The following is a 288,358-nucleotide window of genomic DNA, read 5'->3' as shown; positions in this document are numbered from 1 at the left end:
GTCCCCACATAAAACACTGTGGCAGGGAATTACTCTCTCATACTTTACTCCATTTAATTGGCCTAATTATTCACAGAGCTTAATCAGGGAATGACCAAATCCAGGAGTTTAATTATTAGAAAACATGACTTATATTTACATAAACTTTCTTCCCCAGTATTCAAGGTGTCTGAATTCCTGCTGATTTTATGCCTTTTCTCAGAATAGTTTTCCTTCTTTTTTTGTGCTTCCTAGTTCCTAATCTCAGGAACCAGAGTCTGACCTGCACAATCACACAGCTGAACTGAAGTTTGTATAGCTAAATGCCTTCCCAGTACAGGTCTGTCTGATCCTTTCCAGGATAAAGACTATCTTACAGATAACACTAGGGAAGAAGCCTACTTCTTCCATCTCTTCTAGATCCTCATTAACCTGAACATTAATGTCTTGTTTGTATGTTTACTATGAAAAATGCATGAAAGTTGAACTACTAAAAACTCAGCTGAACAGAACGTTCCTTACATTGAAGCTACTGTTTGCAACATTTTAATGACTAAAAGATCAATTGCTTGCTTTAGCAACAGTAATTAATACCACTGCTGTCCATGGAAATGGTGCAGACGTTCTGATTGTCAAACTTGGAAGTCTTCCTTTTATCCTTTCTCGTTCCCTTTTCTTTTCCCTTTCCCTTCTCTATTCTCTCTTTCTTTAATTAGAGTAATTTCACATCTGGACTCTGAAATTGCCTCAGGCTGAACCCTGCAATATAAGTTGGTCAGTCTCATGAACAGAAAGTTGTTTCTTTGGGAAAATGTGGACAGCTGTGGCTCAGTGTCTTTACGGAAAGAAAGGCAGACAGCAAGAATCTAGTTCATACTAAGCCATAGACCAAAGTCTGGTCTGAGATTTATCTTTGTGGATCCAGAGGACATGAATGTCGTTAGAACAATTCAGCAATCTTGATTCTTACTGTCTTCAGTCTCTGTATGATTCCTTTGGTAGAGCCGATGTACTGTGTGAATGATTTTCTCATATACTAAGTCTAAATTTGAGCTTCTTAAACCCTATCATTTAAACTGTCATCTGAAGGGAAGACAGTGTTTGTGTGACTTCTGTTCTCTGCCAGAAATTAAAACAAGACAAAGCTCAGATTCCCATGGCCAAAATGACCAGCGGTATTTGCAATACTCATCAGTAAAGAAAACTTTATTTCCTCATTTTCTCTAGTCTTCTCTGGTTCAGTAAATTCCATTTGAGAAGCTAATCATATTAAGTAGCTTAACTTATAGGCATGGTGGCAGGGAAGCACACATATGTCTAATATCTAAATTATTCTCAGGGAGACAATCTATTGTGTCAGTTAGTGATCAAAGTGTCCATATATATTCACAATGCTATATACAAAACAATTTAATTTCAACATCTAATTTTTTTAACCATAAATGATTATGTGATAAACAAATCATTTGGAAACTAAAAGAGTAATATCACTGTAAATCTCTCTCCATGTCTCAACTTGCTTAATATGAGTTGTCAAAAATCTGAGAAACTATGACCCACAGGGGGTTCTCTCAGCTGCCTGATAGGGAGAAGATACAGTATGTCTTTACTACATTTTCAAAGGCAAAAGAGGGAACACTATTAGAAATAAGCCTGCTGTTCTCTGTCCTCCCTGAAACTGTACTCCAAACGTAGGTACTTCTATATTTTGGCTTTATACTATAAGCCTTATTCTAAATAAGCAGCACAAGGAACCAAAAGCTCTTATGGTGAGCCTTTGCTTTGTATTGTCTCTAAAATAAATAATTGGCCTTCTTTTCTGAATGAGATTCACATTTATTTCAGAAAGGGCACCCTCTTTGTGGGACACAGTGGAATTTATTCGTGTTTTGGCGATAAAGAAGACAAAGTTTCTGTGAATTCTGGAATAAATGGTCATAAAAGAATATTGACTCTTTCTCAGTAGTTTCTTAGTTAAATAAAGCATCATCTGTGCTAAACAGTTGTGGCATTTCCTTAGCTTAAGTCAGCATTTGCCCCAGAATCCCAGTCTCAATGAGAAAAAGATCAGTCAGTATACATACAAAAATCTTTGGTAGGTTTTGATTGATATCCTCATGCTCCCATATAGCAAGAGTTAAGAACCCCAGGAATTAGTAGTGTTAAACGGATGAAACAGCTACAGAAAGACTCACGTAAAAGGCTTAAAACAACCAAAGGTGTTCCTGAGGTACTAGCACAGACGATATTGAAGAGAAACATGCGGTTCTTTCTTCTACCCAGCCACAAATTTCATTCAAAACTTCATTTGCCTTATCTCATTTGTCATCTCTACCACAGGTAGTATCTGTGATCTTCTTTGCTGGCTTCCCTCCAGCTGGAGCCAATGCTGAATGCCTGAATACTCGTATAGATTTTGGGTAGTACCCCGCTGACTCTCAGGGTGTGAAGAACCTCCCATTTGCCCAGCATACAGCTCTGTACCATTTGCACAACTGGATCCACATCTTCACCAAGAAAATCTCACCACTCTCTCTATTTCCAGATACTCCTGCAGTGGATCAACTGAGGTGCTCCCACTGCAGGTACCTGGCTCTCCTGGCACCAGGGTTCATACAGTCTGGTTCCTCTTCACCTTTGCAGTCTTCCCTTCATTGTGGTGGTCAGAGGAGCACCAAGCTTCATGCTAGCCCTCAGTGAGTAGTGTCAGATCAGAAGTTTTGTCCCTGAGGCTGCTATTAAGCCACTCTTAAAAGAGATGTCTGGAACAGTGCTGCAATCAGGAAGGACGTGTCTACACAACTGGTGTAAAGGTCTCTGGGCACTGGGACACAGTTCCATACTGAATTTTTGAACAGTTTCAGCCCAGGTGAACCAGCACATTGCCAAACAGCTCCTGGGAATGACTGTGAGAGTCAGCATGGCCCAAGGAGCCCGTTGACACCCTGCTCACAGCTAGGCCAGCTGGGGGTCAGGGTGCTCTGTGGGCTCAGGGTGCTCGGTGGCCCTTGGCCCCAGAGCCAAGAGCAGTCACAGATATCTTTAATTTACTGTTACGCCTTGTTGTGGTTTAGCCCGGCTGGCAGCCAAACACCACACAGCCGTTCGCTCACCCTCCCCCCTCCCTCTCCGGGATGGGGGAGAGAAACGGGAAAGTTTGATTTGTTTGATTTCAGCAGGGTCAGAATTGCCATAGACTTGGGGCTTGTGACAGATCTTTTCTCATATATGTATGTGTATATATGCACTGGAGTGAACAGGTATCTTTTTTCTTCTCTTTATTTGAAAATCTCTACAAAATTGAAGGTTTATGTACCCAGGGATGCATAATAACAAAAATATGATTTGACACTTGGTAGCAGAATAATTGGTTCCTGCAATTTCTTCAGACTACTACCAATTTCCCACCTTTTTTCTTTTAAAGGCCAATGGATTGGCCTTCACGCAGACAGCAAGTCATGCTCATGCCATTAAAGTAAACAAGAAAACAAATAAAAGCTATACCTGTCACGTTGCTTAAACTATATTGATGAGAAGGGAAAACAGACCATAGAACTGATTATATTTATTAGATAACAGGCAGCCTATGCTGTCATTGAGCTCTGACTTAAGCACTTGTCTAGAAAGAGAACAATATTGCCTGTTAAAAAGAGGATTATCTGAAAAGGAAGGATGCACTGCTTTTTGAGGGCCTGGATTTATTTTTTTTTTTCTTAGACCTTTTTTTTTTTCCTAATTACTATCTTTAAGGTAGATAAATGTGAAATTCACTGCCCTTATAAAAATAGCAAGTATTGGCACATCTCCTTTTAAATATACCTTGTTTAGGCTAGCTAAGACTTTGAGCTGCTGAAGAAAGAGCTACCCATCATGTGATAGCTATTAGATGTTAGATAGCTGTTAAGTTAGATGAATCACCTGCTGAAAACACCTTGTTTTCTTCATTGCCTACAGATGGATCCCAGATGAAATGTGTAGTCTAAACACCTGGGGTGGGAATTCAATTGCTTAAATATAAGGCTTCAAAGGAGTTTAGTTTCTTTGGGTTACCTGGAAGGGGTAGTGTGGGGTTGATAAAGGTGACCTAGGACCTGTGGCTTCCTTTGACTTCTGAAGTTGACTGACAAAGAAGATCAGGTGAATTAGACTGGTAGTACCTAAATGATACTGGACATCTGTGGTTTTGTTTTTGAATTACATCTGGAATGCTGCAGTTAGCAGAGGTGAGTATTCCCCTGGCTTCTCCCTGTATACTATTGGGAAAAATCTTCTTGATAAGAGACCTGCAGCTCTTGAATTTTTGAGTATTGGTCAAGAAAAGCAATTTAGATCTCTTTTGGCTGTGTCAATACACAGAAAAGGCCTTTACTGAGTACATGATTGAAAAAAAAAAAAAGGCTTTAAGCCACAAGGAGTTATAGCTACTTCAAGAACTGTTCATAGTGTGCTGCATGGCTGTGGTGGTACCCATTGAGTCCTACTGTCGTGATAGTGATGAAATAAGCTGAAAGGAGGCTGGGGAGAGGCGTCTATAAATTACAGATATTCTCAGGCACTATTGTAGCTACAGGAGCTCCAGACTGAAGAGGTTCTCGAGATCACAGTTTCTATTTCAAGAAAGGAAGAAAACTCTTTCAAATCTGACCTTTTGCTGGAACAGTAATGGTAGTAGCATCCTGCTGACCATCACTTTTATTTCTGAAATTCCTCAGCTATATGTACTCTTTGGCTGTGGTACACACTAATGTTTCTTAGACAATAGTATGGCAAGTCATTCATTTAGCTTTAAACCTGTAATTGTCTAAAGTCGGTTGACAATTTTCTAATTGTCAGTTTTTATTGTCTGATATATAACTGCATCTTCTTGCTTTAGTGCCACAGAAACAAGACTTGCTTTGTCTGTGAGCATGTATTTATTTACACATATGTACCTTCGTGTATTAGTATGTATAAAAAAAACCAAACTTGTAGGGAGAATGGATGGGGGATACAGGAGGGGAGGCACAGAAAAAAATGATTCCCCATCACAGCAGTACAGTAATTCAAATGAACAGGACTATGCCTGGGATGTGAATCAATTGCCAGCACACTCTTCAGCCTGTAAGACCCAGAAGGTTGTATGAAGTGTCCCCAGCATGCAAGGAGGAGAAAAAGTTCAGAAAACAGGGAAGTTCAAGGGTTTTTTTGCTGTCAATGTCATCCTCTATAACACCTTTTTCATGCTTCTGCATTTCTAATGTAAACAATGTGAGTGATTAAAAATGAGAACAAACAAAATCAGAGGGGGAGAAAACTGTGGAACAAATCCAGCTGTATCTCACAAAACGGGGAAGGAAGATGCATGCTGTGAAAAGTTTTCCTCCCTCTCCTTTTTAACTATTCAGCTGCCTGGTATTGCCCCTAAATATCCTTAATACTCCCACAGACATCTCTTTAAGGGAATATCTACTGTGTGGTGCAACTCTGACAACCTTCCAAATGTTTCTGTGACGTGTCCCTGTTTCAGACAGCTTTGTGGGCTGCAGCAAGGAACTGTACACAGAAAGAGGGATGAGTCGTTAGCCCTAAAGCAGCTTCTGCCTTAAGGATATCTGAAATGCTGGGTAATTCAGATCCATGTCTCATAATCACATTTGGTTGGATATCATCTCTTAATTCTACCATAAATGTGTGAGGAATCTACTTGTGTTTAGAGTATGGAGATTAAAACTGTTTTCTCTGTTGTGTGGATGTCAGTTTAACAAACTAACATGGCACAGACAACTATCAACTGAGATGTCGAATAAGGCGGTCATTACAGCAGCTGGAAAGGCTGCTATTCACTTCACTGCTGAAGGAAATCCTTGCTTAGTCTGTGTCTGCAGGTAACAATGAATCTATTAAAATAAACTTTGGATTCATTTCCTGGCACTCCACATTGCTTGAATGCCTAATCTTTCAGTAGTAAATAGAAAATATATTCATGTTTCAGGGGTGAATAGGTCTCCAAAGATGTATTTTGTAAATATTATGTATATTAACACTAGCAATGAGGGTACCCTTACATCTTCCATTTGCTTTTCTTTGGGTCAGCCAGGAAATGGTGTAAAGAAATTAGATCTAAATTGTTTCTGGAAGCCAGTTACTGCATGATGACTGCAGTTTTGATTCTTCTGAGATTTTATGAATTAAGAGGAAAACTTCTTCAGTTTAATCCTTCAACCTTATTCCGGAGGCAATAGTATGTTAATTCATGTACAAAAAGTGTGGATGGTAACTTCATTCACCAGTTCAGTGGGGGGGGAAAACAATGTTTACCCATGAAAACCAAAGAAAAGAGCAATACAGTAACTCTTGGTGTATTTTGGAGGCATTACCTAGAAGGCAAATAAAGACATAGACTTGTGTCAGCTGGCATTAAGCAGCACCAGTTTCACTTATACTCTACTGGTTAGTACTTTGTATTTTTTTTCATATAAGAATGAGATGTAATTACAAGATTAATTAGGGCAAATACAAAGCATTTCATTAGAAATGCTACATGTTCTTAATATAATTTGTCTTAAAACTAGCCAAACCTTATTTCTGAAACACCTCCAAAGCGCCAGACTGTGTTTGTTATGGGGAACAGGTCTGTCTTCTCATTCTTGACACCCAACTGTTTGTCTGAAGAGTTCCTCTAAATGACTACTGGAATACATGAGTTTGGGATATAGTTTGCATTAGTGGAAGGTAAATCTTCCGAAGGCCTGAAGTTCATACTAATTGGGGTTTCTGTACTAGGTGTGAATGAACAGCTATTGTGGAAAATGTACAAGCAGCCAAGAATACCTATCTACTCTAGTCAGTGTGTTGCATATGCCCTGAAGTACAAAGGTAAGGGCCATGGTCCTGCAGATCACAGAGGAGGAGGCACCCTGATCTGCTGAAGCCCTCTCACCAGTCATCCCTACTGCTTGCTGGTGAAATAGCAAGGAGCGTGACCCAGGTCCTGCAGGGTTTTTCCTTCAGCTGCCTCTTTTGCCCTTGTGCAGCAGGGCTACTAAGCCCTGAGTGCTCACTGCTGCCCAGCAGCTGGAGGTTGCACATGATTAAGTGGATGATGACTTACCTGGCTGTCTTCAACTGCTGTGGGCTTCCTGGTGCTAATGGATGCACTGGTTTCTGGTCATCATTCATCATCTTGGGATGCTTTCTTCTGGTTAAAGGTGGCTTTTTACTTCAATCCCTCTATACTTAGCATTTCACTGTTTCAGACCTTGATAATGACTTATCCAGTTTTAGCCAATTTAGTACCAAGATTAGTACAAATGCATTTGTTTTTAAACCAGAAATTGTGGAAGTGGGATCTGGTGTGCAAGGCATTAACCATCTTTAATCAGATATGCAGCTAGGTCTGGAATCTATTATCTGCTGGAGAATGTATCTTTTTGTCATGTAATTGTTTGTGATGCTTTCTTATAACAGTATCTCACCATGCACAGGGTTTCTTCCAACATGAGACCCAGTGCTGTCCTCTGCTTGCAGGGGAATATCTCTTGTAGATAAGAGATTAGTACAGAGACTTCACTTATATTGTTCACTTCAACAATTATAACTACATTTATAGATTACATGGCTTGCTGGAAGAGACAGAAACAAGTGCAATGAAACTAACTATCGGAGTACTTCAGTAAAGTAAACTCTTTAAATACTACCTATATACAATGCTGATAATTATGGTTATGTTTAAATGAGATGCATATTGTGAGTCTCAGTTCTATCTGAGAATAAAAACTAAGGATTTTTTTGCTGGAGGAGAAATCTATTTTTCCAAAAACACATTTCCAACTTTACATATTCCTTGTGTTGAATAGATATATAGCATTGTAAGTTTGGGGTTTTTTTAAGTGTGTGGGTGACTCTTTTCCCAGACACTGGTTAAAGAAGTCTTGTCATGTGGCTTTAGTGTTCACCATACATGCGAAGTATGGCTTCAGGAAGACTTTCTAAACATAATGCTGGTAGGATGTATTGATCAAGTGTACTTGATATTACATTGTCTCAGAAGTGAAAGACAAACAACCAGTATGCTGATTTGAGTGACTTTACCAGGAAATATTCTGAGCCATAATTTCCATTCAGAGAAATAGAAGAGTTCATGATACTTAAGCATCTACACAAACTGAATGCACAGATGTTATAGTAGGTTTCCATAATTTTTTGCTCTGTTTGTGAAGACTTTGAGTCCGAACTTGAAGTTTACCAGCCAGGAGCAAATGAGGAAAAAGTAAATACTGACTTAATCTGAAAGCACCATGAAATATTAAGGAAAACTTGGAATTGCAATTTCCTGGGGGAAACACCAACTCTTTAGTAGGACAGTCAAAGAAAATGACATGTTATCTCAAATATGAGAAAATACCTAAAATAATTTTAAAAGCTCAGCTTATATAAAAGGGGATACAGAGATGACCTTTGTATTGAATTGATTCTGCCATTGGAAACTTTCTGTGAGAACTTAATCTAGTTTTGAAAGTACCTGGAGCCATCATAATGCTGCTTATGCCTTCTCTAGAGCAGTCTCTGATCTGTAAACTTACAGTGGTTTATCAGACACCAGAGTGAAGACCATGTCTTTAAGACCTTAACACAGTGTTCTCATATACAAATTTGATATTGGGAGATCAAATTAAGAGTTCAACAGACTTTTGTACAGATTAAAACCATGATACCAGCATGACTTGTTTCTTTCCAGGTGAGATGAAGAGGTATTTCAATTAATAAAGTTCAAGAAACAGTTTTCTGAAATACCTTATTGTCTAACCATTGCAAGCTCTCACTACAACTTTCATTTTATTAAGAGATTAAAAGCAAAAGAGGGAAGTAGCTAAAGGCTAATATTGTCCTCATATGTCTTATCTTTTGTCTTCTCTCTTTCTGGTGTGCATGAGAAGTATAGAGGCTGGAACTTCTAGAGGCAGATTAAAAGCAGGAGTTTGATTTAGAAAATCTGAGTCCTTGAAGGACAACTGTATTTCTAGAGGCAGAAGTTTGCTTCCAAATACTCCCAAGGTTAAGCTTTAGCAACATTCTGCTCGTAGCCCTTAACATTGGTATAACTATTCATTCAGGAATGAATACCACTGTTTTATTTGCTGTCAAACTTCCAGATGCTGAAAAGGAGGTGGTGAGGTTTGCTATTGTTACATCTGGATTCTGAGTTAACATATTCAGCAAATGGGGGAGAAATTGAGCGCAGCATGTGTGATGGTTATTTTGGTGTACTGTTGAGATGTTATCCCAGACTTTGATTGTTAGATGCCGTCTTCAAGAATGATAAAAGATGGCTGACTAATGGCTGATATGCATCCTCTTCCACTCTGCGTATCAAAGTATTACATTTAAATGTTCTTCGTATTAATCTACTTGAGGTAGAAGCAAAAACAACAAAAAAAAATTGCTTCTATCTCTCCACCGCTATGACCTTTACTTATTTTATTCTGATAACTCGTTTGTGGGAGTTGATAGTGGTAGGAGATACTGTGACTTTTATGTGTCAATGCATTTTTAACTAGAGGCAGATTTAACACTTTAATAATCTGGTTGTACAGCTGTGCACTGCAACTTGGCCTCAAGCCCTGTTCCCCAAGTAAAATGTGGGGGGGGGAAGGTAAGGGAAGGGACCACCATGTGGTTTTTCTTCCTGTGCCCACCACAAACACACCAAATAATTATCGATGAACTACATTGAACCCCAGTACTCCTTGTGAACATGGGATGCAGATGGGGTATGGCCTGGAAAGAGCTTGGATGATAATTTCAAGCTAGAATAGCTTGTTCATAATTGTCTGTTTATTTAAAAAAAAAAAGTGAATAGGTTAATGCTTGCTTAGCTTAGATTTTTTTTTTTTGGGGGGGAGCTCTGAGGAAACTCAGAGGAGTCATATCTATTTAAACTATTCTAAGTTTACTTTACATTTATTGCCTATATAATTGTGATAAACTCTAATGCACAGGCTGGTTTAAACTTTATTCCTTTGGCAAGAAACAAAATGGATTTTGTGGTAAACTTTACATGCCTGAAGTCACAAGATAACAGGAATTGAATGTAGTGTCACCCCAGACTTGGCAACAGCAGTGTCTTGTTGGAGAATGAAAAGGATATGATGTGTAAAACTCAGAAGAGGAAAATGGTTACAACAGTCTGGGGCCTTGTTTTAGACGCTGGGGAAGAAGAGGCAGAGTTTCTGGTTTTAATTTATCCTTAAAAGATAAAATGAGGGTAGTTAAGCAAGGATAAGTATTAAAATACCATAAGTACTGGGAGAAGACAGAATTTTAGGAATAAATCCAGGACACCAATTTATTTTTAGGATCTTCCAGGGAATCTTTAGCATGTCCAGCTCTTAGTGATTTTTGCCCCACTTCCAAGTGAATTCCTCTGAGTCTGAGCCCTGCCAAGTGCAAAATGCAGAATTGTTAGTAGCAGGCTATAAAGCTCCCCATTGCCTCCTTTTCATCGGCCACTTGCGATGTTGTGCTACATCTTTGCTGCTGTCCCTTTGGCTGATGCCATGAGGAGCAGCTCTAGTGAGATGGGCATAAACAACTACAGATTGACTTCCAAGTGATTGTCAGACACCTGGAGACCCACAGCTTCTGTTTAATGGAAGCACAAAGCCAACTTTGCCAAACCCTCAAGGCAGCTGTAATTACAAATGTGACTGATGTAGCTACTCCATGGAGACACAAAACCACCACATTCGCAGTCAGACCTGCTATCAAACTCACAGCAGAGCTCAGCGTTTGAGTTATAGTTCAGAGGATTTGGTCCTTCCAAAGGAGTATTTGTAGGGTTGCAGAACAGAGAACTTCCTATGTTCATTATATGATGTTATAAATAGCTCCCCAGGAAACAGAGCTGCTGTTACATCCAGGAAATATAACAAATGCAGTATTTTAGTCTTTTTGACACAGTGTGACTTGAGCCACTGATCAGGCCTGTATCCTGCATATGTATGCACAGAACACAGTAGCAGAGAGAGATGTGTTTTCTCAGTTGAAATAATATTAAGTTTAACATTAAATTCTTTATTTTAAGCATATGGTACAATGTTATTTGGTTAATCTTAATTGTAAAATAAACAGATGTGAAATGTGTGCTGACCTCTTCCCCTATTTGTTTATAGAAAAGTCCCTTGGAACATTAATCTTCCCACTGATCATGTCTGCAGCTTTTCTCTTGAGCTCAGCATGAAAGTCAGATGCCTGCTGAAGGCCTTGTAGGATCCAAATCTGCATGTTTTGAAGATGTCAGTTTTACTGAAGACTTTCTCTCATGAATTCTCATTTCCAATAAAATGATCCTGGGAGAAAGGAGGGAGCACTGAGGGGCTGTGAAACAACCAAGTCACACTCCAGTTTTTTCAGTAGTATTCATAAAAATAACACCTTAAAGGAGTATATGACTATTATTGTGTTAATCACTTTTACATGTTCTTTAATTTAATCTATTTGGATTTTTTTCCCAAATCTGATAATCTAATTTAAAAATAAAAGACTCAAAGTACGCAAACAGTCTTACACAAGCAGATGTGATTTTATCTACCACTTGATAACCTAATGTGTCATGTAGAAGACCTATTTATAAATTCATAGAAATGTTTTGCATTTAGTGTTTCTGATTTGTTGATGCCTTCTTGCTAAGAAGCAAAAGCTCATGTTAAAAACATTGATACGCTTTAATTCAGCATGAGGGTAAACATATAGCCTTTTGCACTAGTGTACCTGGATTGGTTTCAAATCTGTGCAAATTTGCTGTCACAGCCTCATATCAGCTATTTCTAGAAGTGATCAGGAGAGAATATTTTCTTCAGGAAGGCATTGCATTTAATGGTCTGAAAATTCTTCATTCAAATATGTATAGGCCTACTAAAAGTGTATTTTCCGGTATAGTGCTATTAGTTTTTGGTTTTCTTTAAGTATAAACTCTTTACAAGCTGCTACAAAGACAAATCTGATCTGTGTGGAAGTGTTTGACACAAGCTGAGTACAGTTGCTGGGTACTTTTGAGGGAGAGAGTCATGCTACCCACTTTCAACATGCATGAACTTAATCTATTCCATGTTTAGTGCATGCCTGAAAAGCATGGGTTTAGTTTCTCAGTGCACTTATGACGTGGGAATTTCTGACAGTTTATGTTAAGGAAAGCTGAAGAACCAAGAGGATGTGACTTAATGTTCCTGGAAATCTCTCTTGGTCAGCCATAAAAAGCAGGATGTCCAGATTTGTAATCCTGTACCTTAAGAGAAAGCTGACTGAACTTCTGCAAGTCTTACTTAAGGGACTTTGCAGAACTTCAGTAAAATATTTTTTGCTTTCTGGTCCATTCTGCAGGATGTTCCTATTTGTGTTAGGAGACTTACATAGGACCATCCTATATTAATATTGCTTAGAGGGAATATGCAAGAGTGAGCTTTTTGGAGCAGTTGGAAGATACACCTAAAGGAAATCCAAGGTAAAATGGATTATTGAGGAACACTGCTGCTGACAAAGCTGCTTCACCATGCGATCCTACAGAAGAAAAAACAACTGAAGATTTTAAACTTGAAAGAAGGAATCTCGATTTGGGGCAAGAGCTGGGCAGGAAACTGCAAAGTAAGTTACAGAGCTGACCTAGAAGGGAAGTATATTGTATAAGTTCGTGGTCTCTACTCTGAATGTATACCTTTACTTGTAAGTTATTTCATTAGTCCTGAAATACAAAGATGTGAATGGTGTCCTTGTAGCACAATCACTATCTTATTTTTTCTGCTGCTAGTCATATATGTTCTTATATCTATGCCTGGAAAAGAGGTCCTTGAACTGCTTGTGATCTCCTGGGTCTGAAATCATAGCACTCTTCCTGGAGAAAACCTAGAAGAAGCTCTGGCTTTTCCCTTGTCCATATAGAGCCTCAGCTTCCTCTCAGGCTTTGTCTGCAGCTGAAAGGGAATAACTTTGTCAGTCATTTTCTAGATAAAATCCCAAGACCCTTCACAACTCTCATCTGATGCTCAGGTAGACCTGCTGCCTGGTCTATCAGTGTGTTCACGAGAGAATTTATGGCATTTTATGCACCATTTAGCTCCTGACTAGCTGTGCTCAGAGCTTCACTGTACCTCCCAAAGATGCTGTCAAACACCAGATATAATACAAGGCCAGAAGAATACTGATAGCTTGTCAAAACCCAGGAAAGACAGACTCTGTGAACTGTCAGAGGGAGAGCTCCTGGCAGTTGAGATGTCTTGCTTAGGGGAAGCTTGTCACAAGTTGCTTCTGCTCTTCCTGGAAAATGCTCAGGTTGAACTTGCACTGGGACGTTGCTTTGGGATGTCACTAGCTGTTGATGCCTGCTCTGCCACTGCCCTGCAGTAACCACAATTAATTCATCTATTGAAGATGGGAATAAAAGCCCACTGGAGCCCAGAAACACAGAGGATGTGCATGATCAGCCCCTCTGTTTTGGCTTTGGGAGTCTGTTTTTTGTTTGCTGAGATGGTAGCTGATCTTTGACGGATATCTGAAGGAAATGGAAGTATGATTTAGGAGACAGGATGTAGTTAGCAATGATAAAGGGCTTTTATTTGTCCCAGTGTGTTTTTAAATGATTTTAATCTTCTCTCAAAAATAGGTGTATAAAAATGGAGAAATTGGCCTGCCTACAGCTTTAAAAAGGAATAACGTCCTTTTTACCTGTGCTCTTCCTTACTACTGTTCAGGTACTAGTGCACTGCTTACTTCTGTCAAACTGAAATCTGGAGCAAAAATTCCCAGGCAAAGTTGGTGATCATGTTTCCTTAAGCCCCCTTTGCTAATCAGAATTGCAAAGTTAGAAGGGTTTCACTGATAGCCAGTTAAATGATTCTGCAGTCAGTTGCCATTCTGCAGGATCATTCTCATGAGGATGATGAAAGCTCACTAAAAATGGAAATACCAGACTTCTGCAAAATTTATTTTATTTTTAAAATATCCTAATCCCAGAGCAGAAAACCTCCCTCTTACAGAGAGGGAAGATAATTTATATCGAACCTTTGATGTTCAGTAATCAGATCCTTGATATCTGGTGATGGGGATTATATGCCATGGTATGTCTAAGTTAGAGCACAAAAAAAAAATTCAAGTCATGAATTTCCTTTTCTTCCTACAGCGAACGCTTTTGCCATAGAAATGAATTCCAGTATATCTGACTGCAGAAAGAAAGTAGGACTGTTCCACTAGTTAGCCAATTACATAAAAATGTGTAGGAAGCTTTTGATCAGAGTTTACTGAAAAAATAAACCAAAGAACTACAAGGTTATGATTTTTGTATGTATTCTTGGCTTGAAATCTGTAGCTTTCAGAGATTTGTTTGTAACTTGATGATTTTTTTAATTAAAACCACTTCTCTAGTCAATCAGATTAAAAAATGGTAGCACAAAAAAAAGGGGTATGTTTCTTACTGCATGATAACCTAGCAGATGTTCTTAACTTTTAAAAGACAATTAAGAAAACCAAAAACCTTTGCAACTCTCCTTTAAAACACCAAGCTAATAAGGTTCTCTTTGGGGTGAACGTTTCTGGGACAGCAGAACACTAATACTGGCCTAAGGGAGTACTTAACATCAGAGCCCTCTATGAAGACGCAGTATGCTTGACTTCATTCACAAAGTGAAAATCACACTCACTTTATAAGTGAAGCTCATTAAATTTTTCCTTTTTTCATTAAACATAAGCATTACATGTTTTTATTAAAAGAAACTGCTTGCTTGGATGAAATAAAATGAACTGTTTTTCATTTTTATTAATTCTGTTCAGTGTTTGCAAATCTCAGGCTGCAGGGGATTATCCAGTATTTTAAATGTGAGCTGTGGAAGTCAGCTGTAATTGATCTCAAAACTTCCTCTTGTTTCATGACTGACCAAACAAACACATTTTGTTTCTTTTGCCAGCTGCTAGAGTAGTAATTACTGTAATCAAGATAAGGGTACTGCCACTGTGTTTCTGTTAGGGAGAATATTAGAAGATTAGGAACTTTTTTTAAATTGAAGACCACTTCCTTTGAACTTCCCCAGGTATTGTTCCTGTGCTGGTTAGGCTGCTTTAAGATTTACTGGTTTGGGTATAAGTTTTAAACCGAAGGAGTTTCTTCACATTATGATAAAGATCTTGGTATGTGTGCTTGGGGACCTGGAGACAGCTCTCGTTGAGCTGCCATCCACTTTGTGGGGTTGTGGGAAGGGGCTTGCATGAGCTGCCAGAGAGCAGCCCTGCTGAGAAATTTCTACTGCTGGATTCTGGATTTGAACTCTTTTTTAATTTCCCTCCCCCCTTCCCCCCTTCAAGGGTAATAGGCAGTTTATTCATAGCAAAACCTACCATTTTGTGTTGTCTAAAGGATGTAAGTCAGGAGGAGAGAAACAGCAAAAAAGTGAGCTATAAACAGATTCTCAGATTAATTCTTCAGGAGCTCAAGCCCACCAGGAAGTGGACAAAGTTGGCAAAGGTTTTATAACATGCTTCATCAAGAGTACTCATCAGCAGTGCTTATGCTGAGAAGCACCAGTAAATGTTCCTGATACTGGGGTTACGTTGGCTAGATTAAATGAACCTTCAATCATCTGTTCTTGCATAATGGCATGAGGTGAGCATCAAGCACAGCAGTTTATTCTTACAGCACGGTCACCAGTCTGCAGCTCCAGAAGCTCCCAGAGTTGAATGTGATCCTACATTATTTCAGAAATAAAGGATACCAAGTAATGAAGTTGCAACAGCATAACAAGAACTATGAAAGAGCAACTTTGGTGTCAGTTTTTGACTGTTTAAATCACATTATTCTATCAGGTAAAGCATAAAGCACCAATATATTGCATCTGTCAGCAAGATTTGAATATTTCTGTCTTACCGCAGAAAACAGTTATCTCAGTTTTCACTGATCTTGGTGATCTCTGGTAGTATTTCTGCAAGTTTGTTTGGAAAACTGTTCTGTGAGGCATGATATAGCTTAACATTACCAAGCTTTTCTACAAGTATATTTTGCATTGATGTGATTTTTATGTCTTTATTGTGAAATTGTTACTGTTGGGCCGCTTGATAGCACTGTGTTCTTTTAGAGCTACTGCTCCATGGAATTGAAGAGCAAATAAAGTATTGCAGTTCAGGCATCCTCATAAAACCACCCTGAACTTGTTCAGCCTGCTAACCAAACAAAATAAGGAGTGTCTCAATTACTTCCTCTTAACACAGTAGATTTTCTTGTGGGCTTTGCCTATCTTATTACCCTTACACAGACATAGATTATCTAGATTTATTCCAAGCTGTATTGATTTGCAAAGCAGAGCAGTGGCTCATCCGCATTTGAACTGCTACCCCCTGGAAAAATTGCTGCACTGGGGAGTGCAGTAGTGAGAAATCTAAAGAGGAAGACAAGCATGGCCTTATAAAATTTTTATACGCAACTACAAAGCAGCTTCCAGTTTCGCTAATATTGTTAGATGTTTCTGACCTCCTCTACAGTCACCAGCTATTCAGCTGAGGAAGCTGGGTGTGTACAAAAGCACAGCTGAGGTCAGACAGTAGGCTTATATCGATGTAACCTCACCTACTTAACTGGATATGACTGACAGCAGCATGTGGCCTGCGAGGCACCTCAGATGGCAGGCCTGGCCTATTCTTTTATTCTTTCAATGAATAACTGTAGACCTCTCCCTTCAGAAGCTGGCTGGGGATTATAAACAGATGAGAGGGAGAAACCTCTCTGTAGTCACAATTTAGGGGTGCGAAACCAAGAGGGTGATAGGACTCAGGTACACAAAGTATTTCTGTTCTTTGGATCACATTTGAAGGATCTGAAATGCGAGCAGGGCAACTTATGTTGGGACAGCAAAATGCGTTTGCCCTCGCTGCATGGAAGCTGTGCTGGCCTGAAACAGTTCCCGTGAAGGTTTTGTCTGAACACATCACGTCACAATCTGCAACAGGGAAAGTTCAGATGCTTCATGAGCAACTTGTCTTTCCCTGTAGGAGGAAGAAGTGGGAATTTATAAGAGAAGGGCACTGCGTGCAATGGGAGGCCCTCATCACCCATCATTGCACTGTAAGGTGGGCAGCCCTGCCACCTGAATGGAGACTTCTGCAATTGGTAGATATATGGTGCTTGGCTCTGGAACCTACTCTGGATTATAAATCCCTAAAATCTGTGGGCATGGATGAATAAAAGCTGGGTTTTATCAGCAATACCTGACTAGGGAAGAAAAAAAAAAAACAGCATAGCCCAGCAGCCTGGTAGAGATTTCTGCTCCTGTAGCTGAGATAAATGGAATGGCTTGTCAAATAATTCAGAATTACCACCTGAGTATTACAGTGGGGTGAAACTGATGTTAGATTAACGTAAAAACCCAAGAACGTTGCAAAGCAGATATTTTCATTAAAGTGCTTTACAGCTACAGGATGAAATATACAAAAGCTGTGCATGAAAGTGTTTTTAGCACTCTGCTGTTCATACACCTGCTTGGGTTCTCGGTTTAAGCTTTCCAAGTTAAAGACACCACAGTGATTGTAAAAGACATGCTGTGTTTTGTACCATCATTTATGGTTGTGGATTTCCTTCCATCTCTAAACTGCAATTAAATGTTCCTATCATCCTGTAAATTAGCCTTTCTCTTTTAAACATCACATTTGTAACTCTATGTTCATATAATCCTGTAATTATGTAACTATTTTCATTTCAGCACTGATTCAGCAATGTACTTAAGCATATGAATGATCTCTTTGAACCCAATGGGACTCCTCACATGCTTAAAATTAGACATAGTTTAATTACTTTGCTAAATCATCAGTGATACTGGTACAGAGATGGGGACAAAGGAGGTGGCTTGCATCTTCTTTAAACACCACCATTGAACCGGACACTTCTAAACTCTATTTTAACCTTACTATTTTAAATGTTTTCAGCTGAATCATAGTATTGGAGCCAGGTATTCAGATTGACTCATATATTTTAAAACTGCAGTTTGTCTAGAAGCAAAGCTTCTGAGGCAAAAATTGTGAATTATTTGACAAGCTTCTAAGAGGATCAAGCCCTCTCTTGCCATCTGTGCTCTCCTTATATTGGTTGCCCTTTCAGACATGTCATTGCAACTGGTGGCACACCTGCACCAGGAAGGGCTTTTTGCACAAAAGGGGATCAGTGTGCTCTTCAGGACTGCAGCATGATCTTACATTGCATGGGTACTTCTGAGATGGTGATAAACCATAAATCTGAGGTGGCATAAACCATGAATGAAGAGGAAAAGGTAGGGGAGGTGGGAAGACTGCAGCAGCCTCAGCCTGTTATGCAACTGTTACACTATTGAAGAAAATATGCGTATGTCTGCATCCTGAGAAATTTCTACTGTCATCTTCTATCCTAAAATTGTATATTTGCTAGGACCGATAATGTTAATGGTTTTAACCAAAGCATGTCTGTGAGATCTCTGACTTTTACATCATATTGTATGAAGTAGGAAGCTTGAGGCATGACCACTGTGTTGGAATTACAGCTTTTCTATTTTCAGAAGTAATGGGACAAGAAGTACTCTTGAAGAAATTGTGAACACTGAAGAAAAGAATTAAATGAAACATTGCAAATTGCCTTTTGTAGCAGAATATGAAAGTGTGCACCAAGTATCTCCAATTTTCACATTAGGAAACAGAGGCAGACTAAGTTCTTCAGAGTTAAGTACAAATGAATGATTTCTATGAGGCTTAATGTTCTGATAATTGTAAAAAGCCCTTGCTATCGCAATAACTTGCCCTAGCACAGAAGAGCTTTCAGAAAGCATGTCTTTGGTACTTAGTGCTTATGTTACAAAAATATCAACACACAATCAAAATTCTCTACAACAGAGCAGGTGGGAACAAAAGTCTGCCCCAAAGTTAGGATTTAATCTTAACACACAAAAAGCACCAAAATAAATAAAAGATCCAAAATACACTTAAAGACTCTCTTAGAAGGAGAAAACACACATAAGAGTTATTAAAGTTCTGTTTGTGGCTTAACATCCACTAATGGAGATGGACTTAACCCGGAGCTATGAATAATGCAAGTTCGCCCACACAAAAGTTTATGCAACACGGAGAAAGTCTGCAGGGAACCTGGATCTTAATTAAAAAGTCAGCGCATGGTCCCATAAAATGAAGACAAAAAGAGATCAGAGGAAGGTTATTTGTACTGCTTGGCCAGAAGACCTATTTGGAGATGCCCACAGAGTGAATAGGAAAGGACCCCTTACAAGGAAAAGAGGCTTTAGAAAGAATCAAACATGTAGCAAATTGATCTATTTTTTTCACTGCTTAGGTTTTGAAAAACAGGTCAGTCTGTGAAGAAAAGGACTGATTATTGGTTTCCAGCTGAAGTTCCTTGTCATGCAGGCTTCAGTGGTAGTGGCCCAGAGGTGTTAACACTGCAGCTAGCAAAATGATTAATGCACTGGGAGGCATTACTAGCATAATTTGCCATCTTGCATAGTCCAGTCCACAAGTTTAACCAAAGGGTTTTTGCATCAAACTGTTACCTTCTGTCTAAACATGTCTTCTAAGTTTTAAATGTTGATTTACAGATTTGCTTGGATGGAAAATAAATACCCTTCACTTAGTACTTAGTGAGATTTATTTTTTTTCTGAATTTATCTATCTTCAGCTACCAACCATGATATGAGTCAGTTAAATAGTTTTTTTTAATCTCATTCCACAAGAAAAGATCACCGAGGTGCTATATATTACATAGAAAAGCTGCTTTACCTTTTGATTTTCCAACAGTAGTCAGCTCTAAAGCTAGGCACAGGGAATCCAATTAAACAGCCTTTCTATAAGAAAAGTATAGCAATGTTTAGCACACAGAGCGTATTTCAGCTACCTAAAAGCTATTCGGTGCAACACAAAATTGGGATTATTAAACTCCGGTTCCTAGTTACCTATGCAGACTAGAAGTGAATGCTGTTTTTCATTAAAAACTGAGTTTTGCAGGTGAGAGGATAGAACATAGTTTGGTGGGATTGGTGGTGTTGTTATCATAAAGCACTGAGACTGCAGTGTCCCCACAATCTGGATGCTGCTACAGTGGATTTCTAGGCACTCGGCCTCAGTGGAGTAGGGATACACTTTGGCTTCTCACACACCGCTGTAGGAAGTGCTGGATACCACAGAGGGGATACAAAAACTATACAGCTCCTCAGTCTGTATTCTGTCTAAATGTGACCTTAAATAAAATAGCAAGGACAAGGACGTCTCAGAAATTCTACCTTTCTTTAGGGCTTTGGGGTCTACTTGCAGCTGCATGCCTTCCTCCAGTTAGGATCCCAAATTTAATAGTAGTTCTCTCTGTTTCCTTGCAAGAACAGAACAAAGGATTGTTTTTTTGTTTGTTTGTTTTGTGTTTTTTGTTGTTGTTGTTTTGTTTGTTTGTTTTTGTTTGCTTGTTTTTTAAAAGAACTGCTCAAGAACTGTTTTTGTGTGTTTTGTTGCAAGCTTTAACTGGTGAGTACAGAAAGTTTTTGATAATGTGTGTTGGAATATGTACTCTCCTCTTTTTCGGAGACAACTATTTTGGTTAAACAGTTATCTATATCACTTGCTTTCTCAGATCTTCCACAGTTCCATCAAATGGGATAGGGATTGTGGCTCCTTGCCCCTATGTTTCCTTTTTTTGTGGAATCTCTCAGGTGGGAAAGGCCTCAGGAGTCCTCCAACCCAACCCCTAGCCCAAAGCAGGGCCAGCTCTGGGATCAGACCAAGCTGCTTGGGGCTGTCTTCAGACAGATCCTGATAATCCCCATAGATTCCAGATGGAGCTTTCTTTTCCTTTTTTCTCCCTTGGATAACAGCCATTATCCTGTTGATCAGGCCTTTCTCTTTCTTGTGAAGCAAACAGGCTGAAGAAGCCCTCACAGAACTGGATTTTTGATACTTTATGTATTGATATTTTGTGTGACAAAGGGTGGTAGCAGCATCCCATTTTTTACCAAGCCTGCAGCTGCTACAATCTTAACACATCCAGATCTGCCAGTGGCTGTCAGGTGCCTTCTGAGAGTGTCTACTGGGGTAAGGGTATAAGAAGATGCAAGTAAGGATTGATTTATAGTTGATTTAATGGCAGTACGTAAAATAATATCTATTGATATTTTGCTGGGTGGTTTTCTTTACAAACACGGGTACATGTCTTCTTTGTAACATACTCTTCCTTTCTTTTCAGTGCTCTTCTCCTATTTCAGGTCCTTAATGTTCTCAAAACATCCTTCAAAAATGTACTCAAGTTATATTATGGGCAAACATCTTTATAGAAATTAAAGGACAAAAGTTTCATTAATATTTATGAATAATGAATCACTAGGATGTTGCCCTTTGATAAACCATCTATAAACATTAATACAAGTGACCATTTAATGTAAACACAAGTATGATGTTCTAATTTATTTTCCGTTTCCCTCTGTTTGCTAATTCATTGATTTATTAAACTGCCTAACTAGAAAAAAAAAGTCTCTGCAAATAACAATTTCATTTATAACACACTTATAAATGTTTAATACTAATAGTTTAGGAATTGAAGGATGAAGTTCTGTTGGAAAGATGCTATTACCTGTGTGACATGATTTTCCCAGCTTGCCCTTATCCTCTCATTACTTGAGAGCAATAACTTTAGCATGATAATCTCTGACTTCCATGTGCAGGACAGGGATGAAACAGCTCAGAAGAGCCTCCTACACACCATGTGTGCTACTTTTGAGTAACCAGTATACTCTAGGAAGAAGAAAAATACATCAGGTCCCCAATGTACACTGTTGCCCTGGCAGATGTGGTGAGATGTAATAAATGTAAGTATGGCATACATCAGAATTCATTTGTTCTGCTGAATTGTATACCTTGCAAGGTACAGGAATTTTATGCTCAGTGCAGCTATTAGAATCTTGCTGGCATTGCTCTGATTTCTTACTGCTTATTATGAAATTATTCACACTTTGAAAAACATCATATAATGATGACTCAAAGAATGACTTGTTATGCTAGATCTTCTCAACACTCATGAAACTCTTTGTTTTTGCTTTAAGAAAGGGAAGTGAGTCCAAGTAGTTGTTCAGCTACAGCACTTTACTGTCGCTTAATTTTCTTATAACCTAAGTTTGCTGTTGTTGGTCACAGAATTATGGTGAAATTACAGTAAATATTTTGCTAGCCTTTGACAATAGGAGGGTGGTTTCTATCTGAGTAGCTTCACAGTGTAACAAGACTGCAAGTGACAGCTTCTGGTTTGCTTTGCTTATGGAATATACTGGAGTGGAGAGCTGGGTCCCATGAACGTGGGGTTTATGAAGTGTACACAAGCAGATTCTACCATGATCAGCTCCCAGAATAAATCTGTTTTCCTATGCATACAATTAAAAAGAAGGGATGAGCTTTTCCCACTCTGAACCTCTTCATTCCACTCATTCTCTACTAAGGATAGTCTGCTTTTTCCTTTTATTAAAAATATGAGACCTAATTTTCCTCATCATTTGTGTTCAATGAGCCACTCCATTCCTGATGTGATTGATCTTAACAAAGTTATACCAGTAATATATCTGTTCCAAAGAGTCTTAGTAGACTGTTTTCTCCTTTTTCCTCCATCCACTTTTTTTTTTTCTTGCAGCTATTGAAGTGGTAGCATTCCTATTTTGTATTATAAATACATGGGTATTTTTCTTCATGTGCTTCAGAAGGTTTGTTTACCACACACTGATACACAGCCTGATTACTATGAGGTCTTAATTATAAACCATTAGCAGTATATTATCTGCAATCTTCTGAATGAGAATATTCTTAAGTTTCACAATACTATTAAGAAAAACAGTGTTACTTTCTTTCATGTGTGTGTGAACAAAAGCATTCACTTGTTAGTCAGTTATCCTCCCTGCTCTGTGGTCGGTATAGTTTGTCTCAAGGGATTTATATGACTTGGTTTAATCTTTTAACCATTAGAGCCCCAACTGCCTTAACATTGTTTGTGAAAATACCTTCCACGGGTCCAAATAAGCCCTTGGATTTGATAGTCCCCTTGCTGAGATTCTCAGTGGAAGCTGATGAGGGCTTTCAGCAGGAGCACCTGTGTGCTCAGAGGCACCAAGTATTTGTGTCGTGAATGCTACAAAAACAACACTCATATTTTTCCAGAGGCAGTCTGGTAAAGATTAAGAACTCATTTTTGCCTTTGTAAAACTTATAAATAGAATTTAAAAGGGACAATGGATGATTCTGAAAAAACTTGCAAGAAAAAGAAAAACAAACACCCCTGAAATATTTCTTGTTCATACTTAGCTGCAGCCGTTTGTTCAACACAGTGGAAAGCGATAAAGGGAAAAGTGATGTTCTTAGACTGTGGTCACATAACAGGGAGGAGCCGAAAAGAGTAAATGAGTGAATTTCATACTGCCCACAAAAGAAAGAAATGACTTGGACATTTATATAAATGCACTGGTATATGAAATGAAGAAAAATGTGCCTCTTGACTTTTGTTATGTACTGTGTCCTTCTTAACCCAAGAAAAGTTTTTCGAAAATTGTAAGCCAGCTAGCAGCTGCAAAATTGACTTTTCTACTTATGAAGCTGTTGTAACGAGTCTGAGCTTTTCTTTACGATATTATGGGTACTGCTCAGACATTCTATAGAAGTAACTTTCTATTTACCGTCAGCACTCCAGTGAGATTCAAAACTGCTGCCTTGTAGCATAGCCACAGGGGCTCAGATTTTCAGACTATGTATGCGATGCATTTTCCTTGAAAAATAATGGAATGTTTCTGTCTTTTGTCTAGAGAGCCTCAGCCAGGACACTTGTTTCACAGGCGTACTCAGCAAAGCACTCTAGGCACGTAATCATCCAAGATGTCTTATAGACAAGGGATGATCTAAGTGTTATTACACAGGTGTTTTGCTCACATTGACTGGCAGATACTAATCGCTTTGCAATTAATGGGACAGTGATGTACACTTAAATACACACCTGAAGAGTGGAAAGTGGGGAATGATGAAAGAGGGTTTTTATAACATCTGTGCTGTTTTATTAAATTACTACGGGCTCTCTCAGCTTGAGCGCTCTGTGTGTACAGCACCCAGTGTCCAGAAGGCTCCAGGAACACCCCAGAGGAGCACCCTCAGGCTGACACCCACACCCCAAAGCCCCCATGGTTGTCCCCAGAAAGGCTCCTGGCCTTCTGCTGCTGCTCCTGGGTCCACATTTACTCCCTGACAGTCTTGCAGCCCAACACCAAGGCCCTGACCTGACCATACCCCAGCCCACCACAGGCCTCTTCTACCATCCCTCCTCAGCCCAGGGCCTTGCAGCAGCCTGAGGCTCCACCAGGAGCCTCTGCCATTTGGAGCACACCAGGATAAGGGCATTGGGTCCCATGGTCAGCCCCAAATCGTGCGTGTCCTGTGCTGGTGGTGGCAGCTGGGGTAGGGGAGGACATGGGCTGCCATGGCCGCTGACAGCAAGCTGGTGCTGAGCTCCAGGAGGAAATTCCTGTCTCATTCAGAGTCCCACGGTGAAAACCTCATGAACCTCTGTGAAAGTAGATGGTTTGCATGAGAGAGGCTGTGTTTGGCCATGTGGGCCCTTAGAGCCCCTGACAGGGGATCGTCGCTCCCCACATACACGTGGATTTGCACTGGTGGGAGCCTCAGCCTGTGTAGAGCACCCACAGGCCCTGGCTGGCAGTCTGTCTGTCTGTCGCACAGCTGGCACGCTCTGGTGGTTTGTCAGTATTGGAAACAGACTGAAGCATATGCTGTCTGCTATCTTGGGCTGATCTGTAGACATAAAGGGAGGGGAAGGAGAGGTAGAAATGGAAAACTGAGGAAGTAGATTCTCAGACCCAAGGGCAGTAGTAGTGTTGTTTTTGTACTCCATGGCTCAAATCCCTGTTTGAATGCTCCAGCCCTCAGCTTCTGGGAAGTACGGAGTCAGGGATACCATCCTCAACAGTACGGGGATTCAGACAGTGTCAAATGACATGTTTTAAACAACACTAAGATTTTGGAAGATTTTCCATCCTCTAAGACAAATATCTAAATATCTTAAATTTTATCTGAATTTTATGTGCATATGCAAACTTTTTCTTCTTTCACTACCCAACTGAAAGAAAATAGCTTTTGCACATCTCCATTGTAGACCAAATAAAAGAGAGAGATGTTGCTAGAAAGGCTTTTGATCCTCAGACTTTTTATTACATATAATAAATAATATATAATACTTTACAATATCAGTCATGGTGTGCCTCTTTATGCTAATGTTTATGAAGTGCCTAACGTATATCCAAAAGGGTTAGCACAGAGGGATGCTGTTCATTGAGTATCACTTCATTAAGGCTTCTATAAGCATTACGACTCAGTGGAAAACTTGTTGACAATGGCTGCCTGCAGTAGCATCCTAGTTGCCCTTCTGCCTGTAAGTTGTCCAAAGGGAAAGAGGATATAGTCTGTTTTTTGAAAACTAAACTAAAATTTTGGTCAGGTAAATCAGTAAAAATGGACTCAGATTGTGTGTAGTGGGCATCATGCAAACAGGACCAAATTTGCGCCTATTCTAGAAGCATGAAGATTTGGAGAAGATTTCAGTGGTAGCCTTCCCTGCTCTGATGAAAATAGATGTGAATCTTAAATTATCAAGCTGCTGTTATAAAAACTAAACAATAAAATTATGGTAAAAGTGAATAATTTTATTAGTTGTTTTTGTTTTTTTGTTTTTGTTTTTTTAAAGAGCAAAATTTAGTCGTAAAAATTCTGCCATCCCACTTAAACACAGCATAAAACGTTCATTTTCATTTATTTAATGGTTATGGTGCTTGCAGCTGCTACCTATTCCTAGGTATTGTGCCTTACTCTAAATGCACCTCTCTAACCTGAGTGTGAAGCTCTGGAGAGCAGGCAGCAGCAGAACAAGAGTTCAGTCCATTGCTATATACACAAACACGCTAGGACTGAGCACTCTGAAAATGTTTCTTCGTGTGAAACATCAAGGGAGAAAAGGTTGCTTTTCACATGGATTTCTTTTCTCCTTTGGGATCTTTCTAACAGTTTGTTTTTAATTCAGATGGAAAAATCTATCTGCCCTTCATTCCAGTTGCTTCTAATTCCCCAATCACTTAACTCTAGGAAAGCTGCAGACAGAGGAAGGAAGTAGAGGGCAAGGAAGACACCGAGTTTACCGAATACAACAATTGTTTTTCTAACCCTGTGCATGTGTGTGGATGCTTGGTTTGGAAGGCACACCAGAGGGAAGACAAATCAATAAAAGCTGTTCTCACAGGTTTGAAATTAAACATTTATAAAGCACTGGTATAAAGGAGGTTTTAACTTTATCTCTTTTACATGTTTTCACTCACAAAAATTCAGTTTTGATGAGACTTTTTTCCAGCTTACAACAGAAGTTATTTTTTAGAATTTCTTTGTAGTTTTAGGCATGACTTTCAAAACTGACCAGTGATTTTGGTTGAGGAAAGATTTTGATGTAAATATTTTAAAGAACCAGATTTTTATTGCTATCACAAGGCAGATAATTTGATGATTGGTCTTTCTATGGTTCAGGAAAAATAATGTAGTTGAATAATGTAGTCAATATAGTCTTGGAACGCATTTCTTCTAACATCTGTCAGATGTCAACTAAAATGTTTTAATTAATGCAGTAATGTCTTTTTTATCATGTAAATTGTATTGAGTCTACTTTTGATTAACTTAATTAAATATGTTCATAAACTAGAAATCTGAGGAGCTGCAGATGACAAAATTATTTGATGAGCTGCCCTTTGAGTCAATCAGCATTATTCCATTGGCAAAAAAATGTAAACAAGCAAGGATCAAATTAATGCATAAAGCAAAAGGAAGGGATGTTGCTGTAATTACAGTTAATACATCTGGACAAAAGGTGAGTTCCACATCTGCCTTAGGTCTCTACTATGGCTCAGCTCCACATGACATAAAGGGAGAGGCATAGATTTAGGCAGCTCTGCCACATGTCAAAATAAATTCCCTAAAACAGAGCAAATTAAGAAGGCATGACATTGTAAGGATGACACCAGCTCTCTGGGTGTGAGCTTCAAGCAGTGCAGGAGAGGAATTGTATCACATGCGTATCTGGCCAACAACAGATCCTCTGAAGTGAACATAAAGCTCCAGAGCTGAGCTTTGCTCTGGGCACTAAGGCCCCTGGTGTTACACTGATGTGCAAGGTGGAGATGCCTGACCTGGTCCTGAGCAAGAGAGCTGCAGGAGGGGGATAGGGGAGTATTAGTACCCCAAACCCCAGAGAGGCAGGGCACCATGTTCTCCATCTTGCCCTGGCTGTCATCTTCAGAGAGCAAGCGTGGTCTTTCTGTATTGGGCCACCTGGACTTCATCTCTGTCAGTCATGGCACAGGAGTATGTCAGCTATCTGCATGTTGAAGGTTTCTAAACCAGCCAAACATGAGGGAGAAAACGCTGAAAAGAGAAGCAAAAGTGCCTCAGAGATGCTGCTTACTGAATACACTAAGGAAGCATCCTAAACCAGACAAAAGGATGTAAAGCATACAATGATCTTAACATTGTACTACCTACTGCCTCAAGGAATAGAGGTGCTTTTGTTTTGTTCCTTTTTACAGAAAACTTGGTGTTCAGTATGCCCAATGGAATTTGGGAGAATTTAAGCTAACTGGTGTTTTCCCCTAGAAACAAAAAAAAATGTAGTATTTATTGAAGTTGAAATATCACTTTTGAGGGGAAATCATTAAAGAATGAGCATCTGAAAAGAGGGTATTCTAAGGCTGCCTTGTCAAAGGCAACTTGGTGTTCTTGGAGAAAGGAGGCTGTTTCTTGTTTTCAGCAAAAAGTACTTTAAATGTCTGATAGATTGGTAACAGTACAGGTACTTGGTGTGAGGAGTTCTTGAATGATCCATCTATTGATTCAATTCAAACAGCTGTAGCATTTTCATTTTTTTTCTGCCTATACCCATTGAAGATCATGTCTCTTGACCTTGCTAAGTGGAGATGAATATATGTTTGCACAGCAGCAATGCTTTAGATTTTATTTTGACAACAGAATTTATAAGTCATATCAGCATTAGGATGAAAAGCACCCTGCTCAGTCTTGTTGATCAAAAAAAAAACTTCATTGCATTCCAAAGTAGAAGATGAATCCTTGAAGCGTCTGGTTACACACAAGAAAACATCGTGTGACTCAGTTCCTTTCACTGTCAAATATGCACCCGGGTAAAAGGCATGCCCAAATTTACTTTCATTGGTACTGCTGCTCTTGATGTTCTGACTGCACATACTGCATATGCATTCTTTTAAATGTGTTTAAAATTCAGCCTTAGATTTGGATACATACATGTTGAAATTCACTTATGATACAGAAAATAGTTGTGATAATGAATGTATTATGGTTCCTAAAGATGAACTGAGTAGACAAGTAAGGAAGAACATAGAAGATGAAGGGTTAAGTGATGATGTGAGCAGAAACTGAGCTCTACATTGTAGCTGTTATAAACTGAGAAAACAATATAGCTGCAAAGTGTTTTATGACTTGAAAAGCTATTCATTCTTTACATAGCATTACCATTGGTTACCTATGTAGGTTGTATTAAAATAAAGCCAGGAGTTAACTGAACCTTACATTTTATAGGTGCACGTTTAATTAAATTGTATGTTTTATCTGTAGTAATAAAATACGAAACTCATCTGAGTTAACGCACAGCTTTACACTTTTAAGGTCTGAAACGTCTCCAGCATCTCCATTTCAGGCTGTTTGGTATATGAGCCATAACATCCACCGGGGGAAAGTGCTAATCTCTGAACCTTTTCATTTGCAGCTAGAAAGCTATCCTGCTCATCATGTTGATGCTGTATTAAGCAAGTAAATAAAACTGCTTCCTGTTCTGGAATGAAGTGAACCTACAAACTCAAAAGAAAATTCCCCTGCTAATCATTGTAGAGCACTCAGCTTTGCATATTATTTAAATCTAAAAGCACCAACACAGGATAGTACTGTGAAAATATATTCAAGTGATCCTGAAAGACACACAAATATTTCCTGTTGATGTTGGACACTTTTACAAAGGCAACATTATATGAAAAAATCTTATTTAACCATATGCATGTTTTTTGCAGTGTTTTGTTTCTAGACTTTGTTTTGAGTTAAAAGTCTTTCATATTTCCCCCTATTACAACAGGCTTACAAGCACTTTATTTCAGGTATAACCCCAGAAAAGGCTTGTTCGTACGAATCAGTATGTCCTACTGCCTCCTACCACATTTTTGTTTACAGAAAAACTCAACTTGCTCGATGGGTACTTCTAGAGCATGACTTTGCAAACTGAATTTCCAAAAGTTTAGGAGCTAAACCAATGACCTGATCTGTCATTGCTCTCTTGTCATAGTGCAATCACTTCTCCTTTACTTCTTCTGAGAAATATGAAGTCTAGTTCCTATTTAAATCACTGTAGAGTCCCCCCTTCAGGGGGTTGTCTAATGAGGTTGCCTTGATTTGGAAAAGCTCTGCATTCAGCTCTGGAAGTATTCTGGTGGTATCACAGTGTTTAAAAGGAGCAGGCTGGGAAGCTGTGTGTACTACCATTGCTATGTCTGTCCTGTGTCTTTGAGGAAGCCTGATCTGGACAGGCACCTGCCAGGCCCTGTATGCCATTCCTCTGATCCTGGCTCAGACACAACGCCTGCTCCCATCTCCAAGAAGGATTTAAACCCAGAACGTCCACTGATGGGCATAGTTACATCATGTAGAGGCCACTGCTACACCTCGTCTGTCCAGGCTTCATGACAGAGAGCTGGGTTGCACCCTGAGTACTGAACGCCTCAGTTTTAATAATGCATTGGAGTTTGGCCTGTTTTCGCTTGCACATAGACAAGTCAGGACTTACAAAAGCATTCAGATCACTGTCAGTACGTCCTGGTAGATAACCCTACTTGATGTATCTGTTGAGCTCTGGCAGCAGAAACTGTACAAAACCTTTAAGGTAGAATAGATGTAGTTTAAAGTTATTTATATTTCACTTAGCCAAATGTGTGTGAATAAGGAGTGATCTGGACAAAACAGACCAAGAAATATTTCTGCTGAAATTGGATGTGAAACTTCTTTACAGTACCTTAGTGTCTGTGAGCAGTCAGAAAAATTTTCATGTCTGCTTCCATTGTTGAGGTCCAAGATGATTTATAGGGACAGGTCAGCTGAAACCAAGTTGTCTCATTTTCTCTTCAGGGCCGGCTGTATTTTGTATACTCTCTGACTGAGCTGGGAAAGAAAGGAGAAAATAAGTTTTTTGTTTTTATTGCTACCTTACAATTAATTTTCCAACTATAATGAGTTTGCAGTGGCTTTGCAGCACTCATGTAGCTGCTGAGTTCCCCAGAAGCCAATGGAGCCAACAAAAACCTCTGCTGAAAGAAAGCACTGCATGTACCCTGGAGATCGTCCATGATTAAAACCAGTAATGATTTGTGTTCATCAGAGGGCGGAACACATCTATCACACAGATAAACGTGCTGTTCTTCCTCTCTGGAAGAGTTCTTGTAGGTGTGAAAGAGATTGTTGAGGACTCTTTGTTTTGGAAAGCTTGGGCAAACATCTCTAGCTAAAGCATAAGTCTTAGTCCCTCAAATAGGAATTTCCATTGCCTAAACTTGTTTACTGCATAGATAGGCAAAAATGTGTAATTCCATACCTTCGATTGTAATACACATCAGTGTCACATCATCAGTCTATGGCACTGATGATTATTTCACTTTGGGGATGTGAAAATATAACTTTTGATAATTCTTTCTAAGGTTATTAGCTTTGTGAATCCGTAGATATATAAAACTGTAACCTGACTCTTAAACAAGTAACTTTTGTGAAGCAAACAGTACTTCACACGATCATTCCCAAGATAAATAGCATTACATTGGTAACAGGAAATCACAAGTCATTGATGTTAAGTTTTGGTACTGGACTGTAAATTATCTTTCAGCAAAGATCGTATTCTTTCATCTATCTGTAATTGCATCCTAGGCTTGAACTTGAGACTTTGGGCATCTGTAATAGTAATGTATTCCATACGCTTTTGGTGGGCAAAGTTACATCTGGGATTTGCTTGGCTTTCCTTTTAGATTACACTCAAGAAGAAGAGAGGAAGGAAGGATTATTTCACAGAATCACAGAATTGTAGGGGTTGGAAGGGACCTCGAAAGATCATTGGGTCCAACCCCACTGCCAAAGCAGGTTCCTTAGAGCAGGCTGCCCAGGTAGGCGTCCAGGCAGGCCTTGAATATCTCCAGAGAAGGAGACTCCACAACCTCCCTGGGCAGCCTGTTCCAGTGCTCCATCACCCTCACCGAGAAGAAGTTCTTTCGCATGTTGGTGTAGAACTTTCTGTGCTCAATTTTGTGGCCATTACCACTTGTCCTGTCCCCACAAACCACTGAAAAGAGGTTGGCCAAATCCCTCTGTCTACCACACCTCAGGTATTTATAAACATTGATGAGATCCCCTCTCAGTCTTCTCTTCTCCAGGCTGAACAGACCCAGGTCTCTCAGCCTTTCTTCATAAGGAAGATGCTCCAGGCCCCGTATCATCTTTGTGGCCCTCCGCTGGACTCTTTCCAGGAGATCCCTGTCTTTTTTGTACCGGGGAGCCCAGAACTGGACACAGTACTCCAGGTGAGGCCTGACCAGGGCAGAGTAGAGGTGGAGGATCACCTCCCTTGACCTGCTGGCCACGCTCCTTTTAATGCACGCCAGGATCCCATTGGCCCTCTTGGCCACCAGGGCACACTGCTGGCTCATGGCCAACCTGTCGTCCACCAAGACCCCCAGGTCCTTCTCCACAGAGCTCCTCTCCAGCAGGTCGTCCCCCAGCCTGTACTGATACATGCAGTTATTCCTTCCCAGGTGCAGGACTCTATATTTGCTCTTGTTAAACCTCATTTGGTTTCTTCCTGCCCGTCTCTCCAGCCTGTCCAGGTCTCGCTGAATGGCAGCACAGCCTTCTGGCATGTCAGCCACTCCTCCCAGCTTTGTATCATCAGCATACTTGCTGAGGGTGGGCACTATTCCCTCATCAAGGTCATCAGTGAAGATGTTGAACAAGACCGGACCCAGCACTGACCCCTGGGGAACTCCGCTAGTCACAGGTCTCCAGCCGGACTCTGTGCCACTGATCACCACCCTCTGAGCTCGGCCAGTCAGCCAGTTCTCAACCCACCTTACTGTCCACTCCTCTATCCCACACTTTCTCAGCTTTGCTATCAGGATGTCATGGGAGACAGTATCGAAAGCCTTGCTAAAGTCAAGGTAGATGACATCCACTGCTCTCCCCCAGTCTACCCAGCTGGTGATGCCACCATAGAAGGCAACGAGGTTGGTTGAAGAAGAAATATTTTGTTATCATGCCTGACCAGCCTGTCTGCTCTCCATGATGAGATCATTGGCTCGGTGATGAAAGAGAGAGTAGTAGAAGTTGTATACTTGGACTTCAGCAAAGCCTTTGGCACAGTTTCCTGAAGTGTTCTTGTTACCAAATTGGTGAGATCTGGGTTGGGTAGGTGGACAATAAGTGGCTGGACTGGTGGGCTCAAGGTGTGGTGATCTGGTACAAGGTCCAGCTAGTGGCTGATTACTAGTGGCATGCTCGAGGAGTGAATAGCAGGGCCAAGGCTGTTAATGGCTTTACTTACAACATGGACAATGGGATTGAATGTGCTCAGAGTGTCCCTTCCAGTATAAATTATTCAGTGGTTATTTTCATTTGGGGATTCACAAAATAGGTAGCGGTGAACATTGAATACAAGCAGATGTAAGGCATGGTGAATGTGTAAGGAGCATTGATTTCTGAGCAGTGCTCAGCAGTGTAGATGTGGATTCAATGGCATGCTGGTTTCATGTGTACAGTAAGTACAAAGGAAGTGCTGTAGGACCAGGCTAGAAAATTCCATCCTGAGTTAGCATTAACCCAGTTGGCTGAGTTACTCCAGGGACTGCCTTTTCTGTGTAAAAGGAATCAGTAAATAATGGTATTTTCCCTTGTATCTGAAATAGTAAGAGCAGACAAGGTGGATAGCCTTAGTGTTGCTTCAGGTGCTACCGTTATGTGGTTCAGCATCTCCTCTAGAACTCTGCTTGCTCTTTCACTGGCCAGTGCATGTTTCTCTAGGATCGGCTCCCAAACCTCCATCTGCCATTCTTTCTCAGGACAAAAGTGGTACAGACACCACTGTTGCGGGCATTTGCATGAGGACAAAAATACTGCCCTGTGATAGACCAGCAGTTTAGCATTTGTTCAGAGAAGAAAAACTTTGAATGCCCAGGGGACAGGTGTCAGCTGGTTTGTGTCTTTAACATTCTGAGGTTTGGATTTTCTTACTTTTTTATATGTATATGTTTTGGAGGGGTGTCTTTGGCCCTCTGTACCAAAATAGCTGTGTCTTATCTAGTAAGCAATATACAATTTGCAAACAAACAAACTATAACAAAAAAAAAAAAAACTTGGCTAGGTATTTCTAGACACCAATTCCCACCTGCTGTTTCCTAAACTATAGATTTAAAACACTTCAAATAGACCCCACAACATTCATCTTCCTATTTTTCCATTTGTATCTTCTGTTTTCACTGTGCCTGACGTACATGATATGAGTCATCCCTGTCACTGTTATATTTCCTGACTACCAGCAGTTTGGGATGAGACAATTTTTCCTTTCAGCTGACATTTTCTTTGGGACTAAGGGGCAGGGAAGTATTTAAAAGTAAATTTAGTGTTTAAAAATGTTGACAAGCTAGCATGGGAACTTCTCAATGAAATCCAAAAAGGCACAAGTCTCATCAGTTTCCTGCTGGGATTCTTCTATCCTGACCTTAAAGAAAATCCTCAAGGAGTAAGAGGGCATTTCATTTTCCATACAACCCATGTTTCTCTACCCCACCCTTTTCTTTGTCTTTGCCCTTCCATTTTTTCACTCCTGATGTTTCTACTTCTTTATTTCCTACTCATTTCTTCATTCCACCTACTTGGCCTCCCTCACGTACCTTTCCCACATCTACACTCCATGCTCCATTTTAATTTCTCAGCTTCCTTCTGATTTCACTATTCTACCTGCTCTATTCTATCTTTCTTGGGTAGTAAGGATCCAAATTGTATGCTAAGAAAAAACAAACATCCCATCATATTGTCGAACCATATTGTCCTTGATGCCTATGGGAAAAAAGACAATACTCGCGTTTTCTTTTCATTCACTTGGAGTCTTTTTACCCTATATATCTTCTTCTGTTGTTGTTGTTACTTTTTTAGATGGAAGTGTAAGAATAAACCAATATAACCTACTATAATTATAGTAGATACAGATTCACAGCATCGAATCCTTGCCTTCTTGTCCAGTTTTTTCACTCATTTTCAGCTGCAGTTGCAGCTGAGATGAGATTGGAGCACAAGACCCATGGCAAAGAACAGATGCAATTCATCTTAAAACGATGCAAAGCTAACATATTTGTAAATCCTTATGACGCAGCAAAATATGTTTTATCACTCCATATTTAGTCATTGTGTTACATTTCCAAAGGCACAGTCCACAGCAAAGACAATTATCTCTTTCTGATGTCAAAGGAATGGCTCATTAAACACAGACACTTAGCAGCCACATAAAGAAGATGACATCATAAGAAGCTTTGGTTTGTCACATCTGAAGATGTTCAGGTCTTCTACAAGCTATTTAAGTCTTATAGTCTTATATAAGGCAGTCTTATTTCAGAGCAACACTTCTTCCTGTAAAATAGTACTACCGTTATTATTTCCATACCCATTCCTATTTTTATATATATACATTTTTAAAGAGAGAAAGGTTGGGTTTTCTTCTTTTCCTTAAGCCATGATTAATACTAGGCTTTTTTTTTTTTGAGTCATTTCTTCTTGCGGAGGCAGAAAATCAATAATCACCTTCAAAAAGAATGCATGTCAGAACCTGACACAGTAAAATATATCCCTACCACGTATATGCCTCAGATTGACTCCACAAGTCTACTACCATCCCTTGTAGCTTTGGAGAGAGAGAGAGAGAGAAAGAGAGAAAGAGAGAAAGAGAAAGAAAGATTGAAATCCAGAGATTCTCACTCTGAATATAGGACTTCCAATGTACTTTGGAGTTAGCCATTCATTAAGTGTACCATTCTGGTACTGGAACAACCTATAAAATATTTACATTCTGTAGAAGCATGTATCACGTGATGACAGGAACAATGAAATATGCCCATTTTTAGAATGCCATAAAAGATCAGTCTTCACTTCAACACCCAACCACAGCAAAGTTTTATGGTACAGATAACGCTACTTCAAATAAGGAGTTGCCAAACAGATAAAGATCCAGCTACAGGAGTTTAGGGAGACTTTTACCAAAACAGTTTTACTTTTACAAGCTCAGGGAGGGCAGGGGAAATGATTAAATGCCCTCCCTGAGGGTATTTAACTGCCTCTTCTCCAACATGCAAGCAGCCTTACTGAGCCCAGCAAAGTTCACTGTTCTGTTTTCACAGATAGTTGTAAGCAGATGGATTTACTCAAGTGCTTGGAGTTGTGCACTTCTAAAAGCTTTCCTGAATCAAAACTTTGATATGACATTCTTTTGTTTGACTTGTTCATTTCCTATTTGGCACTCCTCCTCCTCACAAAAATGATGGGGTTTGCTCTCCAGTGTCTTGGCAAGCAGTCAGAAACATCTCCACAAATCTTTGGATTCCAATACAAATGCCAAAAGTGGCAAAGTAAAGGTACTCCATACCACTTTAAATGGCATTTTCACTTTTATTGACAAAACCTTGCTCTTTTCAACAACCACGCTTGTCCATTTTGATTTATTTTTATATACGTAGCTTTTAGAATCACAGCAAAATATGATTTACAGAGTTAGATCCAACTAACTGTAGGTGGAAATAACTAAAAAGCAGGAGCAACATTCAAAGCAATGGTTTTAAAATATTCATTATTTTTGAAAAATATGTATTATTTTGGGCTTGTTTTTGCGTGTGAACAGTGTGAACTGTCTGTCTTAAAGAAAAATCTAAATGGTTTAAAATATAATATCACAGTAGCAGTAGGAGATAATACCTCCAGTTTGTTACGCCTGCAAAAATGTCTGGGCTGACAGCACTGCCAAGACTCATAAAACTCTTGCGTCACCATCAATTTATTGGCATGAATCTATCATATCTTTATATGATGTTTACTGGTTTTGATACTAGCTCATGCCAACGTTAACTTCCTTTAATTTTAACTCTCTCCATGTGGTTGGACATCTTTTCGTATCGGAAATTTTTTGTTTTGGTATGTTGGTATGTTTTTGTCTTGTTTTTTAATGATACTGATGTACAAGATTGTCTTCAAATTTGCTGTTCTGAGAAAGGGAGGGTCTGCTCAGGCTGATAAGCTCTTTTCTTTTTGAATATTAAGATTTATGCAGATTTGAGCCTAAAGAGATATGTTTTCTTACTTGACATTGTCAATACTTCACAGTCTTTTTTTTTTTCTAAAAAAAAAAAAAGGCAGTGAATCTTCTGCTATGATGAGACCAAGCTCTTTATAGTACAAAATGTAATCAGCTGCCTTCCATTACTATATTGTGTGATAGTATGACTTCATTCCTAACACAATTTACTTAAATTGAACATTTTGGCAGATGTGTGCATGAGACTAGAGGAGCAGAACTTCTATTAAATCATATCCCGAAACAATAACAAATTGTGCTGTAGCTCTAGCTATGGAGAAGTTTCCAGCTCTGCTCATAACTTACAGCACATTATAGGAGACATTAGGAAAGTGCACCCAGCAAAAGACTGAAAAACACTCCATGATCTGGCCAGAAATGACATAGATAAACAATTTGATCTGTGATGAAGAGGTTTGCATGACACTGCTACCTAGTCAACAAAGGTCAGTGAACATGTCCACTTGTAGTGATTCCAGTGAGGCAGATGAGAGGAAATTAACATTTTTTTTTTTAGTGAATGATTCCTTTTCTTTTACCTTTTTAGACCCACATATCATCTTCCTCAGGATAAATGACAAACACAAGCCATGATTATTCTCTCTGCAGGTAGTGAACTCTGCAGGCATGGTGGGGTTTTTTGAGTTGTGTGCATGTATGTGTGAATGTGTTACTGTTTGCTATATAGGAATGAAGGCAGGTCAAAGAAGTTCTCCTAGCACTTGGAATAAAGTCCTATGAGTGTCTGAGGAGTCTCCATTAACAAATTCAGAGCAGCCCCCGTCAGCTCTGTCTCCTGCCTAAACACAGGGGTACTCTCACAGCAGAATGCTCCTGAGGATGAAGCAGGGCAGTCAGCTGCAGAATTCAAGTTAAAACCCAAGGAGTGCTGGGGTAACTTTTAAGATATGTTGGTTTGAGGGACAAGTGCTAGAACTTGATAAAATATTCTGAGGAAAGTCGAAGTGACTAAAACCTGCATCAGTTTTCACATTTTGCACTTCTAATTTCTTTTGCATCTTCTCATTAGGTTTGTCTGGTCTAGATCTAACAGCTTCGACTAGAGTAGTTTCAGGTTGAACTGAGTCAACTTTAGACTGATCACAGGGCAAAATTATTCCAAGTGAAACGTTAGACATGAGGCTTTCTGTACTTTGGTCAACTGCTGGCACTAACTTAAAAGCACTACTGGTTCTGTAGCATCTGAAAAAAAGAAAAAGAAAAAGGCAAAATTAATTCCATTCTGTAGACCCTGATTCTGCTGTGAGATTCACTGAATTTTCCAAAAAAAAAAAAAAAGTATGCTCAAAATGTGTGATCATCAAGCTCTGAGCACTGTAAGAAGATAAGCTTATCTCATCTTCAGTACTATTTCCTCTTTTCTTGACTTCCTGATCTCTTTAAAAGACGTATTCAAAAAAAAAAAAAAATTACCATTGGAGGTGCCATCTGAGTCACCAAATCAATAAAGGACATGTTTCAATTCTATTGATGTAAATCTGAATTGTGTGATATAACAAAGTACACCAAAGATTTCAAACCTCTGGCCAGAAAAAAAAAAAAAAAAACTGAAAACATGCTAGACTTCAATGACTATGAATAACATTGTACTTAAATATGTTTGAAAACTTAGGGCAAAAAACAATGCCAAGGAAAATCATAAAATGTCTTATCAAAATTAGAACAGGAATTTGCATTCTAAATACAAACAGAGAACATATGAATTTTCTAAGTAGGTAATTGTTGAGCTGCAACAAGTAACAAAATACCTGCAAAAGTAATTGGCAATAACAATTGCCATCCTAATTAGGACAGAATGGGGACTTAGCTTGACCTCACATGCGTTAAACATTACAGAGTAGCTTTGGCTTCTTTATTCTACCACTGAGATTCAATGAAAACTTAAGAACAGACTCTTTGTCTCTGGGCTTCTGTCTCATTTGTGAAAAATGAACTTCAACTTGCAATTCTCATTAGGAGAAAAAAAAAAGAAAAAAAAACCTCTACTTAAATATTAAGTTGTGACTCTGAAAAAGAGTAAAGGATGAAAAAAATAAATAGAAAAGCTGTTGTTTCCTCTATTGCCTGTTACATTTTAAGCTCACGGATTGCAAATCAGAAGATTGCAACTGTACTTGCCTTTTGATTTTTAGGTGTTACTGAGAAGATTTGCTGGGGCCATCTTTGTGCTGACTTTGGAGTCTTTATTCTACACATAGCTTCGCCTACTCAGAATTTGAGAGCAAATGAATGAAGTGTTGGTTATAGGCCTGCAGCAACCCCTCCTATTCCCTAGTCAAGAGGTAGCTAAAGAATCACCTCCTCTAGACGCAGCTTCTTCCCACTACCTACCAAGAGCATTGCGGAGGATGTAGTCCTTCCCTTCCCACACGACTATTCAGAACCGAGCCTTCAAGGCTGTAAGAGCTAAATTTGCAACTAGCGAGACTCCTGCCCAAATGCCTCTGGCCCACTTGGTCTGTTGTCCACAGTGGCACACAAGGGAGTAAGAACCCCAGACAACCTTGCAATCAGTAAAGCCTGCTCAAAGCACAGCGAGGGTGGAAAGAGCTAGGCCGACCAAATCTCTGAGGACCTAAAACACCAAACGTGGCATTACCACATCCTGCTAGCCCCTTTAATAGTCAGGCCATGAGCCAGCAAAGTGCTTGTATAGCTGTTTAACTTCAGGTACACCAGCAGCCTCACTGAAGTCAGTAGGACTATTCGTACGTTAAATATTGACTACGATAAATGTTCTGCTGGCTCAGAGCCAACAGACATCTGTCATGGCTATTCCTTTAAAGAAAGCTACTGCATCTAGCAGCAAAATAAAAGGGCTGCTTTGGGGAAGGGGGAGGTAGAAATCTACCTGAATGTAGAAAAGGGTGGGTTTGACTACCTTGGCCAATGAAATAATTTTTTTAGGGGGGTTGACTACCCAGGACTAACATATAGGCAGTTCTCTTCGTGTCCTTATCTGCCCACTGAAAGCGTGAAATGCCATTACCAAAGAGTGTCTATGTCAATGGTGTCTAATGACCTCAGAAATTGTGTGGCTGTGTCACCTGGGGCGATGGAGCTGTTCTCCATCTCTTTGTAGCATAAATGAGAGCACAAAGTGTTCAACTTTGTCTAGGTGTTCTTGAGTTTTAGTTTTCTAGTGGAGTAACCTATATTTAACTTTAGGTGTTTTGTTTTTTTTTTTAATTAAAAGCCTGATCTTTTCAGTTCCTATTTCTACTAACAGTCCCTATTCATTTAAATAAATATACAGATGGAAAGCTATTTTCAGAAATGCTCAGCATTGGCTTATATTCTGTGGAAGTCAGCAGTAAAACTCCTACTGATTTATACTTGGGAGTAGAACTATGTCAATACTGAATGGTTTTGAAAAGCACAACTTAAGTATCATTTTGACTAAATGCTGCCCAGGTATTATAATCTGAAGATATTAAGTCAAAACATTTAATTAAATATGTCACAATATTTTCCGTCCATATTTTCTCCTTAACATGGGTGCCTTGTCTGCACAGGCAGAGACATACCACAGAATAAGTCAAATACTTCCTACAGAGACTGCTGCTTAATTCAAGCTGCTGTTACAACATGTTATGTGGCTTACAAAGTTTAGCTGAAACACGTATTTGAAATATGCCAGCTATTTGCATCCTTGCTGCTACACATAACTCCTTTCCTTTTGCCTATTTTCTCCTTTTTTAACACTGACATCTGAAGAAATTTAGGTAATTTGTATTTGAGCTTGAGCACTATACCATTAACACCTAGATAATGACAGTAGTTGATGCAGTTCCACAACAACAGAAAAAAAATCATCCTAATATGGTGATTCCCATTCAATATATATATATATTCACATATATATATATAGAAAATATATATTGTGGTAATTTCAGCACAATGATTTTTAATGCCGCGTTTCAGCCAGATTTAGGATGTTTTCTGAAGAATAAGGCTGTGGTTCCATGCCAATTTAAGGCTACATAGGTTGGGGTGACTGCAAAAACAAATTTTACAAAAAAAAAAAAAGTATTTATCATGGCCAAATCAGCTTCTGAGTGGACTCATTACAGAAGTACTGGTGCTGGAGTAAGACAGAAGATGGAGAAGCCTGGCTGAAAGCAGAGTCATGGGCCTCTCTCACGCAGGTTGGTTTAAGTGACCACGGAATTGCACCAGAATATCTTAAGTATTCCTTGACATGCACTGGAGACTGTAAGACTGTCCCCTGAAAATCCTGTCCAATATCTGGTAGTTCATAGAAATGTTTTTGTTGATCATAATGAGAGAGACTTGGATCAGCCCTTAAGCATGTAATAAGAACAATAAACGTCCTGCTTTCTTAAACGTTTTTCTTAAGATTAAGTGATCAGTGATGGTTCAGTCAGTTTTGAATGTCACCAATGCTGTTACAGCACTAATATGCTGTTTCCACCAGCCTGCGTGATTAACGGGGACCAGGGCTGTTTTCCTCATCTCGATATATAGCTATGCCAATAACTACCTCAACAGATAAACAGCTATAAAGTGCACCATAGAGAGTGTATCGTATTAAATATAAATTTATGTAAGTGTGTGTTACATATTTAATATAATTGTGTATGTAATATAATTGTGTATGTAAAGAATTTCTGGCTCCAGATATAATGTTTAAGTGCAAGGAGGAGGGGGAAGAAATAAATGTCCTCACACTGTGACAGCAAGAGGTGTGCTACATTCAGTATAAAAAGTATAAGAAACCAAATGAAACAACTTAGAAATTGTATCCAGTGATTCTGGATTTATCTGTTTAATTTCCTGCTTTTTTAATTATTTTTATTTATTATTTGAGATTTTGGAAACTGAACATCATTATTTATGCCTGCTTATTATTTTCAATATGTTTAGGTTTATAGCAATGGTATAGCACACCGTATAGTTATTATGATAGAAATATTTGCCCATTATGTTTTGAGATGCTGCTATTTTCTGTATAGCTTTTCATTAATTTTCTCTATGATAAGAATTTCTCCTGTCTCTGAAAACTGAATTTGAGTGAGGTTTTCTGAACGTATTATATGCCAAATTCAGAGCAAATGACAGAGATATTTGCCACTTCAGCTATGCTGTGTAACCACCTGCCACTTTTTAAAAAATGTGGCTAGTGGTTATGTTTACTTAAATTGAAAAATAATTGAGGATCCATTCAGGTCAATGAATGTGCAAGTAAAATAAGCCAGGTGGTATATTCGGAATAACCTCAGTGATTTCAGCAACATTTCTCACATTTTCAAAAGTCACTTTAAATGAAATAAAGTCAACTTCAGACGAATCACTGTTGAAAGCAGGACTAAGCAAGCTTTAACTGGATATTAGCTTTTACGATTTGATCTGATTCACTCTATGATTATATAGTGCAGTGGCTCACAGTCGGCTGAATTGAGAGTCAGTTCCCAGGGCGGTCCTTCTTTTGTGTACAAAGATAAGCTTTCATATGCAAGTGTCAGAGCCTGTTCTCTCTACTGCACTGTGTTGATGTTTTGTAAAAATGGATGGTTCTTCAAATGTCTAACATGACACTGATCCTCTTTAACTCTGCGTATTTCCCTGCTATTATAAAGGCAGCCCTATCGCTTTCAGCGCTTCACTAGTAGCTCATTAAAAAAAAAATATGCAAGGAATAATGTCAGCATCTCTGTTGTGATGAATATTTTGACATTCACACCTCTGCTGACGGGTGCCTGAATAAACAAGCCATGTGAGCCACACAGGTGCAGGGTGCCTGGGACCCAGCCCTAGCCCGAAGGCTCAAGGCTCCTGCTCCACTGAGTGCCGAGGTGGAAGGGAGGGCACGTACAAGCCTCTGCAGTCAGCGTGATTGGGTGGTGATGCTGGACTGGGGTGTTGGCAGCTGGTGAGAGGAGCCTTGCTTTATCCTGCCAGTACACAAAGTCTGGTTTTGTGGCTGTTTTCAGTGGAACCAACATTGTCTGCTCCAGTGGGTGCCATTCAAAAATCCTGCTGTGGGAGAAGGAAATTTCACCTACTCTCCTACTCTCGACATGTTCTATATGTCCTTTTTTTTTTTTTTTTTGGTAAAGAAATAAGGCAGATGTATGTCAAATCAACTCGAACAAATATTTTAAAATCCTTTTGCTGAAAGAAACTGCATGGTGATTACAAAACACAGAGGATCTAAGGATGGCATTGTTCTTGTATACAGAACAGTTTGCAGCTCTTCATTGCAGTTCCACCCCCCCACATCCTTCAACACAAAACCATCCATTACAAAGCTACTGCAGTCATTGATTTATGTGCTTGTGATCAAACTTCCCTGCTTCTGATACTGTGAGCATTTTATAAAAGATGCCTGCAATTCCTAGATGGACTCAACATGTCTGTTCCTGTGCTGTTGTGCAGCTGCTTTATTATGCTCCTGGCTTCTCATCAGTGATTTCAGTCTTAGTACAAGGCTCTACAGAAATGAATCTCTTGGAAGAGCTCATTTATATTTTGATGATCACCTCATCTGCATAGCTGCACTGTGTACTATGCTTTGTGATAACTGTCCATGATACCAAAATCCCGATAGCTATGCTACAGCTAATTTTCAAGGCAACATGAGATGATATTGATCCTTGCCCCAGAGCAATATCAACTGTCTCACCGAGCAGTCTGATTTGTACTGTCCCATGTGTACCTATTAGCCTAGACTTGTGATTTGGGGCACCAGGTAAAACATGAGAAGATGTCTCACATTCTGTAGCTTCATGCACAGTTCTGAAGAGGACACTGAGCATGCTGGTCTGGCAAATGTGAATTATATCTGTGTGGAGGGTTCATAACAGGACCGAGCAAAGGATATAATATTTTAAGGCTTCCTCCTCTTCCACATTCTTATATTTTATTCTATAAAATACATTTATTTCTAGATGATAACTGTAAGAGGCATTAGCAATCTCTGTAACATAGAAATACAAGAAGTCAACAAGAAGCAGTACTTTTAATCTAATGTTTCCTTTATCTTCAGGTCTACTACTTGCCTTGAACTGCAGATCTTGAGGAGAGAGCTACCAAACACTGGTAACAGGAATGAGGGGAGATTTCTCTTTTCTTTCACATTTGTTTCCACTTTAATTACAACCTCCCACATCTAGGCACTGCACAGGCTATTCCATGACGTTCTTTCCCAGGCTCCTAATATGAATTTACAAATGGAGAGCTAGGAGAGTTACAGATCCAGTCTTTACCCCCAGCCTCCCAGTCCTCTGGTTTAGAAGCAGAACCACAAATGCTGCTGCGGTGTGGCACTGGGAATGCAAAGGTACTGGTGGCATTGTGGAGGGCGGCGGCAGTTGTCAGAGTGGAAGCCCCAGCTGCCTACAGAGAGAGCGCCTGGAGCTACAACACAGTCACCATGATTTACAGCTCCCCTTTCTGTCTCTCCAGCTGGGCTCACAGTCTTTCAGGTAATGCTTTCAGTCTTACAAATGGCTATACAGGGAGGGAAGAGACAGAAACCTGTGGCACCTACACATCCAGCTGCTGCTGAAATCCCTACATGTATATCCCTACAATCCCTAGGGACAGTTCAGGAAAGGGTAAATGGTGTGGTGAGGCTTCCTGTAAGCAAGCTGATGGGAACCTGGTCTGTATTAAGGGGGGTCTACTACTGTTCTTAAATGTATTGTTTTTATTTTCACTTTTACAAACTAGCTGGGACTTTCAAAATCAAGTTGAGCATTGTATTTCTGTACACAGGTGGTAGGATGGGGCTTTGAGCATCCCAACCTGTTGTGTTAGCAGTTTGCAGATATTTTAGGATCTAAGACACTATGATAAAAGAATCAGAATAACAATGTATTTCTTCATTCTGTACAAAAGTGTTCAGTTAACTAAACTCAGAACCTAAGATATATTTTGTGTATATATAGCTACATACATACACCATCTGCTAAATTCCCTGTTTCCATTTTTTATTTCAATTCCAAGACAGTTTTGAAAGAAACTTCTTACAAATAGAGCCCTGTGCCCAGCCAGAGACCTCTTTTTTATCTTGAGCTCCATTTCAGATGTACATGGAAAGCTTGTATGGCCAGGAAAAAGCCAATACAAAAACACGAAGATCTTTGTTTAATAATTTCACTACATCCAAGTACAGGTGGTTGATTTATCGGCAGCACCCGTCTCTCGCGTACAAAGTCTGTAAAGGAAATACGGTGTATATCGGTACGTTCAATCACATAATATGGAAGAGGAAATAACAGGAGCCTAAAAGCTGAGGGGAGAGTTTGGGAACTTCGGGTCTTTGGGGAGGGTTGGACAGGTGGCAGACAACTTGACAGCTTTGGGCAAAGCTGCAGAAGAGCTAGGTCCTATGGAGGAGAACCTGACACGGACAAAGCTCTAGAGATCTGTGTCCACAGAGAGAGGAGCAAAGCACGGGAGAGAAACAGGATAGGATAAAAAAAAGAAGTAAATCTTGGAGAGAGAAAATGACTTAACAACTTCTGAATACTGCTAAGAAAGCTTACTAGTGCAATCAGAGATTGAGAGAAATTAAAGACATCCCGTTAGTTGACTATTTTTGTGAAATAATGATTGGGACATTCACACCACAAACTGCAATCTTGTCTTTATCTAGGAAAACAAAACCATGGTAGAACAAGCTGCTGAAAAGAGGCCGAGAGGACAGTATGTCATCTAGCAGACTTCCTAACACGCAAAAAGCACATCATAACAATCAATTGTAGGGGTGCGAATAGCCAAATGTCATTTGCATAGTTGCTCTGGAATTCCTGTGGAGTTAGATGCTCTCAAGGGCTTGCTTTAATCATTCAGAAATGCTTATTGTTCTCATGAACAATGCCAAACATGACTTGCCTGAAAATAAATTTGCCTGTTGTATTGTAGGATGACTTTTTTGTTTATTGTGAGAATCATGTTGGTATTGAGTTGTTTCCATACAGGATGGTGTGGAAAAACAACACAAGAGAGCCAGCACCTGCAATATTTTACTGGTAAATTGACCACACAAGGCATGAGGCCAAAAATATCTGGGAAGATTCAGTGTATACAGTAGGAAAAAAAAAAAGAAAAAAAAAAAAGGAAAAAAAAGTTAAATCCAGATTCTGCTAGAAATATTTGCATTATGCAATAGTTGGGTAAACAAAATCAGGGAAACAGAATCAAATGAAGAAGCAGCCACTCCAAACATCGCTTCTCTACTGACACCATAAGCAAGCAACAACAGCTCCTGTCAACAAAGGGAGAAGCCAAAACAACACCGTATTTGTTTGGTACAGAGTGATGTCCATATATGTTAGCATCCTAACCACTGGAGCAATTACTGTTGTTCACGTCTCCATTTCATTTCCTTGGCTGAGCACTCCTGGGATTTTGGACTGTGATCTCATTATTGGCTTGGCTCTGCCATTTGTATTGTGTACCTGCTCCAGCAGATATCATCAACTCCTAATACTTCTGTGCTATGCAGAACAATCATTTGCATTTGAGTAGGTCGCTATGGCTACTGGCTACCTAACTGTGTACTGCATCTGTACAAGCCAAAAACTGAAGGTGCTTTGCAGAATTCAGACAAGGATCAACTGTTCAGGCTTTGAAACCATATCCGCACCTATTGTTACTGCTAACAGCACGTATTTGTGTAGGCTTGATTAGGTACAATCTCTCTCTTCCTATTTTGGATTAATATTTAGAATCTCTTTTTCTCAGGGCTGCCACCTGACTCCAAAGAGAAGATTGTCTCTAGAGGACACTTGTGTGACAGTGAGCAGATTAATTATACCTGCAGTGGTTCAAGGTGTAGCACAAAACCTAAAGGTTTTCCATTAAAATTAATTCCATGCTGTTAGAAAATACAAACTCCTGCTGGGGTTGTCTGAAATAAATTAGTAATTTGTGCTGTAGTAGTTTCCAGAGTGCAAAAGAGCTCCTTAACTGGGACCAGCACAGGAGGTGCCAGTTCAGTAGGATTCAACTCCTTGACTTCCAAGGTTCGCCAAGAAATACTAACCTTCGTGCTTTGTTCAGTTCCCTAGATGAATCACAAAGGCAGGGAAACAGTGTTATCCACAGTAAAGAAAATGTGGAGACTGAAATGAAGCGACTCCAGAATGAGACAGTGAGTCAGCATCAAAGTCTGGACCAAAACTCAAGTCTGCCAACTTGGAGCCCTCTCCTCAGAGCTGAGAACAAATGAAGAAATCATCTCAGTGAAAGCACTGGCTGCAGTGTTATCCTGAAGGAATCTGACTGAGGAATCATCCCTAATATGAATAAAATACAGCTGAGACTAACGACAATAATTTTGTCCGTGTGCATGAAGTAAGTCTCCATGATGAGAAATTCAGTGAACATTGGCAAATTGCATGTATTCTATAAACCACTTGCACATATTAGGAGACGTCTGGCAGTGTGTCCATGCCACAGACTGGCTGCTCTCTCCTCAGGATTTATGCATGAGTCCTCCCGTCAAAACTCTCTGCTACAAGATCCATGGGAGCATCAAGGGGAAGTTTATTGCTTAAAATTAAGCAAAGAATGTTCTGAGTCTTGCAGTACAATTTTTGCTTCCCCCAGCAAACGTGTTCACTTATCTATTATTTTGGGAGGGGAGCAGGAGGGCTTTGAAATTTCCCTCTTTCCCCCATCCCAAAAGAATGGCCTGGTTTTGGTAACGAAGTGTGTGTCTGACCCAACAATGTGCTGCTTTGGTAAGTGTGGTACCAAAACAAAGGTGGAACAAAATATCCATTTATTTATTTGCCATTGTAATTCATTAAGTTATGAAGCAGACTGGGGTGTTTTATTGTCTATCATGGAACAATATCAGCATTTGTGGATAAGATCCACTTGCTCCATGGGTGTTCAATAAGGAATTGTAGAGATGAACAATGTTTCCATTTACATCATATATTAAAAATAAATGGCTGCAAAATAATATTAGACACCATTTGCACAGAAAGATACAGAGGCAGAGCACGAAAGTGGCCAAAAAATGAAACTTGACATGCATGCTTGGTCATCGCTTTGAGAGTTATCACACTAAGAGTGAATAACTATGCTCAGCAGTTAAAGGGAAATCACATCTGGACGTAGTTTGCAATTATTTGCTCAAAAGTTTTTATAAAATGCCAGTGTAACCCCTGTGATGCAGCCTGTGCTGCTTTCTTCTTCTTTAGGGAAATGATGTTCATTGTTTGTCCTGTTCTGAGGCGGTAGTGGTCTTTGTAGTACTCCACTTAACGATGATTTCTGAGGTCTGGTAAGGCAAAATTTCAATACAAAGAGGACAAGTAGAGAAAGCAAGAGAAAAAGTGTATTGATGTACTGGGTCTGGCTGAGATGGAGTTAACTTTCCCTGCAGCAGCCCATGTAGTGCTGTGCTCTGCCCTTGCAGCTAGAACAGCCCTGGTATCACCCCAGTGTTTTGTCTATCACTGAGCAATGCTGGCACAGCATCCAGACTCTCTCCAAATGCCCCAAACCCAGTAGGCTGAGGGTGGGCAAGAGGCGGGGAGGGGACATCACCAGGGCAGCTGATCTAAACTGACCAAAAGGATATTCCACAGCATGTGGTGTCACACTGCAATAAAAGGTGGGGAAGGGGAACGAGAGGGGGACTCCCATTATGAAGACTCCTGTCCTCCCAAACAACCGCTATGTGTATTCAGGCCCTGCTTCCCAGGACGTGGTCGAACATCACTTGTTGATGGGAAGTAAAGAGTATTTTTTTCTCCCTGTTCTTCCATGCAGCCTTTGCTTGTTTTTTCCTTCTTCATATTCATTTTAATTAAATTATCCTTATCTCAACCAGTGAGCCTTTTTTTTTTTCTTTCTAGCATACTTTCTTCTCCCCCTCTTCTTCTGTGTAGGGGGAGTGAGAAAGCGGTTGTGGTGGAGCTTAGCTGCCTAGCAAGGTAAAACCACCACAACTGGACCTTCTATACAGATCCTGACAGAGGACAGAGAGCAGAAAATAGGACACAATCTCTCTCTTTTCTTTTCTTTTCTTTTCTTTTCTTTTCTTTTCTTTTCTTTTCTTTTCTTTTCTTTTCTTTTCTTTTCTTTTCTTTTCTTTTCTTTTCTTTTCTTTTCTTTTCTTTTCTTTTCTCTCAGCAGGTCATCTCCAGATTTTGTAGACCTTACAAACAATTTTCAAAACAGTCTTTAGTTATGACCTTAGGAAATCTTGTCTTTGGTTTGGATTAGTGGGCTGGCTGTAAATGGAAACACATACCCCATTGGTCTTCCTGTACCTTTGACTTCTCCCCACCTTTTCACTGGAGCCTTTCCTCCGCTCCCCTAAGGTGTGCAACCCCATGGGTCTGCTCCACCCCCAGTGAAGGGCAAAAGGGCCCTCATGCCTGCCTGCCTGCCCACCATGAGGAAGGAAGAGGGCTTGGCTGATCCAGAGAAGCAGCAGTTGAAATACTGTTCAATTTTAGCACTGGGAAGAAGTGTTTGCAAAGAACTACCAAGCCAACTTATAATAAAAGGGTTACATGAATCTATTTTGGTCTTCTATCCATCTGGAAGCTTAATTTTTTTTTTCAGAACTTGCAAAGAGCTTCCTTCTGATTGCCTCCATTGTTTCTGGGAAGAATTGTTTTTGAACGACCTCCATCTGCTTTAGGAGGATGTTGCTTATTTGCTGCCATTGCACTGCCTTTCCAATGGCTGAGTTTAGAAGCCAACTGGTTTGCAACATTTGCATAGCAAATCCTTCCATAACCCCTCAAAGCCATGTGATCGTTATCCTAACAAGCAGATAACAGTATTAAATTATTACAGCTAAGCCAGCCATTGTTGTTGTTTGACAAATTTTAATTTACAAGTTGCGTTGTGTCATGGGTGTATTTCCTAAAAGCACCTACTAATTACACTTTTTGGATATACTTCTCATCTCTATGTTGGGGGAAGGGAGGGGCCTTATCTGTTATCTGCCTGTCAGAGATCTCTCAAATTCACCAAGTGTGACTCAAGCAATTCCCCAAAGCCTTAGTACACTGTCAGTTCATTCATTTGCATGAGAAGATTCATATTTGCATGAGAATGGTCTTCTAAATCAAGAGCCTGACTATGGGGATGAAAGGCTGTGGTGCCAAGGTATCTTCCTGTACATTGCAGCCTGCCTGATCCTGCTGTCCAGTTTTATCTCACCCCATAAACATTCCTCAGCATCTGGATGAAGCCTGGACTGAGTCTCGGTGAATTTAAGTTTTGACTTGAAAGGAACATGGGCATGAGAACAGTGCTGAGGACAACGCAACTCTGACTTCTGCCACCAAACCATATGCTGTGGAGATGCGGTGGGTCTGTTAGTTGTGGTCGTGGGGGCCTTGTTGAGAGCAGAGAGGCTGCCATGGAGTCAGCAGTTCAGATGGGACGTGTCGGGTTGTATCAAACTGAATTTTGATTATGATAGCAGCTGTTTCATGTTTCAACATGAAACTCTACTAACGCCCATTTTTAGCTCTCCTTATGGGTTTACTGTACCAATTATTACAACAGTATTGAGAAAAGACAGTAAGTTCTCTTTGGCCTCTTGATCGCAAGCCATCTGAAAAAGCCCTAAATTTTGTTTCTTCCTCGTTCAGCTGTCTTAGGCCTCAGTTCTGTCTGTGCTCCTGCATGCATTCTTTCTCACTGGCACTTCCACAAATTTTGATCTTGCAAATAGAAGCGAGCAAAACAATGCTGTGGGGGTCACCACTGTCTCCCCAGGTGGATCAGCAGGAGATTTAGGCCTCAAGCATGTGCTCTGGTGTTTTGGGTATGGGCTCTGGTTGTTTTTTATTCACCACCTCTGTGTGGGTAAAGACTGAAGAGCCCAGCTGGTAGACAATCTTGCCAGAAAAGGCAGAATTCACCAGCTGTTATATACCCTTTAAAGTTGTGGGGAGCTGGGGGTCGGCCTCTTCTCACAGGTAACTAGTGATAGTACAAGAGGGAATGGCCTCAAGTTGCACCATGGGAGGTTAAGGTTGGAAATGAGGAGACATTTCTTCTCAGAAAGAGCAGTCAGGCATTGGAACGGGTTGCCCAGGGAGGTGGTGGAGTCACCGTCCCTGGACGGTGGACGTTCAAGGAAAGGTTGGACGTGGTGCTTAGGGACATGGTTTAGTGGGTGACATTGGTGGTAGGGGGATGGTTGGACCAGATGATCTTGGAGGTCTGTTCCAACCGAAATGATTCTGTGATTTTGGCTTTTCTCTACACACGTCTTTAGGTGGGTGACGGCGCCCTGAGGCCTGAGGCCACCCTCCGTGGCGACACCGCGGGGGCCGCGGGATCACCCCCGAGCCACGGACCAACGCCCACGCCCGGTCCCCGAGCTCTGGGGGCCGCGGGGCCGGCCCTGCGCCGCCCGGGTGCTGCCGCTAGGGGTCTCCGCGGTGCGGGGAGGGCCGAGCCGTGCCGAGCCGAGCCGTGCCGCCCGCTCGGGGGCGGTCCGGGCCATCAGCTGACCGGCCCCGCCGCGGCGCTCGGCTGGTGCCGCCGCAGCTCAGTCGCTCTCCCCGGCAGCGGCGCCGCGGATTTACAGCCGGAGTCCAGCGCGCCTCGCCGGCCGGCCGCCCTTCCTCCTTCCTTCCCTTCCTCCTTCCCTTCCTTCCCCCCCTCCCGGCCGCCGCGATGCTGCCCCACGTCGCCCTCCTGCTGCTGGCCTCCGCCGCCGCCGCTCGGGCCGTAGAGGTAAGCGGGGCGGGGGGCGGCCGAGCAGGGGGCTGCCCTCCCCGCCGCCCTCCTGCGCTTCCCCGAGGCTTTGTCTGCCCGGAGCCGCCCCTGCGGCGGAGCGGGAGGGCGGGCGGGGGTCGCCGGCGCTTGCAGGGCGGCGGGGCGGGGGGCGCGGCGCTGGGGGCTCCATCCCCGGCCGCCGTCGCCCTTCCGCCGCCGAACAATGGGGCCGCCGCCGCTAACTTCGGCCGTCCGCCGGGGTCCGCGGGGACGGGCGGCGGAGACGGCGGCGGTGCCGCCCCCGGCGGGCGGGGGAGGGCCGGACGCGCCCCCCCGGGGGCTTCCTAGGAAAACTTTGCGGGGTCGCGCTGCGGGCGGTGCCTCTCCCCCACCCCTGGCCGGGCAGGGGCTGGGGGCTCGGCTGCGGGCGGTGGGCGACGGCTGGGGGTGTGGGGACGGGGAGGAGCGGGGGAGGGCAGGGCAGCGCCCGCCCCACGGCGCACACCCCTGCAGGTGTGTGGGGCGGCGGTGGGGAGCTGCCCGGCGGGCTGGCCGGGGGTGGGGAGGTGTGGGGAGGGGTCGCCGCGCCCCCCATCTTCTCCCTCCGACCCCCGCGGGGCGGGTTTCCCTGCGGCGGGGCGGGCTGGGGCTGCGCGGCGGCGAGAAGATGGCGCCGCTGCAGTGCAGCACAGAGGCGCCGTCATGCGAGCGGCGGCCGGGGTGCGCGGCCGGCCCCCGGCCCTGCCCTGCTCTGCCCTGCCCGACGCCCCCTCGGCTCCCCGAGGGTGGCTTCGCTGCCTTCCCTTCCCCTCCGCCCCCCTCTCCCGGTGTCTCCGCTCAGCCCCCCGGTGCGGCGGGGAGGGCTCCCCCCGCCACCCTTCACCCCCCTGAGGCGAGGGGAGCCCTGAGGGACCTCCTGAGGTGGGGGTGTTGGGGTCCCAGCTTGAGAGGAGGGTGCAAAAAGAGGTCATTTTATCCGAAAACCGGAGTCTGAAGCTGGGCGCTCGCCCCCGGACAGGGAGCCACTGGCCTTGCCCGGGGCTGGTCCCCGGGGGGGACCCCGGGGGGACACGGCTCTGTACCCCAAAAAGCACCTCTGCTGCCTCGAGGTGTCACCCTGCCGGTGCTGGAAGTGAGCGGGTGTGAAGAGGCTTGGGGCTTCACAGCTTCCAGTTATCAAACTCACCTGGGGTTTATCGGCTTGATGTGACTGTGCGTTGCCTACATGTAGTAGAAGGAAATTTCTGGCTTGGGTGCTTAGCTGAAGAGAAAAAAAAAAAAAGGCTTTACGTTTGGAACAGCGCTTCAGATAGAAATGCCTATCCCTCCATGGTCAGTCGGGTCTCTCTAGCCCTGGCCTTACACATACGTAGGTGGATGAAAGTGCACGTACTGTAAAAGTGCTTGCAAGAAAATGGGCATGGATGTTGCATCAAAACCATTCCACGGAGAGCCTGTGTTCAGAGACATGTACAACCCCATTCCTGTGGTGGTGCTTGCTTGAGTGGCATCCAGAGTTTTCAGAGGCGTCCTTTGCCTTGAAACAGTTGTTTAAATGAGCCCTGATGTTTGTGCAGGAGCTTTCGATCTTGTTCTGGCATTTCATATGAACGTTTGAGGCTTTGCGTCTTTCCCTTTTTTTTACATGTGGTAGTGGGGTAGGTTTTAACATCTGGTCTTCTTGTGATTGGGCATTCGTTAGTCTTGATACTCTGAAGACCGACAATTTGAACGAGTGACTGCTTTTATAACACTGAAATATGTCGTAATAGGAATTGCATGCATGCATTTACTGCACTTGAATTGTCTTTGTGCACTAAAGTGTGAAATTTTGATGTTTGGATTAGATTCCCTTGAGATCTCATCTCTGAAATGAAACATTTTCCCTGCCATTTTAACAGAAGCTTTTTAGAAAGCAGCAAAAGATATATATGTGTTTTCAGACAGAGTGGTATAAGGAGGAGGGAAGGCAGGAACAAAATCAAAAACTTTGCTGTATTACACATGAAGAATTCCTTTCTAAAATTATGGGTAGACTTATATTTATGCATCTATAAAGGAAATATTCCTCAGTGACGCCACAGCAGTGTCATAGTTGCTTAGTATGTTGCTTCTTCCACTCAAGTGAATCATACTTACGGGGGTTAGGAGATCCATTGGCCAAGAATTTGTGATATTGTCATTTTCTTGAATAGTTATTTTTCCATTTAATCTCTTCCCCTGGAAACATAACAGACAGCGACTGTCTTTATGAATTTAAGTGAACGACTGTGGTTTATAAATCAACGTTTCTTTTAGTTAGCACACTGAGGCTGCCCAGATTTGTCATGCCTGTTCTACTTGCAGCTGTAGGTCCATGTTCATGAGCAAGACTCTTATACCAGCAGACTGAAATCAAGTTATTAAGACATCGATATCATACAAGGAGGTCCTCAGAAAGTCAGTTGACAAGAAGTATGGTGCCTGGCAGCTTTTTTTAAGACTGAGTAGTTGGTTTTTAAGACTGATGTAGTGGTTTGCAGGCTCTTATTTCTCCTCTCTTTTCAAATGAAGACCCAAAATATTTGTTTCTTCATTATTTTGTTTTTAAGCGGAGCTTCAGAAATTACTTTTGCGACATGGGAAATTACAGGAAGCTTTTCTTTCGCCTCTATGACGGAATTTCAGTTCTTCTTCTTTTTGCTTCTATTCCTGAATTCCTCTGGCAAAGATTTTTTGTTTGTTGAAGGATCCCTTTTGAACTTCCTATTTAAAATTCTGCTATGTTGCAATAGGAGACTGCATGAATGAGAGAGGCAGGGTGAGCATTACGGATTCTGGTGCATTGGCAGTCAAATGGACAAATTAGAGGAGGAAAAAAGGAGATTCTCCCTCACTCCCCCATTTGTCTTTTGTTTATGATTAATGAGCAACAGACAATTGCAAGGCTTGCGTTCTCTTCAGATGTGTTTTCTGGGGAAGGAAGTGATAGCTATGGTACTTTTCATAGAGCACGTATGAAAAATATGAGGGAGGTGACAAGATCTTGATATTTTTTTTTTATCCAGACGCCTTCCAAACAAGCTGTTTGCATGACAGATGCAAGTTATCTTTCTTAATCTGTTTTAATTAAGAGGTATTCTCAGTTATATGACAAATTTATGAGAAGTAGAGGTCAACTTCACAGTGGCTTTTCATGACTTTCTCTTGGTATGTGTTTAAAATGGTAAAGGATAAACAGCTTGTAAGTTGTGTGAAGAAAAGGTATGATGATTTTTTTAATTGGCAGTCTTTTTAATGCACGAAGCTTGGCACAGTAGCTTCAAAGCACAGTTATTTCACCTAACTGCTTGGTGAAATAGCAGCTGTTTGTTGGGACACTGTCATTTTTTGGTGGCTCTGTAAAATAATTAACACAAGCTTGTTGTGTAAGGAGAAAGGAACAAGAAATTAGAGTCACAGAGACCCTCAGGTCAAAGCAGGGCCTGCTATGGAGGTTCAGCCGAGGCTTCCCAGGGCTTTCTCCAGGCTGCTCTTGGAGATGGAGCTCCAAGGACAGAGCCTGGTCCACGGTTTGGTTGGCTCACCAATTCTGGGTGGAGACGCGTCTCCAAGCTGTTGTTTATTTTGAAGGCGGTATCACTAGGCTTAGCGTATGGACTTGATCCTTGAATGGGTGTAATTTTGACATCTGTCACACCTTCCACGTTCCTCCATGTATTTGCGTATCTTGTGTAGGACATTAAAATCATTGTGTGCACAGGTATGTGTGCACACGTCACATGTATTGGCTGTATTGAACCAGTGGTCGCTTACAGATATTGTATATCCAGACAATGAAGAGACTGAGTTCTAGGCTGCTACTGATAAAAGAATATAATAGGGTTTATGTATGGTAATGTGTTCGCTGAAGCTGTTAGGTGATCTATCTAGTGTGGTTTTAATACTTAAGTCTAGAGCTGGGTGTTATTGGATTTAAATTCAGGGGATTTTGAAAAAATCCTGTGGTGTAAGAAGATTAAAAGTAAAGCAAATTGAAAAAAATAACGAACGACTTTCTGTAGGCTTGGTTCACTGTTAGAACATGCTCCTGCGTTGAGAGTTTACAAAAATCGCTGCCAGGCTGAGCATTGCCAAGAGGAATGTTGGTAACAGGCGTGAGCCTGGAATAGTTCTGAGACACAGGGCCCTCAAGAGAAGTCAAAGTTTTGTTCAGATTTTTTTTTATTACTGTTATTTTTTATTTAAACAGAACGTGGTGTCTGTCTGAGGAGCCCTTGTTCTCAAAACTTGGTCTGGAACCTGCCCTTCTTCTCTGACTTTCTCTCAGAAATACCTGCAGCTGAGGTTTTGAAAAGACATTTTCTAATCATTTTGGTGGTACTGGACCACAGGAGAGTATGAACCAGTAACGCCTGGTGCGTAGTTTTGGGTTTTCAGGTCTGAGTAAGTCAGTTGTCTGCCCTCAGCTGTCGTGTGATACTGGTTCTGGAATTTAAGTACGTTTTTGTTTTTATTCGTTTTGAGTAAAAAAGAAAACCTTTAGAAAACTGATTCTTAAACGTTGTGATCTGAAGATGCATCCAGTTTCCAAAAGTACCTATTTTCCCTTCTGAGAATTTAGGCGTATAAAAAAGAGAAACAAGCTAAGTGGGAATAGTGTTCAAGGTGATAAAATCAGACAGCAGCCAGTCAGTATGTGTGCACATAAATCAGTGTTTAGCTCCCGCTGTAACAGCCCTGTGAGCGCTGTGGCTTCTTCAGCTGAGAAGCAGGGCTTCTGGCTCCTGTGTTTTTGTGCTGGTTCTTCCAGCAAGTTCAGGAGAACTTGGTCTGATCTTGAGGACTTCCTATTAACAGGTAAGTATGGGTTGTGCTGATTTAAGAGGCTTTCCAAGTGAAGCCAACATTCTGGTCAACTGCTGGTCTTTTCATCGCATGTGGGACAGCCAAGCAGTGAACAGAGGGGTGCGTGAGCTGGCGTGCTCCGTGGTTTTGTAATCTTTTCAGGCTGTAGCCCAACACCGCCGTCCGGCTGGCAGCAGACCTTGTTCAGGAGCCAGCTGCTTAAAGCCACTCTTTATGCTCCCACCAGTGGTTTCTGCTCGCTGAACTCAGCGGTCGCTGACTGCTCTCTCCGATGGTTTTACGGTGCTGCGCTGCAGCAAACAAGCAGTGCGTTTTTTTTTGGTTTTTGGTAGGTCTCTTCTGGCAGATGCTTCAGACACCTGTGTCAGGAAATGGTCTCAAGCAGTCAAACTGGCCCAGCTCAAAGAGCAGGCAGCTTCTCTGTGGAAGGAGTGCCAACCTCTGAAACCACACTTGCTGAAGTTGGGGGAAAAACTTTTAATTAAGGTGTTGGTCCCTTTGCCTCCCTCCTGTGACCTGTGGCAGGACATGAGCAGTCTTTTCACACCTGACCCCTCTTTGGTTCCTGGTTGTAGTGAAAGACAAAACACTCCAAGGAGCTGCGTTCAGGGATGGGTGACTCCATTCAGCTCCTACTGACCCATTTTACACTAATCTAGATAGGAATTCCCTGTTTGCCCTGCTCTGGTTTGTCCTTCCCTAGAGTAGAGCTTATTTATTCAACCACGGCAGATAGCATGTGACAGGAATGGGGCAAAACTGGTTGTACCTGTTACTGAAAGCATTTTAAAATTGCTGCCTTTCAGAGCAGGCTATCAGTTTGATCCAGTTTGGCAGTGTCTATTTTTTATGTAATTTCTGTTAGGAATTGTAATTTGTAAAACACAGGGCACGTCTACTAGGAGTTTAAGATGAGTGAGCAAAACCCTATATTGTATATTGGAAACTCTATTAACTTCGTATTTTGATTCAATTTTTAAATTATAAAACAAGAGTTTACACATACATGACTCAAATTAAGGTAATACAGTTATTTGGTGCTAACAGATTTGAAATGCACCATTAATATTTTTTTTCTTACAGTGAAGATGAGAACTGTCTCCTCGTCCATCCCCAAAATTTAGAAATAGCATCCTTTTGACGCAGATGAAAAAATGGATATGGAAGGGCAGGATTTTGGAGTTATTTCCAATCTCCTTGTCATGCTATCGCATCATCTTTGTGCCTGCAGCAAACGTTCTCTTACCTCGTCAGCACATCTTGGAGTAGAGATGGCACATTCTGAAGCTTTGACTGTGTAAAATCATTTTTTTTTCCGAATTTTGGGCCCTGCAAAGGACTTTTTTTTTCCACCACCCATTTTCTCAGACACTGTAATATAATTTTGAGACAAACAGCTAACTTGAGTTCCTTTTCTTATGATTAGTTATGTAAATTTATTTGTTACTGGAGCTTGGCACTGGATCTGGAATACGGAATACTGAGCTAATACAACAGGCCTGTTGCACTCTGCTTTGTCATCATCTGCAAGGTAGCTTGAAAAACTTTTCTTCCTATGTCATGTCTTAAAATATGGGGAGAAGGCTTTTTGATGTGCTTTTTGATAAAGCTTTGATTTTGTTTATGTTTTGAGATCCCCATAAACTTGAGTCATGGCTTCTAGTTTTTTCTTTTTCTACATGAAAAAGGCTCGTTTTTATTTAAACTGTGAAGGAAAATACAGTATTACTTAGGGGAACATAAACTGAATAAGAGAAGAAAAATGCTAAAAAAAAAAAAAAAAGGTAGTGGCTTTTAAATGACATTCAGTATTTTAGTTATTTTCCTTTATTTTCCTATAAGCTTTGTGAATTTAATTGTACTAATTGTTGATAGATTATAGTTTGGATGGTGAGTAGTTATGGTATGGGAGTTAATGATTCTTTTTTTTTTTTTCCTTTGCGCACATGCGTAGCATTAGTAAGCATCTAGACTTCCAAATGTGGTAAGCTGTGGGGTTGTTTTGAAGCCTATTTGATATTCTTTGGTATGCTTTGTCTGTCCTCATCCTGGTTATCTTAACTATGAAATGGAATAAAATTGCTTCTAATGAGATGTCTTTCAGCATTGTAATTCTGTCGCTGTTTCCTTTCACTGGTTCTGTCTTCGGTTCCATTAAGTTTTGGAAGAATAATACTGACCTGAAGTTGCTTAACAAAATTATAAGACTGAGGATGTTGGAACTCCCAGTTGTTCTTTCAATGTTTTTAGCTCCTTGAATTTAACTGTGAGCAATTTGCAGATGAGGACTTCGCTAATCTACATGTCTAGAAGAAAGATCACGAGTATGTCAGCTTTACATTATAAAAAAGGAAAAAAAAACACTCAAAATTCACTGTTTGAATTTTATGCAAGAGCTTAAGAACGAAACTTGGAAAAACTGAAATGTCAAAGAGCAAATAATGGATCCAGAATAAATATGCATGTGAGTTTGAGATGGTTTGGAGGCAGCAACCGGAGCTGAAGGGCTGTGTTAAGCCCCTGCGCTAATTTCAGGGGGTTCCTTTTGGGCAGGGGATCTAATGTCTTTCTGAAGGTTTTTTGGAAGAAAAACCTGGGAATGGCTGAGCTTTGAAGAGAAAACGTCATCTCCAGCAAACAGCAGGGTGAAGTTAAGGCATTTTACTTGGAAATCAGTCAAAACTCTTTCTAGAAATGTTTTTAATTTGACTTCGGGTTTGTCAGACAGCCCTAGATCAGAGTTTGAGTTGTGGTTATTCATGAGACTACCAAGCTCCTGTTGGAGTTTAACGCCGCTTCTGTGGGGAAATGCAAAGGTTTGGATTTAACACCGTGGGGGCTCGGCTGCGCGGTGAATTTGTCTGGGTTTAGCATGGATTTGAAGTGGCCTTATGGGAGCATCAGTGTGGTTTTTGGGGCCGCTGAGCCCATCCCAGAAGAGATCCTGTCTTCTCCAAGGGGGAGCATCAGCGAGGAGAGGGCTGGGGCAGGAGCTGGCAGCTCCAAGGGATGGAGGCAACCTCGTTTACTTACTTCGTTAAAGCCCCGCGCTGGAGGTAAAACCCAATGAGAAAGACGATCTGTAATTTATCAGGAGGAAGATTGAACAGGGCCTTAATTGCCTCCGCAAAGAGGAAATACCAGGCAAGGAAAGGCGTAGCGGCTCGTACCGTCTGGAAGGCATTCAAATAGGAAACCACGGACATGTTTTTAACAGTGCAGGCTTGTGGCAAACTGAGAAGGGAAGCGCGTTTTTTTTGCCTCCAGACACGAAGACTGCATGACTGGTTTTCCAAGGGGGTAAATTCAGGGTTTTGGGCTGCACGGTGGCGAGCAGGAGAAGCACGATAGCTGGTAGTGTGCAGGAGATGAGAGGAGATGCTCTTTGCGTGGTGGGGTTTAAATCGCGTACCTTCCTGCAGATCCCCCCGGCTTGAAACGCGCCCCAAGGGACTGTGGTGGTGTCTTGTTGTAGAAGGTTTTTTGGCTTGTGGACACCAGCGTTGACTGCAAACACAGCGTAAGTTATTCGCTTGTTGATTTTCGGATATGAGTTTTGGTGTTATCGAGGTACATGTAAGTGTAAGTAAGCCTTAAACTTGATTGATTTATTTTTTTAAGCCTGTTGAGGCGGCGTTTTCTGAGAGTAACTGGGTTTGGATTTCAGAGACATTTGTGCTAATATTTACAGATCTACTTGAAAAAAGAGTCAGAAGTGTCTGCTCTTAGTGTTAAATTATGATTAAAAAAAAGAGTGATATGTTAAGCTTTCATACTTCTTTGACCAGCTTGGTTTCTGGTTTGTGTCTTTTCTTCCTGTTATCGGTTCTGCTGAAACAAGAGATGCTGGAGGTGGGGCCAGACACCGGGAAGCTGGGTTGCTTTGGCACGTTTGCCACGCTTGTTGATAGTGCAGAACAAGTTTGGAATTAGATCTGCTTGCAGTTGTCTTTGCCCAGTGCATTCAGGACAGCTCCATGGCTCCCCTGAACACAAGTTTTAAAGAAGGAAGGAAACAATTTGTAGGTTATTTGCCATTGTGAATGGCCTGAATGGCTTAAGGAGTACTTGTACAGGGTTCTTGTCTGTTAAATGTCTGAGCCTGCAAAAGAAAAAACCTTGGGAGGATGATCACCAAATAATGTATCTTCTGAGCAATGCGTCCTGAGTGTTTCAGTGAAAGCTGAGGCTGGTCTAAAAGGCCGCATGAGCTTTTAGGGAATGCTGTGTTTAAGCTGGGGTGCGTGCTTTGTGTATGTCCGTCAAATACTGATTTTTAATAATACAGAATAATTTGGCAAAGAAAAATACTTAAAATTTATGGAATGTGGCACATGGGAAATCTCCAAATTAAATTCGAGTATTGTACCCTTGCCCAAAGTCTAAGATTTGCTTTGAATTCTTGCCCTGTACAAAAGGGTAGGTGAGGAGACCTGCCTGGTTTCCCTCCCCGGGCAGAGCTCTGTGGGCTGGTGTTGGCCTCTGGAGCCACCCCTCAGGGCTCTGAGAGGCTTGGGGTGTCTTCCAGACACCTGGAAATCCCTGCTCTTACTCACTGCGCAGGCAGTAAGCTCTTCTAATTCTCGCCGAGATGTCCCCTCTGTCAGGTCCTTTTGGTGTTCAGCTGCTTTTGTCTTGCTCCAACAGTTAGGATTCTTGTTTCAGTAGAAACAGCACAGTATAAGGTTCACCTCAAACAAAACAAAACAAAAAAATCCCTGCTCTGTTCTTGCTCCAGCTATCTTACTTTGTGTCACTGGCGTCCTAATGGAAAGACTGTTTTTAATCGAGCTAGCAGCCAAAAAGCTGCTCTGTCTGAAGGGGATCTGCAAGGGAAGACAAATGGGCAGAGCTGCTTGCTGTTCTGTGCTGCACGTTGGGAAGACCAGACCGAGCCGTTTCCCTGAGCTGATGGGAGGAAGTACTGGTAAACTGGTGAATCTTTAGCAAGAATCAAGAGAACGAGTAGGGAGAAATTTAATCTTGGGGGCATTAGCACTTCCTAATGAAAATGCCTGTAGATTTCTGGTTGACGCGTACCTTGAAGATTCTCAGTCTTCGAGCACTTTGCTTGAATTTGGAGTATACGTGGTAGGATACCAAGTCTTCTTGCTAAACCAGATGGTACAGAAATCCAGAAGTTGTGTTGTTTTTTTTTTTTTTTTTGGAGTCAAAATGAGTAGAAAAGAAAGGGGCGATATTTTTAGCCACCTGTTCCCATGACTTCAGTCACATGTCATTAAAAAAAAGCCCACAAAAATTCCTTGGGGAAGTGTCTTTGCATTTTCAGTCCTGAATAGTCGGATCGCTTGTGGCACCTAAATTGGTATAACAGCAAGAGCATCTGAAGTATCAAGAATAATAAAAAAAAACACAGAAGTGAAGTAGGTGAGTACCTACAGGGTTAACTCGAATATCAGCATATTTTATGTACTGTGCTAGCGGTTTGTTTTATCTGCTTAAAAACTTTCCTCCCTCTGTCTTTCCTCTCAGACCTGAAAAGATACTTTAATTTAGTTTCTTTAAAAAAAAAAAAAAAAAACAAGCAAAAAACCTTCTCTTTTTTAATTTATAAAAAGCTTTTTTTTTTCATATAACCCTCAGTGGCTCCCTGTCTGAAATAATTTTAAAAATGTTCTTGAAACTTTCTAGACTGAGTCTTCCATCTTTGTTGGATCATACTTCACAGTTTTCAGAAGTGTTTCCAGTGCCCAAAATAATAAATGTGGTTTGCCGCCTTGTTTTCAGTCTTATCCAGGTTTACATACAAGTACATGGTGCTAGCTGTGTGCAGTGCTTGGATTTGGTTTAAGCGTGCAAGCCTGATTTCCCTATAAGTAGTATTAGAGGGCAATTGGTGTGTAAAGTGACAGTGAAAAAGTGCATTTTGTGAGTTTCAATATAGCTTAAAAAAATAAATGGCTTTGTTTTCAGAAGTCGCAATCTTATGAATTTCTGTTTGCAGAACAATAAATAATGCAGTCGTACAGCTTGCATTGTTTTGATTAGGCGTTCAAAAATGCTTATAATCCCTGGATCATTGGCACTTGCAACAGGCAGCTGGGATTTTTTGAGGAATTGCTCACCTACAGCATACAGCAGAAGTGTTGGAAAAATTAATATTTTTTAGATGTAACTAAAAATTAAATATTAATGAAGGAGAGTTTGTCATTTGAAACAAGAGTGCTTCATCTCAGCGAGGCTTTACTGTCCCCTCAATCTTCAGTAAATTTTTAATATCGTACTTAGTTTCCATGTGAATGCAAGGAGTGTTACGACTTTCATGAGGAAATAGGCTAGTTTGATTTCTTTTATAAGTGTAGATATAGATATTGTGATCATTATACACACAGATTCTTTTTCTAGATTATAAAATGTGTACCGCCATGGGTTGTTAGGTGTGTGTACATCAGTCCTTAACGCCTTCCCACATTGAGATGTTTAGGAGCTGATGTTATGCGCAGAACGAATTCTGAGTTGGAGCATGGGTTTGGTTGCCTGAAAGCGTTTGAAGTATGTCGCCCGGTTGTACTTGAAGGTACACATTCAAGAAATGCTTGGTTAGCTAACGCACCCATGCCTCAGTGGTTTTCATTCTCTCTCAAGTTCTTAATGATGGGAGGGTAGGGGGAAGATGCCTTAAAAATATAGGCTTTGCTTGCACTAATTATCAGTGGGAAGGGTGATGCTCCTGTGCTGGCTTTGATGCCTTATCAACTTGGGTTTGATCTTCTTGGTGTGCCCTCTGTCCAGGTGCTGCAACATGTGCCCCTCCTGCTTGGCCTCTGCATCCCTTCTTTGACCCTCGTCCCTCAAGGTGCAGGAGGTGACATTTCTGCTGCCTTGGCTTGAAGTGTGGTTTGTGGTGGCATGTGGCTGTTCTTGCCCTGGATTGTTGTTTTCCCTTCTCCATGTGCAGACGTGCACTTCACACAGATCGTTTTCCTGAGGTGTCAGAAGGAAAAAAATTTCTTCTCCCTTTTGAAGTGGCAGTGACCAAGTATCTGCTGGTCGCCTTCCGGCGAAATGATGCCCAGCCAAAGAGTAGGCTCTGACAGAGCATTACCGTTCTCCTGTTAGCCACATCTTTCTGTCAGCTTTGCCTGTATCTTTAGCAGGGAAGGTATTCCTGATAGTTGTGAACAATTATTACGGCTTTGGGGGAGAGTTTTTTTTGACTGGATTCCAGTTATGCTACAGAGCAGTGGTGGTTGATTTGCCATCAGGTCTGATGGCTCTGTGGGCTATTTCTAATAACTTTGCAGAAGTAAACTAGAAAAAAAAAGACTAGCTTCTGTAAGCCAGGCTTTTCTGGACTAGAATATGTATTCCCCTGCATGTATTTTTAGCAGCTCTGAGAGGTGGAAGCCGTTGTGCTGAGCATGACAGATACTACCACTGGTTGGTAAACCCCATCGAAAAGGCGGGTTAAGCCTTGAAGAGGAAAACACGATCACTGTGGACACGGGGGATGGAGTAGGTTCAGATGGTGGTACGGAGCACGTTGGGGTGATGCTTTGGTTTTGGGAGACTCTGGTGGTGCTGGTGTTCCCTTTTGGTTGAAGCTGGTGGTTTTTTGCTGTGTCTGTATTGGCATTTAAGTTTTCCATGAGGAGAAAGTACTGAGTGCTGAAATGTGTCGTCTGCCAGTGGGTGTTCTCACAACGTGGTTGGACTGGACCTGATCTGAAATAAAACCCTCCAAGGGCTGGTGGAAACGTGGGTCCGTGCATCAGCTGGCTTGCTCTCTGGGTTGTCTCCCAGTGCCTTCGTCACTTAAAGGACAAGAAAGCTCTTGCTTCAAGACTTTCTCATGTTCTCTTATTAATAATTATCGTTCTTTAATCCCAGGCAAGTCATCTCCTGCGTTGTATCTATTTGGTGAAGACATTAATAGCTTCACAGATTTAAAAAAAAAAAAAAAAAAAAAAAAAACTTGCTAAAATGGCAGCAGCCATAAGGTGGGAATGCAAAGGCTGCTGTAGGTGAAGTTTGAGCAGTCTGAAATGGTGCTGCAGGCTGCTGTGGCTGTGCCCCTGTCTTAACGTATATGCGCACATACGAGTGCCTCCTGAAGATAAGCAGTTCTGGTTGTGGTGAGCTCCAGTTCTCGTCAGATGAAAGAGTCAGATCGGCAGGGCTTGTTAGGATCTTGCTCAAGTGGAAAATAAGTTTGGGGTTATCTTTAACGCCCCGTCCCGCCACCCCCCAATTAATAAGTCGTGCATTGCCTCTTCACCCGCAAAGTCATTGCATAAATTCATACTGCTAATATGAATGAAGTTTATTTCTAGACTAATAAAATCTGCTCAAAGGTGGAGCGTAGCAGCTCAGTCAATACCAAGACGTGACTTTTTTTGCCCTGACAGTTCACTGTCTGCACAAACAACTTTAATGTCAGCTCCATGGCACTGCGCGAAATCAGAGGAAGAGTGGCTGTGCGTGTGCAGGGTTGAATGCTTCAGTTCCCACCGGGAAACCCAACGAATGAAAACATCTCCAGAAAATGAGAATGTTACACAATTGGAAAATAACTAAAACCCACCCCGACGCTTATTTTTGTGTGGGACTGTAAAGGTTTCCAAGAGTGTATCTGTATTTTCATGCTGTGCACTGGAAGTTGTGATGCTGATAAATTACTTTACTCTCTGTTACTATGCTATTATCTCCTATTCACTGAGCAACTGAATTATTTTTAAGCTTATACCTTTTTCTTCTTCCTAAGGACAACATAGTTAGCTTTAGTAGCACAGCTCAGATGTTATGAGTTGAGGTGGTTCTTGATCATCTTTTATTAAAATCACCTACTTGAAATTAAATTAATTTATGGGCGGATACTCAGGCTGCTTGTAGATGGTAATGCTATATCATAATGTATTTTCTAGAATTTTTAGCAGACTAATTTAAAATTAACGTAAATGCAATTTATCTCTTCTTGTGTTGTTAAGGTAAACCTATCAATCTGTCAGTGGTTTCTGTCGGTCATTTTTTTTACATTGCTTCATTATTAATTAAATTAAGAAGGAATATAGCCATCGTAGTCTAATTTCAAAACCTGTTTTTAATGAGTGGTTTATTTATGTCTCTCCCTATTGAATTTTTTTTGTAGCATTGCATAAAAATTTTACAGTCCAAGGTCTTGAGATGAGATGTGGACAGAACCACAGTGTCCTTCAGCAGCTGCTGTAGGTATTTCCCAAAGTGATGCTTGGAAGTGCAAAAATAATCAAGTTAAATGATGCATAAAAGCAATGGTCAGTTATTGTGTACGTGATGGTCCCAGTTTGATGTTTCAGGGGTAGATACACTTTATTTTTTTAAATTCACCTAGAGAGTTTCACATTTTAGTCTAGGACTGGGCATAAGGGGTAAATGCACACTGTATGAGGTCTGTGCTCTCTGGGTACAGAGGTTATCTGTTAATTATGTATCAGGTGTACCAATGGCAGGTGCTTGAAACGATCAAGTTAAATGTGTACCCATTACAAACCTGGTCTTGCAGATGGAACAAACAACCAAGTACACCTGAAGAATATTCTGCATTGACTACACATCTTGAAGCTGAATCTGCTCACAGACACTGAATGCGAACAGCATGCACACATCCCTAGCTCCTGTACCACCGATTTCCAACGTGTCATTGTTCCCGCTGGAAGCGCTCTGTCCTACCTGCAGCTGCACTTAACTCGGGCTGACAGTGATGCTGTCGTGCAAGGCTCTGCTCCATGTCAAGGCCTTAGGGAGGAGAAAAGGTCGGAGCTGAAGGCATACGGAGAGGAGCATTTGGATGTGGCAGCTCACATCTGAGTGATGTGAGCAGCAGTTGTTTCCTGCAGGAAGACAGTGATGTTTGCAGAAGTATAATACATGTTGATGGGTGCGTTGTTATTCCTGCAGAAGCAGTACTTTTACCTATGGCTTTCAGATGTTTGCTGGAGTTGCAGTTAGTGCCATGTGGTAGGTTGGCAGCAGGGGGGAGATGAGCTGAGGGGACTGACAAGAAGCAAATGTCAAGTTGCTGTTTTTGAACGAGGACCAGATGAGAAGTCAAATCGTCTGCCCATCTTGGAGGGAGACATCTCTCTCAACTCTTTGATGCTGAAAGCTGGGCAGCTTTCAGCTATTTTGGTCAAAACTTGACTCTCTGGAGGATGATTTTCGGTCTCTGGAAATTAACGGGAGCAGAAATTTTGCAGACCAAGTTCACTTAGCTGGTACGGTAAGAATAGCATGAAATGTTAAGGCTCAGTATTGATAGGCACTGATGCATTATTACAGGGATGAAGAAACAGGCAAAAGCTCCATGCAGTAGTCGTGATCAGCTTATATATAACAGCTTGTGCCACTGTCCATCATCCCCATTTCAGTTTGAATACCCTAGTGAAATCTAGACTGAGGCTGTTTGTGATTAAGGCTACAAAAAAAATCGGATTTAAAATTTGATGACATAGAAGAAATGCTTTATTTGATAGCCGGACTTCTAAATATATTGGAATCTCATCACTCTGACATGAAAATACTTCCTATTTATATTGCGTTTTAAGTTTTGATGCATCATCCGAAAATGTTTGTTTGTATTTTTGGCACTTGTGATTTATTGAGGGTTCTGTGGTGAGTTGGAGTGAGGCAGATGGCATTGGTCCTAGCCTCCAGTGCCCACAGGCCTGGTAGCTGAGGTGTTTCCAGCCCATCCAGTGAGCACGTGCTTCTTCCCACTCCACAAGCAGCAGGGAGCTGTGGAGTGTCACCTCCAAGCCAGCCGTGGTAGCATTGATCACAGGCAGCTAGTTCTGGGTATATGAAATTAATAAGCGGGCCAGCTTTGGAAGCGAGGAAGGATCCTGTCAGCTTGGGAGCTGTCCTTCTGAAACAGGAGGAAGCTGCTCTTCATACAAAGTAAAGGAAGCGCTGGTGCTTGTGGGATTTCATGGTGTGCTCGAACTTGAGAGCTCATGGGTCCCGTGGGATGCAGTAATTCGGCAAGAAAAACTCCAGGCAGTGGAAGTCTTGAAAGGCTTTTGCTAGTCAGCATTTGTACTGCAGGCATTACAAGTAGATTTCATTCTTCTGCCACAGCTGAAGTTAAAAGTGAGCATAAACTAGAAATACTACGAGCTGTTTGGGGTTTTCCATCTATTGGGTGTTCAAATTGATTATTTTGAGAGATGGGCGGTATTTTATACAGGTGTCTGGCACTTAAGGATTGTCCTTCTCAGAAGAACATTTGATGTTACTGCCGTGTCCTTATAATGCTTTCTGTAGATTTGGGTGTTGGGATAAAAATAAAGTGTTGGAGTCATGTTTACAGTCAAGATTAATAATAAAAAGAACGGCCAAAATCAGTCTTTTTTTTCAGTCACTGACTTCACTTTCAACCATCTAGCCATAAAAAACAACACAATTGCTCCCGGTTTTCATTTTAGTGTGGTAATTGATGTTATATCTGGACAAGAGCAAGTTTGCACATAATACCAAGCTGGGTGGTTTAGTTGATACAAGAGAACGAAGGGGTGCCATACAGAGGGACCTGGACAAGCTTAGAATCACAGAATCACTAGGGTTGGAAAAGACCTCCAAGATCATCTGGTCCAACCATCACCCTACCGCCTATGTCACCCACTAAACCATGTCCCTAAGCACCACGTCCAACCTTTCCTTGAACACCCCCAGGGACAGTAACGCTCCACTTCCCTGGGCAACCCATTCCAGTGCCTGACTGCTCTTTCTGAGAAGAAATGTCTCCTCGTTTCCAACCTAAACCTCCCATGGTACAACTTGAGGCCATTCTCTCTAGTCCTGTTGATAGTTATCTGTGAGAAGAGGCCGACCCCCAGCTCCCCACACCTTCCCTTCAGGTAGCTGTAGAGAGTGATAAGGTCGCCCCTGAGCCTCCTCTTCTCCAGGCTGAACACCCCCAGCTCCCTCAGCCGCTCCTCACAGGACTTGTTCTCCAGGCCCTTCACCAGCTTCAAAGCCTTTCTCTGGACTCGCTCGAGCACCTCGATGTCCTTCATGTAGTGAGGGGCCCAAAACTGAGCACAGTACTCAAGGTGCGGCCTCACCAGAGCAGAGTACAGGGGGACGATCACCTCCCTGGTCCTGCTGGCTACGGTATTCCTGACACAAGGCAGGATGCTGTTGGCTTTCTTGGCCGCTTGGGCACACTGATGGCTCATGTTCAGGCGAACATCGTTTAACGCCCCCAGATCCTTTTCTTCTGCACAGCTTTTGAGCCACTCTGCCCTAAGCCTGTGCAGTTGCATGGGGTTGTTGTGGCCAAAGCAACAGCTGGGCCTCAGTGTGTAGTGGTGACGGGACGTGGAGGTGTGCCTGCCTCCTTCCCTTGGGTTTGGCTTCAGTTTCCAGGTTCCCAATTATTCCAAAGTTTTGCTAGTCAGGTTTTCATTTTTTTCCATTCCCTTCTTCCTTTCGTGCTCATCCTCACTGCCAGTGGATGTTAATTAGGCCACACTGCATGTGCTGACAGGCTGGCTTCACGCAGTCTCGCGATGTGCCACAGCGCTGCTGCTGCTCCGCTTTGCCCGCAGACAGCGCGGGCGCTCGCGGATGTCTCTCAGTCGATGCAACCTCTGCGTGAGCAGATCAGGTGTTGCTCTGCGCCATCGCTCTGTCTTCACCTCCTGGGGCTTGCTGCAGGAGTGTCTGTGCCTGCTTAATCACGGGCGAGCTTATTGTCTGCTTTTTGCAGTCGGCTGCTGATGAACTGAATGGGAAATGAGAAGATGCAGTAATATTTCTGTTGAAAAACAACAAACAAACAACCCTGTGCGCTGTCAGTGCAGCTTGTGCTCTCCTTAAGGTGCTGGCAGCCTTGGAGACTGGTGGCAATCGTTGTTCTTTAGAACAGGAGCTTGACAGACGAGGCACGTGGATTTGGTCTTAACTTAGGTCAGCTCAGGTGCCCCGTTCTGGTTTGTGAGCAGCTGTTGTTTGTGAGCAAATAATCCACTTTTTACTCTTTGACTTGTGGCTGTGGCAAGGTGGCTGGAGGGCGGAACTTCCCAGCAGAGATAGCTGGTGGGAACAGTGGGACAGTTGGTTAATTGTATTAAGGTCAGATTTGACGGATGAGTTAATAGAGAAAAACGTCAACATTGATGAAAATGTGATGTTTTCCAATCTCTTGATTGTGAAGATTGATTTGAAGGAATGAAAAAAAAACAGCAAATTTCATTTGTTTTCCAATTTCTTATTGGAAAACAAATGAAATTGGATAGTGGAGTCCAATTGTAGTTACTGAAACTGGCTCTTGACAGTCCACTTCATTCTAGTTCTTGCACTTACTTTTGTGTTCCCTAAAGCCTGGTAAACATTTAGTTTGTTGACTTTGTGGTTGCTGTGCCTGGGAAGGCTGGTTCATAACAAGTGGTTTCCAAAACTGAATGCAGGTTTCCAAAACGGAATGCAGACCAAGTAGTAGTGAATGTTTTCGATAAACTTCAGTCTTACCTTTCCATCTTTTAAGAGACATATAACTTTCTGGATAAGGCTTGAAAGTAAAAGGAGAGTGAAAAAAAAAAAGTGGAAATACTTTACAGGAAAGGAGAGTGTGCTGGCTTGTAGTTCACAGTGCTTGCAAACATTCGTTGCTGCGGAAGGAAACGGCAAAGTTGCGAGGTGCTCCAAGACCGGGGGTGCCTGTCATGTGGTTAGCGCTGCGGTGCTGTCTTCAGTTCAGTAATATTACATTACCTAACAGGTTATTCGTGGCTGCTTACGTCCCACTCCTCTGAAGTCCCTTCAGAGCCTTTTTCCCCTCTTCCTTATCATGTTTGCTTTATGAGGAGAGCCTGAATCAATTTCTCCTGAATGGACCTATTGTTGTAGATGGTATTTTGGTTACAGTTGGTTCCTTTTTACTAATGGCAAGAAAAGAAACAGCCTATTATAGTAGAATGGCTCAATTTTTGATCCATTATAAACAATCCTTTGTGAAGAGAGTAGGGACTTCTTATGTTTCCTTTACCTGTGTGCCTTTGTTATATGATACTGTAGTAAATGAACCATATGTACAGGCTCAGAATTACAGTGTCAGCCACGTAACAGTGATCTGATCTAAGAGGAAACACTTGGGTTTTATTTGTACTGTGCTGGAGACTTGGCAGTCCTGAAAGACTGAATGGGAGCTAGGACGATAAATGTTTCACAGTTGTACACTTTTTCAGAAGAATAAAGAACGAGGGAACAAGTCCTCAAGGGGTCTTGAACGGTGGTCTGAAAAAGCCATTTGCTAAACAATTGACTTGGGGTGTTTGCGTTTATGATAGTTTGCTGTTAAATGCACTTCACGTCAAATTTTAGCAGTATCAAATTGTGTCATAACTTCTGTTTTTTCTGACACACCTTAGAAATATTTTAATGTACATTAAAAATAGTTTCATATCCCCAAATTTAGTTTTATGGAAATAGTTGTGTAAAATTTTTAGCTCCTCTGGTTAAGCTTTTTGTCTTCAGTGGTGTGTTTTGAATGAAATGATGCCAACATTGTGCAGGTCATAATAGGTCTAAGGCAGTGATTATTTTTAACAAACGTGTCACATTAACATAGAAAACAGTATGAAAAATTGCTGTCATCCATTGTTTGAAATCTGAGAAGTTTTATCTACTTTTTTTGTGGGTTCTTTTGCCAAGAAAAAGCTTTTCTTTTGACGTTGTGGTTGTCTTCTAGCCTATTATGTAGGGAAAAATGTCCTAGAGTAAGTGCACTATGTGTTTATAGGTATGTATGGAGGCTGCACACCACTTCCTTGCCACAGAGGCAGTGTGTTGAAGTGGAGCCCACAGCTTGTTTGGTCCAAGAAGAATGGCTGTGAGCACAGAGGTTACTTGTCTCATCGGCATTTGCTCTGTGCTTTGAATGTCCAACCAGTGGTGGCCCAGGGAGTGCGACCGTAGGTACTGTACGTGAGGTGCGGCCGACACTCTTGTGCTCAGGAGGAAACAATGAGGAAATTACAGGCATCCCGTAACAGCATCGTGTTAGTAATATGTACTTGGTTTGTACTGAGAAGTCTCCTGTGTGTATCAGAGTACTCCTGGTAATCTTCCGTGAAACCTGATTGCAGGGCAGCTGTCCCGAATCGCTGTTTGTGTGAAAGGTGAAGTGCACAGGGGAACAATCGTAGTGTAAAGTGTTCAGGCAGGACAGTATTTTGGTGAACTCGGTGCTGTTGTTCCGTATTGAAGTTTTGGCTTCAGAACCAGGAACTGGAGCAGTGAATGTCGATGACATTTGACAATTACTTGAAAGCAGGAGCTTGCCATCTCATGGTCTCTGCAGGAGTGTTTCTAGGTCTGTCCACCTTACGGCTCTGACCCACATAGTCAGCGTACTTTGGTAATGCGTGTGTGACCTAAACAGTTGTAGGTCTTTAATTCAGTCTCCTCTTCAATGGCAGTGTTGTCCACACAACCTTCTGAACCACTGAAAAGTCATCTTTTAATGAAGCTTCTTCCATTTCCCTTGATGTGGAGGTACTTTGCCAGTAGCCTGAATGGTCCTGACCCTGGGAAAGAAAATTAGTGTTTGTTTTTTTCCCCCACCTCCTTAGAGCTGCCTCCAAGAGCATTTTCAGGTTGCTGTTGCTTTAGCTTGTTACTTTGTGCAAGCCCTAGTGCAGGAGATGAAACAATTTTTTAGTGTTTCAAATGGCGCCGTGTGTATAATCATATGCATACGTTGTATGATCATTGAAATGGATTTATAGTGTCTGTTTATTCAGACTAATCGCTTCTGACAGACTTTAATAGAAAGATAGTTTTGAATCAAGAGTGGGTAGATGCGTGTTTGGACAGCTTGTATCTTAGCAATAAGAAAGTTGGCTGAGCTAGAGACAGAAATGTAATATATGTGTGAAGAAATGAGGTTTTCAAGTCCTCTAAAAACAGGCTGAAAAGATCTTGTGACGTGGCTACCCCGAAACCTTGCAAACGTCAGTAAAATGGCATAAAATCCCCTTCTTCTTTGAAAAAGCTAAGAACTGATGGCTCAACATTTAAAACAAACATGCATTTAACTTATTCATCTATATAACGTTGGAGGAAATGTATGTTGTAGACTCCAGACTTTTTAGGTGAATATATTCTGAAGATTTGCCAAGATGATTAAAGGCATTAATATGAAATCCAATTCAGTATGAATGTGGAAGGACATACCTGTGAAAACAATAACTCAGACTGTTTTTCTGATTAGAAAGAGAGAAATTGGCTTAGACAAACTTAAATTTTCACAGTAGTTTGCATTTGGAAATCAATAAGGTAAACAGATATTTTGTCAAGGCGAAGCAGGTGATGGTGAGCGGAACAAAAAATCCCCATGTGTTAATTTACCACTATTTAATGCTTTTTGGAGACGGGGATTAGCTCATTGTTGTACTTCTGAATCTCACTAAATGACTTTTTGCTGTGATTTGAGACAGCCAAGTTCACTTCTCAAAAACTTATTACGTTAATGCGAGTTAAAACACTTGAGTGATCTCTTTTATGTGATGAATTACTTTGCTTTCTATGCTTTTCACATTTGAAAATAACAGGATATTTTATGTAGAAGTATGTTATATATGTATACATGTAATTTAAGGGGAGTAAGTAAGGTTTTGTAGGTGCCCCCAACAGGCAGTCAGACTTCCATCAGGAAGTCAGTCTGCTTGGAGGTAAGTACGTGAAACCAAATCACTCTTAAAATCTATCCTAAATGCTATGTGATCTTTAGTTAGCCCATATAGAGCAAAGGAAGAGTATTAAGTGATTGTTCTTAGCACTTTTGTGAACTTTTAGTAGTCCTTGACTGTTAGGATACTGTCTGTTACCCTTACTTTGTTAGTTTGGATTTGATACTTATTTTCTGCCTGAATGTAACAAAAGAAAATAAAAATTGTATTTATTTGTACTGTATTGTAAAATTGTATTTTAATTGCAGCTATGTATGGGCTGCTCTGATAGTAGGCTTGGTTACCTTGAAACAACTTCAGCACTCGGGTTTTAAAAATGCAAGTGAAAAATAATGCTGGTGTGGATAAGAGAATAGATAATATTTGCTGTTATGTTAACAGAGGGAAGAACCACATAATGTACACTGGCTGACCCCATAAGGCAAGGAAGAAAGGTAAAGTGACTTGTATCAGCAGATGGAAGTATGTACTGTTGGTTGGAATGAGCAAGTTGCAGGACTCTTAAAAATATTCACTTTTCCAGATAATGTGGTTGCCAATCTGAAGCTATATCATCAATGAAGGCTCATTAATGTGCTTAGCTTGGTTAAGCCTCACTTGAGCATAGGTAGGAGAGCTGCAGTGTCCTCTTGGGAGTGTTGCCAGGGCTTCTGGAGCCAGACTCTGTGCTGCTGCTGTGCTGTTTGAAGCTGAACCCTCCTGACATCTCTGCAAACTCCATGAAGCCTTGCCTGCTTTCCTGAACTCACGGGAGAGAAGTGGAAGAGCTGTGGGAAAGCTGCTTGTCTTCTGTTGCTGCAAGGAGGTGGTTACCACCTGGAAGCAGAAGGACCTTGAGCTCTAGTGCAAGTCTCTGACATTTTCAGCTGGTTTGGATTGAAAGCATCAAGTAATTCTTGGTGACTTTATTTTAAGAAGGCAGTGCTTGAGATAGTCTGAGGCTGACATTAAATTAGAGACTTGCCTACTTGGACATTTCATCTCTGTGACATACTTTCAGGTTATCTTTTTACTTTTTTCTTGCACTCCCCTTGGCATTTTCAAGGAAATCTGCCTAAAGTATTGCAGCTGGTATTCTATGCTGCTGCTTTCAGCAGCTGAGCAGAGCTGGAAATGGGAAGGAAAACATGAAGGGAGTCTTTGAAGCTGGAAAATAGGAAGACAGCTACAGGCTGCTGTAGAATATCTTACCCTGTACATGGAGTAAGAGCAGGGTTTTAAGGTAATACTTGGTGTCAGCCAGAAAAGACTTCAGTATTGTGATATATTATTAGTGGTACTGTTTCTGTCAACCTCTCAGCATAACCAGTGAAGTGAAACCCCGTTGTATAAGACAACATGTCAGGTTGAAAGGTTTCTCGTCCCCAGTTTGAGCGTGTGAAAACAAACGTGTGCGGCTTTCAGAGAGTCCATTCTTCAGAAGGGGAGAAAAATCCAAAGAAGAGGCTGTGTTGCACATTGGGGCAACTGTTTTGTCAATGTAGGTCGTAAGCAATTTTTAACATCAACAAATAAATCTGTGAGGAGAATTGGAGGAGAATGATCTGTTACATGTTGCTGCTCTGTAGCGTTCAGATGATGGGTAGCTTGTGCTCTACATCTACTGCTCTGGTGAAATCCCTGATGAGAGGTCAGTATCCCTGCTTAGAGTCCTTAGGCATTACATCAAGTGAAATAAAATAAACGTTATTTCTGCTTTCGCTGCACGCTGTGACCTAGCTAGTCTCGAATAAGAGCTGACAGCCATCATGCTTGTTTCTCTATTAGTGAGTAGAAATAAGGTTTCCTGTACTCCCCTTATGAGGCATCATTAGTGCTCAGTTTGTATTACAGAGCTCCAGGCACAGGAACCAAGCACAGATTTTTCTTCCCCTCCATGGCCGCAGAGTGCACGACATCTTTCACAGAATCGCTGCTGGTTCTTAGTGCATCACAACAAGGCGATGGCGAGCGTGAGGTGGGAAGGCATCACGTTGCTTCTTCATTTATGGCAGGTAGTTATTAGGATGCTACAGCTGATGCGTTTCAAAAAGCAAGGCGTTGGATTAATCTTCCAGATTATTCAATTAGAAGATAAATAAAAATACCCACAAATAAGCCACTGTTTGAAGGATTTGTGTCTAAAGTAACAGTAATATAATGGAGGTATCGACAAATGAGATTCATCTTGTAGTATGTGGTTCCAAAATGATTAAGCTGGAGATTTTTTTTCCCTCTTAGGAGAGGACTAATGCTTTGTTTTTTTTCTACTTAATGATCTGTGGTGATTTTAGTCTACTTATTGGTAAAGAAACAGCACTTCATCTTTATTAAGTCTTCCCATTCGGATCAGTTCTTTCATATCTGATAACAGTAGTTAACAATGAATAATCTCATTCATTTATCTGTATCTTTTGAGGATCTGAAAGTGCCTCTGAAAGTTCATCTTAACCTATCTTTCGTAAGTCTTAAATTCAATTATTGTGAATTTGAAACGGTCTTCAAGGAGGCTCCTTTTGAATAGAATACTTTTCATGAGCCTTCAAATCAATTGTAAGTGAGTCTCTCTTCTGTTCTCACATGTCAAGATTGAGCACAGATGCTGTTAGTGATTGGGCCTAGCAGAGCTCCTGGAGTCCTTAGTCTCCTTTTAAAAAACAAACAACAAATCTTGAATTTTGCAATCTAGTTCATCTCTCAGCCAGTTATTTTCTCTGTCCTTGTCTGAATTGGAGATCTTACTGCAAGCTCCTGTTAACTAACTGCATGTTTTCTCATGGAAAACTAAGAGCTGTCTGGCACGATTTTTCTTACATCTCAAAAGTTTTGCATTAACTAACTTTGCAGGAGTTGCCTACTACTCTGTTATATTAGAAAGCAATAAGAATAGCACACTGGAAGAAAGCCCTTAGATTGCAGGATTTAGTTTTGTTTGTCTCCTTCCATCCCCCAAACCTAAGCAACAGTGTCATAGGTCATGGTACTCGGCAGTAGTCAATAAGATCAGAAATCCAGAACCCACAGTGATCATGTGCTATGTGGAAAGAGAAGATTGAAAATCAGCAGTGTTCTGTGCTGTGTTTTTAGTGTTAAGATAACAAGGACCAAAATAAAGAAACCAGTAAGAATTTTTGTAAAGACAAGCTGTGGAAGAATGTAAACGAACCCCATGTCTTTAATACACACATGCTTTTAGTCGCAGAATTGTTTCGGAAGCTCACAGCTAAGGTTTTAGAACATAGATCAGAATTTATTCTTTTGCCCCATGTTGCTTCCTGTGTATTCATTGTTTTTTTTTTTTGTCTTGAATTGCATCACGGATTTTGGAACACCACAGGATTATCATAATCAGCTCTCTCTTTTGTTGTTATTGGAAGTTTATTTGATTCAGGGCTGATAGAATTCCATTTTTGAGTGAGTTTGCTTAGTTTTTCAAGTTGAAGAGTTACGGTCTGTAGATCACATAGCTTGCACAATACCTCCGTCAGTTTATTATTTCCTATAAGATGAAGACTCCTGGTTTATGTGATTTGGCCGTGTAAGTTTGTCATGGTCGTGCAGAGGGTACATATAAACCTGTATAGTAATCTCTGTGCTGAAGGGAGAATTTGTGATGTGACCCGTTCCCTAGCCTACTGAACAAAGCTGTGTTGTTGTTTCTGTGAGGACTTCCCTTATATCTTCATCTGCTTGTTCTTATCCCTTCCTCCTATTTTTGCTCACCGGTCCTTGCAAGGAGGAGATGCTTGGTGTTGAGTATGAGCAAAATATCATGAAATCCATGTCTATGGCACATACAGTATAGTAGCATTTCATGAGTAAAAACATATGAAAAGGAAATTCTAGAAGGACGCCTGAAATGTGCCTTGCTGATAGAGTGATGGATATTTTGATTTTATTGGCCCCTTCCTCCCCAAAACTGTACAATCCTTTGTATGCCTTTCTTAAGCAATTCTGAAGGTCTGTTTCTTTATTACTTAGTTCTTTCATTAATATTTTACGTATGCAATAATGATGGAGTTGTTTTTGTTGTGCTAGATGAAATTAAATAAGCAGTCTGTCTACTAGAGCCAGAAAGCAGAGCACAAGAGAAATGGCTTCATCTCCCGAGACCATGAGAGTTGGCCATAGCCTCAGAGGTTGAAAGCCAGGCTTTTGCTTTGAAGAGCGACATAATTATTATGAAAGATATCATAATAGTTATAATTGCTATTATGAAAACCTGTACTAAACCTGTACTGAACATGCAGTAGCTGCTCACAAAGAGCAGCTGGGTGCAGAATGATGTAGGACAAAAGCTTATGTCTAGTGGGACAGTAGGGTTTGGGATTTTTTGAGTAGCAGGTGACTGTTATGTACCCTTTAATATGGAGCAGGATCTCTTTCAGCACAGGATGCCTAGTAATGCTGTACTAATTCCTTTCTTGTCACGGTATTGATGTTATGTTGAGGTAGAATTTCATTTCACTTTTATGGGGGAAGGCTTGAAGGGCTGGACAGTAAATCAACTCAAAATCAATCAGAATCTCTCTCGACATTTTACTTTGTCACGTGGCAGCTAGCATTAGGCTTCCATACATGCCATGAAAGTAATCCAGGTAGTTCACTATGTTATTGAATCCCAGCGCTGACAGATTAGTTCCTTCTGGCTTGCTGGTATTGCTGTTTTTGTGAGCTAAAACCAGATTTGTCTAATTAGAGACGTGATGGCATCCTGGGTAGTGTAACATCTCAGGAAGTATCTTATGGAAGTGTTCTTCCTTGTAGCAGTCAATGAGTCCCCACCTTGCCAAACACGAGTGGTTAAAGTTGGTGGATGCCAGAAATGTCTGTATTCGTCTTCACATTGTGGAATGAAGTTAGGAAATCAATAATAATTGCAGTTAGCCAACGAGTCGGACAAGTCGCAGAGAAGAATTGGAGTTGCAGGCTGGCTGGCTGGGCAGAGAATAGTGCTGCAGCAGACGAAGATGAGGGGGATGTTTGGCATATGCATGGGGTGCTGTAATGGTGCAAAATAGCTGAAACACTATCTGTTTAAATTAGGAAGTTACATCAGACTTCTCGCATGGCTGCATTCAGATATTTGTGATTCACCCCAAATGGCAGGAGACGAGGGTACTGCTCTGGGTAGTTTGAAGAAGAACATAAGCTATGCGGTCCACGGAGCAGCTACGTTAGCAGTGTAGGCTGTGCCCCTGTGTTGAGGGTAGATGATAAACTGTAATTAATTTTTATTATTATTTTACATGCCAACCTCAGAGCTTCATTTGAAATTTGGTTGATGCAGAGTGTAGGCCCTGTCTCGGAAGCAAAACGCCAATTCTGCTGGCCTCAGGGAGTTTCTGCTCGGGTGTGTGAGGCTTTATTCAGTCAGACTGCGACAGGAGAAAAATCTGCCAAGCAGATGGACTGCTGCTTCTCTTCCTTCCTGGAGGAGCTTGCAAAGTGAACTATATATTTCTTCCACTGTGGTAATCTGTAGGCTTAGAGTGGTAAGTTCATTAGTTTAGTGTTGTCTTCCTACATTAGGGAAACTGTGTAAGCCTAGAGAGTCTCCCAAAACGGTAAAATCTGGTATCTCTTTTTCAAGAAAGTTTGTTTCAAGAAAATTCACATGCTTTGTATACTTAAGCACACTTTAACTAACTAATATACTGCCAAAAATACAGGATCTTAGCTCTGTGTAGTATGTCAGCTGTATGAGAGTCATACTTGGAAGGGCAACGGCTTGAGTATTTGTGTTTCCCTGCCCTTCTTTTCCCTTTTCTTCAGTTCTGAGAGTTGTTGAGTACTGATAAATTTTATGGATTTGAGGTAAGATGTAAACATCCCTCAGACAGATCAGCATCCTCTTACAAACTAAGCCATCCCAGTTTTAGCAGGAAAAGTTGAAAAAATATATTAGAGTTTAAAATAAAAAGGAGTAAAGATGACATACAAAATAATTCTTCTAGCATGAGATGTTTACTCAAAGTACTGGAAATGCGATAAATGAGATGTGAAACTGCTTTTAAGTCAACAGCTACTTCAAGTGAATTCCTGAAAACTGAAGACTGCCATTCTATTAAAAATAAGTCAATAAGTTACAGAGTGCTGACATTTGAGCTACATGGTTCATTTGAGAAACTGACATTGCACAAATGTTAACTTGTTTATCAAATTTGTCAAACTAGAATTGTTCCTCAAACAATTTTTGACCTGACGGATACAATTTAAATTTTTTCATGGCATGGAGTCTGGTTCTGCATATAGTTTTTCTTTTCGCATCCTTCCCATGCACACGTGCATTGAAATAGGCTTAAAATGTAATTTACACCAACTTAGGGTACTCTTTTGCAAGAAGAAGGTACGTTAATATAAATGAAAATTAGATCTTATTTTAAGGCTTTTTAAATGCTTTCTCTCGCCTTGTAATTTATACTTTACAGAAGTCAGTTTTATGGGTATACTAAGAACCCAAAAGCTATCACTGAGCTTGGAATACTTCTGTAGTCAGTTGTGGTACTATGACATACACTCTTCGTCCTTCTGTTATATCATGTGTTTAATTCAGATAAAATAAGCGACGGCTGCTCTGAGCATGGAAATAAAAGATATAATACTGGAAATAGGTGGTTCCCAATAAGTGTATTTTAGCCCAAAACTTTAATTCAGTTCTGTAAAATACAGTCTCCTGTTTGTTTTACAGTAATGACATGCTTTCTGGTGATCAGTTCAAAAGCAATATGTCACAGCATTTCTGCACATTTAGTATACCAAAAGAAATAATAACACTTGTTACATTTATTGGTATCATTAAACACTTCTTTCCTCAAACTTGTGCACCCGCTGGATTGCATCTCTCTTTTTACCAGGAGGTAGAGGATATTTAATTGTTTTCTTTGTTTCTTGTTTACCCTTGTTTCTTGCTTGGGTCACTCAGCTCTTTGGGGAGGAATTGATCTGTGAAAACGCCGTGCAAACTCAACACTTAGCCCTTGCAGGGCTGTGGGTTGGTTGTGATACTTACTTTGGTTTCAGGCTCGGCAAGTGCCTGGACCTGGGTCCAGATGGCATCCTGCTGGTGCTTGGAAAGTGACCTGAGGGAAGTTTTAAACCTCAGACACGTGGAATAAAAACATTGCAAGCCTCGGGAACCTGTGAAGGGTATGAGTGAGGAAAACAGTCAACTTCCAGAAGATTCCTTTGTGGAAATATTCTCTGCAGCCTCGAGAAGGGACTTGCTTCTTACGTGTTTGTGGAGCAGGCACTTCTTGAATGGCTGTGGAGGAAGTGGTCAGGGTGCTGCTGTGACACCTGGTTTAGCTGTTGGAGAAGTGAGACAAGAGAGCAGCATGCAGGTGTTTGCACTCAGCTTAAACAGGGCATGGTTAGGGCAAATACAAATCTCCAATTTGCTGGGAGCTCTTCAGCGAAGTCTGTTTCTCAACCAGATTTCAGGTGTGTTTCAGTTTGACTCCATGCTTGAGTCTCAAAGGCTTTTGGTAAAAGAGCTGTGGGTCTGCGCTGGCTTTCCTGTTGTTGGGAGGTGGCCCTTCTCCTTTCTGGTTACCAAAAACATTTGTCTTGTTCATACAAGCAATTTTACTGAGCAATCAGTAAAATGTTTTTTGACCTATTTCTCTAGGCTGTTGACAACAATAATTGCTGCTACTGTTTCTATATTAACATTATACAATAAAATTGTTTCTAAATTATTCATGCTGATTTTGACAATCTCCTACGCTTGTGACACCGTTCCTCTCTAAGGAGGAGCTGGGAGATGGAAAATTTTCCCTTGCTTTTGGCAAACAGCCATCTTAAGTTGTGGGGAGACAATAGTTTGGTATTTCCTCATTTTCTAATTTGGGTGCTTTATTTTATTTATTTATTTTTTGACCCTGTATCCCTTCCTTTCTTGTAGATGTTATTTACTTATCTAGGTAAGCAGGTTTAAAAATATAAATAGCTTTTCCACATAGATGCATAATAATACTCAGAGGAGAACTACTATCTTTATGGCTTAAATAGTAAGTCTGGCAGTCCATATTCTGTGAACTTGTGAAAATTATATAGTTAACCAGGGGGCAAGAAGCCACAGACTTGTGTCTGGTGACAAGAGCCTGTATTAGCATGGCTGGGGGCTTCTGGGACCCAGCAGTGATCTTCGCTTGTGGGGTGCAGAGCGCTGAATGAGGAAGCAAACTGCTCTGCGTGCAAGTTGGGGTTGCTTTAGTTCATGAGAGACCTCGCATTTCAACCTGAACATCGTGCAGGTGTTTGGAGGAAGTGCAGGCATGGTCTGGAAAGGTGACACGTTACTTGGGTGGCCTTGTTCTTCAGAGTATTTGGGCTGCTCTTTGATTTTCATCTTCAGCAGAAGCTCTTCAACCTCGGAACTACATCGGTTGCCTTCTCGGTTGAAGGTCTGGAACTTGTGTGGAGTGGAAAGCAGGGAGGCATTATTCTAATCACCCCCTAAAATAAGGAGGTTATTTGTCGTTCTTGAATAAGCTCTAGATATGGAGGTTGTTACCGAGTGTCCTCACTGTGAAAATAATTGCGAACAAAAAAACAATTTAGTACAAATTAAGCATGCTTTGAAGGTTTATGATACTGGCTTCAGGTTAGCATTGGCAGAATAAAACTGCCTAAATCAGCGAAGCCCTCTTAGGACATCTGGGGAATGCTTTTTGATGTTTCAGTGTTTAATAAATAGCATGTACAAGGTCTGATGCTTATTCTCATATTCTATTGTAGCCCTTAATTACAAATAAATAGCAGAGCTATCTGGATTGAAGCTGTGTAACTAGTCTATGGATGGAAACCCTCTTAAGACAAAACCTTGCAGCGTGTTTTTTTTTTTTTTTGATTATGGCCTTAGCTGTGAACAAAGCCAATGCTTGTTGTTGTAATAGGGATTTTGAAAAACTGTTAGCAATTAGTTTCTTACTAATTACTTTTGTAGTTGCAGAAAGCGATGACAGTGAATGAATGAGGAGAGGGCTATACTTTCTCTTAAATAATGGTGCCTAATTGAAAAAGGCTTTTTCTCTGAAGTGGTAAGGAACTAAAAAAATGAAATCCTAACACCCCTTCTTCTGTTAAGGTAAAGGTTTTTATTTTTCTTTTTGTTTGTTTGTTTTTGTGTTTCACTTTTCTAACTGGATGAACTTCTTTTGGTCCTTTAATCCGTTACGAAAGCCTTTTTTGAGTATCTTGGGAATCGTGTAAATTGCACCCAGCATGCTCAATACCCTGAAGAATCTGCACCTTTCCTCTGACATAGTTGTCAAATTACCACATCAGGAAGAGGGGAAAGGAAAGGGATACCTATACCACGTCTTCATGGGGGGAGGAAGTAGCTTCCCTATCTCACATCTTAGTCTTTCAATGCTTGCATGATGCCTGTTTTTTGTATTTTATTAAAAGTCAACATTTTTGGTGTCATCTGCGCACTTGGAATGACTCCTTTCCCTCTCAAAACAGCTGAAAAATGCCATGAAGCACCCATTTTTAGAGACAGGCTTTAATAATTAAACCTCTTAACTCAGGCAGCTTTGCCAGAACTCACCTTGTTTTGTCCTAATTTGATTAGGCTTGCAAATATTCATTATTTGACACAAGATAATTGGAAAACAGATGGATTATGTCCCTCTTCTTTCATTATCCAAAGCATCAGACTTAGAATTAGCAGTTATATACTTGATGAGCTTTCTCTTACGGAATCATTTCCTGATCCCAGTCTTTAGCATTTATCGTTTGTGTTGTTTTCTTTTAATGTTCTCACCTGAAGAATGGGTTCATGTTGTGCTTTCTTTTGAGGGCAGGCAGAATACCTTTGAAGTATAAGCTTCCAGTATTTTAAATTTCTTTGCTGTCAAATATTTTAAGCACTTCAGCATTTAGCTGCTCTAAAGGAAACCCTGCAGGGTGGCATGCGGGAAGATGCATGCAATTCTGGAAGAACCCAGTGTTGCAACCGAAGCACAGGCTGCTGAAATGCTGAAACTGTTTAAGGGAGAACATGCTGTCAGCATTGGCCATTACCACTGTGACACACATCATATCTTTGCTTTCAGAACTTCAACTCCTATTACAATTTTGCTATTTATTAATAAATGTGTAACCAAATTTAATAACTTTGTTTTCTATGGCAAAAACACCAGGTTGGTGCTTTCGCAACCTGTGACATTAGACAAATATTTACGTAGAGCGCTTAAGGTACAATCAAGAGAGGTAAATTTTTTCAGAATCATGAAGTTGACATTTTGCAAATTTTGGTAGCTTCCATTTTAGAAATTTGTCTCTGGTGGAGATGTCTTATTGATAAATGTGAGTACTGTTTTATTTGGTCTTTGGAAACTGTGAAAAAATGAGCATGGCCCTTACAGTTAACCGGAGACAGTGTGTTAATTGGTCTAACTTATTTAATGATTTGCTGAGAGGCAGCAAAAAAGCACATGCTACTTCTTCGAGGTCATATGCAAAGTAGACAAAATAATATGTGATTACAGTTTCATAAATATGCTCATAGTTTTCACTTTTGCAGAATACTAATAAAACAAATAGTTGTCGTTAATGTAATTTGTGTTGCATGAATTATTCTTTGGGAGACTAATCTGCCCTTGAGCTTTAGGATTAGTCAAGGAGAGATTTCCACTACAGACGTTATTGTAAACAGCTGGACCATAGCTTTATGTTGTTCAGCATTACTGTATAGAAGCTGCTTATCTGTGTAGATCAATGCTCCAGATTACTTGATTGTATTGTAATGCAGATAATTTTTCTTGGCAGGCAGTGAATGTAAGTGGATTAAGCCATTGGCTATGAAGATAACTTGACTGATGCACAAAATTCTCTGCCAATTTGTGTCTTTTAGCTGGATATACCTTTGACATGACCAGTGATTCATGAATTCCTGTGTTTTAAATGTTGTGACAGCCTGTATGGGACTAATCACTGTCACTACGTCTAGTTTTTTTCTCTCGTTTCAATTTCCTGCCGTTTCTTAAGTTGGTTTTGATTTTTGTGTGTAATAGTTTTAAAAGAAGTGCTACTTTTTTTTTTTTTTCCTCAGGTACGGTTTTTCATTCCTCTTTGTGACAAAACTGGTGCTGGATGTGTCTGTTAACACACAACCCGAGGAACCATTAGTGATTTTATTAGCAACTTGTGTAGACCAGAGACTCTCTTGAAAGTAGTTGTTATCTCATCTTTTATTTTTAGCTTTGCTGTGATAGTGAGGCATTGTCACAATCCAGTTCCTGGGCAGGGGGGAAAGCAGAATTATTTTTTTCCTCAAAGTGCTATATGTCTGAGGTTTTCAGGACAAACTTGATGGGAAGGGAGATGGTGTGAAGAGAGAGAGTTGTTTCTTTCTCCTGGTGTAATATGGAATATATAAGTGACTCAGTCTCTTATCTGGAGGTTTTGAGACAGACCAGCCAGAAGTTTCTAGCACACCTTTCATTCATGGAAAGCTTTTCTAGGACAGTCCTAATGGAAAATATAGTTGGGGTGTTGGATGAGGCTTACTCTTCAAATGTCAACATAGTCTAGATGGTACAGCAAGTTCGTCAGCTGGAAAAGTTAAGCAGTGTTTGGTGTTCAGTGCTGTTAACTTTGGGGGGAGACCAAAATCTGCAGCAGAGCCTGCTGTAAGAACCGAAATTGAAAAACCTGTGCAAACCCCCAAGACATGTAGGTGAACTTATTAGAAGTGAACACTTCTGAATGTTTGCAAGGTATGGAGTAATTTTGTTAGAATACCTCTTACTGTTTTTTGTGCTTTTTCTTATTGATAGATGCCACGCTGAGCATGTCAGCAGAAATGCAGTGCAAGATTGGAAACTGGCGTGTAGGCCTTACCAGCTCAAGGTTACTTTTCATATTGAAGCTTTTAAAACAGAAGTAGCATAAGCTGTGCAGGTGGCAGAGACCCCGCGTGAGAGAGGAGGCTCAGGCAGTGAGCATCAGAGACCCCCACCACTGCCAGTCCAACCCTCAGGCACCTGAGAGGCTTCACGGCTCATTTTCTCACGTCACATCCATCACACTCATAAAATTAAATGGCAATAATGCCTTCTTGAATTCACTGTTTATGTTACTGTTCTTATGTAGGAATGTGCCCTGGATTAAAATAGATCCCATAAATTAAGGCTACAAGGACTGATCCCTTCCAGATGCCTTTTTTAGCAGGTCTCTTGGGAATGCTCCGTGGTGGGCACTAGCGGGAGGGGCAGCCTGATGCATCTTGCTGACAGGTTTTCATTTGCTGTTTCACTCTGGTAAAACAAAAGAAGGCTGCATGTTGTATAGGCTTGCTGTGTAGGACTGCATTGAGAAAAGGGAAGGAACCGGGAAATGTGGCATCAGAAACGTTCTCCTGAAGTATCTGTTATTGAGCATAACTGGTTATTTTGGACCAAGTGCACAATGGATTTTTAGCTTCACGGATTTCAGCTTTTTGCCTGTGGTTTTTATTACAGTCAGAAAGAAGGATTGCAAAGGGAAACAACACATCAAAGAGTGCAATGCAGTATATAGCTTGGTGCAATAGCCACATTTTTTTAATGCTGGGATCACTGTCAGTCACTGTTGATGGCAAGTTAGCTCTTTGGGAAAAAAAGGAGTAACAGTGCTGAAACATGCATGCAAAATGGGGTGAACAGAAATCTTGTATGCGCTTCAGGAGTATCTCGTTCAGGTGTCAGCAAAAGGCCCATCAGAAGCTCTAAATCTAGGTTTCATACGGCCAAGGTCAGATGTGCTAATGCAGTCAGCCTTTGCCTTCTCATAAAGAAATGTTGTTAGGATTGACTACTGTGTTTGGGCCATCACCTCTGCATAAACGCCTCCATCAGCATCAGCCGTTTCTGTGGATTTTACAGTAAGTAATTTCTTGAAAAGCAAGAAGCTGCCAGTTTTCAATCTGAAAAAAGTGCCAGAGCAGATCAACTTATTTTCTTCAGAAATGAAATATCAGATGGCAAAAATCTTGGATGAGCATTATATATTACAGAAAGAAAATGGAGATGGCACAAAAGGCTGTCTCAAGGGCAGTTTTTCTGTTAAAACTTCTGTGGTGGAACTGCGAGTTTCACAGATATGATGCTGAAAATGCAACATATGAAATTGTTGGACATTACTAAAGTGAGAGGCTTTTAGTTTAAACACCAGGGCTGCACTGTGGCAGCAAGCTCTTACCTTCAGATATTAAACAGTTTAATGTCTTTTTTTTCTTTTTTTTTTCCTTCCTGATGTAAAATCGTTAAATAGGTGATGCTTCCACTCTAGCTGTTTGTTTGAAAGCTCCTATCGTCAAGCCGCAGATATGACAGACAATTCATTAACCTACTATCCTTGCTTAAGGGCATTCTAAAGGAGTTCAACTTTGGAAGCAAAGATTTGCATTATTCATGATCATGATCTAAATGCTTTCGTTCTGTTTACAGCGTCTGTTAATTGCTCTTGTATTCCTTTATGATTAGAAACATTTAGCTGTCTTAATCAATAAGATGAAGTGCTATGCTGAGCAGTTAATTAGTATGGCCCTGTCAGCTCAAAATACAGAATGCTAAATGTGCTCATAACTTGCTTTAGTAATTTGATTAAGCTAGAAGTCTTGTCCTTTCCGAAGGGAATGAGGTTTTAAGTAGACAGTCATAGGTTGTCATGTTAGAGTTAAATTGATAGCACTCCAAGTAAACTGCCACCTTTTTTTCCCCAGCTTTAGCTGTCTTCGTAGCTAACGGGAAGGAAAAAAAAATCAAAAACCTCTCAATTTTAAACCCACAGGGCATGTCTCACATGCCACATATGGAACGACTCATGTCTATTTTATTTGAAATTTTGGTAAAGTTATGTTGCATCTAGAAGAGAAGCTGAGATAGTGATGGGAAGTCACTGCCAGTAGATGTGTTCCTGCTTTCCTTAGGCTACATTACAGTATTAAAGAAAACAGGAAAATAAATTTCTTTTCAAACAAACAAAAATCATAGAACCTGAAATACTTGTTTTAATTATGGCATTTTAACTTGCAGTGTTGATCTAATATGTTAGGGTAGTTAGATGTTGACTCCTAATGTTTCTTGGTGCAGTGTTTTATCATTGTAGGCATATAAAATTCATGAAGCTTTTCTGGGGGAAGGGGAATGTTTAAATGAAGAGTGGGGGAATTAAGATACTGGATTTGCATACCTCTTATAAGAAAGTCTTCAGTTTTTCATGAATTTTTCAAATGTTTTTAATTTTTCCCCTGAGAAGCATTCTAGCTAAAAAATTAAAAGTTAAAAATAGATATTTAAACATAATTGCGTACTCTACCATACCTCTAATGTGACAGGCTCACTTTTGAGACACGAGGGACCATGAATCCCTGATGACTTCTCTCATGATGAACGTAACCTCAGGAGGAGATTTATCTTTGCAGATGCTAAAATCGAACTGGATTGTGAGTTGTGCAGTATGACTTGTTCCCATTCTTGGTTGGAGGCAGATTGTTTGACTAGTGTTGGATGTGTGCTTTCCTCCATTGTAGTCTTCTTGACAGACATTTTGCTCCCTTTGCAGTTATGGTAGACCCATTGATCCTTTCATTTCAGCTACTGATTTATCTACTTTTAATTTTTAATCTTTTTTAAATTTTGGTAGGGATTAAAATGACTTACATATAGGTAGGGTGCACCTCAGTGAAAAAGGAATGGTTGATGGCTTCTTGAAAACAGGACATTTGGAATAATTTCTTGTTTTCATAGGCTCCCTACTCTGGATTTTGGTGTGATTTCTGTTACCAGTGAAAGTGCCAATTAAGTAGTGGAACAGAATCTTTAAAATGTTTAATTTCATATGAGTGCTGTTACATGGTTATAAAGTGTTTTGGGAAAGGATTAATGTAAATCTGGCTCCACAGACGTTACTTCTGTTTCTCCCATGCATCGTGCAGGCTCAGTGGTTAAACCAACGTGGAGGTCTGTGGGCGAGGAGGGTTTAGCTAGCTTTTTTCTAAGTGCAGGCAGGAGGCTGACAGACATTACAGAATTGTGTTCAGTTCAGAAATTGTCGAGGGTGGCTTCGGTATGGAGCTCCGTGCTCCGGCAGCAGGTAGACCTTGTAAGCAGGGCGGCTCCTGGTGGCGCTGGGCTGGGCAGGGCACCTGCCGCAGGCAGGGAAGAGCACTTGGCCTAGAGTTTCCTGTCCCATAGCCAGTGTGCCAAGTTAAATTCCTGTAATCAACAATATTTCTTGTTCTGTGTTTAGCCCAAGTCGATGAGATAATTTCAGGAGTTTGTTTACTCCTTTAAACTTTGTGTGACATTATTGCGTGTCTGAATTTCTGTGGAGACCTTATTTCCTCGTTACGTATTTCTCAAACTTGAGCCTTTACAGCCATGGGTGAGTAAGCCTAGAGTTTGATTCAGGCTTGCTATGGCTGTTACTGCTTTGGAAGGACTGAAATGTCAGATACAAGAGTAAAACTTATTTTTTCTTCTCATTCTAGGTGCCTGCTGATGGAAATGCTGGATTGTTGGCAGAGCCTCAAATCGCCATGTTCTGTGGCAAACTCAATATGCACATGAATGTTCAGAATGGAAAATGGGAATCTGACCCCTCCGGGACCAAGACCTGCATCAGCACTAAAGAAGGAATTCTGCAGTATTGCCAGGAAGTAAGTCCCTTGTTCAGGAAATAAATAGTGTTTCTCATTCTGAATTACCTATGTGCAGGTGCTTGCTGGAGGACTGAATCCTTAGGGATCTTAACTTTCTATTTTCTCTTCGGCTCCATTGCCCTTTTACCCTTCTTAAAGAGGCTCTCCCTAGAGGCTATTATTAAAACAGCTTCAAAAATTGTCTGCAGGGGGATCGTTGAGAGTACTGTTGGGCAATTTCATCCCTCTGTCTTATGCCCATGGGGGATAATTTTATATAGTATATGTACGATGAACTTCTGATTTATAAAGTATTTTGAATAAAGCTGAGATGACAAAAAGAACAACAGTGTTTTAAATAAACTGGGCTGATCTTGGAAGTCAGCTGCAACATGTCCATTGTAATTGTACCATGATACTGAAATACCATGGGTCAGTCCAGAGTTATTGGTCACTGCTGCACACTGAACCATTCAGAGTTTCTTAATAGAAAAAGCTTGCCCTACAGATGAAGTCACAATGAACAATTTCATATCTGAGAGCAGAAACTTATTACCCACTCACTCATGTCCTAAGAACAGATTGTGTATCTAATTTTGTTTTGTCTCCATGCTGTGATAGCGTGATAACCTCGTACCAGTGTGTGACAATTTGAAAAGAAAATGTGGATTTCATGCCATGAAACAAAAGGGCATGGCTTGAGTTGCTTTAGCCCTTATGTCTTTTTATACCATCTCTGCCTTTTTTTTTTTTTTTTTTTAAAGCAGGGGCCATTGCTTATTGCCATAGCAGTAGCTGTCTTGCTTCCTAAATGTCAAACCAATTCCTGTGAAAATGCCTCTTTAAAAAGGAAGATAATTCGCACTTCAGATCTTTTCTCTCTTAGCATCTTCATTCCTGCCCTTTCACCCATTGATTGTTCCTTATGTTTCTTACAATGTATTGTTCAGTTGTTGAGTTTGGGCTTTATGGTCATGAATACTAATTTTAAGAAAGAACCTATAAAGGATATTAAAATGGGTACTTCGCCATTAGCTTTGTCTCTTAATAAAAAGTATTGCTTTTTGAAATTCATAGTATTTTTATATAATACTAACAAAAATACCAAACATAACATGCTGGCAGGGTTTAAAAGGTTTCTTCTTGTTTTCCATTATCTGCTTTGAGTTATCTAAATAAAGTTGATTTACATATAATGAAGTTATTGAGGGTGGGGGAAGAAATAAGAAGATGAAAGTAGAAAACTCACAAGGTAGAAAGTCTTTCTAAAGTTAAAGGAAAAAATACATGAATTTATAGGAAGTAAGAATAGAAAGTTTGGTCAGTTTTAAGGCATGAATAATTCAGGAGCTTGGCAATTCAGTTACAGGGGCTGCAGTAAGAAAGGATTCCAAAACAAGGACTGAGAACTGTAAAACTCAGCTGAATGTCAGGTGATTTTGAAATTTTGGGTGGCATAGAAAAATGCTTCCATTCAAAAAAAAAAAACACTAAAAAACTAAAAAAAAAGGAAAAGGAAGGTAGTAGCTGTATACTGACTGATAACGAAGGGAATAGTAAGGACAGCTATGAGTGTACATAAGGAAAAAAATGTTCACAGGGAGAGTTGCCAAGAGCTGGTACAGGTACCCAGGCGGGATGTGGAGTCTCCATCTCTGGAAACTGGGAGAAGTGAACGGGCCAAGGGCCCAAGGAGCTTGGTCTGGTTTTGGTGTTAGCCCTGCTTGAAGCAGGGGAAGGCCTAGGGTGCTTATTATATTAATATTAGGTGCTTATGTATTAATATTGGGTGCTTATATATTAATTATTAGGGTGCTTATATTGGGTGATCTTGTCGCAATTTTAGGGCGTCTTTGTAGCTACAGTTAAAAGCACAGCATAGGGAGTTCAGCGCTGTCACAAGGCAAGCTGTTGGCCAGGCTGCTCCCTAAAAATGGGGCAGGCATCTTACTGTTTTTAGTTAATCTGTGTTATTACTGGGGCATAAGACATCAAAAGGCTAAGGAGGTAGTAGGCACGGTAGAGAGCAGCCAGGGAGATGGGGGTTTTGTCTGCGTGCCCAGGACTGCAGTGGGTCGTCTGGCTCAGGTGCTGGAGCTGGCAGCTGCCTCCTTTGCTTTCGCTCCCAGGTCCTCAGAGATCCGGGAGAAATACATGAGTAAGGGTGGGCAGAAGGTAATTCTCAGTCACCCTCAGCAGTGATTAAGCAGCGCGCTCTCATTAACTTCAAGAGCTAGCAATTCTGCCGTGAAGTTTTGAAACGTGGGGACCTGGCTGGAAACTGTTTCCTTGCTGTGCTTGCCAGTAGGCTTTCTGTTTGTTCGTGGGAAAGTGCTGATGCCCTGGCTGTCCTGCCTGATCCCTTGGCTTTCTTCTCCACCTGAGTCGCCCTGTCCAGCTGGCTGTAGGAAGGGGCAGGCTGCTGTGGGACGTCAGAGCACTTGGCAGCGCCACAGCTCTGTAAGCAGCTGCTTGCGGGTGGGGAGGAATCATGCGAGTCCCTGCTTTTTTAATGCTGGTAACAAATAATAACAAATATTATGAAGGTCAGATCTGCTGATGAGATAAAATTAAAGTCAAATCAAAATTGATCCAGCCCTGCAGAATGGACAGAAGCTCCTGATTTTGTACAGCTTTTTCCCATAGTCTTCCGTGCTTTCCCTCGTCCATTTCTGTAGCATGATGGGCTTTTGGTATGGCCAGGAAAGGACATTACTGTCTTGCTTTGTCTTACTTTCCCATGACTTGACAAGAAGAATGGAAAAATCAGATACAAGCACCTTCTTCTACTAAAGAAAAGAATTTGGAGAGTAGTGCTAGTACACACCAGTCAGGCTGGCTTCTCAGCCGTGGAGAACCCTTTGTTGCTTGATGCTCCAAATATGCTTTGTATCCAGGGGGTGACGAGTGAGGTGGTTTTCCTCTTGCCTTCTGCTGTTTACATTGGCTGTGGAGATAGCACCTGCTACTGGGCCCAGGGAGTGGGGCAAATTTGCATTTTCCTGTTAGCAGGAAGCAATAGACATTGAGATTGAGATGGGGTACCTATTGCATTGGAATAGTACATGGGTAAAATCTTGCTTAGTTTTGCCAGATGCAACCTTATTCTTCCTTCTTTTTTTCTTCTCCATGTTGCCTTTTTCCCCAAAAGGCTGACTGCTGCTTCTTGAGGTGTGTTTTTTCTCAGTACAGGCAGAGGCTGAGTTTATATGTGCTGCTAATGAAGCAGACAGGTAATCTGCCTGAATCTGTTCGTCACGCTGTCTGACACCATGGCAGCTTCCTTCATTCTTCAGTCCCGCTGGAGCGGCAGCTATTGGCACTGCTCTGCTGGGTGCTGTTCCACCTTCCCCCTCCTCCCCCAACTCTGAGCTGAGCATTGAAATGACAGGGAGCTGGGGATGAGATTTTCCCCTGCATCTCCAATGAGCAATCTCTTCTGTCCATCTTGTTGTTCTACCTGTTTTTTTGTTGCAGGTATCCTGTGTAGCTTTGTGCCAGTCATTATTATTGGGGCTATAATGCAAGAGATGATGTTCTCCTGTAGTACATCCTGTAGAGGTAACCTATGCACCCAGTTCCTCCTACACCAGGGAAAGACCAGAAAGGACATACCTAGAGGAAGTAGCTGGGCAAAAACTCAGTGAGCAAGTACAGCAGAGTTCTTGCTGTATGGGCTCCTTGGCTCTAAAATAATACAAAGTTAGTAACTTCAGGAAACTCCTGTTCACTCAGTGTTAATCCAAAATGGTACCCTGGATAGTCTCTGGCTTTGTTTTCTTCCGTGAAAGTATACAGAAATAAATAAACAAACAAATCTCCCCTCTCAGCACAACTTACAAAAGTAGATGCATTCCTCTGTCTCCTTATAAATGATTTTAAAAAGAGCTTTTCTGTACATTGCAACGCTGGAACATGTATGGAGTACGGAAGGACTCAGATTTCTCCTCTAGAGAAGGTATAACAGGTAGCCTTGCATGCTTCCCTTGAGATTGTCATCATTGCCTCTCCTTGTCTGCTGCCAGTGTAGGAGGATTTTTGAAGCCTTGATGCAGGAAGTAACAGCAGAGGAGCATTGCAGGGGCAGAAAGGGAGAAACAAGTAATAGGCAGAACCACCTACGTGTTTTAAAGACGTATGTCACTTGTTGTTGCTTCTCTTCTTCTTTTGAGTGGGAGCTCAGTGCAGTGCAGGAACTGTCTGGATTTGTATTTGGGCAACACATCCCACAGTTTGAATATGACAAAGCTCAAAAACTATAACTTATTTGAAAGGAAATGAAAGATACTTGAATGCAACCATCTAATTTCCTTGACTTCAGTTAAACTCTGCTCCTGAGCTAACAAGAAGTGGTTCTGGAAGCAGGGCACACTGATCTTTTCTGATTTCAGATCTATACAATCTTACATGTTTTTAAGGTAGGGCAAACTAAATAAAATGTACTTGCTTATTAAGGAGTTAGCAACCTAAGCTGGTTGCCTCTCTCTTTTTTTTTAAATACAGCAAAATCAAATGTTTCTGGGTAGAATTAGACACTCTCTAGAGAAGTACAATTTATTCACGGTATTTTTTAATATCAAACTAATGTATACAATCTATTTGTACCCATTATTATTGTAATTTGTACCCATTACTGAAAAGTAAAATAGCATGGGCCTGAATTGCATACAGCTGTCAAATGCAAGTGCTGCAGGCACTAGAACAATGTTTATTCAGGGTGCATTAATGTAAATGGAGTGGTTACACCTGTGTATGTGCCAAAATCATTAACTTGTTGTGAGTATACTAGCTGACATTTCAAATCAAGCCATCGGTCAATCTAGTCCTGTTGCTGACACTGCAGTACCAGCTATTTTAGAGGGATGTTGGAAGAACCCTGCCATCTGCAATTACTGGATAACTAGCCCCCCGGGGAAAGTTTCTTCTCAACAGCCACTGATTGCACGTTAGCTGATGCCCTGAAACGTGGGGACCGCTGCTCCTGGATTTTGCTTTTTGTTTTGTAGAGGAATTTTGGTATCCCTACCCACAGATGTTCAAGTGGAAGGTGGCAGCAGCTCCGATGTGGCACGCTATTGCTGAAGGAAGGTGCATTTTGGAGCAGGTTGTGCTCAACACTGAAGGCCAAGCAGCTGCTTATTTTGCTAAACGGTTTTCACAAAGCCAAGCTGGAACCTGCCTTTTGGCAAAGTACATGTTTTTGTAGTCGCATGAATGTGAGGAGTAGGAAGTTAATTTAGGTGTGTTCGGTTCCCCATTTAAATGGAATGAGTGTTCAGATGGAAAATGTTGGTGTGTGTTGTATTATATTAGCAATTTTAAACAGCTACTATGTGCTGAATTTTAAATCTAGTAATCAGGATACATTATATAAGTTGCTTGAAGGGCTGACATTATTTTGCTTGTCTGTGCTGAACTCAGTGTCCAAAATGAGTTGTAAAATCAACACTCACAGCTGGCAGAAAATTCATGTTGCCTAATATGTGTCTCCCCCACACACACTTAGATTAATTTGGAGGTGCTTATTTCCACTTAAAGCGTGAGTGGAATTGAACAGAACGGAGAGGAACTGTTCTGAAAATTGTACTTTCAAAAGCAAACCAAAAACACAGTAAAAGTCATTTGGCTTTGGATAGTGTTTGCACTGTTGAAGGGATGGAGAATAAACCTGAGAACTTGGAGATCTAGGCGTGCCTCATAGCCAGCTACTGGCTTGCTGCCAAACCCTTGACTAGATGCTTAGAGCAGCTTGCAGTGGCAGAGTGTCAGGGTTGGCTTCAGCCAGCGTTACCCCTGGCCTCTGAGTGCACCTGACTGCTTGGGTTCGTCTGTGAGGTCGTGACATGTACCCGCTTCCATCTTACATATCAGCGAGATCCATCAGTGTCTTCAGTGTCTTGCAATGGATGTGCATTCCTTACAGAAGTCCGTCGCAGAAATTAAAAAAAAAAAAAAAAAAAGAATTACAAGTGCACATTGCTATGCTGTGGTTATTTCTTGGTGCTAGATGGAGCAGCAGAAAAGAGTAGGGTAAATTCAGATAAGTCACTGTAGCTGTTGACAAAACAGTGTTGACATATGTAATCTCTAATTATAATACTTCCAAAAAGGATATTGGTGTCATTTGCTCAAATCTTCTCTGTTTATGCCACGTGCTTAGTTAAGTTGCTGCTGAAACCCAAAGCAACTTCCTAACCAGATCCAGCACAACTTGGGATGTGATGGTAATAAGCCTTTGGCATTGATTCGCCCTACAACCTCCTGCCTCAAGGTAATCCTCAAGTCACTTCATCCATAGGTGGGCCAAAGGGTCCACCATCATATCCGACTTGCTGCTCCATCCTCATTTTATTTGTTTGACTCCACATCACCGGGGTGTCGGAGAATCCTTCTGGTCTTGTTGCCCTGGGCACCATATGTCCCAAAATCAGGCAGGCAGGACTGGTGGCAGCAGCTGCCCCTCTGAGAGCTGCAGGTTTGTTAAAGGGGTTGTTGGGCTGCCAGGAATGCTGATAATTTTTAATAAATAAGTTTAAAATTAGGCTTTTATTCTGGGAAGAGAATTTGAAATGCAATGAAAATGGCCTTGCTCCTTTGATAACAGTTTCTCTCCGTGTTATCTTGTCATTTTCACCCTAATATGAATTGTTGCTTTTATCTAGGCTGCATAATGTGCTCTTTCTAGTTTCTCAAACCAAATAGCCACTGCATTGAAGAAGAAACTGAATTTTAAACCTACACTCCTCTAAATTCGGTTTAAAAAGTCATACATCTCGCTCTGAGGAAAATGATCCATTTAATCATGGGAAATATACAGATTTTTGGCAGGACAGACTGTCCTTAAAACAAATGACATTTTCAAGGCACACGTGTGTTGGTATATTCTAAGATATGCACAGTCATGCTTAAAAGATTGCGTGAGCGGTATCTTAGCACTCCTTGCATTGATTATTGAGGTCTTTTTTTTTTTTTTAACTTAGCTTTTGGTCCACAGGAAAAATTGAATTAATTTACTTTTTCTGCCAGTGCTTACACATCACTTGCTTCAATGAAAATTTAGTATTTTGGAAATGCAGGTTCTACTACAGATGATCTTTACCCTACAGTTAAACCGTAGCATGTTCACGGTGTAACTTTCTTGAGAAAGTAGGAGCTTTTAGCCCAGATGCTGTAGTCTACCATTTAAATATATTTCAAATCAAGTGACTAATGAAACTTAGTGCATATGTGTTGCAAGATGCTGCCTTCTTTTATTTTGTTAATAATGAAGAGCTCCCTGTTCCTTTTTTCCCCATGCAGACTTCTTTGTATGTCCTGAAAATAAATTAGATTAAAAACATCAGAATCTCAATATGTTCTATTTCTTTTATGATAATTTTTTTCAGATCCTTTTGAAGAAACATGTTTTTCTTGGGGAGGGAAAGCTGATTCTGCTTTAAGGCCGAGGGAGGGAAGGGAATGAAAATGGAAGAGGATTGCCTATGTAAATATATATTTATGTAAATCTGTACTGCAGTGTTTAATGAAGCAGCTATGCTGTATTTTCCCCTAGATTAGTTTTGGATTTCACAGATATGACAGATGAGATGAGTGGCACTGCTTAATCGCCGGGGTCCATCAGCATAGTGTTTGTGTCAGGATTGAGCTGAGGTGGTTGTCCTCAAAGCCACACAGGTACGGTGCCTACATGCAGGTAGTCCTGCTGCCTTTTTCAGTTTAGCATTCACCTAGCAGACAGCCATTCAGCATGCGATCAGATGTCAGAAGGCATTTATTAAATTGAAGATGTAAAAGACAAGAAGAAAATGTAAAATACTGTTTTCAGTGTGCTGTGCTTGTGGTTCGCTTCGTAAGCTTACAGAGGGACACACTTAGACAAGGTCTCTTGCCACACCTAGGGAGGGGAACGAAGCTCATTTAGACCAACTCTTGGCCTAAGAACCTCGAGAAACTTCCCAGAGGGTTGCGTGGCATTGGGTGTGATCTGCAGATGATGTCCTTCCTGATGGGAACAACACAGTTGATCTCTACTGCTGCATTTCACCATTTGTTTATTCTTCCTTACATAGAGAGATGTATCTACTCTTTTCTTTAAAGATTCATCTCCCCCTACGTCCTACCCTATGTAACTCTAAGACGGACTTGTAGCAGCTGTTCCTTCAACAGATAACGTTAAAAGTCTGAGAGACAGAGTGGGAAGGTTACCTTAAGTGAAGAAAATACATCACTGTTACATTTCAGCCCTTTTGAGGAAATGTCCATGCTGACATGTTTTCTTTTCCTCCACCTTTTCAGACCATAGTTGTAGGGACACTTCAGCCTCATGTATCCCACTTTCCAAAAGGTTGTCCTGGGTCATCCTTAATTCCTGGCAATTTCCACTGTGATGCAGTTTTTATTCTTGGGGGGATGTTTTCAGAAGTAGCTCAGCTCCTTGATCCAGCTCCTGTGTTACTGCTGGCTCATGGAGAAGTGTTAGCAATAAATGGAGAAGAGATGGGGTGAGGCAGGAGCCATGCCTTGGCAACCTCAGGTCTGTGTCCAATTAAAGGCACTGAAATCAGGGAAATGGCTTCTGCGAGTCTGCCTCGTAGATGGACGGGTGCAAGTGTGAGTCCTTCTTGAGGCTGTTTGTGAGAGCTGTGTCTGGGTATGTTTTTTTTTTTGGCTGTTGTTTTTCTTTTCTTTTTTTTTTTTTGTTTTGGGTGTTGAGGGGCTTCAGTTCTTTCGGGTCTCAGTTATGACTACATGAATGCCTGAAGAGGCAGTGTGCCTTGTGGCAGCCCGTATTTTTGGGGCCATCCTCTTCTCTTGTGGAGGGTCCTGCAGCTTTCCTTTGATGTATCTTAATATCTCATAATAGCTTTGTCCTGCATAATAGCAGTGCTCTCTTTTGGGTGAGCTTCTTCCTTTTCCTTTTTTTTAAACTTTTTTTTTCTTTTTTTTCTGTTTTACCCTTTGTCTATATGTTTTGAAATATTTGGAAATTAGAAATATTAACTAGATATATGTTTACTTCTGTATAGTAGTGCGTATGAAGTTCATGAGTAGCAGGCTGATCTGTTTAGATTGGTAACACAGAGTAGGTTTCTGTTCAGAAGTCTGAATTTGTAAGTAAAAGGGAAGATGCTTTATACACATTTTCAATTGTCAGTTCTGCAGCCAGACATAAAAAAGGGAAAGATGATTTTTGTTGCTGTTTAGCTTTGAACCTGTCAGGAAGGTGGTGCTTGCTTGCATTCATAGGACAATACCCCAAGGTTGGATGGGGAAATATTTTTGATTTCTGGGACACTGCATTTTTTTTTCACTAAGCAGTTTATTACTACCACTTCTAATCCATGCTCTGACATTATCATCCGGTTATTCTCTATCCAATTAAGATATTATGTAGTACAGAATGCCTGCTTTAATCTTCCAAATGCTGTATGCCTCTATTAATCAAAAATCCCACTGATAATCTGTTTTGATAGATGTGTGCTAGTTATAGCAAATAATACTCTCAATTCTAGATGGCTGTGGATTAATTATAAGATACAATCATGGAGAGAGGTTTCTGAATATCTGGCTAATTATTGGCTGCTTCATCCACCTTTTCCTTTTATATGTACATAGTGTGGTTTTAAATAGTTTGAGCAGAATTTCAGCTGTTAATTTTAGCTTTTGACATGAGAAGGGTGAGAATTTCACTCAAGGGATGTTACAGCAAATTAATAATGAAAAAGCTTGAAAGGGGAGGACTTCCTTTTAGATCTTTCAGAGTTCTTCTCACCCCTGGCTTAATGTTGAGACTAAAACAAGAGTATTGGGTTTAAGGTCCGTAAGGCAATTCTAAATTGTTACGAGATCTTAGGATGCAGCCTTGCTAGGGAGGGGGAATCATAGAATCACTGAGGTTGGAAAAGACCTGCAAGATCATCTGGTCCAACCATGGAAGTGTCCTTCTCTTTAGTGTGAGTTTCTATCTTAGCTAGAAGAATGTTGTGTAGTGTTTAAAAGATATGTTACAGCATCTTGTTAAAACATCAGCTTTGTGTTTTGTGGCTGCTGATAGTTGTTACATACAAAAACAAATAAACGAAAAAGTTCCTTGTACAGTAATGACATAGCATGTTTAAATTTTTTCTTCTGTGTATGAATATTAAAATGAATACTGTTAATCTGGATATAAGGAAATACAATGTCATAGAAGCTTTCTCTTGCCAACTTGTTTTTTCTTTCTGTAAATATTATTGTGGGTCAGAAAGTCATTGATCCGATGGCAAATGAATTGTATACAAGATGTCCAGTCGCAACTGCTTGAAGAAACTGTAATGTTTTTCAGAATATAAAACAGTTTTATGATCTAGTGAAATTAAATTTGCTTCTTTTCCTGTTGAATGTTGTCTTGAAGAACAGTAAAAATTAAGCATTTGTAAGACACCTGATTTCCTCCGTTCATAACTTATTCCACTTATTCTGTGAATGCAGCTCTGTCAAAGCTGTGTGATCACAGTTTGGTTGGTCAGTAAGTGGCTTCTTTGCAAGTTAGACTTCTGAGTTGCACATGGAAAGCACCATTTTTTGATGCATTATCAAGACCCTTTAGTACCTTTTGTTTTACCTTGTTTGAGCCAGTTACAGACTTTGTAAATCTGTAAAAACATTGTAAATCTGAGTTTGATTTTGATGAGTATGTCTTTAAACATCTGTGAACTGTTGCAGCTCATGTTGCTTGTCCAAGTTCCCACACAGCTTGGCAAGTTTGTAGACTCCATCTAAGAGGAAAAAAACAAAGAGCCTTGCAAGAAGCAGGAATTAAATTTATGCTTCTATCCGGAGACGTAAGAGAAGATGGTAAGACTGATCTTATAAAAGCTAAACTTTAAATACAGTATGAACTGATATGTGTATGCTTCTTAGTATTTTAGAGGAGTTTCTCTTTGAAACTCTCCCTTGGAGCTGTTGCTGAGAACACATCAGTGGGTGTGCCAATCTGTAATTGCTTGCTGAAAACTGAAAGATGGCTTTTAAGGTTTTAGTGGCAGTACGGATCAGAGCTGCTAAGCTGAGCAGCAGTGTGATGTTTTACTACCACTGTTTCATTCCTCTATCTCAGACGTTTCATGCAAGAGCACCACTCTGGTTTGCAGTTTGGAGCAGAGCAAAGGACCCAAAATTCTCTTGTATGCAGCCAAATTCAAAGTTCCCAAACATCCCCACTTTCACATACTTCCAATTATGGCATCTTCAGCTCTTGTAGCTTAAGATCTGTGGAAAGAACAAACAATCTCTCCCATGAGACAGTCAGATTGCATGAGCTAATTTTAGAGTTTCTTACAAAACTAACAGTTAGGAGTACTGCTGTAGAGCCATTGAGCCTAAGTGGTACGTGCTGCTGCAGAAAGAGTCAGTTTTGTTCCCCTCCTCCTCCTCCTCATGTCTTCTCTGCCAGATTTCAGCATATGTCTCATCTTGTGATGAGGAAGTTGAGGGAACTGAACTCGCATGAAGCTAACCCCCGCAAACAAACAAAATTAAAAAAGGATCCTTCTCCCTCTCTGAACCAGCTCACAGAGGTTCAGGTGAGTTGGAGTGTTGACACGGGGAGAGCATGACTTTTCCTTCATCTAACAGCTGGCCACAGGTCTGGTTTTGCTACAGTCCTTGAACAGCCTTTGAAGAAGAAACTTTTAAGGTATTTCTGAAGGCACTACAGCATGTCCAGTTAATCGCTGACTTTCCCCAGCAAGGTTTCTCTGCAATGGACAACACAATTTAAATGGGGAAAACTTTGATTTTATTAGGTTTTGAAGACAGGTGTTAAATCAAACCTATAATGAAGAGCAGGTCACATTCTAATCAGAGATGTAAAAGTGGCTCCATAATTTAATTTAGGGCAGGAGCAGCAAGATAAGTGGAGAGGAATTAAATTCAAAACACCCAAATCTGTGCAGGAATGGAGAGAAAAGAAAACAGGTGAAGATAAAAAATTGTGAACAAGGGTGACATTTTTAGACGGGATGATGACAGCAGAGGAAGGACAAGGGGGAATTGACAAGTGCATGAAAGACAGATAAATTCAGTGTCATACAGTAACCTCACAGAGGTGATCTGACCTGAAATTTGGTGTTCTTAAGTCATTTACTAAACACTTCTTCCACAGGCCTGCTGGCAGTATTTTTAGAAAAAGGCTGTGGACCTCTACCTCGAAGGCAGAGTCCCTCCTACTTCTGGTTTCCCTGCTACTCTTGCTCAGGCAGGGTTGCAGAGCTGGGGCACAGCCGGCTCCATGTAGCTGCTGCTGCTGCTGCTGCTAGCTGACCCGGAGCTGTGCGCGGGTTCTGGCTGCGCTCCCGAACATCAACCTCACCTGCTGCTCTCCAGGATGAAGGTTCTCTGTTGCTATTGTCTAGCAAACTAAAATCCTATCCTAAGCATAATGCAGCAGTGGATTTGGCATTTCCAAGTTAATATTTATTTATCACACAGTGATAAATAAATTTCCAAGTATTTATTTATCACACAGTGTAGCAGCCATGGTGAAGAATTTCTTGTAGGATAAGCACTGGGCTGTCTTACAAGGTGTTGGAAGGTCAACTTGACTGTTGCAGGGCTGCACTGATAGCTCGATATGAAACTGCTCACACTGCACTAAAAGTTTGATAGAATTATTTGAAGTCTTTGCAAATCCTTGCATTGACTTTGTTGCCTAGACTAGTATTTGGAGCAATGGGTTCACTTCAGTGTAATGTCTCACTTTCATGAGTACTAAACAAATTAAAGCTTATCTCTAAAACAGTTACCCTGCTAAACAACAGAAACTGTTAAGCCACAGCACGTAGTAATAAAGGAGATTGCATGATAACATAATCCTGAAGATAAGAGGAGTTAAAGCTTTGATCTACGTTTTTCACTTGAAAATTTCCAGAACAGCAGGTGTAGCTCTGCAAGGCAGGAAGTAATCTCTCCCAGGATAAGCAAAAGCAATATGAGGTGCAAAGGTTTTTTTTTATTATTATTATTTCTTCTTTCTTTGACAGTTTGAAAAAGCCATTGCATCAAGAAGTACTTGCTTGGCATGGTCAAATGATTCATTTATTTATTTATTAACTTTAGTCCGATTCAGTGAATGTAGCTCCTGTTGGACAAAGAGCTCCAAAGATCCTTTTAAATTTAATGTATTATATGCTGCTCTTACTGCGGAACAAGTAAAAGAAGAAATAGATGGTAAATTATTGTACTTTGTTTTGATATTAATTTCTTTGAGGATTTTGAGGAATTAGTAAATTGGAGGAGATTGCAAGAACAGAAATGATTTGATTGTATTACTGCCACCTGAATGGGGATTACTGGCATCATGACGACTCCAAAAGTACTGGTTTGTGAAGTAATTAATAAAAAAAAAAAATAAGTTTTTCTGCTTGGTTACTATTCAGAGTGCCAATCTGTCAAATACTGTTGTAGTAAACATTTCTGATGATGGTCAAGTGAGTTTGATGCCAAAGGCTGAATTTGATAGTAGTTGTAAAATTATATGTTGTAATATTATATATTATATGTGTTGTAAAATTATATTATATACTTTCTTATTATTCTTTTCTTGAAGCCTTTGCTGGGCTTTCCTACCCAGAATGTCTTATTCTTGAGACACTTTGAACTTGTCTAGTTGGATGCAGCCACAACCATCATGTTAATTAGTTGCCTCAATCAACTAGAAGAAACGAGAGTAGACTCTGATGGTAGACTTTCTCTGGAGATTGTGCCTCAGTGAGAATGGGGTGAAGCTTCAACAGAAATGAAATCCTACTGCAGACTTCGATTTTTTCTTCTTCAAGAGCAAAGTGTGCTAAAAGCTTGAGGTGCTTGGAGTTCAGAAATCTCTGGAGAGGAGTTGGTGCTGATTGTGGTGAAAATGAGAGACATCTTTACAGACATGCACCCTTTCTCTCCCTGACACACGCATGTGATTGGAGGTGGTAGAAGTCAGTTTTGTGTGGTATTTTGAGACTGCCGTACTGAGCTGGCGTAGTTCAGATTTTTGCTAACAGAGTAATTCACCCAAGGTAGTAATCGGAGCTTGTCAAGTAACTGTGTCGGGCTGACAGCAACCTGTTATGCTGTTACTCACTTTAAGTAGACATCTTTTTTGTGTGTGTCTCACATTGAAAGGCTGATTCATACAGTGAGTGGACTGAGAATCTGTGGTGATACTTGCCCTTCAGACCCTGTGACGGTCTCTGGCTGAGGTGGGTCCTGCCTTTGAGAACTTGGAAATCCACATCTGAATTCTGCTTGAGAATAAGGTCTTATGTATATTTTTGTCTAAGTTTTGTCAGATGTGATTTGCCTTCTTGTTATGCCACGGCAGTGTTCTTCTTTAGGGATTAATATTGCTGTGCTCAATTGAATCATTTGGAGCAATGTGAAGTGCTTCTAGTTTCTCCATTTGGCAACCACTCTAATCCTTTTGAGATTCTTTTTTTTTTTTTTTTTGAGGAGGAGGATGGGAGGAAGAGTGTCTTTTTTTTCTTTCTCCTGGATATCTTGGAGTTGATGGACTCAATCCTTCTGTTAGCAAAGTTGGTGTCAGGGTTCCCATTGACTTCAATAGAACATGCGATACAAGGCCTCCAAAAATGTTTTGCCATCTGTGTGGCAACAGACTGCAGGAGGAAGACTGCTGGCAAGAAAATGTTTAGGTGCTTTTTTGGTGGGGGGTGGAGGGCTACGACATTTTGTTCTTTGATTTTACATGCTCCCGAATTGCTTCTGTTAAATGTACAGATGCCTATAGACAGCCCAGTGACTGCGGGGAACTTGATGCACGTCTAGACTCAGTGCTTATGTACTGACCTACAAGCAGCTTCTGTGGGGACTTTTCTCCATGTTGCATCTATGATGTCCATTGCTCTACAGCAATGTACATTGCTACATTTAGCTGTAAGGGAAAAAGTGGCTTGAAAGCTTGAGCCCCAACATCTTCTGTGCTGGATGAATAATGTGGAGCCTGTGAGCAGTGAGACTTGCTCCAGCTGTGCAGCCTGTCCCAAGATTTCCCCAAATGCCTGTAGAATAGCTCATCCGTGCCACCATCCTGGGTGGGTGGTTGATAGTAGACACCCACAACAGAATCTGCTTTGCTATCTGTCCCCTTAATCCTCACCCAGAGGCACATCATCCCTAACGGCAGTGGCCAGAGAGTCTGATCCCTCCCTTACCTACAGCGCAACGCCTGCCCTGCCTGTCCCTACTGAACAGCCAGCAGCACTCCGATGTGTGGGACTTGTCCCACCAAGTCTCACTAACACCAATGATCCTGTAGCTCTGGGAGAGGACCAAAGCTTACAGTTCATCCTGTTTGTTACTCATGCTGTGTGCCAGCGTCGGTGTACAAGCATTTGGGATGTGCTCTTGAATACACAGTGCTCCACAGAGCAGCAGAGATGCTCCCATAGCCTTACCTCACTCAGACAGGGCTGCACCAACCCTTGGCTGAACCTCAGTGTTCATAATCGTGTCCCCCTCCCTGATCAATTATAGTTTAAGGCCCTTTTAGTAAGTCTTGCAGGTTATGAGCCAGGAAATGTCTCTCACATCAAGACAGGTGGGTCCCATCAGGCCCCCAGAGACCTCTGATCTGGAACTCTTCCACAATTATAAAACCTAAAATTCTGGTGGAGGCAGCAGTCTTGGAGCCAGGCACTGATGACTTGGGCTCACCTGTTCTGTTCCCTGTCTCTCCCGATTACTGGGAGGATTGGGGAAAACACTGTGCTCCTGAGTCCTTCCGTTGTCTCCCCCAGGGCCCTGACCCCTTTTTACAGACCTCGGGCTACCTGTAGCCATGTTGCCGGTACCCACTTGAAAGAGAAGGAGTTGGCACTAGTCCGAGGCCTGTATTATGCCCCTGATCCGAGCCCTGGGGAGGCAGCAAACTTCTCTGTGGAGAGGGCCTGGAGTGCAGATGGAGCTCTGTTCCCTGAGGAGGGAGCCACCTCTGACTTCAGCTTGCCGCCATTTCTCCACGGTGCGGGTCCTGGTGCTGCACGTGCTGCGAGGCCTTGGTTGATCGACCTTGGAGGCAGAACTTGCTTCCACTCCATGGTGCCCCTCACGCTGCTGCCTTTATCCTGATGCTGACCAGGCTCCACCTGGCACACGGGGACTGCTGCTGCCACTGCTGCCAGTACAAGTTTTGCTTTAAGTTTTATAATGAAGTGGCTTGTTTTGCAACTGGATGAATGCAGCATTTAAAGGAAAGTAGGGATTGCATTTTTACAGGAGAAGCAATATCTGAGATCACTTTGTATTCGCTGTGTTTTTAACAGTATTTCAGGTATAGTCAAAGGTTGAAGCCCCTTTGAAAAGAGAAGGAAAAAACATATTTTAACAAGTTCACAAATGAAATATGTGCAGTTGAGAGGCAAAATTATTTTTCCATAAAAATTCCATTGTACTTTTATTTTTTCCTCTTAGTTACTACTAACGTTTAATGTAAGGATGCCTTTGTTGAACTGCAGGGGTCCTAATCTTACGATTTTTCATACAAAACAGGTAAAAGCAGAATCTGCACTCTTAATGTCTGAAGAAATAAAAGCTAGCTTGCTGTTTTTATTGTAGTCACAAAGGTGAACCTGGCACCACCATCATTTAAAAAGCAGTTACAGAAACATTTTGTGAATATTCTTTTTCTTTCAAATTTGAGCAGGTATGTGTTGAAGTAGCATAAACAGTGATGAGAGAACTCGTTATTGTCCACTTTTTATATAGAAATTATCTCAATTTTATTAAATATCTTTTAAAATTTGGAAAGAAGCGAGAACCTCCAAATAACTTATTATCTAGTTTTGTATGCCAAGTATCATAACCAAATATTATCAGCATACTGGTAATAAGATTTTTCTGCAACATTCTTGTGAAGTTTCTTGCTATGTCCATGATACATCCTTTCTTGCTGCTTCAGAGACAGGAATACACCAAAGTGTGCCGTTTTGAATTCCAGACTCAGGACTTTTCTTCACTGCCCTATTTCTTGAGCAGATGAATGAATTTGGAGCTTGCTTTCAGAACTGTCTTCTCTCCAGTTTTTTTCTGTGCATAGTCACCTTTTTTTGCAGCAGTGTCAGCATGAGTGGAACAATCTGTTCTGTAGCCTTGATATTACTTAAACGAGTACTTCTTTACTGTTGTGTTTTCATGCTATGCTTTACTTGATGCAGGGGACTGTGTCTTGGAGGTAATGGTATTGCAGCTGAGAATATCAGTTGTTGTGTCAGTTGTCATCTTCCTTCTGGTTTTAATTTCAAATCCATAATTTGTGAGTGAGGGCCGCAGGCTCTGCAAGATTCATTTGGTTATTGGTGGTATCAGAATTTCATTTCTGAGAGGGTGTCTCAAATATGACACAACTTATCTCACTATCTGAGTCTTATCTAGGTTTTGTACAACAAGAACTTTGCTAGGGTGAAGTGTGTTAGGTATACAAACGGTCACCTCCTTGGAAGTCTGTTGTAGAAAAAGAAATGGTGAGGTTTTACGTTATGGTAAAACACAGATGGTGATGACCACTTCATTTCTTGCTTTGCTGTCAAACGTCAGTTGTAAGGTGTAAAGGTGTCAGTCACCTGTGGAGTCCAGGGTGCAGCTTTATGGGGAAAGGCACTGGCTGACAGCCCTTCTTCTCAAAATGAAAGATGGCTCAGAGCTCCTCCTGTTAAATGCCCACAGGATGTCGTTCATGGGTTCAGGATGCTGTTTTATTTCTTTAGTAACTACGGTAATCAGGAGGAAATTAGGATTAGCAGGTTTTCAGTCTGATTCAGCAACTGGAAATAAAGGAACAAAATGGTTTACTCATCAGCCCAAATTTTTACATGTTTCATGGACAAATCTACAAGGTTTGTTGCAAAGACATTTGCAGGTGGCAGCTGTTACATATTTCTACATACCCTTTTTCCCTCACCCTGTTCCCCAGGAGATTTGAAATGTCATGAAGCAGAATGAGAGAAATAGTAAGTGCAATTTGTGAATAAAAGTGAATACTGAATATCTGGGAAGCCATAATACTTCAATAGTTAATGACGATATCATAATATCCCATCAGACATTAGCTTTCAGTAATGCCTTGTGAGCTTTATCAAAGGTATGAGCAGTAGTTGATGTTACACACACATCAGAAATTGCACCACGTTTTATACAAGTTGCTTCCTTAGCAAATTGCCGTCTCCACATACCCTGCTGAGGCCTCCATTGCTTTCCCTCTGGTGCAGAGCTCTTCCCTGTACTACCTTTTTTTTTTCCTTGTGCAACAAAACCACATGAAATGAATTTCTGCTGAAATCTGAGCAATGTTTATAACATTGTTTATAACATCCATTTTATCTTTCTTTAACAAACTTAATCATTGTTTTTTGGAAAAGAATTTTGAAAACATCTATTCAAATTTTTAGTAACTTGTTTTAGAAAGTGAGCATTTCTTGGGATTATTATTATATTTTTTTTTAATGTTTTCCCTAACTCAAAAGAAATTGGTTAGTGGAATTTCACAGAAAATAACAGTAGGTAAAGGGTGGAAAAGGGGGGAAGAAGAAGAAGGGAAAAAAGGGGGAAAATGAGCAAGTGATGTAGAGGTTTTCTGGTCTCCTACAGTGTAATTTCTAAGCTCCTAAAGTGTTTCCAATAGTTTGTAACTCAGTGATTTTTTTTTTTAAATGGGGGATAGGTAGATATTGTAAAGCAAAATCCTAAATAAGTCCATGTGGATCTAATCAAGCTGAATCAGCTTATTCTACTTTGAAACTGTGACAGGGCATACTGTGATACCAGAATTTGTTGTACACATTTTTTGGAGCATTGTCATTTTATGGTGTACCCTATTTGAAACAGACGCATGTGAAATGCAAACAGTAAATGAACTACTGTGTTGGTGGCTGCTCCAGATTGCAGTTCCCTTGAACAGGTAGGGCTTCGGAAACACACAGCAACAGTTTTGATAAGATGAGCATTGATGGTAAACTTCCTTTAATCTGACATACAGTTAGTACTGGTAACAGAGGTAATAAATGCCTAATATATCTTCATTCATATTCTTTTCCATGCTAGTGTTTTAAGAGAGCAGTTTACAAACAAGAAACGTTACTGATCTGGAGTGTTTTCTGATGATGTACTAATGATGTCTTCATTCCTCGTGTTTAACTTCTCAGTTTTTTTACGGTAAAGTGTATTTTAGGTAGCCTGATAGTTTCTAGGTTGCAAATTGCCCAATCTTTTTCTGTATTCCTTTCACTGCAGAATTAAGCCAAGCTGAATGCATGGTTTTCTTGCATTCTGAATGATAGAGTATAACCAGTATTTCAGAATATGCCATTACATTACTACTTCATATTCTTGATAGTAGGCCCTGAAGTTGATTTCATAAAAAGGGAAATCACATCCTTGTTTGCCTCTTGGGGCATGCAAACAACTGAATCTAGGCTCTTAGTTTAATAAATCACCCGTTGGCTAGTTCCTCAGTAAACTCAAGAATGCATAAATTAATTAGATTATTAGAAATGAGTTCCCAGGCCTGTTACTTTGTGACAGTTCTTGCATGGCCCCGAGGACACCGTTGACATAAAGTAGGTCGTTTTGTAAGCAATGGAACTCATTGGAGTTGAATAGAGAACAATTATATTTTTTTCTCAAGTATATTTTCATAGCTACTGCTTGGATTTGTCTTATTCTATAGCATACTCAACACACAGAATTAACAACCCAATCAACTATAGCCATATATGTTCCCATTTGACAAAAAGATATGTGGTTTCTTCAGATGAAGCTTGTGAAACTAGTCCAGGTAGGTAATTTGGTGATATAAAATGTGAGTTGCAGCCTGTTAATATTGAAGATTATTTTTTTAATGCAGGAGAGAAGGAAACTGGCGGTGACTTCCACAGTGCTATTAAGTTGCTTAATTGAGTGCTTTCAGAATACCACCCTGTCTTCGGGCAGAAGGTCTGGCTCCTTCCCTACCGTTCCTTTCTGAAACGTATCATGCTTGAGATGAAATAGTGTTGTTCCATCTTCGTGATGATAATACAACAAAATAGAAAGGTCAGACTGACTTTTTGCCTCTTTTTATTTTTTCTTTTTTGAAAGAATAGTCCTACTAAGGGCTGCTTCTGTCAGAAGAGTACTATGCATTGCCTTCTTCCCACTGACATGTGCTATGGGAGGGACGGCAGCCTGTAGGAGAATCCCAGAAACCAGACCCAGGCTCTAGCTGCTTGTACTGTCCCACCTTGCTTTACATGGTGATGCTGTGCTCCACACAACCCTTAAAGAGGTAATGGGAAGGATGAAAGCTGGTCTTGTGCCTGAAGAAGGAGATTTTTTGGCTTCGGAACTACCGTCTGCCAGGTTTCCCCTCTTGGGGGGACTGCTGTGACCCTTGTGGCAGTCAAAAGCAGTCCTTATCCTTTGTATATGATATGTGACCTGGAGATGAAAATACTCTGATAAGTGAGATATTCTTCTGCCTCACTGTTCTGATACTTAACCTTACTCCTGCAGAGATTTAATTTCAAAAACCAAAAAGGCTGAAAACCCAAACTGTTAATTGCTTCTAGCAATGCTGTGGAGTAACAGGCAGGTGTAGTCACCGTTTCTGTTTGTGGTTGAGCAGAGTAACACCAAACGGGCTTCAGGTAGCCTGGCAAAGTGGACTCTGACACCTCTGTCTGAATAAAGATTTCTACCTGCAGAGACATAGAGGCGTTTGTCACATTTAAAGAGTAAGTGCTGAAGGTGGATGGGCAAGCAGCTTACAAGAGGCCATGAGTCTAACCCTGTTTGCTCTGAGGTTTTGTAGTATGACCAGCTGGACATCCTCCATAATTATACAGGAGAGGCTTTGGAGGCCTGGCGCGGTAAACAGAATTTCTGGCAGGGCTAGGAGTTTTGGTTTGGTTTTCTTATTGCATGCAAACATATTTGTGTTGTAACATCAAGGACTTGAAAGGCAGTGAGGGGTTGACCACGCAGGCTTATTTCTGCTCCCATATGCTTCTGCTTTCTCTGTGCAGAGGAAGCACTCAGAGGAAGCCAGTGTGGGAGCATGCAATTAAGCCTCTGCTAAAGCATGCAGCCCTGTGTGTGAATTAAGGTTGAGCACACTACCTCAAGTCTGGCAGGTTTTTTGAATGCTTTAATTATAAGATGAGTGGCAGTCTTCTGTGAAAATTCAGTTAAAAACACATCAGGGATTTTTAGGAGAAGGGATCATGTACCTATGAAGCCGCTTGCAGGCAAACCAACCCAAGTGGCCAGTGAACTAAAAACAGCTCATGGTTTTTTACCACTCTCAATACTAAAAGAACTTGGGATACTGTACAAGATTTTATATAAACCCTGGGCACATAGAAAAGCAGTGAAGGCATGTTTACATAACCAAGAGTGAATCAGCAGAAACATTGTCCTCTTTCCCCTCTTTGCCCCCATCTTCTCTCCCAACTTGTGGATAATGCCTGAAAGGTTTGTCATCTATCCTCTCCACCCCCAAAACACACCCCTACTTTTTTTTTTCTTTCTTTCTTTTCCTTTTTTCTTCTTCTTTTTCCTCTTTCAGATAGGGTCAGTAATGAAGGTCACTGGATTTGCATACTTGGAGGAAAAAATGAAGAGGTTTAAAAGATGCTTTGGAAACTATACCAGTACAGCTGGTGCTGGGTTTATTTACTTTTCCTTTTCTCATCCTCACCAAGCAAGTGAAGGCTTCCTTGGGCCACAGAATAGCATGAAAAATTGGGATACTCAACAGTCATACAGTTTTGCTTCTGTGAGGAACCACCCGTGTGGCTGAGAAAGCTGAGGCAGAGTGAGTGCGGTCAGGTATGAGGGAGCGGGGCTGAACCGGCAGAGACTTGGCAGAAAATGAAAGGCTTCAGTGTTGACTCGCAGAAGTGTGCTGGGCTGGAGAGGCGAAGGTCCTCAGCCAACTGCTGGGGCCACAGGCCTGTGTTATACAGAGTGTTTGCTGTGCAACCACGCCAGTACCACAGCATGTGCAGTGCTACTGGTAGGGCAACTATTCCTGCTTTTACTCAGCAATCAGAGTTCATATTTCATAACCTTCTAAGAGGATAGGCTAGCTGGGAGGAGAACAGCACTGTTTCTGCATAATACTGCTTTGAGGAAAAGCAAAAAAGACAAGGAGGTGGTGATTGTGAAATGAGCAAGCATGGCAAAATACGGTTCATTTCCCATGAAACACAACAGCTGCTGCCTGCAGATTTTGGCCCTTGGGGGCTGCCCGGAGTAGTCAACTTGACCACACATAGCAGGGCCTTCATGTCAGCCTGTTGAAATCTTTCTAAAGCTTGCTTGGCATCCCCTCTTGTCAGTTTAGGACAGGGATTATGCCTGTGTCTGTGACAATTCGGTGTCCATGTGGGAGGACTGCAGAGCTGATGGATTTACTGTGCTTCGTGGTTACAGTACCATTGCTTCACCTGTCAAGTCTACAGGTCTAATACAGGTAAGGCTATAGCAGATGCACTGAAAGCATGGCTTAAAAATCATAACCTGGGCCACAATTGCTGAAGAAATAGGGAAAAAATAGGATAGCTGGTTGAAATGAGTAGGAGCATAAAGGTAGTAAGTCCTCGTAGTTACATCTGGTACCAACATGTTCAATAAATTAGCTTTTTTTCTTCCTTATTTTTTCAAGGAGTTCAAGAGAAGGTCTTTCCACAGCAGTTTGTGAGGCCCATGTTCTTTTTTTCTTGGAGGTTTTTAGCTTTGACATTTTTTTCAACCTTTACGTTACATAACTATGCAGCAGAAAATATAAAAAGTGAACAACAAAACAGAAAAGCTGAGTCTTTAAAGCCTCTTGCTTCTGAAAGCCTGAGCCTGCGTTTAGATATTAATTGATGAAAATCCAAAATCACCCTATACCAAAACCCTCCATAGTAACGTAGAAAAGTAGTTGTAAAAAAAAACAACACGTTAATAAACTAGAATATTTTGACATGAGATGCATAGTAACTTGAATCTGTGCGCAGCTGCCTGTTGTGCAGATACCATGGTCTCAGTCTTGCAACCTGTATTTCATTCCAGTTTGGCTGTGCTTGTGTAATCGCAGCTCGTGTGATGCCACTACTGTTGCTGTTGGCCTAGGACAGTTGGGAGTCTGCAATGTTGATGCTTCAGAAGCTGTAGACTGGAGAGCTTGCAGAAATACTGGACGCACAGAAATAATTGTCATGCACTTCCTCTCAGCATGCCAAACTCTTGCAAATGAGCATGGCATGTCTGCTCACCGCTGCTGTACAATAATATATTGATGATAAATACTGTGAAGCAGCTGGTGTTCTGTCCCTTCTTGTGGTTTTAAGGTGTAGTTTGCTTTGTGCCCTCTTAACAGGAAAAACCTCAATAGGATTTTTTTAAAGATGCACTCCAAAAAGGAATAGTTTCTGTCCAACTGTAATTTGTTAATCTGAAATGGAAGGCTTTTTTTTCCCATAGTCGAAGAATCTTTTAGTTTTCCTTCAGATATAATAACTGTCAGAACGACATTTTCCACAATTTTAACACCATTGCCTTCCTAAAGACAGCTTGCTAAATGCAGGCATTTTTTGTCCTTGTTTCAACTGTTTGCAAACTGTTTCACTGAAACAATCAAATTTCTTCCTTTATTTAAAGCACAGAGGTAAATAGTTACCTATCACATACACTATTTATTTATTTATTGCAATTTTAAAAAGCTAATTGTCTGACAATTTCAGTAAGTAGTTCTAAATATTAAAGTAACATCAACATTATAAGTATAGAATATTAAAAGTACAAGCTTGCATGGTCTGGTTGGGAGGAAATATGTCCACAAGCCAAGGTGGATTTTTTATTTTGTTTTGATTTTGTTGGTCTGGCTGTAACTCAAACTGAAATACTGTTTGATTATTTTCCACTTTCTTTTAAGTAGATCAAAGCATTTGGGTTATTCAAGTTGTTAAAGATGTAACTACTAAAAACACCCTAATTTTTGTTCTGGCTATTTACAGTAGTAGTTTCTTCTTCATCTCTTAGTTGTATGTGTGTTTCTTTCTAGCTTTTCAGTGGTCATTTATATTTGCTTTTTAATGTAGATACTGCCACTGACTGAGATAGATTTCTAGCAGGTTGCCAATTCATAAGTACTTGTCAGAATTGGGGTAAATTAGCACCATTTCTGAAGTAGCATGCTTTAGAGAGACTGAAACAAAAAAGACTTTTTTTTTCTTGTGACAATAGAGAGTTGAGAATTATGTTTGAATTCAAGTTGACTTCAACGTCCTGCCGTGTCTGATGCTGCCACACAGGGTGCAAGGCGGATCTAGAAAGCAAATGTGTGGTGTAATTTAAGCCAAGGTACCATGTGTAGGTACAGCAAACAACTGAAGGATTTGGGGGGAAAAAAATAAAAGGAAATGATAATAAGAAAATGTATGTACTTCTGACTGGTGATTGGTGGCATGTTGTGGCAGACTAATACACATTTCTGATTTGAAAGAGTCAAAATTCAAATTGATGTGGGATACACTTCAGAGAAAAATACTGAAATGTTTAATTAATAGCAAGTGATTACAGTATGATAGTTTTGCACCTTAAACAATTATTTTTGCCTCTTGCCATGGTTCTCTGCAGTCTTAAACTCTTGGTGAAGATGGACACCAGTTACTAATTAAACTTTACTTTAAATTTGTTAGTCTAAGACACTGTTGTTTTTTTTCTGTTCACGTTAATGTGTAATACCACCTTGTATTTTACAAAGAGTGTGTGTACACGTGTTTATGTGCAAATGTGGGCCTGTATGTTTTCAGTTTAAATGTTTCCATTGATGGAGCATACTCATGATGGAGGATCATGAAGTAACTCAAGTCATTTGAGACTAAAACTGAATTTTGCTCTCTCCCCTGTGATGATTCTGCTTTTGAAATATATAGGAAAAGATCCTTAAGCTCAAGCAGAACTCAGAATAAATCTGTAATGGTAATTCCAACTATACATATTACGATAGTAATTCAAGATTTATATGTAGTGATTTCTATTGTTATTGTTATCTTAGTTGTATAAAAAAAAAAATCAGAAGTAAATTGAAATGGCTCCACTAAAATCCTAATCAGCTAACATTGTAAACCTTTCAAGAATTTAATGGAATAATTTGATAAAAGAAACAATACCCTGAATGGTCAGAATTACTTTAGAGATGAGGGGGGTAATGAATAATACCAAGAAATGAAATCCTCTGCTTTTGAATAGAAATGTCTTTTAGTGTCAGAGATGACTGTCTCATATGATTATGCTCAAGTATTACTTCAAGGCTGCACCAAGCTAAATAGAGGTTGTTCACTTCTACCAAGCAGATATGGCTGAGTGAAACTGCTTCGTTACTGAAATCTTCTTCTCTGCCTCCCAGTTTCTTCACTTTTTTCCTCTTCCCAATTTGTTTTAAGATAATACCGAATTCGTTCAATAACACATATTCACATATTAGATTAAGTTATATTGTTGTAATACTGTCACAACTGTATCATCAATAGCTTTGTGTGATAACAGATCAAAACTCCCTTTATTAAGCACATACACATTTTACTTCTAAATCCAAATGTCATCGGGCTTCAGAGTGGTGAACGTAACCTCTCTGCGTCATGTTAAATTCTGAATAGGCTGAGTGCAGAGGCTTTTTTTTTTTTTTTGCTTCTGAAGTTAATTTAAGGAAATTTGATGTAAGTAATGATCTAACTATAAATTTCCATTGGCAGTTAAAAATTTTTGATTGTTGACCTCCTTCTTCCATCACTTCTTTTAAAATGTATTGAAGGAATGGCTGTGCAACAAGTTGCGATAAAGTTGGAAGTTTTCAATGTCCTGTAATTTTCTAAAGCTACACACTCTGACTATCTAGGGGGAACAATGGCTCATTAGGGACACTATAAATAAATATGAATCCCATTTTTCTATGCCACTAAGTAGGTCCCACTTCAATTCAGAGCAAGTGTCTTACATAAGTCTAGTTAGGGGAACTTTCGTCAGTGCATACCAATTACTGGCGTTAACCTATTGATAATGACACTCAAAGCCTGTTTTCTCATGTGAAGGGTGGACAGAGCTTTGTGTGAACTGTCAAAGGAAATTAGGACTTAGGTAACTGATGTAGGAACAGAAGAGGCTTCTTTGTATTTCTTCTTCCTTGAGTCCTTTGGACAAACTGTTAACTCCTTAGAATTTGGTCTGCTGTACAAACCAATAGTTAAAATGATGGTTTGGGGAGATAGTGAAAATAAAAATAGTGCATTAATTCCTTCCCCAGCCAGTCTTACTATTTAAGATGGTGTAAGACTCTACAGTGATAGTTCAGCCTTACTCATTAGCAATTCACCTCAGGAAAGCAGCTAAATGTGTCTTTGTTCTCACGTGTCAGGATTCTATTTCCAGTCATTTTAAAGCGTTATACACGTTCTGTGGATACACAAACTATTTGGAGTTTTTCCGTAATTTAGTTTCTTTTCACATTTCCAGTCCAACTGTTTTGAAATTTTTTTTGCTTTTTTTTTTTTCTTTCATTTAAGAGATTTACTTCCTGGTACGTGACGAGTGACACTTAACCCTGAGAAATGTTCAAATGGCCCTCGTGAGAATGTGTCAATGACACCGTGTGCTGTATTAAGCGTGTGGTTTGTGCCAGCATCCAATGTTACGTGCCAGTGGGCTGTAATTAGTGCAGCGTCTGGGGATGTACAAACTTGGGAGATTGTAGGGTGATGATGATGATAAAGGCGGTGTCCGAAGAAAAGCAGATCTTTCGATTTTATCTTCCTCATTATCTCTTGAGGTAGCTATGGTGCCTTGCAGTGTGATATTTTCACAGCAGTTGAGGTGTGAAATTTCCCACCGTGGTGAAATCCTAATCTGTTCTTGCAGTGCTGTAACAAGAGCCGAGCACGAGCATGTGCAGACCTGTTTGGTGGAAGTGGGGAGGCGAAGGCAAAAGATAATGAGGTTGAAGATGACAGGGGAGCTTTCATTTAATTTGCAACCTTGCTGTTTCTGTTCAGAATCCAGTATTTGAAGCACAGAGGGAGCAGTAAGTTCTTCTGGAGCTGCTTTCTGCCAGTGTATCGGGAATGTTGTATTTGTAATGCGGGTGGTGACCGTCAGCCCTGGTCACCTGCTGCAGAGCAAACAAAAGAACCATGCAAAGCCACAATCTTCTGAGCTTAGAAAAACTTCTGCTGTAAGTTTTCAGTTCTGCTCTGTGGGCTTCATCTGAAGTCTAGCATGCTGGGTTAGGATAGAAGACTGCACCTGATGCCTTCGCCGTAATGGGCTGGGGGTGCTAAAGTGGAAAAAACATTTCAGATAACTCCTGTGAAGTGCCTACGTCTGATAAGTATCTGATTAAAAAGTGCTGTTTTGTAGTACAGGCAAGGCTGGCATTCAGTCTCCTCAGCATAAAGTACAGTTTTTAGGTAGAGTATTTCTTTCTCTAACTGGTAATTTCTTTAGCATTGCTATTATGCCTGGCCTTGTTTTGTGTGATAATCCCTTTTTCTCAGAGAGGGCTGCAGAGGTTCTTACAGTGATTTTCCAAGCATTGGTTTTAGACTTGAGGAAGTCACCCATCTTCACCTAGCTCTCTTCAGTTGGGATTATATTCTTTTTCTGCAGATGGTCCAAAAAAATCCTCCAGTTAGTTGCTTTTCCTCAGGGTTGTTTGTATTTTCCTTCTCCGTTGGTAGGTATGAGTGGCCTGAGTTTTCAGTCTGCCTAAATCCTCAGATTTGACATACTCGGAAATTGGTCAGGACTGCTTGAGGAAAGGTGAAGGAAAGCTAGTCCCTTCTGAGTCTGATGTTAGTGCTGGCAGACGGCTGATGTGAAAAATCAAAAGTAAGAGCCATAGGCTATGGTAGCAAATAGGGTGGTGTGGGGAGAGTTGGGAGCGTGGAGTGAAGCAGCTGGGGCTGAGCATCACACTGAGCACATTTTGCAGGTTTTGTTTTGGTTGCATGGAGTAACATCCATTAATGGCTGGGGAGGTGTTTGATGTGCTCCTGGAGCACATCTTCTGCTTTGGTTTTTTTCCATTAAGAATCTAGTTTGCCTGCTCTGAAAGCACTCCACAGCGTGAACCTCAGCATTGCTAGAGGTAATGTGCTTCTTATGAACTGAAAAGCTCATATAGATGCTCTCTGTACAAGGTGACTGCGACGTGGGTATGCACAAAAGGTCAGCAGCTAAAACTTGTCCAGAAAATTGGCAAAAGAGACCAGAGGAGCTGTTACTGACAATAAAATAATAATTTAAAAAGGCGTCTATGTTTAAAGGACTGAGGGAGATAAAAAGCCAAGTATGTAGTTTGATCAAAGTTGTGGCTTCCCAATAAATTAGTCATCCTGTTTGCTGGTAGCATGGTTGTGGGTGTTGAAAGAGTATTACATTATAAAGAACAGACTGGATTTTGATCTCAGCCATTTCATAAAGTTGGAAAGGCATTTGTATTGGTTATACAAACCTAAATATGAATAACTGATTGAACAAGATACTATGCAGACTGCAGTGGGACAGAATATGATGTTGGTTAAAATGATTAAGAGAAACATAAAGGCATGCTATTAATTCTAGATGTATGGAGATTAGGACCAATATATGAAGTTTTGCAAGAACAGTGATATCCTGGACATGAAGGAGGGGGTATTTTAGTCAACCATGAAACGCCTGTTCAGGTGATATTCAGCTTAAGCAAGTATAAGCAGCCAAGTTGTATTTTGACAGCCATCTGTTACCACCATTGTATTGTGAGCTAGCAGCTGCATGTTTTTACTGACAAACAAATACACTGGCTTTTTAGGCAAGTGTCCACACTTATACCATGAAGTCAATTGAAATACAAACGTACAGCAGAAGAGGGAGAAGATAGGAAAGGGACTATTGTGTTATGATGTCCATTTTACGTATTGCGTGACCCAGAGTGCATGTTTGTGATAACATTTTTCTTCTTTATATTTTTAATGTTAGGTTTACCCTGAATTGCAAATTACCAATGTTGTCGAAGCCAACCAGCCAGTGACAATCCAAAACTGGTGCAAGAGAGGATGGAAGCAGTGCAATGGTCACCCACATATTGTGGTTCCGTACAGGTGTTTGGGTGAGTAGTTGTCTTTTTCCTGCTCTTTGAAGTTTCTATCTCTTTATGACAAAAAGTACAGAGTCTACATAAGTATCTTTTGTATCTCTATGTTATTGTCTTCTCTGAGGTGGGTTTTGTCCAATTGTCCAGTCCTTTGGAACTACCTTAAATAGAAAATGCTCTTGATCTTCCTGATGCTATTTTCATGAGTGACTGCAAAACAGACTTCTGCTTACTCCCCAGATTTTTGCCACTGTCTGTTACCTACTTTTCTTCCATATAGACATTCATCTGTGCCCAGTTTACAGTTCTTTGCTTATAAGCTATTCACCTTTTCCCTAAATATACACCGTTTTTTCGTTATTATTTACATATTTAGTCTTTGGACTGTTACTGTAAAAACCAAATGGAATCTATTTTTATTGAAAGCAAGCAAAAACTAGACAATAAAATACCATATCTTTCTGCAAATACCTTTTTGTAGCAGTAGCTTGTTATTCTCTGCTGTGTTCTTGGTACTTTGAATCGGTTCACCAATTTAAAAGGGAGATTCATGCCTTTGGATTTTTTTTGTTTGGCTGTGTTTTTGTTAACCTTTACTTCTCTGTTAACTTTCAGTCAGCATTCATAAAATTGAGAATCATATTAATTTGTTGTTTTCATTAATATTCTAATCACATCTTTATCTTGAAATTATTCCATGGTATATTTAAATACATTGCTTTACCAGTGTCATTTTTAAATCATATGAATTGGCAGTCTGGCTTCATGTTTACATGTTGGAGTTCAAGGTTGGAGCTTGCTGTTCTGTTATGCCAGGGCAGATAAAATACTGCGTGGAAAGCATCTGAGGCCAGTTATTTGATTAAACAAACAGTGAAAGAAATTCCAGAAGATACACAATCTTTCTAGAATTTCTGTTCATTTGTTTAGACTGGGTAAAACACGTGGCATGCTGCCTGATACAGAGGCAGTGAGTGGGCTAACTCAACAACAGGACTGCAGAGTAATGAATATATGTGCTACCAGTAAGGTGATAAACCAACAGATGTGAAAAGTCCGTCTAGAAATATGAGGGAAACTTTATTAATAGGTAAAGTTTCTAGATCCTGCATTTGATTGTATGGGTAGGAAATGCATGTTTCTAGAGCTGTGGTATGTAGTTGTGATGCCACTGTAGATAAGAATGATGAGTCTTTTCTGAGCATGAGTGTTCAGGAAGTACCCCAAGTCAAGACTTCTGGGGAGGACCTTTTTCCAAGCCTTTGTGTGCGTTATGTTGATCTCTCTTACACCAAATTTTTTTTAATGTTAAATAAGGTCATCTCTGCATTTGTTGCTGTGCTTTCGTTCGTTGTCCATGATCAAGATAAAAACATCAGCTTGTAGAACAGATAAACTTGTAGAGCAAGGTAAGCAACTTCATGGAAGCGGAGCAGGACTGCACTCTCACACGGCTTCATCATAATATATTTGATCAAATTCCATGTGAGCCCACTTGGCTTAGGTACAGATGTGGTGGAAGAAGAGCATACTAGTAGAGGTGCGAAAACTAATTTTTATTATTTATTGTATTGTGATTGTAATCAAAGCTCTGAGTTACAATCAGGGAAGTATTATGCTCAGGACTCTGCATTCTTATGTGGATTTGGTCAGTGCCTTGGAGAACTTACAACTTAAATTTAAGATAAAAGACAATGTCATCACAAGAGCAAATGAATATAAATTGGCCATGAATAAATTTAATCTGGAAATTACAAGGAAGCTTCTGCAAGAGTAAGGAGCTCCAGCAGCTTCCTGGTAAAAGGGATAGGAGTAAGAAGCCTAGTAATTTAGAAGGAAGTTCGTAAAATTATGAACAGCATTATGAGCAGTTGCCTGCAGGTGTGAGGAACTGGGCTTGGACATTTAAGGTATTTTTCCTGAGCTGCTGTTTTGAATGAAAAATTATCAAGAGTTAAATGTCTGCTATCTTAGGTAGTAAGTTAGACTTTTCTTGCTGAAGGCAAAAATTTTAAAGGCATTTAAGCAGCTCATTCCCATTAATACTTTGCCCTTAACTCCAATTTTATATTAAAAAAAAGTATTTTTTGCCATATTTCCGTGTAACTGAGCTTGCACATTTGTCTGCCTGTGTTTATGGATGTTTGTCATCCTTCTCCTTCATCCTAGCTTTTGACCATGACTAGAATAAAGCTAACAGAAACAAAATCCCGAGGAGATACTAATGTTCCTGAGAGTGTAGTGGGGGGAGAGAGACCATGTAGTACTTCCGTTGGAGGAAGAATTGCCAAATTACCAAACAGCCCTCTAGTTGCTCTCTGGGGTCCTACAGCAGCAGTTAAATGAGGCTGTCTTTCATGCAGTGAAAGTGCATTAGTGTGGGAGTCTGATGGAGTGGGTCATTTTCCCAAGCGTGGTGGTATACCCCTGCCATGGGAAGTCAGGTTTGCTTAGTTCCCAACGTCTTGTTGGCTCATTGCCCTCATGGTGGAAAAGCTGGCCATAAGATAAACAGGTTCCCTGAAAAGAGCAGAAGTCTTGAAAGGAGGGGGGGGAGGGAGTTGTTTTTTTTCTTTTTGTTTTTAACAAAGACTGATTACTTACTCTTCCTGTAAGACAGTTAGTTACTTTATTATTTTACTACTTTGATTTTTCTATAATTTAATAGTTGTGGTCAAGTTACAAATAGTTTAAAGACTTGCTGCCTTGTAAATCAAGGGAGTAAGACTGGAGGAAGCAAGTTGATTGAATTCAGGCTGCTAGTGTCTCATGGCTTTGATGATGGATTGTCTTTTAACTTTATACAATATCGTGTTTTTTGTTTTAATTCCGATAACTAATCTTGCAGCCTGCACAAACAGCTCAGTATTTTTTTCTCTCTCCCCTGCTAATACCATTTCAATACTAGAAAAAAATATATTTTTTTAGTGTTTGATCTTGCTTATCAGCTCTTCATGTGCTTCTTTACTACCCTTGATGTGGTTGGTAGTGGGCAACTTCAGAAGTAAGGCTCTGGTAGTACCCATTCTGCAGTAATCTTAACAGAAGTAGACCCTTGATGTAGACCACCATTAAGTAGTAAGAATTAAGATACCTTAAAAAAGTTTGCTGATTGCAGAGTTGAGTCTGTGTGATGCTTCCCCTTCCCCCCAGTTTAATGTTGACCTTTATTGAAGCCCTGGAGGGTTTTTTAAAGCTCTTCATAGCATTACAAATGTTATCTTGGAGTGAAAATCACTTTCAGAATCTTGAGTGAATTGAACATTTCTTCCATCTTGACATTTGTTTACTGCAGAGGTGAAAAACACTGAGTGACAGAAATATGTCTGCTTTCAGGCTGGAGCGTCTTCATGGTCCATTTGCATTCCAGTCTTCAGCCAAGGCCTTGGGAGACGTGTAGAGAGCATATCGCTTCAGCACTTGACTGCTCCGTTAGCTTTTCTCTTTGAGACTCTTGCATGGTAGTTAGTGCACCAATTTGTAGCAATATACTCTGGTAACATTGATCAGATTTATTGGATTACACGGCTTCATATTTCCTTTTCGTGAGTAGATGCAGCTAAAGTATGTAGATAACTTAAATACGACAAAATGAAAGCCTTGAGTGAGCCATGTGCTTTTGCAATGACTAATCAAAACAAAGAAGAAAAGCACTATCAATTTTATTTGTTTTTAAGATATGATATTCTGCTGGTGTGCAAGGCGTGGAGATATTCTTAAAACTACAGGTTTTGAGAAAATGTTCTTATGCACTAAATCTGTTTCTAAATCAGATAATCAGATAAATCTCTCTTGCATGCTTCCAGGGACACAGGGGCTACTGTACAGTTTGTTTACTGAGGAGAGAAAACTTCTTGTGAAATGGAAATTGTTGAATAAATTCTAGTTACCTCTGTGAACACAGTGAAGGCATTTGCCTTAACAGTATCCTTATTTTTATCTTCATTTTTTCAGAAAATGACATCTTTCAGTGTATGCTTGTTATGGCTTGAAGCTCTGTTACCCACCTCACAACAGAAATAGGAATCTGTTTAGGTCTCTCTCTCCCTCTCTGCCATGAAGACAGCAGTCTGATGTGATGGTTCAAAAGATTGAGTTTTTAAATACAAAGATCAAAGGGTTAAATCTTGCTATTTGAGGGAGAAGTGTGCTGCTTGGCATAATCACAAATGTGTTTTGGTGCTCAGGCGAAGATGGTGAGCAGTGAGACTTGTAAGCCGAGGGGTACAGATCTGCGGTGCTTCTTGACATGGTCTCTGGGTGAGGGAGCATGCTGGCATCCCCACTGCTTCAGCACGCAAAAAACAGGCTCTTGCTGCGGGGTCTGGGCTGCAGGGTTTCAGCAAGCAGTGTCAAGAAGCCCATGATTACTGCTTCTTCACTTTGTAAACTGTTCTAGAATAATATCTTGACTGCAAATCTGGCCTTGTTAAAGGTAGAAGGAGATGTACCACCGGCTGCAGCAGTAAGGCAGGACTTCTTCCTGGGTCTTTTTTGCTCTGGGGTAGCATGGGCAATAAGCAGTTCTGGTTTGCTTTCTCTTCTCTTCCCATCTTCCATGAGGAAAAGCAGCTGGCAAATTTGTGTAACGTGGGCTGTGAAATGAGGTAATCCACTCAATTTTCCAAGATTGCTGCAGGAGCAGGCATCCTTGTCCCAGCAGTGCCATTCCTTTAAAACCTTAGATAAATGTATAGCTACGCTTTCCTGAATAGATGGCATTTCATTAACTGTTGGTGAAATATGCCCTGGCCTAGTTGCTCGTTATACACCATAGCCTCTAAATTACATAGATGTTTGTGGACATCCAGCTGTGAGATGGGGTAAAGGGGAATTATCAGAGCTTTGATTAACTGTGCCGTGTAAAACGCTTGCTTGCATGCTCACGTGCGACTCTGTTTTGTTGCCTCTTTAATGTGTGCTGCTAAGCCCCATATTCAGGCAATGCTTGAAGGATCCAGATGTATTGCAATATCATTATGTATGTAGCCTCTGTCAATCAAACTTTGATTGTTTCCGATCATTTCTCCATAAACAAATGGATTAGGTTATATGACAAGTATATTTTGCTGTTTAGTTATGTGGTGGAAAGCTGACTTCTGGATTGGGTTTTAACAAAAACATCTTTGAAAATACTTATTAACTTGTCATGCTTTATTACTCTAACAGCTTGTAAAGTTAACCCCTTGTTGGTGTCTGACAAAAAGGAGTACTCAAGCTTTGGTACACATGCATAGCCAGTTAAACCAAAGGAAACATGAGGGTTATGCCTGGAATAAATAATTTAAATAAATATATAGTTGACAGCACAACTGTTTCTGGTTCATCTGGTAGTCTACTTGCGATTTTAACTGTGGGATTTGTACACATGAGCATGTGAAATGCCTGTATGCTGCTGCTACCTGGCAGTACTGCCTGTTGTTTTCTCTCAGCCACTACCCCTAGTGGGCCTATTTCCAGCTGCAGTGGCAAAGCTGTTCTTACAGACAGCTTGGAAGAGCTCTCCACTGGCTTTTCCATGCAGCACCTAATCAGCTGAATGACATTAATTGTCACAGAGTTTCTCTGTCACTGTTGGTTTAGCTGCCCGCCTCCAGCTTGCCTCCATCTTTGCTCTGCCACAGGAGTGATGCAGGCAAGCCTCATGCCACACTCTTTTCCTAAAATATAAAACTCGCTTATTTTCAGCCTGCATGACTGCATCACGTCTAGATTTCTGACAGTGCTCGCTGACAAGAGGGCGAGGATCTCGGAGAAGACTGCCAGCTTGAATTGCTTAGCGAGGCGACCGCGGGCAGAGAAACCCAAGGTGCAACGAAAGGCGCAACTCTTCATTGCAGTGCTGCTGAGAGAAATCCTTTCATATCTGCTCTTTTCTCCCTAGTGGACAATATTCCTGCCTGCCAGTGGTATTTCTGGTACGGTGCTGATGGGTGGAGGAGAGCCCAGCCGGCACAGCCTGGGTGCATCTCCTGAGGGACAGTGAGGTGTGGGAGCAAGCTGCCTTCCCCCGCTGCATCACGGCCTGGGCTCGGGCTGCCTCTTCCAGGTGCCGCCTCGCCAGGCCCCTGCACAGACCCAAAACCACCCTTGGCTGGCGGGCCGACAGCTCCTTGGCGCTGTGCCGGCGGTCTCAATCTCCTCCTATTCCCATGTCCTCGCTGCTGAGCTAATTGCAGCAAAATCTGGGCCTCTTCATCAAGTGTGTTCCTGAATGCCCTGCTTTGGAGCGGTGTAATTAAGAGCATGGCCTGACATGCTTTATCAAGTTGAAGTGGTTTTCCTTATATACCTGAACTCAGCCTGAATTTTATGGTCAGCCTCTGTTGTAGGGAAGAAGGTGGCTGCCAAGTATCAGCAGGCTTACTGATGGTTTTCACAAACAATGAGGAGATTATCTTTTCATTGTAGTTCTTAGCAGCTGCATTGACTCTTGGTTTATGGCTGTGCCTTTCCAAGGACTGTATAAATCATTAATGTGGCTTTTGGCATGCTTCAGGGGACAAAATACCGTCTGCTAGAGGAAGAGGTGGGGAGTGGGCAGAGAAATCCTGAATGAAAGCAGCCACCAGGCAAGTGAGAACTTCCTCAGTCAGTCACAGGTCTGCCACCTCCTCGCTTGTGCCAAACATTGATTCAGCTGTTTGTTAGCCAAATTCGAGCTGGAGCCTCAGAAACCTTGAAGTGAAGACGTGAAGCACAATTAGTGTGCTGGTGGTGACCAGAATGCGCCTTCATGTGTAAGAGTAGATATAAAACACCATACTTTTGTACAGTTAGCCCAGAAGGAATGAATCTGAGCTGGTGTATTTCTGACCATTTTTAGGGTGAACACAGGTTTTATTTGTTTGGTGACTGGAGTAAGATTTTAATGAGAAATGGATTTGTGGGATAAGACAAAACACAAAACCTTTTTGAGATCTTGAACAAAACACTTCTGCAAGTCTACTCCTGCAGCAGTAAAATAATGTACTTCGAAGTAAATATTGTAAATAAGTGTTATATTTGCTTCTTTAAAATGCAGAAAAGAAATCAGAGCAAGTGGTGTATACACCTGAAGAACAGCTCACAGGAAGCTGTCAAGGATACGTGGAAGTCTTGTTAATAGCCACCTATTAAAGCATTACAAATTGTAGTAAATATTTAAAAAAAAAAAAAAAGCCCAGGCTGTTTTGAAATGTGTAATAGTTTGGCTGGACTAAGTTTTTTGTCTCTTGTAACTCTATCTGAGTTGTCTGAATGTCAAGCATTCCTACTTTATCTTCAGTGCTTTACATAAGGACAGTTCACCACAAAAGGTAGTGCTGAGGGAGTATTGGTAAGGTTGAGAAGTTAAGGGCTCAAAAATTGGGAAATCAGAAAGCTAAGGTAGCCCCTGTGACCTTATCGTGGCCCTCTCTGTGCCAGCTGTGCTGGAGAGGCTGAGGTTGCACAGGTACCCAGCCAGTGCTGTGCTCCTAATGCTCTTTGTGATATTTTGTTCCTGCCTTTTGGCTCAGCAGGTCCCTCAGCCTTATGCACTGCTTGCCATTCAAACCCTGCCTGGAGACAAAACCAATTTTCCCCTCAGAAATTTCTCTCATCTTGCCTGAGTGCTTTGGAGACAGTTTTAGTTTCATAAAGGTCATGAGGTAAGGACTGTCCATCCCTTTTTATAGTTAGAAGGATGGAGAAGGGCTGGGGGAAACTTCAAAGTTATGTTAGTGGTTGGCTCCATATTAAAAACATTTGAAGCAGCATGCATGTGTACTTACGCATGCACACAAGTCTTCATGAAGTATACACATACACGGTTCTTGATTGACATGTGCGTTCACGTACATGCAACCTGTGAACAATGTATGAAGTCACTGCATAGGTTTCATACCTTGTTCATTGTACACACCCAGCTTTTGGAATAGATGAAATGGGACGTTTTCATCTGAGGATCTTTGTGGTGCCACAGAGCTGATTCATCCTTGTTTGGGTGTTTCCTCCAGCAAGCAGTACTTAATTTTGCCATGGGAGAATTCTGCTAATTGAAGGTTGTTGTTTGCCTAGCCCTTCAGGAAGGCAAGATAGGGAGAGGAGGAGGAAGGAAAGTGTACATCTCATCACGTGTCAATAAATTGATTTACACGTGGAGCGTCTTTCTACAGTTTTCTGCCACCTAACTGAAAGCCGTGATAAAATTTCATCCTAAATACATTCTGGTCTGATTGATCAGATTCATTAACTGCAAAGGAAGAGTCATGGGAATCACTGTATATTTGTAAAGGTTCTAAGGAAGATCCTGGAAATGCATTTCATTAAGTCTGTTTTTTGGGGGAGAAGGTTTGAAGCACTAAGCACTTAGGAATGTTGGGTTTGCCACTGAGTATGGTATTGAGGAAGAGGCACTTTAATTTTTTTTAAAGGAGTAGATAGGCAAATGGATAGTGTGTCTACTTCAATTTTTCAAAAGAAATGTATCAAGGTCCATTACCAGAAGCTATTAAAGAAATTAATCTACCATGGAATAGAAAACTCTTACGTGGCTAAATAAGGAAAAAGAAAAGTAGGAATTAATGGTCCATCCTCAAGGTGGAAAAAGGTCACTAGTCGAAGAATCTCAAAGAGATCAGTTCTTCTGCCTGTGACATACAAAATACTTGTGAATGATTTGGAAAAGAGGGTAAATTGTGTGATGACCCATTTGCTGGAGTCACTAAGTTATTTAGGGTAGAATTAATAAAAGCAAGCTGTGAAGAGTTTCAGGTGGGTCTCTGATATTGATTGACTAGAGATAAAATGGCAAGAGAAAATCAATGCAATAAAAGTAGTGTACATGGGGGAATCACAACATAAGTTTATCTTAGTGGATATGGTGTTACTATGAGTAGCCCCTTACTACTCAGGAATGAGACCTCAGGCATTAGTAGCTCTGTGAAAATATTGGTTCATTACTGCCAAAAACAGCAGCACGAGGAATTGTTAGGAAAGGAGCAGGGAGTAAGTCTTGGAATCACAGAACGGTTTGGGTTGGAAGGGACCTTAAAGATTGTCTAATTCCAACCCCCTGCCATGGGCAGGGATGCCCCCCAATAGACCAGGTTGCTCAAAGCCCCTTCCAACCTGGCCTCGAACACTTCCAGGGATGGGGCATCTACAACTTCCCTGGGCAACCTGTTCCAGTGCCTCACCACCCTCATAGTAAAGAACTTCTTCCTAATGTCTAATCTGAATCTACCCTTTTTAGTTTAGAATCTACCCTGGGCTGCGAGCGCACATTGCCAGCACGTCGACCTTCTCATCAACCAACACCCGCAGGTCTTCAGGTCTTTCTCCTCAGGACTTCTCTCAGTCCATTCTCTGCCCAGCCTGTATTTGTGCTTGGGATTGCCCTGGCCCAGATGCAGAACCTTGCACTTGGCCTTGTTGGACCTCGTGAGGTTTGCACAGGCCCACCTCTCAAGCCTATGAAGGTCCCTCTGGATGGCAACTCAGAATATAACTGTGCCACTGTTTCTACTGTGAATTTTCATGTATTTGTGAACAGTGTGCAGTTCTAGTCTTCCTCTTAAGAAGTATGTGATAGAAATTGAGCAATTTAAAGAGTGTCGATGAGCACTTTGAATAGGTTGCATCTCCTATAGAAGAAATGACACTGTAGATGAGACATTTACAGCATAGAAAAGAGATGCCTGGAGGCTCTGACAGTGCTCTGCTAAGTCACGAGTAGCTTGGAGGGGAGAAGGTGGATGAGGGATGGTCATTCACACCATCTTCCAAGATGAGACCTCAGATTATCAAATGAGACTAGCAGGCCTCAGGCTCCAGGCAAACGGGGGTGTTGTACAATTGTGTGTTTTATTGAACAGTGTGCATGTGAGCTCCTCACCTCTCTGCCACAGAATCTTGCAGGTGCTGAGAGCCTGCAAAGGTTAAAAACAAACAACAGGACAGTTCACCACAGGCTAACCCAACAGGTGTTAGGGACCTCAAGATCTGTGGAACTGGTGGTAAAACATTGTCTTAAGGAAATACCCCTGTATGCTTTTATACACTACAAGTACACCCTTTTTGGATGTTGTTATAGGTACCTGCTGTTGTGCACTTATACTAAAAGTTCTTTTCATCTGCAATAGGCATTCTTGTGCTTTCATGGGTTCCTTTCCATTGTCAGAGTGCATCGTCAGAATTCATAGCTCTGTTGTTCCCTCTAACTTGCTGCTTTTCTACCTCTCTAAGGGTTCATATCCCTGTCTTGCTCTTCTTACTAAGTCTCTCTCTATTTGTTTTTCAGCCTTGCTCACTTCTATGACTCACCAGGCCCTACTGTCTTGTCCATCACCATTCCACTCATGTCTCCTCACCTGAGGCACTGCTGTTTCTTCTCCTCTCCTTTTCTTTCTGAGTAATCCTCTTCCTAGCTTAGCATCAATCTCCTCTAAATGCTTCCTCTTCCTCTCAGCATCCGCTATCCATCCAGTCCTACTTCTGTCCTCTTCCCAGCTTTTCATCAGCTCTGCCACTTGTTCCCTATCATCTTATTTCACATCTCACTTGATGCTACCTGAGCCAGGAAAATAGAGAGATACCCTATGATGCTTCCTGAGAGCTCTGTGATTAGTCTGCTCTAGCACAAAGACAAGGTAGCACTTAAGGAAAAAAAAAAATCTTTTGTCATAGCAAAAGTATGCTTTATGTTCTCAGTGGGAAGGTTTTTTTCCACATCTGTCAGTACTGCATCCAATGTGAAGAAAGGTATAATTGCCTGAACTTAGCTTTTCCTTTATATTTTTGCTTGCAACAAATCGTGATAAAAATGGCTTCATTTAAAGCACTCTTGATTATGACAGTTACAGACAGGGTCTGAGGGGTTGTTTGATATTGCTTCATTTGCACTGAAGTACGATGCTGTTTCTCTGTTTGTCATATAACCAAACAACTGCTGTAAGACCTGATGCTTCACTAAAATAAGATGACTTTATCTTGAATATTGAAAATGGTCATCGGTTTCCCTGATGATGGTATCCAATTAATGTTTTAATATTAGTTGTGATTTTAAATCTGTTGCTTCCCTTTTTCAGTGAAAAATGCAGATCTTCAGTTCCATGCTTCATAGAATCATAGGAATGGTTTGGGTTGGAAGGGACCCCAAAGCTCATCTAGTTCCAACCCCCCTGCCATAGGCAGGGACACTACCCACTGGATCAGGTTGCTCAGGGCCTCATCTAACCTGGTCTTGAGCACCTCCAGGGGTGGGGCATCCACAGCTTCTCTGGGCAACCTGTTCCAGTGCCTCACCACCCTCTGAGTGAAAAATTTCCTCCTAACATCTAATCTAAATCTTCTCTCGTTTAGTTTAAAACTAGTCTTCCTTGTCCTGTCCTTGTCTGCTCAAGCAAAAAGTTATTCTCCATCTTTTTTATAAGCCCCTGTGAAGTACTGAAAGCTGCAATGAGTTATCCCCAGAGCCTTCTCTTCTCCAGGCTGAACAGCCCCATCTCTCTCAGCCTTTCTATGTAGGAGAGGTGCTCCAGCCCTCTGATCATCTTTGTGGCCCTTCTCTGGACCCGTTCTAACAAGTCCACGTCCTTCTTGTGCTGAGGGTCCCAGACATGGACACAGTACTCCAAGTGGGGCCTCACAAGGGCAGAGCAGAGGTGGACAATCACCTCCCTTATCCTGGTGGCCAGTCCTCTGTTGATCCAGCCCAGGACACAGTTGGCCTTCTGAGCTGCAAGTGCGCACTGCTGGCTCATGTCGAGCTTTTCATCCACCAGAACCCCGAAGTCCTGCTCTGCAGGGCTGCTCTTAATGAATTCTTCTCCCAGACTGTGCTCATGTCTGGGATTGCCCCAACCCAGGTGCAGCACCTTGCACTTGGACTTGTTCAACCTCATTCAGTTCACATGGGCCCAATACTCAAGCTTGTCCAGGTCCCTTTGGATGGCATCCCTTCCTTCTTTGGTACCAACTGCACACTCAGCTTGGCGTCATCTGCAAACTTGCTGAGGGTGCACTCGATCCCCTTGTCTATGTTGTTGATAAAGATACTAAACGGTATTGGTCCTAAGACAGACTCCTGAGGGACACCACTCATCACCAGCCTCTACCTGGAAATAGAGCCATTGACCACCGCTCTCTGGGTGCAGTTTCCTTACTGCTGCATTTAATTCTCCTTTAAAAAATCCATGAAACTTAAATCCCTAAGGTCAGAATTCTTTTTCCTCCGCTGTTTCTATTGTGTACATGGCTTATAATGTCGGTTGAGCTGAAAATTTCTTAAGTCTGTATTTGAAGACCATTGTCTTACAGGCAGTATGAAAGAACATTGTCATCTCATTTTTAAGTTCTGGCATTGTTCTTCCTGTGCCTGTAATCCTACCTTGCAACTCAATATAACTGTGAAAAACATAATAATAATGCTTCAGGTTTTGAAATCCGGAGGAGAAAAAGCTGTGGCAGTACGCAGAACTTGGGAAGGAGTCCCTCGGTTAGGAGTGATGCTATTGAAACTGTATTGCCAAAGTCTTGTGGGACAGCTGCTTAGACTTGAGCTGTAGTTTTTAAATACCTGTTTGAATTTAAGTTCTAAAGTGATTTCTAGGTTTGGTATTTCTTGGTCACAGTACTTGCAGCAAGACATCAGAATTACTTTTCACAGAATCACAGAATCATCCAGGTTGGAAGAGACCTCCAAGATCACCAAGTCCAACCTCTGACCTAACACTAACAAGTCCTCCACTAAACCATATCACTAAGGACTACATCTAAACGTCTTTTAAAGACCTCCAGGGATGGTGACTCAACCACTTCCCTGGGCAGCCTATTCCAATGCCTAACAACCCTTTCAGTAAAGAAGTTCTTCCTAATATCCAACCTAAACCTCCCCTGGCGCAACTTTAGCCCATTCCCCCTCGTCCTGTCACCAGGCACGTGGGAGAATAGACCAACCCCTACCTCGCTACAGCCTCCTTTAAGGTCTAGCAAGTTATCAACTCTCTTACTGTGCTAACTGTAGCAAGAACAACGATCTGTGAACTGTAACAAGCAGTTATATGTATTTGGTTTGCGTTGTCAGAAGACTGGTAGGAATTAATCACCATATTTGCCTTTTTAATTGAGACGGGGAAAAAATGGTTTTAGTAACTTAAGTGTTTTTCTGTGAAATATATTTTTGTCCTTTGTTAATAGGCTTTAGGCGTTTGTTGATAAATCTGCCTTTACATTCTCAACTTTAGTGGATAGCCTGACTTTTGGGGGAAAGTTTGTTTCCAGGAGCTCATCTGTAACCTTGGGAAAGAATTTGTAGAATTACTTTAAGTGTAGGAAAGAACTTGGTTAATTTTCAGTGAAGAATTTGTCATTTAGGGCACGTTGCCCTTCAGGCTAAAAGGACTGATAAAGATAGTACTTACGATGTGACAGCGCAGCACCTCGTTACTTACCTGCCCTCAAAGGATAAATTGTCCACAGCTGGCAAAGGGGGAGGCACGGTGGCGTTATGGGGCTGTGCTCAGTGCACTCAGGCCTAGCTCGTGTTCATTTGATAGATCTCGTCCCTTGCAGCCTCAGGACAAAGAGGAGGATCGGCATGCTGGCTGTGCTCGCACCCAGCAGTGTCCCCACGAAATGTGAGGCTGGGACTCAAGGGCTGCAGGGCAGCACCCGCGGAGCGGTGCTGGGATGACACCAGCCTTCCTCCCGCTGGACTGATGGCTGCGCTCGGGGTGGGTCCCTAGGGAAGGAGTTGCAGCGCTTCACGGTTGTGCAAACATCCAAAATGTTTGTAAGATGAACATGCTGACGTTTGAAGGTCAAACATGCCTCAACACTTCTAGTCTCTTAACCACAATTGCAGGCATCTTTGTCATGCAAGCAGGAATTCCCCTGGGGTTCCTTACTCGTTCACACGAAAACTTGTACTTACAGACAGCGATTCAAAGCAAAAAATACTGTGTGACAGGAGACATTTTGTGTTCAACTGCAGCTTTTTATCTTCTAGTGGAAGACCTCTGCAATGGAAAATAGAAAAGTTTGTTTCTCTCGAAACTCCTCAGATTTGAACATAACTTTTATCCACAGCTCTGAAAACCAAGAGCTGAGTAGAGCAAAGCAAACAGCCCTCCATCCTGCCTCTCTTTCAAAAGAAATTGAATGGCAATATCTTTTTTTAAGGACACATTTTGAGTCTGTTTGAGACTTTTCTGCTTACTGGGCCAGTCAGCTAACGCTGGATGTACATGCCTCTTCCTCTCTTACACCGAGTTCGCTACAGCGATGGGTGAACAGGCTCTGGCCGTGCAATTGAAACCCACAGTAGGTCTCTGCTCCCCCTGTAGCAGACCCCAGGATGTTGTGCTGGGTTACAAGGCCCTCCTTTCTCACCCTCCTTCTTGACAGGGAGATTAAAAGGAAGAGGAGGGAAAACATAGGAGTGGTGAGGGCTGGGAAGCTGCAGAGGCCAGGAAGAGAGCAAGAGGCCAGGATGGGGGCGGAGGAGCTGGATGGGGCAGGGAGCCACCGATGGGACGGTTTTATTTATGTATTTATTCGTCATGAGAAGGCTTTAATTGGTTTTATTTGAGAGGGGCTGGACGCTGCTTTTCTATGTTTGTGCCTTCCTTGGTTAATGATGAAGAAGCATGCCAGTGTAGGCAAAGTGGTGGAACTCAAAATCTGTCTCTGCAAAGCAGTTACAAATGGCTGGTGTGGTCCTGAACTTTCTAAACTCCATCTATTTACGCATCGAACATACCAGCATAATACTTAATAGTACCAGTAGCCTGCTTGTTAACAAAATTAAAGCAAATGTCTTTGATACTCCATTAGCTTGAAGAATTGCTGCTGATTTACTGATTACAGTATAGTCTCTCCTCATGAGTGGTTTCATCAGTATTAATGAACACATGAATACCTCTGTATTGTGCTTTCACTGTGGATTTAAACTTTATTTAGAAGTGTTGAACTTTCCTACTGACCTCCAGGTTGATAAATAGTAGCAGGGTTTTTTAATATGGTCAGAATCACGTAAAAATTTTTTGTGATGATCGCTAAGGGAACTTAAAGAGGACTTTGTTCCAGTTAAATATGTGCACCTGAAGCTAATACAAAGTACTTCAGTTTTAGTGGAACATATGAATTAATTTCCAAAACAATGACAGTCATAACTTTTCTTTCTAACCTGCTGATTTTTTTTCCCCACCCAAGATTTTTTTTTGTGTGCACACCTAAAATAAAAATATAAATGCAGAATTGATAGCTAAGAGTTGCAGCTTAGTTCTGTACTCAACCTGTTGTACTTAACATGGCCATTAAAAATGCTTCCTAATTATTCAGTTTGAAATGCTGAAAGACAGTGAAAACCTGTGCTAGGGATAACGAAAGAAGATCATGATTATTAGAAATTATTTACTTTCTACATTAATACCTTTGAAGTTTTACTCCCATTGGCTTTGTCGGTAAGTTCTTGATGTGTAAAATATTTAAATTACCCTATTTTTTTAATTAGATTATCAGAACTAGGTCAACAGAAAATTGAATCATAACAACTTGATATCAGAGTTAATTTTTGGTAACACAAATTAATTTTGGCTCTGTTGTAATACCAGCTTCTAGGTCTTTTTGCAGAAGGTACTCTGGTGAATACATAAGCAGTGTCTGCTTCTTAGGAAGTCTGATCCTGTGTGCTTTGAAGGAGATGGGTTTTGTTTTAGTTTTTCCCATAGCTGTTTTTCATTGAATCGGTCATCTATATGATGTGTTTTTATTATAGCTTAACCTAGGACACATTTTCTGAGTATCTATTCTTTTTTCAATCTATCCTTTTCCCCTGATGAGTGTTCATAATCCGTTAAAAGCTTATTGATTAATTAAGATCAGTGCCCTCTGACTACAGCTATTTGGAACCAGTCCACTGAACAAAGATTCAAACCTACTGGAAAAAGGACTACCTTCTTACAGTTTTTCCTTATGTGTAACACAGTAGTGTCCTGCTCTATGATTGAAAAGCCTGTATGTTTTCATACAGTACAAATGAGAAAAGATAAATTACATGCACATAAGGCTACAGTTGGAGCTGTTCCCTTTTACCTACTTTCTGAGATTTGTTTATTCAGCCTGTACTAAATATGCTTACTAAATATGTTTGTGGTGTGTCCTGGTTCTTTTTTTGTTTGTTTTTGTTTGTTTGTTTGTTTTTCATGTGTAATTTTCTCTTTTGAAGAACAATCTGCAGGAAGATTTTCTTCTTTCAGTAAAATCCTTTGTAAGTTCTGCAGTTGACTTCAAATTCTGCTCCCTGTATGTCAAGCAATTTTGATTACATCTGTTTCATAACATGACCAAGCTTGTTTTTCTTCAGTCAGGGAAGAAATGAAGTCTTTTGGGCAGGGTTTCCATTTTATGATGTCTGCAGTACCACAGGAAGGCCAACAGCCATCCCTGATTGCTTTGCTAGAGCAGAGTTGGAGGAAGCATTCAGGGTTTGATGGATCTGACTTAGTCTTTCTACTGCCTGTCCTTCAGCCTTCCTCTTGAAGCTTGTCTCAGTTCAGCCAAGATCAGCTGTCAAACAGCTTGAAATGTGAGCCAAGCTAATTAAATAAATAATCCCAAAATTGCCTTTCACTGGGGGGGTCTTAAAAAAACAGGACCCTGATCTTGCTGATAACAAGGTCACAGATGTGATAATGCTGACAGGAGAGCAGGCTGGGGGTGCAGCTGCGGAAGGAGAAAGCATGGAGCCACTCTTTTCTGAGAGAAGCATTGACCTGGGTTGTCCTAAGCCAATCTGAAACAACATCTACATTAATCACAATTTTTTGAAGATGCAAGTTCCTGTGCTCATCAGTGGCCCATGAAGCATTTGGCTACCCCAGAGTATTCTTTGCTGGTTATCTTGGGTTTTATATTCTTAAATATTGGGCTGACTTTGAAAATAGAAAATGTAACATGTAAATCACTGTCATATTGTTGTTATAGAGCATCAAAGTGAAGTAATAAACCTTTCATGCTGCTTCTCCTGTTGTATAAATCATAAACACTGATACATTTTTTCTGTGCTGTTAGTTTGGGAAATTAGATACTTAGGTTAAAGTCTGATTGAATCTTAATCTAATGATTTTTCTGTAGCCTACCTTTGCCTTTTTGGTACTTCTTTTGCTCCCATTTATTAGCTAACAATGATCCCCCAAGTTAATTTCGCATATTATCAAGGAGTAATACTGAAGTCTTATCTACCTCTCCTTTTTGTTAAGCTCTGTAAAATGGTAGGCAGCTGTAAAGTTTTATTTCAAATTTCAGTTACGTAACTGCCCTCGTAATTTACAAAATGTCTCCTGTGTCAAGGTGTTTCAAGAGGAACTTTTAAGTTCTAATAAAAATGCAATATGTAATTTTAAGTTAAACTCTAATGCTGCTTTTATTATGTATGAACAGTTGGCTGTGTGCAATTACTGTTATCTGGTCTGTTACAACAGAATCAATTTAGAGCATTTTTTTGCGCATTATCAGAGGTAAAGCTCTTAAGAAAAACGTATTCTAAAATAGTATGCGCTCTGCTGAGGCCAGCTAATTCAGATAAGGGAATTGGAGACAGGGAGAATGCCTTGCTGTGAGCCTCCTCAGTGCTTTGAGGTGCCAACTCTTTCCCATTGTCCCCTTCCCCTCTTTCACAGCTTGCAGGGTGTTACAAGGTTGCTCATTGCCCAAAAATTCTGCTGGTGTCAACAGGAAAGAGTCTGAATGGTGTCTTTGCTGTATTGTCTTGGTCTGTGTGCCTCACTAGGTGATGGGGACTACCTCTCATGCCCAGGCAGTCCTCTTGGAAGTTGGTTGTCAATAGACAATATATTCTTGGGACACTGGTGCTTGTAGCTTCTCTCTCTCTCTTTTTTTTTTTTTTAAAGTAGAATTTCCCATTATTCTCTGAAGACTTGTTTATCACATGATTGGAGTAGCTGGAGATGAAATGGCATAAAATAGCACCTTTGGGGAAAAACCTGCCGAAGAGATCATTGACATTGCCTTAAGCAGTACTTCAAAAAATGAATTCTACCAAATGAGAGGCAAAGTGCTTGTTTTGCTGAATTGGGACTTCAGTTCACCTTACCCTTTCCTCTGACATGACAGGTTCAGGCTTCTGAACAAGAATAGCCATGCTGCAAGAAGTGCTTGAGCAGTCCCTGCTCCAGCACACCTCTCTGAGAGGGAGTTGCCTTGAACATCTTCTACATGTGAGGCAGCCATGGTCTGAAGCCTTGGTCAGACAATGGTGTCCAAGTGATATATTTAAGAGGGGGTTTAAGTGTGGCGGAGTCTGTATAATTCTTATCTGAATAAATTCTATTTATGTGAAATTTTTCTTGTTAACAATTTGGATTCCAAAGCCAGCAAACAAGCACTCACCTGCTGTCCTGTTTTGTCCCTCCTGGTCTGAGTGTACCCTATGGATTTATGAACAAAGTATCTCCTCCTTTGGACTTAAACAGGAGCACTGAGAGGTCAACTTCCTGAACAGCTAGAGCAGAGGCACTTGTGTGGGAAGAAGCAGCACCACCAGCATGTTAGTAGTGAATGTTATGATGGCACCCTCTTCTGTGTATATTCTCCGTTCTTATTTGCCAACACAGCTAGAAAGCTATCTGAATGCTGCCTCACTGCCAACATTGGAAGTACTGTGCAGAGTAATAGATGTTTTCATCTGTGGCTTTTGAAATTTTCATTGCTGATTCTGGTTACTAACGTAGCCTTCTAAGCTGTCTGCCTGGTGTCACATATAATTCCATCCAAATGGAATCTGAGTTCTCCTGAGCATTGCGTAGGAGACAATTTGACCACCTTACCTTTCCCTCTGTGTGGGAACTTGTAAGATGTGTTTCAGCTCATTTTGGTGGGTTTTATTCTGTCAAATATGTATATAAAGATCCATAATGTGTTGATTTTGATTTCCTTAATGTCATTCTTGTGTTGTCTTACATACTTGAGACAGATGCTTTGCCCTTAAATTTTTTTCAATGATGGTTCAGCTAGGCACTTTTGACTAGGAGCAGAAATCTGTGAGGGATTTAATTCTAAACAATAAGCTTTTATTGACCTTTTCAGTTACATTACAAAATGTTCCATCCCAGTGGTTAGTCTTGATTTATTCAATCTAATTTGGCCATCCTTGCTGTAGGTCTACAATATGATATATTTACTGCTCTTGTTCAGTTTACTGTCTTCTTTATGGTTGTTCATCTTACTCTAAAATCCATTTACTCCTTTTTTTTTTTTTATCTATTGATGTAATACAAGGTATTTGAATAAAAAATCCATGTTCTAATACTGTGGATTAGACTTGGACATTCGGCAGTGTTTCTGAACGTAAAGTCTGTGCAAATAGCAAATGTTGTTTTAGCATGTTGCCCTCAGTATTTCCTGTAACCTACTGTTTATATTAGTCCTTGAGGTCAGGATTCAGGTCTCAATAGAACATGATCTCGCGTGTTAATCCTGAGTTGGTTCCTGTCCACAATGACTCATATGTACAAGGAAGAGAAATTAAATAAAACAGGTTGGAACTGACCACTTGGTAAAATACGACCATCTTCTACCAGCTCTTGATTACCAGTGTTGTGATCACTGGGGTTAATTTTGTAAATGAGAACTGGAGAGAAACATTTTTGTCATTAAATAGGGTTTTTTGGAAGTAGTAATCTTTACATTAAATACTTACATGGCGTTGCACATTCACAGAAATTGTTGACTTTTCCCCAATGCTGAAAGTATGCTACACTGACTTCTCAGTTATCGTGTGCTCTCATGGGAGGATTAGTGATGATACCGAGCTTTTGCCTTTTAGTTAATAAAAACAACTCATCCCATGGTAGTAGCAGCCAATACTTTCACATCCTGCCCTTCAAGTGGTGTGTGCAGAATTGGATCTCGGTGAGCAGAATCCTGTATCCTGTTAGTATGTTTTATGTTACAATCCAGTAACTGCATTTGTGTTGTTTTTTTATAACTACTTTTCTAACGTCTGGAGCTGATCCAAAAGTTTGTGTACCTGGTAAGATAGGGGATTTTTCTAAAGTAACGTATTGTCTTCCTTGTTAGCCAAGGTAATGAGCTAATAAAGTGGCGCAAGAAACCTCTCCCGGGAACATGTGACTTAAGCATGTGATGTTGACAGTGTGACTGTCGTGTTTTGTCTGTCCATAAAGCTGACTAAGCCATTTTTAAGCCAGTTTACCTTTTAAGCCAGTTTTTTTTAAGCCAGTTTACCCTTCTTTGGGATAGATAACAGAAAAACGTGCAAACCTTATCCATATCCCTGAAGTCTTTTCAGCCTGCCCATACAAAACAAATGGACAGAACTGTTCAGCACTCAGGCAGCAAAGGGCCTTTGGAGTCCAATCTGCTGCTCCAGGCAGGGCTGATACCAAATTTCACCAGGCTATGCAGGGCTTTGTCTGGCCTGGTCTTGAAAACCTCTGAGGACAGTGTTGTACAACAACAGCTCTTGGCTGCTTGTGCTGTTTTGGCTGGGATGAAGTTGATTTTCTTCATAGTATCTTGTATGGTGCTATGTTTGTGACAGCTTTTTCCCTCTGCTTAATTATCCCTGTGACTTCTATTTCCTTATATCCACTAAGAATGTCTCCTGTCTCAAACAACAGCTGCTGACTCTTCCTGCAGTGCCCCCCTGCAAAGCAGCTCCTGCTGGTGTCTTGGTGATGTCCCCACTAGTGTGAGCAGGCAGGCGGTAGCTGCCCTGAAGCCATTCCTCCTCTGGGCTGAGCAAGCTCTGCTCCCTCAGTCTCTCCTCACAGGCCAGTTCTCCAACCCCCCTCAGCCATCCCAGTGACCCTCTGCTGAACTCATTCCAGCTCATCACTGTCTTTCTTGTACGCCCAAAGTTGGACACAGTATTCTGGATGTAGTCTAATCAGTGTCAAAGTAGAAGGGGTTAATTGCTTCCCTCAGTCTACTGTACTTGTTTTTCTTCATACAGCCCAGGACACCATTGGCCGTCTTTGCTGTCAGGACGTACTGCGAGCTTGCTGTTGCCCATCTGAGCCTTTTCTGCAGAGCTGTTCTCCAGTTGGCCACTTTCCAGTCTGTATCATTGCCAGGGCTTTTTTCTTCCCAGGGGCAGGGCCAGGCATTTGTCTCTGTTGAATTTTATGAGGTCTTTGTCAACTCATTCCTCCAGCCTGTCTAGGTCACTCTGAGTGGCAGCTCTGCCTGCAAGCATATTGACTACCCTCCCCGCCCCCCATATCATTGACAGAGACATTAAACAGAAGAGGTGCCAAGATAGATCCCTGTGGTATTCTTATTATTTCCTTTCAGGTAGAATACAATCATGAACCACTCACTGTCCATTGAGCTTGACACTACAGTCAGTTCTTCACCCAGTTAGTAGTCTGTCCTTCCAAACCATAACATCTCAACTTGGATTCAAAGGTGTTGCGAGAGGGAAATGCTATTGAAATCTGTGCTAAAAATAAAGCAGACAGCATCTACTGCCTTTATTTTCTTACTCACCAATCATGCCATTTTATCCTAGAAGGCGAGTCAGGTTGATCAAGCATGATTTATCTTTGTTAAATCTGTTTTGGCTATTGCAAATCATCATCATCATCTCCCTGTGCTCAGAAATGACATTCAGGAGTACTTGCTCCATGAGTTTCTACGAGACTGAAGTGAAATGGACTGGCCTGTAATTCTCTGCATCGTGATCTGTGATCCATGAAAGCTATGTCAATCATTCATCATTCAATTTTTGCTCTGAATCCTGTATCAGAATCTGGTTTATGAATCAATCAAACAGCTTGAAGTTTCTGACCATGAAGACTTTCTTTGGAGAACCAATATATGAGCTGTTTCAGGGAGGTTTTCTATATTGTATTGCCATAATACTCAAAACCATTTAGAACTGTCCTTACTTGCATGAAGTAACGACAATGTTTATCAGTTGCCCATTGCTTATAATTAGTGTTTTATAAATACAGTATAAAAAAATTTAGTTCTGTACTGAATACAGAACTGTAATGTTGCATTTAGTCTAACCTGTGTGCTTATCTTTAGCTTCCTTGAATTACCATACTTGGGTTGGCTCTGTTCCTTGTCCCAAGCTGTCTCATCCCAGTCACCCTGTAGATGGATTGCCAGACCACGCTGCCGCCCTTACTGCAAGATGAGTACAGGCTTTGCTATATACAGAGCGAAAACACATTTTGGCAGGTAGTTGCTACTCTGCTTACCTGTAAACTTTGCAAAGCCTGAAGGAGCTTTCTTGTTTTCCCAGGTCATTGGTAACACAGTGAAGTCTTTCACCCACAGGCAATGACAATTTGAATGGAAGTTTGGTCTCAGCAAATAAAATATTCAGGGCTCAGTGGTATTATGGGAAGTGATTGCTTAGGCTGTTAATAATCATCAAGGTATTTCTGCTAAGTTGGTCTTCAACTGCTGCTTAATGCAGTTATTTATTCACTCATCAGAACCTTTGCACAAGATGCTATTGCAGAAACAATTACAGTCTGACTTGATTTTATAGCGGTTTCTGTTCTTCACCAGAAGAGAGCGAGAGCAACAACTGAATTAAATTACTGCTGAAGCAAAAAGAGTCTGAATTTTATAATGAAACATGCAGTACGAAGGTGTTTGGGAAGGAAAACAAAAAACTGAAATCTTGCTTCAGTAAATGTTTCCTTATTTGGAATCTGGTTTCTCACTGGAATACTAGCATTTTAAATAGCTTTTGGTGACCAAGCCATAAAGCTATATGTAACACTTCAGTTCTTTCCACCTATCTATATGCTTATGGTCATTACCCCTTGTAGACATCAGTGACTGGTAGGGCCTTCTCTAGTTTTGCTCCTAATACTGGCTTTACCCAAATTACCAAGAATTGCCCACAGGAAACATTTAAACATATAATAAAGGCAAGCGTAGTGGGATTACTGGTCCCCAGTAGTGCTGAATTGTTTCCAAGCATCCTGTCTCTTTGCCATCTTACCATTTGATTGGTGTCTTCAGCCAATCACTGGTACAAATACGTAATGCATTAGTAAATTAATTAATCTAATTACCTCTTACAGTATGCTGTTTCCGATTTGGAGCCCATTTTTCAAGTAGCTCTTATGTAATGAAGTGTGGTAAGTGTCACTTCAACCAGAAGGGAGGCACAAAATTTTAAACTGCTTGGAGATTTGCTCTCACAGATCTTGCTGCAAAACATGTCTGCTGCCTGCTGCGAGAGAGGGAGCAGGGATGGTAACAAGCGCCGTTCAGCTTGTCATGCGTCTCGGCAGCAGCAGAATGTGGTGTTAATGGCTAGGCTGTTAAAATTCATGTATTCAGCAGCATTTATAAAGTATAATCTGTTTTGAAATTCAGCCATACTACTGCTTGGAAAAACCTGAAGGCAGCTGGGGGAAAAATAAGGTTCACGAAGATGTGATTTCTTCAGATTTGGAATGTATCCACTCTTGAGAAACATCACGAAGTTTTATTTGATACTTGCGTGTGAGAAAGATCATTAAAATAGGTCCTGCAGTATCAATCATTTTCATTTATTGAATCAGTGTGTGCAATTTTTATAATAATTTCTCAAAAGTTTTTTATTATTATTCTTTTTTAAAGCTGCTAGCTTTTGTTCTTTTATTGGATATTTTTGAAAACCAACTTCACTGTAATGCTGCTGAATACAACGAAGAGCAAATGTTGCCTTGAATAAGCCTGGGAGTGGTTCACAGGGCTTTCCTACATTGCGTGGGTGTTTAACATAGGGGTTGAAAGCAGTCGCAGCTGAACAGGGGCAATTTCTCCTTGTGTTGCCTGACGGGTGCTGGCAGCCTGTTGACAAATGTCCATGCAGATGGGAAACTGCTGCGGTGCAAGAGAGAGCTCTGGAGAGGTCCAGCACGCACACCCAAGGCTAAAATCCTACTGTAAACTAAAAAGTATTTAGGAAAGGCATGTGCCAACCCTGTCATAGAATCAGAATCACAGAATCACTAAGGTTGGAACAGACCTCCAAGATCATCTGGTCCAACCATCACCCTACCACCAATGTCACCCACTGAACCATGTCCCTGAGCACCACGTCCAACCTTTCCTTGAACACCCCCAGGGACGGTGACTCCACCTCCCTGGGCAACCCGTTCCAGTGCCTGACTGCTCTTTCTGAGAAGAAATGTCTCCTCATTTCCAATCTAAACCTCCCCTGGCACAACTTGAGGCCATTCCCTCTAGTCCTGTTGATAGTTATCTGTGAGAAGAAGCCGACCCCCAGCTCCCCACACCTTCCTTTCAGGTAGTTGTAGAGAGCAATGAGGTTTCCCCTGAGCCTCCTCTTCTCCAGACTAAACAACCTGTGTCACAAGGAGATTGACTCTCCTCAGCTGCCCTCATCTTTCTTCTCTCCATCGCCATGGCCAAGCTCCTCACCCTGGCATGGCTGTGCCAGCTCTTGCTGCAAGCACAAGGTCTGGAAGGGGCATGCGGTCCCCTTGCCACTGGAGAACCAGCTGAAGGGAGACGTGGCTGGTGGTGTCCCGAGCCGCTTTGCTGGCTTCTGCCACCTGCCCTGGGAACCGATGGCCCTCGACAAGGGCCTGGGAGCTACCTGTACTTTCTTGCCACGAGCAGCTTCTTGCTCTGCAGGGTTTTTCGGTGTTTGGTCAGAGCTTGACCCACACCGTGCTCTGTTACTGGATGTCCCATCTAGTGGTGATGTGAGCAGAACTGTAGGGGAGGGAGCTCATCAGTGCTGACGGAGGTGCATAATTATGAGAGGATTTGTTCACGTGACTACGGGGAATAAAGGGAACCTCAGAACAGCTAGAAGATTACAAGGCAGGAGGCAATTAACATTTTCAGACATACCAAAAAAAAAAAGAAAAACAAAAGCACTTTAAAGCCTGAAAATGGTGAAGTTTTTAAAAAATAAAATAATAATCTCCACCTCAGGCCTTTTCTTAGTATCTTTGATTTTTTTTTTCTGTTACCAGTGACTCAAGATTTGACAGTTGATTCTCCTGTGGAGATTGTTTAGGCTGTGCAGCATCCTTTTTCTGTCCTGAATGAAGTGGTCCTTGCAGTGATGAGTGGTCCTTTACCACGAACACATGCAGCACCCGTGTGCTTGCTGAGGCCAGCGTAGCCTTCCTGTTTTCCCCTCCTGAGCCTTTCTGGGTTAGAGATTCCAGGTAAATGTTGTTTCTTCAACCCCAGGTGAAAGGGTGTAGGAAATGTGCCCCTTGAAAAAGAAAAGCGTCGTTTCAACCAGTTCCTCAAATACTTGAGGTTATCTGTGGAGGTATATTTCATATTTTACCAGGTTGACTCAGTGGCTACTGTCTGAGGACCAGGGAAGTGCTTGATGAGGGCTTCCATTAGCTAAGCACTGGGAAAAGAAGTAGATGTGGAGAGCAAAAGGCCTTCATGTAAATGCATTTAAACACCGGGTGATGGAGAATTGCTCTGTATGTAGTGCTGTCACAAAAAGCAGGATAGGAGCAGGGAATTTTACTTTGGTAAGAGAAGTGAGGCATTACCAAAGTCTTGGAGTCTTTCCTGCTATACCGTTCCGGTAGTAGGTGGTGTGTACCTTCAGCATACAAGGTGCAGTTCGTTCCCTTTCCTTTTCCATTTCTTGCAACCCAATCCACCACACATTGTATTTCAAAGCTACCTGCTTGACCAGGGATATGTGTGCTTTAGTGTGGAAAAAAATAAGTCAGCTGTTTTCAAGCAGAAGAAATATTTGCAAATAAAATGCTTCAGATTGCTGTGGTCTTGTTTTCCACAGCAACTTTTGGGGGCACAGAAGGTGAAGATGCTCTTCTCTCTTGTCCCTTGCACTTCCTTTCAGGGCTGAGGTGGTCAGTGCTTTGAGGAATAACGTTACTGTCTTTCTCTCACCAAAGCTTGCTGTAAAAAGCTGTGCAGGGACAGAGACAGGATGCTTTTCAGAGGGAATGGCAGCAGGCCTGTGATAGCAGGCATGTAACTGCATCTTCCAGACAGCGCTGTGTAAATAGCCTGAGTGCACGTACTGTCTTGTGGACTAAAAGTGCTATTATCTTTGAAGCTACCACCATGCAATTTTCTCTCCCGATTTTTCTACTAACTTGGTTGCGGTCCAGCGTGCTTCAAAAACGGTCACTTTCACAAGGTTCTGCTTATGGAATCTTTATAAAATCTTATTAAATCTTCACAAAATGGTCTCATTAAGCCTCTCATGCTTCATATATATTCCATAGAATTTTCCAGTGCTGTTTTTTTTCTTTTTTTCCCCCCTCTGGATTTTTCCCTTTTGTGAATTCCGCTGACTAATTCGGGTAGATCTAGAGATTTCTGGTAAATTCTTCACTGATTGTGTCTTCCTGTCAGAGGAGTCCATTAGTTCCTTCTGTTCTGCCGCATGCAGAATCTTCTAGCTGGCCTTGGTTCTCAGCACCTTGCAGCTTTTCATTGCCTTCTGTTTCTATATCTCTGTGGAAGATCTGTTCTGGCTAGACATACCATTGTCAGTTTAGGATGAGACTTGGAATTCCTTAAAAAATAAATAAATGCAGCAACCACCCACAGGTGTCATCTTTCACTTCATCATCTTTTTTACACTGTAAACAGCTGGGCTTCAATCTACCAGGCATTCACCAGCCCTCCAGAGCAATCGGCCATGTCTTATTATAGGTTTGTCAAGCAGGACTACTGTGATAATGGAGAGAAAAGTAAAAAAGTGGGTCTGATTGCCTGTTAAGAAGGCAACAGGAAAGCAAATTCCATCAGGACCGCAGAGAACAGAGGGGAGAGAAACAGAGGGGAGGGAAACACGAAGCAATTAAGGGTGTTGTGGGAGGAGGTGAAAAGATTTTTGCCTGCATGGCATCACATAGGAGCTTTGTGACTGAGGCAGGACAGAGACGAGCTATCCGGATTGACATCTCCAGAGTTTTTGTTATTCCTGCAGTTCCCTACGTATTTTTAGGAAATTCAGCAGCGTTACTGAACCGTGGGGGGAGAGGGCTATGACTGCAACAAATACTCTTGCATTTGTGGCAGAAGCTTTGAGATGTGATCAGTGCACTGAGGAACTGGAAAGAAGAACAGCTCAGTCCTGAAATTTCTCAGCCTCCTGAGCTTGACTTTGCAGCCAGCTTTTGGGCCTGTTTCTCAGTATGGGAGAGGCCATGTCTTGATTTGTGGTGCAGATCAAGAAAATTTGCTAGCCTGAGTGGTTGGTCCCCAGAAACTGAAGGGAGAACCCTTCAGATAGCCTGAAGGTGACCTTTTTGGGGTGACCTTTGCTGCTGGTCATGCTGATAACAAGTTCTGATAGGTTTTGTTTGTTTTTGACTTTGTGGGCCCTTCAGGGATTAGGAGGAAAAATCCCAGCATGTGATATTACCCGTGATGCTGGGGTAATGGGCATTGGCACAGTTCTGCCACATTGCGTTAACAAGCAAGAGAGGGACAGAAAAGGCATCTCACTGGACTTCCAGAATTACTTTTGCACGAAGGTGGGGGAGAGCAGAAGAAAGAATAGAGAAGTAAATGGAGTTAATGCTTCAATGAACCATTGAGATGCTGCGGATTTTGAAAGAATGTTTATATGCTTTGCCTGTAAAGATGCCAGAGCATGTCATGACTTGTATTTGAATCTTCTTGCGTGTAAACAAATGTATCTATTATTGGCATAATGCATAAAATATGTATGCTGCTTGCATTCTGTCCAGTAAGTAAGCCAATTTCATCAAAAAATGCATTCAGGCAAAAAAAAAGTAGCTAAGTGAGCAGAAATTCCATTTATGCCTATGATCAAAGAGTTGCAGAGGAAGAAGATTAGAGAATAACCCTTTTTATGTATAGAACCATATAAAAATGGAGACCTAATAAATACTGCAAATTACTTCGAGGTACAGCTCTTGTTACGTAGTTCATTATTTCATCTGGACAAATGCACTTTAATGGATTGTACCTAAAAGATTTTAGCCCTCTGACTCCAGAATTTTAAGTAAGGTATTTGGACTTCACAAAAATCCTGGAAGAGCACGTGGTACATCAGGGCTAGGACCCCTTGTTTGGTTGCTGGTGTGAGAATTAAGATGTCAGTGCCTTCATTACAGCAGGTCTTCCATTGCCTCGATCTTGTGTCTCCAGCACGGTCATAAATTGTGTGCCTTCGAAGTGCCTTGAAAATCACAATAATGTACTTTTCACAAATTGTTTTGAGAGCGTGGAAACACTAAGGTGTAGTACAGCTACAACAACCGGTAAGTTTCTCCTCTAATAAAAGAGCTTTGTTCATCAGAAATCCTTTCCTTTTGTACCCCAGTAAGTGGACAAATGTTGCAAGTAGCAAAGGTGGTGTGCTTGAGTTACTGGTGCAGGGTGTATTTGTTGCCGTGTATGCACAGTTGCATGCCAGCTCCTTCACAGCCTGTCCTTTGGTGGCGGCTGTCCTGTGTTTTCAGCCCTGGTTGATGCTGCTCTAAATGTTTACAAGTTACTGGGGAAGGAAATAGAGTAGGGTGGTATTTGATGCCACACTGGGTACGGATATTAATATTGGTAGTAAAAGCATAGGTTGAAATTATCTTTCAGATACTTATGCCTGGGTTTTTACATACTTCCTAAACACTGCTTCTTTTTCACTTCCATTTTAAATTAAATTTGAAATTGAAGAGATCTCTGAAGCCCTGGTTTACTATGGGCTGTTAAAATCATTTAAGCCAGCTTGAAGGTCTTTAACAGTCTGGCTGTAAGCAGTTCATGCCAGAGTGAGAGGAAAGCTGCACCATGGACCAAGGCTGGCATCGTCCCCAGGGATGGGGCACAGCATCACCCCACCTGGATCAGACCAGCCTCTCCCTCTTCATCTGTGGGTGCTGGCTCTGAAATCTTGAACACTGGGACCTGTTCAGTATGTTTCTAAAAAATTGTACTTAATAAATCATTTAGCTGAAAAACAAGATGCATTTTTGAAGTAAACCATCCTGTAAGTAGCACTTCATATTTGGTGCTTTCCATCGTTTCCCGTAATAGAGGCACCTGAAGTGACACAGATGCTTAAATAAATGTACCCAGCATACCCAGGGTGGGCACAAGAGGCAGCAAAGGGTGTGCTGAAAGCTGAGCTGCTGCACCTATAAGAGCCCTTGGGGGTGGGATGGGCAGGGGTGGCTATGCTGCTTGCTGCCGGTGTCCTGGCATGCGACTGCTTGGTATAATCCATGTGAAAGCATAGCAAGAGGACACGTTTCTCCCCAAGTTCTCAACTGTGTAGGCTCAGGCACTTACACTTACAAGTTAATTCACTTCAGCAAGGCTTTGTTCTCATTGGTGACACTACAAATGAAGCCATGAGTCCTGGAGCATCATCATTTGCAGTGCATTCTCATGCAAAATTTAGCACAAGCTTTGTTTGAAAGTACTCCTCTGAACATAATTTGAACATACTTATTTTTCGGTTGACATACCAACCATCTGCTAACAGGTGTTTGGTTTCATCATAAGGTTTGGTTTCATTACCTTGCTCATCTTATCTTTGCTCCCTTTGTGCAGTGTTGGATGGATCCTCACATCCCATCTGTTTCATGCAGTGGATGGAAAATTTGCTGATCAGGGCCATGTCTCACACAGAATGTAGTATTTTTATTTTGAGTTATTCTGAGTATATTTTGAGATATATATTTATTATATCATATCTGCCGTTTAAACAGATAGGGCAATCATGGTCTTATGAGCGTGCTCGGTTGCTGAGACTTTTTCTTTGTAAAGAAGATTTAAAAGGCTGTGATCAGATGCCTTCACTATAATCCTAATTCTTTTATTAGAGTTTGAATCTTAATGTTCTCAGTCTTTGCAGCATTGAAAAGTGTATTTCTGAACCATAACTTCAGGTCTTGCAGCACGAAATCTGTTGTTTTTCCAAGAGTGGTTTTCAGAGAATAGAGCATGCCTGGCTGAACGGAAATTATTCGGTAGTAAAATGTGGCATTGTAACCTGTGACTGCAATCTGTAGTCTGTGGCAAAGCTGTCTTTGAAAAATGTGAGCTGCCACCCTGCTGGGATACACCCGGATGTGGCAGCATGAAGAAGTCTGCTGCAAAAGTAATGGAGAATTGGGCATCGGGAAAGGGATTAATGAAATGAGAGTTGTGAAATGAAATTAAGCTGTGACTTACTACATTGGTGTGATCTGTCTTGCAGGGACATTTAGCTCCTAAGTGTAGGCAGTGAATACAGGGACTTACACATAGCTGGTAAGAGGCATAGGTTTGAGTTGGGAGCAAGCAGCTTAGTCTCAAAAGAGCCCTTGGCTGAATGAATTGTAGGTGCAAGGTTTTTTGTCGGCTTTTTTTACTCATTTGTTTTCAGTGTGGTAACTTGATCTCATCCCAGAACTCCCCGTGAGGGCTGTTTGCTCCAGGAGGGTCAGGGACTCGGAAGGCAAAGCCGCCTGGTTCTGTTCAGACCTTCCCTGCGAGAACAGGCAAACACCTACTGCAGAACAAGTGCTTCTTATACTTGCCTCTTGGATTACTTTGAGGGAGCTCCATGATTTACGAACTCATCAAAAGACAAATTGTGCCATCATGTTTTATTATTACAGTTACCTCAGCAGACCGCAGGCGTAGGGCTGGAATCAAAATACAGGAGACCTTTGAAAAAGACAAATGGGGAAAATAAATAAATAAGTAAAAAAAATAAACATAGGTAAATGCAAGCCCAACCATAGTAGTGTGCCGACAGTGGTGTTAATACCACTCCTTCGTGGTAGGGATTCAAACATAAATCTTGCCAGCCCTTCTGCCCCTGGCGCAGCCATGGCTTGCCCTCCCGGCAGCTGCCTGTGGGATGAGGGGCTGGTGGGGATGAGGGGACACCCAAGAGGACAGCAGGGCTGGGAGGGCTCGTGGCATTGCTGCTGCCTGGGGAAATGCTTGCCCCATGGCAGCCTCGCAGGCTGCAGGGTACTGAGGACAGCCTGCTGTCAGTGCAGGGCCATGTCGGCAGGAAACCTGATTTTGCAGTTACCTGTTGTGATCCCAGAACGTGACGGTGGAAATGAAAACCGGTGTGGGGCTGGGATGCTCCATCAGTCAACAAAATGTGAAGGTCCCGAAACAGCTTGGTCGTGCCTTGTGCTTCTGTTACCCCTTCCTACTGGTGTTCTCTTGTGAGAGGAAGAGGCAAGCATTTGTCTTAGGATTTTTTTGAGTGTGCGTTTGTGCTTGATGTAGTTATGGATGGTGATTTCACTTGGTTTTGAAGCAGCAGCAGGGCACAGAGGTATTACATTTTTTCCCATATTTTTAGAACTCATTGACATTGGCCCTCTCTCTTAAGAGGCACAGGATTGCTCGCTCTTCATGTGTTTATTTCCCCTGAGTAGTCTGTGGGTGACTTGTTCAAAAAAGCAAACAGGCCCCAAAGGCTTATGATTCAGCAGCACTGAAAGTTAAATGTGTACTGGAGTAATACAGGTAGAAAAGAAGCTTGTCCGCAAGCCATATGGGTTTAAAGTGCTATTTCTGGTGCACCTGTGTTTCTCTTAGACTAGCCCAGGCAAAATAAATGTTTCAGTTGCCAACTGAACTTAATTCAGTTCATCAAACTGTCACATGAGCAGGGATTTATTAAAACAAGCAAACAAAAAACCCCCACCCACCTAGAACAAAAATGCAAAGCCCTGCATTTAAACTTCAGTTTATTACTGAAAATGATTATAAGAAAAGGGATGAAAAAAGTTGCCAAGGCGTAATCTTTGTGTGTAAAAATAATGGGCAGAAATTAATTTTATTTGCAATAAAAAAATAATTAACTGAGGGCAATAGGAATCACATGCGAAGTTGCAAGTGATTGTTAAATCCCAAGCTACTCAAACTAAGTCTAAATAATTTATTATAATTCTATATAATGGAGTCTTATGTTTAAACAACTGCCCTTCTCCCTAGCTGCTTCTGAAAACCAGAGGGGCTTGTTCCAATGAATTGTTTATCTCTGTGATACCCAGCAATCGGTTGCAAAATGGAGCCTCACTTGAAGTGAGAATTTGGGTTACCATGAGGATGTGGTTACCTTGTTTTCAAGGGATCTGATTTTAGAAAGCAGTTGTACTTTGAGTTATGTCAAAATGTCTAATATTTCTTTAGTTTATTAATATATGTTAAATAAATCACGCTTCTTAAAATTACATGTTGTCAGACAGTGTTTGTTAGTGACACCGCACAGAACTTCTGATGTATAGCTTTCCACCCTATTTTTGAGGTGTGCAACTCAGTGATACATCAGTGTTTGTTACTTTTGCTGAAATGGTGTAGGCTAATTCTGCCGAGAACGTAGGCTTCTGCTAATTCTGCCCATGATGTAGGCTTCTTCCCAGAGAAGCCGTGGATGCCCCATCCCTGGAGGTGTTCAAGACCAGGCTGGATGGGGCTTTGGGCAACCTGGGCTGGTGGGAGGTGTCCCTGCCCATGGCAGGGGGTTGGAACTGGATGGTCTTTAAGGTCCCTTCCAACCCAAACCATTCTATGATTCTATGATTATTTTCTTTTTGAGCAATGAGCTATATACTATTAATTGGCTTCTAGCTTTGCACCGACAGTGTTCTGACAATGCTATAGGATGTTAAAGTGAATGGACTATGAGAAGCATAGCTTCTAAAGTCTCATCCATTTTGCTGTAGTAAAATGAACTTCATGTTATTTGCCAGTTTTACAGGATTTTAATCATTTTGTAGAAACGTTAAGACTGCTCTGAATGTTTCGCATGCTTGAACAGCCGGCACTGTGTAAGTGCAGTTCTCCATGAAGGGTTATATCCTATGAGAGCAAAGCAGACGTACTCTGTGAGCAAAATACCCATGTGCTTGCTTAATGCTCAGGCACTTGGCTAAATGGAAGCACTAGTCCTTCCCTGTGAATTGAGTCATTTTGGGGGTGTGGCAGGATAGTCCCCCACAACGATGACTGCAGCTAAAAACAACGTGTAAATTTATTCAAATGCCAGTGCAGGATTTAGGTTGGATACCCCTTCAGCAGAGATTTTTTTAACAGAAGCTGCAGATTTTGTATTTCGGATTATCAGAAAGTGTTTTAACTCATTATTTTTACAAGTTGATTCTAGACTCCTCTAGAAAGCATTTCTGTTAATAATTGGCAAGCCATTGAGTACGTTCCACAACGGTAAAGGTAATAAAGTTCTTTTTTCCTGGTAAATTAACCAACTGGCTTTTAAAGACCTGAGATCAAAAGCACTGAAGTAGAACAGGGAACTCTGTGTGAAATTTACATGTGGGTGATTAGCAAAGCTATATACATATATTTGCTGAACTGTGCTTTCCCCCAGTGCACAGGACGTTGATTATTTTTAAAACAGACTTTGTAATTGTAAGCCTCAAGGGCTGTTTCATCAGCTCCCCGAGATGACCCTCTACCGAACAGAAAACTTGCGCTCAATCTCCTTCCGATTCATTAACTCATTATTGTAGCTGGGCAGCCACTGGGCCATCTTGGTTTGGGCATTTAAAACCTACTGTAGTTTTTTGGAGCTTGCAGACAATCGTGCTTTGGGGAGCTGATAATTTTTGCCAGCTGAGTCATGCACTTTTCACAATGCGGGGGCTGCTCAGTATATTAACTTCTTGAAAGCATTCCCTAATTTTTCCTTTCAAAATATTTTTCAGGGGGGTTGGGTTATTTAATTGCAATGCCAGACTTGTATAGGATTAGTTATGTTAGTCTAATAAATCGTGTTGTTTGTTAGCTGGGTTTCTTTTTAACCATAAGTACCGAAGCTGTGAGCATTATGTACTTCAGCAGCATGTCCTGCTGCTAAAGGTACCACAATTTCTTTGGTCGGTTCTGTCCATGATAAAGGGCCTCTTTTCCCACTTCAGTCTGATTGGATAGGCAGGCCAATCCATGAGCCATCATGTTCCCTGGCTTCTGAGCTCCACTGGCCTTCTTGGCTAACCTGAATTCATCTGGCTGATGAAATGACGTTGCAATAAAGAGAGAGGCTGCATCAACAAAAATAACTGAGTGGACAGTTAGTGCTGTAGTTCAGTAGAAATGCTCTAGAATCACTTAAAACAATGTGTTAATGTCAGATTTATTTGGACTGGAAAAGCTGTTAGTATTTCAAAGCACTTCAGACCCCTTCCCTACCACTGCACAGATGTGAAAGCAGAACGTAGTCATCCCTCCCAGCTCCCTGCACTTCCCTCCCAGAAGCTGGATCCCACCATCTCCTGCCTTCACGCTGCACCACATGCGTCTTCAGTGCTAGGGTCTAGCACATTTCACACAGGGCACGTAGAAGTTGCTGTATTATGCTAGACTAATGTTTTCATAATCTAATACATCTCTGGCATCAAAGACAGGAGCTACTTTCAAATCAAAAGCTTGAGCATTGTGGAAACGGAAAGCACCATTCAGAAACTGCACTGCTCTGGAAGCAAAATAATGACCTTTTTTTTCTTTCTTTTTTTTCTTTCAGTGGGCGAGTTTGTGAGTGATGCCCTTCTGGTACCAGATAAGTGCAAGTTCCTTCACCAGGAAAGGATGGATGTGTGTGAAACTCACCTGCACTGGCATACTGTTGCTAAAGAGGTACGTTATTCTGTCTTAAAATTTCCTGCCGCCTTTTAGAACTGTATCCAGTATTCCATGAGCCAGCAGTGTGCCCTTGTGGTCAAGAAGGCCAACAGTATTCTGGGGTGCATTCAGAAGAGGGTTGCCAGCAGGTCGAGGGAGGTGATCCTCCCCTCTACTGTGCCCTGGTGAGGCCACACCTGGAGTGTCGTGTCCAGTTCTGGGCTCCCCAGTACAAGAGGGACCTAGAACTACTGGAGCAAGTCCAGCGGAGAGCTACAAAGACATTTAGGGGACTGGAACAGCTCTTGTTTTGAGGAAAGGGTAAAAGAGCTGGGCCTGTTTAGCCCTGAGAAGATTTGAAGGCTGAGAGGGGATCTTATCAATGTATATAAAATATCTTGAGGGAGGGCATCAAGACAATGGGGCCAGACTCTTGTTGGTGGTGCCCAGAGAGGCAATGGGCACAAACTGAAACACAGGAAGTTCCAGCTGAATATGAGGAAAACCTTCTTTATTGAGAGGGTGACAGAGCACTGAAACAGGTTTCCCAGAGAGGATGTGGAGTCTCCTTCTCTGGAGATATTCATAATCTGCCTGGATGCAATCCTGTTGCCCTCTTAAAAATAGTGTTTAAGGCACCAGCCTTCATGTATGCAAATTCTAATTTTAAGTGTCGATCTATCTCACAATGAGCTGTTTAATAGCATTAACACCTCAGGAAGACAAATAATTGTTCTGCCTTAGGGTCTTCTGGTTTTGAGGCAGATCCTGTGAAGATTTTGAGTAAGAGCATATGGAGTCACCAAGTATGTGGGAGGAGATGAGTCCTTCCATAAAGGCAAAGACTAAATGGCAGGGGAAGGAAGAGCTGCTTTCTTCCCATGGTCATGCAGACAGACAGGGAGCTACATAGAGTGCAGGTAGTGAATGCACAGGTGACCACACTAAGTCATGTTTCAAAATTCAGAAATCATGCAGTTCACCAAGTTCAACCTCCTAAGGCTGTATGTGGCCCCTTACATTTTCTTGAGGTCTGTCACATTTTTTCCAGCTTCCTCCATCACTAAGATTTTTTTTTTTATTTTAATTTCTGTAGTCCTGTAGTGAGAAGAGTATGAATCTGCATGACTATGGCATGCTGCTGCCCTGTGGAATTGACAAATTTCGTGGCGTGGAGTTCGTTTGCTGCCCATTAGCAGAGGAAAGTGACAATCTTGACTCAGCTGATGCTGAAGATGACGATTCAGATGTCTGGTGGGGAGGCGCAGATGCAGACTATGCAGATGGAAGGTAAGAGTGGCTTTTTCCCCTTCAACTTGTTATTATCAATCTTACTAGAGATGCCAAAAATCTGTCTGAAAGATCTCAGTGTTGAAGGGAGAGTCCTGCTTGTAAGTGAAATTCCAGCTAGAATGGTTAAAAGCCATGTGTTCCCTTCCTCCCTCCTTCCCTTCTTCCCCCCTCTCCCTACATAAAACCTTATTGCTAATACAGCTTTTGCACTTTCTACGTCTTCATCTTTTTTTTTTAGTGAGAAGTATTGCTGCTTAATTACATAATTTCTTGACTTCTAAATGACAAATACTGTTCTCTAAGGTGCTTCATGTGGAGTCTGGGGGTACTGCAGCAGATACTCATATGACAAATGTTGGAGAGTTTGAAATGCTTTCATTTATTCTAGGTGTTACCTATGTGTCTTAACTACCATAAGAATATTTTTCTGCTATTGCTAAGTGTGACACAAAAGAAAATCTGTTTTAATGTCTAGCCTTTGACAATACGACTAATTAGTATGCTACAGCTAGATGGAATGTGGAGGTTTCCTTTGCAGGACAGCCGTAGACAGGAAAAGGACTTGGCTATAGCACGCTCATCTTTACCCTTTAGCATCTCCTGCGCACACAGGCTAATTTTGAGCCAAATGTGGGTTGTGACTGTTGTGATTGAGCGGTCCAGTCCTGTCAAGACCTTTTCATATCACTCAATTGAGTGCCTTAGGCAGCAGCTGTGAGAGCAATGAGCAATTTTATGTCCTTGCAACTGAATTCAAATGACTACTTCAAGATGGTTTTCTGCATAAAATCAAGGTCTACGTTCAAATTTTATTTGTGCTCCTTAGACTTTGATGACTTCATACTGTGCTAAAAGGAAAAGGAACCACTTCTTAGGTGATGATACTGTGTCTTTTGCAAATAGTGATACAAAATCGAAAATTTGAGACATTACAAGCATTTTCAAGGAGAAGCATGGAAATAAACTGGGACCAAATGAAGTGAATAATGCAGAAAGTTAATAGGTCTGAATTGTGTGAGTTTGGACTTTTTTAATAACCCAGATGAAAACAAGTTTAGGAACAGTGTAGAGATGAAGGACAGAAATTGAATTGCCGTAATTAGGTATAAAGAGAAGACATGAAGACAACGAAAAGTTAGGAACCACTTCATGTGGGCATCTAAATCTTCCCTGAGAAGGCATTAGTTTGTATGGCAGGGAAGAGTTCTTCGGGAAAAACAGAATGAGTTAAATTTATTAAAATTATTGTTTCTAGTTTTGTCTCATAAACGAGTAAATCGCCTGGGCTGTTGGATTAAGAAACCTACATAAGGCAACATTGTGTCTTCTGTCTTGACATGTTTAGGGGTTTTTCTGACTGATTTCCAACAGTTGTCAAAACGTTGCAATTTATAACATTTGTTGGGATTTGTAAACCAACCTTTGTACTGTTGCCCTGTCAGCTCCCTGTGTTTTGTTTAATCTTTGATTGGAAAATGTTCTCTTAAAGTTAGAAGTGAGTGCAGACTTCATACCCACTTGCTTTTTCCCTCATATATATAATATATGACAGATACAGAAATATATAAAATAGATCTATCTTATATGAGATCTCTTATCTATTACCTGGTTTATTTATCTATGTAACGTATACAGTTATATATATATATATAATTTTTCTTGTATCTGCTCAAAGATTCCTAAAATATTTTAAATAGAAGAGCACACAAGGGTGTATATAAAAATTTTGGTTAAAAGAGCGTTTATTTCTGTTTTTTCGTTTGTCACTGAATATTTACTTTACTATACTAGTCTGTTTTGTTCCTCTTGAAGGAGTTTAATCTGTGAAGAAAGTAGTTCAAGAATAACTTCAGAATTTGGTATGCTCCATGAATAGGAACTGGAATTGCATTTGAATCAATTTCTGAAATTCCAAGTAAATACTGCTTTTCCCCCCCCCCTTTTTTTTTTTCTTCCCCTCCCATAGACATGCATGCAAAAAGAAAATGACAGAATCCTTTTATGGGGCACTTCAACTGCAGATGAAGAGCCAAGCAATTTGTAGTTCTCTTACACTGACTCACTCATATTTCTTGCTGCCTCTTCAGCTTCCTAACTGCATTCAATCTGTGTGTATTGGAGCCAGAAATCCTCTTGAAATTTAGTCATTAAAAAAAAAATAATCTCATGCAGCAGTAGGTGGTAGTTCAAATTTTTTGTGTGTATTTTTGTATACTTATATATATATAGCCTTACATATATAAACATATGTTTGTGTGTGTGTGTGTGTGTCTATATATATATATGCCTTTGGTCTAAGATGATTGTGTGGGAGGAAGGAAGTGAAAAGTAGGGGGCTATTTTCCAGTTTTCCAGTGCTAAATTCCCAGTATTTTATGCTATTAAAGCAACTCCATTTGAAGTGTTTACTGAAGTTTATATTTTTAATTTTAAATGGGTGATCTTACATTGACAATGTTTGTTTTATCCCAAAGCCTTCCACTTTGCCCTGGGTTTGTGACTGGCGTGCCACAGCATTTCTGAAGCAGCTCTTACTGGGCTGATTTATTTTTCCATTTCTACCCAAAAGTCAGGATTTCAGGCTAGAACTCAGTTGCCAGTACTATATGAGTACTTCAGTAGTAGCTCTTTCTTCCAGTTTACCTTTCTGTTGTTGTTCCCTTAAGGTCTGCCTGTGTGGTTGGGTTCTGTCATACAAGGGCCTTGTGGATGCTTTTGCCATGAGTGTCTTGGTGTCTTCAGTGTTGAGAGTCAGCAGGTGGTCCAGCCACAGCATGGCCCACTCCTCCCACTGGGGCAGAAACCGTCCTGTTGCTATCACCCTGGCTGCAGGACTGCACGGTTCTCTGCACAGTTTGTGACCCGTGCCATCAGAGTTTGTGGAGGCATTTTGTGCTGCCGCGTTGTCACAGGTGGACGTTCCTCCCACCCCACCTCTGACCACCCTGCACCTCAGTGGGGAAGGACATGGCTTGCCTTGTGACATTGCTTGTTGGAAGTGCTTGGGAAAGGAGGGAGGGTGTGCTGCTCTGAAGGATGTGGCGTACCCCCTTCCAGTTTGTGAGGCCAAAAGGCAGGATCCACCCATGCTTTTGAAATGATGTCACATCGTGCTTGTCCTGAAATAGCGTGCAACTCTGACTAAGAGGTCACAAGCGTTTTCAGTGGTGGCGTTCCTTGCAGTTATCCACACCTTTAATTAAAACTTACCTTGAAGACTGCCTGAGGGACAGCCAGATGCAGGTGCTGACTTTCAGTAAAGCTGCAGAGATCTCCATTTATAGCTACAATTCAGTCAAAAGACCTAAAAGCTCTGGCTGCCCTTGAGACACAGCGCAGCCTCATGGCCTCCTGCCCATACCTGGACACTTGTTAGGAGCTTTGGTATCCTTGATGTCCAAGGCCAAACATCTTCAGGAGTGGGGGTCGAGCTAAAAACTTCCAGGTTTTCTGTCTGCATCTGTCTCAAACATGCCCCTTCTCATCACTACATATGAGACCTCCCAGGCCTTCCTTCCCACCTGGAAAAGAGGTCGGTGTCATTTATCTCTCTGTTAAATCAGGGAAACTGAGACACAGCGTGGCTCACTGTTGAGGGGTGTGTAGAAAGCTTTTACTTAGGATATTAGTCCCATGGCTCAGAAGCACAAGATAGTTCCTTAACTTCAGTTAGGCCTTGTTTTTCTAGACTGTCTGAATTTATTTTCAAGATCCAAAATACAGGATTTAATTTTCTCATTGTTCTTCTCTTGGCAGGTTGGGCCAAATTAACTTTGTCTGTTCAGTGTATTTAATGTATGTTCAGCCTGATTTAATGATTTGGGTAGTGTTCTAAATGTCGTGTTGTAGGGATTAGTGTGTATTATAAGGGCTAGGTTTACAATATCTCATAAACTTCTGCCAGGCAGAGTTTTATGGTTTGTTCATACCTGCCCTTAGGATAGTTAATAGAGTAGATTTTTTAAACTAAAATAAATAATCCAAAGGAGTTGTAGTCCACTTCATGCTGAAAATCAGACATCTGTGAAGATTTTTTTTTATTTGTGACCCAAATAAAAATTTGTGCTATATAACATGGTGGTCACGTCATACTCTGGTTTTGCAAGACTGTAACAGACTGACCTTAAGGGTGAGTGGTCATCCCCTGGATGATGCAAAAGTAGTTGTTAAAAACACTATATAATTTTTTCTAATTTCTTAAAGAACCTTTTTTTCTCCCTGTCAGTGGTAGGCGTCTGGAAAAACTGACTTTTCTTAATTGCCTCCTTCAACCATAATCCAAGAAATCCTGAAAGGCTTTTAAAACCAGCCTTTTTTTTTCCTAATGGTGAAAGCAGAATAGTATGTGTGGCTGTTACACTGAATTGTTTCCAGGTGAGACCCTATGCTTTTAATTGTCAGTTTTGTTAGAGCATTTGGGGAAGAGGAGTCACAGGGGCTGACAAAATTGCTTTGCTGAATGATTTTACAAGTATTCTCATTTGACATGGAGGAACTGTACATTTCGTTTCTTTCACTTTCTTGCTCTTTTTATGTGTTTATGACACAAGTTGTACAAAGATGTCAATACATGTTTTACGTACTGTCTTCCCTTCATAAATGCGTGCAAGTTAACCTGAACATCAAATGAGCTACAATCAAAATTCTCTGGAGTGTTGTAATCAAATCAGACTGTCACAAGGTGTATTTAAATTGGCCACGGTCATAAAGTGCCCTGACCTGATGCAGTAACACGCTAAGTTCTCGTGGTATGTTGCGCTGCTGACTTGACATAAATTAGGCAGGCCAGACAAGCAATTTGGATGTCTGCCTGTGGAAATATTTATGAAAAATTCCCGAGTCTAAACAGTGACACATAGCAAGCAAATTTAATAGGTAAAAGGTGATGAGTATACAAGAGTCAGTATAGTAATTTTTAAAGTCAATTTTATGGGCTTTTGCCATTGCTATAATGGGAAAATTGTCTTCCCTTTTGTAAGTGTAACTCTGACTAGCTCCTGCTTAACTCCCTTTGTCTGGGTCTCGTAGCATCACAGAGCAGTGGGAGATTTCATACAAGCCAGAGCCATGTAGCAGCCGACATTTTAGTCGTGATGGAGCTGCAGATGGTCTGGCTGCTCTTTACTGTTCTCTGCAGTTGAGCTGTTCGTCTACAAGGACTATCCAAAACATGAAATCCTCTTGTCCCTTTTCTCCCCTTTACATCTCCCTTTGTCCCCCTCACCCTTGTTTCTCCTGCTCATCTCTTCACATATACACAGATCCATCCATCCATCCATCCATCCAGAAAATGCTTTCAGAAATACAGCAGGAAAGACGAACCTTTCGAGGAATTGTTTAACAGGGGCGTATTTCTGCCCCCTGCATATTAGTTAATGAGGGAGATCTTGGTTACTTTTTTTTAATATTCCTTATCTACAAATCCTGCCAGTACTTCACTCTCTTTGGCATTTGAACTAAAGCTGGAAGAAACAAACACAGCTCCAACATGGAGAAAAGCTCGTTTGACAAAACTGGAAGGTGCAAGTCGTGGTGTCAACACATGTTGCTTCCTCCCATTTCAGAGAGAGGTTTCTGTGTTGCTTCCCTGGAGAGCGTTGGTGGATGGGCCTTGGGCAGTGTTTTGTGCTGGCAGCCAGCGGCCAGGTGTCCTTCCCCTGAATGTTTCCACAGCAATGCCAGCTCCTATGCACGATGGTACCCCTGTAGCAACAATGGCACAGGAGCTGGAGCATCAGCATCCTCATGAGATCGGGGAGTGCTGCAGGCCTGAGGAGAAGGCAGGCCCGGCCTTCTAGCTGGCTGTGGAGAACCGCTGACAGAGAAATACGAGTACTTCAAGACTGACATTCCCTGAGATCCTTACTGAATCACAGAATCATCTAGGTTGGAAGAGACCTCCCAAGATCATCTAGTCCAACCTCTGACCTAACACTAACAAGTCCTCCACTAAACCATATCACTAAGCTCTACATCCAAATGTCTTTTAAAGACCTCCAGGGATGGCGACTCAACCACTTCCCTGGGCAGCCCACTCCAGTGCCTAACAACCCTTTCAGTAAAGAAGTTCTTCCTAATATCCAACCTAAACCTCCCCTGGTGCACCTTTAGCGCACTCCCCCTCGTCCTGTCACCAGGCACGTGGGAGAATAGACCAACCCCCACCTCGCTACAGCCTCCTTTAAGGTGCCTGTAGAGTGCGATAAGGTCGCCCCTGAGCCTCCTCTTTTCCAGGCTGAACAAGCCCAGCTCCCTCAGCCGCTTCTCACAGGACTTGTTCTCCAGACCCCTCACCAGCTTCATTGCCCTTCTCTGGACTCGCTTGAGCACCTCGATGTCCTTCTTGATTTCTACCAGTTCACTCATACACATGGCTAGCGTGTCATGGCATTTTGGGTCTTGTCTATTCTTTCCTCTTCCTCTCCCGTCATTTTTACTGTTAACATTGTCCTGCAACATCTAGTCAAAAATCAGTAGCTTAACTGGGGCCAGCTCTGAGCCCAGAAGATTTGTCTTAAGAATGTAGAAATAGGATAGCTGGCATCCTGAAGCTTTTGCTATTCTAAAGCTGAAAAAAATGGTATTGATCAAGAAAAAGGAAGGTACCAAAGCTAAATTCTTCATTTGAAACACGGTCACTGGAGGAAAAAGAAAATTAACATTCATTTTGTCTCGGTTGAGTATTCATCTATTTTCAAGCCATCTTATTAATCACATTAAAACAAACAACAATGAATTCTCTTATATGTATGCTTTTTCATTAAATTGGAAAGTCAATTTCTAAAATGTCAGTGAGAAATCCTCCAGTGGAAATCTCCTATATGATTATTTAAAAAAATAAAAAAATCACCACCACCTCCACTCCCCAGGTGCTAGTAAAACTAAACCAGACTGAAGCTAACAAAGGGTCTGGACTGCAGGTTCTGACTTAAAAGCAGGAAATGACTTGCTTTTGGATGGATAAAAAAAGATTTCCTTTTTTCCATCTGTGCTGACTGAGCTGCAGGCGGTTTGTACCCCTGCAAAGTTAAAGAAACTGAACCTCATGGCAGCAGTGACGTGCCTATTGCAGTGGTGCAGGATCTGTTTCGTGGCGAGCTCAGTCATCTGTGAGACAGGAGCAGGGAGGGATGCAGCCAGAGGCAGTGGCCTCCTCAGCTGTCCTAATAGAAATTGTTCCTAATTGTAAGTCAGTGCTCTAACATGAATATAAGGAATTAAAAACATGATTATTTTTAATTGCCTTTGGCCCCAAGTTTGCCTTCAGTGTAGATTAACATCAGTGGCTGAAATACGTGAACTTTGCACTACGATTGTCAATCCCTAAATTTAGAGAAACTAAATTCATTTGGGGGAGTAAGTATTAAGAATAAGCATTCTAATGATACAACTTAATTGCTTTTCTTTATGAATTTCAGGTATCATCAAATTGCTGGCATAATATTACTGCTTATGATGAATATCTCTTGAAGTGTTTTGTCCTATTAGCATATTTTATACACTGTTAATGTATTTGGTGTCTCACGTTCTTACATTAATTGTTTCTAACACTCATGTAGGCAATTTCTTAGTATTTGGGTAATTCATGATGTCTTATTAATACCAACTTTTTTTTCCCCCTTTTTCATGTAAAGGTTGTTAAAATGAAATTCAGAAAGCATAGACACACAAGAGCGTTAATGACTCTAGAAAGACTGATAATTGTTGGATTTCTTCTTAGGACAAGTAATGTTCAAATGGAATTGATGAAACAGCACATTGCTTTGAGAGGTAATTACAGCGATGCTGAGTTGGCAAATCTAATCACCATTTGAGTATAAAGCCTTAACTGAAGTGATGGATGAGGCTATGGGTGCAGAGAATTAATTTAATTGAGGAAGTGATGAGTAAGGTATAGCCAGGCTTTCGTGACCCCTTAAGAAAGCAGTTTGCTAGCTCTGCAAACCACCTATATGACTTATGTGAATGTTGAGCCTTTTTCAGGAGCTTAATGGCATCAGACTTGCCTTTTTAATACATAGTAGATTTCCAAAGAAGGGTTACACTTTTATAACCTCAAAAACCAGAGCAATCAGCAACAGCGTTTTGCTTAAGTAATAAGCAAAAGCTTTATAAGCAAAAATGTTGTCATTTGTAATGACTGAAACGTTGGAGAGAGAGATTCCCTATATATGTTCTTGTAGTAATCAATTCAAGAAATCCTTTTGATACCTCTACTAGATATTTTGAGATGTTCTAGTGAAACAATGATATATCCCATCCCATTTCAAGCACTGTGCCCTTTATACTTTATGAAAAAAGTTGGAAGTGAGAAATTTGCAGCTGGGTTTTTCAACATGTATTATCACACCAGCATGACTGCGTGCCAGTGAATACATAGCTGCACATCCCTGCATGAAGTTAGCCAGCGGTTCCTGCTCTCTTTTACATTTCAGTGATGTAGGTTGGCGTTGTGGTCTGTACTAGAAACAAGAAAGCAGTATTAGGGTGCTTTGTGGAAATTTAGGAATTCCACCTCTTGTGAGGCTATGCTATTACAAGCATAGTGTAGTAAAGCATTTTCTGTATTAAATATTTTTTCTTTGCCTTCTAGCAAACACTACATCTGAATACATGGATGAAACACCAAATATATATTTATTTTTTCTGATGGAAGAGGTTTGTAATCTTGAATGCAGGAGTTTTAGCTCTGGTGGCATGATAACGTGCCATTTTTCACATGGGATCTCTATTTTGATCACTGCTGAAGAAAAATAACATTCAAATTGTGAGTTGAGTGAAGAAGAAAAGGTTAAAACAGTAACTTCTGCCATGGAAGTCTTCCGTTAGGCTTGGCATCTTGTGGCCGCTGTGAAAAGCTTGGTACGAAAGGTGCCCTCTCCTTTTTTCTGGCTGCGTGAGTGGAGATGATCTGCTCTGCAGGCGTTCTGGCCACTTGCAGAAGCTGCTAATGGCAGCTGTGTTTAGGAACCGTAGATGGCACATTCTCTGCAAAGCGTTATGCAATGTCTTAAGTTAAACATTCAGAGTTACTACATGCTTCTGGTACTTTTTGTTTGCTTTCCCAATTGTAAAACAAAGACGTTCTTGTAGTTTGACCCTGTAGTTACTGTGTGAGGGTACCAAGGTGGTGAGTTCCAGAGAGGGAAGTACTTCATTTGGTACAGAGTTCACACTGTGTACCTTAAATAAGCTATAGGGTAACAGGTTGGACAAAGAGACATTGAATAGTGCCTTCTGAGTATGGCAGAGGTGGGGTGGAAACAAACATGTTATAATAGATAGCTTTTCTGCTGAAACTCAAAGCCCTCAAACAGGGCTGCACAGACGACCTACACTCTGCTGTCTCCCATCACATTCAGTCCTAATGTTCTTCTAGTAACAGGATTTTAAATTTAATATTTATTAAATGTCACAAGGCTCTGTGAGCCTGGTGGATTTTGTGCATTTGTAGATACATTTATAGTTCTGAGTTTGTTTAGTATAAATAAAGAAAATGAGAAGGAGTATGGGTTAAATATATTACTCTGACCGTCTTTAAAAAAAAAAAAAAAATACTTCTTGCTGAATCTACCATCTTCCAAAGGAAAATATGAGAACTAATACCTGCAAAGGCATTGTTTCAGAGATTAAGCTAGGTTGGTTTTGGAAAAGTATTCTTGTGTATCAGTCAGCAGGTACCTTCTGCCAATGCACTTGTTCAAATGCATACTACCTCTTACTGATCTTTTTAAGCAGGTCAGCTGTGGAAAAAAAAATATATATATAATGGTAAACATTGTACCTTCATGTTTATTTGTGGGGGAAAAAGACAAATGTGCCTCTCAGAGGGAATAGGGCAAGGAATTTGTATTTGCCTTTTTTTGTGTGTTCTATTCAAAAATTAAATTAAAAGATCTTTAGTGCAACTTTTCATGGTTTCTACCAAAGTTAATGAAACCCAGCATATTTTTGCTATTGTTATTATATATAAAGATTTAAAAAAAAAGCAGTAAAAGTAGAAAGAGGAGAGAGACAGTTAGAAGCACATAATTCAGTTGTTTGATAAGGTCTAAGAACTCAAAAGCAGCCTATGTGACACTTCATGAAATAGCTAATTTCTTTTTCTTTTCTGTTACAGAATGTGAAAATATATATAATTGCAACCTCTGAAGTAAGGGAAAGCAAAAAGGAAAATAATTGAAAGTGACAAAATGAATGCCTGAAAAATGCTAGACAATGTGATTTGCTCGTCGTGACTTGCTGTGCAATGGAAGGTGCCCCTGTTCTTAACATTTTAACTGTACCTTAAGTCAGGTTCGGATGTGTTAAATATCACATTGTTTCTTCTTGTTGTAAGATACCTACTTTACTAGCATAGTTTAATCCAGCCCCAATGAAAATAACCAAGGTGGTTTTTAAGCAGTTTATCCTTTTGTGGTCACTTACCAGGCGACCAGAAACATTATTGCTGAGGTACCTTGTGGGTCAGACTTTCAATTCTGTAAATCACTGTAATTTTCCGGAATTCAGTGCCAATAAGCCATTTAAAAGATGAGTTACATAGACTGGAGGTCTGGCATAACGCTTTTCTTTCCTGGCACCATGCCTGATCTCAAAACTGCAGCGCAGTTTAATTCTTGTCCTGCGGTTTCCCCCCACCCTGCCCCAATACTGACAGGGATATTGACATTTGTCGTGTAACTCCCTACTCTTGAACTTCCAAGGTGAATGCTGAAGTCTTCATTTCACACTTGGTTTTGACTTTCCCTCTTCTACCCCACACAAAATCACTGTGATAGTACTTGTTTAACTTTACTCCCTTGATGCTTGGTTTCACACACCTTTTTCTTGAAGTCAGCTAGTGTACCAAAGTCAAATTAAATATTGGAAGGTACAGTGATGTGAGTGCTCATATGCCCAAGTGCGCCATTGGCTTTGCTTTAAGCTTGAGGTGGTTCCTGTGTTGACTCATGTGTTTCATAAGCGGCACCATTTGGAGGAATGTGATGAGTGCAGTGCTGGGTTCAAACCTGCCTCATGAGAAATCTCATCCTCCAGTCAAAACAATGTGAGTTTTGGATGAACATTAGGTAGAAAATGCCCAGGCCTCTGATGTGCAGATTGAGAACAAGTTTGATTCCTTGCCCATTAGCTTTCTGACTTGCTTTTAGTCAAAAAACTGGTAATTAGGCCGGGTCAGGTGCGCTCATCTTCCTGTTTGGATTCCAAGCATATGCCACATTCTTGTAGTTGGCCTTGTGTTTCTCTTCTGCATTTTCTTTTAAGGCAGTAATCCAAATGTGTGTAGAGGTTCGCAGCTGGATCTGTCCATTTCCACTCCCACATTTAAAGAACTTTGCACTTTGGAGGTTTCCTGTATACTGGGATGAGTATCTGTGCTTATCACTAATCTTGTGGTGGAAACCACAAGAGTGATTTAGGCCCAAAGTTAGGGCCTAAACCACTTGTGCTTAGGCCCAAGCTGAGTACTTGACAAGCCAGTCCCATCACACGTTTCCTACAGTTCATTAGAGGGGAACCGTAGAGGCTGCAGAGGCTATAGAGAAGCACAAGATCCTGGAAAGTGGGACGATGGCACCTGCAGAGCTGTAAAGCTTATGGATGCATCCCTCAGCTCATCCCGTTGGGCTGGAAGAGCACAGGCTGCAGGTTACGTGCAGCAGCCACTTCTCCTGTATTAATTCCCTCAGCTGTCTAGAGCCAACATCTATGGCCTTGTTCTCTGTAGGCAGACTGCAGCTTGTTACTATTCTTGATTTGGTTCTTCTCCTGGAATTAGCTTTTCCCCAGCTATTTGCCCACTCTTGGTGGCTGGTAAAAAACACAGTCCAGAGGGAGTCTATTTGCAATAAAATATAGTTGCAAAAGTGTAGTGAATGCTAATCTTCATGGATTTCAAAACACCTGTCTTTCACACCTTTTCATTCTTTTTTCACCCAGTGATGGAGCATGTTTTTGTTCAAGTTGTTATTTGTCAAAATCGTGCTTTAGTACATCCAAATGGATGAGAGTTTACTGCAGACAAAGGTGAGGCACTTCGCCCAAACCAATTATTAGTCCTCACTATATGTTATCCTTAATTGAAAGCTTTGCCAAATTTTTGTCTGAAGGTAATAGTTGCAGACAGAATTCTCCTTGTAAAATTTAGCTTATGCTGCAGTCCCATGAGTCCTGACGCATAGTTAGAAAGAAAATTAATTGCCCTTTTTATTTGTATTCTTCCTTTGTCCCTATTGTAGGTTTTTGGAATACTGAAATGAAATTTTAATCTACTAACTTTTCTCTTTTCTTGGACAGCAAGGAGTAACAGTTCACTTTGCTTTCCTTTACTTGTCCTTCAGTTTTGTCTTCAAGAAGTAACAGGACCATGCACGATTCTGTGTGAAGTGAATAAACAATACATTGGTGTCAGTTCCTACTAAAGTGATGGATTAAGAAAATAAAGATATTAAATATACATTAATAAAACTATGGTTTAGACATTGTTTGTAACTATGTGCCTGGGTGCATACAGGCGGGAGCTGTACAGTGGTATGTGTTTTAAAAACAGAAGTATGCCTATTGGAGTCACTGATAAGTTTTTATCTATATCAGTGTTTGAAATGGAACTGATTACCTCTTAGGGATGCCTGGAACTCCACTGTATCTGCAGCATCAGAAAAAGTGCTGAAGCCTCCAAACTTCAAATACCGCGTGTCATCACGCCTAGTAGATGATTTCTACTAATAACCCACTGTACTGATGGGATGCTTGAGGGAAGCATTATTTTCATGATAAGGGAATGGATTTTAATATTCCATATGTGGTGAGATTGAAACAGAAGATTCAAAAGCATGGTGACTCCTGTGTCCACCACTAAAGGAAAGTGCTGGCTCTGCTTGCCAGAAGTCTCTGCTGACAGTAAAATGAGATACACTAATGTTGTATGTGGGGATTGCAAATATTTTCCTGGCTGCATTCAAGCCTAAGAATTTACCTCTCCATTGTTTACTGCTGAACTGTTAAATTCAGATGATGATAATATGGCTTTGCAAATCTGTGAACTTGTCACTGTATCAAGTAATTTTTTTGAGCAGCCTTTGAAAAATCCTGTCACTGGCACCACTAAGCTAAGGCGAAATGTCAACAATATCTTGTAAACGAGACACTGCAATCTGTGGTGCTAATAAAACCCAGGCTGGGATGGTATCGAGGGAATATATGAAAAAGCTGTCAAGATGTTGTGATTCCAGAAGAAACAAGATTGACTCATACTTGTTAACCATAAAGGGTAAAATGTAATAATAGTAACAGGAAGTAAGCATGTCTGCTACATATATTAAATAAAACTCTCAAGACTTATGAGAAAAATATCAGCATTCACATTCATCTTGTAGTTGACTTTTGTCTGAAAATGGTGGATTTATACTGAACGCTGAGGTGAGCGGCATGCAAAAGTTAGACACGGTGTCTGGGAAAACAACACTGTGGTGCTGCTGATGAAGACAAGTGAAATGGTACCGAAGCATTTATCATGAGAAACAGCTTTATGCACTGCGCAGCAGGGAGGTTTTTGTCCCAGTTTGGAAAGCTGATTCTTCAGTCCAAAAGTTGAAGTATAACTTCACTCTTCTGTTGTTCCTGTCATGTGCATATTCTTTGTAGAAGATCCAGGATAGTAACTGATCAAGTCTAAAAAAAACAAAACCAAGGGCAATTTTTCATGTTACTACAAGAATTAGTACTTCTGTAGTATTAAAAATTTCAAGTCCACCTCCTATCTTTGTGGCAGAAGCACATTGAGATTTAATGTTGTTTATACTAAACCTGTCTTCAAGAATAAGGCTCAAAGTTCCCTTACTAGCAAATTTTGGGGCAACTACTGCAGTTCCCCCTCTTTCCCAGTGGCCCCTGGCCCTTGAGTAGTGGTCTTAAGCTTTTATCGTTTTTCTTGTGTGTGTCATAACTGTAGGCTCTGAGAAGACGTGGACATCTGCTTGCATTGCTGTGCATGGTTACTGTGATTGAATCTTAGGAGCAAGTGACATAGTGGGCTAGCATTGATTTCTAATGTAAAACTATTGCTGTTTTTACTGTTAGAGCTTGCTATGATATGTCCCTCACTGTTGTGTATTTGTGCAGTTTGGTTTGTGATACTGTGCTGCATAGCTGGGCATGATAAAATCATCAGACTACTGCAAGTCCAGTTATTTTCTGGTATTCAGCTTCGTTGAAGGAGAATCTTATTAAGAATGTGTAAAAGCACTTCTTTCCTTCCCCTTTTCTTTGAACAATAGTGCTAATAAGGAAGGAGACTAACTCATCTTTGTAGATAAAATAGCTGAGAAAATAATTACTTTCTTGAAGAGACAGGAGTGCTCCCTTAGAACCTCAGCGTAGCAACACATTTCTGTACAATGAGAGTTTTAAAAACCTGTTTAATAGGGAAATGAACTTGCTAAGCCTGTTTTCAGGCATCTTATTTCTTTAAATATTTAGCAAGGCTCACACTTCCATTTAGGTATCAAAATTTAGGGTAAAACCATTTTTATTCTGTTTTCATTATTTCCTTTTCTCGTAACTTGCAATAAATTAAATCCTGAGAAATAGTACTCTTGTGATTTGAATCTTGCAATATATGTTGCTAGTAGAGATACGTTTTTTCTAGGAATGATCAAATTAGAAAGAATATTCTAGCACAATTTCGTGCAAGATTTAAAAAATATTTTCAGGAGCCTGATCCTGTCAATTGTTGTAGTCTTCCCTTATTACCTTTTTTTTTTTTTTTTACTGTCTCAGACGTCTAGTTCTTCAGCAAGAAGCAACTCATAAAGGGGATGCAGGTGGGAGCTACACTTAAGCATTTACTTTTGATAAATTACTGGAGAGGAAACCAGGGTCCATTGTAATGGTGGGTATGGCCAAGCAGCACGTACAGAAATTCTCTTCTTTCATCCTGCTCCTGTCAGCATCACACAACCTTTAAAGCAGAAAGCTTTGCCTTGATGCTGAGAATTTCCCAGCAGAATGCTGGGGACTGGCATAGCTGAGTTAATTGCTTTTGTGTAGCTAAAAACAGATGGATATTGGGTGCATGCATACAAATTATTTTTGAAGTGGCTTTCCATGTGACTAATTGACTTTCCTTTGTTTCATTAGTTTGCTTTTTTTTTTTTTTTTGGTCTTTTTTTTAGCTTTATGAGCTTGCCAATATCTGAGTGTGATCATTTATGTGAAAGGAAGAGGAAAAATAATTGCACTTTTTAAAGCATGCTGTGTTTGTTTCTGTATTTTTAGCTCAGGTGAGGGAGAGAAAGACAGAGAGAACAGTTTTCTTTAATGCTGAACAGCATATCCTATCTGATGCTCTTGATCAAAACCTGGATGTTTCATACTCAGCACTCCTGGTTTGAATGTCTGTACGTAGCTAAGTCCATTAACCTGGAGATCAGAAACAGATACTAGAATTTAAAAATCCAGCTCCCTCTGGCCATTGAAAGGTGACAGTGTATGTATAGCAATTATTTCATGCTCTTAAAAAGGCAAAATACTTAATAATGAAAATGGAAGAAATCTATTGTTCAGAAAGGAGTTACTAAGAACTAAGCAGATTTTGGAGATGATGAAATTAGAATGCTGGAGGAAAACCATACTTTCAAGATGCTGAAATTTCTTATCCAGTTCTTTGAAAACAAGAAACTAAGAGAAGAACCTAGTGTTTTTGCCCCCTTTTCAGTCTTTCTCATGTAAAATGGGAACAGGTCATCCCTTTTTCAGGCTCTTCTATAAGTTAGCTATTACTACATACGTTTTTATAACCTGCCTAGGATTCACCAAATGAAAGGTTTCATTATTACTTTTAAGTCTCTGCTGTGTTTTGGGTGGCCAGATATCTTTGGGGGTGAGGAACAGAGAATGCACACTCGTGTTTAGAGTCTTAATTTTTTCCTAGAATTGAGTCTTGCGGCATGCAAGATTTCTATCACTATTTCCTAACTTCTTCCTCACACCCTATTAAGACGATCATACTGTCCTCTTCTTTGCTCTGAGTTTACTTTCAAAGTCGTACTAGACAACATATTGTAAAGTGAAATTTTACAGGCTTAGTCTTCAAAACGAGGTGAAGGAGGCAAGTTGTTAACTTCAAATAAAAGGCTGTTCAAGCATACGCGATGCCATGAAAAAAAGATGGAAAACCTCATGTGTATGATGGTGACAAAAAGTCACTGCATGTTTGAATATTTAAATATAATTTACTCATTAGTAGTGAATTTCAAGTAGAAGATCAGCTTAACAAACCTGAGATCTTACTGCAGCTGGCACTGTGTTAGGAAGGCTTTCAAAAGCCGCAGTAGCAGTCGGTAATTGTATGGGTTTTGGCCTATTGCCTGTATATCGTTCAGCATTAAGAATGATCCCAGCAAATGATTGACACGTTAAGCCACCAAACACGTTTGACAGCCGACTGCAGTATTCCTTCATATTGCCCAAGACTGATTTGAGGTCCTCGGGCTTTTAGGTATCTACATGAATTATCATTTAAAGCAGCTGTGATATATGGCAAGATTTAGCCGAGTGGTTTGAGTTTTCTTCGTGAGCCCACACTTTTCCCTCCTTCACACAGCAGCTTAGTGTAGTACCGTTGGTGTTCACAGAGGCCTTGCAGATCCTTACAGGCCACAGAGGCCCCAGCAGCGTTGGCACCGCAGCACAAGTGAGCCGAGCTTGCCATGCCGAGCAGCAGCACGTGTTGGCTGAGGGGGCAGCAACAGCAGCAAAACCGGGCAGACTTCACCGCTTGATCAGTGCAGCTGTTGCACAGAAGGCCCAAAGTGTGAAGGGTCCTCTCCCTCCCTGGATGTTAGTTCCTTAGCAGTGCTGTCGTGTCTGTTGTCTGCTTTGAGGTGCCTGAAAAAGATAAAACTGCAAAGAGAAGAGCTAGCAGCAGTCAGCTGAAGGATGAGTGTGTGTGAACTGTCCCCTCCCTCCCCCAAAAAAAGTTCTACACGTTTCAGACGTTGTCTTTTGAGTGAACCTTGTGGAAGCAGACAGCTCTGTGCGCAGTTCCTTTAGAAGTGGCTTTTCTATTCACAGAGTACTATTTTGACAACAGGACGAAAAAATCAGTGACTGTAGAGAATTACAGGTCAGCTGGATGTTTGGTTTGACACTGAGTTGTCCTCTGTGAGTGTCAAGCAAGGTAGAGTCCACAGCAAGCCTTTGGGTAAGTTGTCTCCCGAGTGAGAAAATCCTGAGGAACTCTCTCGCTTTCATGTGCGTATGAGCTGAGTGCATTTTGAGCTAATTTAAGCTTCTTTCAAAATACAAATTGATTTGTTGATGCCAGCGTGAAGCAAGTGTATTTGGAGTGTTATTCAGCTGTCAAAATACAGTATTGCTGACAGGGTTTCTTTTTTCCGTCCCTGTGTACAAAGAGGAGTTCCAGTCTGGCATCTTGCTAGGTTTCTCACAGCATTGCTAATGTTAGCTTTTCTTTTTTTTTTCAAGCATTTCTGATTTCAGTGGGACATTCCAGCATCACTGATTCTGATTCTTTTTTTTTTCTTACTTAAAGCTGGGGAGAGGGAGAAACAGGTACCTTCCTGTCCTTAAAGTGTTTCCAGACAAAATGTTCTCACCACCTTGAAGTCATTTTGTTGCTGACATATCATTATCATTTTCTTTATTTAGTGATGATAAGGTAGTAGAAGAACAGCCAGAAGAAGACGAAGAGTTAACTGTTGTGGAAGATGAAGATGCCGATGATGATGATGACGATGGTGATGGTGATGAAATTGAAGAGACAGAGGAAGAGTATGAGGAAGCAACTGAAAGAACTACCAGCATTGCAACCACCACCACCACAACTACAGAGTCTGTGGAAGAGGTTGTCAGAGGTAAATTCGTGGGCACTTAGCATGGGGCTGGAAAACTAATCCTGCTGCTTTGTGTATTTGCCCTTTATGACAAAAAATGTTCCAAACAGCAAAATAGCCTAAGTTGCTGCATCTTTATGTTTTGTCTTTTGTAATTTGCAAGTTGAATTCACTCCTCTTTCCCTTTCCCATTACAAGTATTCTTTGCGGGTATCTGGTCATTGCATATGGTGCAGATAGAAACTGAAGAGGTGTTCTGTTGGTTTTTTTTCAATTTGTTTTTAATTGAAGTAACACTAAATAATATTTGACTGCCATGTATAGTAAATAACACAGAAAAATCACGTGTGGAATATCATGTGTATTTGTTATGGGAGAAGAGAGTGTCAATTCAAAGCAGGAGGTAGCACCCTAGTCCATGCACAACAGAGCAGCATAGTATGTTTAAATGCCACGTTTTCCATGGTCATGTATATGAATGAGTTGTTCTTATATTTCTCTTTTAATAAGAACAATTCCACATGATGTAAATCTCTCTCAGATAGACACTGATTTTTTCTGCAGTGCTTACAGTTCTACCAGTAACTGCTGGAGACGATGGCAGAAGATGAGATTAAAAGCTACAGTAAAAAAGATAGGAGTTGGGACTTGCAGAAGGCAGAGGCAAAATTGCAGTGATTGGGATCGTAGTGAAATGAAGCAGTGAACCATGGTGCTGTTGTTTGGCAGGGCAGGTACAGAAAAGGAGCAGAGGCTTCCTAGCTATGATTTCTCATGTGCACGTGACAGAAGGGTGGCAAGGAGATACCTTGGAAAAGGCCAAGTCTCTTCATTTAGTTTTTCTACTCAGTCTGTGTGTAGATAAGCTCCCTCATCAAAAGTATTAATGTTTTGGTAAAATGGTTTGCAAATGTTGGAGAAGCAGTCTTGTGCATTTCTGTCTTATATAACTCTGTCTGTTGAGTGTTTTGCTCAATTACTGGAGGGCCAGCTCAGTGAGGAGGGGTTGGGAGGAGATTATGTTTAAATCTTTAAACCAATTAAATATATTTCCATATGTGAGCTTTCACCACCTGGGGATAAAACGCCCTGTTCTGAATGGAAAATGAATATTGAGGGGGGAAAAAAAGAACACTTCACTTTAATGGGATTTTGGATGAGTGGAAATGAGGACAAATTAGGTAGAGCTCGTTTCTTTACTGAGGTTGACATTTCAAAGAGGTTAAGATGTTTAGCCTTCAGGAAAATAGTATATAATAATATGAATGTGAAATAGAAAAAATAGGAGGCAAACTATTGAAGCAACCTTTTAAAAATCCCTTAGAAACATGCATACTTGCTAACGATGAAAAGCTGTTGTCCTGTTTCTCCTGAGTATATAATTTCCCACCTTGGGTGATCGACTGAGGTATGTCCTGCTGCAGATGGGGTGAGGGCAGTCTGCTACTTATACAAATTCCCAGCACAGCTCTGCCCCAGCCCCTCAGGCTTTCTGACCTCCAGCTTTCCTGGGGCACGGAGGGTGCTGAGGCTGTCTCTGAGCGCCTGTAAGTGACGTCTGACTGAGCTGCATTATGCAGAATGCTCGTTTATTTGCAAACGTAGAAATGCCCACGTAATTCATAGCCTTGGCCCCTGCTCCTGCTTCCCTTGCCATGCTTGGGAGAAGGCTTCCCTCAGGGCTCTATGTCCTCCTGATGCTGCCAGCAGGTCCGGGATCTTCAGTTGTGAGCATCCGCTGTGAACTCGCTGTTGCAAACAGAAAAGTTTGTTGCTGCCGGTGCAAATGAAGAAGCCAGAGGTGCCTTGTAGGCACTGTGCGTGTTAGGAAGTGGGCCGTGCTGTGGAGACATCTGGGAAGCCTCTTCAAGTGGGATTAAGCATTGGAGCTTTGTTCTTGTGGATGTGAGCTCTGTTGTGGCCTCCAGGCTACTTTTCCTAAGTGTTAGTCAATGCCGTTCATAAAACGTATCCTAAGATGCTTTTCATAGACGCTTTACAGCTGGTTTTAAGTGTACTTTATGAAGCTGTGGCTAATACCATGTCATAGCATTAAAGAGCACAGAGAGTGGGTGTGTCCAGTTTTAGAGGAGTTGGTTTTCAATGTGAAATCAGCAAAGAACAACTGTTCTAAAACCATAAATTAAGTCTAATTGTGGGCTGGTACAGAGCCTTTTCTCCCCCAAATCAATGGAATGACTGCCATCAGCCGTAAATAATTGAAAAGCATAAACATAATGTTATACTTTAAAGACACTTGAACTATTGTAGAATCAATTTGTCAGGCGATTTTATTTCTATGCATACTTTAATGAGTCATGATCAAAACAGCAATAGCGGATCTACTTCCAGACTTAATTCCAGTGAGAAGGAAGTTACAGTCTTGCCTAGAGAATGAGAGAGGTCATTGATGGGAGGATAGTCTTTTCATTCATTTTCTGTAGTGACCATACTTCTTATGAGCTATAATGTTTATTCAGAAGTGCAAATAAACTTTCCCTAGCACAGGACTTGGCAATACTCGCATTCCTGTCTTTGCTGAGGGACCGTCTGTAGTCTCAGTTCGTACGGAGTGCAGCGGCAGACCCAGCTTGAACTTTCAGATCTGCTCTTGCTGGAGTCCAGATGTTAAATCTAGCAGATGGTGGGTCTGAGGTTACAGGGATCGACAGCGTGAGTTAATGTCACATCTGCATTTTTCACCCTTGGTCACTGGGAGATGTTAGCACGGAATGTGTGCTGAGGAGAGTGTGGCTCACTTACAGAGCCCTGCAAGAAACCTTGTGGCTCTTGATTCTGCTTCTGTATGGAGCAAGGGAGGTAACTTTCTGGTGGCCAGGTGCAAGCAGCAGAGCAGCTTGCTGCCATCACAGCTGCACTGCAGGTTTTTGCAAAGCTGTTTGTGAGCCATCCAGGCTCCAGGTCATCCTTGCAGTGTGTGACTGAAGCAAGCAGCACGTCGCATGTAGTTGTTTATGATTTCTGCTCTCCTTCAGCACAGCAGGCGATAAGAAAAAACAGTCTCTCTTGGCTTATGACAAAGAATAAACAATTTGAACTTAACGCTTTCCGTCAGCATGGCAGTCAATTAGGTCTCATTTAAAGGAAAGCAGCAGGGTCAAACACAGCAGCCTGGCAAAAACACTTGGCAGCGTCTTCGCATACCTACTGGCAGATGGGGGAGATTCAGCATAAGCTTGACCTGCCCCGTCTAGCACATAATGCTGCCCTTCAGCGATCGGTTTTGCTTTATCTGATTCAACTGGATTTCTTCAAACAGCTAGGAAAGAATTTAGCAGTGCTGTTGACATGGCATTATAACTACATTTGCAATCTGGAGTTGCAAGCAGGAGATCATATTCTGGTTTCCTAGCAGGAGAAAAGTAGCCTGATATTTTTATTGTAGCTCCTAGCTTTATTGATCCAGTATACTTTTTTTTTTTTGCTATGTATTTATATGTCTGAAAGACTTCAAATACATTCAGTGACAGCTATCACCTATTCTAAGGTAAGGGAGGTTAACCCTGATTACTAGACTCATCAGCTGTAATTTTGGGGATAATTCTAGAATATTAGTAGCATATACTAGATTAATTGTGATCTTTTCACCTTCAGTGGCTTTGTCCCACTTTCTTCTTTGAAAGGTTATTATCTTTCTGTTAAAGTAATATCTCGTTGTTCTTCATTTCCTTCAAGGCTGTTCAGTATGCTTTATTTGTAAAGTGATAATGTGTGGTTGTATTATTCCGTATTAAGAAAGCATTGGCACGTTGCTATACAAGTAGTGCACGTTATGCTAACTCTTCTGCTTTTTTTATGATATCTTCATTAAGAATGATAATCTACTGTAACACATGAGCAAGAGCTGATAAAATTAACCTAATGGATTTGCATTAAAATAACTGATAGCTTTTAATTAGACATTATAATTTAAAGCACAGCTGTTCCACTGTAACGTAATACTTCATGATATGTTGCAATATGTCTTTTTTAGGGTTTAGTAATCTTGCTGATGAAAAAGCAATATATTGTTAATATTTTGGGTCAAGAGCAAATGTACTAAATACTAAACACAGTAATAGTGTTGCTTTATTTAAGGTTGGAGGGTGGAGAGTGGTTTCATTTGAATGACTTTCTTACTCCAGAATCTGCTTCCCTAGATAAAATGTCACTTTACTATATTGAAGCAGTTATTAATTGAATATTTTGTTTTACTGTGTAAAAAGTCTGGAATGTGTTTTTGAGCTAATCCTCATATTCACATGTCTTGCCATGTTGGCATAATTATGATGGTATGTGGCAATTATAACTTTTGTAAAATATACATAAATTCGTGAAATTTTATTGACTTACACTTAAAAATCAAGCTGGGGTTTTTATTTGGGTTCTGGCCATCAGTGGTAACTATTTGGCACCTTGGTTTAAAATGTAGTTGTGTTTTGCACAAATAAATAGAAAATGTATTTTCATGTAGTTTTTCCACATGAAAATTGTAAGGCTTTGTATTCTAGCCATGTGTACAATTACTTTTTTTTTTTCTCTCATATACCAAATATCCCCCTCCAGTAGATTAAGAATAAACATTAGAGAGAAAAATCCAATCTTAATTGCTTAGGATGGAAATAGCAGTTTTAAGAAAGGCTGTTTTTCATTTTAGCATTTGGAACTCATCATTTTGCTTTTTCTTTTAACTTTATCTATAGAAAGTAGTTTAGCAGTTGTGTAGCTAATGCACCAACTTTACTCCTAGAGTTTGTGCCAGCTTCCCAGCTGTCTCTTCCTAATTCCAAAAACCTCCTATGAAATTAGCTTTTGTCTTTGAATACTCAAACTAAAATTTGGCTGCCTCTTCTAACTATATATTCAGAATGAGGAGGCTTTGTTTCAGTGAGATTATCTTTAAATATTCCCTTTGATTAATTCATTGAATGAAACAGTACCGTTCCATTTTGGAACAAGAACAGTGGAAGAAAAACAGTATGCATTTACTCCTTACCTTGTCTAATTTTTCTCAGCTAGTTAAAAAATGGAGCCTAGAATAGATAAGTGTGTATTAATATCTTCAAACTATAGTTCTCTGTTCCTGAAGACATGGAAGCCAAAATTACTCTACTTACAACATTATGTACTAGCACGTAGTAAAGCGGAGCATATACTTCATGGTATATATTTCAGAGGTTTATTCCTTTATCTTCTTTTCATTAATTGATTACTTTGTTCTTTGGTGAAATACAAAGGATAGAGTAAAAAATTCTGGTCCCATTTACTCAAGCAGCTAAGTGCATTACTTGTTCGCGTGAGTATGAGACACAGTTTGAACTGATACCATCATGGACAACACAAATATATATACCAGTGCTACTGAGCTGGTTCACATGTTTAAAATACACGAGAGCATTTTATTTGCATATACTTGAAAATATCAATGTCCAGCTCGAGGGCTGATAGTACAGAAAATGTCATAAATACATTGTATTTTCCAATACCACAGCTAAATTAGAGAATGTGTAATATTTCTAAGCCAGCGTGATGGGATCTTTCTGATGCAGCATCAAGGCAGAAGAGGTTTTTCAGAGATGTAAAGTAAATATAGAACCCAGCTTCCAAGACAGGTCCAAGATGAGTCTTTAACTCCTCCAGTTTGTCCTTTTTATTTTTTTCTTAAATCACTTCAAATTTAATTTCTGGTTTGAGGCTTGGAGCAATCTGTGCCAGCATTTAAATGAGCTTAGTTTTCATGATCACTTAAATATCATGTACAAACTCAAATCCTGAAGAAAATAATGAATAACCGTAATGTTTACGGTAATAGAAGTATGTAAATGTAACTTTAATTTTTTTTTTCCCATTAGAAGTTTAAATTCTGTTTCTGATTCCTCTATTGAAAATGTTGTTTTTCACAGAGCAAGTGTTAGTCCCATGTGTGAAAAAAAAAAAAAAACAAGCGTGGAGTTGAGATTTTGAAATAAAGCAATTATTTCATTTTGATTTAAAATCAGTTTTCTTCAAGGAACAAGCAGAACCAATTTGTATGGTAATGAAAAATTTTGAGATGACATTCAGAACCATATTTTATATTTCCCTCTGTAAGAATTGATCATCAAAAGTACCTAGAATGTTTGCACATAAATTTTAATTAGCTTTGCTAACAGCGTAAGTGAGCATTATGGAAGTTCTTCATGTAGAGCCACTATAAATCAATGTCCCCATACTTGAAAACTATGCTTATCCATTTCTAAGGAAAAGTAACAGTGAACGTCCATGTTGATTGTTTGCAGTATATCACTTTATGTATTAATTTAAAAGCAAATCAAAACGCTTTGCTACACAACTGTTCTCCAGGGAGTGATCTACCTGGTTTGTTAGAAATATCTCTTTTTGCATCAGGAAACTAGAATAAGTATGTAAGAAGCTTCAGATGAGAAAACCTGAATTATTCTCCCCGGATTATCTCAAAAAAAAAGTAGAAAATGTAAGGTTTTGGAGAGGGAAGGAACTAGCAACTGTAATCTTTGGTTTAGGGCACAGAGAAGATGAGGAGTTTTACAGAGGGCTGGTGTGAAAATTGTAAGCATCTGAAAACAGTTACAGTTTAGACCGCTTTATGAACCTGAATTGTGACAAAAGCATGTCCTTTTTAATTTGTTTAGTTTTGCAGAGCCAAAGGCAAAAAATGCATTTTTGGAGGGGGACAGTGAGCCAGTTCCTTAAACAAAGCAAAGCTCACAGTAATGCTGTACTGGATAAAAATTATTTGTGATAACTAGTAAAATTGAATTACACAGTGGCAAAAAGTAACTCATCTTTTAATCAGTTTTCAGCAACAGGATTACTATGTGAAGCAAAGACAGCTTTTAATTCTTTGATGAATCATGTAGCAGTGTATGCTGCCTGCTGCTAATATCTGTGAAAATATCGTAGCTCATCCATCATAGGCTTTAATTGCTACACTCAGTACTAGTGGAAGGGAAGCAGGATATGGATGGCAGTAATTTTTTCTTAGCCCGAGAAAAGCTGCAGAAGTTCCCATCTCTGCTTCATTGCTCCATCCCCTCAGTTACAGCAGTAGAGCTGAAGATTAAATTTGTGGCTTTTTTAAATGAGTACAGGTGATGGGGATATGGAGAGGCATGGGAGGAGCAACTGGTCCAGCAATGGGAGCAACCAGGGCTGTTTTTCAAGCATTGAAGCTGGTTTAAAAATGTGCCTTCGCCGCTGAAGCAGGGCTAAAGGAACGCTACTCTGAACCCTCTGCAGAAAGAAGGTGGTGGTGGACAGTGGTGGCCCTGCTGGAAAAGGGATGACAGCAGCAAGAAGTTCCCTACCCCGAACGAGCAACACACTTCCCTCAATGAGGGCAGTCGTGGAACAGTTTCCCTCTCCTGTTCATCTTCATGTAGGTCATAAACAGTTTGCACAGTAGGCCATTTCTCTCTGTGGTGAAATAATTGCCATTTAGGACTCACCGAAAGCAATCTGGTTGGCTGTGCAGGCTCCAGTGCTTCAGTCTTGCTGTTTTTAATGCACTACCCAGTGGTTTCCAGAATGCGTGTCCAAGTGCATCTTGACTTGTATAAATGACTGTAGTTTCCAGAGAGCTAATTCCGTGTTTTCACTGGCATCAGTTATTTGATGGACAGTTACCTTCATTTTTGCACATTATTTGCATATACACAAAATCTCAGGTCCTATTACTGTGAGAGCTGTACCTATAGGAAATTTCAAACTAAATCTGTGAATCGTTCCCATCCTGATAACACTTAACAGTACAAAATGAAATATAGCAGACTTTATAGCAACTCCAGTATTTTGAGGGAAACATAGAAGGTGCTTATTGTGTGGTTAGAGGTCAGTCCGTAGTCAACGTGAATTAAGTCATTCTAAAAGGAAGACAGAGATGTTGAGACCTTTGTTTTCTGAAATGACATTTCCTGCCAGCCAGAATTCTCTTGATTATACCTGTCTCTTTAATGTCATGAGTCACTATTCATTTTTAATTGACATGTGGCAGCTCTTCCAAGTCTCTGCAAAGTTAGCTTTGTGTGAGGGTTTGGCTGTATAATTGGATGGCAGGTCTAGATGTTATTTGAATCTGAGCAACCACTTGTGTACTAAATGTAGTATATAATTAATCTCATGGTAGCATGCAATTAGTTGTAATTAATGGTCTGCACAATTAAATTTGGTTTGCTTTTTTCTCAAAAATCACCTCATATAGAAGCATAAAATTTGTAGTATACCTTTGCTAACTGAAAAAAAAAATACATGGGTCTGTTTCTCTTGGAGCAGATGTATATGCTCCCTAAAATTGATTCTTAAGATTAGCATATTCATGTACCATACCTATAAATAAATACGTGTGTAAAATTATACCTACACTTACATATTTAAGTGCAGGCAGGCATCAACTACTGATGACAAATGAATCTCAAATCTATGCAGTAAGCAGCGGTGCTCCCAGGGAGAGTGCAGAGCCGATCACTTGTCAGGACAGAGGCTGTCAAGAGGGGTTCTGCGTAGCCAGCATCTTAGAGGTGACGAGCGTGCACAGCATTTCCAGTGCCAGTGCACTGATATTTCTCCCCACCTTTCAACCCTTGGGGAACTGCCTTACACAAAATTCACATTTATGCAGAGGATTTAGATGCCTCTAGTAAGTGTGCCAGTTTGTCTGCTGATATAGTGTGGTGGATGAAAGCAAAAGAGGGGCATATTGATGTTTAATACTATGCGGTTTTGAAATGATGTATATGCATGTTGGAAGATCAAACTTTTTTTTTTTTTTCTGTTTGGAACATTATTGGTAAAGGGCTGTATGTTTACACGTGTAATTGGCTGGATTCCAAATTGTGGGCAGAATTTCCTTTGTCTTCCTGTAATTTGCATAGTTTGTTTTTGTTTTCTCCCTCAGGTTTTCATGTGTTGCAGGTTATAGGCAAAGACTGTGGCAGCTCACAATAAAAACAAATGCAAACTGTTTTATTTTTTTTTCCCTCTATACATTCACTGGGGATGAAATTTCTTCCCGTGGATGGAGTAAAGCTGTGGCACTAATTTTATGTATGTGAGTCCTTGAACTATGAATCACAACCCCTGTACTGAGCCGGGTGCAAGGGGGAGTTTGTTTGTCAGTGATTGTATATAATTAGGTGCCTGAAGAGAATTTGTTCTCCTGTATAGCTCATAAATGTTTTGTTTGTTTGTTTTCTTTTACATAAGCTAGGAAACTCAGTTTGGGGGGGTTGCATAGCTACAAGCCAGCATGAAAGAAGTTGGCACCTCATCCTTTCAGATGTTTCCTTTCAGGTCTGTGGCTGAGGCTTAGCGGCAAGAGTCTGAACAGCTTCAAAATGTGCCTGCACCATCTCTGGGGTAGTTTTCGGGAGGAAACGTTGAAGCAGCCAGTAATTTGGGTTTCCTCTTCCCCCGGAACGCCCCCTAGGTGCTCCCTGTTCCTCAGGCGGGGGTGTTGAGGCGTGCCTCGGCACACTGGGTAGGTGGAAATCCAGGCAAGGCCATTTTCACGCTAAATGTGGTTCCTCCGGGTCTCCTCTGACTAGAGGTGTGCTCTGAACAAGCCGAGACGGGTCCCTGCCGCGCGATGATCTCCCGCTGGTACTTTGACGTGGCCGAAGGAAAATGCGCGCCCTTCTTTTACGGCGGCTGCGGCGGCAACAGGAACAACTTTGACTCGGAGGAGTACTGCATGGCAGTCTGCGGCAGCGTCCGTAAGTGCACCGCCGGCCCCTCGCCGCCTCTTTCTGACCGGCCCCGGTGCTTGGGAGCGGGCCTGGGCTCACACTAACTCTGCTCCTGCCGCCCGCGTCTGTCCAGCACCCTCGCTCACCTCTCGGTCCTTGTTAGCCTCTCGCTAACCCAGCATGGTAGTGGGCACCTTCTCTGCCCTCTAGACAATCTTGCAGATAGCTGGCTGAAGCCTAACATTTCTGTAAACCAGGCCTTCGCGCTCACTTTGTCTTCATCTTCTGTCAAAGCTCACTAACACTTTGTGAGTCCCTGTTTCTGCATGTGCAATGTTTCTACAGGAAAAAAATGAATTTTAGGGAAGTCTCAGGTAAGTTTAAAAATAGCGCTTAGTTTATACACTGTATTTTCATGTATTTCTTTTTCATCAAAGCAGTATAAGCTCATCAGAATATCAGAAGATTTATTTCCAGGCTTGGAAGACAATTTTTTTTTTTAATTTGATTGAATGCTTTGTGTGTGTTTACAAGGAAAAAGGGTGAGTTGCCATTTGATATTTAGGTTTCCCGGCAGCCGTGATGTGCACAAATGCGAATAACCTCCCACTTGCTTTGTTTAACACATTATATATTTTAATGATTACTTTCTATAAAGAAAGCATATTTGCACTGTGGTTTTGGTTTGAGAAGGTTGGTTTTGCCCATAGCAGAATACTGCAGCTGGTCAATCAGGCACTGGATTCAGCAGCTGCATTTCGTTTTGGAGAGCACTCATGGAGGCAGGATTTCTACTCCAGTCCTGCAGGCTTGTTTCATCTTTGCTTCTTGTAGAGCTGCTCAAAGCTCCATGGAGGGATGAGAAGAAAGACTAGATGACTGGGCAGGAGTGATCGATCAGCTTCTGCAACACGAGATGTAGCAAGGAGAGAGGAGAAATATGCTACATATGTAGCTACTAGAAGAAATATGCTGCATGTTAGAATTAGATCTATATTTGCTAAAAGAACTACATTTTGAACTGCTAAGTTCCTGTCCTAAGTAGGGCATTTTTGGAGCTGAATAACATGGTTTGTCTCTCTGATTGTGAGCTCTGTAACAGGCAAGAAAAAGTAGGACTTTGTAACAAAAGTGAATTTAGGGCAGAAGTGGAAAGAAGAAAATCTTAATGAAGGAATGTTTCTGCAATGAAACATGCAGGTATGTGATTCTAATGGGCAGTTGATCTGTAGACATGGAACAAGGAAAGAAAAGTCAACTGAAGATAGCTGGCTCAAGCAGATTAGGGGCATAAAAAAATTCTGCAGTGAGAGAGGTGTTGAACAGTAACCCTAGAAAAGCCTTGACCTCTGGTACATTTAGTTTTAGGTAGCTGAGATGGGGCTGAATTTATTCTTTATTGCTATGACCAGCAGAATTTGTAAAGGACAGGTACTTTTTTAGTCATGTGTAGGTGAGTATCTTGCTTAATAGGATCAAAGGTGAGTTTCATGCTTAAATGGTGATTGGATCAAAGACAATATGATAGCCTTCAAAACTAATAATGGAAAATAATTGATAAACTGAAACTTATGCTACTTTACATGTGGAAGTATTCCCAGTTAGCAAGCGAAGAATAATAGGAGTGAACAAGATTTACCTGCTCAGAGCTCTGGAAAATTCATGGATCTTGGCTTGGTCCCTAAGAGGCAAGTGAAAGGCACCAACCTCTGATATTATATCTTCTTGCTCCTGCGACAGTACCTGTTCCTTTGCTCAGTGGACATGTTGTCTTGCCCAACAAGGTAGGATTGAACAAAAATAGCTATTAGCCTTTTGTGCTGTGCACTTTACTTTTATGGTCAATAGAAGAGTTTCTAAAAGCTGTATACGCTGGTGTTCTGGTTGGCAAAAGTATGTATTTTCATATACCTGATAGGAATTAAGAATTATTACCACCTTTGTCAGCATTACTAAAAATTTGAGAATATTTTTGTGGAGGCTGGGCAGTAGCATAAATAAGGACTTGAAGTAGATCCTGACTCCTTCAAGATTGCAATTTTGTTAAACTTTCAGTTTTTTCAGTTTTGGCTCCTGCCCTTCAAGCTGAGCCATATGGATGCATTGCTTTGTCCAAATCCTGTAGTGGGGCTCTGTGCTGACTCAGAGGTCTCCTAATATAGTGCATCTTGCATATGGAGCTGCAGTTGCTCACCCAGCACTTCAAATCATAGTTTCACTTCTGGCATTCATAGCGCTGTGAAGTTATTACATACAGGGAAAGGTGTTGCTGACTAAAGAACAGTCACATCACAAAACAGACTTCATGAAAGTTATTCTCCCATAGTTAGACCTGAAATGATGACTGTAATTTGTTGCACTGATAATGCAGTGACGTTGCTTGTCATATACAGGTTGTAGGTAAAATTACAGCACTGACTGCTTTAACCAGTAAACTGCAGAGTCTGCTCTAGGATGAAAGTGAGACTGCTCAGATGCAAGTCCTAAGAACCTTGTAATCTTTTTACAGTAAATCATTCTGCTACAAGGGATGACCTTGTCCATGATCTTAAAAAGAATATTATGGATTGAATCAAACTTGGAAATTAAATTGTCTTCCTTTTTCAAACTTGTTTCTTGGTAGCAGAAGTTGTACAGTCTGTCCCTGTGCTGTTTGAGAGGATAAATGATCTCTTCTGAGACTGGCAATTCTTCCACAGCATGTGACATCTGAAATGAAAAAAGAAACAACTTCTAAATTAGTCTTATGGCATATCCATAAAGATATTCATATGAGCCCAGAATATTCCTCTTTTCTCTGTCATGGAAGTCTGTTTTTTCTTAGGTTCAAATCAATAAAACAATACCACATTAGCGTTTGTGTTCTTTTCATGTGTGTCTTGGCTTACTTTGGGAATCCTATTTTTGGTCTATTTTCTTGTTTTTCTTCAGTAGTTTCTCAAGCAGCTTTTGAGTCTAGAGGGTACACTTTCCAAGCTACCTTAGCTATCTTCTTGTTGCTGTATTTTCACGTGATCTATGTACCTCTTACTACTGTTCTTAAAATACTTTGGTTTCATCTGCTGTCTCAGTATCACCGTGCTATTTTTCATAATTCTTCATCATTTTGCTGAACAGAAATGGCAATTAAAATTATTAGAAGTCCTGAAAATGATATGTTTCGGCACTTAAGTGAGATTTTGTCTTTGAAACCGGTCCAATGTTGCTGAAAATGATGGATTGACTTAACTGGTTATAGAAAGTGTTGGATCAGGAACCTCCAATCCCGTTGAAGAAAAGGTAAAAACAGTACGAAAGACTTTCAGTCTCAGTGTCTAGGCCACCCCTCTTCTTTCCTGGCCTTTTTTCTTCTCTTTGTCACCCTTAACTTAATCTTTCTATTTCATCTTTCTACCCCTCCCTCCCCCAGCTATTTGCATTCATGATTATTTATTTGTCCTGACCTTTACCTCTTTTCTCTCCATTTTTGTTGCTCTGTGGTGTTCTGTAAAAATCCAGTGAGCCTCTCTTAGGCAGGACACAAGATGAAACCTAAAAACTTGCCTTCCCTTGGTCTAGGTATAGTTTTGCAGGATAAATGAGTTAGATTGTACAGAGAGTAATAGGAAATAACAGGCAATGGTTGTGTTTCTCTTGATAGTGGCCAAAGGATGAAAGGGTACAATATGAGTTTATTTTTCTTGTAATGTGCTGAAATTGGAGTGAACCAAAACCTGAGGGGTTTCTATTGTCAAGAATACCAATATACTATGAATACTGAAAATACGGATACTGAATACTAATATCCTGAACACAGTCTACAGGAAAAAAAATCATGTTTTATTCTGCTTCCTTGCTGAAGTCTGTTAGCCTTGATCTGAAAAGGTGGTTCTGTCAGGTTGTACAAAGTCTTAGACTCTCTTTGCTATCAATGAATTTGACTAATGCTCTGAGGTCTGACAAAAATAACTTGTCTGTTGGGTAGGAGCTACTGCTGTCAAATTTTTCCATTTATCATGCAGCAACACTGGAATTGATGTATAATTGCCCTAGAAGTAGAAGGCTTTAAACATCTTGTTACCAGTTCCTTTAGCCTGCCAGACCACATGCTCTCTCTCTATTGATTTTTAATAAGGATGTTCGATACTGTCTACAGTTTCTATTCAATTTAAGGAGTCAAGCTTTGACTGTGTGACTGGCCATAATGACTTCTTTGAATTCATTAACATCTATCAGATGGTTAATTGAGATTTAATGACCTCAAAATGGGTATGTATTGACAAGAATAAGCAGAAGATGATAAAGTGCCATTACTGAAGGAATTAATTCTGTCTTATTGTCGTAATAAAAAGTAATCTATTGTAAGATTTTTTTCACTTGTCCTCTTGATTGTTGTTAGTTAAACAACCTTAAAGCTACAGAAAATGTAAATCTTCTAGAAACTATTTTGATATGATGTTAATGTTCCAGTCTTAACTTGGATGTGCGTGGAGCTTCAGAGCTCTTAAATGTGCTCAATTTAACAGCTGTTGCGTACAACACTGCTCTCTTCCAGATCCTGTAGCAGTGATGTGGTAAATTAAGAATGTGATGGAACTCTTGCTGCAGTATTTGCATTTTTTTTGTATCTAAAGCCGAAGGAAACTGTACTCTGGTGGCACAGTCAGTTTTTGAAAAGTTTGACATATTGAAATGACCTTTTATAAAACAGGGTGTTTTTTAATATTGCGCTTAATTGCTGTGTTTAACAACAGAGGGAGCCCGTAGGATCCAGTGTTGTCAGTTACCTCTTCCACCTTCCCTGTGAAACGTAGTAGTAAGTTCAAATGTCAACAAGTACTCCTTTATTTTTGATATCTTACAGCATGATCACAGATTTTGGGGGGTGAATTTAGGTAAAATAGGATTTCTTTTCTAGACTAAATGCTGGAAGCTTACAACCTTGCTAAATCTTTTGGTGGTTGGTAAGTGGGAAATACTTTATTTCAATTTCAAGTGGAAAGTATGAAGAGACACTAAAAGCTACAAGTTAATAATATACATAAAACGTCACACTAAATATTAAAATAATTATGCACAAGATTAAGACCAATATGAAGGATCCACTCTTACCGCTCTTCATATAGGCTAACTTCACCTTGACTTCTGACTAGTACCAGTCTGTCCGTGATAATAAATGAGACCAATCTTAATGTTTTTGCAGTTCATGCTCTTAAGTGAGGGAAGAATACATGACCTCTAGCACTTTTCATTGTCCAGTTTAATTTCTCTTCCTAGGTAGTGTGTATAACAGTTTGCACCCTTCAACAGCAGAGACGTATAAGATGATATCCCAATCATTTCCTGTTGTCGGTGATTTCCTTTTACATTTGCTACTTGTTCGGGATCTTGACATCTCTCTAATTAACAGGAAGTAAAATGCTTTGGCAGCTAAATTTGCATGCCAACTTCCAGAGCATGTCGTAAGTGATAAGGCATTAGAGAGCTGGAGGGCATTCAAGTAAGCAGAGTGGTAAAATATAACCAATTGTTAGTTAGGAAGGATGTTTTAATCCTCTGTCTTATTTACCGGGTGATTGCTCGTTTTATCTGTACAACTTCAGAGATCACTCGAGCTTTGAGGTCAGGTATGGGGCTTAAGACAGAAAGCAGGCCACATGTAAAGCACATTCATCTGAACTAGATGATACTGCCCTTTCGCTGTTCTTGAGGTTTATGGGGTAGCTGTCAGGCCTAGGCCTATAGAAGCAGTAGAGCTTGCAAGCTGCTTCATGCCAGGAATGCGTCTTTCCGACAATGCACTTAGTGCTGGAAAATATTCATCACAGCAACTAGCTGCAATACTAATTTGTCACAGCACTACTGGAGATATAACTTAAAATACAGAAGTGTAGAGCTAACATTTCAAATTCTAAAAATCCATACCTTTGTAAGTAGTGCTATTGCAAGAGAGCATTTCACATGAGTATGAAGTTTTTTATTTGAATGACTAAAAAAACAAAAAGAAATGATTGCAATTACACTATGCCAGTCACACTATGACAACCTGTTGCTTTATCATAAAGCCTCTTTGTATTCAATTGTCTTACTGCTTCCCAAATTAGGAGTAAAGGGGGCATTACTTCTCAAGAGTTCACATAAATGTGTCCCTTTCCCACCATCTCCAGCATGAATTGCCTGTATCTGCTGTGTTTTATTTTCTCTGGCATGAAAACTGCACTGAATTGTGCATCTTGATGAAGATGAGGCCAATTTCAAATAGTGTAGATGAAATCTTAAGAAAAACATTTTTTGCAGTTTATTGTGAGTGCCTGACATTTGTCATTTAGTGCCTAGGAGCTATAAATGGATGAATTCCATTATCTATTTAAATTGTAAATTTTGACTACCACCTTTAGGGAATGGAAGTGATTAATTCCTGTTACCAGTTTCTTCATCTATACAAATTTATAATTATATTTCAGTCTTGAACCATCTGTGGAGCCAGTGTTGGGCTGTGCCTTTTTAAAAGAGCAATTGGATAAAGTTTAGGGTTCAAAAGAGAAATACTGTAAATGTGTCTAAACTGTTTGTTTGTTTGTTTGTGTTTTCTTTTGTACTCCGTGGAACTTGCTATCTCTTGGTTACAACCACAGCAGAAGGCATGTTCAGGAGAATACTTCTGTGTTGTGTTTATTCACAGCATTATGATTTGATGTAACGTGAATAATTGCATGCTTTTTTTCCTGATAAGTACTCAAATTTATGGTGACAAATCAGAAGAGAATGACCTTGTAGCAGTGTTTTGCAAAGATGTTTGAGAGGCCATCAAGAGACTGTTTGCTCTGGGGACCTCCTCCCAGGCAGAAGAGGTAGAAAAAGGGGACGGGTCCTCATTTCAAAATTTCAGCCACTGCCTAATGGGATTTGACTAGCTGTTGGAAGCTGGAGGTCTTGGCTCTCAGGGAGTAAGAATCAGACCTCACTATTGAGTGAGGGTAATCACGGGTGATATGAAGGGGAGAAAGAGAGAATAGACCTGAAGATACGTTGAAAGTTGACACAAGCTCATTATTTTGCACAAGATGGAAGAAAAGAAATGAATCAAAGAACACAAAGCAGGGAAGTGATCTGAGCAATTAATGACTGAGATGAGTGTTGAATAGATACGAGCAACACAAAATTGCATTTGTCAGGGCTGGTGAAAAGGAAGTTGCAGTCATGGAGATGCAATGAAAGGATGAATGTCAAGTTATATCTGTGCATGGATAGGAAATGTATCTTGAAGTTCTTATGCAGAAGGACTCTAATATGAGAAAGTTTAAATTAAACCTAGTTTAAATTCCCTAGTAGCAAGTATCAACCGTAGTTAAGGTAATAGATAAGACACAATATGACTATGATATTTTTTTTTCTCTCCAAGAAGTCTCCGTGAAGGACTTCATTAAACTGTCTTTCAAGCTGCCTGTTGTTTGGATACCATCGTTATTTAAATAAAATTGTAACACGTCAATGAAAGATAGGAGCAGTCTTTGCAAAGTAAGGTTCAAAAGGGAGTATAACTTTTAAACATGATGTGATTTTTCCACCCTGAGACAATTAATTGCATTTTCAGGCTAAGTTTGTTATATTGACTTGTATTTATTCTTTGAGTAGTAATGCAAGTTATGAAGTATTACAGAAATGATACTCAGTCTTTGATGACAAAGTAGCTTAGCCTTGATGGGTAATAAGAACAATGAGAAGACCCAACTATTAAGAAAGGAAGGAGCATCCCTCTGGAACACTGGGTGAGATCAGCTACTCTTTCATGTGTTAACTGTCTTCATGTCACGTCTGCCTGGAATCTCTTTTAATTTAACTAGTAGACGTTTTTAAACAACATGCTTTCTAATCCACTTCAGGAACATTCATCTAATTTAACAAAATTTTGGAAAAGACATCCTGAAAAGGAAGCAGAAGAAGTAAAGTCTGAGAACTGCTGGTCCTTTATACTGTTTGAAATGTGATTCCTGGGCATACAACTATTACTATTACAGAGTGCTTTTTTTAATTCAGTACCAAGGTGCATATATTTTTTTCTGACAGCAGAATACATTTCTTTTTCTCCAGTCTGTTAGCCTGTTTTGTGTCTTCTGATTCCCCACTATTGTAGTCAGAATTCCTTAGTTTTTATGAAGAATGCTTTACGTCCAAAGACTTCTGGAGTGTCTTAAAGATAATCCTCAAAACATGACGAGAAAGCAAATGTACGAGATAAATAAAACCTAGTGGAGTAGTTGTGATCAGGCTGAGTGATGAATATGTAGTTGAACAGGATGGGCCTTAATGTCAATGAAAATCTTAATGGGAGTTTGTATTATGGAACATCTCTGCTGAAAATTAAAAAGTGGGCAGCTGGAGTTGAGTGACAGGAATTCCTGAAGGACAAGAATTCCATGCTCTGAGCATAATCAGCACAGTTCACTCCGCAGTTAGCTTCCAAGCAGGGAGATGTGCTTATGAGTCACAAGGCAAAAGATCTGGCTCTCAGAACTTACCCTTAAAGTATCGAGCAATTATGAAGATTGGTGATGGAGGATATTGAAAAGGTTTGTATAAGCATCCAGAAGCTCTTATCCAGGCTTCAGAATGCTCCCTCTCAGACCTTGGGTTATGGTTGTGTCTCTTACAATTCATGTAAGTAGGTTGTTGAGACACCTGGTAGCACTATAGATGTGATTGCAGGAATTTCTGGTGTTGGAGAGGAGGCTGTCTCATAGCTTAAAAGTGAAAAGCTAAATTTTAGATTTGGGACTTGGGACTGCCAGAAAGTGCCTGAAATGGAGAAGGTGGAGACAAAAATATAGGAAAGGGTTTTTGTAAGAAAGAGTTATCTGAGAGGCCAGTGATAACCAAGTGCCAGTGCTGCAAGTTCTGCCTCCCACCAGTCCAGGGGTGACACAGACACTTGAAGCACAGCACTGCTGTGTATTTCTCTCCCAAAAATCATGATAAGAAACAAACATCAACAACAACCTGCCACTCCTGGGTAAAATACTAAAGTTGGGGGCATGTCTGGTTTTCATTCTCACTACTTCATTCCTCCCTTCTTTGTAGGAGGAACTCTGCCTTTGCCTTTTTTCTTGCTTTAATTTTAGACAGGATTCAGGAAGTGATCTTGGTGAAATAATGTATGAAGTAATTAAAAGTGGAAAAGTGTAACAGTATTAACTAAACATAACTTCACAAAACTCATCCTGATACATCCTTTTCCCTACATATACAATAATGATAATTTGCTTATATCGTATATAAACCTTCAGCCAGCCTTCATTTGTCCTGTATCGTTCAGCCAGTAATTTGTCTATTGTGTAATAAAAAGGTAATCAGTGTTTTCCTTCGATGTTCAGAGTCTGTTTGTGGGTGTTGCTACCCTGCTGTAAGAGGAGTAGCTTATTCGCAAAAGGATTAGTATACTGTCTTGTAAAACTGTTCATTTCACAATAGAAACCCTTCCTGCTAAAGATACTCCGTAAGCACTTGTGACTGTCAGAAGTACTATAATTAGTTGTGATCTTAGTCAACAACTGAAAGCTTTGATCTTAATCCTTCATTAGTGAGGCAGCTACATACGTGGAATGCAGAAGCAATGAATGCATGCACTGAATCCCACGGTGTAGTCAGGTAATGCTCTCGTTACAAATGGCTTCCTGTCTTGCATGCAGCAGCCACTGTCATTCAGGAAGGGGGCATCTGCCAACCCTTTCACTTTATATGAGCATGGTGAGTGATTGTTTTTTCTTTCACTGGAGATGCTGATGTGGATTATTTATTTTTATACAAAACAGTAAAACACAGAATCTGGGGGAAGACGTAGTTGCCTTTTTTTTTTCCTGGTCTTTCTTCTGATATTAGTAATTGTTAATGAACAAATAGTGTAGAGGCTAATTTGGCTTTGTTATTGAACCTGTGTCTCCGGGAATGTTAGTACTTTAAAGTGTAATAAAAAAAAATAAAATTGTTTGGGAATTGACAGGTAAAATGAGTGCAAGTATGAAGGAAATGTTATCTGATAGCCATTTCTTCCACAGCTGTCAACACGTGCTTTTTGATCGGTCTTCATACAGTACCAGAATGAGTTACATTATAAAACAGACAATGCATGGAAAATGAAACCTCCTTCAAACAGCCCATGTGGTCAAAAACTGACATCAAGCTGCAGATTTTTAAGGAACCCTTACACGTAACTGATGTCTGACCAAATGTTCCCAATTTACTATGAGAAAACATGCAACACATCCATAGAAATAAAACTCCCAAATGTACTGGAATGGAAATGGTAGGTTTTATGCCAACAGCCATAAAGATATTTTTAAATGTTTCTCCTTTATTGCAGAAGAAGGGAGGCCCAGTATTTTCGTAAGTCTCTTTTGGGGCGGTGGGCTGCCAGTAGTTATTGTTACGTTGGAATCGCAAGGCTTTTAAACATACTGTAGATAATTACAATTTTTAAAAAACAGATGGGGAACTTCTCACATAATCATTTGCAGGCTTTATAAATACAGGGAGCAAAATCTTGCAGGGCTTTGTGTTCTTAAGAACTGAATATTTTATGTCAGAGAAATACTTGTGATTTCAAATTACGTAGATGGCTAACTGCTCATAAAATAACTGCACCAGAATATGAGCAGAAGACGAAACTGTATGTGATCATTTCATCTTACCTTTTAGTATTTTCCTAAGCATTCATGCTGAACTTCCTTTTAATGAAAATTACATCTTTTTTGGTTTTTAAGCATTTAAACATTATCCCTGTTTGCAGTTTGAGATGTGGTCAGTATTAGCAGGTTGGTCCCTGCAGTCATCGCCTGCGTGTGTGACAGATCCACACAAATGCTCCAGCAGTGGTATATAGGCGCGAGGCACTGCACGGTGCCTGGTGCCCAGGCTCTGGATGTGCCAGAGTGCGTAGTGGAGAATCACATACAGCCTTCGGCCAGCGATCTCACTCTTGTGTTTTGCAGAAGGTCAGGAGTGATTGCTTTCTCCTCCTAGCCGGTATCGCTTTTCATTAGCATTAGCATCCTCAGCGTTAGCTTGAGGGAGCACGTTGCAGGTGGATGTCAGCATATTTCCCGCATCCCTTCCAGCATTCCTGGATGCAGTCTGGCTCTCTCAGGCATCCAGCTCTGCTGCATTTAACGTGCAGTCAGTCTTTGTTTGATTTGGTTGTGCTCTCTGGGCTCCCACTAGGAAACTTGTAATTCTTATTTTCCAGTGTTGATGCAATTCCAAGCAGCCGTTCGTGAGCCTTGCTTTCCCAAAGTGCCTGCTCTTGCTCTGAAGCAGAGGAGCTTCCCTGGGGAGCTGCGGTTGTTTGCAAGGCCGCTGGTGCTCCAGGCACGCACTTGCTGATCCTATAACCAGCTTTTGGAGGGGGCTGCATTGTCAGGCATCCTTGGCACCCAGCACTGAAGTACCAGCCTTTCCCATTCTCAGCACCCAGCATTGTCACCTGTTTAGAAGCAGGCAGTAAGTGTCCCAGTGGGAAGCCAGCGTGTCATCAGGAAATCTGGGCTGGAGAGGCCACGTGTGTGAGACAGCAGCTTTTGGTAATCAGACCTTAAATGTACAGGTGGCTTAGCAGATCTCATTACAAATTCTGGTGACCTTTTCCCCCCTGTTCAATAAATTAAAGGTTAAATTTGCATAATTCATTGGACAGATATTTTGATCATCGCTTCTTTCCACTCACATTTGTACAGACGTAAGTTCGGGGCTGGGAATTGTAAAAGACAGGGAAAGATGGAGAATGTGCTGGAACTCTCCCCAAAACCTGCTGTGTCCTGCAGAGGCAGCCAGAAAACAGCTTAGGCAGAAGGGGATTTTCTTTGCACGGCCCTAAGAAACTGGAGCTTGCTGCCACACCACATTGTGAATGTTAAATTTCACCCAGGTTTGGGGAGAAAGAAAGAGAGTCATGGAAGGTAAATCCAGCAAGGTTAGTTAAACATTGCAAAAGGGTATTTACATTTGTCTCTGGTGTTCCTGAGCTTCCAGTGGGCAAATACGGAGAGTGCTGCCTTAAGCTTGCCTGGCTCGTCCCTAGGAGTGTTTGATTAACCTGTGTTGGGAAACAGGACCCTGGAATCTGGTCTAGAGCTCTTAAATTTCTCCCTGTTTGAAGCAGGATTTTACGTTCATTTTGCAAATGGAATTAAAATGTGTAACACTTAACTGCAGCTTCAGAAAAAATAAAGATTAATTTGGTGCTTGAGAGATTGAAAAGGAAGGATGTTTTTAAATAATTTTGAGCGTTATAGAAATGTTTTCACTCAGTCCAAGCTTTGAATGTTTTGGTTTTGGAATTTGCTTACAGTGGTTAGAGCCATTCAGCTGGCAGCACTGCACCCCAGCAGAACCTCTTCTTACATTTGTGCAGGACATTAATGGCCCTGTAAATTTTTACTGTCTGAATGTTTTCATAATAAAATCCATTTGGACGTTCTGTGCAAGTGTGAACAGTAGGCTACTAGGTCTGCCCTTTCTCAATAGTACATCTGATAGCTACAAAAGGTTACGATTTGTACACACATGGACAGTGTGTATAGATACATGAGAGAATGTGGCAGAGGATGAGAGTTAGGGAGCCCATACCTCACCCCTTTGTGTAGTTACTTTTCCTTCGTTTGACACTTGAAACTGTAATAGTAATATTGCAGTCACATATCATTGAAAATGAGTTGTTAACATTGAGAATTGAAAGCAAAATAAAATCTTTATGCTTTTATAATATATTAGAGAATTTAAATTGTCTGAAGCTGTAGGAGTAGCCTGAGAGTCATACTCTATTTCCGCAACTTTTGTGGCTTGTCAGGAACTTCATTTGCTCCTGTTCGTTTGGTGCAATGCTTCAGTAATACAAAGGTTGACAAAATGCAAATCTTGCAACTAAATATTTATGAAACATCTGAAAATGGTGGAAGGAGTGGCAATTTCCAGTGCCTATGACTTCTCCATTAGATATTTGAAGTTGCTTGTAGATATTTTGGGACTAGCAAGGCCTATCCTTTGTTCCAGTGACTAACATATAAAATCCATTGTGCAATTTCCATCAGCAGCAACCTAAACCCATCTATGTCTTTTACACAGAACATATCTCAAATGCAGCCAAGGCTTTCTGTTCATCCTTTTGTTTGTTTTGTTTTGCATTTGGTGTTAGACATCTAATATAAAATCTGAGGAACAAGTTGGATTTTGGTTTAAGCTTTTCTTAAAATTTGAGGATGCATTCGTTGGGACTAATATGTGGAGAGCTTGAACTTCTAACTGATGATTAAAAAAATAATTCAGCCAACATAAATGTGTTTATATTTCAACTTTTTTTGAGGAGAGTCGTCATAAATATATATTGGTTGTTATTGCTCAGCCTAATCTTCAGACTGAAGTTTGCTTCTGTTGAAGACTTGAGAAACGTTTGAAGGCAGGGAATCCTGTGGGGTTTTTTTTCTACCTGTATCAGTCTTCCTAGTAAAACATACCACCTCTGTAAGTAAACTATTGTACATGTAGTCGTTAGATTTTAAAGAAATCCTGTGCAGCTCTGTGTACAGTATTTGTTTGTTAAAATTTTAAAATTAACTTTGCAACTGTTGAACAAACTGTGACCAGGGAAAAGAAACTAATTAGATAATGAAGATTTTAGTGATAATGTAGCTGGAACAAAATTAGAGGTTTTTTTAATTGCTGTTACGTCTCCAGCACAGAAATGTTACACTGCTTAATCTAGGAGTCGCTGGATGTTACTGCTACAGAATTGTTCCTTGAATTACACCAATCGCACCTCTTCCTGCTACCAGTGCATAGGTACAGCCTAGTTATCTGACAGGAATGGCTGGTCATTAGTGCATGCTTTCTGATTGTTTCCAGTATCCATGAGGGGTTTTATTAGTCAACATTGTTACAAATAAAGTAAATATTTGTGAGGCCAAACTATCATTAAGGGAAGGATTCGAGGTATTTTATTAAAGTGCCACGGGGTCCAGAGGTGCTTTAAAATGTATTTGCATTGGCACTCGTGTGTTACAATTCAGCTTTTAAAAGATAAACTAATATACAAAGCATGTCGTTTGCAAAGGGCTTTCTGCTGGTCTATGTACTTTAGTCATTGCCAAGCTTTTTTTTCCTTCTAATTCTCTCCTTTGGTAGTGGTTTCTAACCTTTTTGAATAATACTGCTCTGCTCGTGCTGAAGAGTTTCTCCTGGATCATAACACAGGAGGGAGAGGGGGAGAATATATATGTGTTTATTTATTTATTTGTATATTTCTATGTATTTGCTGCATGTAATATACTCCTCTGAGGCTACATGAATGATTTTATTCTGATGAAAATTAGAACAGATGTTTCTTGCCTGGTTCAACTAAATTTTATCTGTACTAAAGTAGAAATTCTGCTTTTCTTCTTCCATCCTTCCCTCTCTCAAAACTTTACCTCAGTCCCTACCACAGCTGCTAGCACTCCTGATGCTGTTGACAAATACTTGGAGACACCCGGGGATGAAAATGAACATGCCCATTTCCAGAAAGCCAAGGAGAGACTTGAAGCCAAGCATCGTGAAAGGATGTCTCAGGTAAGGGGAGATTTCTTTATCATAGAATTGTAGATTTATCCCTAAACATTGCAGGGATCTTTGTCTCTCAAGTTGTAAGATGCTCGACGACCTTCATTTTCATGTTTCCTAAGGCTTGTGCCAGTTGCCCTGCCCATCTGCAATGCTGTATTTACTGCCTTTCTGACTCCATCTAAGAATTCAGTTGGAGCTGGCAAGGTCATCTGCTTGTGCTTGGATCACAGCTGTGGCCCTAAGTTGCTACAGCTATTTATGCTGGTAGGAAAAAAAAAAAGAAAAAAAAGTCTGTTAAAAATTGCTCTCATCTTTGTTGAAGAATGTTTGGTGTGTGATACTATTCTTATATATACATAAAGAGCTTTACCAGTGTTATTCATCCTTCCTTTGCAGAGGCTAAGGTAGATTGCTTGTAATCAGCTTCATTTTCCAGGTGTATGCACACATGGCCATGCCCTGGTGTAACATAAGCTTGCATATATTCATCTAATGCTCTTGAGCCTCAAGGTAACATTAAATGCATCTAAAGCCAAGGCAAAGAGGAGAAATCAGTGCTTCTGAACTCAACCAGTCCAACTGAATCAACTCTTTTTTTTCTTTAACCAAAGAGCTTTGTGTAGCCTGAAACTATATGCTGGTTTTAATCTTATTGAACACTAAGAGAAGAGATATCTGTTCTTTCAGAAGAAGGTTTTATAACAGAAATACCAATAAAAATTGCAACAGTTCCGCTCTAATAACAGCAGTGAAAAAATATAAAAGGTTTAAAGGAGAGCCTGTGATGCATATTTTTTTAGGATGGAACAACAGAGAAATTAATATAGTATAATTCAGATGCACTGCATATACCATGTAGATATTTTAATAATTATTTTTTCTTTGTAACTTTCTTCCCCTGTAGCATTTTCAGTGTTTCTGTATATTACTGACACATTAACCTTTAGCTTTTCGCTATAACGTTTGAGTAAACCTGAGATTAGACTCTTAGAGTAAGTCCCCCTCTATTAGTACTGTAGATACATCTTGCACTTTTCTAGTAAATAGGCCAGGGCATCTTACATGAAGCAGTCACTGGTTGAAACCACATACAGTAAACATGGCAGCTTTTCCTGGAATAGTCTTCAAATTCTCCTCCCATTGTCTCTAAAATTCAATATGCAGTGTAAAGGTTGAGCTGAGTAATTAAGGGCAATATTTCTGTAAAAACTGCGTTTTTTTTTATTTTCTGCAAAGCTGAAAGGTTTGCGCAGAAGAACTAATGAAATGCATAGGCACCCAGAAACAGCATACAGGGAGGATATACAGCACCAGTGCTTCAGGCTAAGAAAGTTAACTGGAAAAGCTACTGAACTGTAGCCTCAGAAAGCTTCTGGGTAAATGCTCTGCATGCTCTACCATGTTCATTTGGGGGAACTCGATAAATGAAGGCTGTGGTTCAAGGGTTTGACTGAAGATCATGCTGGCACTGCCACATGCTCTGCCCTCATTAGGATGTTCCCAGCCATCCTTCCTGTCAGCACTAATGAGCGTACAGCTGTGGGGTGAGGCAGGTCAGCTCTCTCAGCTCACTGCCTTGTCATTCTTACAAAAAAAAAAAAAAAAAACACAAAAAAACAACTCTGGGCAGTTCATCAAGCTAAATCAGATCTGAGAAATCACAATAGGTACCTCAAGAAAGAAAGAGAATCAAACTGATCTTTCATATGCCTATGCTGATGATTAAATCACAGCTTAAAGTACATTAAAGTACTTGTCTTGAAGTATGCAGAACACCTGCAGAGCTTTTAAGAAGAGAGGTAACTTCAGTTTTTAAAAATCAGGTTTCCTTTCTATGAGTAATGTCTTGTATAGCACTGAGCTAACTTCTCCCACCTAATGTTTCAAATGTTTTAAAAATAAAAGATCTTATGGGCAGGGAGAAAAAGCAGTTAGTTTACCATTCCATGTCTTGTTTCTCATGTGAACTGTGGTATCTCTGGGTCCTATACCACTGGCCTGTTTTTTGGCAATTTATTTAAAAATTACTTTTTACATTGCCTTTAAAATCAGGAATTTTCTTAATATGTATTTAACTAAAAATTAATTTGAAGCTGTTACTTGTTACATCAAAAAGAATGCCAAATAAATTAAACAACTTAGCCTTTGTGTCCATGCTAGTGAGAGTAGAGTGGACTAGTTAAGCCGTCCAGCTGCACTGAACATATTTATTCATTTTTGGCTTAGTAGCTCAAAGTCTGGTTCTTTCAAAGCTGAAAAATGGGGGTAATAAAGGAGCAGAAATGCCCTTTTTTCTTTTATTAAAAGAGAGCAAATGATTATGTCTTAGCGGATGATCAGTTTTTATGAAATGATCAAGTCTTTCATTAATCTTGATAAATGACATAATCAGGAGTAAATCAGTTATTAACTAAATACAGATATTTATTTAATAAATGAGCTGGTTTTAAAACAGTACTGATTTAATGCACACTTTATTTTGTAACAGTTAATTATGAAAAAAAAACATGTTTTCTAGCTCACATATCAAGCCTAATCATCTAAGAAGTAGGAAAGCGTAGCATTTAAAAAATAAATTGAGATTAAATATTTTAATTGAAGCATATCATGGCAAATGCAGATTTTTTGTGTGTTCTCTTCTTGAGTTTTCCCGTTGTTCAACATGAAATTGTCACAACTCTTGTTTCTTCTCCCTTTGCATAAAAATACACAGGCAGAGAAGAGACCCTGCTTCTGTGCATGGTCATGTTGGTTCATCGTTCACAGCTCCTCAGACTTCCTTACTAGGGGTGTCTGTGCTCTTCTTGTACAATGACCTGATGCACCTCTACCTCACACAGTTTTAGTCCCTTCTGCTCTTAAGTGTCCATGCCTGCAGACTTCAGACGTGAAGGTTTTTTGTGCCTTTACATCTGCACAGCATCTGGAGGAACAAGTCTTACAATCTTTCCAAAGCAGTGCTGTAAAAAGAGCATTACATTATCATACGATTTTTAACTTTTCCTAAGTAATGCTACTCCAAATAACAGCAAAACTGCGTTCCCCGTGCAAACAGGCTAGCCATTCATATGCAACCTTTACATGTTTGCTGTTCTCTTATGTAACAGGGAGAAAATATGCTAATTTATCTCAGGCTGCCCTAGTTGTTTCCTGTTTTGGTACAATTCCCCTTTCTTTGTTTCCAGTTCCTTAACTTTTGTACAGTTCCCTCACTTAAATACTTGCTGCTAAATAGCCTGGAGAAACCAGGTACTGGACCTTACTCAAAAAAGCAGTACATTTACACATTTTTTCCTTAAAACATCTTGAGATGTCCTGGTGTCTTATATTTATTCTTCCCATGGCTGTTGACAATGTTTTGGGTATCATACTGTGCACAGTACTTATGACAGGAACTTAATGATACCTTGTCTCCCAGAATAGTCGTGCTTCTTGGAAGTTCGTTTCCAAGGCAAGTATCTGAAAATACTGCAGTCCTCAACCAGCTTGAACTTGAGAGTGAGAGCTAGTGTTGTGTTCAAGATTTTTAGTTTATTTCTGTGATGAGAGCATAGTTTTAAAAATGAAACACAAAATGCATCTAAAACAAAGTGTTTGATCCTGTTAGTCATCAAACAGTGTACATTAAAATGCATGGTCTGTGTCTAGACTCCTGGGAGAGGAAGATTAGTCCTCTAAGCAACTCAGAAGATATTTTCCATACATTGAATACAGTTTTGGTTAATCAGGGTTTGCTTACTTTCTATTTCCCCCCTCACAACCTGTATGCAATACAATGTACATACATTTCAAAACATTATAGGAAGAAGTCTTCCTTAGTAAATGTGAGAAGAGAAGAAAGTTTCTTACATAGTATAAAGCATCCCTCCTCTCTCATACCAAGGGTGACACCCATCAGTGCATAATTTGGAGGGGTGCCAGAGGGATATCAAAGCTCTTTTCTTTCTTATATTCATCAGGTAGGGTCACATCAACAAACCCATAGTAGCTGATAGTGTTCATCTGTAAGCAGACGTGGGTAACAAGAGTTGGCTGGCTGTTCACCACCACTTTGGATCATTGTATGCTGCTTGTTCCAGCATCCTTGAGAGGTCTGCTGGTTTGTTAGTACCAACAGTACCATATTACCTGGATTACACTGTCTCTGTTACTGCGTGTGAGGGCTCTTTCCTTCTGTAAAGCTGTCGGCTTAGTAGTAGTTACCACCCTCAGTTACATTCAGGGTTCTTTGAAGAGATTTAATGATGTTATTACCAGAAAAAAGGTCAAGACTTAAGTGTGAAAGAAAAGCCCTCGACAAAAGTACTCATCATATTGTGATGACTTTGACATTCTATCTATGCAGGCCTTCAGTCAAACACCTCTGCTGGTGTGATTGGTGTAACCCAAATGTCTAAGTTCTTTCCTTGCAGATGTGCTTCTGTGCACCAGCGTAAAAAAAATGGGAATAAATTCTGCTGGTTTCAGTGTAATGAGATTTTCATACTTAGCATTGCTCTTAATAATGAATGACACTTTCCTTGCTTCCTTTTTCCCTCTTGCTGTCCCCTACAGCCCGATTTCAAAAGGAGTCTGCAAGGCAGTAAGTCCTGAGTTCTGAAGAAGTTTGACTTTGAAACAACTTGCTTCTTAAATCTCAACCAGAACTTGTCATTTTCCTGGCATAAAGCAGCCAAACCTTGAAAAGCGATAAATCTGTGTGGCTTTGATAGGTCTGTGCTTTCAGTAAAGGAGAATAGGTTTACAACTTCACACTGGACAAGTTCGGCCTTTCTCTGCACATACATATCTGGAAAATTAATTTTCTTTTGTTTCCTTTCTGCTTGTTGGTTTCCCACGGAGTACTGTCATACATTTGTTAATCACTCATAATTCTGTGAAGGTCTGGCCTTCAGTGAGAGCCCAACTTTTGTCTTGGTGGTAGGAACTGCCCATATGTAGCTGTAGGGCAACTACGTCCCCAGTTAGAGCACACCCACATGCTCCCACACCCCTTTCAACCATTGAAATCTTCCCAACTGCAAAAAACAACACTCAAAGCAGAGTTTCTGCAATCTTTACAATTAATATTGTTTCTGAAAACAGCCATGTCACTCTGGTTTGTTTGTTTTTTCTTCTTTTTTTCTTCACAAGCCATTCGCTCTCATACTTGAACTGGACTCTGAATCCCTTAGTTTACATTCCTCCCAGCTACCTGTGTAGCCTTTCGGTTTGTCATCCCACCTTCAATGCTTTAAAAGATTTGAAGAAATAAAATAGGCAGAGAGACCTGATCTAGTCAAAGGTCTCTTTATCCTGTTACCCACAATACTCGTTTTCATCATATGGATTAGCAGAGTGTCTTTGCCTTTAAATTTTTCAAGATTAGTTTGGGGATAAAATTGCAAGGAGCTGTTGTTCTGAAAACCCATTGACTGCTCATTCATAGTGAAAAAGAGTATTAAGCAGATGTCAGAGATGTGATTTGAAGGCATAAAAGGAGGGGCGGAGAAGAGAATCATAAACTTGCCAATCTAGGTCAATGCTCAAGCTTTAACACGTATCATTGTAGTTTAGCACTTGAATTAATGCCATGGTTTGTGGGTCTTCTGTAATGCTCACACCCTGGCACTGTTGACATTCCAGTTCTCTAGAAAGATGCTGCCTGTGTCTGTGAGTTACATTTTCTAGGCCACCTTAATCATATGGCCTAAGTGCACTATTAAGAGATGAATACCTAATGTGCCCTTAATATAGAGCAGCACTCTGAACACCAGTAAGTTGGGTGTTGTTGTTTTTTTTTCAAGAACACATCACAGTGTACTAAATTGCACTGTCATTTCGTGTTCTTTAGTACCGCTTTGTTGGAGAAGCAGTACAATCTTTTGTGCACTAAGAAAGTAACAGTGATGGTTCAACCTATAAATTGAGTGCACAGCACAGCACATCCTCTTTTTGTAAGCGGCTTACTACAACTCTTTGCAGATGAATTTTCATGTCTCCTTGTAAATTTTGGTTTCTCACCTCATGAGAGCTTAGGTACAATTTACACATTGGTATGTATTTATCTGATTAAAAGATTACATAAATTGAAGAGGTATTTTTAGGCTGTATTATAATTCTTAGAAATCACAATCTTAACTTCACTCATCTTCTTTCTGGGAACTGTAAGCTGAAACTTAAGTCCTAAGTGATTTCAGGCCTTTGTACTTACAGCAACTGCTGTCTAACCATGCTGCTGCTGAAGCCCAGACGTAGACAAAACCATTTCCTACATAAAAGTTTTGAGAATCACATTTGCTTATCCAAATCTCTCTCCACTCATTTGAGCCATTATTGAGGCCAGAGTTTCCTACTGAAAAATAATTGCACTGGTAGTATGTTGGTCTGTTTTTACTATGACTGCTTTATTGCTGTCTTGAAATAAATTCCCAAGGTTTGAGTCAAAAGAAAGCTGAAAACTTGACAATAAGATCTCACATATGAAGTCAGTATTGAGTGCCATTGTCTGTATGCAGATTATTTGTTAGGGTCTACAACCAAATAGGACTGAGAGGGGATTACATTTCAGGAAATGGGACTTGTAAAAGCCTCCTTTGAGCCTTTAGGTTTTGTAAAATGGCACAGGCACCACCAGCACTCTCCAATGTGTCCAGGAAAGAACCTGATTAATGATGTCCATCACGCTGGAAAACTAGGGAGCCTGAGGCAGGAGCTGAGTGGTTGAGGCTCAACTAGCAGACGTGAGACACAGCAGATATACTTTGCCTTTGGTATTTATCCTGGTGAAATTTCAGTTGTACGTATGAGCTCTGAGCTTTTCTTAAATCCCCTTTAGAAAGGGTATGTTTGAGAATTTCTGTTATAAATGGTATGAAAGTGTGGTTTTGGGTGAGAAAGAAGAGGAAATGTGCGTTTTGAGGAATTGCTTATAGGTTTCTTTTGTTTTCTGACGTTGTGCTAATCTTGCAAATAAACAAGTCACATATTTGTGTGCACTGCATTTGGCAACAGCAATTACTCCATAAAAGTATTGTCTGAGGAGTATGCGTGAGGAGTATGTGCCAGTTATGAAGTGAGGAAAGTCCATAAGTAAGACCATGAGAAGGTTTCAGATGTCATGAATGCCTAATTAAGAGTAACTCATTTCCTGGTTATTGAAATACTGCCCTCTGTTGTGCAGGATGTGGCCTCGTATATTGCTGAAAGGAATAACGCTGAAAGTTCTTCTAGATTGTCTTTTCTGTCTTTGTTGTCCTTGAGACAAAAGTATATTCAGTTCTCGAAATGCTTGGCACCTATTGTTGAACAGACTAGCACAAATTGTATGTAATTCCTGATCTTTCCCACTCAAAGGCCGGTGATATAGTCCAAATAAATCTAAAAAAAATGTGATTCCTCCCACCTCCCTCCCCCCCAGAAAAGTCATTTAAGATGAGTAGAAATTTGCTTCTTTTGACCAAGGACATACACTAAGATGGAAACATTTTCCTTTTTGTCTGAGATGAAGAGGGGTTGGTGTGTTCACTGTAGAGGCTTCCACTTCCTTTTCTTGAGGGTTGGTTGACTGCTGTGTTGCTTCATCATGAAGTTTCATAAGAGCTTGGTACAATGTTCAGACACAGTGGTTCAGTTTTTGTTTAATTTAATAACAGGATTCTGCCTTTGTTAAATTTTGTAACTGTTTTTTTATAGAGATAAAAGGAGGGGAGGAATATAAAAAGATGATTGTCTGAGCTACAGTGCTTGGCTGTTTCTGGGCCCTGAGACAAGAGAGGAAAATTTGAAAGTCACACTCTGTGTTTTGTTTGTTAGGTCATGAGAGAATGGGAAGAAGCAGAACGCCAAGCGAAGAACTTGCCAAAGGCTGACAAGAAAGCTGTTATCCAGGTAAAGGAGAATGCTACTGCAACCTTACAGCTGGGGCTGCAGTTGAAATACAATGGATGTGAGTGGTGGTATAATTTTAAAACATAATTATATGGGAATTTAATGTTATTTTCTGCTCTTGCTGTTGCTATCTTTGTTTCCAGCTGTTAGAGGCTGCTGGGTGTCTCTGTATTTAGCAGCCAGTCTCTGGAACAGAAGTGCAGAACTAGCGAGTTGATGACTAGTGTGTATGTAGAGAGAGAGAATTTGACTTGAATTTCGATTTGCCATCAGTGAGAACTGAAAACTCAGTTCCTGTGAGTCCTTCTCAAAATTTAGGGTGTGATAAACTAGTAAGCTGCAGGACCTAATCTCAAAGCAGAGATGAAAAATGTGATTTAAGGAAGGAATCACCATCAGTTTTATCTGAAAGAAACCCTCAATCAGAAATTCTTTTATCAAAATAATATTATAATTCAAAATTTCTGACAAGCCAGACACTCCTTGAAACCCACTGTGGCAATGTTAGGTATTATTCAGTACTGCCAAGAGGAATTCAGTGCAAAATTATAAAAAGGTAACACTGAGAACCAGACTGCATTGCATATTAAATACCACAACATTGCACTCTGTATATTTTGCCCAGTGAAACTTTTCCTTTATTGGAATGAGTTTGAGCTCACTTTTTCTTCCTGATGGCCAATTTGTAAGCAATTATAGTGACTCTGTATGGCTTGAATTTTTTATTTTTTTTCCCCACCAGGTAGTTTTGTTTGTAAAGTCACTTTGGTACGTGGAAAGTCTTCATGATTGCAGGGGGAAAGTGCTTGCCAAACTCCACTTTCTTCTAGACTGAATTCCTTAGTGTTGAACAGTCTGAGGGGTCAAATGAAGGATTCATTGGTGGTTGTGCTGAACATGTAAGGAATATTTGATTAATAAAATGTGGCCAGGTGTTCAGGAATAGAGGACATCAGCAGTTCCTGCTGAAATCAATAAACAGTGCATTCAGTACAGAGATTCTGGAAGCCAAGGCAGACTGTCATGGGGAAGCATACTGGTGATTTGCAGACACAGTTTTTCACATCTGCGCTTGTCTGCTGATGTCTTCACTGTTCCTGTTGTGATGGGTGTTTTTTCAGCATTTTCAGGAGAAAGTGGAATCACTGGAACAAGAAGCAGCAAATGAAAGACAACAGCTGGTGGAGACTCACATGGCACGGGTGGAAGCCATGCTGAATGACCGTCGCCGCATTGCTCTGGAGAACTATATCACAGCCCTACAGACTGTCCCACCCAGAGTAAGTGCAGTATCACAAGCCCCGTTGGCTGTGTCAAAGTCACTTTAGTCATCCTGGGGAAAAAGAATGTATGCCAGGTACAGTCCAGCTATGAAGCAACAAGTGTGCACCGTACAAGATCTACTGCAGCTACCTATCAGTCAATTTCAAAGTTAAAAGTTTAGATTTAGTGTCTACGTAAATACAGGCACAGGCACACACCCCATCCATACATGTAGGTAGATACATACATACATGCATAAAGATACTTAGGCAAAGAACACTGCAGTGATTTAGTTGCCTGAAATTGAAGCCATTCTCAGATCCTGCTAAAGGATGATGATATGGTCCCTCCAAGTGGTACACAGTAAGATATTTCATTATGTTAAGAAGGAGCTTAAGGATGAGGGTGCTTGTGTTCTGGTTTGTGTGTTGAACTGTTTGGTGAAAGATCTTGTGAGGATTGTTGGATGGTGTGAAGACACCACACTGGCAATTCTGAGTTGTCCATGTTACATGTGGTGGCTATTTGTGGTGTAAACATTAAATCCAGAATGAGGATTTGGATGGAATTTTTAATGATTGCATATCTGTGATGTTTATATTCAATCCAAAACCAACTAGTTTATGACCTCCAGAAAAAGAGAATCTATGTGAACACTGTGGGGAAAACAGTCAAATGTTTTATATACCTCTCATTTCTTGGACACTTCGTAGATGGAAAAAACATTATGTCACTAAAAGACTTTTGGGTCAGCAGTGTAAGATGTACCAATTGAATCCGAATTTGGCCTCACAGGGAATTACATCAATCTGACTACAATAGTAAACTTGCATATTTTAAGCGAATTTCCTTCTGTAGAGAAACCGGCTTGTTCAGTGAGCATGGGAAAATGATCATCATCATAATTCTTTATCAACAAACTTCTTCTACACCTCATGCTGCAGAACTGTTGTTTTTACTGCATGCCAAGTAAAAGAATAATCTTGTGTTGTCCACCTGTCACATGGAAACCTCTGAGTAGCTGTATGAAGAGTTAATCTTTATTTTGCAACATAGCAGTTTGTTGAAAATAAGACAAGTCAGTATTAATGTGGTAGAGGATGTTATTTGGTCTGACTGCGAGATGCTGTGTATTATAACCTCTGACTGTTGTGAGGGTTGTGAAAGGCTTGGACTCCAGCGTCTCACTGGCAGACACATTTGCAAGTTATGGACTGGTATGCAGCTTCCTTTAGGAAACTGGAGTCTGTGTCTCGGAACTGAAAGTGAGATGTGGTGAGTGCACAGAACGGCTGCAGGCTGTGTTTGCTGTTTTGCTGTGTGGCTTTGAGTAGTTCACCACAGATACAATTTCACATTTGTCTTTTACCAATCAGCTCTTGCAGTAAAGTTGAGCCTTGTGCAAATGTAACTTTGTCTGAAAAGTATCCCAGAAAAATTATTTGATTTAAAGCAGTGCGTTGATCAGGCTGTCAGCTTGGTTCTACAGGTATCTGGGGTTGTGGAAAGTAAAGATGAGGACCACATATAACTGCAGAATAGTCTTTGAGCACTCAAAATGTGCAACTTCACTCCTAGCGCAAGAGAACTTGACTTTTCATGTTTGTGGAATGCAGATGACATCTCGTGCAAAAAAAATAAAGTGAACTGTAGTTGCAGAACTTTAAGGGGCAAAAATGTTAACACCGTCTTTGGGACCAGAAAAATCTTCATTTTATGTTTGGGTTGCATGTAGTCAGCTCCCAGGACATTTAAATTAATAATATATTAACTATTAATAGGAGAGCATTGGGCCTGAAAGACAGTGTCAGTGAACACTGTTTAATAGGTAACTCCATCAGAAATAAGTTTTGAAGACACTATTAAAGACTGGCATACATCCTATATTCTTGTCACTTCAAAAACTGATCACCCTAAAATGTGCAGGCAGCAAACAAGAAGGTAACATCATATCAAAGTGCTACCTATAAAGGGGCTAATCAAAATTAAGTTGAAACTATTGAGAGTTAACAGAAGCTTAGTCTTCTAAGAGTCCCTCTGCCGGTCTTGTTAAAGGTACTAGTTCTTGACCCAGCTCTATTTTGTTGCATACTCTGTAGTTACTGACAGTTCAGACGTGCTTCTGAACTGCCAGTCAGATGTGTGCCAAAACACAAGAAAAAAATGATCTTTAATTCAGCAGGAGGATTTATCTGGTTTTGTTGTGAAGCAGAGGGTGAAACCTGAGCAGTGATTAATTATAGCTGAATGGCCTAATGAATGAGTCCAGTCTGGTAACCGCTTTGCAGGGATAAGTTAAGGTGCCAGAAATTTCAGTATATGCTAAATCCAAACTCTGGCTGCCTAGCCAAAGAGAAAACGGAATTAATGGAAAATTTAACTCTGATACCCCAGCTATATATTTTTCTCTGGCAGAGAAATGGTTCCCTAGTAAGCTAAAAGGGACATTTGATGCAATTGTGTGGTCTTTGGGAGAGTAAGTCATAACTTTACTGATGACTTGTTAAGTAATTTTAAAAAAGGGGAAAATTTTCTAAGTTAGGTAAAAATACTTTTAAGAACCCACTTCCACTGCATGTTTCAAATGAAGTGCTTTGCTATGAATATGTTTACAACAGAAGTAGATTCTGAACCATAGAGTCACAGAATGGTTTGGGTTGGAAGGGACCTTAAAGCTCATCTAATTCCAACCGCTCTGCCATGGGCCGGGACACCTCCCACCAGACCGGGTGACCCAAAGCCCCATCCAGCCTGGCCTTGACACCTCCAAGGGATGGGGCATCCACAGCTTCTCTGGGCAGCCTGTTCAGTGCCTCACCACCCTCTGAATAAAGAATTTCTTCCTAATGTCTAATCTAAATCTACCCTCTTTCAGTTTAAAAACTTTCAGTTTAAAAACTCCTTGTCCTATCACTGCACTCCCTGGCAAGAGTCCCTCCCCAGCTTTCCAGCAGGCCCCCTTTAGGTACTGGCAGGCCGCTGTAAGGTCTCCCCAGAGCCTTCTCTTCTCCAGGCTGAACAACCCCAGCTCCCTCTGTCTTTCTTCATAGGAGAGGTGCTCCAGCCCTTGTATCATCCTCGTGGCCCTCCTCTGGGCCATGTTCTACTACTTCCATGTCCTTCTTGTGCTGGGGGCCCCAGAGCTGAACACAGGCTCCAGGTGGGGTCTCAGAAGAGCAGAGCAGAGGGGCAGAATCACCTCCCTCGCCCTGCTGGCCACCCTGCTTTTGATGCAGCCCAGCATACGGTTGGCTTTCTGGGCTGTAAGCACACGTTGCTGACTCATTTCAAGCTTGTCATCCACCAACACCCCCAAGTCCTTCTGCGCAGGGTGGCTCCACAGAGCAGCTTTGGGGATTTTCCTGTCAAGTAGGAAAGTAGGGTATTTCTGTTGTGCCAGGGAGTATGCTCAACTACGTGTGCTTCACGCCGTCCTCTACCTGTACTGCAGTCGGCATGGGTGTTTTCAGTGCCATTCTGCCTAAAACTACAAAATGTCTGGGAATCCTTTATGAACAGCTTAAGTACTGGGACAAAAAATCTAACTGCAGGATTTTTTCAGATGTTGTACAGATCATTGCCCAATGCCAGTGTCACAGGAGTTCATCGGGATGCCAGTCTGAGCAGCAAGGTAGCCAGGGAGCATACAGAAGTGAAATTACGTAGCTTCAAGGTCTATTAGAACATAAGTATGAGGGAAACCAAGTATTTGTACTGTTGTGTTCTCAAAAGCACTGCCATGCAAGCTGCCCAGAAACTTAAATTTGATCCTCATTCCTGATTCCTGAGGCAGCTTAGCTGTGCTGCTATACTTTGTTGCCTTTGAAAATGGGGTGCAGCTGTTCAGTATCCAGTATCAAAATACCGTATTGTTTCATTCTGCTTGATGGTTTTACTATAGAAAAGGCGGATTAGTGGCAGTTGGAACTAATATGCTTCTAGTTTTTAAAACAGTTGGAGATTTTCCCCTTCATTTTGCAAGTTAAATAGAGGAATTCAAACGAATCAGTCTTTGCAAGCAACTTGGTTCTGTAATTTGCTTATATTTCCTTTTTCACATGCATGTCAAATTTACTTGGATTTATGTCGCCCTGTTAAATCTTCGTTGGTAACAGAGGCCTATTCTCTGTGGGAAGTCGGGGGGGGAGATGTGGTGGAGAGATGCAGAAAAGAAACGCAGTTCATAGTGGTGAAATAAAGGGTTTCAGAGCAAGGAAACATACAGGAAATCTTTGAAAGGTAATTAATTAACCTCCTTACATTGTGCATCGAGTAAAGTGAGCATATAATAATTAAAGCCAGTTTCTTCTACTTCAGAACTATTTTACCGAGATGTAAATTACTATTGAACAGAACAGGGTAATTAGGATCAACCCTAGCATGTACATTAATTCATTTGAATTTATTTGCTGTATTTTTTTTCTTGTTGCCCTTACAATCCTTCAGGGTACTGTTTGTGCCTTGAGAGCAGCGTCTGTTCATGCGGGGAGAGCTTAGTGTGGGCTGAAACTAGTTGAGTTCAGCTATTTGGACGTGGAAGAGGGATCTGCAGAGGGGCCCTTACTCAGTGCCTCTGCATTCTGGAAGCTGGAAGCCTTTTCCGAGTCCAGCGAGGTTGCTGTGGAAATATGCAGTTGGAGGCAGGCCAAAGCGTCACTGCTGATCTTGTGATAAAAATCCTTCTGTGCCTTCGGAGAGATCACTTCAGCTCTAATACTCCACCCTGTATCCTGCTCCCCTAAACCTGTAAAGTTACAGATGTGGAATTTCTCACATACGCTCAGTTTTGTGGGATTTGTGAAATAGCATGGATTTCATCTTTGCTTTTAAACCAGGTCAGACTGAGAAACATGGTCACCTAAGTCAGTTTTCCAGTAGCTTCTGAGGCTTTTCGGTGAATAAAACCAGACTCTCTTGTTTTTTCCCTAGTTTGTGGGCTGGAGCATGTGGTATAGTCATACACCTAGTCTTGCCAGTAGGCTTTTTTATATGAGCTAACTGAAGACAGAAGAGGCAATTCCAGATGGGTATTAAGTTCTGCAAAACTTTGACAGAGTCGTCATAGCTAAAATCCAAAGTTTTAAAAGAGTGAACAGAGACCAAATTTATTTTAATTTGTCAAAGTTGTGTAAGTTCAAATCCTGAAAAGCAACTAACGAGATTGAATCAAATACTTTTCATTTTATTCTGCCTCAGGAAAAGTCCTTGGGAGAGTAGGCAAAGGGAAGTTTTGAGTACCATTATAGCGATGTGTGTGGCTACACGTTTCCTTGCAAACTACCAGAAATTATGAGAAGACATCTTTAACTCAACACGAAAGGTAGCTGGATGGGAGTTTCACATGGGAGAAAAGTCTTGCATCACCCTAGTCAGCCTTTCTTGAATGTTCCTAAAATGAACTGCATCAAACATGACCCATAAGTTAATAACACAGCAGATAAAATACCTAATATGGTATATGAGGTATTCCTAATAAGTGAATGAAAATAAGCAACTGTTGCACATTTCAAGAGCAGTGATCAGAAAGGACTGGCGATGAACGTTTCTCTAAAGGCAAGATGAAATAATAAAATACAGCGTTGTGAAACTTTTCTTTCTGGTTTAGAGGGAATTTTGATCAAAATTACAAGCCAGCTCAGAATTTCCCATGGAATTTTAGATCTCATATATGGTTCCTTTTGGGGGGTTAGGAAGAGATCAGTGAATTACATTTTCTTGTAAATGATCTACAGAAAAGGTATGAAGTTTTCATTCTCTAAACTTGCAGATATGAGTGAACCTACCTTGTCTCCATTCCAAGGGAATTCATTACTAATGAAGCTGAAACTTAGAACTGAGAGAGAGTGTATAAAGAATTGTAAAGGTTGTGAGTTATTTTAATTGTGTTATGGACAAATGGTAAGAAACATTTTCTGCTAGCTAGAACAAAATCAAGCTAACAAAATCCTTGCTAAGATGGCACAGATATGTATGGAATATAATCACTAAATATTCTCCATTTAGAATTTTGTGTGAACATCTGGCAGGCTTCTTTTTGCAGGGCTCTTCTGTTGTGTTTGATAAACCAATACTATCATCCTAAGCCATGTTATGGTATGAACATTGTCTTCAAATGGCTTGCAAGTGTAAATTTATTTCCTCCAGAAGAACTCAAAAGTGCTTTTGAGCATTTTATGAAATATAGTTCTTGCCTTTTGTAATGCCTAAAAAGCTGGAGTGGAAACAGAATGTATGTTCTCCAGTGACTGATGCTAGAAACACTTTGCATATTTAAGGACAGAACAATCCTAGGCCAGCAGATCCCACTGGTGTCTGTTTGGAGATAAACTGCAACATTAATGTTTCCTCGTTAGAAAAAGGATGTCAGTGATCTTATCTCTAAGCAGATGCTACTTGAAATAAAGGCACCTTTATCCATGCTGGATTGAAGAGTCAGTGGGGTTTGGGGTTGAATCTCACCACCAGGTAGCCAAGTTGTCATCGGTGGTTTCTGCTTTGTTTAGGCTTGTCTCATACAGCTGGAAACCTTTTAATAGGTTGTCGGGATTGCATCTATATATCCACAGAATGAATTGTCATCTTAATAAGACAATAGGCATATTCACTACAGGGAAGTTATCGTTTTAATGGTGCTTCATCAGCCTAGATGGTCTGCATATTCCATGCAAGTAGTCTGTGAATCTGTCTACTGTGGGTTGAATACATGCAAGTCCCAACATACAAAAACTCCATATAAAGCAATACTTCGATAACATTCTCCAGGATAAACAGAATTTGAGACTAACAACTAAAATACTCACAGACATCTGTTAGCCTGTCATGATATCTTGTAAAAGGACTATGATCTGTCTGTGCTTAGTGTTAGATAAAAAGTAGGTGTTTCAGAAGGGGATCTTTAGAATAGGTTTCATAGGAGTAAATGATGTGTCCAAACGTGCTTGAAATAGTCAGAAGCTGCATGTAACAGAAGACTTCAGACTGCTTCACTCTGCATTGCCCTGTGAGTGCTTATTAGATGTTTTCATATTATTTTTCTACATTCACTTAAATAATGAGTGTGTTCCAAGATACTGTGGATTTAAGCTTCTTGCCAGCCAGACCAGAGTTTTCCAGTACTCAGTAACCAATATTATTCCTGACTGAACAACATTCCTTGCTAAATGATAGCATTCTGAATGTAGTACTGGATCCTGTTGCTCAGGAAGTCACTGGTCATTCTGGTTACTGGCTCAGTTGCAGATGCCAGTAGTGTTGGCCAGGGTAACTAAAAATATGGGGATAGTGGAAGTCGTGTTGGGAATATCCTGGTCTCTTTCAGAGGAAAGCCGACAAAAACAAGCCAACAAAACAAATACAACTGAAAATAATGGAATTATTTCATGAGGCACTTAGGCAGCCCCTGGTGGCTGATTCAGGTTTAGTTATTCTGTAAGATATTTTTTTAAAGATAACTACAGACATGAATACATTGAGTTTTCCGTGACAACACATGCAGAAGAATTACAGATGCTAAAAGCAGAATATTTTAATGAATTTTGGTGCTTGGTACGTTATTTATGTAAAGCGAGAGGTGCAAAGCTGGCTCTGGCATCCATCAGCCATTTGTTCTTTTGTCATAGGCAGTGTCAAAGCTCAGGCCTCAAGAACCTAAATTAGCTGGTATTAGCAACACTTTCATTTATAATGTAATCTCGGGGCTTCTGCCTAGGGTTGAAGTAATAGATGGCCATGGACATAACAGCTTCAGCCACAGGGTCTGATGGCATCTCCTTAGCCTGTGGAGCCTTTCCTCACCTCTGTGCTGGACTGTTTATTGTGGCCCCTCCGCTCTACTGTCAGAAGAGTTCATATCACTATTTGGTGCAAGAGGATTGGAGGCAAATCCCGGAGCAATAGATTTGGGGGCAACTTCTAGTGCAAGTCTCTGTGCAAAAAGTGCACAATAGGCTGGGATTTTTAAGCAGAACCAGTTCACTTCATAATGACATTTAAAAGACAGTGTGTGTGCAATACAATATGGAGGCAGGACTTTGGGATGAGAGATGTTTTTGCTGGGCCACAAATTTGTTAAAAGTTTGCAAGCAGTAGGCCTACAATTCTAGGTGTGGAGGAGAAAAAAACTTTTGTCAGTTGAATTTATGGTCTGCATTTATGGTGACCACACTCACATATGCAAAGCCCTGTGGAGGGCTGTGGTAGCCTGGCACCAGCCCTGACAGGTTGGTTAGCCTTCAGCAAAGGCCCTGAAATCGTGAGGCAGTTGCATTTCAAAGTTACGGGGAAGGTTGGAAGTCTGACTTGATCGAATGCATCTGGGCCATTTGGCAGCTATTTTAGGGCAAGGAAGCAGAGCCATTTTAATTTATGACAAATGTCCAAGGGATGCTACCACCTTTGTTTGTTTGTCTGATAAAATACCCACTGTATGACCTTAATGGTCAAGGCAGGGCATGTTTCCTAAAGATTGCAATACAGAAGTTGTTGGAAATGACAAGTATACATGCTAGGCAGGGTTCCTAAGCAAGTTTGGGTACCACTTCAGGGTAGCCTGAGTATGTGTGTACCTCAGCTCATGATGTTCAGGGAATCCTATTGTTTTTATAGTTGCCCACATCCATCCTAGGAACTTCTGCATGGTGTGGTGCCTAGCTGATCATGATAGCCCTGTAAGTCTGTGTGAGGTAACTAAATGCTTTCCAGGGATTTGTTAGCTTTAAATCACATTTTGTTAGAGTAACATCACTAGCTTTTAGGCAAAGTGAGATCACTAGATTGACCCTCAGGGTTAAAATGTGCATCTGGCTAGTTTTAAAATCTTAACACCAAAAAACCTGTAAGGAAATACCTTGCATTTAATACATTTATTATTCTTTCTACATTGTCCTATACTTAAATCACCGTTTTCTGCTACCATCACAGGAAAATTGCTCGGACAGACACGCTAAAGGCATCCATGTCTGTTTCTCCTTCATAGAGAGAAGTCTGGGGCATTTCTCAATGTTAGAAAATGCACTGAAAGTGGGCTGCCAATTTACCCAAGTGACTACTACTGCTAGTGGTATTTGACAGGTATTTTCAAATTGTTGTCCTAGTAATAAGTCTACTTGTGACTCTTGATGTGAAAGTTCCATTGGCATAGTGCAGTGAATGCAGACACACTGAGGGAAAATGAAAAATATACCCTTCTGGCATTAGACATGACACTTCAATTGAAGTATCTCTTGAAGAAATAGAACTTAATCCTTTTCTCTCTAATCTGCCGTAACCTGCTATCTTGATGTGTCTTGGGGAAAAGAAAGCTAAAATGTCAGGAAAGGGAACAATGTTTTCTATCTTCAAAATGCTGTTGTTGTAAACCTCACTGGTCTTGCAACCTTTGTTCCTATAAACCTTTACAGTTGGCATTTCGTTTTGTTTTGCTGTTGCCATAATGTTGTAAGGACTGCTTACTTCCCAGAATTTGTCCACAGTTTCTTGCAACCTTATCGCAGGGTGCTTGGCTTTTGGTGGTTTGGGGTTATTTCTTCATGAATGAGTTCTCAGTCATGGAGCCACCAAGTTTAATCCTTTGGCAGGGAACGGCTTCACATCTCTCTATTTCTACACAAAAAATCTTCTTCAAATAACCTTTGTTTTACTCTCTTTGGACATTTTAAAATCTATTGCCTATCTTAAGCTGAAGAGATTCTTAAATCTTAAAGCTCTGTAGCTTAGTATTCATCTCTTGTGTAAATGTTAAATTAGTTCAGGATCTATATTTGTCCGTGAATCTAAGTCTTAAAGCTCCAACTTCGCCCACGGTTCTTCTTGCTTCAGAAGACTGTGCACGGAGCTTCTGACGCTTATTTTGTCACTTCCCTGCCTGTTCCCCAGTATCCCTGCCAGTGCCCAGCATGGCCACTCACCTCTTCTGCTCTTTCTTTAATTTCCCGCACAGTAAGATGGCCATACCCTTCCTTCTCATCTGTATCAGCTTCATTCCTTTCACTGTTCAACAGCTTCAGGAAAGATGCACAAGCACAACATTGCAAGCAGAGTTGGCAAGGGGGCTTGGATTGCCAGAGTCGTCATAAACACTGATGACTTAGCTGAACACTAGAGAACACGTTCCTGTTTTGGCACTGTATTATTGTATTATTGTACAGAGTAGGAGAATACGTAGAAATACATGTTTCATAGCCATCACTGCTGTACCATCAGTCTGTGTATATTTTTCATGTTCCCTTCAGGTACAGTTCTCTCCTCTGTTCCTATTCGATTGTATATCTTAAGTCATATATTTAATGGTTTTTACTAATTAAAACCACCTGCAATATATACATAGGCTAAGATTTAAAAAAAATCTGGCACCCAAGTTGGGTACTTTCAGAACCAACGAGGTGGCCCTTTCTTCTTTCTCTTAAACCTTTTCAGTCAGTGGCATATTCTGAATGTGTACCTTCCATACCTCAGCTGTTCCTTTCCTCTTTCTTCTGCTGGTATAGCAGTCGTGACAGGACAGAACAGTCTCGAATTTATTTAGTAAGTTCTGTAGTCATGTCTGTTGATTATTCCTTGGCTTGGATAGGGTAGTGCTTTCAGATCGTCTTCTGTGCAGGTGTTGGGCAGGTTACTTACCTGCTGGTTTGAATTTGGACGTGTGCATTCAGTTTTCTGTTGACAAAACAAGTTCTAGTGTTTTTTGTTGTCTCAGGTTTAACTGTAGTTGATGGATATTGTTCCCAGTTGAATATTCAGCATAGTAGAGCGTATGTGAGCAATCTTTGAAATGCTTCTGACAGAGTTCATGTTCCACAGCGTTTTCTAGAAGGGATTTGCCTACTAGTGGTTTTCAGTTGCAAAAATTGAAGCCTGGGTGATGGCACTTTCTAGAGTGGAGCGAGGGGAGAAGCAGAGTCTGATGGGGACAGTGGAAGCCCAAAGGAAACAGATGCTGGGTGTCTGTTAACTAGCATGTTGAGACGTCAGTTGCTGTCTTCTTGGGACAACAGTACAGCAGACAAAGAAAAGCAACATCCAGACTTTGTTTATGGTCAGGGAGGAAATCTGAATGCCCTCCCCATCACCATGTGCACCACCTACAACTGCTGTTCAGCAGAGCATTGTGCTGAATGGGTTGAATGACCGGGTGTTCCCTGGGGAAGTCAGGCGTGCTTTCAGAAGATGGCTCTTGCAGGTGAGAGCTGGCCAAGTGTTCTGGGGTACACCTCCAAGGTAAGGAACTAAAACATGTGTTTTCCTAAACTGAACCGGTTTTTTTCCTGTTTCTTCCCCATAGCCTCGTCACGTATTCAACATGCTGAAGAAGTACGTGCGTGCTGAGCAGAAAGACAGACAGCATACTCTCAAACACTTTGAACACGTCCGCATGGTAGACCCAAAGAAAGCTGCCCAAATCAGATCTCAGGTAATCCCCACTGAGGGTTAGCAATGTCATGTTGTTCATAACCATTGTGAAATTTCTGTCAACTTATTTTAAAAAAATATTTGACAACTTTCCACAGACAGTTTTAGATGCAATAAAAAATAAATTGCTTTCCACCAGAAGATTAAGGCAAAGTGATGTAGGAACTGTGTGAGTATAATTTGTCTTCTGAGAAGAACTGAAAAGCAAGTTTTCTGTCTACCCAGACAGTGAGACAGTGAGTCGGTCGTGGGCACTTCCCAAGGAGCCCTCCAAAGCAGTTATACCCAGAGCTTTTATTATTGCTTTGGTAAATAATACCTCTGGGAAAATGTCTGTAATAGATTTAGCTACCACGTATGGTTATGCTTCATCCAGCTGAAGCAGCAGAACCAGAAGTGGTAGAGCCATCTGACTGCAACCAACCTTTCTGTAGTCATTGCAGAGGTACTTACAGTGTCTATAAATATGATTACTGCAATGCACTTGAGTTTAACATGTTTTTTAAAATGTGCACAGAAGTTCATGACATTTTAACTGCTGAATGTTACTGCAGTCTTCAATGTTTGTGTTTTGGAACAGCTTTTATGTTGCCTTTGTAAATCATGGAGGGTGAGAAAGCAAAAAAGACTGAAGATGTAGCTGGCTTTCAAAACAGCAATTAAAATTGTAGGCACAACGGATAAGCTGTTAAAAGTGTGTGCTGTAATCTGCAGAATCTGCCTCTGTTCCCTCTGCAGGATGCAACAGGAAGCTCTGTTCCAGCCACAGTTTTCGAACTGATTGGCATCGCTAAAAGCCAAATCAAAACCATATACCTCTTTGAATGACATGATTTGCATATTAAATTTCTGAAACATCTATTTCAGCCAGACTTGTACATTGAGATCGTGCTGGCTTGAAATTGCTAGCGTTAGAAATGCACACTATAACCATCTTCCGCAGTGATCTTAGACAGCTTTCCCACATTGTAAATGTTAAAGCGTTTCCTTTTGCACCTAACATGACTTTTTAGCTTCTAAAACATTGGATTATTTAATAACAGAAACAAGTGGAATTTTGCAGACGACATACTGTTTGGCAGCACAGGTGAAGAATGGAAACTGACATTTAGATACAAGAAGTATCTAAATCTAAAGTATCAAGCTTAGTGTATTGCCATAGGAGTGAGTATTCTATAATATCTTTGCTTCTTGAATTGGTTAGAAGGTTGGGTGACTGTAGGCTGGAGGAACTCTTGGGGAGTTTTTATTTCAGTAGAAAATGGAAAACAAGATATTTTGTTGAAAGGCATGAATACTTTATTTCAATTTGAAGGAATTTTAGCATTGTTTCATTGAAATTGCTGTCTGCAACCCATTTTCCTCTTTAGGCCTAACTGCCCTTGTCAGTGGTCTAAGTCTTCCAAGATGCACCTCAGTTTCCCTTTCTACTGAAGAGAGGTGATACTTGTGGAAAGTAGCCTGGGGAACTGTATCATGGGGTGTCATGACTCAACACATAGCAGTGTGTGGGAACCTGAGGCAGTAGAGTTGTAATCACATGAGACAGCACAGTAATGCTTCTGGTTGGAAATATTTTTGTTTTCAGATGAAAATATTTCAAATGCTTTTAACAAGAAAATTGAAGCTTTCTTCAGGGAGTGGCTGGTTTTTTTTGCAATATTAGGATAAAGAAAAAAAACAACAACATTATGATCCGGCAATCATTGCGCCTCACTTGGCTTGCATGTCATGCAGAAGCTTATGGGTATGGGCAAATTTACGCATTATTGAAGGGTAAATGAGGCTGCGGATTTCTGCCACATTAGCTGTTTGTATACATGCTCTACCCCACTGCAAATGTAAATCCTTGATTTAAATTATTTTACTCTCATGGCATTTCAGGTAGTTTCTGTGGAGGAGCATCTAGCACACTATGTAAGAGAGGTGAATTTTGCAATTGATTTGACAATTTCACTACATAGAACATACTGAGTATTATACCTAGTACAAGTGAAAACTGTCTTCCTGTTATAACCTATATAACCTATAAAATTTGTGATAATGACTACTAATAGTAGTATTCCCTTCCTAAAAATATTTTATTTCTTTAGGTTATGACACATCTACGTGTGATATATGAACGCATGAACCAGTCTCTCTCCTTCCTCTACAATGTGCCTGCTGTGGCTGAGGAAATCCAGGATGAAGTCGGTATGCAATCTGTTAATACAGAAAAAGGGAAATATTTCTGTGGTGAGAAATCACCACCAAAAGCTAAAATATAGCATCTTATTTCTATTGATATAGTGTCCCAGCTGACTAATAGAACAAATTTGCCAGTGTTCTTAAATTATAAATCAAGTTATAATGAACATTTGGAAGGCAAATTAAAGTTAAATTAAGACAGTGGGCTAGCAGAGACTGGACTGTTAGAGGGACAAAATGGAATATCTTGCTCATAATTTGCTTTCAGAGGAGACTTCCTATTTCTTTAAATGGAGTTTCGTTATCATTATATGTGGACTTCATTAATTCCTGTATAATCTATGCAGTGACATCATCATATGACCTTTGTTGTTAATATTTTCCCTGAAATATGTTAATTTACATTTGGAGCCTCCATGCTATATAGAAACAGCTGTTTACAATCAGTAGCTTTAGCAAATCCTTCCTGGGTTTGGATATTTAATTTGATGTCGTAAGCATTTACATTATCTGATGCAGTCATTTGGGAAATCCCCCAGCTGAAAAATTAGTTTCCGGCACAAGCATCCAAGAAAAATGTAGGTAATGACTAGGGGTTAATAAATGCAACTTGGCAGTATCCTACCAGTCATGCATTCATTTGGTAAATTATTGATTTCTGTATAAAATAAGGCTGTACCATTGTAGTAAGGATGAGGATACGTTTAGGACATGTGAGAGACTGGACAGAGAGTAGCGATGAATTCTCCAGTGTCCAAAGCACAGGTTAAGAAGCAGATGTGCCTGTACTTGTGAGGTAGCTTTAGAAAGCTGGGGATGAGATCAGAAAACAGAGCTGGGGAGGGGGCTAGGAGGACACAAAGAAATAGTTGAATTAATAATTCTCCTTCACCGTGTGTTTTTGTGCTTCACAATTATAAGGCACAAGCGACAGTCTCTATCTGCAGTCGGAGAACTGTTCAAATAAAATCCTTATTGGTCATTTGAAAGTGTATCATTTCTGTAGGAAAGGAGATTCTGATACTGTAAGGCTTTGGAGATACTCAGTTGTCAGGTTTTTTTTTAACCATCACTGTTGTTCCCTTGGGTTTTTTTGCTTGAAGTTTCAATTTCTTCTATTATCGGTTAATGGTTGTTGTTGAGGACATGCTTCTAAATTTTCTTTTCTCTCCAAAATACCGAAAGGGAATGGGAATTTCAGAGGCTTTGAAGTGACATGGGAACAGAAGTCTATTAACTGCTAAGTGGTTTACAAAAATCTGACTCCTAATCTCAAATGTAATACTAATTTTTAGGAGAAAGAAGCAGGCTAAAATTAGTAGGATATTATGTCCTAATAAGATGAGAGAAGCTGATATATCTCAAAGAAAGAGTCTATCAGTTTCTTAAATACTTTTTCCCTACCTTGATTTTTTTTGTGGTGTTGGGTATAGTAGAATTTCTTCAAAGCACTGCAGAATTCGAAGCAATGAAAAATATATTCTTACATTGGGAGATACCAGGCAGCAAAAATTAACGAAAACACTATCAGATCTGGGCTATATTAGGTAAAAGTTTACAGTAATGAGAAGACAGCTGCCTCTTCTCTGTTGATACTCTTCCAGTATCAACATTCTCCTTGCTGGTAATGGTGACTGTATGCTTGATTTTACATCTTACTTCCAGTGAAAATTCAGAGGGGTCATTCCTTTCTGATAAAGAAGACAGTGTCCTTCTAGCTTTGAGCACTGTTTCAGCTTTGAGCATGTTTCAAATCCGTTCTGAAATTACTGAATTTCTTAGCCTCAGTACTCTTCCTAAATCCATGGAAAAGGAGATCTATGACAGCTGTAGAATCTGTGAAGAAGTAAAATACTAAATTGCACTTTGTAACATTCTGAAGAGATACCACAGCTATCATTAAAAAGACAAATGTTTCATTAAATACCTTCTTTGGAACTATTAACTTAGAAAGTCCAAGTCAACAAAAAAGTTGGAAAATACTTAGGTAAAACTAACTCAGACACACAATGTCTGACTGATAAATCACATATAAAGTAGATGAAAGTAGTTTTCTCAGGCTGCTGTGAGAGCTTATCTTCTAGCTAAAATGGCTTATTTTCTAGCTGAGTTTCTTTGTTCATTATGCTTCTGGTTTCTAGTTCCACACTTTACTACAGAGTTCTTCATGAACAGTTTTCACCTTGAGGAATTGAATAATCATTGCTTTAGAAGACACTGCTCTGACAAAGGTAGTTTTTTGCTAGATTAAACAAGTGGAACAAGTGATTCTATGAGCAGCAGGACAACAAGATATAGTTTCCTGTGAATTTATGGTTTGTGTTTAATTCCTCTAATATCAAGTAAGGCACTGCTTTTGACTAGATTTTCTCATTGCTAGAAATACTATGCCCCGTTTTCACAGTTTCTCCATGACCAGCTGTTGACAAGTTTGAATCTCAGGTCCTTATATGTATATATATGTGTATGTTATATATATATATATACTAACAGAAACTAAACTAAATATTAAATTAGAATTTTCCTCATATCTGCCTGACAGTCAACTATCGAAGGTTCATCCCTGGGAAGTAGTAATGTTCTTTCATTGGAAATGTGTGTGAAGATGAGATGCCCACTTCTAATGTGTCTGTTGTTTTTGAGATTTTTATCCTGTGCAATGAAGTTGAATTGTATGAAGCAGAAAGTAGAGTTGTTCCTGGGGTACGCCAACTGCATGGAGAATATTTTCTGCTTCAGCAAGCTGCAGGGTTTTGTTAATTAATGCTTCATGACTAGATGAAATGCAGTCCAGCGGTTGGACATTTGGAATTCCTTTTAGATATGGAATATTTTTGAAGCTTCTGACCTAAAAAGCAGATTTACGGTCATAGTTTTAAGGTGAAGAATCTGAAATACCAAATCCAGCTTCTAAACTAAAAGCAGCCCTTTTTAAAAGTTTTTGGAATTGTTTTTAGAACTCCAGCAGAGACCATGGCAGGAAGTTAAGGTAAAACTTCAGACATTCGTAGCCCTTATTTGCAAATTGTCACCTGTTGGTGTCTGTTGGCTTAAACAGAAAATGGCTTGAGTGTATAGATATATGTAGGAAGACCCACAGTACTCTGAAGAGTAGAAAGCAGCTCTTACATGAAGTAAGGCTTTTTTTTGCTGCTAAGCATTTGACAAATGTGTAATGTGCAAATGCCACATTAGGATGACTGGCACGTTTTGTCTCAGAAAATTCAAGACGTGTAAGGAAGAATACTGCTGCCTCTCTTGCTTACATATTGGGTGAGGGGAGTAAAGGATCTGTGTAATAGTTGCCTGGAGAGGTCTGTCTGACCATGACTTTTATGATGGAGACTAGAAAACATATGCAGGTGGCTTGTGTAGGAGACCATTTGGCATTCTGGCTGCAAATGATTTCTCAAAGGACAGTAATGCAAATATGCTACACACCAGGTCACCCTCTGCAAATGATGTAGTCCTTGGTGTTAAGTGGTATTCCTCACAGAGAAGAGGAGTATGCCCCATCAATAAGACAGTGGCCTAAAAAATCTGAGAAGAGATATTTGCACACTGCAGGTGAGCAGATTATTTGGCTACCTTGGTATTTGTACTCACCTTTTCCCTCTGATAAATCTCCTGTACTCTTAATATGCATAAAACCTCAGAAAGAACAATGGCAGACTTTAGGAGAAATCAGCAGTTCCTTTTAGCACATCCTGCTTTAAATCCTTATTTGATTAGGCTGCTTATCCATGTATGTAAAAGGCAATTTATTGCTGGGAGTGGCACAGCAGGAACAGCTTCTGAACGAGAAGCTACATCAGAGCTTTGTGTATTAGTCAAATGGGTAGGCCAAGAGCTGAATTTTTAATTCTGTCTTTGCTGCGCTGTTTCCAAGCTGATGTCCTCAAATCCATGTTTTCTAGCCTACCACCGATGAAATATTCAGCACCGCCTACTCAGCAGTGTCATAACTAACCCTGAACGATTCAGTTGTAAGCAAGTAATAAGTAAGAGAATATGATTTCATTTGTCCCTTGACAAATAAAATCGAGCTATTGTTATTTCATTATTCTGTTCTACTGCACCTATCCTGTTCTGCAGTATGCTCGTGTTATATAGCAGGAGGAGCGGACAAACACAGGCAGACTCCAGATCATTGACTGAATTCAAATGCATAGAGTGCTGTGGCTCATGTGCTGTTTGAAGTATTTGTATGCACCACCTTAGCGTAACAAAATTTGACCAAGAGAATATTGCCTCTTGACATTTTGTTCACAGCTTTCTGTGAAGATTTTTTTAAGTATTTTTGGAAAAAGCTTGACAGCTGTAAATATAGGATGAGCTACAGACTAAAGATGTCTGAAGACTAGCTTTCTTTTAACCCTTTCTCTTGAACCATTAGGTCCCTATACCTGTCAGTCTTCATCTTTGCATGTAGTCTGGACTACCTGTGGTGGGCAGAGTTATTGATACCTGAGCTACATATGGTCTTTCTGCATTTATCAAACTAATTGTTGATTACCTGTTTCTAGCTGCTGATTTTGACCTGCAGTCAGTCCACAGTCTCACTGCGTTTCTTGCCATGAGTTGAATTAGGATACTGTTCTCTGTTCATTCTGTGGTACACTTCTTTAGAAGTTTTGAGGGTATTAGCTATTTGCTGTGGGTTTACAGTCCAAAATGATAGCCACTGTGATTTGGTGATATATATTGCAGAATCAAAACACGCCCTAGAGAGCTTCACAAAAGCAAATTCTGTATCTGTTCTGATTAGTGCCATTTCTTTTGTGATTTTTGCCCTCATCCCCCGCCCCCCCCCTTAAAATGTTGTGATTTGAATATGTAATCACTAATGTCTTTCAGTCTGCATTGGGACTTCTTGGTGTCTCTCATTTTTTCTGTAACTCTTCTGTACAATTCCTGCCTTAAGATATAACTGAAGGGCGAGAAGTCCATCTTCAGAAATGATATTCAGAATCATTGAAGTGATGCTTAGGATTTCTGCACCTTTATTTGAAGTAGGGTTGCCATGTTGAGGTAACAGAATAATAAAGGGAAGTTTACATGTGTTAAATCTGCCAATAGCTTTTAAAATGATGTTGTAAGGTTACCTGTGGTATTGGAATGGTATAGTTCATAAATCAAGGCAAAACACTAATTACCTTATGATGCAATTTTGTTGCATTAACACTAGAACATACATATTAAGGGGGTTCTTGAAATTGCTCGTTTGTCATGGAGACAGTTAAAAGTTGGGAAGTAGTTTTAGTCTTCCTATAAATCTAAAAATGCAAGTACTGGGAATAGCTGTTTAGTGCAATTCATGTCACGTATCAGGATGGTTACAGAGTCTTACTTTTTTGTTGTTGAAGAAGAACAGCGATGCTGAACCATGGGTGGTAAATGAATAAGCACTCTAGGATTTTTCCGTACTGGAACAGGCCAAGTTTAGTGAATCAGCATAAAGGATGAATTGTCATCACTGGTACTCATCCTAAGGACAGTTGGGGTTTTGCACCAGTTGACAAACCTTAATTCAGTCAATTTAAACCTTCCAGGTCTGTCTGCAGTAGTATTTTAGCTGACATTTGTTAAGGATTGTCTCAGTCATCTTTATTTACTGGCTTGTTCCACTTCAATACTTGCTACGGTAAGCATGGTTTCTGAGTTTTCTTGAGATAGGCACTGAAGAGGTCAACTTGGTTGTTAAATAGAGTCACTGTCTACAATTAGATGAAGAGGCAGAGCAGCATTCTGAGGACTGGGAATCTAGAGAGGTAGAGTTGTTTTTCTGAAGCAATTCCTTTCTGGTTTTAATTATCCATACTTTCCAGTTAGTATTTCTTCTTGTCTTCTCAAAGGAGTCAAATGGAGTTGAACTTTTTACCCAGGAAAAAATAAACATCCACAAATCCAATATGCAGATGCAGTAGTTATAAAAATCTGTAATTGAGGAATGTTGGACAATTCCTGTTAAGTTTTATACTTTCTGCCATTCTGGAGGTCACATTTGTCATCTGGAAGTGTAGTTTCTAAATTGCCCTAGGCACTTGGCTAGTTCTTAAGAAGGAGTGTCTCTGATTTTGGATGCAAGGAAATGTCATCTTTGCCAAATTGTGTTATGTTTCCACACTCATCTCCTTAAAACTGGCATGTTTTTCCTTGGAAGCAATTCTTCTATTCAGATTGGATGGGCATTCCTACACCATAGAGAAATTTCTCAGTAAAATCAAAACAGATCTTCTGGAAGTAGCACAATTATGTGCAGGTCTTAACCTAACGGTACTGTAAATCCCACCTAGTTTTCAGATTACTCTTTTAGTGCATCTGGGCTGTATCATATTGGCTTTCTGTTCCTCCAGTTCTGCTCTGCTGCCTTTGACCAAGGGGATAATGTGACTGGAACAAACAATTGAATGCAGCCTTCAAAGAATGTGGTTTTGCACAAGTACCCTGGAGTGACTTCCTGCACTAACTATGCCTGTGCTGTAATTGTACTCTCCCTGTAGTTGATTTGACATGTCTGTGCATATCTGATACCTGTAGCTTTCCAATGAAAAATTTGAATTTTCTGTGCAGTGATTATTTACTTTTAATCTTCCTTGAAGCCCTGTAGCATTCCATTGAATAGATGATTTGTTAGAACTCTAGCAAAAAAAATATATTGTTGGGCCATGGACTAAAGACAGCATGGAGCTCTTCCACAAAAGCAAGTGAATTCTAGGTTAAGCTTTACACATCATTTAGGGTGTTTTTGTATGCTTAAATACTGACATGATACGGACCAGCTGGACTACTTGATAAGCAGTTAAGACCTCTTCCACCCAAGGACATTGGTTTTAGCGATGAATTTGGCTAGCTTGTTTTCTGGAACATCATAAGCTCATGGTATTTACTAAGCCAGTTTTGCCACCTTGTTCGCTGTCTAAAGTATTTTTCTAATGTTTTAAATATGACGATAAGATACCATTGAGCTGTTTGTTGGAGCAAGGTGATGCATTCTCTTTATGAGGGGAATCAACCAATGTCTTCCTTTACTATGTTGCATTTTAATAGGCAAAGGTAGTTGCCAGCAGGACCAACAGTTGTATCATGCTGAGACTTTGTAAGTTCTGCACACTGTTCAGCAGCTTGGAAGATCTGATGAGCCTCGGTTACTACTCCAGGTTGGAGACTCAGCTCTATCAGCTAGTAAAATATGTCCTTTGCTGCAGCTTCGGAGAAAAGGAAAAAAAATCCAGGAAACAGATCCAACATTTTCCTCTTCTAAGCATCTCTTATTTTCTGTCCAGCTTATTTAACTGTCATAGAAAATTAGGCAGAGAATAGAAGATGATTAAAATAGATATAAATGCACTTCACTGACATTGATGTTCTCAAATGCTTTCATTAGTAGCATACTATATCCTCCCCATCTTTTGTAGCTAAATGGTCTATTGTATCTGGTCATGAGCACTAATGTTCTTTGGGAAAGATATGAATCCAGATTTTGTGTGCACAAGCCCTCTTTTAATCTCATAAATATTGTGAAAATGACTACAGGCAGTAAAGGAACCAGCTTTCTCCAGGTCTGCAGATACAGTGAAAGAGATTAATGCCTTCACAAGGCTTTGGATTGGGGTGCTTTTGTCATCAGGGAAGATATGGGGTATCTTATTTTTAATCTGCTTTTCAGAAAATTGATGGGAATAGGAAGGTCTCACAAAAGTTTATTAAGAGAATATTTTTCCTTGTTTGAAAAATACTGTTCCATTTCAGATGCACATTTCAGAAAGTTGGCCTAGTGATCCAAGTGTTAGAATTGGAAAAGAGGAACTTCTGATAATAATTACTGACTTGCAGCTTATGACCGAAGTAATTTTTAAATGTTGTGAGAGTGTGTTGTGGTTTAGCCCGGCTGGCAGCCAAACACCACACAGCCGTTCGCTCACCCTCCCCCCTCTCTCTCTGGGATGGGGGAGAGAAACAGGAAAGTGAAGCCTGTGAGTTGAGATAAAGACAGTTTATTAAGACAGGAAAAATAATAACAATAATAATAATAGTATTAATAATAATAATGTGTACGAAATAAGTGATGCACAATGCAATTGCTCACCACCCGTTGACCGATGTCCAGCCTATCCCCGAGCAGCCGGCCCCCCCTCCACCCCGGCTAGCCACCCCTATATATTGTTTAGCATGATGTCAGATGGTATGGAATACCCCTTTGGCCAGTTTGGGTCAGCTGTCCTGGGTCTGTCCCCTCCCAGCTCCTGCTGCACCCCTAGCCTGCTCGCTAGCAGGACAGAGCGAGAAGCTGAAAAGTCCTTGGCTTGGTGTAAGCACTGCTCTACAACAATTAAAACATCAGCATGTTATCAGCGCTCTTCTCATCCTAATCCAAAACATAGCACCCTGCCAGCTACTAGGAGGAAGATTAACTCTGTCCTAACTGAAACCAGGACAGAGTGGCACTACAGGGTGACCGCTATTCCACTGGATAATTAAATCTTTCCATTCTAAATAATTCATCCTTTAGCAGGGGAAGTTGTTTTGATTTTCTTCAGGAGCCAATGGCTACAGCACTTTCTCCTGTATTGGTAGATCTTTCTTGAAGTCTCTATTCTGCATCCTTTCTGTTACCCTAGCCTGAAATATTTTTTTTAATTTAATATTTTTATAATTGCTTCTGCCATTATACTTCAAGGAATTAATAAGTTAGGTCATCATGTGCAAAATTTAAAATGTCATTCTTTCATCAGATTCATCATTCAGATGGATAACAAGTCTGAAAAAATCTTGAAGTTGTCCAGCTTGCAAATATGATCTGAGAGAAGGTTAGCTCGGAAGAACCTGACTTTGCGAATGTATAGCTTCCATTCAGCTGGAGAGGCACTAGCTTGCTGAAACTCTGCCCATTCATGGAAACGTCAGTATGCTTAGTTATTGAAAAAAATTCTTGATTTATTGGCTAAAATATGTGGGCAATTTAATTCTTGGATATGTGTGACTATAAAAGGCAAAAGTTATATTTGAAATGCATAATGTAGAGGGTCCACGATTGATCCAAAAAGGTTTTGGAGTTTGGAGTGATGAAAGGTCTGCTGCACTCATCTGTCCCAACCTTTGTCAATTAATGGAGACCAAATCAGCTCAGCCAAACTCCTCTTCCTGTCATCTTAAATAGAGTTACTGATGTTCGTGTCCATGAGTGCTGAAGCAGCCCAAAATTGAAGGAGCACAATCACTCCAACAAGAGCTTCATGCTGTTGCATGACAGATTTTCTTTTCCTAATTACTTGGTTTGGAAAAACAGTTGTGTCATTCTGTGTTAATTCCGCCTAAGATCAGAATCCTAATAAGGAGTGTTAGGTTGTAGAAGAAGCGAATTAATCATCTTAATTCTTAAGTGCTAGCAGATTGCAGGTATCCACTGAGAACCAGTTACACTGTCTGCAAAAGCTGTATGTACTTGATATTCTGTTTGTACTGCTAAGGAGTCAGTTGCTGTTCCAAAGTAAGTCTTGGGAATTGTTATCCAGAGGAATTTCAACACTGAAGTCTGAAATGCATAACCATAGGCAGGCATCTTGAGGGGCAGGGCTAAATATGCCTCTCATGGCAATGATGTGCTCGGTTTTGCTCTGTTTGAGCATGACTTCCTCTTTAGTTGTGCTCAGTGAAAATTCACAGGTACTTCTTATGGTCAAGAGTATGTGATGTATTCTTGCCAGGCAAGTTCTCATTACTGGGATAGAGAGAGAGAAAAGAATTGCTGAAGATATGTGACTTTGCAGAACATCTGGATTGATGGAAACGTGGCAGTAATCTCCTAACAGTTCAGTTCCCATGCACATGGGATTACAAATGAAGCAATTTTTCATCAGCACAGCTTTCTCCTGCTGTGTGATTCTCATATGCCTAATTTAATTGAAAAATGTGTTTTCCTCAATAGTTCTTGCTAGGTGGGGCTACAGTCCTCTCGCTTCTCTGCTTCCTGCTATTAGATTGTGGATATGAAAAATGCTGTAAAAAGCTGTCAGAATAGGCCGTACCCCACTTAATGTATATATTTGCTCTGTTTAATGAACAGGTTTCTTTAGAATACTCAGACAACCCAAGTTACATTTAGCCCATCAAGGGCTAAAACTGGAGTTAATAAATAGGCAAAATATATTTTGCCTGAAGCAGATGCTGTACAGTTCAGCTTAGGTGAATTCTGATTTAGATTACTACAAGTGAGTCAAATCTACGATGCTCTCTTGTGACCAAGGGAATCAGGTACAACAAATTAAAAACTTGTTAAAAGCTTAAAAATATCAGGATTTATATTTTTTTTATGTATTATTTAATGGTTTCCAGGATGCCTGAAGAACTCAGTACAGATCAAAAAATTATGTGGGATTTGTACTCTGACGTGTAGAAGTATTTACAGAAAATAATGGGTAACTGACTTCTTCCAGGTGTTAGAAAGAGTTTTAGGTTGTACCCTAGTATTGAGTTTTACTATGTGTTATAAGGGTGGCAAATAATCTCATCATCTTTATCAGCAAATAAGGCTGATATAATTAAATACCTTACAAATAAATCAAGTAAATTATTTTTATATGAAAATATGACAATAAAATTCTTTAACTGTTTTTCATATAATTGCTTTTTGTAGGGCAGTTTCACTTATAAGCCTTTTAACTTACGTAATTACGTGTACTTGGGTGGAGTATTGAATGCTGACTCATCTGCCTATTTTGAAGCAATTCATTTTGAATTTGACCCAATTATGGAGTCAAATTTGACTTGGAGTTTTTAACACAGTGCTGTATGTGGATCAGAATGACGATATGCAATATACGTTTGTGATCATGGGACAGAGTGTCAATTCACTTTTTTCCCCAGGTATTTTTTAGTTCTGTTTTGTCTAAATTGATGTTAGGTTGCCATCATCTTACCCAGAGAGAAACGTTTCACATACTAGAACTCTGTGTATATGTATATATATATATAAATAAAACATCGGGCTCTGTTTACAAAAAGCTATGTTCTATTCAAATTTATTATGGAAAGGAGTGCTGTGATATTGAAGTAGGGGTTTTCTGCATTTTTAATCCTGAGCTTTTGAGACTGTGAATGGTGAATTATATTTCTTAGACAAGATTATTAATTTAACCAAGTTTAATGAGGAGGATGTGAGCAGGAGGGAAGGAGACAAAAGAACTGGACAAAAAGGCTTGAAGTCATGAAAGGGAGGAACATTGTCTTTCATTTCTATTTAAGTACTTTTTTTTCAGAGATAATGCAAGCTTCTGTTGTTATTCTATCCCACAAACTTTAATACTCTGCTTTTAACTAAAGGGGAAATGCAGTCATGAGTTAGATGAATGGCTATTAAATATTTTAAAAAAATTAAAAATATGTAGCTACCTCTAGCTGTATATCAATATTTAATTTCAGCTAATAGTTAATTTATTTAGCTGTTATGTAGCGAATGGTTTATAGTAATTACAGTGTTCTTTCACTGAAGGTAAAGAATGCCATACCGGCCTTCTTACAGAAGAAGGCAAAATTTCAAGAGGTTTATGGCAGGCTCTGGAAAAAAATGGAAGATGGATGATTCTGGTACTTCCTTGAGGTAGTGGTGTGAAAATTCTCATGTGCCTTATGAAACTCACCTCAAACCTCCCTGAAATCACACAGCCACGTACAAAAATAAATTTCCATTGAGGTCCTTCTCTAATGAAAAAACTAGTTCTTATAGAAATTAATCATTACAAGGTAATAAAGCAAGCTTGTAAGTGTTTTGCTGAATTGGATTTTCCAAGCTTTCTCATGCTTTGAACACTGCTTACTACCAGAAAATTTGTTATAACATGATCTGCCCACAGGACAATTAATCTGTATCTAAGTTAAACATCTTTTTTTTTTTAATGATTTAAGTCAAATACAGTCTGCAAATCAAATCTAACTGGAACATTATTACATGTACCTCTTTACAGGACGAGACTTATTTAGGTTGCTTTCCTTATGTGATTCGGGAAGCATTGAAGTCCATATATGCTGAAGGAACACAAGCAGCAAGAAATCGAAAAAATGAAAGCGATAAAGTTGTGATTTTTAGATATATATCTTAGAAGCATTATTTTTATGTTACAGACATTCTTTTAAATATGGTTCTAAATACTAGTCATTCTCAAGTTCAGAGGTGTATTTCCTTTAAAGTTCAGTTCTTAGACAATGGAGTGTTTTTAAAGGCTATGGAATGGTTCTTTTTTTAACTTGTTTCTAGGAAAAATTTCTTAAGTCTGCTGTTTCATGATATTTTAAAATGTTTCTTTTCTGAGAACTTGAAAAGGCTTTTTAACTTACTGAAAGATTTTCATACACTTAAGACATTTTTGAAGTCTGAAAAATACTGCTGCCTGTTACTTTTGCCTTAGTGTCTCTAAAGGACAGAAGGTAAGAACTATGAAATACTGTTTTCCATGGTTCTTGCTCTTTCAGTCTCAGTTTCACCCTAATAGAGATGTGTTGCACTATAAAAGTTTCCAGATGAGAAGACCTGTGGTGTAATTTCAAAGGCTAGCCTAGCCTGCAGAACACAACAAGCTTAAATCTGATGGGGTGATCGCATTTCTTTGTCCATATAGATCTGAACATTATAGGTTGGGTTCATTTACAGTACTTCGCAGGACTGATCTAGCACATTTTTCTTTTATCATCGTCTTCAAAGCATACAGGTAAAAAAGCCACTCACACCTTCAAGTAGGCAGGTCACTTTCCATAAAGTTCTCAGCAGCGTTGCTCTCTAAATTATATTTGACTTGTACTATTAAAATGTATTAGTTCAACACTGAACACCACATAATTGTGTTTTGCAACTTGATAATGTCATAATTATGACATCTAGTAGTATGTTGCATTATAATCTTACGATACTCGATTCAGCAAGGCACCTTAGAGTAATTAAATGCTTGGAATTCAGTGGAGCTTAGCTCTTTCTGGTTAGGTGCAGACTTCAGTGTGATTAAATTTAAGCACGTGCTTGAAATTTCCTCTAATTTGAGCACAGGCTGGAGGAAATGTCCACTGTATTTTCTGGCATATTCTTTCCTTTCACCTCAGAGGAGAAAATCCTACTTGATGCAGTAAGTTATTACCCCACAGGATATATAAGTGACTTACATACCTTTCTAACTTTGTAGAATTTGCATTCACTGCAGGTACAGACTGCACATTGGACCAAAAAAGTCACCTCTCAAATCCCTATTTGTGCTCACATTCTCACTTTACATTTTGGAGCTGCTTACATAAACCCTTATTTAGAGAGTGTCTCAGTAGAGGTGACTTATGGAGAAATAGATTTGCTTTCTGAATGTGAAATACATCTATTCATTTGCATTAAGTTTGTGGCAATGCTACCTGCATAACTATTGGTTAGAACTATGTATTGTCAGTTTATATAGGAGCTCTAATATAAATGCAGGTATTCAGGTAAATAATATTTTATTTTGTTTTAACTATTCACCAAGGCAAAGCCCTTAAGGAGGTCTTGTTTTCATACTTACCAGTTTGGGGGGTTTTGATTCATACAGCTGACAAGATGCAGACATTCAAATTTAGTTAAAACCTGACTACATTACATCTGTGCAACTCCTTTGGGCACATGCCTGTGTTGAAGATTATGAACTGTGACATATTGAATTAGCCCATGAAGTAGGTACACAACTGAAAGCTGCATCTAACCATGTTACATCTTATCACGTGCCTTATTATAAATGATTGTGTAATTGTTCTTAGTAATCCTAATTGTGACATAAAACATTTGCATGACATAAACTTTCTTAAAAGTAGTGTAAGATAATATGCATGCACATGCAAATGAAGCAATCACTATGACTCAGGCACATAATTTCTGCCATCGAGAAAAATAAGGAAGTTTCTGACACTTTTTAATTTGTCATTTTGAAAGCACATGCTCAAAAGCAACTGTAATTTTGGGAAAACCACATGTTCAGTTCAGACTCAATGGTGACTGATAAGATGATGATTACGAGGCAATAAGACTCTGCTCTTGTACCAGTTTATTTGAATTGGTTCCCAAACCTGTGTTTGCTGAATCAATATGCATTCTGTCACGTAGATGTGGTTTTAAAAGGGAATTTTGGCCTTGGGGTGAAACTATGGCATGTAATTTGATGGTGTCTTAATTTGTATTTAGAAGAGGTGTTTTGTGTGCATTTCTTTTTTAAACTGGTTTAAGACCTTCAATTGATTTATAGAACTAACAAAATTGTAACTGCCAATTTTCAAGTTGCTTTTTAAGCAAATTCAAGAGTCTTGCACATGATAGTGAAAGCAGAGCTTTTTGTCTGGTAGATACCCTCCATCAAAAGAAAACATAGCAAAGAAATGCTATAACTATTTTTGGAAATTTTAAATAATTAACTATGAACTAAATCATGATTTGAAAGATAATTAATGAATTGTTTATGTTCCAGAGTAGCAAATAAAGATGTTTTGCATTAAAATTCCTCTCATTGTAGCTATGCCATAGGGCTGAGTTAAGTATGACAGAGTCCAACATTATAAACAGTGTTGTACGCCAATAAAAAGTAGACAAACTTACAGTGACAAAATAACATGTTTTCTTTTACTGCTGTAAGACTCGATCACCTCTTTTAGGATTTGACATGGTCTTTGCTATTACGGTGCACTTAGCAAAGCCTATTTAGTAGCAGTATGGTCTAGGGGCATTGCAAATGAGCTGCTTTCAAACAAGCCAACATCCACCAGAAGCTTTTGTAACAAGTTTTATTTTCTTCTGCTCCTTCTTGGTTTCCACTCTGTTTCTCTTTGCCAGAGAACACGATAAGAGTAGTCTTGAAAGGAGGTTGTAGTGGTATTACCCTTGTATCTAGTTCCCCAAAGATATTTCTTTATAACTTTAATTTTTCTCAATGCTGCTGTTTAGTGGTAATAACCCATGGGGAAATGCCTACAGTGAACCAAAGAATGAGTGAAACTTCCTCAGAGATGATGGTAGGTCTGAGAAGTGTTTCACTAAAGTACCAGAACTGAGGCTCTCTTTCATCCTGAGAAAGAGTGGTTTGTGTGTCTGAAGGGGACTTTCTGCATGTCCCAGGATTTGTGTTGGTAGAGCAATGGTGCACCCTCACACCAAATCCAGAGCTACTGGGAGATTTGAGGTTCAAGCTGAGGATGGTTTTTTCCTGAAGTCATGATCACTTTTGAGCACAGGCTCTCAAAACAAAACAAAAAAAGTTTCAACGTCCTCCTTATTCTTCTCTGGCAGGACTTAACACAATGTTACGAGGAGATAATGAGCAGAGCAACAACAAGTCTATTACAGGAAGGTTGTCATGGGGGTTTTTGTCCTGTTGGTTTGAGGAGAGATGAAATTTTGAAAAGCAGCCTAGAATCTGTGTATTTTCAGCACCTAATAATGAAGATATTCACCACACAAAGAAAAACCCTGGAACAGTCTTGAATGCACATCCTAGCCTCCAGCTGCATCTGTACTCCCTGCTTATTTAGGGAATTGTCTTTTGTGGGGTGGGGAAATTGAATTGGCAACTGTGAGAAAGGGAGGGAATGCTTTATTGATGGGTAACAGTGAGGCTGTATGGCTTTCCATTAGCGTAGCTGATGATTCAACTAGACATCAATACTCTGAACAAAATCAACACTGAAAAAATTGATCTTGGAATTTGCCAGCTAGTGTCGATAACTGGAAATCCTAGGGCAAACTTTTTTTAGCAGCTCAGAGATTGAAACAATTGTTTGCAAATCATTTACTCAATGCAGACACAGATGCCTTGGTCTGATGGACTCGAGCACAGTTCCTAAGCCAGGAACTTCTCATTTCTCACTATAGTTCAGTGCCTGATTCATCGTGTCAGATGGGCTGATTCATTTTGACCATTGTTTCCCTGCTTGTAAAAATGAATGCAATCATAATCCGCTTATTGTAATATCTGCCCGCCTCACTTGAGCGATTGTGCGGGTCACTTCATGTCTGCATTGTGTGCTGCAGCTGAGTGGGGAACAATGGAGCCTGCAGGCACCGGTGCCGACTTTCTCCCATTTGGGCAACACTGAGAGATTTTATGTACTCATCCCTCCCAGCCTGTAGCCACAGGATCATGGTGCGAGTCAGGTGCCCCTCTCCATTAGCCTGGTGGGCCCAGCTATGCCCTGCCATGGCCTCCCCCTTGAGCACGGTGCCTCCCTCGCAGAGGGCAGGTAGGTCCTGCTCCCTCTGCTCCTTCCCCTCCCCATACCTGTCTGTCCTTTCCTAAGGGCAGGAGCTGTCTGCAGGTAACACAGCATGCATCAGCAGGAAGGAGCAGGCAGGACAGGCAGACAGTTGCTGTGGCACAGGGAGTCATGGAGGATCAGCACCACCTGGAGAAAAGGGGTGCCTTGGGCATAGCACCCCCAGCGCTGCTCTGTGCCACTGCTGCATGGGCTGCCGCCTCTGCAGCTGCCCTGCACAATCCCCTAGGGACAGGGAGGACAGTGGGAATGGGATGAATTGGAGCCTGATGTCTGAAAGGGTTGCAGGTGCTAAGACACTCGATGCTACTCACTTTTCTATGGTTCATCATAACCTGGTATCATAATGTGCTCAGCGGGTATTGCCTGTGACTCCCTGCACAGCACTGGGAAATCAAGCTTCTCACTCAGGCTGCTAACACCCAGCTCCTTTTTTTTGTAAAGTCTCCTCTTCCATAACTAATAAAAATTAACATCCGTCATGTGATACAGTGTCTGCTCACAGTATTGAGTTGCTTTGGCTGTGTCTCCTCTGATACAAGGAGACGCTTTAATTTGCCAAAGGATTAGTGCAAATGCAGTGGGGAGAAAAAAAATTCAACTTGCCTCCTGAGCTGAAGATTTATTATGTATCTTATAAAATAATATTGTTTTCAATAAAGTGAACATGAAGGGAAAAACAATTCAGTGTTCTGCAGGCTTTCTGTACTGTCCTACTAAGTCATTCTAATGAACAAATTCAATGACAGAATTGAATTTTCTGTACACATTAGCAGTAACGTTGGCTTACTGTCTACTAACGCAATTACTGCTTAAACATGAAAATTGGTTTTAAGGCATCGATTTACAAGATTTAAGATCCTATCCTGTCCCCAGGGCTTGCATTACAACTTTTTGTTTAGTTTTGATGTTCTGACTTTGTTATACTAAAAAAGTGTGGCAGAGAACTGCATCAACTGTCCGACTAAGAGATGGTCTTTAAGAGACGTTGCAGAGTAGAGCCCTCATATATCATCACTGATAAAGGCAGTGAAGCAGTGCCAGCTCTCATGCTCTTGAGTTGGTGGGGATTCTTACTGAGGGCTACTGCATAGGTGCAGTATGGTGGTACGCTGTGGTATAAGCTTGAGAGGGAAGTAAAATTCAGAAGATTTCACTGAGGGCTCATATAAAGCTCCGTCGTGCTTAGAAATGTAGATGCAATTTCTCACTGACGATACTGGGAAATGAGATGGCCCCTACAGAGGGACAAAAAGGGTCTAGAAGTGAAGTGGTGATTCCTGTCCCTGAATTGCTACAGATTTTGGATATAGATATGAAGCAGTGACAGTGAGTTGGTCATTAATGAAGGGAAAGGAGAAGACAGGCTTAAAAGCTTTTATATTGTCAGCTGTCATGTGTGTACATGTGTGCGAGCACTTGCACTCTAGTAGTGTAACCTTTACAGTCTTTGATTCAGAACTATTTAGCACTTTAACACCTGCGTACTAATTACATTAACGCATTATTAGCAATTACTTGTTGCCTTCTTCATAGCAATTGCTTGCTTACTTGAATGTGGTCTTGTGCACCAAGTTCCTTCGAAGTGCATCCAAGTAATGCATTGCCCCTACAGGGGAAAAAAAAAAGAAAAAGACAACAAAGGGGAAGATCAAGAATGGACTAACTTTGATGTGAGAATGGAGTTGGAATAATCAAGCACACACAACCTCCAAGCTTATTTTTAACACTGAGTTGGATAGTCTGTCCTATACAGCTGATGGAACTGGAAAGTGCTTTCATTGTTCTCACCTTGCTGTAGTCCAAAAAAAAAACAAACAAACAAAAAAAAAACACTAGATAATATTGCACAGCTTTAGATCCTGGTAGCTTGTAAAACAATTTGCCTATAGATGCTGTTATAATAAGCCCAATATAATACAGTAAGTGTTGTGGTGATTTAGGATTTAAGAGCAATGATGAGCTTGGATAAGTGAGCATTTAAGAGGAAGTGGAACTAACAAAGATGTTCCTTCCTGTGGGCACGTTAACTTATAGGAACGCGCTGAGTTGAAGGAAATGGAAGCACAGCCCTGTGACCTGTGGTGTTACATGAGTAGAAGACAGTATTGAACAGTTCTGGTTGATGTTTAAAAGACGTGCTTAGCATCAGTGCTCAGCACAGAGTTTTGATGATCCCAAGCGTTTATGTTTTTCTTTATCATAAGAAGGCAGAATCTCATGACAGTAAATTTCTACTCTCATTACATTGGAAATAGGTGCTCAGAAATGCAGGCTCTTTCAAACAATCTCTGTGTTCATTTCTTTGCAGATGAGTTGCTTCAGAAAGAGCAAAACTACTCTGATGACGTTCTGGCCAATATGATCAGCGAACCTAGAATCAGCTATGGAAACGATGCTCTCATGCCTTCATTGACGGAAACTAAGACCACAGTTGAACTTCTTCCAGTGGATGGAGAGTTCAGTCTAGATGACCTTCAGCCATGGCATCCCTTTGGTGTTGATTCTGTTCCAGCCAATACTGAAAATGAAGGTATGTGCAATACTGGGAAAAAATACAGAATACGCTGAATTGAGTTTTGTGATTCCTCTTTCACTTTATTCACTGAAAATTGGCATCTTTCTGATGTAAGGAGGAGAGAGGTCTCGACTCTAAGTTTAGAACTGGTCTGCCAGCCATGTCTCTTTGATTGAACAGAGAATCCTGGCTAAAACTGACAATGTAGACACACAGTAAATTTCAGAGTTTAACTTAACTTCTCTTTAAAAACAGATCAAAATACAGTCCAGCAAATTGTGAGTGTCTTATAAAATACATGAGGATGAGCTAAGGGAGATAAGTTGTCAGACATGATAGAATGAGTAAAGGCTGGGGGGTTGTTTTTGGTTGTTTTGGTTGTCTGGAATGTGCTGCAGAAATGTTTCTGTGTACACAGCAATGCAAATGACTTTTTTCCTGAGGAGTACTTTATGTTGCTCATGGGCTAATCTACTGAAGTGGCTGCATAATATTTTAATAATTTATGTATAATCTGGAATTGATAGTTCACTTAGGTGCCAGAACCAATTAATCAGAAACATAAGGAACTCTGATCATGTCATTCAGTTCCTCCTCTTGTGTTTGTTTTCCCTTACCAGTTCAACTCCACCCTCATTAGTGCTAAGCTAATGGCAATAGTGAAGGTTTGTTGCTGCAAAAGCACTAGTTGCATAAAGGCCGGAGCTACAGAAACATTTTTTTAACGCAGATCTGTGTTTTGTGGATCAAAAATATCTGTGATGCACAGACATTAGTCTTCCATGCAATCTTTTGAAACCACTGGCTTAGGCTATACCTGCTCTCAGGGTAAGTTTTGAGCACCTACCTTGCACAGTTCTCCCTCAGTGCTTTTCTCCTAGTCTCACTCCAACATGATGCATGAGAGACTGTGGGCAGCTACATGCTTGGTGACAAAACAAGGGATGTGGATGTGGATTTGTCAGGTCCAGTGTTGGTGCCAGCTTATATCAGTGGAGTCAGAACCAGTTTTATGATCAAAACAGGTAATCCCCAGGCTAAAGACATGGCTAGGATGTGAGCAAAGGTCGACTAATAAGTGAAATGGAAGCATACCAAATATGAGGGGAAGAGAAGAGACTGGTTGGGAGTGGAGCTAAAGTCAGACCACCAGGAAGTCAGCACAACAGGTAGGGCCGAAGAAAAAGAGCTGAGAGAGAAGGACCAAACTCAAACGGACTGGCCAGCAGCAAGAACCAGAAGAAAGTAGCTTGTGACAAGGACTCTGGACTTATCTGGAGGGCAGCTGCAGGCAAGTGATGCGCTGAGCAGTTGAGAGCAGCTGGCTGGATTGCGTCAGATGCTGGCAAGTAGCACAACCTGCTGACCAGGCTGGCAGGCTGAACTCCAGTCTCCTAGTGAGTCAGCTGTGACTCGCCATAGTGCAGTTGCTGAGGCTGGCTGCCAGGAGCAGACCATGGTCCAGCTGGTGGCATCTCCCCTGCAGAAATTTTCCAGTGCAGCTCTCACTGCAGCTTTTCCCATAGTTGCAGTATACATTGCATCCGTTTCTTTGCCTACTGCCTGCTTTCATGAAACTTAAGGGGGAAAAAATTAGCTTTGAGGTCTGTCCACCCAGCTTTCAAAATGTACCGGTTTCAGTCATCAAATTCAGAAGTTACTAGGTGTACAGGTGCACTCAGACATATCACAGTTTAATCACACAAGCCTTTTTTCCCTTCAGAAACCAAACTAAGCCCAGAATTTAATAAAGAAAGGTACATACTTCAGTGTGACACTGAATCCCTAGGCAAGTATTCTGAGCATGGTTATCCTTTTAAAATGTATGACAGCAAATAAGAAACAAAAACTCTTCTGCCTTGAATAACATACTGTTTAATTACAAATCCCTGTGTATTTTAATGCATTACATCATTTGTTGCAGCACTTCTTAACATTTACTGTGGGAATATCTTTTAGCTCTCATGACTTTAAATTGGTTTTGTTTGTTTTTTTTTTTATATTCTTGCTTATCTTTTGTTTGCTTTTTTTGTTTCTTTTCTGCACCTGCCCAGTTGAGCCAGTTGATGCCCGCCCCGCTGCAGACAGAGGACTCACCACACGACCAGGTATAGAACTTGCATGGCTTTTACCTAACCTGTGTTTTCCCAGCATGTGTGTGGTCTGCTCGAGCTCAGATGATCACCTTTTCTTTGGTGTAACCCTCTCCTAAAATGCAATGTTATGTCCTGAACTGGGACCTGGTATTTGAGGCATGAGTTGACACACACAGGCCACGTCAGTGGTGTCTTTATCACGGGTGTTCAGTACGTGTGCGTGCAAAGGGAGTGGGACTCAGAGCTGGCACTCACGTGAAGTTGTCATCCCTGGCAGCAAGAAAGCTTTGGCAGATGTAAGATGCAGTAGCCACAGTACCCCAGAGTGCAGAGAGCACTTTTAATTTAGGAACATATGATAGGAGTACCATATTCTCGATGCAAGTATACTGTTCTGTGTAAATCATGGCTAATAAAGAATTCATCTATACCATTTTAGAAGTGCGGGGTACATCAAGATCTTTTTGCAGTGATACTTATCTTAGCTAATTCCAAACATCTAAAAATTGACACGTATATTCTCACCCTGGATTCAGTGAAGACACCTCTAGACAGTTATCCATGCCATTGTAGGGTAGAAAGAGGTGAGTATTTGTCTTCCTGTTGAATTCAGATGTGGCTAACTCAACTCAGGTTGCAAATGCTTAGAGTTGTGAGATAATTCAAATTTCAAAAGGAAAAGATTGCTTTTCATACTATTTTTTTTTTGCTTCCTAGGTTGTTTTTCCCTCATCTCTGTTTAGGAATATCTAGAAATGGATGATTCCAGTGATTGCAAACAAACTTTGATTTCAGATTACTTTTCAACAAACAGTGAGATTAGATGAGTTTATTTTAGGGTCAGAGTTATTTCATTGTCACATCTCTGTTTTATTTTTTTTTTCTTCAGATCAAGCTGATCAATCTATCTTATTTCTCCCTTCATCTTTTCCTCTAAACTTCTATTGGAAAGCATTACGGGCAACACCTTAGCATGTTTAAATCTCTCCCCATACCACTGGTATTTACTGACTCCGGCAAACGCTACAGTGCGGAGTGAATTAAGACCATATCTCACAGCAGTTGGGAGGTACGTCAAGGCTGGCCAGGTGGTGTGTTCCTGGCATTGTTTTAGGAGTCTGATACTGGTGTTTAGAGCCTTACTTCATTCCACAAAGAGAGCCTGGAAGCTGGTAGAGTTCCTGTAGTATTAAAGTTTGTAATTGCTAACCTTTTTACTTTCAGTCTTTGTGAAAAATCTCCTGTTAGGAGGCCCATATTTATTACTAAAGGTTATTCCTTCCTCCCTTCTGTTGCCATACACACACACAAGTGACAGAAATCACTGGTGTCACTTTCTAGGGAAAGGATTTTCTCATACTGCAGCACCCTAGTTTCAGAAGGAAATGTGTTTTTAAGGCCATTGTGTCAGAGCACTTTGTTGGTTGGGGTGATACAAGTAGTGCAAGAAGCATGCCCGGCATAGGTCATGAGTGGTCTTTGTTAATGTGTGTGATAGACTGTTAAGGAGAGGTAGAAATATTTCAACATGATCGTTACGACTTGAAACTCCCAGCAGATACAGGAAATATTACACTATGAAGAGCACATGGAATAAAAGTAATGCCACCAAGGGGCCTTTGTGCCACTCACTGTGTTTTAGCACAGTTTAAGTGGTGCCAGGGCTCTTGTGTTCTGCTTTTGGTGTAGAGACTGAATCCCTCGGGACAGGCAGGGATGCACGCTGCATTCCTGCGTGAAGACAGTCACCTCACTAGAGAGGCTGAAATCTTGCTGTTGTGCCTGCCTTCCAAACTTCACAGCATCAAATTTCTTAGATTTGTATATAAAACAAAGATTTTACCCCATTACAGTACTGGTAAATATATTGTAACAGGAAACAAAACATATTTCCTTCACCATTTCTGGTAGACCTTCATCCTTACATCTTTAATCACTGTGCCCAGATTTCTGCAAATTAGTTCTTAGTGAGAGAAATTCTGTCAGTACATGCCCACCTGATTTTCCATCATCTTTTGAAAGTAATTTATCTGCCCAAGTATTTCAATTTAACAAAAAGCTGGTACCGGTCTGAGTAGCTGTCACAAACTAGGAATTGTGGAAAGCACACGGACGGTTAATTAAACAGTGTGAAATACTAAGGACTTCTGACAGTTTTAAAATTACTGTGCTTTAAAATTGTTTTACTTGCTAATTATAAATAAAACATCTATGTTAGAGTTTCAAAGAAGAAAAGTGATACTTTTTTTCTGCAGTCACTGTCCTTTTAGAGTAGTCAGTTGGTATTCTTTAGGAAAAAATAATCTGGACAATGAGGATATTATTACAGAATGGAAAGTATTAGCAGGGGGGCTGGAGGCAGATTAACACACACAGCTGCTTGTAACTTTTTGTTTTGTTTTAATTGCCTGCATTCCTGTTGATTTCCCGAAAGCTTTGCCACTGTCACAGTCTTGACTTTTCAGTTTGTGCTTCTGCTTGTCTTGCTGAAGTGAACTGGGTGGTTACCAGCTTCTTCAAGGTTAAAATACCTTGTCATGTCAACCTGCAATAGTCCAAGCCTGGGCTTATGATCAATTGAATGTTTTTAGGTGTTCAAAGTCACTGAAGAAAATTGTCTCTTGAAGGACCAACACAACTACACAGGCACATGTCCTTTTTTCCTTTTTCCATTATCTTGTTACTGGTTTTCATCCACATGACGTTCTTACAACGATCACTACATTTTTCTTAACAACAAATCTAGATCATGTGGATGATACTTGTCTCCTTCCTGAAAGAGAGGTCATTTGGTCACGGTACAGAAGGGAAAAGTAGGTACTTAGTTTGTGATATCTGGGATAACTACAGTTTTGGTACTTCAGCACATCATTCTCCCTCTTTCAAAAGAAACAAACAAAAACTTTGAAAAGAGGCAGGAAATGTGAAGAGTTGGCCAATCTATAAAGCAGTAAAGCTTATGAGTAGGACCAAGTTTAAAGTGTTTACTAAAATTCAAGGCCAGAGTTGTCCAAATCTGTAGCTCTGCTGCACTCCACCTTGACTAGCAGCAGCTGAAGCTTGAATTTGAGTCTGACTTATATCAGTCCCAAGGGGAGAATAATTTGTGGGGAATCCTTATTTCCTACTATAAATATAACATCTGCATGATTCACACTGGTATATGAAAAGGAGTCCAATGCTCCACATTTTGCTTCCCTTTTTAATCCACAAATGGGGGAACGAAAATAAGAATTATGCCTAAATCTCTCTCCTCTCATCTCCTTCCTCAAAAGGAAGTAAACAGAGGTAATAAAAAGGTAAAAGGGAAGGAAAATATCTAGAGAGCAGTCATCAGTGAGCTGTATTTTTTCATACAGCCTGAGACGTTAAGGCATTTTTGGCATGTTCCTGCCATTTCTGAATTGCTCCATACGGGGAGACAACTAAAAGGATTCAGTCCAGCCTGAAAACTTCCATAGGAAGAGCTGCAAATATGAGGAATACCGCTTTAGTTGATAGCCTAGCTGTAAGAACTTTTTCAATAGTGTCTCCTTGCCCATTCCTCAGAGGTCACTTTTTCATGATAAGTATTTAATATCTTGCAGCTGAATATTGGGTAATTATTAGTAACTTTGTTCTGTTTATTTGTAGAAAGAGACATAAAGGTATATATAAAACAGTCCAGATACTCATAAAAAAGTTCCCTATTACTCGTGTTAACCCAGCAGTCTGATTTATGGAAATTGAGTAAAGATTAGAAAATTTGCCATCAGAATGGATGTTGCCTAATATCAGCAGATTTTCTGAAGTTCGAGGATAGAGAAGAAAAAACGGTGCTCTGTACAGGGTAAATCGTATTCACATCTGTTGCACAGTTGCAGCTGTAATTACACTGCTAACAGCTAAAATTATATCACTAACAGGATGCCCACAGTTCACATTGCAAGGAGATTATGAAGTTAATTGTGTTATTTTCTTCCACATAGTGTGGTTTGGTGGTTTGTTTTTTTCTATGTTCTCCCAACCCTTTGTCAGTAGATTGTTTTGTAAACATTCAGTAATTCTGAGGAGAGCTTGCACATAAAGCTGCTTCTGTGTCTCTGGCCCTTCTGCCAGTAAATCATGATATCTCTTAGTTCTATTACAAATTGTAGGAGGCTGAGAGATTTTTTTATATATGGTTGCAGAGGCTCTGAAGCCTAATGACTGTTCTGCAGAATCATTAGCACATATGCTGCACTCTGTACAATGTCAGGGCATAGAGCGGCTTAGGGAATTATTTATGATTTTCCTGACAGAAATTGCCAGGTCTTTTTCTGGTCTTCGTGATGTTAGTTCAATACTGTTGTCTTAAACTAACTGTCTGCAGCTACCAACTAAAAATCCATAGTAGATTTTTTTAATTATATAGTTAACTGTGAATGCAATTCTGTATGCATCTGCTCAGCATATGTATTGATATGCCAGAAAAAGGTCACCAAATTTTACTTGTTTTGATTATTGATTTTTACACACCTGTAAATTATCTCTGGTCTTCTAGAAAATATTTTTTTCAAAGTAAGTTCTAGCAAGATTTTTTTCTTAAAAAATATATATCTTAAAAATTCAAAGGAATTTAAGAATTTAAAGTATTCTCTTTAAAATAAGATTGAAAAGCTTCTAAACAAACAAACAACAACAACAAAAAAAGTTTGCACTTCTTTACTGCTTTCTCCAGTTTGAGAGTCCCGTAGTCATCCATGAAGTAAAAGCAAACCACCATTTTACTAACTTCCATGAAGAGACAAGAAAGTTTTGTATCTTAAAATTACTTCTCCTCACTGATATTTCAGTTGTCTTTACAAAAGTGAGTATATAATCTTCATTTTGTGCATGAAACAGCTGCAATGACCTTCACAGAGTGATAGAGTCTTACGGAAGTAATAGTTGTACTTCTAGTAAGAACTTGAAGTCGTCTTCCCAGATAATTGTTCAAACACTTCATTCTTTTCCATCCAGCCTTTTTTTTTTTTTAATGCAGTTTTACCCAGGGAAAGCTGTTTACTACATTTATAGCAGACCCTCGTTCCACAAATCTTCTCTTTTTCTTAACACCACTCAAAATACAGTTCATTGACACGGAGTTAAATTTTCCTGAATTCTGTCCTCCTTTCTATTCCTCAAACCATATTCAAATGTGCTACTTTTTTTTCCCCTCTATGTAGAGACCATCAAATTCTGGCAATTTCAGCTGTGCTTCACTTGGAAGTTTGATTTTTAGCTCTAAAAGTACTTGGAAGACCACACACAAAACTAAGATTGTTTCACATCCTTGCAAAACAAAGTCACAAAGTCTTGCTAGGCTGTTATTTAACCAGTAGGTCAACCAGTCACAGACAGCGTAGTAGATAATATACACCTAAGTACTTCCTTGGTAGAATTCATTATATCATGTTTATTTTTCCTTTGTAAAGCCTAAATATATATTTAAAGAAACACAAAACCTTATCTGTGTGAGAGTAAAATGTTCCTCAAAGCAGCTGCTTTGTTTGTATTTCATCTGAGTAGTTATAAACTCCGTGTTTGGAGTTGGGTTTTTTTGTTTGCTTTTTTTTCCCTTTAAGTGCAAGGAGCAATTAAGGTTGTAAACGCTGCTCTGTGATGTTTGGAATATAGGGGTGTGTGTGTGTATGTATGCATATGTATAAACGTGTGTATATATAAAAACAGTTAACATTGCTAATTAACAAAAATACCATTAAAAGGCCATCATTCGAGAAACCTAATTATTCAAGAGCAAAGCAAGAAAAAACATGGAATCTTATTTTCTGTTACATATACAGTAAGTCAGCACACATTTATTGTTAGAAAATTGTTTTATTTTATGAAAGTATAATCTTAACTAGCTCATTATGTTGGATTTTTCTGGATGTTTTTAATACTGTGGTTTTGATGGCTAAATAGTTTTGTCAGTTTTGCTACGAAGATGCAAGTTAAAATATTTACCAGGTGAATTGTAGCATTTTAAAATTAAAGTAATTAGGAGTGCAACTCCCTAAAGATAGTATGTAATTTAGAAGAAAAAGCACTAATAATTATCATTATTTGTGAGTTTGCAGTGAGGCTGTTACTCTCATTTTTCTTCTTTTATTTTGGCTTTTGTGTTCGAATTGTGTATTTTAGACTTGATAGTGGAAAAAAAACACATCATTTTGAGTAAGGATTAAGGATCTTGTTTTATAGTTAACTTCTATTTGTGTTCTTGTCTTCCTCGCAAGCGTATAGCAGTCTTAGCTGTTTGCTGCTTGCATCCTACCTGATTCATATTGATAAAATTTTTAGAAAGACCCAGAAGTTTTTTCGTTCTTCAGTTACTACCTTTGAAAACTAAATCTTTGACTTTAGCATGTGTGTCTAAATATGTATTTACCAGGACAGGAAAGTGTATGAACTGGAAACAAAGAGAAGTTTTGTTCAGTAGAAGGTCTCAATTCTGCAATGTAGCATGGTAGAAAGGCAGTTTTTAACTCCATGTTTAATTGTCTTGTACCAAATATTTAATTGATTCTAGTGCAGAGTCATTGTTTTCTTACTATATAATCAGTTGTTTTCGGAAGAGCACCAGTTTACCCTCATTGCACTTCTTAAAGTCTTTTTTCTTCCCTTCTAAGGGAGATAGGAGGAAGAAAAAAATTTCTATTAGGTTTGTTAGTGCAATAGAAGATTATTCTCTTTCTGACCAAAAAAGTGCTAGCTGCCAAAGGCAAGTTTTAGAAAGTGAAACAATATTTAACTGTGTAATAAGAAGTCCTGTTTTGTGTTCAGATCCCATGGCATTTTTTTGGTTTGGTGTATAAGGTCAAGTAGACTACCAGACCTTGATCGTATTAGCCCAAAGCAAAAATTTTCTGCCTGATCTCCACAGATTGTTTAGCCTGCTGCATCCTGGAAGCACAGTAGTAGCCTGGAAGTACAGCTCCCTCTCTATTGGGAATGGAAGAAGGGAAGGGAAGCGTCCAAGAAATGTGGCTTCAGGGAAGCCTGAGGGTTTGATCTCATGTTTTAGCAGCAGATGAGCCTACTGGTGAACTTAGCACCCTCTGTCATGCTGTAGCTTATTGCTGTGAAGGCTACTGACCTGTTCTGCCACCAAATGCTGCTCTAATTCCTGCCTGTGGTGTTTGGCTCCATTTAACTGAAGCTAACAAAAACCTACTGTCTAAGCTATCATAGCTCACTTCCAATAAAAGTGGTTAGAGCCCAAGAGCAGAGGTACCCAAGCCTGTCATCCTCCCTCTGGCGGTGGTGCGTACAGGATGCTTAGAGATTTCACCTCTGCCATATTACTCCTAGCACATCCACTGAGCTTTTGGCAGCCAGCATTTGATAGACTTCCAGGACTGGAAATTGTATTTTACCATTGCATTTAGTATCCCTAGATGAACCTTTCTTCTTTGCATTTGTTCATTCGTATTTTGAATGTTCTTATTATTTGTGCCAGTGAGTTCCACAGTCCAATTTTGCATTGCACCAGATTATATATACATACTTTTCTTTTGTTAGTTTTTAATCTGCTGTGTCATAACCATGTTGGCGTTCTTTACTTTTGTTGGAGAAATAATGATTAGTCATTTCCTATATATTTTCTCCATGTTGCTCACAGTTGCATAGATATCTGGATTGTTCCCCCTCATTTATCTTTTTCCAGTCTGGGGACTCGTGGTTTGTCTGGTCCTTCATTGTACAGAAACCATTCCATGTCAGTGATTGTCCCCCTGCTTTGTATCTTTTCTAGTTCTTCTGTCTTTGTTTGTGGTGGGCTGACCAGAAGTGGTAGCTGTATTTAAAATGAAGTTGCATCATTTATATGGTGGTGTAATGACGTTTTCTGTTTTCTCTGTTCCTTCACAATTATTCCTGTCTTTCTCTTCACCTTTCTGACTGCCAATAAGCCAAGTGCCCACAGAGAATTATCCGCAGTGACTCCAAGGTCTCTGTCCTGGGTGGACCAGAGCCAGTGTAGAGCCCATTGTGTATGTATAGTTAGGGCTGTTTATCCCTGTGTGCACCACTTTACATTGTACCAACATTAAATATCCTTTCCCTTTTATTGTGCACTCAGAATTTGTAATACCCTTCTGCAGTTCTTTGCAGCTGGTTTTACTTTGACTATTTTATTTTTATTTTTTGTCAATAAACTTTGTCCCTGCACCATTCACTCCCTTATCTGGATCACTTTTACAAACAGCACAGCACAGATCCTTGTGGGACCCTGCTGGTAACCTTCCTCCATTGCGAAAAATGGCCGTGTGTTTACACTTTGTTTCATCTCTTTTAATCAGCTGTGGGAAGTCATATAGGACTTTCGCTCTTAATCCTTGCCGTCTCAGCTTCTGCCACAGCTTTGATGAGGGATCTTATCAACCTCCTTTTGGAAAGCAAGATTTCCTGAAAGCCAGCTCATCTTTCCCATGTCCTTGCTAGCTTGTTAGTGACCTCCAAGAGATTGGGGAGCAGGACTTCTCTCTACAAAACACAAGTTGATTCTTCACCAATATATTTCATATATGTATGTATATGCTCTAATCAATATTTGTATCTTAAATGGATCTGTCAGCTGTAGCAAACACATTGTGCAGTTCCCGAGGTCCTTGCCCTGGGGGAGTTTCCTCTAGGTGGTTTGGCCAGCACGTCTGAGGGGCAGCCGGTGGGGCCATGGAGAGCAGCAAGCACCAGGGAGCCAGCCTCCTCTCCAGCTGCTTCAGCCACGGGCAGAGAACCAAGTCCCAGGAAAGCCCTTTCCCCCCAGATACTTAAACTATGCAAAACACTGCTGTTCCACTCTTGTTTTCCCCCTTTTAGTTCTAATAACAAAAAGACAGAAGGTTTGAAGAGGTGAGCCTCGGTGTGGCCAGATACACATTCTCATTTTCTTCGCTTCCTGTTGACGCAGGTGTAGGGGCTATTTTGAGATGATGCTCAAAGGAGAGTGAATTGTATTCTTACTTTGGAAAACTAACCATAGCTGCTTCAAGTATAGAAAATTAAACCTCTTTTCAGGCACCATGTGGGTTTTATTTCCTTCATCTTCATTTCCTCCTGCGTTTCATTGACAGAACATCATGGTTTGTCTTCAAGCTGCGGTTCCTTAAGTACTCAATTGTTCTTGCATTTAGAAATGGCCTCATATATACATGTCATAATATACTTGTCAGTAGTGTAATGTGGCATCAAAAATCAGATGCTTAATAAAAGAAGAAAGGTCTTTTAAGGAATAAAACATTCCTTAAAAAGAAGACACTTACTAAAGTAGAATTTATGGGGCAGTTGGACTCTTCAAGAAAATAACCATAAATACTTTACCACATGAAGATTATTCTTGTTTTCACCTTCATATGCAAGGAAAAAAATGGAGAAAAAAAAAAAGAAAAGCAAGATCATTGCTTTAGAATGGGATTGTCAGTACAGTCTGGAGAAGTTCTTGGGAAGGTCTGTTCTCACTGTCTCATAATATAAAACTAAATCAGCATTTAATGGAAAAAAACGCTCATTCAAAAGCAGTAAAAGGGGAATAATGATTTCATTCAGTGCTGCTTGAGATTGTGGCACATGGAAGTCTTCAGAAATTTCTTGACAGTCCAGAGCGGTGGTGGAGCACAAGAGCTGTCAGTAGTGCTGAGGATTTTAGAAGAGATTTTCCCTCTGCATCAGAGCTTAAGGTCAACCCAAATATTAAGAATCATTTGGGGCAATAAAATGCTAAAATAAATATAGACAAGGAATATGAAACAGTTTGTCCTTATCACATTAGACAGGGTGAGGAAATAACTTCTTATAAACACCATGCTTCTGCAGTGTTTGTACCTCCAAGAAATATAAATGTCAATCAGTCGCACTGAGAAGGAAAATAACTAGCTATGTGAATATCCATATGTTCTCTACAAGCCAGAGCCAGCTTTTCAGGACAAAACATTCATAGATACACATAGAGGATGCACTGCTCAGCTGTTGTATGTCTGGCTCATTTTCCTAAGGCTGTTTTCCAGGAGGAAATCCTGCCCTTCTTTTCCAGTTAGGCAAGTGCAGCATCTCTCCTTTGCACCCTTAAGGATGGAACAGGACTGCAAACTATAATTAAAATCACTACAAGCTGTGGTTACTTGGTTTACTGTATCCTTCTAATCAAGAGATGGAGTTACCATGTCTCAGGCAGAAGTCAGTTCTGAGCAGTCTGAAATATAAAAACAAATAAGAACTCTGTAAACTGCACCGACATTATAGGATGTTATTTAGGCTTGTTTGCGCATACGATACGGGCTTGCAAGAAACAAGAAAATAGAATATCTGGGGTTTCCCACCTCGCACCATGGGTATGCGTTTTTTTCCTCACAGCAGCCTGAGCTTAGTGAAGAGAACAGTTTTGGCCTGAACACTAAATTTTCATGACATCGCTAAAGAGGCTATCAGAGCAGATCCACCTGCATCCTATGAGCCGGTTCAGGAGATCACTGTTGGTCCCCAGCCGCTTAATTCTTGCTGTGTTCTGTACTGAAAGCCTTTGATGCTTGTACCAACATAGCTGCAGTGAATTAAGAAACATTAACGGGGAGAAATTTTACCAGCTCGTTCTGTGTCACCTCAGTGACTGAAGCATCAGACGTACCTCACGTTCCTCCCAGTTCCCTTTCACGCTGCATCACACCTCCTCTGTGTGAATGATACATCGCTGTGTGCCCTCGTAGTGGTGGAGGTAAGCAGAGGGTAACTGAATCGATGACTTTAACCAATTGTCTTTGCGGTGCAATGCAGGTTCTGGGTTGACCAATGTTAAAACAGAAGAGATATCTGAAGTCAAGATGGATGCAGAGTTCCGACATGACTCAGGATATGAAGTGCATCATCAAAAGCTGGTGAGTGAAAAAATGGTCCTTTCTGCATGTGTGTTTTGATTAAATCCTGAACGTGTGGGTCAAATACGGCCATGTTTCCCCTGAGTGATGTGGATGCTGAAATCGCCAACAGAAAGGTTCCATGTGAACAGATGATGATTCTTCTGGTTCTCTCTTAAATGGAAGTAAAGCTGGAATAATTTCAGCAGAGAAGATAGAAAGCCATTAAGTCTCACGTGAGAGGAAATTCTAGCCGTTTCTACCCTTGCACTGCCATGTGGTCAGATGTGGTCATTTGGGCAACACCTGTCCCACTGTCTTTCTGTCACCATCACATAACTAAAGAGAAGAGAAAGGAAAATGCTAAATAAGTTAAAACAAACAAACAAAAACTCATGGAAATGCAGCATGGTGCAGCAAGAACTAGTGTAACACCGTTTCAGGAATAGATTCTTTTTCTGTCAAAATAGATGGAGGTGGTGCATGAAGGAGCTGAACTCCATGGAGCATAACCTCTGGCAAGATCCTGTGCTTTGGCATAAGAGGATACTGGCCTTAGTTTTGTCTATCTGTGTGTTTTGTTCTGTAAGGTATATTAAATTATTAACAGATTAAGGGCAAATAGGAGCAAAATACTGTTCCTCATTTGAACTGTGTTTCTTATGAACACAAAAATAACAACCAAAAGCAATGGAAGTAAGAATAAGCATCAGTTCCTTAATAAGTAATGAAGAACCCATACAGCAACGTTAGCTCTAAACCTTTTCTGCCTTCTCTTTTGTAAAGGTATATTACATGATGAGATTTCAGTTCTGTGACTTTCTATATCCTTATATTAAACTTGAAAGCTTTCTTTCTTAATATATTCTTAAAGCTAAGTAGTGCTGAAAATTAAAATTAACATGGGACTTAAATTTGCATTTGAACTAGGCAATCACTGTGTGAAAAGATATTCTGCCATCTCTTTGATGCTGAGAACTGAGAATTCCCAGTTTGATGAGCTAATCCAAAATGCATTAGCACTAATTTGGGAAATTCTGACGTGCTTAGCTCAGATGAGTTAAACACACTGGTGGAGTAAACCCATGCAAGTTTACTGAAGGGAAGGAACTTGCAGAAATGCATTTTTAGCCACTTGCTCGTTAGTTATCGATCCCGTGTCACACGCACTTCCCCGCGGCGACCTTCAACATTTAAGTGGTTTGATGCAGGCACTTTGGAGCTGCCAACTGCCCTTCCTGTGGTAGCTGATGGGGAGTGCATTGTAATCCATGCACCCGGGCAATCCACATCATGCTTAAAGTGGGACCTTTCAAGCTTTTTGAAGCATTTAATGCCGTGCTTCTTACCGATAGCTACAACCATTATTTAAAAATCAGCAAGCTGTCCTCTCGGTTATCTGTTCAATTGAGACTGAGCAAGGAGTCCAGTATCGTAGAGAAAGTCCTGTAATGATGCCTTACAGGGCATTGCTTCTTTACTGCGTGCCATATCCTAGCTGATGCCCTTTTCCATTAGCTTTAATTCAAAAGCAGTAAGCAGAAAATACTTTTCTCTGTGTTTTCTTCTGTGCCCTGGAAAGATTTACTGAAACAGTCTCCTTAGGATATTGCTTTGAATTCAGCTGTGCATTGCATTTTACATGGAAACTATTGAATTGGTCTGAAATTGTAGTTCTCTTCTTTGTGGGTGCTCACGTTTTAGCTGTACATTAAGTTGATTTTCATGACTCAAAATGCTTAAGCCCTTCCTCTGTTGCACATATATATTAGCTGGGGCATTTCACAGGGCTCTGAAATAATGTGGTAAGACTTTCATTCCTCTGCAGGTAAAATGGAGAGAAGAAATTATTACTTCACATGAGGTTATGCCAACACTGTCCATTGTGTGTACTTTGCAGTGAATTCTTAACTTTGCTTAAATGTATTTCTTGCTTACAACTAGGAACAATATAAATATTTATACTGCATGTTTTAATACCTCTCCAAGGAAGGTTGTGTTTCTTAAAGACTGCAAATGTTATACAGCTCATTATAATTCTCAGCTGGTTTCCTGCTTCCCTCTGCATTTTTGTTAAATGCTTGTCAAAGTATTTAGTCTTTCAGAGTGAGATAGTCTTACAATTCTGTGAATGTAATTTATTCTCTAATCCTTTTTGCCTATTTTGGTTAAAAATAATAATAATAAAAGCCTAATATTGACAAGCAGACAAAAGGCTTGTAAAACATGCATGAATGTAAAATAAAGCGGTATATACAAAAGGGGACAGTGAAAACAATTGTTCACATTTCATATCTGGTCCTGTTGCTAAAAGCCAGTCTTACTGAATGCATAGTAAAGCTTCTTGCTGTTTGCTGATTTGCTTTATCAGTACTTATGATTTAAGTGGATCTTCTCTGTTTTTCACACATGAGTCTCACATGAGTACTGTCACCATGCAGGTATAGCTCATTCTCCCTTTGCCCTGCAAAATCTCAGTGCATCCCTTTTTGGTCACTTAGATCAGCATGCTCTCATTTGGACTCTTATTTCTTTGGTGTGAGAATTTACTCCTTGCTGGTTGTGTGCAAGTTTCACTGTTATCCTGAAGGTCTTCACTACTCCTGTATTGAAATACATCAGACGTAGTCCAAACAAGCTGAACAGATGCAGATTTAGGAGCATTTTGATGATTCACATTTGAAATATAAAGACAACTGTATGCTCCCTGGTTACTTCCATACAAGAATATCAGTCATTTTGCAGTTACCTTGATTCACTCACAAAAAAAAATAAAAGAAGCCACTACTCTCACACTTCTTTTGTCTCTAAGTCCCACGTAAACCAGAGACATGGGGATGAGTTTTCCCCTTAGCCACAGCACTGCTACAGCAAAGGCAAAACAAATTTCTGAAATTCCTCATCTCCATCCGTGAGAACTTTGTGGTACAACAATCCAGGTTTGATTAATTAGAATGACATATACAGTACTGTTTAATTACTGATACTTCGCTAGGCTTTGTATTGCTGTGGCAGCTGGATGAGTTAACAAAATACTCAGTTTTTTATTAGCCGCCATCCTTTATTTTTCTTTGTAGGTGTTCTTTGCTGAAGATGTGGGTTCAAATAAAGGTGCCATCATTGGACTAATGGTGGGAGGTGTTGTCATAGCAACAGTGATTGTCATTACTTTGGTGATGCTGAAGAAGAAGCAGTACACATCTATTCATCACGGGGTTGTGGAGGTAAGAAAAGACTACCAAGCACAAATGGTGTCATGTGCAGCAGTCAACTCACCGCTCCATAAACATATTTACAAACAAAGAAACCACTGTTTTGGCTAGCCTTATGTTCAGAGTCTGAGAGGTTGCATCTAGCTGAGTGGAATTAAATTGCCTCATTTTGTAAATTCAGACACAATATAAACCATGCTAAGTTGGAGGCAAAACCACAAAAATCTATTCTGGAACCATCTCAGACCAATCACTTCATAATGTAAAAGTTCATTTTATAGGAAATTTTACAGCAGCAAATGAGCAGATACTGCACAAGAGGAAAAACCTGTTTTTACTGTTGGTGGGAGTTCTCACACACACAGTTTTTTTAATTTACTTTGCAAATAAATGTTTGAGGCAGGTCTTCTGTGGATTGTGTTGTATACTTCAAGGATTTTCCCTATACAGATACTTTATTACTTTTTGTTCTCTAAACAAGATTTAACTTTGCCACCAACAGCTTTTGATTTATGGTTAATGTAAAACTCATAAATTTGAGAAACACAAATAAAATATAAGACTCGTATATGGGATTTGCAAGATGAAAACGCCTGTCTCTTCCCAATCTACCAAGTAAATTTGTGGTCAATTTACAGTAATTTAAAATACCTCACCTGTTGCTTGGTTTTAGGAGAGGATCTCTATACATAGAAAAACTTAAATGATGAGAACTGGAAGAGGAGTTCATGTAACATTTTATCCCTTGTGTATTGATACCTATTTTCCCGTGTGAGTTTCTGGTTTGCAGGTAGTACTTACATTAGCCAGCACCTGAGACATTTATGCTTTTATCTTCCAAAGCTGGTATTTTAAATTTTTGATTGAAACCAAGTCTTATTCAAGTCCATAGTTACGTTGGTTTCACCCTGAGTCAAGTGAGCTTTGCATTGGTCTTCCTGGATACATACATGCTTCGTAATGCATGTATTCCATTGTCTGGGGCAATTAAGGGTCTTAAAAATGTTTGAGTAAGCCTTTGTGGTAAGCCTCTGTTTGCACGTTCCTGTGACCTTGCTGTGGTTGCCTACATGGTTTGAAACCTTCTAAAGAGACATGGTCAGAAGAGCAGCGATGGCTTGGGGTGAGATTTGAGCACACAGCAAGCCATTTTGAGCACACAGCAAGCCATTTTAGACCTCGTTGCAGAAAATAGCAAGCAAGAATCTCAGCTTTAACTTTCCGTCTGAGAACTTCCAGCCCATTTTGTAGAAAATTCAAACGGGTTTTAATTCTAAACTACCAAGTTGATTGCTGCTGTCAGTGGTTGTATGTCAGCTGAGGTGTGAGGTCAAAGTCAGTGTGCTTTCCTGCCAAAATGGCTTTCCTGGGGGCTCTACACAGAGCTGAACAGAGCTCGCTCACACCAAGCTGCCACCCAGAGGTGGTGGAAGGGAGCTCCTTGCTGTGCACTGGGGTCACCTCACCCTCCTTTGAGTTTAGTGACAGCAGGAATAGGTCAGGAGGATCCTTAGACCAAAGTCCCAAATCAGACATTGAACGTGGATATACTGTTATTGCAGTATGACCTTAAAATTTCAGGTAGGTTTCATCTGATGGAGTGACGTGGTGAAAATAATCATAGATTCTTATGAGCTTTTTTCAGTGACAGTGAACTTGGAAATGCTGGACTAGAAATAACATGCCCAAGGTGAACAAGTAATTCATGTCAAAATGACAGCATCACTTAGGGAATCTACCAAGAATATTAGTTGATACATAGTACCACACCATAGATGGTGTTTCCTTGTAGATTTGCTGCACTGTGATTCGCATCAGTAGGTAGGATTGATTCTTCATTCTGCCAGACCTGCTCTGTGCAGGTCTTGGCAGACTGCATAGCTTCACTGTCTCGCCTGCAAAAAAGGCATAACATCTATTTTTGTCATAGGTTGTTGTAGAAAATTTTCTAGCATGCACTTAGAGAAAAACAGAAAACATAAAAAGCACCCAAAGACCCATTTTAAATAGATGTTTAATATTAAAATGTCCTCAAAATTAAGCTGTTCCATTTTAGAGGGGATTAATTTGTCTTTAATGTGCCATGCACAAAAAGCACAAAGGAGCAAAAACGCTTGATGTAAAAATAACTGTACATGAGTTCTAGGTTGGCTGAGTATGTTTTAACAAATCTAGCAACCTGTTTGTTGCATGTCAGAAGTTACTGTGAGAATTTAAGTCTGTGATAATGAATGCAAAATTACAAAACAGGTCCTGTTCCACTTACATTCTTATCTTCCAAAAAGTCAAGTCTGACTAATACTTGTTCTCATTTCCCTATGATTTCTTTAACAGGAGTCATTACTGAAAATCCTGTTAGCCTTTTTTGAAGTCCTAAGGAGGAACACACTTGTCCTATTTTGAAAGGGCATCATAATAATTTTCTCCAAGTCTGACAATATAAATGTTTCAAAGTGGTTCAGCCTCCCCAGGAAATGGACTGCCACAGTTAAGTAAATAAATGACTGAGTGGTTGAAAATTACTTAATATATGTGCACGTATGAGCTCCAGCAGACATTTTCAAGATGGCTTTTGCTGGTGCCCCCACCCCAGCTGTCTGCAGGAGATTGCTTCCTCCATAATAGCAGGTGGAAAAAGGAGAAGGTCTCACCTCCTGTGCTCCAGACTGCAGCCAACTGTCTCAGCTCACCCTCTCGTTTTTGAAGCTCATTTGTTGTCTGTCACGGAGGCAGCACCTCCAGCAGCAGCAGCTTGTGGGGAGAGGCAGCGATGGAGGGCTCACAGCAGCAGCACAGAAGCCACTAAAATTATCATAGTACTCTCCAAAGTCCATCTCTCAAAGTCCAGTCTGCAGGTGTGCGTTAGGCAGTGTCCATTTACCAGCATTTAAACAACAATGTTGTGTTTGTTGCATCTCTGAGAGCTGCCAGCACATCCTGTCTGGGATTTTGATCTGTCCCGTGTGTGTAGAGAGAATTTGAATTCAGAGCATCTGAATTTAGCTGCAGTATTGTCATCTTCCTGACTCCACACCAGGATTTTCTGTGTGAAAGATTTATATGCTGAGCAGGAGATAGATGGACAGTCTTAAAAGAGGTTATCTACCTGACCAAGCTGTTTTCTCAAGAGAGATCACACTGCAGAAAAGAGAAGTGTCTAGGCTGCTTCTCTGCAGCGTGGAAGTGCCCACACCTCTTAAATGCTGTGTTCAACTCCTGCCACCTCCATAATGGGTGGAAAAAGCTTCTTGAAATGGTAAAGGGCTTCAGTGATTTAGTGACAAGGAGATAGCCGAGTTAAAGGCATGTAGTTTGACAGAGCAATACTTAGGACAAAGGTTGTAGGAAAAGAGGAACAGTTTGGCACCGTTGGAATGGGTATAAGCGAGTGGAAGAGAAGACATGCAGGATGAGCAGTAGTGCACGTACGTTGGCAGCGAGATGGATTAGCCTGTGGCAGTCAGCTGCAGGAAAGAGAGGAAGTGCTACAATCCAGTCATTTTAAAGGCTAAATGGGAAATTAAAAAAAAAAAAAAGGCTAAGACTGCAACTGGAAGCCTCAATAAATCCCTTTCATCTGTAAATGCCATATTTCAGAGGTTATTGGACTTCCACTGTGAACCAGTTTATCAAAGCGCAGCTTTTTGATACATAACATTGTGCAAGGACGTTAAAAATTCAGTCTGATTTCTGCCATCCTTCTTCTGTTCCTTTCCCACAAGCAGGTTATGCTGTGTGCTTATCATATCTTCTAGTCCTGAATAAGAAGTGATGAGTGGGAGGCTTAAGCTAAACCAGGTTACAGAGTTCAGCACAGTGTTGTTTGGAGCTTAAATAGGAAGAAGTGCAGCACAGGTTCTGGCATACCCCTCCTTTGCATCCCGTCCTAGTGGGATGAGCCTCCCAAAAGAAAAATCCTCTCAGGCATGTATTGATACATGGTGATGTATCCCCATTTTCTCAGCCGCGGTGCTTCACATTACGCTACTTTTATGCTAGAAGAGAACCTTGTGGGGTTAGCTGTGAACTCTGAGGCTGTCACTTCTCGATGTGGACAAGCACCAGATAATCCCGTAGCACAGCGTTACTGCGTGCAAGAACCACAGCTGACCTGATGTCACAGCAGCCCAATCGAGAGTAAAAGGAAGGGTGGCTTTTCCTGTGCGTCTGCATTGTATTCTTAGTTTCTGTAAGCACTAAAAATGGCTACTGGAACACTTGCAATTTCCCCTCCTTTGTTCTTCTGTTTCCTTCACAGCCGCATTAGTGACAACAGCAGTGGCAGCAGATGGCACGCGGTGACATTGTCACAATGGAAATAGTTAACACTGTTAAATTTGCATGGTCCTCAGGGCACAGATTAGGCATTTTATGTGTTTGTACAAGAATATTAGACCCTGCTGCTGTTACAGTGATGAAACGTTCACTTGAAAACAAGTGGTCTGCAGCAAGGTGATAGCATCAGCAAATTGCCAGAGACTGATTCGCTGCACATGGGTGTGGACAGTGTAAAAAGTTGGTAACCCGCAGAGAAAGGACGTGTAACACAGCAGGACGCGCCCAAGCCCCTGGAGATGCTCGCAGAGACGAGTGCTGTGAGCTGTAGCAGGTCTGTCACCGCCTCGCACCCACGCTCACATCTGCCCTCTCTGGGCTCCCCGGGGAAGGGAGGCTATGAGGGACAACATGAGCAGCAGGCACAGACATGGCTCCAAAATGCGAGTGCTGCTCAGCCAGTGCTTGTACACAAGTGTCCTGGGGACTTGCTTGTGGAGGTTGGAGAGGAGACGGGCTGTGAAATCCCCAGGGGTTCTCCCGTCCTTGATGGATTGAAATGATTGCTGACAGCCAGGCTGAGCGCTTGGCACTCGCATGGGCAGGCCAAGGGAAACTTGCATGATTCTGTCCATAGAAAACAAAAAGTTTCTTCTGTCACTTCTGGAGAGGGAGAGAGGCAGGGAAAAAAGAACACAAATTTTTTTACCCCAAATTTCTAGTATAAGAGAAATCTGGAAAGAACAGTTTAAAACAAGAGCGCCATCTCTCTAACCAGTATCTCACTGCCTGAGACCATGCTGCAGGAGGTGAAGAAATTGATGTATTTTGAGTTTGTTGCATAAGGGAATTACTTCATGCAAATCCAAAAACAAAAAACAAAAAAACAAAACAAAAAAGAAAAAAAAAAGAAAAAAAAGACGCCTTTGAATAACAGTGTTTTAAGAGCAAAAATCCAGGTCATATTGCAGAATTGGAAACACAGGAAGCCCTGTGTCAGTTCAGCCCAGTGACCTTTCCTACCTGTCATCATGTTTCCTACTGGCCCAAAATAAGAGCTTGCTGGAAAGCTTGGGACTTCCAGCTATGGAGAGTTTTGCACTAGCTTGCAAGTGAAAACAGTATGTGACCCTTAAAGTTGAGTATTTCACAAAAATGTGTAATTTTTGCATCAGAAAGAGATTTGATTGAAAATACAATGCTGATTGGGGGTGCAATTTGGGCATTGGAACATGAGTGAGATTTAGAAGATAGGAAAAGGGATCAGATTCAGGGTTAGCAGTTGATCTGAGCAGTCAAATATACTTGCCACACACAGAAGCATTTCTTCTTTTAAGTAATAAGTAAAAGACCATCAAGACAGAAAATGGCTCTGAGAGGAGCCATTTTCTGGTGTTACTGCAGGGAAGGTGGTGCGGTAGTATAACATACCACCATAAAGGAACGGCCACAAAAATAAGTTGAGCAGCTTGCATTTGTCCCAAGCGTGGAAGAACACACCTTTCATCTTTCTCCAGAGTATCAGGTAACAACTTATAGATGGCCATACTCTGCCCTCACTAAGTTGAGTTATCTCCAGTATTGTAGATTTTAAATGAGTATCAAATAAAAATACTTTTCCTTTACTTTTTTTATTAAATGGCTAGAGTAAGCGTACCTGCTATGTAAGACTTCTTGAGAGAATACATTTTCCATTATCCAAAAGGTTATTTTTATGCTAAAATTTAATGGCTATTTTTCCTAAAGGTCAGTACTTACAGAAATCCACAGGAAAAGTTTCATACTCAGTACTTTAGTCTAGAGTCTTAGGCACCTTCTCAATGTTAAATTCTTGACAGTGCAAAATTCAGTTATCTTCTGTTTTAAGAGCTGTCAAACATTGGAGATAAGAGAGCAAGTCAAACAGCTTACAAGCAGACTTTCTTAGCTGTGTTTTAATAGATGGTTAGCAAGATAGCCAGGATATGGTAGGTTTTGAATACACAACAGCTACTGAGTTCATACAGAAGAGGCAGAATACCTAATTAATATTTAGAGTCTGTTGTCTCCCACTCTAATTTGATGGAGTTTTATATTACTGAAATATTCAGTGAAGAAAGGAAATGATTTGTGGAGCTGCAAGTATTAAATGGAGAAGTCTTGACTGAGCTTTCTTTATGCCCGTCTTCCAAGTAATCAAGAAAGGTCAATTTTTGGTATGTAGAAATACTTAAACAGTGTAGACATGGCGAGCTTTTTGTCACTGAACTTAACTAAATACGACCTTGAAGCCAGAGAAGTTCAGTTTCAGTGAGTGCATGGGGCGATTTGCTCACTTTCTGCCTGGCTAGTCTGGCTACTCTTTTCTTTTGCACCCTCATTTTATTTTTGCCAGTTATTTTTTAATGGTCTTGAGACCACAGCACTTGCAACTGATCTGAGAGTACAGTATAGACAGAAGGCATCCTCAAACCACTTAGTTCAGCTTCTTCTATTATTTCATCAGCTTTTTCTTTTCTTTAGAGATCCAGTTCATTCCTGGTATGGATGCTTTATGTGTCCTAGGAGAAAAAATGTAATAATGGGGGACTAGCAGGAAGATGCAAACCATATCTCCTTTTTTAATTTGCAGCGTAACATGTTTCCTGAACCAGACAACAAAATCCAAAGGTGGTGTTGCTGAGTTTGGTCAGCTACTTCTGAAGTCCTAGCAAAAAATACAGGTTGCAGACTTGTTCCTGTTGCCTTATCTTTTGCTGGGTATTACTGTATCCAAAAAGTGAAGCATGACTGTCCAAGCTAGAAGGGACGTCTCTTGCAAGTTGCTCTTTAAAGCTATTGCATTTTAGAGGATGCTTTCTGCCTGAATGCATACGGGGGTACAAAGTATGCCTGATGGCCTAGTGAGGAAGCATGAGATGTGCTGTGAATTAAGCAAAAATCTGAGCCTGGTTTCTCCTTCTCATGACAGGTGGATGCTGCAGTGACACCAGAGGAGCGCCACCTTTCCAAGATGCAGCAAAATGGCTACGAAAACCCCACCTACAAGTTCTTTGAACAGATGCAGAATTAGGACACCACAGCAGCCTCATGAGTTGGACAGCAGAATGATTGCTTCACTGCCCATTGGTGTTCAGTTATAGAATAACGTGGAAAGAAACAAAAACACTCTGTTTTATTATTTACTCATTATCGCCTTTTGACAGCTGTGCTGTAACACAAGTAGATGCCTGAACTTGAATTAATAAAATCAGTAATGTATTTTCTCTCTCTTTCTCTTTACATTTCAGTCTTTACACTACATTATTAATGAATGTTTTTTGTGTACTGTAAAGAGTTTAGCTGTATTTAACTAGTGCATGGATAGATTCTCTTTCCCAATTATTTATCATGTAGCTCCTTAGCCAGTTGTATATTATTCTTGTGATTTGTGACAAAAATTAAGTCCTAATTGAAATATGCTTTAAGAATTGATGGGGGATGCTTTCGGTGTCTGTGGGGTTTAGCTGCTTCTCTTTGCTGAGCGTTTTTTTCTCACTATGCATTTTAAAGTAAAACAACATTTTTTAAAAAGTATTCCAGATGAGTTATTGAAATTCTTTTCCTCTGCGGTTGCATTTTATTGTACAGATTGTTGCTCCTGCTGTATTAGTGACGTAGAAATCATGGGAATACACATTTGTTTCTTTGTGCCTGTTTTATGTGCACACTTTAGGCATTGAAAGGTAAACCTTATTTTCTTTTCCATGTATCTTTTTTGGATCTTAAAAAATATTAAAAAGAATCCCTGTTAATTGTGAGCACTTCTGGGGGGGGGGAAAAGTGCCTGCTGGTCGAAAATTAACAGGGATCCTCTGCAGGATGATTGTACAGAACCATTGCTTATGAATTGATAGCTTTCTACACTGTGTTACATAAATAAATTAAGAAAAAAAAAAAACTTTTGGGCAAGAGTTTTCTTTGGAAGGCAAAATACAAAGATTTTGAAAGCTACTTAAACTGGGAACATCGGGTATTCACCCCAGGAGAGGGATGGAAAGGGATTTTCCTATGAGGATGGTGGCACTCACTCCAACCAGAGCAGGGGGAAAATGGCAGTGAGACGTGGTGGGATAGAGGGGCACTGACGGTGTGCAGGAACCCATGCTGCAGAGCCCACTCGCCAGAAGAGGTGGTTGAATAGACCTGGTGAGCTCCAAGGTGGCCTCTGTACCCAGCTCATGGTGAGAACGCCTCAGGCTGAGCTTGGAGGTGGTGCTGGAAGTTGAGCTATGGTGTAAAACTGGAGGCACCTATTACATGAACAAGAAAAAGGTGACTTTTGTTTCTCTCCAGCAAATGGGTTAAATGAGGACTGAAGAAACAGATAAAAGTAGACTAATGACAGCAAGATATATCTAATGAAAGCCGCTAGGTAACTCATTTTGTCTTCAGGCCACAGCAGCCTCTTCTCCAGCATCACCTGTGACGTTTGTCCCCAGAGTGAGAAGCGTGGCAGCAGTGGGGCTGCACAGCTCAGGTGAGTGGGTGAGTCACTGCAGACCTCATTAAGACAGACACAATTTCCAACCCTGTTGCACTAACTCATCCCTCATCCCCGTCGGTGACCTTCCACAGAGCCTTGCTTGTTCAGCTGATCCACCTGCTGGCCCGGGACACAGCTGTGCTGGCCGCCTGGCCAGGAGGGGTGTTCGTTCAGCGAGGGACAGCCCAGGCAGGTGTTTCATAAGCCACCTGCTAGGATGCAGGAAGAACGGGCACTTGCTGCTCTGCGCTGGCAGCAGAGCTGCCTGTTGTGCATCACCAAACAGGGGTGTTATTCCTTTGCTCTCCCATCCCTCTGTACTGAGGGAATTCATTGCAAGGGATCAGGGCTATGGGAATGGTTGGTGTTATTTCGAGACCCTTTGGTACCAGGATTTGATAAAGAATTTGCAGATGTCCTTTGTTTCACAAATATTTAGGGTTAATCTCCTATCTGCTATTGTAGATCTTGTTATATAGGTCACGTACCCCTGGAAAGAAATACATAAGACTGTCTTCTGTGCACTGGTCCAGTATCATAGGAAAAGATTCCACTTCAGGGGGAAGGCAGGATATAATTCAATTTAGTGCAGTCTCATTAAAGAAGCATTATCAAAATTCCTTTTAGGAGGAGCTAGAGTAATCCCTAAGATATAGAGGGCCACCAGCCTTTAGAGCAAATCCCATTTATAATAGCATAATACCATGCAATCCTAGTTATAGAAAAATGCAATTTCTTTGAACAGTAATTGCCAGACAGTGAATTTGATGGTGTGGGGTTATTTGTTCAGTGAGACTTCAGTGCTGCTCTTTCCACTCGTGGATCAACTTTTAATTAATCACAGTTTTACTGCACTGACCAATCAATCAGTTTTTACAATTCTCTCTACATATGCACACTCTTGAAAGAAAGGCAATAAAGGCACACCTTGACACACATGTAAAGCATAAGAAGCAAAGAAAGTTCCTGAAACTTGAAGACTAACACTCCTGCAGTTGCTGCAAGCCCAAAAGCAATTTATCACAGTTCCCAGGTAATAGCAGCAGCCTTCTTTCTGCCTGTCTCTAGCCATGCAAGCTCCTTATTGTGGAAAGATTATATTAGAAGTGAATAAAAACAGTTTGACAGGCTCATAAAGCAGAAAAGCTGACAGAGAGAGGTAGCTGAGCACCTCACTTTCTTGTGCAGGATGGATTGGATATCAGCTGCTCCAGCAATAACTGAGCAGGTCATTTGCTTGCAGCTATGGGCTGGAAACAAAATTCCACTCCCCAGACCTAAGGAAATTATTCTTGGGGGAAAAATAAATAAAATAAGAATATCCCTGGCTGTTGAGCTGATACATTTGACAGAACCAGGTTATGGAGCACTCACAGGTGTGGTTTGATCAGCAGAGCTGGAGCAGAGGGTCCCAGCTATGAGGTGGTCTAGGAAAAACAAACCTAGGGCTGGTGTTGCTCTTATAGAGAACCTCCTGCAAGTGGCTGTGTTTTCCATTAGATGTGTCATGACCCTCACACAGCTCCATCATCTCCATCCTCATTATTGCAGTTACCAAAGCAATTTTAGTGCCATCACTGGGTGGACTAACAGCTCACGTTTATTGTTTAAACTAATGGATTTTGTGGGTGGTGGGTAAGCTGGGTGTTAAAATGCCTCTAAGCATCAAGATTGAAAATATCCTCATGGCAGATGAGAACAGATTACAAACACCATGATCAGCATCCTGGTTGTGTTCCCGTGCAATTTTTCTGCCACTTAGAATGTGAGCACCTCAGCTCTGCCAGCAAAGGATGTCTGCCGGTTTGTCTTGCTGCTGCCCTGCAGTTCTCCACCTTCTGCCCCACCTTCTTCCTCGAAAAAGTCAGTGCTAAATCTTTCCTGCAACTTTCCATGGTCCTGGGAAATTTATTTGGCAGACTATACAGAAAAATCCTTTAAGCTTCCAAATATAAGTACTGGGATTTATTTAGAGGTAATAAGGTATTCTGGCTTTAATAGGATTCTTAGTTAAAGCTGAATTTGGACATTGCATTTAAGAATGTCTCCATAGCCAGTGTTTCCTCTGTTGGCTGCCCAGTTTCTCTGGGACAGCTCACTGTAGAAAAGCTTCCAGACCAATTTCAGATTTGATTTCACCTAGATCAAAAGGTAGACATTCCTCTTTTGAAATGCTGCTTATGAAAAAAATACAGAGAGAAAAGAATAGATAGCACACAGCAGACTCCCCTCATTGGGGGCTGAGCAGCTACTGCAGGAAGAAGACCCCTGAAATAGCTGTGACGCTGCTGCTGGTCCAAAATGGGACATGGTAATTATGGCTATTTTGAGTCCTTGATTGCTACACCAAGTCCCTCTAACTACGCCTAAATGCTGCTTCAGGCTATCGCTCTGGGGAGCATTTCAAGTGCAGGATCCTGTTTTTATTTAATTAGGATGAGGGATTGGGAGAAACAGACGAAATCCCATTTACCCCATATAACTGTTCTCTAAAAAGGGTTTGAGGAAAGAGTTCTGCACCCCTGCCAGCTCTGCACAGAGACGGGAGCAAACATGAGCTACATCCAGCAGAGATCCCTGCCAGGCAAACAGGAGGGAGTAGAACTCCTGTAACATAGTGTGGCCTCTAGAGCCCTTTGATAAAAAACATCCTAGAAAGAATAAAGAGTGAAGAAGACGGTTTTGTTTTCCTTTTAATAAGCTTATTGGGAAAAAAAAAAAAAAAAAAAAAAAAAGAGGTGATGAGGAGGGAAGGGAGAGGTCTGCCTTCATGATACTTTTTGTGCCAAGAGGCTCCCCGGCCCTGTGGGCCGTGTGGTGCGCCCCAGTGCAGTTGGCCTGGAGCCGGGCACCATTTTGCCACAGGGCAGGAGCAGCCGCGTCTCACCACACTGCAGCACAGCGACCGCTGCTCGGTGGGGACAGACACCGCTCTCCATGGGGCACCCCGCTGTGACAAAGCAGCTGCAATGGCAAGACAAGGGCCCTGCTCTGAGGGCTGCCTTGAGGGAGACCGCTGAATGCTGTATTTTGGCCTGCAACACAGTAGTGCCCACCCATGGCAGCCATGTCAAATTGGCTGCTTTTGAGCTGTGTGTGAATGGCTCAGGGCCACAGATGTCGGGTATGGGCGATGCTCAGACATTGTGTGGAGGCTGCACCATGTTACACTAGCTGGGTGTCGTGGTGTAACCCTGGTGGGTGGCTGAGCCCCACACAGCCTCTCGATCACTCCCCCTCAGTGGGACTGGGGAGAGAACCGGGAAGGTGAAAGTAAGAAAAATTGTGGTCTGGGATAAAGGCAATTTAATAGGTAGAGCAAAAGCTGTGTTCACAAACAAAGCAAAGTAAAGCATTCTTTGGCTACTTCCCATCAGCAGGCAGGTGTTTGGCCACCTCCAGGAAAGCAGGGCTCATCACGCATCATGGTTTCTTGGGAAGACAAACGCCATCACACAGACTGTCCCTCCCTAACATTTATTTCCCCAGATTTTATTGCTGCACACAACATTATGTGGAGTGGGATATCCTCTTGGTCAGGTAGGACATCCCTATGGTCAGTTGAGGCCAGATGTCCTGGCTGTGTCCTCCCCCAGCTCCTAGTACACCCCCAGCCTCCTCGCTAGCAGGGCAGCATGAGAAGCTGAAAAGGCCTTGGCTCTGTGCAAGCACTGCTCTGCAACAACTAAAACATCAGCATGGTATCAACACTCTTTTCATCACAAATCTGAAACACAGCACCTATGAAGAAAATTAACTCTATCCCAGCCACAGCCAGGACACTGTGATAAAGCCGGATGACAAGTTTATTGTTATGATAACATATCAGCGGTTGTGAAGACTGATATCTTGTTCTCTGCCTTACATGTGTCCTGCCCCAGGAACACCTGGAAGGACTCTGTTTACTGGCATTGTGAGAAGGCAGCACAGAAAGAGATGCTTCTGGGGGGAGCTTAACTGCAGCAAAACTGGCTTTAGCATCTGGGGAGTTATTACAGAGACCCTGGTCAGCTGCCGGTGCGCTGGAAAAGGTCATACCTGCCTTGCAGAAATTATCTTTAGAAACCGCTTATTTGCAACAGGATAAAGCTGCCCCAGATCTAATGCAAACACAAACAATGAAACAGTTGTTCTACCATGAGCTGCTGACCAGTCTTTTTAAAAATATTATTTGTACCCATTACCTATACAAAGTGTTGCAATATAGTTTACCTTTTGCTTTTCTGGCATGGAGAACTTGCATTGCCAAAGTATTTGGCTGTTTTTGGCAATTGGGCTGATAGAAAATCTACAGGCTGCAGGCTGCCAAAATTAATCAGCCAAAAGTTTTTAGGAGTCAACAGCCTGTATTTTGCAAAACCTAGACTTTATATGGTTGTTATAGAAAAGGTATGTTAAAGCTAGCCATAAAGAATGAAACTCTCTTCAATGCCCCAAGATAGGTGTCACCCTTATAAGCCCCCATTAACAAAGAGGAAGTCACAAGGAGCTAGGCGATGACAGGGAGCAAACAAGCTGCTTTCCCTCGAGGAAAGCTGGCCAAGCCTATGTATACCTTGCCAAGAAGAGCCCTAAAACCCCAGTTCCAGCCTGGCCCAGAGAGGGTGTCAGGGCATCTCTACCAAATCTGTTGTCACCAGGGCACACTAAAGGTGCATGTGTCCACAGAGAGCGAAGCAACTTTCATTCACTGCTGAGAGAAGGACGCACCTGGAGCCACAAAAAGATTTCCTCCATGATCCCCATACTACTCATGATCTGTAGCTCATCCAGAAAACAACCAACTCCTCCCCTCACCCTTAAGCAGCTCCACTCTTCAGCAAGCCCGTTAAGCAGGGACCAAAGGCAACCTTTCAAAGGGTGTAAGACCCCTGCAGTGGAGTCTCCAACAAAGGAGGCAAAAGTCAGTCTTGCACTGCATAGCACTGGTATGACTAAGGCTCTCCTAAGCCAACCTAGAGGGGAACAGAAAGAATAAGGAATAGCAGAAGTAAATAAATGGATATATCATATCAGAGCAAAGGTCCACCTAGCCCAGCATCCTGCCTCCCATGGTGACCAAAAATTGGTAAGGGTATAACCGTACATGAAGATTGCAGTGCTACTTTCCTTTGGTAAGTTTCAAGCCTTATAAAAAAACTGTGGCTCAGAGGAAGACACTGCTTTTGTATTTAATTACCCTCAGTGAAAGTCTTTTCTGCAACCTGTCTAGCCACTCTTAAGCCAACATACAATTTAGCATCCTGAGACAGCCTAAGTACGTGTAGTGTGAATAAATAAATAGATAGATAAATAAATAAAGAAACCTCTTTTTTTGCTTGCTTTGGACTTTCCACCTAATAATTTGATTTGATGTTCCCTAATTCATCTACCAGAAGAAGCACTGAGGAATTGATCTCTATTTGTCCTTCAATACTATTTTCGGCATGTCAGTACTATATCTCTTTGTACTTCAGTTAGAGATTTCTTAGGTATCCACCGTATTCTCCCTTCTTAATCTCTGTCAGGAGTCCTTGATGGGTGCTAGTAACTGAGTGTATGGTGGCTGGTGCAAAGTTCTGGGAGCATTTAATGTCCTCAATGCCTGACTGAAACAAGCACATCCAGAACCTAGCGGGGCTTAGGTAGGATGCAGGCATGTTGGCCCTCTTTATAATAAATACCACAGCTGAGTGTGTCCAGCCAAAATAACTGCTGCTGCCTTTGGCATCTAATGATATCTTAATGCAGAGTCACATTTGTGATATGGAGTCATTAGAATAAAACCCAGCACTTTTAGGCAATTGGCATGTCTGAGAATAAGCTGTTTTTAATTTGGCTGAACGTGTACCAGTCCCACCAGAGGACTGAATTGTCATTCCAAGCATGACTTTGATCACAAAATGTGATGCTTAAATGTAATGGTTAAGCAACATAATGCAAATCAGAATGATAATTTTGCAGATTCCTCAGAACTTGCATCGTCTCTAGCCTTTGGGCAATATTAAGGAATCGGGATTCAGTATGATTTTTGTTAAAGCTGCTGCTGACCTCACGGCTAAATCTAAACAATATCAATGAGGATTGAAGGCAGCTTCAGCTTCCCTATCTGAATTCCAGACAGAAAGACAGTCTCAGTACTGGGGCAGGTGAGTAGATGTCATTTTGGACTTTTCTCTGTAACGTCATAATAAAAAAGGTATACGCAATTAGAAATCTACTGGATGGCTGGTTCATTTGTTGGTACAACAATAACAATAGATGAGCCTATGTACACTGAGCCTCAGATACCAGCTAGGTGAATAGGCTCGAGTTCAGCAAGCTTCCAGACCTGGCTCACCTCCAGCTGCCTTCAGCTAGACCCCACTGGCTCATACATACCTTCTGCCCTTGCAGCAAAGCCACATCAATTCCACTCTAGGAAGATGTCTGTGGTCCCACACCACTGCTCCTTGGATGGTAGAGTGACAAGGACGCAATGAGACCAGCTACCGGCCACCCCTCCCAGCCATGCTGCAGGTAGATGTGCTGAGGAAGCCAGGATTTTACGTTCTGTATTCACTGAAGTATGGTCTCAGCCCCATGCCCATGTACCAGCTTGGGTCCATTCGATGTACTGGAAAGAAGAGACGCTGCTTTTCATGACTTCAGAGAATGAAAATTTTGTCTCAACATGCTTTCTATTTCCTAGTGTTAAGGCCAGCAACAAAAGCCTTCCTCAGCATTTGGGGCACAACAGTCCTCCGTCATCTGAAGTGGTTTCAGACATGCTTTTCCCATTTATCCCAGCCTACACAGTGAGATGGCTGTTCAGCACTGGGAGAAGATTGAGCATGTGCCATCCCACAGCACCCAGTTAACTGAGCCTGGGAGTAAAAAAAAAAAAAAAAAAAAAAAAAAAAAAAAAGAGCCTAAGAAGGTTACTGTAAGGTAGTCATGAGTTTGGAGTTGTTTTTTTTCATCCAGATGGGAGTAGTTGTGTTCTGTGTTTAAAATCTCTTGCACAAAATAAACAAGGAGCAAAAACATCACCTCAGCTGTATTTTAGGAGCAAAAGAGTAAACCTTGCATGGTTTCTGCAAGGAGGAGACATACAAACCTACTTTCTGGGGAGGATTTATTGCCCTACTTTAAGATTGGCAGAGGCAGATCTCTGAATCCCTGAGGATAAGGAATAAACATCTACATCCTCAGTATTTCTTGCTGGCTTGTTCTGGAGGGCTTTCCACTCATTATCCTGACTTTAAGACTTCATCTGAGGCTTGGGAACCACACACATTAAAAAACTCTCACAGCTTTTATGTGCATCAGTCTTCTATTGACCTGCCTAAAATCATGAGCCCTGGCATGTGGCTCTGATAGCCATGTGTGAAAGCTGTAGCAAGTTTAGTTGAAAGAAGGAGCATTCTGCAGCATTAGCAGTCCTGTGCATGCAAAACATGTGCTTGAGCAATGCAGGATCTCAAGACTTCAATATATTATGCATTCTTACCTGCCTCCCAGATTCAGGACCTTGAAGATATGCTCACATCTCACTTCCAAGCCGTCAGCAGCAGTCACATGGGCTACAACTTGCTTGTGATGCTGTGGTCAAAGCAGAAGGTAAGGTATTGTGAGATCCAGCCCGTCACCAGCCCAGGAGAAATCCCAGATGTTGCTGAGACTGACAGAGAGCAAAAGATGGTATTGCCCTTTTGGGTTTATAAACTTGGCATTAAAAAATAAATAAAACAAAACAAGCAAACAAACAAACAAACCCAGAAACCTTCCATAATGTGCTTGTGAAAGAAAGCAATTTCATGTTTGAAATCTTACCAAGTTAGCATAGCTAAAATAACTACTTCTTCAAAATGTAATGCTTATATGCAGGCAAGACATCAAGAGTTGGAATTAGACTCACAAGCGAGCATGAAAATCCACTTTGTCACCAGTAAAGTCTTCCTAGCCCACTAGTATGCAAAACCACAAACACATCTAATACCTATTCAAACAATTTCTCCTACTAGTTGGGAAGGAAGACAGAAAATGCTACCACTTTTTCTACTTTCAAATAACTGGGAGCTGTTTGAGGTGCACAGCTCTGCGACTTTACAAAATACACAAGATTCTTATTACCATTGAATTTTATATCGGAGAGTTCAAATTTGAATACACAGCTCAGGAAATTTGTAAGTTAAAGGCCATAATAAAAATAAGCCTTTGTCACACATTCAACTATATTAAGAGTACACACTTGTAGATGCATCTCTCTGAACCTATAATTACAATAAACTCTAAATATACGCACTGTGTAGGCAAGCCAATGTTAGCTGAATGGCATTTTAAATGGCTCCATATGCTTTTGACTAAACTACTTTGTAAATGTACACAATAAAGTCCTCAATGTCTTGCTACTGCATAATGTTTTCTATGGTTTTATAGTGCTGCAGACTATTACACAGCTCAAGAACAAACTCCAGTTCCATTTACAAAACACAAAACTATGGGTTTATTTAGACTTCTCCTTGGATAATTTTTTTCCAGCTTGGCTGCAGACTGCAAAAGCTGTAAACTCTTCCAAAGTGTCCTTTTTTTCCCCCCAACTCTGACAGCACTTGGCTCAAGGAAACTGTGGTCCAATTTTGGTGCTTCTTCAATAATAAATAATCAGACCTCAATGAGCATTGCTAGCCTTTTTGTATCTACAAGTAGTGATCTCACTTACTTTAAAAGGAGGCAAGGTATTGTCTTTGTAAATACATCACATTTTGCATTTTGCATCTGCTTTAGATTGGGAATGCTCAGCCCAGGACAAGCAGTAAAGAAAGCTTGAGTGACTTACAAGAAGCCACATTTGTTAGTGTTGGGAGTGCATAGGTCTCACTAGAGCTAGCAAAATGCAAGCTCTCCCAGGACTGCATTAGATAGAGCTGTTCAAGCAACTGGAAAAGGAAGGAGGGGAACCATGAAATATAAAAGCTGTTGTGCAGGAAATGAGTGCTGAGATGCATTGGAAACTTCACGCTGCTGCTGTTTTTGATGAAGAGAAAGCTGGTGTGACATCTGGCTCAGCCTACCTTAGCAATTAATGCAGTGTAATAAGTGTGGATCTGCTGATCAAAGCCTTTGGTCCTGAGGCGTCTCATGTCCTTATTACAAACCAAGTTCAAGGTGTTTATTTCAGAGTGTCTATAATCCAGCCTCCAGGGCTAAACAACTCGACTGCACTTACGGTCTGACACTTTCAGAAGCTGAGTGACCCTACCAAACCCTGGCTCCCCATCTCGAAGCCCCTTCTTCAGTATGACGCTGTCCTTTGGTCTGTCTACTGTTAATGTGTCACTGCCCACATCAGTTTGTATACACATCATCTCCCTTTTAAGGCTTAATGCCAGAAAAACTCTATTTCTGTCCTTCCCGGTGCTGCTCCTGAGTGGTATCACGAAGACAGGTTTACTGTCTGCCTCTGTCATATTTGTGACCTGCAAGTGTCTGTGGGCCGAGGGTGGGAGCTGGTGCTGTGGTGGTGCTGGGAGGACACCAATGGCTGTCATCCTGGGCTGTGTTTTTACTAAGGATGAGGACAGGCAGGATTTCCTCCTGGGTCAGCACTGTGCTAGGACTTCTCTACCAAGTCTGACCAGGGGCTTGTGGACATGTGGGGACCTGTTACCCAGCCAACATCCATCTTCTGGGTGCAAGATGCTACAGTCAAGGCCATTGATTGTGAGCAAGCACCACACTCCAGGTCACCTTTTGGGATCTCCTCCCTGGGATCAGAAGAGGAGGTACTGCCCTGGGGCATCTCACCGTGCAAGTCTTACCAGTCAGCCATTGCCCAGTTTGGGGTTGGCAAGACTGCCAGGGTAAGGAGGTCCTCAGTGTCTGTAACGCCAGGACTAGAGAACACTTCTGATGCTTCTCTCTATTGCTTTTCTCCACTCCCTCTCCTCAGAGAAGGTTTATTATTGCCTTCCTACAAACTTCTCTGAGGTTTGCCTACTCCACTGTCTCACCATTAGCAACACTCAGTCTACATGCATGAGGCAAGCACGCTTACCCAGATTACACCTTCCCTGGCCCTCTATGACTGGGACCTTTACATCCCCATCAGACACTGGTGCACATTTGAAGCAGCTCTTCCAGGTTCATGTCCTCTGAAAGGGATCTAACTTGCATACACCAAAACCCCTCTGAGAAACGAACACACCAACAGGTGAAATGGAGGCTCTTGGGGGTTGTTTCAAGCCCCTGCACTACGGATCTTAACCAAATCACCAGAGTGAACAGTTTCTATTTTTACACTGTAAGACATAGTCAGTCTTTCCTGTCTTCTCCTCCTCTCCCTTTCCACTCCTTCTTCCCCCTCCATAAGATATGTTAGCACTACCCTTGTAATGCCAAGTGATATTTCAGCTATACCTGTCTTGAATCTGGAACAAGTTAAAAGTAGTTGAAACTAAAGTCAGCTTAGTAGAAAGATAGATTTGCTTTTGCCTGACAAACTGGTTTTTTTTAACCCTTTGGACTGCTATTAGTTTGCTCGTGATAACTACATTCCCCATCTAATAAGCATACAGAGCCAACCTTTGAATTCCCCAGACACACCACTAAAGAGAGTAAGTGGGGGTAGGTCTTCTTACTTCTGTCCCAACCATATCAGTACAGGCCATGCAGTCTGCCAGCGCTTTAATGCGTTACAGTGTGTATTATAGTCAATGAAGAGACAGTCAGTGGAGTCAAACAAGAGTCATCTCAACCCAAAATGTATACATTTGGCCACAGGAATTGCATGCTAAACTGGATCACTGTTGACTAAATGAGAAAGGAGGCAATTAGCATGGTAGGATGGGGGGCTGTAGCTGTTATAAGCACTTGTCGTGGCAGTATAAATGATAAAAATCGTAGCTGGAGAATTATAACTTTGGCCTGAATTTGAGAAAATCTTCACTGTCCAGACTCTGGGTTCCCCTTCGTTTTACTTGTCTTCAGTCTAGGCATCTGCTTCTGAGCTGCCTCTCCACTGACCATCTGGGTCTTAGGGACCCAGCCTGTCTAAGAGTAACCCCTAGCTGCATCTGAAATGAGGTGAGATGAAATGCAGTAATCAAAGCTGTTAACTGTAGGGGTCACTAGCTCTACAACAAGGACTCCAGTTCAGAATTGGGAGCAAGAGTGAAAAATCAGAGCAAATTAGCTAGCACAGAGACTTCGTAAAACAATGATAAATATATTATGCATTCATCAGTTACCCAGAAAGAACCCCAACTGGTAAATTTACTGACAGAGGAGTCTATTTCTAGGGCAGAAAAAAGCAGGAATTCCTACAGGCACCTTAAATTCAAGCCTTTTTCTCAAAATATCTGGAGAGTGAGGACATTTTTTAAAGCTTCTGATAACTGTCTCGGAAAGCTTCACTTGACAATAAACATTTATTGGTGCAAAACTGCAACATTTTCCTCGTTTTCATTCTGCCTATAAAACACCACCTTCACCTCTATGCCTACAGACTGCTAATTAGACAGCTGGTGTGTGGATGCTGCTTATCACACTGGAGGAGAAACCATAGCACACGAGGCTCGGGGTATGAGTTACGAGGTCAGTCGTCCTACGCACGCTCCCCGAGCAATGAGACAGATCTTGCAGGGGTGAGTCAGCAAAGCCAGACTTGGCAAACCCCCTCCGCAATGGAGATGAGATCCCAAACTTTGCCAGGCAGGCACAGTCTCAGCGCTAGCTGTCTGCAGGCACAGAGCAGAACAAGTACAGAAGGGGAAGTACACAATAGGTGCAAGGGGGTGTAAAGCTGTAAGACGCTAGGGCAGGAGGAAGGGGGAAGAGAAACAAAAATCGAGGTTTCAAGCCATCAGTCTGCTGCTGGAAGTACCAGTGAAGGTCTTCCTCCTTGCCAGGGAACCCTGATTATAGCTATGTGGAGACAAACAGAAGTGGAGAAGAAACCACTGAGACTGACTTGCAGATCCCAACACATTCCAGCTAGCTGATTATCCACAACAATTTTGCCTAGTACTTACTGCAAGTGATTTTACCTTTCAGTACCACCCCACAGCCACCAGTGTGCCGCATAGGTGGGTAGAGAGAGGCCAGTGGGGAGAAGCAGACCAAAGCACATCTGGAAAAGAAAGTCTGTCTCAAACACCCACGTTCTGCTGCCTTGTTCATTAGAGGAAAAGCCTCAGACTAATGCACCACCACTCAACATTAATAGGGAAACTAAACCAGAAATAGTCACATAAGACAGCTTATGGAAACCTCAGTAAAGAAACAGACAAAAAATAAACGTGGTAATATGCACAACTGAGATATCAGCTTTTCAAGATCCTATTTTAACCTCTTAAAAATGCATTTACACATCCCAGACATTAGCTGTATAATCTCTTCCTAATGCTAACAAGCCAACAACCTTCCCCATCATACAGAATGCAGAGAGTTCATCTACTGCTTGGAAAAAGCAAAGGAAGCAGGTTTAGGAGAGGCCTTGGGGTGTGACCCAGGGTTTTGAAACTCATTACAAACTGTTATCCACCTGTGGAAACTGTGCACAGCTAAAGCTTGAGGGCACCTGCTGAACCTCATGGGCCATTAGTCCCAGACAGACAAAAGCAAGTGCATCTTTACACCGCGGGCAGTCAGCTTGTGCTCACTGCCTCGGGAGCTTGGAGCAGACACCTCCACACCCGGCCCAAAAAGGGGCTACAAAAATCCATCAATAACAGGTCCATAAATAAATACCAAAGGGACTAGGGGAGGATGTAGCATCTAACAGCCCAAATACAGTGCCTGGGAATGCAGAGAAAGTGCAGTGGCTACTGCCACTGATAGCTGTGCTCACATGCTCACATTAAATGGCATCTCCTGTTGGCACTATCAGAGTTAAGATGCTGGGTGGCCAAGAAGGCCCATTAATCTGATTCAGTAGGGCATTTATTACGTTACAAATAACCTTCAGAAAAAGTAAAAATAAATAAATAAATAAATAAAATAATAAAAAACCTTCCATGTGACTGCAGAAAGTATGAGAGGCAAAGAGAGCATTTGCACTCCTGGGAGTTTCAGCAGTGCCGGCTACCTCAGGAGCTGCTTAATTATACTGCTAACCTCATTCACCTCCAGGGGCTCTCTGCAGCCAGCTAGCACTGGAGAAGCACTGGGGGGTAAATATTTCAGATGGACTGACAGCAGAGGTCATTGGCAGGGTCATTTTTCTGCTCTTTCATCCTGCTCTAGGTGCATTAGATAATTAATACGAAAATTCCAGTGATGGCAATTCTGGAGCAGGAATGGGTACTGAAACAGAAGAGTAATGCTGCAGTGCTGACAAGGAAGAAACTGACGAAGGAGAGGTCAGATGTGTGCATTGTCAGTGCTCCGGTCAGTGATCCAATCTAACTCAAGCAGTGTGCAGAACGAGGGAAGCACAGGAGCACACCTAACGCCACCAGAGAGGTGCAGTGCTTCGGACGTTGCCGAACTGATGGTTTGCTGTTCCTCTCTGTACAGAGCTGGTCCATGTGGCACTGTCTCAGTCCATTGGTGTCACAGTCAAGGTTTGTTTTGATGGACATGCTGGGGAGAAGGGCAGGTGAGCTGTCGTGACATGGATCACCTGGACCCTACACAGCAGCAAGGAGGGCTGGTCTGCTCCCTCTTTACCTACATGTGACTTTTCATTCTGAAGGGTCTTTTGGGCCTGGGAATACCTTTTTTACACCATTGATAAGGTATTGTGGCATTCAAATCCCAGCTAGGACACCTATGTTCTAACAGGATTTGTAGCCATCAGGAATAAGTCAGCTTTACAAAAAGAGCAAGAAGAAAATAACTTGCTCTTTTTGTAAGCTACAGGTCATTTTGCTGGTGCTACCTAAAGGCAGTGGGATGATACACCTGTAGTTACCAAGCAACAGCCAGGAGTTATCTATCAACAGCCACAGGAGTCACCCAGTGGACTTGCCAGCTGAGGCTCTCTGGTCCTGAAAGATGTGGAGGCTGCAAGCCTCAGGGAAGGAATTGCAGGTAGTTGCTCAAGAAGCCTGCAGAAGATGAATTCCTTGCTAGTCTTTCAGATTTCTCTCCCTTTCCTGTCATCACAAGATATTAGTTGGTCCATCATTAAGGATTTGGAGCTGCAGGCTCAGATACCACCATGCAGATCAGAAGTGGGCACGGAAACATGCTTGTTGGACTATCTGGGCACTTTTCTCTCTCTGAAAAAAAAAAAAAAGAAAAAAAGAAAAATAAATTAATATGTGATCATCATGGAGAAACTCAATTTGAAATCTTATAACCAAATCCTATGACTTAACACAGTAATTTTCCTCTGAGCTTTCCTGGGAGAAGCAAGGCAGAGGCTAAGTTGGGCTATTCTCCCTTCTCCTTTGCTCTGTACTTTCTCCTCACCTCCCTCTGTGCTGGGCACTGCAGCCATGCAGCCAGCTCCTGCTTCTCCCCCCCTTACAGGGAGAGCCTGACCTTTCCTGGGTTTTAATATATTTGCCTTTTGTGGCTTTTATGATGCTGATATTATAAAACCCTGATAAATAAATAAATAAATAAATAAGCTTTCACTAGTGTAACACTGGAATGAAGCAACTGTGTGCAAAAAAAGGGGGGCAAAGAAATAAAAAAGCCAGCCTAGCCTTACAGTCTGTCTCCATAGAGAGCATCCATGTGCCTGCTTGCCTTGCCTGCAGTAGCTTGTGCTGCGAGCATGCACGGCAGGGAATTTACCAAGGTGCCAGTGCTGTACAGCCTCTCTACAGCCATTTTTTTTGCCCATCCCTTGGAGCTATGAGCTTCTCCCGAGGGCAGAGCCCCTGCTGCATGCTGCTGGTGTGATTGTGCAGAGCACGCAGGCAAAATTTCTGCATGCCTTGTCTCTCAGCACCTTTCGTAACACTCACTATGAACTGCCACGGGTAGTCAATGTTAAAAAAACCCCTCCACGTCTGGAGCAAGAAGGGAGGAGGCAGATGACAGGGAAATGAGGCAGAAGTACAGGAGCAGAACTGAAGGATGCCACTGGCGTGGGAGTTTCTGACCCCTCTGCTATAAGGGGCCAGAGGCCACTGTGCCCCCCTGGGCTAGGGAGAGCCATTTGCTGGACTGAAGAGAGAATCAAGTCCTGTGTGGAGAGGTGCAGCTCTTCCACTAGTGCTTGGGCAAGGGCCATGGTTTGCTATGGCAAGTTACAAACATCATGGTAGCTCCTATGCTTTTGAAAGAAGATCCTCCAGAGCAGGCTGGCTCACAACTGCCTTCACACTAGCCTCCATGGGCATGGCTTACACAAACTCACACCCTCAGGCAGCAGAGATCTGCAGGCCCTTGTGGGCTCTGGCGGTCACAGCCTTGCTGCACTTAAGACAGTAACTGCAGTCTTAGAATAGGAAAGGCTGCTTGGTTTGGAGGGCTGTCCTTAACACAAGGCTCAGGCACAGTCGATGTGTCTTCGCACATCATGTGGTAAATGTCACAGGAAAATTCCTGCCCACAAGGCAAGGGTGTTTCCCCCCTCTTGAGCCTTCTCTGAAGGACAACCTGTGGTAGGCAGGGTGGCTGGCAGTGTGCTGTCATCCTCATGCTCTCATATGTAGGCACAGGACCCTCAAGCAAACAGACCCCCTTAACATGGTTTGTTTATATATATATAAAATGAATTGAATAACAGTAAGCTCAGGTTGTTGCCCCAGGAGCAGTAAGTAATCCTCTCGCTAAAGAAAGGCAGCAAGTCAAGGAAAATGTGTGGGCTGAAATGCACGGTAACTTTCACTGATCCCAGCATCAGGATGAATCACCACGAGATGGTGTGAGGATGGGCCTGCGGAGGGCTAATAAATCTGTTAGGTAAGCAGGAGCGCCTGAAAGTGGAGTCTTCATTAAAATACTTTGGAGAAACAACATACTTCCAGGGCTGGCTTGCAAAAAAATAGAGACACAGAGGAGCAACTGCTGCTGACAGCTCTTAAAGCAAGAGCAGCCACAGCACAGGGAGCCCAGGCAGGGAGTAGGAATGTACAGGCTGGGTGAAAAGGAGCAGTGAGCTTCCTGTCTCTTAAAGGACTGTGTGCTCCATCTTGGCAAGGGGTTGCCAGCACTGTGGGGTCCTTACCACACAGTCCATGTCAGGTGTGGACTGCTCCAGCATGGGTGTCCCATGGGTGGCAGCACTGCCAGACCACCTGCTCTACTGTGGCCTGTAACGTGGAGATCTGCTCCATGTGGGACCCATGGGCTGCAGGGGGACAGCCTGCTCCACAAGGGGCCTCTCCACAGGCCACAGGGGAACTGCTGCTGCATGTCTGGAGCACCTCCTGCCCTCCTGCTGCACTGACTTTGCGGGCTGCAGGGCTGCTTCTCTCACATTTTCTCACTCCTCTCTCCAGGATGCTGTTGTGCAGCAGTTTTTTTTTTTTTCCCCTTTTAACTTAAATATGCTCTCACAGAGATACAACCAGTGTCACTCACTGCCTCAGCTCCAGCCTGAGGCTGGTTCCTTTTGGAGCCAGCTGGAGCTGGCTCTTAACATGGGGCAGCTTCTGGACTCTTCTCACAGAGGCCACCCCTGCAGCCCCACCACTTGCCACATAAACCCAGTGTACATTCCCAACTGTTCCACCTCCTCTCCAAGCAGTGCAGGAGGTGGGGAATGGGGGCTGTGGTCAGTCCATATCAACTCCTCTCTGCTGCTCCTTCCCCCTCCTGTTATTTCCCTGTTCCAGCGTGGGTTCTCCACAGGCTGCAGCATTGGTGCTTAGGGACATGGTTTAGTGGGTGACATTTGTAGTAGGGTGATGGCTGGAATAGATGATCTTGGAGGTCTTTTCCAACCCTAATGATTCTGTGATCCTTCAGAGCATGTCCACTTACTCTGGTGTGGTCCGTTCCACATGCATGGGCTGCAGGGGAATCTGCTCCAGCACATGGCGTACCTCCTCTGCCTCCTTCTTTCCTCACCTGGATTTTCACAGAGTTGTTTCTCTCACTTTTTTCTCTGCTGGGCCTGGCTGTGCCCTGCGGTGGGGCCATGGGTGCTGGCTGGAACCAGCTGTGTCCAACAGACAGCAGCCCCCAGCCCCCAGCCCCCAGCCACCACCTGGGCACCTGCACCCAGTACATGGAAGGAAAAGAAAATAAAAAGGTGTTTTTATAGAGACTCTTGGACACAGCAAAGCCAGTGACTGTTCCTTCCTAGGAAGAAACATCTTAGAGTGCGTTGCCTCATTCATCAACAGCCAGGCCATCTGGGCAGGATCCAAAGCATCCGGGGTGATTAACGCCATGCAGGTTCAAAGAGAAAGGGCTTAATGCCACTGAGGGAACCATTTCCTCACTGGTCCCAGCTCCTCAGACACAGCAGGCACACACACACAAATTTTTATTGGTCTCGCTGGGTCCCCACAGGCCCCAATGCCAGGCAATGGCACAGGCAGTAGCTTTCCCTGCAGGATGTTGTACTTCCCAATTTCTAAAAACTACATTATATGGCTAAGATGTGTAGTAGTCAGGCATCAGACTTGAACGTGTGCTTCATTGCTGCTGACCTCTTAGATTTTTGCCCCCACAGACCTCTCCTGCTCCCCCAGCACCCTGCCACACTTGATGTGGCAAGCGGGACAGACTGGTGGATGGGAGAGCGGGCAGAGCCCAGCGCATCGCTGTCTGTACCTCAGGAGGAAAAACAGCCTGTATATTTATGCCCTGCAGAGCTGTGTCACTCCCCCAGGAACCACTTTCATGAAATGGTTGCCCCCTGTGGCCCCTGTCCCAGGAGGGACTGCAGCATTCAGGACTGAGCATTCAGTAGCTCCTGACTACCAGTCCTGATACTGACTGATGCATACTATTTAGCTGCATCTTAGAGCACCCCAGAGAGATGACAAAAGCAATAACAGAGATGGAAATAAGGCTCAGTAGATCAAGCAAAGGCCTGAGGGAGGCAGGGAAGCTGGTTTCTAGGCCTATCTGATTACTGTTTCTGATCTTTTTTCCATGATCTTATGACTTTTAAAACAACAAGGGAAAAAAATAATTTATTTTCTTGCCGTGGCAGACTGTGGTGACTTAAAATTCAGGGATACTGGTTGTGGCTTTGCAGTCAAAAATGAATGCATTTATAGAGACTGAAAATAAAATAAAGCCCTTCAAAGACTAAATTTCAGAAAATACCTCACTGGTAACCTGTCCGTCTGTTCTAATGATGCAATATCTAGTATTGTCATCCTCAAAAAAAAAAAAAAAAAGACTCTCTTCCAACCAAGTGTAACATCAGTGCAGAAAGTGAACTTTCTGAGCTTCACTGAAGAAGGATGTCCTGGTCCCCTGGGTTTCCTTCTGGCTATGTTACCCAGATGTTTCTAATAAACCCAAACCCACTCAGACTCCCCCTATGTCTTGCTGGGCTCTCATCCCAGGATCACATTTCCCATCTCTGTACAATCTGCTCTTTCTCCTTATACCATATATGCTTAGAAAAATCCCCAAAGCAAGCCCAGCAGGCAAGGCTGTGTGGGGAACAGGGCCATAGGATGGGCACCAGGTCACTGTCTTCCCCAGAGGGCTCCTAGGCAAAGCTGAGGAGCCCCAAGCCCCACAGATGCACCCTCTCAAGGGATTTTCTAAGTACCCAGGAGGCAATGCTGAGTGGCTGTAGCCCAAAACTAGCTGAATGGTGCTCCTGCAAGGACCACAGTTTTCCTCCAGGCAGCAAAATTCATTTTTCCCTGTGCTGTGAGAGAGCTGAACTGGCTCTATATTTTGCATCAGCAATGTTCTTTACACCCTAGCTGCTGCCGAGTGGGCTGAGTGGAGAGAGGTGGGTAAAGATAGCTTCCCTGCTCTGGCAATGACTCACCCAAGTGGGAGACCTCCTTTTTCTCCATTGAGAAGTCTGACTGAGGGTTTTTCAGGCAAAACATTTTAATTTTCTGCAGAAAATAAAATAAAATAAATAAAATAAAATAAAATAAAATAAATGTTTGGCCACAGAGATACCAGAGGGATACACAGAGAAACCCTAAACCATGTATTTTCTTCAGAGAAAAAAAGTCTCTTAGTGAAAATCTAAATCTGAGAGAGTGCTCAGCCAGCGTTGATGCTGACATGGAAAAGTTTCTTCTTTCTTTTCTGGTCATGTCCTTTTATCCTCTAACCCAGAAAAATGTGGTATAATTTGTATCTTGCTCTCCAAAGACCTGAATAAATTCAACCAGACAGATATATAATGAGGTTTATTTAACAGACCCTTTTACACTTCAGATGTTTCCACAGACAAGCATGAATGTGGAATCCATCAGTTTCACAGGAAGCCCTTAACACCCACTTGAATTTAAAATACACACTTAAGAAAAAATTGCATTGTATTTTAATAACTGTGGGTGACTTTGGAGGTCATGAACACAGGGAGACAAGCGGCTGTATTAGCATCAAACATTAATTCCCATTTTAAGTTCTAGCAATGCGTGGCAGTCCCTGACCTGTCACTGTGCAGCTGTGGTGTTTCTGATCTTGAGAAGGCCTCTTCTGACCAGAAACCAGCAATCGTAGCACACTGTATTGCAGCTTTATTAGTCAAACACCCACCGGAGACCACTATTTTCAGGAACAGCTTGCCAACACGTTTGGTCAAATCCTATGCATAATGCCAGCAGAGGTTTTAATGATAATTCAAAGTTCAAGCCAAGGCTCATTTGTGCCCTATCAGGGTCACCTATGTAGCTGTCAAATTTCACAGCAGAGAGAGACTGTGAAAGAGGGAAAAGAAATAGCCAGCACAAGCTAATTCATCCATGAATTGCTTTGGATGAGAAATTCCTGATGGCATCCCTTTATTTACAAAACCACTGATTTTCTTTCCCCAGTGCTGGTTATGAAAGACAGATATGAAGAAGCACTGCTGACATCTTCCATATGTCCACGTACCTTCCCGTGCAGCGGGAGATGCGTGCGAACAATTCCTCATGGCAGGACACAGCTCTCACAGAGCTCCCAGTCACGGAAGCAGCCCGGAGGCATCCACGTAGCCCAGAGGCATGGTACCTCCTTGGGCTGAGGGTCAGTTTTGTGATCATCCTTTTGTCTCATTACTGGCTGAAAACTCACTCTGTTTGCATTTTGAAGAAATGATGCCTAGCCACACATTTCCAGGCCACTGCCTGAGAGCATTGCAGTGCTCTCTTATTTCAGTCAGAGGAAATGCTTTTAGGAGAAATCTCTCTGGCAACCCGTATTTATCATCTTTCTGTCGCATGATCTACAGTCTTTTCAACATTATTCAGTCAATGCTCAATTAATCTCTGTTGCAAATCTTTATATCTAAATCATTTATATCTTTCTTTTCAACAATACAAACAAAATTCAAACCTGGTATTGAAGCATAAGAAGTATTATTACGTGGACAGCTTGTGTGTAGGACAATATTTCATTACCTCTTTAGCTTCTTTGTACTCTCAGGACAAAAGATGAAGTGGTCAGGCTAGCCCAATGTCCTTTAAGAGATGTCAGAAGCAAAGATTTTGTTGAGAAGCCCCTACTCAGGCATATGGCAGCAGGTTGCTAAGAGAAAACATTTAGCTTTGCCTTTTTAGCCTTGCAGGCAACAATCTGGGAAGGCTCAAAAAGGCTTCAGGGGGCTTTGTGACTTCTTTTTCTATGCACCAAACTTGTCAGAAATAATAGTATTTTAGGAAAACAAGATCACCTTGATTGGATATTGACTCCTATTTTCGGGTTGTGTAGGGCAGTGATTTCTACCTGTATGGCATCACATGCAAAAAATCACCTGAAACCAAAAGTTATCACAAGGCTCTATTAACTCCCCGTGACTAAGAGACCAGTTTTTCACGCTGCTTTGCTGCCATAGTGGCTGCCTCTACACAGTCAGAGAGTTGAAGTGGAATGAGTTTCACCTTGAGAAAGGCAGCTCAAATCTACAGATGCTGTGAGAACTTGTCTGAGTATCAATTTTTCTGCATCATGCTGCCTTCATGCATGGCCTCAGTCTATCAGTGTTGCTTGACATCAGAGCCTGGAGCAGACTGCTGACACAAGCCATTCAGAAAGCAATAGTGTAAGTAATGCACACAGTCATCTGTTCGTTTTCGGTGGCCATGCTTTTCTTGAGAGAGCAGATTCTTGCAAATACAGAATATGCTGTCTTGGGGTTCAGCGTGATTGCAGGCACCGGTAGGAAGCTTCTGAAATAGAAAAATGTCATAGTTTTAACAGAATAAAAGACTAATACGGTGGTTGAAGGAAGGGGAAGACCTTCTTTCTACTGAAACAGTAATGGTTGCAAAATGTGAGACTCCTGTGTCTCTAAATTACTGCTTACTAAGGCACTTCAGTGAATCAATCTCTGCAAATAGCTATCCCATTTTAACTTCTCTCTAGGCATCCACTAACCCAGCCTCCTGCTTTGACTCTGAAAGCAGAAGTGGCTGCCACTGGCTACTGAATTATAGGCTCTGGCATCACTGGAATGACATTTCATAAAAACAAAAATTAGCTATGGTTTAAAATATATAAAATAAATAAATAAACAGAATAGAAGAGAGAAAGCATCTGAGGGGAGAAGGATGTATTTTCCTTCCAATTGCTGTATATGTGGCATCCTCTAAGACAACATGAGCAGGAGTCGGTGCCAACACACAGAGACGAGCCGCCTACCACTTCTCATGAAACTAGATGCAAGCAGGATTCCTCTCAAATTGTCTAGCAACATTGCCAGGCTAGGTATTTGAGCCTATGTTTAATTTTAGCAGCTGCTGGCAATCGGGAGATGTGGGCAGTCATATATTGTGCATGCTAATGACACATAATGGTGTTGGCTGATCCTTTGTTTCTCTTTACAAATTGCAGTTCCAGTAAGCTAATAAAGGAGAGCTTTAGGTACCAGAGCTAAGAGCCTCACAGCTTCAGTCCTGAGCCATGTCTCAGGCTCTGGTCCCAGGGCCTGGTGGCAAACCAAGCTGAGCAGGGCCTGCCACTAGTCCAGTTTCTATCTCCATGCAATCTTCTCGACTGAGTCCATACAGCATGTTACAGGGTCACATAATTAAAAGGATCACAGAACTAATCCAGCTGAAAAATATCCCTAACAAAATATACTTTGAGGGTTATTTTAGATAAGCTATCCATTCTATGTAAATATCAGTCATACATAATTGCACATTGTCATATATAATTGTTATGTATTTTGTGCATGTAAACTTACACTTTTTTACTATATCTGCTGGTAAACATCAAAACTTGTCATTTTTAATCCAGATGAGTTTATTGCTGTGGTTCCATCTGGGACTCCAGATCTGATTTTTCACCTTATGACTACAATCTACAAGCTGTAGTCAGGACAGCAATATTTATTTAATGCAGCAAGCATAACATCTGGGCAACAACAGTGATGATGACCCAAAGGATTACCCTTTTGAACCTCTGTCATCTGGCTGGTCCATGAGCTGGTGATGGGGAGAAACAGCGCAGGGGTGCCCTGCTTCTGCTCACCTCTGTAGCTGCAGGAAGAGCAGCTGCTTGCACATAGCTGGAGCAGGGGGTCAGCAATGGCTCCTTCCTGGCCTCCCACGTGAAAGCTGCTGGAGGCTGAGGGGCTGCAGAGGTGAAACCAGCAGTGAAACCAGCGGACCTGCTGGCCAGCCGGGCCAGGGCATCTCTTCTGCTTAGCGAGCTGCAGCCCCAGAGCAGTTTCCCTCCTCTGCTTAGGGCTTCCCATTACATGGCACTAAAACACCAAGTTGTATGATAGTGTAATGGAAAAGATTTTTTAAACAAACAAACAAAAAAACACCTTGAAGCCAGAGGTAAAAAGAACATAAATCTTCAGAAACAGCTCATTAGGAAGCTGGAATTAAGCACAAGTGAGTAGGAATTTTAAAGATGACATGCTAATTTTTTTAATTCAAATTATTGATATTGCAATCTTCTATTAATTTTCCTCTAATTTGTGTATGCACTTAAGAGAAAATATACTGCCCATCCATCTTGTCAGGCACGTACACCCAGGATTTTAACAGCAAGAGACAGAGAGAACAAATCCAAGGTTCGCGGAGAGAAAGCTGCAGAAGTACCCGTCCGTCTCTGGGAAGTCTGAGTGCCTCTCCAGTAAATAGAAGGGAGTGCAGTTTTGTAACACGCAGGGTGCGTAAACCCTATAGCTTCACAGTTTCTTTCTTCTGCATTACTTCAGTTGGAGTGCTTCAAGCACACTAATGAAAATGTCAGAGGACAAATCAATATCATCAAGAGGAGAGTGTTGTTGATGTACCGCTGCATCACATGTGAGGAAAGGGACAGCACTCCTTTCTGTAGTGTTTTTGCTGGTATGAATGCTACTGTCTGACACGTAGCCCCTAGGGGAGAGAAAAGTGTTGGGATTTTAATCTTGCTTCAAATAACCACCCTCGCTCTAATTCAGCTCAAAGCCATTAGAAACCATCTCCAGGGTGTGTCACAGCAGAAAACCAAAATGCTTGTTTAGAAAGGAAGGGAGTAATTTTCACATAGTTGGAGGAGGCCTGGGTTGAAAATAATCATTATCAGCTGATTCACTGCCTCTGGTGCCTGGTGCCCCAGAAGACGGGTCTTGCCTGAAGCGAGGAGGGTCGGAGCTCAGTACCCACAGCCACCAGCCACAGGTCATGGTGAGGAGGAGGAGGGGCGGGCGTCTGCTCGGGGATGTGCGGACAGACGGCTTCAGAAGAGCTAAGGTGCAGCACAGCGAATGGGCAGCTCTCCACTGGACTTTGTGACAAAGCAGTGAAACAGCATTAAAAAAAAATCTAATAAAAATGAGTGGTTCATACTTTTCAGAGCAATTTTGTCATACTCCCTGTGAATTCAGACTAGAGGCCATAAAAGCAAGTTTGTCACTGTGGTCCCCACCTCCATGAAGCTATGTAGGCAGCCAGGTAAGTAATTAACAAACGCAAATACCTTTCACATAGGGAAAAAAAAATAAATAAAAAGAGGCTGGAGGCTCTCCTTAATGGAGAGCTTTGCCATTTAACATTGCCCTATTTTGGTAATGTAAAAGAGAGTTTTGATAATGGTTTGAGAAGATGATTTTTTTTTCACCTTTTTTAACAGCCTGCTACTTGCCAATACTTGGCAACCTGCTGTTACGTTATACTTACCTCATGTGCTAAGCTTAACCATTTTTAATGACTTCCTTAGTTTCAATTTGATAAATCTTTTTTTTTTTGCTTGCTTTCCTGTCTTTTTATGCATTTGCACGTCATCTTATTAGATTTTTATTTCTGTGCTTTGTTCTCATGTGAAATATGACCGAGTTACGTGCAAAGCCTTGGAGCACATCCATCTTTACTTCTTTTCTGGATTTAATTTTCCCCACGCCCTTGACAGCATTATTCATGTGTTTCTTGGCTGGCAGCACCCTTACTAGCACATTTAGGCTACGAATGCCCACTGGCTCTACCGAGACTTGGACCACAAGAAACTTGCCCTGTGGGCTGCCAACCCCCCGCAGCAGTCACACACTGCCCTGCTGCCTGCCTTGGCCTGCAAACAAACAGCCCTTGGTCCTTGGTGTCATTTTCGGCTGAGGCCAGCCTGGTGCCATGCCCAGTGGCTTTGAGGCCTGGACCTGCAGCAGCCCAAGCACAGAGCAGCCCAGGCCCTTGGGGCACGGAGCCAGAGCGGGGCAGAGCAAAGCCCCCAGCAGCCAAGCTGTGGTGGAGGCCCATGTCTGCACACACCTTAGCTATGGCGAGACAGCCTTGCTGCACCACAGGGCTGAGGCACCCTCGGCTTCTCCCTCACGCAGGGCTCCCCTTTCTCACAGGGAGGACACAGGCCACCAGGCTGGTGGGTGACGTCCTCCACCCAGCCCCGGCGCAGCAGGGCCTGGCGGCTGTGGGAGCAGTGCCACCTGCCAGCGTGAGCCCCAGAGGTGGTGCGTGGCCCCATCGGCTTGGGGATGCCCTGCGCCATCTCTGTGGGGCTGGGCTGATGGCTGGTGCCCATGCAGACCCTTCAGCTCTGCCATACAGGTTAATACATTTCCTCCTTACAACCTCAGGATGAGTGTCATCTCCATTCAGGAGCATCATTAGATTTTATGAGTGCTGCTTTTCTGTCTGGCATGTTTGAATTCATTGTCAGAGTGACATCAGCTGGGAAAAGCTGGTACTGGAGCAGAACTTCATCTCAAAGAAATTTCTTCCTAAACAAAAGCAAGTTACTCCATGGCTCCACAGAAGGACACCTCAGTTCTTCTGACATCCAAAAATCCTGGGAAAACTATAACTTCTCATAAGCTGAATGCAACAACTGACCTCCTGCTTCAGAAGAGTTACCCAGATTAATATCAAATGAAGTTGTATTTTATGAATTTGAACTATAAATTCTTTATACTTGACATTAGCAAGAGAAAACTAGAGGGAAACAGTGAAGCTCAACCTCTTTGAAGGACAGAGCTGGGCACAGTGGGGTTTTCTGTTTCAATCATACAGGAATGAAGCTTCAGCACCAGCTCTCATGGGGCTTGGACGTGGCAATTATCATACTGAAGGGCTAGCTGCTTGATATATTTTTTTCTTTCCATGCTAGCTGTAGTAATTGTATTTTAATGTTATATTAAGGCTACAGGCTTCTCATTAAAAGGCAAAGCAGTTGCAACGCAATACTAAGTGATTCAACATATGTTTATAATAATTTCTGCTTCTGGCTGGCAACTCATGTAACACGCAAGAATATAATGGATTTCATATGATTTTGGCATAGATCAGGATTATATTTCTTTCTGAAAGATATCAACAATTGCTGTAAAATAAATTATCTTGGACAATTCTGGCATACATAGATGAGCGGGAAATATATCAAGATTTTCTTTGGAAACGAAGCATGCATACTTTCTTTCTGAATATATGATAGGTAACATTGGAGAAATCCTCCTCAAAGAGGAAGATAGGTAAAGCAAGCCTAGGAGACTCAGATCAACACGGAAAGATTTTTTTTGTTCTCTTACGGCAGGAGACTGTAATCTTTATGGAATTTTTTTCAGCCAAAGATCTCCATAGAGATAGCTGAGCTGATCTTTTGGGAAAAGAAACTGTGTGAACTCTTATATAATAATATATGTGATATTGGCTACTCTAAAATCTATTACAGATTTCAACATTGACGGAAGGACTTTGGGCTAGGATTTTTTTCAGTGACCAAAGTTGTGCATTCCCAGCAAGTGACAGGCATTTTCAGTGTCTAAGGCAAGCCTTGCAAAGGGAAGTCACTTTTTTCATGCAGAAAGCTGAATACTATAAAGGTCAGAGGAACCAAAACTTTCTAGACACAAGCTAATTTATGATACTATGGAGATATCCCACGGAAATGCAGTCTGCACACAGCAAGTCTTTTGGGAGAAGGGAAAAAGCTGAGATTCCCAGAAGAACACCACTCTTGAATTTTTCTTGGCACCAACATCCTTTGGTAAAAAGACAGGTGCTGAGCTAGCACGTTCCATGGCATTACTGTCAGGA

At 40.9% G+C, this 288,358-nt stretch overlaps 1 protein-coding gene and 1 long non-coding RNA gene across 2 annotated transcripts; both read left to right on the top strand.

Moving 5' to 3' along the window:
* The first annotated feature begins 50,894 nt into the window (after positions 1–50,894).
* Positions 50,895–261,277, top strand: APP (amyloid beta precursor protein). Its single transcript, XM_035545590.2, has 17 exons — positions 50,895–51,175; positions 88,160–88,327; positions 117,329–117,458; positions 151,915–152,027; positions 153,109–153,302; positions 170,979–171,184; positions 180,724–180,891; positions 195,302–195,435; positions 203,224–203,298; positions 204,420–204,578; positions 215,840–215,968; positions 218,061–218,160; positions 236,729–236,950; positions 238,990–239,043; positions 249,802–249,902; positions 252,959–253,105; positions 260,319–261,277. The coding sequence occupies exons 1-17, from the start codon at positions 51,116–51,118 to the stop codon at positions 260,418–260,420; spliced, it is 2,262 nt and encodes a 753-aa protein (XP_035401483.1). The 5' UTR covers positions 50,895–51,115; the 3' UTR covers positions 260,421–261,277.
* On the top strand, positions 161,897–165,770 carry LOC126913556 (uncharacterized). Its single transcript, XR_007709110.1, has 2 exons — positions 161,897–161,963; positions 163,426–165,770. It is a non-coding gene; the product is annotated as an uncharacterized LOC126913556 (long non-coding RNA).
* Positions 261,278–288,358: the final 27,081 nt, after the last annotated feature.

The sequence above is a fragment of the Cygnus atratus genome, chromosome 1, assembly GCF_013377495.2.
Source record: "Cygnus atratus isolate AKBS03 ecotype Queensland, Australia chromosome 1, CAtr_DNAZoo_HiC_assembly, whole genome shotgun sequence".
Taxonomy (NCBI): domain Eukaryota; kingdom Metazoa; phylum Chordata; class Aves; order Anseriformes; family Anatidae; genus Cygnus; species Cygnus atratus.
This window is presented reverse-complemented; position numbering and strand designations above follow the sequence as displayed.

Coding starts and splice junctions, on each gene's coding strand:
- APP (XM_035545590.2), top strand. CDS start 51,116: ATGCTGCCCCACGTCGCCCTCCTGCTGCTGGCCTCCGCCGCCGCCGCT. Junction 117,459..151,914: donor GGTTCCGTACAGGTGTTTGG/GTGAGTAGTTGT, acceptor TTTTTCTTTCAG/TGGGCGAGTTTGTGAGTGAT. Junction 239,044..249,801: donor AGGACTCACCACACGACCAG/GTATAGAACTTG, acceptor GGTGCAATGCAG/GTTCTGGGTTGACCAATGTT.